Source organism: Emydura macquarii, unplaced genomic scaffold, assembly GCF_026122565.2.
Source record: "Emydura macquarii macquarii isolate MOO-44397 ecotype Brisbane River unplaced genomic scaffold, CSIRO-AGI_Emac_v2 contig_2207, whole genome shotgun sequence".
NCBI lineage: Eukaryota > Metazoa > Chordata > Testudines > Chelidae > Emydura > Emydura macquarii.
The window spans coordinates 1-288358 of record NW_027132344.1 but is presented as its reverse complement, the minus strand read 5'-3'; the positions used below and the strand labels follow the sequence as shown (position 1 = coordinate 288358).

The 288358-nt window shown below is 40.9% G+C and overlaps 6 protein-coding genes and 1 long non-coding RNA gene across 17 annotated transcripts in view; 5 read left to right on the top strand and 2 right to left on the bottom strand.

Annotated features, from left to right (window-relative positions):
- Positions 1–7133, top strand: part of CHST7 (carbohydrate sulfotransferase 7) — a 25615-nt gene extending 18482 nt beyond the window's left edge. Inside the window, exon 2 of one of the 2 annotated variants that reach the window (XM_067559961.1) lies at positions 6014–7133. The gene's annotated coding sequence lies outside the window, so the exon portion shown is untranslated. Of the gene's footprint in view, positions 1–2507; positions 2617–6013 lie in introns of those variants that run through there. The other variant, XM_067559962.1, reaches the window with a different exon arrangement.
- A 5790-nt stretch (positions 7134–12923) lies between these two features.
- On the bottom strand, positions 12924–110953 carry SLC9A7 (solute carrier family 9 member A7). Of its 2 annotated transcripts, XM_067559959.1 has the most exons (17): positions 110370–110953; positions 56677–56876; positions 55379–55456; positions 54270–54346; positions 53193–53305; positions 50399–50504; positions 49919–50074; positions 48031–48143; positions 46953–47041; positions 46736–46849; positions 43111–43222; positions 41612–41765; positions 33622–33681; positions 28670–28733; positions 25447–25529; positions 20385–20490; positions 12924–14813 (listed from the first exon to the last, which is right to left on the bottom strand). In XM_067559959.1, exons 1-17 carry the CDS (start codon positions 110626–110628, stop codon positions 14565–14567), a joined length of 2133 nt encoding a protein of 710 aa, XP_067416060.1. In that variant the 5' UTR covers positions 110629–110953; the 3' UTR covers positions 12924–14564. The 2 variants fall into 2 exon arrangements, with proteins under 2 accessions (XP_067416060.1, XP_067416061.1); XM_067559960.1 differs by lacking the exon at positions 33622–33681.
- A 21783-nt stretch (positions 110954–132736) lies between these two features.
- On the top strand, positions 132737–155738 carry RP2 (RP2 activator of ARL3 GTPase). The gene is made up of 5 exons (XM_067559957.1): positions 132737–133019; positions 145759–146424; positions 147440–147554; positions 148949–149034; positions 152209–155738. Exons 1-5 carry the CDS (start codon positions 132879–132881, stop codon positions 152290–152292), a joined length of 1092 nt encoding a protein of 363 aa, XP_067416058.1. The 5' UTR covers positions 132737–132878; the 3' UTR covers positions 152293–155738.
- A 7246-nt stretch (positions 155739–162984) lies between these two features.
- JADE3 (jade family PHD finger 3) lies at positions 162985–244269 on the top strand. 6 transcript variants are annotated; one of them, XR_010922016.1, is made up of 12 exons: positions 162985–163174; positions 163498–163689; positions 203826–203885; positions 205188–205270; positions 225329–225486; positions 230755–230945; positions 232004–232215; positions 235624–235791; positions 236859–236975; positions 237829–238302; positions 239051–239159; positions 239714–239729. XR_010922016.1 is itself a non-coding variant. In XM_067559952.1 (12 exons), the coding sequence occupies exons 2-12, from the start codon at positions 163659–163661 to the stop codon at positions 241779–241781; spliced, it is 2511 nt and encodes an 836-aa protein (XP_067416053.1). In that variant the 5' UTR covers positions 162985–163174; positions 163498–163658; the 3' UTR covers positions 241782–244269. The 6 variants fall into 6 exon arrangements, 5 of the variants coding, with proteins under 5 accessions (XP_067416053.1, XP_067416054.1, XP_067416056.1 ...); XM_067559952.1 differs by lacking the exon at positions 239051–239159 and adding an exon at positions 240883–244269 and having other exon boundaries at positions 239714–239831; XM_067559953.1 differs by lacking the exons at positions 163498–163689; positions 239051–239159 and adding an exon at positions 240883–244269 and having other exon boundaries at positions 239714–239831.
- Positions 244270–254607: 10338 nt separating this feature from the next.
- RGN (regucalcin) lies at positions 254608–285665 on the top strand. Of its 4 annotated transcripts, none has more exons than XM_067559948.1 (7): positions 254608–254640; positions 270358–270523; positions 278286–278468; positions 279459–279674; positions 280784–280915; positions 283836–283990; positions 285332–285665. In XM_067559948.1, exons 1-7 carry the CDS (start codon positions 254623–254625, stop codon positions 285380–285382), a joined length of 921 nt encoding a protein of 306 aa, XP_067416049.1. In that variant the 5' UTR covers positions 254608–254622; the 3' UTR covers positions 285383–285665. The 4 variants fall into 4 exon arrangements, with proteins under 4 accessions (XP_067416049.1, XP_067416050.1, XP_067416051.1 ...); XM_067559949.1 differs by lacking the exon at positions 254608–254640 and adding an exon at positions 267427–267570; XM_067559950.1 differs by lacking the exon at positions 254608–254640 and adding an exon at positions 268201–268320.
- LOC137160964 (uncharacterized) lies at positions 257862–265198 on the bottom strand. Its single transcript, XR_010922015.1, has 3 exons — positions 265093–265198; positions 258281–258335; positions 257862–257978 (listed from the first exon to the last, which is right to left on the bottom strand). It is a non-coding gene; the product is annotated as an uncharacterized lncRNA (long non-coding RNA).
- LOC137160946 (uncharacterized) lies at positions 265471–267460 on the top strand. Its single transcript, XM_067559929.1, has 3 exons — positions 265471–265476; positions 266014–266782; positions 267288–267460. Exons 1-3 carry the CDS (start codon positions 265471–265473, stop codon positions 267458–267460), a joined length of 948 nt encoding a protein of 315 aa, XP_067416030.1.
- Positions 285666–288358: the final 2693 nt, after the last annotated feature.

Genomic DNA, 288358 nt, shown 5'->3' with positions numbered 1-288358 from the left:
ATAGACCAGCTTTCATTGTATGGTACCTGCATTATAGATGGAATGCTACCATGAATAGCTGAAGTTGCTTAAACATCTGTATTATAACCCCCCTTATATAACTTCCTGAAACATTCACCTTTCGTGTATGTGCAATGATCAAGCATGATTTTTATTTTCTTTTTCATTTTGGAAAGCTGGAGCAAAAAAAATGGTTTAGCTGTAGTCTTGCTCTTCTCATGGAAAACTTGCAATGCTATTCTAGAAAAAGTCTAGTGCTGAAGTAGGGGGTGGTATAAAGTGAGTGCCATTAAAGGGAAGAGAGGGTGCCTGTTAGAGCATGTCTATACTTCAAGTCAGGGGTATAATTCCCACCTTGTGCAGATGTACAAATGCCCTGATCAACCTCGCATGCTAAAAACAGCTGTGTAGCTGTGGTGGAGTGAGTGGCGGGAGGGGCTAGCCTCCCTCTTCCTAAGTATGTGCCCAGTGTATTGGGGGTACATCATTGGGGTGTCTCGCCCGCCCTGCTACTCACTCCTGTGAGGCTACAATCTATTTTTAGCACACTAACTCAATCGGAGCTAGTGTGTGTACATTTCCCAAGCTGGGAATCACCATCTTGAAGCATAGGTGTTACCGTAAGTGTTCTGGTTTAAAAAAAAAAAAAAATTAGCAGAAGTAGGGTTTGACAATCATAGCTGGCATGTGTGTGCTGCCTTTAACTACCTCCAAATATTCTGAGTGAAGTGTGCTGCACTGCGTGTGTGTGTGTGTGTGGCTAAATACATGAATGGGGAAAATGTAGTGAACTTGTGTATTTTCTGTGCAGTAACTCAGGTGCAGCAAGTAACCTCCTGTACTGCACCCCTGGCAGCACTATGAAGTTAATGTGCAACAAATGCCAGACAACTGCTTATTGGTTACTTCTTATGAACGATTGTGCAGTGAAATATGTAAGGGCTGGTTACTGCCTGCCCCAGAGTTTCTGCACACCCTTTACAGACGCGCTTCCTTCCACTGCTGATTTCTCTGCATGAAGCTATGGAAGCCCGGGAGCCATTGCCAATTCATGCATAGAACATAATGGTTTCAAGAAGATGGTGTTGGCATTCTTGTGGTGTGTAAGCAGATAGTGAAAGTGTTCCTCAAACCCGATGGAAAGATAACGTTAGGTTACTTTGCAAAGCGAAGCACTCGAAAGCCAGGAATAGAAAAGCTGATATTATATGCACAACTTCAACTGTACTCCCTTGTATGTATCACAGTGCGGTCTTTAATTACATGATCTTAGATTACAGTTATGATGCAGCACGCCTGCCTCATTCCTTGTCCAGGTTGGACAGGATCCCTGCCTCATGCGTGATCCAATTTTGTTTGCAATTTCAAATATAAACCAAGAGCAACTATTAAAGGCAGTGGAGTTACCATTGTAACTCAGGAAACCGTTGTGCATTGTGGATGGTGCACAGTGAATTAGAACATGAGAATGGCCATATTAGGTCAGACCAATGGTCCCTCTAAACCAGTATTTTGTCTTCAGACAGTGACTAGTACCAGATGCTTCAGAGGGAATGAACAGAACAGAGCAATTACAGAGTGATCAGTCCCAGCTTCTAGCAGTCAGTTTTAGAGACATCCAGAGCATGGGGTTGCATCCCTGACCATTTGGCTAAGAGCCACTGTAGGAACTACAAGGCCTCCTCCCTCATTTAGTATGAAGTTTGGACAGGGCTGGCAATAAAGCTGATAAAGTTGTGAGAGGAGGGGTTCTGATGACCTGGGCAGTGTTTATTTAAAGTTGCAGTGGTCTCTGCTTAGTGCTTTAGATGGCTTGTTTAAGTTTTGTTTGTTTTTTAAATATTCGGCTGAAAGAATAGCAAGCTGTGCGCATGTGTGTGCGTGCGCATGTATGTAGACAAAAACAGTAACTTTTTCCCAACTTGTGCACTAGTTTTACATATCTACACATTGAATTCAGAGCATATGCTCCCCTTCAACCTACCTACTACAGTATGAGATTTCTGTGAAACAAAGAGCAATTTTAAACGTTCTATTCCTCATTCCACAGGAGACTCATTCTGTTTCAATAAGGTTGTTAAAATTAAAAACAGTAGAATCAATGTTTGTATTCAATTTTATTTATATCTTCAAGTTAATAGTGAACCAGAACACAAACCTTGTTCGTTTATTTGGTTTTTGGTTTTAAATCATGTTCGCAAACCATCACAACACACACAAATCATAATGAGATCTGAAGTTTTATAATAAAGACTTAAGTCTTGGAGAAAATTTCTCTTCAAGCCTGATCCTGAACACACACTGGTTATTTTGTTACTTCAAGTGTATTGCTGTAACCCCCTTTTCAGAGTAAAGACGATAAACCAGTTCAGCAAGGGTTAAAATAGTAGTTATCCAGAATGTTCTAGACTCTTGGGGGAAAAGGTTAGGGAAATAGATGAACAAACTACAACTTCCTTGAGACTATTGTATTCTAAGTCCAAAACAAATGTTGCCCTCCCCTGCAGCAAAAATGACTCTACTTGATACAAACTTAAGGCTTCCACTGAAGACTGCTTACGTTCTTTGCCACTGTCCACAGAATGACTGGCATTCATCTTCTATTGGAACTAGTTAACCAGTGGATATTAGTGTACTGAAAATGTAGTGTCTGAAGAGGGAGAAAGCCCTCTGAAGCTGGTCCTCAATCCCCCACGAAGAACTTGTGAGAAGAAAGTTCTCAAGTCTTTGTTGTAAAAGGCATCCTGTGTTCCTTTATTATTAAAGGCATTGGAGAATAAGAGAGCCACAAGGTCAATTTATCTGGATTATATATGGCTTCTGGAAGTAGCCATGTTAAATGATGTGATGCGGTCAATTTTTGCACCTCCTTAGCATAGATTCTCTACTTATACAAGTAACACAAAGTCATAGTTTTTCAACACGATGGATTCAGTCATACGTTCATTGGAGTAGGACCCCTTCTGCAGTTTCTAATAATCTTCATTAAGCTACATCTTTGCACTGATTAAAACGAAGTATTGCCGCCTGAATAAGAACTGCCAGACCATTTACTTCTATGCCCTCCCTGCCCCTACCTATCCTGCAAAAGCTAGAACCTGCTAGCCCTGGCATTATCTAAATACCTGCTCTCTCATGGTAGGTTCTCATCTCGAAGGTGGGGATTTTGATAGCGGGATATCATTTTCAGACTTCTACAGTTCTTCCTCTCTGACTATAAGATCAACCTCAGTGAAAAGGATGGATAGGTTGCTGTGGGAGAGCTACGATAAGTGCTGTTACTGTCCAAAAGGGTACATGCTTTACTACATGTGGCTAAAAACCACCATTTCTTTAAGCCAGTTTAAACATAGCTATTTTAATGTTAAATGAACAACTTTGATGCCACGTCCTTTGGACATCTTTATAGGTATGAAGATACAAAAGTCCATTCCTTTCAGAATCCAGCAATTTAAAAAAACCCTCATCCATAGGCCAGGGTGGCCCAAGTGCAACGAGCAGGCCTAATGCAGTTCATGGAGTGATTAGCATATGACCTATAGCTACCCTTCTCTTTAATGCAGAAGTGCAGCTCTGAGACTACAAGTCACAGGAGGAAGTATTTTTTTCTCTGAGTGAAGCTGCAGCATTGCATGTTCAAACCTGTAGTCTCAATGGATCACAGCTCTGTTTAAACAATTAGACAAGGCTGACTGCAGTTTTGCTCCATTTTATAGAAAACCCATGAGAGCTGTTGGCTCATTCCAAGTTGTCCTTTTGGGCAAAATTTGGAGGCATCATGCCCAGCGTGGAAGGTACTGAGCTATGAGATGCTGATTCTGCACCATTTAAGTCAGTAGGAGTGTTGCCATTTATTTCACCGAGCATAAAGATTTCAAGCCCCAAGTGAAAAACTAAACCGTTTATTCCTGAGCCGTGCATTCTTACAGTGCAAAATTGGACAAGACGTATGACAAAATTAAAGGAAGTTTAGATTTGAAAAGACCAATTTTCATTGTAAGGCTATAGTAAAGAATGACATAATGTTACAGCAAGTCAAAACCTATCAAACCACAAGTTTCATTTAGTAGCTTCACATGCACTGGACTAAAATGAGAGTTATTACAAATGAGTATTTATAGCAACTCAATACTTAGCAGTGGCTCTCAAGAACGTTAATGCAGCAGCAGCAGCTTTGTGCACGAGTCTAGTTTTTCTTCAGTGCTCAAGGACAGAAAGAGTGGAAAAGGGAAGTCAGCTTCCAAAGTAAAGCTACTTTATTACAGAGCTTTACATCAGAGACTAGCCAAGACTAGCCACTAGCAGTGGCTCTGCAATGCTATATGGGCATCCTGTTTGATGGCAAAAAAGGGATGGCTCGTACAGTATCTCTGCTAACTAATTTTGAGAATTACTTTCCAGTGGATGTAAAGTGTCCCATACAGAGAACATCTATAACAAAAGCCAAATTGAAAGGTTAATATCCATATTTAGTGAGACTCAGAACAACCTTTTTGTTTGATAAAACTTCTCTTAATGAATAATAGGAGTACACATACAGGAGTTCATGAATGGTGCAAGACCTCACTGCCTTACACGTGCAGCAATGTTTGCCCACTGGAAGAATGCATCTTGTGCTAACGGTTCCTGCTGTCATATACTTTATTCAAGCTAAGTTTTAAAGTACCCTTTGTCTTTGGAGGTGGGTGGGGAAGGGAATAGAAAGTTCTAACTTTAAGTATGCAGTCATTTGAATTTTAGTTGTCTAATGATTATGCTAATCTGACCTAAAATGGGTTTGACTGTGCCTTTATGAAATAGTCCATGAAAAGTTATCCATTGAAGTATGTCTGGCTGTCTGCCTGCCTGCCATTTGCGGTGTAAATCCTGCTAAACAATACTAAGTACACAGAGTAGACTTTTTCCAATTAATCAATGACAAAGCAGCCAGTTCAGTAAATACCCTTCTCAATTTTTAACATAATCCAGCAGCATATGTTTATGTTGTAAATTTGATTGCTTTTTAGTAACATTTATTGGATATAGTAAGTCAGGCCTTTCTCAAGTCAGTCCACTCCACTAAAAATAACTAATATTAATAGAGATTCTGCACTAATTTAGTTAAATGTGCATATTCCAGACCCACCGAGTTTTGCATTCATGAGAACTTTACCAACACATTATCAAACCATAAATATTAGTAAAATTAGTAGCACTACTTCAGCATGGATATACTTAAGTTTTGGGACCAAATCAGGGTTATAATATTTACACATTGTATACAATGTTTACATACAATTGGTTTTTCCATCACTGATGCTTAACACTGCCAGGTAATAACTTCAGTTTCACAGGACAACATTTAATTCTCTATTTACTTAGCCTATAAAGTACTTGCTATTTGGCAATGAGTGCAAGGCCTGTTGGCAAATTAATAAATGTAAATGATTAAAGTACAGGTAAATATATCAGTGTTTTGTCCATTTACGATAGGTGTATTTTGTTAGGTGTTCATACTCCTCCTGGTCTACATTTTGTTAAAATAATATCTTAGTGCTCCCCTGAAGGGCATTGTGTTGCTGTTAGATCTTTGAAAGGGGATGAGCGACTGCAGTCTTGTATGTTTAAACAAACTAGTTTGAGCACCTGGGTTATTACTGAAACCGATTGTATAGCTAAATACATCTACTGTATGTAATTGGAAAAAGTTTGTCAATATGGAAGTATGCACGCACCAACTAAAGTTTTTCTGCTTTTATTTCCAGAGCATACAGTTAGCTTTCCCAGTATTTTTAATGACTTGATTTCTTCTTTTCTGCCATCCTCATTTAAAATTTTTTTATATGTCTGTTTTACTGACAATTTATTTTTATTTAATGTGATTACAATAGTGAGTTTATGAACTACAAGGTTACAAGTTCACACTGTTCTCTTAACATGCCTTCTATTGTGAGAATACTGAAGCTAATAATTGCAGAAAAATATTCTAATGCAGTATTACTCTTTCCTCCACCCCCCATACCTTAAATTGCAGATGTTGGAAGGATGCGTTAATGTACAGCCAAGGACTGAGAAGAAAATTCATCCCTGAAGAGAACTCATTCGACATCCTTCCAGAACTTAGTTTATGCTAACTACTGTACAGTTCTACATAGCAGAACAAATTTCAATCAGCTAAAACAGGTGGACACAATGACTTTATTTCCCACAAGGATGTAACAGTGCAATATGGACAACTATGGCCCTCCAGTATGGAGTGGTTTATTTTCCAGTTTGAAGGTGCCACTGTGTTGTCAGTTGTAGGTGCTTTTTCTGGCACCAAGGAGATGTTAAAAAGTTACGGACAATACTTGGACAAATAATCTACCATTGCAAAAACTCAGTGTTTGCAAGGGTAGCATTGTACACTTCAGATTTCTAGCACAACTTTCTAGGTGATGTTTTTTAAAGTGCTCTGCTTCCCCACCCTGTAACTGGGAATTATTTTACCTTAATACCAGGACTGTGTTTTTAGAGTTCTGAAGACAGTAAATTATATAGTAAGTTGTGAATTTGATAATACAAACTCTCCCTTGAGGGAAAAAATGGTTCAAGTGCTGCTTCCATTTCTACTGCATTGTGACCTAGTTCACAGAAAGCACAGTAACACTGCACCAGGCTCTTACAAGAAAATGTACAGAAACCTCTGTTTGGGAGGGGAGAAAGTTCAGAGTGGATTAACCGCTATAAATTGCCATAGTTGAGGATCTGCCCCCTTGTGTTAAGCTCTTACCAGAAATGCCAAACTAAAATACACTTCAAGTTTGCCTATAACTCATACCTTAAATGACCCTTTGGTTCTGGGCGCTGGGATTTTGCAGTGTTCATTACTAATGTACTGTATAAACCTTTTAAAAGAATGTTAAGGCTATGGGGAATTTATTCAGCTTTTTTCAGTCTGGGGTTTAATTTGGTTCCAGATTTAAATCTTGGCAAAAGAGTTATTTTACAAAAGCTAGGACTAATAAAATAGAATTCCCATGGAAAGCTGATTAGTTAGACATTCCCCTACACTGCTGAAAATCCTTTTATTGCTGCTTTGTTATGGTATGCAAATCTGAAATGGACATTTGCATTTCTCAGTATGGACGAGCATGCCAGGTCTATATTAGAAACTTTTACCAGCATAGCAGTGCCTGTTAGGGTGGTGGATTTTTTTGTGACATGTCTAAGCCTTATTGTAGACACTTATACCAGCATAAGTGCTTTTTGCTTTTAATGCTTATTTCAGTCTTTGAACCTGTCTAGGTATCTCAGCAAATCTTTTTTTAGTGCAGACTAGGTTTCAGTCACTCTTGAACTTCAAACAGTGAAGAATAACTTACAAATAGACTTTTAAAAACTTAAGTGCTGTTAATAATAGAGAAGAAATTTAAAATTTTTTAGCCTGACCACATACTATGGTTTTGAGGTATACAATAGGATACAGCCTCTTGTGCCTAGATACTTGTAGACAGGAGTCTCTCTCAATCATGATTTTGGTTGTCACAAACTTCACAGTTCCCAATGACATTATAATAGATGATTTAGTCAGTAGATCAAATATCAGAGTAACTTGTAAAGGAAACAGCTGGGTGGCATTAAATGCAATATAAAATGTGACCTGCCTTGACGTGCACTGTTTGTGTGCAACAGTGTTTTGAAATATTCAGTAAATTGATGCACACTAACCAGACTCAGATTTGCAATTCTGAAGAAGTCATTTCTTTTAGAGTTTGGTTTGTGTAGCTCTGGTCAGCTGTTTCTTTGAACCCTTCAGCACCAATCTGCAGTGTAATTAAAGCCACCTTCGTTGCTCTGAAGCATACAACTGAGCCACTGTTGAAGTTGGAATTTTTTCTATTTTATTTCTTACAAGTCACTAGTGGGAGGAGGAAGAGTCACTATTGAAAGCAGATTTCTCATGTTCTCCCCTTAATTTATTTTGGATCCTGCAGTCCCCTCCCTCTGGCCAAAAATGTACTGATGTTCAATGGGAATTCTGCTGAATTTGAGACTTCAGGATTAAGCACAGCATGACTGTTACCAGCAGTATTTCTGTATTAAAACTCCATGTCTAAGTAATTTCTCTGGTTTTGTAGTTTGCCTCTTCCTCCACATTTTCCCTCTTCTGCTATGTTAAGCTTATTTTTCTATATCTATTTTACAAAATGGCATAAAAAACCCCACCCTAGAGGCATTGGGGGTTTTTTTCAAATAGAATCGTAAACTCTTTCCTGCAGCAGCTTAAAACTGACAATGCAGTGGAAAGATATGAAGCTACATCATATTGCAAAGCTGCTTACTAAAAGTTTTTTTTTTTTTTTTTTTTAAACAAAACAAGAACAAATCTTCTTTCTAAATGTCCTCTAACCCTACAATGCACACTGGATATATGAGAATTGTGTTCTTGGTACTGAGCTGTTCTGGTCTGCTTTACTCCCCTGTAGTATGAACTCTGACTAGGATGGGACATTTGCTTCCTTGGATTCCCCCCCTTCTCCCCTGTGCCACTGTTCTCTAGCACTGTTTGATGCAAGTACATGAAAATAATATTTCTCCCACTACTCACATCCCACTGAGCCTCTCTGGCCTGCAAGCTGAATATTTTCAGAAAGTAAATGGTTGCTAGCTGATTCACAGAGTACTGATTTCACTCTCATGGGCCTTTTTCCTGTCTTACAAGCTTGACGTCTCATGCTGTAGCTTGTTGTTTTTTTTAAGCACTTAAATTCCATTCTCACTCATGAGCAGAAGCAGGGACTCTGCCAAAACGGAGTTGGAACACGCTATTAGTGGTGAGTTACAACTTCAAAACCAAATTAAAAAAGGCAACACTGAACCTTTCTCTGAAGGGCATTAGGATGATTGTAGAGTTCTTAGGTTTTCTGTTCAGAATCAGAATCCTGTAACCAAGATATTGAATTGTTCATTTAAAAAACACTTCTCTTATCATTAGTGTCTGAAGAAAGACTGCAGTTTGCAGTTTTTGTTAAACTGAAATTATGTTAAGGACCAAGTCCTTCAAACCCCCACTTACAAAGAGTCCCATTCATTTCAGGGGGCCTATGTGCATGTGTAAGCTTATAGCACTGGGCCCTGTGGTTATTATAGGTAATGCTGGTAGCACCATCTATTAAGGTTATCCAACACCTCCCATTATAAGACCCTGTTTCCAATTGCTATCTTTGCCCAACTGCAACCATTTAGGCTGAAATTTTCCATGTTGGGCATCTACCTCAGGTTGAAATCTTTTTGGAAAACTTCAGCCAAAATGGTTCCGCTATTTTACAGACTGAGGTTAGGGAAAAAATACATTTTTCACTGTTCAAAATTCTGGTGACCTTTTAGAAAAAAAAAAAAAAAGGTCAAGAGACCCCATCTGTGATGGAGGGACTTTAAATTGGGGCAGGGGTTTGGCCTTTGTATCAGGGCTGTACCTTTTACCATCCCCATGAAAGTTCCTTTTACCATCCCCATGAAAGTTTGTCCAAAGTTAGCCAAGTTATAAAACCTTTAAAAAAATGGCAGTTTGCACATTCTTGTATTTGGATTCCATCTGTTAAGATTCTATCTTGCTTAGCATGTTTGAGCGTCTGTCAGCCCCTAGCGCTGACCAGGCTTTGTCTGGGATATCCCCACAGAGCATGCTCCCTCCCACTCAAGGCTACAGTGGCAAAGGCAGATTTTTCCTTTTAACTGCTGCTTCTGCCTGCTCTGGGCTGGGCACAGGAACTGGGGTGGGGGGGGGAGGGGGGTCTGTCCAGTGCTCTCAATGACCCCTCTGCTGGTGCCCAGGCTGCGTGCAGGAGGAAGCATTCACAGCTGCAAGTAGTCGGTCAATGGGAACCATGCTTTGAACAACAAGGAAAGTGCTATATAATGCTAAGTATTCTGACATATCTGTTTATAGGTGTCAAGTTAGGCACCCAAAGTTAGTGGATACTTCGGATCTCAACCTCTGCTCCCCATCTGTGACACTGAGTTAATACCCACCCTTCTCACAGAAGCACTCACATTCTAGCAATAAGTGCCATAGAAAAGACCATGAGGGAATTACATTTTTTTGTTGAAGCGTGTGCAGTAAATCAGACCTGGGCCCACACACTGCAGAATGAGGATAAAATAAAATACTGACTATCTGCTCATTAGTGAGCATTGTATATCCAGTGCATTGAATGAGGCAGAGGGCTGTAGGGGGAAAAAAATGTAAAAACTATCATAATGCAGATACACAGGGGGGTCCAATTACAGTCACAGGAACTTACTTGTAGTATTTCTTATTGTGAGTAATTGTCTTTGTAATCTTAGTGATCTTAACAGTTTTTTTTTTTTGCACGTAATCCATATGTAAGTTCCGTCAGAATAAGTGATGTACAAAAGATTAACATGTGGTTTTGCAAGAGATGTAGAAAATTAGATAATACAGTAAACCACTGTACAAAAATTCAAGCTAGTTTCACATCCACTATCATTGGGGCAAAGAAAGAAGCGTAGTCCATGCTAAAAGCAGAAGATTTAGATTTATTTTCTTATATCCTTCCACATGACCCCACTGGAAAGTACTTCCATAATTTTTTTAGTAGACACACAGGGACACCAAGCAAGGTTTAGATATGTTCTGAGACTGTTCAGATACTGTGTAATGGTTCTACAGTGACTTTTTCAAGTTTGAGTGAATGTTAGAGATTTTAACACGGGATGTTAAGTGACTGCAAAACAGTTTTCCAAACATAATTGGTACATTAAGCTTCTATGGAGTGCTAGAGACAATTATAGTCTTAACTTTGCCAATCTCATTTGGGGGCAAAGCTCATGCTGACTCAAAGTACTAAAACTAATTTTGTTTTAATGGCCAGAGAGGTGAAGCACTTTTCATAAGTAAACTCAGTTCTTAACCAAATTTAATAGCCCATTCCTTTAATCACAGGTACACACACTTATGGTAAGCTGTAGTTAAGATATTAATGGCAATTCAATATATACATTTTAGGCTACTGATATGAAGGCATAATGTGCAGGCAGGTGCCCATCACATACTTGATACAGGTGCCCGTCAATGACGTATCTTACATATTGTAGGCTTTCTGACACAGCAACTCACACTTGTCTGCAGGAAGACCCTTCTCTTACACTTCGCTCTGATCTGACTAGGATACTAATGTATAGTGGTTACCTAATTGCTCATCACAATCCCACACTAGGATTTCTATTCAGAAACTCATTAGAGCAAGCTTGAGGGAAAAATAACCACAGGAATTTCAGTAACTTTCCATAATTGTGTTGCTACATCTATTTATATGTCTAAGTCTAGCTCTATCCTAACAACCCAGCTTCCAGACTGGCATGATGTTAAAATTCATCAAATTGTTCCATGAAAAGGATTTTCACATTTAGAGCAAAGTTTCAGTACAAGGGTAATTGGAAAGAGCACATGAACAACACAGACAAAGAAAAATATCTCTGAGCATTAGTTGAAAAAGTAAAACATGCCATGCTAAAGATTAAATGTTTATTTTGAGTTTTTAGAAAAGTCTATTAAAGGGTAATTTTCTATAATGGTTAATGAGTTCCATAGTAAGAAGTGGTTGGTGCTGTTAGCTAATTTAGCTTTGATTCATTCTAAAGTCTAATTTGGGAAAAGAAGTTATAGTCAAAACTGAAAGTGGAAGAACCATGTTCATGTAATTGTTTTAAAGCATAATTTAAAATTAAGACACTTTCCTTTTAAGGGTGCATACTTAAGTCATCCCTCAGTCTGCTGTTTAGACAGCTGTACTAGACAACTTTGCAACAAGAGGACTTTTTACATAAGTTTTTAAAGGAATGAAACATTGAGTAAAGGTAAACACTAGCCCCTCTGTCAGGGTTAGCATTTCAGATTTAACTCCATCTTAAGTATGCTCAATCTTACCTCTGCTATTGGAAGCATTCAGCTACATGATGGTGCTAAAACTTGGAGCAAGTCTTACAGTAGAAAATGGTAATTTTGAAACCAAGTCTCTTCTCGGTCTCTGGCACTTCCTTATAGCATTTTCTGGGAGATGAAATAGATATTTATTCCTGAATGCTTTGAGTCAATACAGTTTTTCTTGTATGCAGTGCTGTAGCCGTGTTGGTCCCAGAATATTAGAGACATTGTGGGTGAGGTAATATCTTTTATTGGACCAACTTCTGTTGGTGAGAGACACAGATAAGCTTTCCAGCTTACACAGAGCTTGAAAGCTTGTCTCTCTCACTAACAGAAGTTGGTCCAGTAAAAGATATTACCTCCTCCACCTTGTCTCTCTAATAGTCTTTCTTGACAACTTTTTTAGCCTGTCTTGAATTGCATATAAAAGGTTTGCCTAACTCCACAGACAGGCAAGTCTATCTGATTTGGATGGATCCTGCTTTCTAGAACATGAAAAGCAGTTTGTACCACTTGACTGGCTAATAAATTAAATTTTTAGCCAAGGAAATGCCTGACATTATTAGGATTTATCACTCCAGAAGTGGAATGCAGCAGGCCCTGAAGAGTTAAAGTTATCAATAGTAAACATTTTCATAACTTCAGAAGAAGCTATTTCCTCCAAGCAAGCCATGGAATAGCACAGATAGTGAGTGCTCAGACCCAATGCTATCCACTCTACCATTGGTGGAAGCAGAGCATCAGACTGTTTACACGTTCTGATGCTTGACGTGTTCTCAGCAGGATGCTTGCACTGTTCATCTCTTAACTACTCAAGAAGAGAGCAGCTGGACTGTATGACCTTTCCAACTTCCTCACAGAAGTGGCAGGTTTAGCTGTAGAAACGTTTTACTGTCTTGTCCTATGATGCATAGTCATTAATTTGATTCTTTCAGACATATCAATTTATCTTTAAGAGGGAGGGAGTAGGAGGTAGATCACTGTATTTAAAATAAAGCAAACTAGACAATCTAAGTGCTGCTGTGCAGTTGGAACTTTTAATTCTAAAATTAGCTCATTGTTTAGTTGAAGAGTCACTTAAGGAAAAACCACAATAGATTTTTATTCATACATAATGTTATGGGAAAGGAACAAACTGAAGGGGCAAGATAAAAAATGCACTTTTTTTAAGCAAATTGATATTACATTTTAACAGTGGGCCACAAAATGCTGCTTTAACTTTTTTTTCTAGAGACTTTTGAGACATGAATGTATAACTTTACACCATTTTAAAGCATGCTTTCAGTAGCTGAGCATCGGTTTAGGAGGTAATAGATTTCAACTATTTGCTGTAGTATGCCAGATGTCACTAATATCTACTAATCTGGGAATTAAAAAGCCTTGAGCAATAAGTTAAAGCAAGTCTACGTGAAAATGGGTCAAATACTAGGCAAAGACATTTCTCCCTTTTCATATTTCAGATGGGACTATAGTGTGTATGCCCCTTGCACGGTTTATACATTGTAAAATGCCTTGCTTAAAGTTCACAGGTGAATTAATATAAATACCTTTCTTTAGATATAATAACCACAAATGGTTAAATTTATAGTATTAGCTTCCCCTTTTTAAGTAAAAACATTTGCAGTTTAAACTAACCTAACAGGCAGTCAAAGCAGATTGCAGAGATACTTCCCATCTCAATATGGAACCTTGTGGGTTCATACATGTCAATACTGTTCTGTCTTCACTGCTGCACACAATATCACTGTCTGCTCTATCCTCATCACAAAAAATAGGCTTCCAGTTTTCTTCATCTGATTTTTAACATCCTAGTGAGAGAATAAGTCGTACTTTTAATCACAGAGCCTAGCTAAGGGCTTGAGTCACATTCATTTCAGTCTGGGACAATGAGATTGGATTTTTCTCTTGTGATGTTCTAGAAGATATGCTAACAGCAATACGTTGTCTGAAGCTAAGAGGCCATACACCACTCACTGCTTCCTTTTAAAATACTGAATTATTCTAAACTGTACCTACTATATGTTGCCAATGGAGGAAGTTGTGCTGTTTTCCCTTTTTCCTGAAGTAATTCAGTGCAGCTTGTCATATAGTAGCAAATCCCAGAAAAGTGTTGCATTCATGCATCTGTGTTCCTAGTAGGTAGAGTGCCCCTTTAGACATAGTTTCAAGTTTTCTAGAGAGCAATTGAACTCTGGATCTCCCAAAACTCAGAGATGCGCACATACCTTTATGTCTCAGAATAACTAGACTTTTATTTGGGTTTCCCCTCCCTCCTTCCCAAACCGAGCTACAACTCCCCCCCAGTCTGAATTAGCTTGGTTCTGCTGAGAAATATTGTCCCATACCTCATCTCAGAAAGGTGCTGCAATCGAATGGGAGAGAATGGCAGCACGCTAATTTTACTTCGTTTCAGTATGCAGTTTTGAGAGAAGAGACTGACCAATTTTCCCATTTCTCTAGTTTAGACTTTAAAAACCCAGTCATCATCTTGAATAAAAAAAGGTCAAGGTGGGTGTCTTCAGACCTCAGTAAAACCACTTATAAACAGACATGTTAGTTCAATTCAGTAAGCATTCCCACCTCAAGTGACACTGGGGCCAGCAGTCTTCCTTGATCCATCCACGGGGCTACAGCTGTATTTTCACTGAGCCAGCAGTCATGCATTGTCTTCCAAAGGAAATACTAGTCGGGTGCCCCTACTTGTAAGTTCGTTAGCTCCCATTCCCAGATCAGGTTCCAGTGCCTCCTCAGAACTACTTTTTGTTTTCCTGCCATCGAGGCTGGTGGTAGCAGTACGGGAGCCAGAAGAGCCATTAGCAGTTATTGTCGTATCACCGTATGTCAGAGTGAGGTCACCATCATTCAGAATAAAATCTGAATCCTCTTCTCTAAGCTCCTCCTGATTCTGGGGGGGGGAGGGGAAAGCATCCAACAACATTTGGTTAATATTCTCTTTTCATTGTCTTAAAAGAGCTGAACAAAGGGACCTACTTTATCAACCAATTCACAAGAATTAACAGTCAAGATACTATAAAATCCTGAACTACTAAATTCTTAAACTCAAGCCTAAGTAAGTAAAAGCTAAAATTTTAAACCAAGTGTTTAAACATCACCTTACTGTTCCTGGTAAAGCTACTGTTCTATAATTTTTATTTTTTTTTTTAAGTTTAAAAACCTGAGTCATGGAGCAAATATCGTTGGTTTTTAGCACTGAAGAGTCACTGCAAAAACAGTATTATGAAAGAAATATAATAGTACAAGAACCTAAAATCTACACTAATTCTTTTGGAGGTCAATATGCTAAATTATGAAGTGAGGTATAAAACACAATCAAAAGAAAAACACCAATCCAAGGTTACCAAGGAGAATAAACAACAAAGCACTTACAAATATTAAGCTTTACAACGTGTATGATAGGCAAGTACTATTATCCCCATTTTATAGCTACAGATGTGAACATACAAAGTGACTTGTTCAATGTTACACAGGAATCAGTCATTACCACAAAAGATGGAGATACTTACTCCAGGCACTGCTGAGGGATCAAAAAACGGATGTGCAAACTGATAAAGATCAACAAGTTACTAGCACCGGATGCTGTACATCCAAGAGTTCTTAAAGAAATTTAAGAATGAGATGGCGGCTAACAAAAATATGAACATATTAAAACCAGCTACCAGACTGGAAAACAAGCAACCTTTTTGTGTGGGGTGTGTGGGTGTGTTGTGTTTTTGGTTTTGTTTTTGTTCTTTTTTTAAAAGCACTGAGGGCAATCCTGGGAATCAGGCCAGTATACCCTACTTGAGTATAAAAGTAAATTAATTGAACTGACACGAATATAATAACAAAATCATTGTAGCAGCTCAAATAAACTCTCAACAGTTCTTTTGACTTTCATAAATCCTTTAAGAAATTGATTCACAAGAGGGGATGAATATATTAAATCATTCTGGAGTGAGATACAATGAACTGCTAGGGAGTACATATTGGCTAAAACAGAAAGTTGGGAATTAGCCATTATTCCTGTACAGCAAAATGGGGCAAGGGACCACCTAGTTCTGTGTTAAAACCAGTGTTCAGTATGATCTTGGAGAAGAGTGAACAGTAGAGCTGGTCAAAAACCAGCAGCCCCCACCTTGAAAAAATGGAAAATTTTAACAAAAATCAAATTTACCCCCCTTGAAATTTCTGTACAAAAACTAACATTTTGGTGAAATATTTCAGCTGAAAAACAAATATTTTGATTCAAACAGTGCTGTGGTGCCTCCTGGCAGTTGTAATTCAGGTGTTTCATACTCCCATTCTCCTCTACGGACTGGGCTCTCTGACCAGACTACCTTTCCCATGAATCACCAGGGCCAAGGACTCCTATGATGCACCTCCTTACCTCACCAATAGTGCATTCAAACTGGAACCACAATGCCTCATGGAAATTGTAGTTCAAGTGTCTTATGCTCCCATTCTCTGCTATAGGCTAGGCTGACTGGTCAGATTACATCTCCCATCAGGCACCACTTTATCCCCTTCTGATGATGGGAGGTGGTGCATTAATTGAGATGTAGTCCAGCAAGAGTGCCCCAAATACAGAGGCGAATGAGAGCATAAGACAGCTGGAACTACACCCAGGAGGCATTGTGGCTCCATTTTTAATTGAAATACCCTGGTTTTTGGTGTTTTGATGAAATACCAAAAATTTCAACAGAAAGCAGACATTTTGCAGAAAACTCATTCTAGCTTAAAATCCAATTTTCCATTGAAAAAGAGTTTAGATGAAGAATTGTCTACTAGCTCAAGTGAATGGTGAGGTAGCAAAATCCACAGATGATACAAAATATAGGTTTAGTCAGGACTGGAGAAGGATGTGATTAATTCATTGTTTAGTGAAGGTAAGCCAGATACTCCAATCTGCCATCTTGCACAATACATGAGAGGGTAAAATCAATGACAGCTGAAAAGCTGAAAATTTAAGACGGAAAAAGAGATACTTTTTCCATAATGCATAACCAACCCATGAAATTTTACCACAAAGTACCAAAGTCTAATATAGAAGAACTTGATGTTTGAATGAATGAGAACATCCAATTAGACTCGACAGAGCAAAATAGATTTTTAGAAGGTACATAAATGCCATGTTTTCAGGCTTGCACTGACCAATAAATGATAACGATTGTGAAGAAAATAGGAAATCATTCCACAAATGGCCTACTATAAAGCTTCTTGCATCTTCCCTTGAAGCAGCCAGTGTTGACTCTCTTGTATTTATCCCCTCTTTGACTAGCATTTGCAACCAACAGGCTATTTAATGTTTTTTCGAACAAATCCAGGCATCTATGGAAGTCGCTTCACAAATGATGAAACTCGTCTTCACGGAACATGTACTCTAACAATTAGGTTTATTATGTAAATCCGTGATTGCATATTCTCAAGCAGAAAGGATTCAGAAGGGTCCCAGGCAACATGAAGAATTCTTTTGAGAAAGACAGGAATTTTATTAATCCAAGTGGATCCCTGGGGATTTGAAATTCTTCCAAGAATAACCCTAAATTGGCCTCTACAATCCTCTACAATTCTGTGGAAGGAGCAGTTTGAATTCACTCAAGAAATACTTATTTTTTTCACTGCTCAGTTTGTCAATTTCACACACACACAAACACATAGAGCCCAATTCTGCCCTAATCTATATACTGCAGTGCATTCACTTCAATGAGTTTCATAGGAGGTAAGTCAGGGTAAAACTTGGCTCTTAAGAATATCACACTCCTGGGAGAGTGTGCTGAGGTTACTAATGGCTAAAAGATTAGAACCTATTTAAGATCACTAATTACACAGGCAATTATTTTCACTATCTACTAGAATAGAAGTGGGAATGCAAAAGACATGTACATGAGAAGGTTTATATGTTTTTTGTACAAACAGCTACAGTTTATGACTGTTGCCACTTTTTACCAGCCCAGACCAGTATGTGTAACTTAAATGACTGCTTCTGATGCAAAGTTTTCAACTGTAACAAACAATAGCATCAAGCAGAATGAGCAAAAATAATCTGCTATGTTAAATTTGGTGGGGAAAGCACTCTGTTTTAAAGATTTCTATTAAATAATCAAGCAAAATTCTGTGTGCCATCACTGAACAAACACACTTGGTATAAAAAAAAAGCCAATAAAAAACATGGAGTGGACGCAAGAGAAACAGAGAATTTCTGCACGTCAAAATTTCAAGGAAAAAAGGCTTTCAAAATTTTGAAATGTGAAAAATTTTGACCAGCTATAGTAAAAAACCTATTGCCAGGGTTTACATTACCCTGGAAAGTAATGTAGCTCCCTCTGCTGATTTCATAAGAGCAATGTTCTGTCCTTGAACACATCCTGACATCAAAAGTACTAGTGTTCAATCAAGCAAGCCATTAACAGAAAACCTTGGATAATACGTCGCTTCCTGAGGAAGAGTGGGCAATAGCACACAACTGTGTTTTCAAATAGAAGAAGAAAGATACATTTGTACTATATACCATTGTACAACAGTAAAAAGCACACTGCATCCACACTGTAACTTGTAACAATACGTGTCAGTGAAAGGCTTGGGCAGAGGAGAAGCAGTGGGGAAAAGGCTGAACCTTTCACTTCTCAGAGAGGCTTTCCCTATTGCCAGTCTTTTGCTGCTGTGGAAAAAGGCTCTGGCATCGCAGAGCCTTTCCCCACTGGCATCGGAGGAAGGGCTCTAGTACTAGGGAGGCAACAGGGAAAGGTTCCAGCAACAGGTGCTAAAAATAGCAGTGTAGATGAGGCAGCGCAGCTTGGGTGTGTAGAAAGCCGTGTAGAGTATGTACTCAAATATAAACCCACACTCTTCAGGCATGTCTTTACTTGCCTAAGTGGTGCTTCATGGTCTATGCTACTATTTATACCTGTGCGAGGGGGGCTACTACATACAGTGGGTATGTACACTACATGCTGCCAAAGAAGCAAGCAGTGTAGACAGACCCAAAGAGAAAAAGGACAGAAAAAGTGATGTTTCACAGTATTGCTTTTTTATAATACAATTGTTACATGTCTGAGCAATTTGGCCTATAGATTAAAAGCTGCAGCCTCATGAGTTTTTGATATACACACGGTAAATCATCAAACAATTGGGATAATGCCCCAAGAGGAACACCAAAAAACCATGATCCAATTAAAATGATAAGTAGCTAGTAGCATATTTGAAAGTTTAAATTATGTAAAAGAACAGGAGTAGAAAATAAAATCAGACAACAGATCTAAATGAAATCTAAGACCTGCATGCTGTCAGATGCTCAGTTAATGGATAAAAGGTGAGGCTGAACTATAATAATCTTTGAAATCAAAAGAGGACAGCTACTTGTGCTGCTGACAGTATACTAATTGGTTTGATGGAAGCCTTCCAGCCTAAAACCTATTTTAAGAATCCCAGTGGCATACCTAAGATGGGAACAATGCCACTTTTAATGCCTACTGACAGAGCACAATTAGTGTCATAGGAATTCACAAACCTTTTTAGGTCTGAAGTTTCACTTTAAAATTAAAACAAAACAAAACAAAACAAAAAAACCCAAGAAAGACAGTGGAGGAAAGTTTTTCAAAGCTTCTGGTGGAGGTTTATAACTCTTTGCTAGAAACAGGAGAGTTCTTAAGAGTCTGGGTCAAGACTACACAATATGACACCCACTTTTAAACATCGGAGAACCTGCAAGTTTGAATTCAGTCACATTTAATATCAAGGTTCCATTTATAAATGGTTTCTAAGGCGTTAACAGGTGGGATAAGCCAATTTGGTATCCACAGCATGTGTTCGGATTGCTGCGAATTTTGCTGACTATTTTAATGAAAGCATTGTTATAAAAGCATCATACTGACCTGTTGGTCTATCAGTCTATAATAAATAATTAACTATTAATACATTATTTATAAACAGAACCTTAATAAAGTGTGGTCCTGAATTGCACTCTGCGAATGAGGAGAGAGAGGTGTTTTACCAAGTTTTGCAGATTTCCAGCTTAAGGTGGATCATGTGTCTCTCCCAGGGGACACTAAAATACAACCCCAAAGATAACAAAGGGAAATATTGGTCTTGTCTTAATCATTTTGTAGTTAAAACAGAAGGTATGCTTTTAAAGGATTAAATAGTAGCTAGATTGTTGAATGGGCTTTATAAACTCCCAATATCATGAAATGTAAATACTATTTGTGTACGACTTGAAAACACCAGAGAGAGTCTCAGCTGGTGTACATCAGTGTAGTTCCTTCTCAGCTGGTGTACGACAGTGAAGTGATTGGAGCTACTCTGATTTATAGCAGCAGAAGATATTGCCCTATGGACTGAGTTTCTTAAACCTGTTGCTACAATTAGTTAGCACAAACCAGCACTTGCAACATCTTTTAAAATTATGTCATTTGTCCAGTAAAGGAAACTTTTAATGGAAGATAGAAAAATAAAGTTAATAGTTTGCCATTATACTTACATCATAAACCTGTGGAGTAGTCAAACAACGGGCCAACAAACCACACCAACTTGGAAGGGTTGTAGTTAGTGGAGGACCACTATGGGTGAGAATGGGCTTTAAATAACTTTTAAAAAACAATTAAGGAAAACAGATATGTGCTTGAAAACCACTGTAAAAACAAGATGTTTTAGTGTAAACAATCCAGTCACTGATGCATAGCCAATTCAAGTACTCTGTGTAAACTTATTACACTAACAGAAAAATCTGGGTTTTTTTTAAGAGCATAAAAAAAAAGGGGAGGAGGGGGGAGACTCTCCTCTATAGTGAGGTTTCCCATGATCCTATTGGAATCTTTTCCCCTCCCAACATACTTCCAGCACAGGACTAGACAACTTCCTTCCCAATCATTCATGCAGCAATCGTTGGATCCATGCACCTTGGTGCCATCTGGAATGGACAGAAATGTGGAGCTTGCAGATCTGGAAGTGCTTTAGTTTACTGTGCTGGCGGGCTAACAACACCTCTGCGTGGAGCCTCAGGAAGGACAGACAAATTCTCCCACAATATACCATGAAACAATTCCTGCAGTGGCTCAGTTTAGTGTGGCGCTAAGAACCATGGGATATGTCCCCAGAAATCTGACAGTGGCTACCTGGGTATAATCAATTGCACCTGATGTGGCTACCTGGGTATAATCAACTGAACCTCTGCAGTCTGGATGCTTTCAGGCGAGCTTGGCTTACCAGTGTGCCTGGTACCCTGTTAAATGCTCAACATCCACTGTGGCACTGCTACATAAGCAGCATGCTAACATCTACTGGCCTGACACCAAGGCTAGAAGTTGAAGGTAGGACTTCTGTGTAGCCATTCAGAACATTACCGCTAAGTTAGGCCACAAGACTCCATTTTTTAATCACTCAGGTTGCCGAAAAAGAAATATACCTTAGAATGTACCAATGAATTTTCCAAGCCCACACCAGAAAATCCCATTCGCTTGCAAAATATAAACTCATTGTACTCATTTTCATTCAAGAAATGGTAACCACCCATTCTGTCTGTCAAGTCCTATGTATATTGTCCTATGGTTACACACACATTAAAATGATCAATAAGTCATAATAAAACAAGGCAACTAACACATCTTGCACTTAGATGTAAGTGCCATTTATTTAAATCTTAATATTTCTGGGCAAATTTAGAGAATAGTGACAAATTTCATTGGCTTAAGCCATACAGGTATATTGCTCAGGTGATGTGCATGATTCTCCACATGGCTTTCCTCAGGAAATCTACAGGACCCTGGTGAAGACTATTCATGTCCAATTTTATTAAATCCCATAGACAGTGAAGGTTGGGATGAGGAAGTTACTTACCAGTAACTGGAGGTTCTTCTAGATGTGTGGTCCCTATCTGTATTCCATTGAGGGGTTATATGCATGTGCCATGCATCTGGAGCTGGAGATTTAGAAAGTAGTAGCGTCTGTTGGTCTGTTTGTACACCTTTGCTCTACCTAACGGTTTCCTCTGAGACAATAAAAGGCAGGGCGGACCAACTGCACTCTCAGTTCCTTCTCCTCCATAAATCCAAGAAATCCACAGCAGAGGGAAAACATGAATATGGATAGGAACCACTCATCTCGAAGAACCTCCAATTGCAAGTAAGTAAACTCTTTTTCTTCGAGTGATGGTCCCCTAGTGTATTCCATTGAGGGTGATTAACAATCAGTACCTAGTTAGGAGGAAGGTACAAGGAGGAGGATGGAAATGTGAAATGGAGAACAGCTGTGCCAAATGAGGCACCCATCACAGAATCTTGCATCAAGACATAATGTGAAGAAAAGGTATGTACCAAACTCCATGTGACCACCCTACACGTCTGTAAGCAATACATTGTGAAGTGCAGCCATAGTCTATGCTTGCACTCTCATGAAATGGGCTAATATCCCAAGATGAGACAGTCCTGATAATCAATAGCAGAGTGTAATGCACCCCCAAACCCACTTAGAAATCCACTGAGTAGAAATGGCTTGTCCTTTTAACCTTTCCATTATAGCAACAAATAGTCCATGAGACTTCCTAAACGGCCTCGTCCTCTGCAGGTAAAAGATCAAGGTCCTATGGATGTCAAGAGAATGAAGGCACTGTTCCTCCGTTGAGGTGTCTAGCTTCGGAAAGAAAACAGGTAAGTGTATGGACTGGTTGAGATGAAAGAGGTAAACAACCTTCGGCAGAAACTTGAGTTGCAAGCATAGGAAAACTCTGTCCTTATGTAATGTGGTAAAAGGGGGTCTATCATCATGGCCCCCAGTTCGCCTACCCTTTCTTAGAAGTAATAGCTATCAGGAAGGTGACCTTCATAGAAGAGGAGAGACAGGGAGCAGGAGGCCCGAGGTTCAAAGGGCGATGTCATCAATGCCATGAGGACAAGGCTGAGGTCCCACTGGGGAGCAATGGGTTAAATGGGGCGATAAGTTCGTAGGAGGCCCTTCCAAAACCTTGCAGTCAAGGGCTGTATAAAGACAGAGTGCCCCTCCAAAGGGGCATGGAAGGCACTAATAATCACTACATGTGCCTTGATGGCGTTGAGATGCCTTCAGGGACAGGAGATAGTCCAAGAGAGAAGGAATGCCCACAGCCCCAAAGGCAAGACACTTTTACCGGGCCTAGGAAGCAAAACATTTCCACTTCACTCGAGAGGACTGCCTCGTGGATTCCTTACTGTTACTCAAGAGAATGCCTTCTACTGCTGAAGAACACTCTCGTTCTAGAAAACATACCTATCCAAAATCCAAGCTCTCAGGTAACGCGTCCGCAGATCGTGGTGTCTGATCCTGCCATTGTGTTGAGTGAGCCATTCCAGAGAAGTTGGCAGTGAAAACAGGGAACGTGCTGACATGCGGAGAATGAGGGAAAAATCAGAACTGACGGGACCAGAACGGGGTGATCAGGATGACCATCACTCTCTCCCGTCTGATTTTGTGGAGAACACTGGGCAGGAGCAGTACAGGAGGAAAGGCGTAATTGATCTTGTCTGACCAGTGGACAACTAGGGCATCAACCTTGGGAACCTTGCCCCTCCCCTGGGGCAATATTGGATGGATTTGCTGTTGGTGTGGGAGGCAAAGAGATCTTTGCTTCAACTGTGGGGCATCCCTTTTACATGAAAAAAGAGCAAAACCACATAAACAGTATAGAGAAGGATGCTTTAAAAAGGTATGTAATATACACATGGGTCAAATTCTGTTTCTGATACACACAAGGAATTTTGGGTTGCACATGTTAGAGGGCAGGAGTTGACACTCATGTTTTCCATCCTTCAGTATAAACGCTCCACATGGGATTGTGACCCAAGGATAGGGACAGCTGTCAAAAAGCCTCAGCCAAGACTTTCCAACCTGTGTGCCTAAAGTTAGTCTCCTAAGTTCATATTTAGGCTCCTAAATAAATAGCCTGATTTTTCAAAAGTGCTGGGTACTCAGAGGCTCCCACTGGCTTCTGTGGACACTGCTGGGTCCTCTAGCTGAGTGTGTGCCTCCCTCGCTCCCCCAAATTCTTCTGCTTGGACAGAGAATTAAAGTAGCTAGGTACTTTTTGGGGAAGGGATGGATGGGTGAGCCAGAAATTCTGAGTTCTAGACATCTCATATCATCAACAGGGTATTCCATAAGGGCTCCATCATAATGAAGCAGTACAGCTAGTCAAAGTCAAGTAATTGAGCTGGAGAACAGAAGTTCACTAAGAACTAGACAGCTAGTTTGGCCTCTGAGCACTAGCAAAAACGAGAACTGTTTTGCAAAACAGATCATCAACTTTCTGGACCTAAAACACTTGATCTGTTTCCCAGTCAATGCTCAATGCAGAATAAGTTTTTCTGAGTAAAGCCCTTTTCTCCCCCCCACATGTATGAAATACTACATGCCGTAATGAAGAAAACGAATGTTTTCCAAGACTTCAAGTTTATGCCCTGTGCCTCAAATCTATAATGCCTTCTGCTGAATGACCTTTATAAAACCCATCTTCAAATCCTTAAATCCAGAGAGTAATCAATGGCAAAGAAACTGAACTTTACATACAGGGGTCGGTCCTGGGGCCGGTTTTGTTCAACTTCTTCATTAATGATCTGGAAGATGGGGTAGATTGCACCCTCAGCAAGTTTGCAGATGGCACTAAGCTAGGGGGAGTGGTAGATACCCTGGAAGGTAGGGATAGGATACAGAGTGAACTAGACAAATTGGAGGATTGGGCCAAAAAAAAATCTGATGAGGTTCAACAAGGACAAGTGCAAAGTCCTCCACTTAGGACGGAAGAATCCCATGCACAGTGACAGACTGGGAACCAACGGGCTAGGCAGCAGTTCTGCAGAAAAGGACCTGGGGGTTACAGTAGATAAGAAGCTGGATATGAGTCAGCAGCATGCCCTGGTTGCCAAGAAGGCTAATAGCATATTGGGCTGCATTAGTAGGAGCATTGCCAGCAGATCAAGGGAAGTGATTATTCCCCTCTATTCAGCATTGGTGAGGCCGCATGTGGAGTATTGTGTCCAGTTTTGGGACCCCCCTACAAAAAGGATGTGGACAAGTTAGAGAGAGTCCAGCAGAGGGCAATGAAAATGATTAGGGGGCTGAAGCCACAAAACTTATGAGGAGAAACTGAGGGAACTAGGCTTGATTAGTCTGCAAAAGAGAAGAATGAGGAGGGATTTGATAGCAGCCTTTAACTACCTAAAAGGGGGTTCCAGGGAGGATGGAGCTAGGCTGTTCTCAGTGCTGGCAGACAACAGAACAAGGAGCAATGGTCTCAAGTTGCAGAGGGGGAGGTCTAGGTTGGATATGAGGAAAAAGTTTTTCACTAGGATGGTGGTGAAGCACTAGAATGGGTTACCTAGGGAAGTGGTGGAATCTCCATCTTTAGAGGTTTTTAAGATGCGGTTTGACAAAACCCTGGCTGGGATGATTTAGCTGAGGTTAGTCCTGCTTTGAGCAGGGGGTTGGACTAGATGACCTCGAGATCCCTTCCAATGCTAATATTCTATGGTTATCTTCCATATCTTGAAGCTAAATAATGCTTGTTAAAAGGATACTTGTGATCAAAGCTATACCATAACCTGAAGAGCCAAGCACTTTCCTGCTTTGTCCGGTTTCTTCTTTCAGAATCTGGACCATCCTGAGAATGAAAGGACAAAATGCACTCTGTTATTTCTAGAAACATAAACAAAAATTCCACTGAATGATAGACAGACATAGAATGACAGACATAAATGTAATCCCCATGAAAATAAGTAACATCACACCTACATGGGACTTCAGGAGGGAAGGAATAATATAAAAAAGAGTTAAGAACACTGGTGCACTGAGAAAGTGTCACACACCAGTCAGATCAATGAGGGGCCATTCCACCTGGTTCAGTGCAGAAGATATATATGCTGCATGTCCTGGGCCCTGTGCACTGGAGTGAAATTCATCCTTAATTACTTCAGTGACAAAAAAAATATTCCTCATTCTAAAATTAGTCAAATCACTGATGACTCACTGTGTATCTCTGGGGAAAAGTCCTTCACCCCTTGTGACTCATCTGATGCAGTAGTAGCACTGGGTAAAAATCTAAAGCTGAAAACCAGATGCTGCATCAGAGAACTAAGCCTTTCTGGATAAATACACTTAAACATTAGGCCCTATGGTTTGAAAGTTTTTACTGAATAAAATGGACTGGAACATTTCCAGATTTGTTCTTATTCATCTCAACTTGGGCTTCCTTTATTCTGGATTTATTTGATATCTTTGCTTTAAGACTTTTGTTTCATGGGAAGAACAAGCGGCTTTACTACACCTGATGAATTTCAGAGGTAAAATTATGTTTTGTCAATCAGCACTTAGAAGAAATAGGCTCATTAGTGAATCCATGTAAGCTTGATCAATCATATTTGGGCAAAGTTATGATGGATTTGATAAATGCCAGATGACATTAAATCTCAAAAGTGTTAAAAAGTGTTAAATATAATCCTTTTAATGTAATAGCAGCAGCACAAGTGATCAACCAGCTGTTCTCCAGCTGCATTTGTTTTTACTTTTGTAACTGCTTTTTCTTTTGGCTAGAAGCCACCCAAGCTAGGTCAGAGAAACTAATGAAGTGAGACCATCTATGAACCAATTCTTCATTTCACTGGAGAAATAATGCTGAAGCTATTCTACCACCTCCATGTGTTTCCAATCTAGAAAAGATGGTGACATCACCACAGAATAGTCAGACTTCTCAACAAACAGCTCACTGGTCCCTCCCAAATGATAAATCTACTCTGCTGTAATTGCAACCTGCTCCTAATCTTGGGCTTGTAAAATAGGGGGAGAAATCCGCCAGGCCCTATAACTAATGGATTTTGTTAAAGATACAATACACACAATTAAGCAGGAAAACCAGTCAGATAAATGCTTTACATGTGTGGAACAGAATGTAAAGCAAAACGACTAACTTCTAATCTCCTTGTAAATATTGTCAATGAGAATATTACACCTTGTTTTTTCTAATTATTCCTGCTGCAAGCAGTTCCTCAAATACGCATCGGTCTAGTCTGAACTGGCTAACATCATTACATCATTGTTCTGCCATCTAACCTGGGGTCTTACCCTGCTTCCACTGGCTCCCTTGAGACTGGGAAGGCATACAGAGACTAGGAAAGGCACAGAGAGAGACTTCTGTTGCAGGACAGAACGTGTTCTGAGGGCTCCCAGACACAAAAGGCCAAATTAATCCTTTGCATTACCTAATCGCCATAGTTTTAAAAGTTACACATAACATGCTATTAACTTCAGTGGAGTTATACCAGAGATAGATATGACCCAATATCTACAAGGAGCTCAAGACAGATGTATAACTCAGTTCCTGCAATAAAGAAAGATGATCCCTGAACAAGTTCTTTTTAATCATCATTTGCTTGCAACAGGAAATGGCAAGACAGAAGATACAGCAAGCAGAAGCCTCACTCCAATTGCAGTGAGTCTGATTTGTGTGTAGAGACACTTAGAACATCGGTGTTCTGTACCCTGAATTGCATAGGACAGAAACATTAGCGCCCTGGGTAGGAATCTATTAGTGTTTTCTGTTGTGCACTTTGTTTCCCCTTTTAACAGGTTAATTTCCTAACACATTTCTGTACAGGTGATTAACTGCTTTACCGAATCTGTTTAGCATGAACCAGTACGGAGGGCCTGGCAACTTCAGTTCTGAGTTAAGGGCTGGAGTGGGGCTCAAAATGATGCAGATGGCTTTGTGCAGAGGCAACTGGCAGTCAAGAAGCAAGAGGTGTCAGTTCATCACAAACATTTTAGTCCCGTTCCAAACACTCACTGCAAGGGAACTTGGATGGATGTCATTTAGGTGTGATGTATTTTCTATATTTATGGACAAAGGAACGTAGAAAAGGTTTTTAATTTTATTGAAAAGGTGATTATTGCAATACTGGTAGATCCCTGCAAATCCACGGACCATTTTTGCTGATTGGCTGCGGATACAAAATTTGTATCTGCACAAGGCTCTAAATATTGGTGCCTCGCTACCACAGTGAATGTTAAACTAGAAATTCACAGATATATGGTCTCCCTAATAAAGGTTTATCTATGACATTCACTTGGTCTTGCAGTGGTAGTTGGTAATACAGCAGTAAGATCAAACTGCAGTGGCGCACTGTGTAAAATAGTGAGGGTGCACATTAATGTAGTGGTGAGCACAAGGTAATTTTTAATTTGTGCCGGCAGAAACTACACAGGCCTGTTAGTGCACAACACGCTGGTGCACTGTAGATATCACAAACCTGTGGCACGCACTGATGTGCCATGTAGATGAGACCAAAGATTAAATTTGATCATCTGACTCCGGCTGCTTTACACAGTTAAAAGGACAATATTTGGTAGCAGTCACTGAACAGAAGCCAAGACGACTTCTCTCTATCCCTTTGCTCCTAAAAAGGACTGGTTATAGTTTAGAACATTTAAAGAAGAAGGTAGGAATCCCCAGTGGACAAATAAAAAACAAGACATTAGACGGCATGCAATAAACTCACAGATCTGGGGAGTTTTCTGGTGCTCTTACAAAAGATCCAAGTTTGAATTACAAAATTTGGAAGCACATATCAACCCGGTATATTCTGTGATCTGAAATATTTATGTCAGGCACCACAGGTATCAGCAAATAAAATGCATCTATCACTAGAGAAAATATTCACCAATGTCACATATCCTTCACATTTTTTTTTTATTATCTCATTTTCTATTATATCGCCAGCCTAGTAAGAAAGTTATCTAATTACTTACTCCTTGTAAGACTTGAAAGCTGTCATTGCTGGCTGGAGGATCCTGATCTGGGTCAACTCCAACTCTATAGAAACATTAGGAAAACAGCCAACACAAAAGCAAACTGTTATCAGTTGGATGAGCGTGCATTTTTAAAAGCAGTTTAAGTAGCTAGTTCAACTGCATTCTGCATGTTTATTATAAAAGTCATTTTAGGAAGAGACTTGCTTTATTCCATCACAGTTACATAGATACATTACAAATAAATTCCTCTTTCAATCAACTAGACTCCTCCTCCAGGCAGCAGATCTTCATTCACACCTCACCACCCTCTTCCTTGGCTGGCTGCCATCACTGCTGAGTCCTTTAGAACCATATCACTTTGTGCCCTGACTAGCAGAGTTATGGTTAGCCTCTTGCTCTGCAGGGAACATGCCTCACATGTGGCAGACTGTGTACACAATAGTACTGTGATGGAAGACAGGTCTGAAAATAGCTTAAGCATAGATGATAATTTACACTTTTAAAATGTATTTCCTAAGAGTGGATCAGCAAAAGAGATTGCAAAGCTCAGTCTTCACTGCCCCACAATTTGGATCACAGCAATGTGAACAGCAGAGTGCACCAAAGTGCTGCAGTGTAACTCCTCCATGTGGATGCTGCAGGCATGAACTGAAGGGTTCTTAGTTCACATTAAAGTAATCCTGATTGAAGAGGACTATGTTAACTCGAACTGGGAACCATTACAGTGCACCTCTGTAGTCTGAACTGTGGGGCAGCGCAGACAAGCGCTAAGAAAACAATTCATTGTCTTAGTTTGCTTGTTCTTTTGGGAAGTTTCATTATGCTAAATAACATGGGAATTGCCACACTAGATCAGACCAACAATCCCTCTAGTCCAGTCTCCTGTCTCTTAAAGCGATTAGTACCAGATGCTTCAGAGGAAGGGACAAGAAACCAGAGAGCAGCCAATTACAGACTAGCGTGCCCATAACCAAACTTCCTTGTCATAGTTATGCAGTTAGTGATTGTCTTATGCCTGCAGCATCCTTTCCACACATCTATTGAATCTTATCTATGGTAACTGGATGTTTCTGTTATCCTTATAGTTGTCTAGTCCTTGCTGAAATCCTACTAAGCCCTTGATCTCCTGGATCTCTTGTGGCACCAAATTCCACAGATTCATTGTCCATTCCACAAGAGAATGTTTTATCAGTGTTAAATTTATTGTCTTTCAATTTTATTGAAGGTCTTCTTGTATTAGTGGTAAGGGAAAATAGGATTGCCCAATACAACTGCTCTACACACTCATTTTGTGAAACTTAACCATGTTACCTCCTCTGATTTGCCTCCTTTTAGAGAAGACATTGTTTAGTTTAATCTCCTCATATAGAAGATTTTCCAGGCCACTCGTTACACATCTCTAACTCTCCTCTATTTCTGCTACTTCCTTTTTGAGATGGGATTACTAGAATTGAACAGAATAACCCAGGTAACTGCCTATCAATGGTGGGCAGAAAGGACATAAGTTACAACAAATGGGACAGAGGGTAGATTGCACATTATTATTTCCCTCATCATAAAAAAGAGAGGATATACATGAAACAAAAAGAACAAGCTTAAAACTGTTAACCAAATACTTTTTCCACACACAGAGTGAGGTTGTGTGTCATGCCTCTTAATTCAGTATTCAAATTTCCACCCCAAACTGAAATTTTCTATGGAAAATTTAGAGGAAACCTTTTAAAGTTTTCATTGCAATTTTCAGAGGGGGGAGAGAGGGGGAAAATAACCATTTTTGTGACCAACTCTAATGATTTTTTCTTTGTATATGTCATCCTGGTTATTTCCTATTATATGTTTACCTTAGTGTTCTTCAGTCCCATTTTTTAACTGTTCCAGCCAATGTACAGGTACCAAAATAGGATTTACTGGTTTAAATTATTAGGCTCACCTTTCAGCATTTTTTTTAAACAGATACAATATTTGTTGTCCTCCAGTATAGTAGCTGATTTTAATGCGTTTCTTCCCCCCTCCCCACTTTTTTTTTTTTTTAAGCAGCTCAGCCACTTCAACCTTAAATTCTTGGGCTTATACTAACTGGGCCTAGTGACTTTTTGTTTTTCATCAATTTGTTCTAGTAGCTCTTCTTTTTGAGACCATAATCTCTTACAGTGCCTCATTTATTATCTGAAAAAAGGATAAGTATCTCCCTAATATCCTCTGTGGTGAAGACAGAGGCAAAGAAAATATTTAGCTTCTCTGAAGTGTCCTTCTCCTTAATTGGCTCCTTTGCTCTCTGTTATCCATGCTCACCAGTCCCTCAAAGTCTCTGGTGTTTTACCCTCCTTACTTCCCAATGTACAACCTCACTTCATATCTTCATATAAAGCGGGTCTCTCCTAAAAAAAAAAAATCTTTGTTTAAGGTCTGATTATTTGCTCTTCAAATTCTTTTATCCCTCATAATTCCCATTTTATCTGCCATAATTTGAATGCTTTTCTACTGGGGGGGGGGGGAGGAGAGGGAGAGGGGGCGATGTGTGCCTGATGTGTCTATTACGGAATGCTTATTAATAGCCTCCATGCAGTCTATGGATTTTTATTTCTTCACTTGACTCCAGGGTCTTTTTGACTAGCTCGCTCCTTTAAATCAGTACCTTTTGTAACGTTTAATTGTTCAAGAGCTAGCTTTTGTTAATGTTATTCCCACAAGGATGTTGACCATTAGTTGTTAAGCAACCACCACATAATAAATAACCCTTTACTGAAATTGATGATAAAACCTACCTTTCCCACCTTCAGAATTTAGTACACCTAATGTAATCAAATGTTATAAGATGATTCAGGGGTCAAGACAGAGTTCCAATTCAGTGCAAGATAAGCTCTTGATGCTGGAGAAAAGTCTCTCAAAGCAAAGTGGTTTCCCTTTACTTGAATGCTTCATAAGCAATTACAAAGATCAATTGCTATAAAAGTCAATATTTGTTCCTGTTCATTTGAAAACTGTTCAGGGCTGGATTGATTTACTTTGATTAGCTCTTATACACCAGCTGCATGGTGACTGTAGCAAGCCTAGTTATGTTGGAATTTCACTCAAAATAGCCTACTGGAAAGCCAGATGAATAAGCATGTGTTGGTCTAAGCAGTGACGAGATTATGTGAACTGAAGGGCATGTCAGCCACAATGCAACCAGGAATATGGTAGTGCAGTTCTGTCCGCAACCACCTCTAGTTTCTGTGCTATCCACTCTGACAATCCGTAGCAGCAACATATGGTTGCTAGGATTGCATAGATAAAGTATATGATTTGTCAACAAAGTTATGTACATAAGACTTGGTTGAGGGATAACGGTATATCAGAAAAATCACGTGTGAAAAATTTTCTGTTGTGACAATGGATAATAAAGTCTGAAACTGTCCAATAAAAGATGCATTTCTCCTTTCAGCATCAATTCACTATTCTGTTATGTAAAACCCAACGACTACAAACTGTCTTAGCAAATACAGTTTAGTGACCATTTTCATTCTGGTCTCAGGATATTCAGTGGAATTTATACAGACATAACAGAATAACTAGAGCAGAAAACAAGCTCATTTAAGGGAAGGTGTGATCCCTTATGAAAATAATTCTCTGTTTTCAGAATATGAGCAGCTTATTTTTTTTACTTTCTGACATGTTTGAATGGTAAATGGATTATCACTGAGCTCGTAACTTCATCTGTCAACAAACAAAGTTCAATGACTGACTACCAACCTTTCCCTTTTAACACCATTTCCTTAACCAATGTGGTTTTGAAGGGATCTAGAATGACAGGATAATTCGAGCACCGCTCTTGGTGCCATTGTAACTACTCAGATGTGCTATCTGTGACCCTAAAGCTGGACACTGGTATTGCAGGGCAGACTTCTCCCCATCCTTCATGCACATGTTCATGAGCCCAATCACTGTGACAATGGTGCTCCTGTCATCGTTACTTCTGCCCAACCTATGCAAAAACCTCAAAACAAACTCAAAGTGAAAGATAACCTCTATTAAAAAAAAAAGAAAAAAAAAAGGGGGGGGGTTGTCAAAAACACTTTTAAAAGCCAAACTGAGCCTCTCTCAACTCCATACTGAGCCATACAAAGCAGTGCAGCTTTCATTCTTGGTTATATTGCTCAAGTCCAGCACTCCCACTGCCTAAAATGGAGGGCAGGAATTTACCATGAGTGGCATGTCTAAGCATGTACATTTACTGTGGTAACAGCCCTGAGTGCTGGTAGTACTTTAAATATTCTGGTTCTCAAACGAAGCTTGTTTTGGTGCTGGCCTATTTGTGGCTCGAAAATTGGTTGTGACTCCTGTAGTACAACAGGGTGTATTCAAGATGCATCAAAAGAATGTAGTTATTATATTATGTACACATTCAGCGACCAACAGTAGGCCTTGTCTATCAGTACTCTGACTTCAGAAACTTTGATCTTGACTCTCCCACTGAACTCACCGGATCAGCTCTGATCAGCACCTTTCTATGGGTTCCAGTAGGGGACAGTTCTGCAATCCTTGTGTGAGTCAATCTTACTCTTGTGAGTAACCCATTGGATGTCATATAGACTACTTACACGAATAAGAATTATAGGATCATGTCCATGATTTCCAAACTCACCAAAGTCAGTTAAGGCGCGAACATTTTGACTTTCTCTCCTAAGTATGTGGTGAGGTGGAAAAGGCTCTGTTATCCAGATTTTAAGGGGAATAAAAAAAATTGGAAAAACTGAAAATGAGTGAAAAACCTACTTGTGGGAACCACCATGCTTTCAAACTCACATGAACTAAACTGATTCAGAATCACGGATATTGTACAGTCTTTCTCAAAAAAAAAAGAAAAAAAGCAGCATGCCATAGTGCAGAAAGAGAACACATACTTTGGGTTAGAAAGGTGAAGAAAGCCAAGCACCAGGTTAATTTTATACTGAGGAAACCAGTGTCACCTGAAGTACAGCCAGCGGCTTTCATTTATCTCTTCCGTCGATGGAGTATGATCACCAACTCTGGTACAGCACAAGAATGGAATGTAAGTAACAGAAAATGTTTGTGAGACTGGCTCAAAATAAAAACAAAACAGAATACCCAACCAAAAACAAACATACAAAATAAAAATGGAATACAAAATAACAAAAATAAAAAAAAAAAAATCACAGAAAGTAAAAATGACAACACTGTATGATAAACATTTACTAATCACATCCCTTAGTTTGTTTACTTGTAACCATGTGATATCACATTCAGAAGTTGTCACCTTCACAAAAAGGAGATCCAAAGAATCTTTTCAAAGATTATTTACATGACAACAAAGTACATGTAACAATCCTTTCTACCAGTTATCATTTTCTGACTAATGAGTTCTTTTTTTCCATTTAAAGAAGGTTGGGGCAGGAAACAATGCAAGTGTGACTGATGGTTTTAATATGTTCTACTTAAGAGCAGACGAGTACAACTGGTAATTTGTAAAAAGGTCATTCCATTCTGTAATCAACCATTAATTACATTATATTGTACAAAAATTACTTCCACTCATGGTGATGTCTTTTTACTGTCCTGTCCACTTCCCTGAGTGGATTACAACTCCCTTTACTTTTAAAGGGGGAAAAGGGTTTTTGGAGATTTTCTGTACGAAGACACATTCCCTACTCTCTCCAGACCCTGCACTCTGGGCTTTCATCATTTTCTCCAGGATTCTATGTGTATGTGCTAGTTGTCAAAATACTATCATATAAGCACATCTGAGTTCTAATCCTTTCAAGAAATAAATGCTCCTTATATAAAAGAGAACTTGTGAGTCTTGCTCTTCCCTGTGGTCGTGAATGTCAGTCACTATGCTATGTAAAGTATGGACAGTGTGCAATGTGGAAATAGGTCTGGACTAGTTAGTCTTTCTGGGCATCCAATTTGAGACATCTTGAAGGGGCCTGATTTTCAGACAGTGGGAGTTCAGTGCTTTCTGAAAATCAGGCTCCTTCACGATATTTAGGTCATACCTTTCACCAGACCCTAATTCTGGATGTAGAGGAATGTTCTTTGGCAGGGCCTAAATAATATATTAATCCTTAAAGACTGACACAAAACATCTGACTCTGGCAATGTTTGGCTTAGCTTTTATATATATAACTGCAGATGTGCACACACACACACACGCACGCACGCACGCACGCACGCACACACAAGAGAGAGAGAGAGAGATAGTGTGTGTATATATATATTCCTTTGACAGGGTTGCTAATATAATGGATGGGGGGAAGCAGTAGACATGATATATCTTCATTTTAATAAGGCTTTTGACCCAGGCTCACATGACAATCTCATAAGCAAACTAGGGAAATGTGGTCTAGATGAAATTACTATAAGGTGGGTGCACAATAGGTTGAAAGACCATAATCAAAGAGAAGTTATCCATGGATCACTGTCAAACTGGGAGGATTTATTTAGTGGGATCTTGCAAGGTTCAGTCGTAGATATGGCACTATTAAATATTTTCATTAATGACCTGGATAATAGAGTGGAGAGCATGGTTCTAAAATCTGCAGATGACACCATGCTGAGAGGAGTTACAAGCACTTTGGAGGCCAGGATTAGAATTCAAAATCACTTTGACAAAATTGGAGAATTGTTCTGAATTCAACAAGATGAAATTCAATAAAGGTAAGTGTAAAGTACTACACTTACGAAGTAAAAAATATACAGTTACAAAATGGGGAACAGTACTGCTAAAAAGGATCTGGGAGTTATAGTGGATCACAAATTGAATACGAGTCAACAATGTGATGCAGTTCTTTAAAAAGTTAGTATCTTTCTGGGGTGTATTAAAACAAGTGTCGTATCTAAGTCACAGAAGGTAATTGTCCCACTCCACTCTGCACTAGTGAGGCCGCAGCTGGGTGCCACACTTTAGGGAGAGCACAGAAGAGAGCAATAAAAATGATAAAAGCTTTAGTAAACCTTACCTATGAGGAAAGATTTAAAAAACAGGCCATGTTCAATCTTGAGAAAAGCAGACTGGGGGGGGGGGGCAGGGGGGGTGAGGACATGAAAACAGTTTTCCAATATGTGAAGGACTGTTATAAAGAGGCCTGTGATCACTTGTTCTCCATGTCCACTGAAGCTAGGACAAGAAGTAAAGGCTTAATCTGCAACAAGGGAGATTTGGGTTAGATACTAGGAAAAACTTTCCAACTATAAGGGTAGTTAAGCACTGCAATAGGCATCCAAGGGAGGTTGTGGAAACCCCATCATTGGAGGTTTTTAAGAACAGGTTGGACAAACACCTGTCAGGGATGGTCTAGATTTATTTTCGCCTTTGTTAGCACAGGGGCTGTACTTGACCTCTCAAGGTCCCTTCCAGTCCTAGGTTTCTATGATTGGCTACATATAAACATAAAAGATATATTTATATCTATAATATATATATAGATATAGGTTATATGTAGAGAGAGAGAGAGAGAGATTGTTTGTGTATGTATATATAATATATGATCAATTCATATACACACAAAACAAACACATAATGCACATTGGAAAACATAATCCCAACTATACATATAAAAAGATGGGGTCTAACTTAGCTGTTACCACTCAAGAAAGATCTTGGAGTCATTGTGGATAGTTCTCTGAAAATATCCGCTCAATACACAGCAGCAGTCAAAAAAGCTAACAGAACGTGGGGAATCAAGTATAAAATGAACAAAAAAAGTATTTCTTCACACAGTGAACAGTCAACCTATGGGATTCCTTGCCAGAGGATGTTGTGAAGACCAAGGCTATAACAGTGTTCAAAAAAGAGCTAGACAAGTTAATTGAGGATAGGTCCATCAATGGCTATTAGCCAAGCTAGGCAGGGATTGCTGTTTGCCAGAAGCTGGGAATAGGTGACGGAATGGATCACTTGATGGTTACCTGTTCTGTTTATTCCCTCTGAAGCACCTGGCATTGGCCACTGTTAGAAGACAGGATACTGGGCTAGATGAACCACTGGTCTGATCCAGTATGGCCGTTCTTATGTTATGTAAAAAAAACTATACAAAAAACCATTAAAGGTTATGGATTTGAGCAGTCCAAAATTAAGAAGTGCCAGAATTAAGGTTACTTTGCGCTGGTAGCAACACCTATAGTTACTATGCATCATTTAAATACAAAAAATTAAAAAAAAAAAAAAAAAAAAAAGACCAAAAGAACTTTGGAAATCAAAGCCTCTCTCCCCGCAGCAAAAACAGTGCTTAAATTATATATCTTTATCACAAGCTATTTTACAGTTCTTAAAATTCAGAAAAAAGTTGATATACTAATTAAAATTTATGTTTTGAAATGAATTAATTTCAGCTACTTATAGTGAATATTCCCACCAATCCACCTTGTTTGAAACAATAAATTCTGAAGGGGAAGAAATTAGCCTGCATTTTTCTTCAATAGCAACATTCAGTATTTAACTGGAAAAAGGAAAAAGTGCCCCAATGGGTCACCCATTTCTAATGAACAATGACAGACCCTTATTTTGAGCTACAAATGCAAGAGTTCCCTTTCTCTGGGAGAAATACAAGTGAAATCTTAAGTTAGCCACTTTTTAGAAAAAAATTCTGACAGTGCTTTTGATTTATTGGCCTGTCAGCTCTCTGAAGTTTATTAGCAGCTTCAGGCAGGAAAAATGTTTCTTGGCTTTAATCACCACATGGGAGCAGACTGAATTTTTAAACTTTTCTTTTTCCAAGCTAATTGTTGTTTTCCAGACAAAAAACAAACAAACTCACTCCGACAAGCACATAACGGTTTGACATTCTTGCACTTTCAAAGACATCTATGAGATCCAAGAAACTCAAGCAACTGACATGATGGGAATGAAAAATTATTATTTCTGGTGTTTAAATTTTTAACTTGTTTAGTTTCCAGTGATTGAATCTAAAATGGACATACCTTCCCAAACAATGCAAGCAAGGAAGAATTTTATTCGTTATTGCTAGACTTTTGGGGTTTTTTTTTTCTTTTATAAACTTACTATACTAATGGCTCAAGAATTAAATTATGGTTAAAGCTTAAACATTATGTAGTTTCATCTCGTCAATCTAATATAAGGTTGACAAAATGAAAATACAGATTGTTTAGCTGCACTTTGGCTTCACTCATTGCACATCAGTAGTGCATCTGGTTCTGAAAGTACATCTTCTTTTCTAGCATCCTGGCCATATTCAAGCACAATGCAATGAGTTAGAGATGAAGTAGCAGCTTTAGCCCTCGATACTTCTGCTTTTATTGCTTCCTACTTAAGCATTAACCTTATTTCAGTGTGTAAACTGAAAGTCAAAGGCTTAAACTTCACTCTATAGAGGCAGCATTGTTGGAAGTGGACTTTGGAAGCCAGAAAGTGCTAAATGCCAATCCCAACTGCAATCAATCTATTGTGTAACACTAGGCAAGTAACCCTGCCTCCTCTAGCCCCCTCCATGACTACACTGCAGAGTTAACTTGGTTCTTACTCAGGCATTACTTCTACCCCTCCCCCCTTTCCCATCCACACACAAAACCCTCTCATTTGAGGTTCAGGGGTGCTTTAAACCCAGGCTAGCTAGCCCAGTTGAAGGTATGGGCTAGCCGCTAGCCTCAGATGCTACTTTCACTCAGGTTGCTAACTCACCCACTTCGCTGTGTGGATACAGGCTAAGTCACATGAGTGCTGAGAATCCTTTAGCACCTTCCCACAATTCCCCCCACGTGCCTAGGACAGACACTTTTCCCCACAATTCACTGGGAAAGAATCATAGAGCAGCTCAGCTTACTGCAATGCAAACAACATAGGACGTGCCCCCAGAAGTCCTGGTGACTTACACAAGTGGGTGTAGCACTAATGAGAACACACTAACTTGTAGGGCCCAAGCATAATTTTTTCGGGCCCGGTACAAACTTGTAACACAGGCCCCCTTCCACACACATACCACAATCCCTCATCCCATACATACAATTTCATGAGCCATGTAACATTTTTTCCTCATGGTAATGGGGGTTGCCCATTTTTGCCATTGTACCCTTTTACACCCCCCGTCTCCCCCCGTGGGGGCCCTGCTAACTCAACTGTGGCTTTGCTGTGTAGGCTAGGCCAATCTGGGTGCTCAGACCCTAGTGTCGATCACCAGAGCTAACTCTGCAATGAGGATACACCCTCCCTGTGGTTTCCCCTTTTCTAGCTGGAATACCACCACCTACCTCACAGGTTTTTGTGAGGATTCATTAATCTTTATTAACAAAGGTGTAAAAGTTAATAGTCAAATGCAGTGGGATTAAAGGAAAACCACTCCGAATTTCACAGGATACAAGTGGTGGTCTTTTTTAGTTGTCTGCAACTGCTGAAGTATACGTCCACTTCAAGAACTGCATCATTTCCCCCCTCCCACTTAATCTACCAAAGTGAACAAAAAGCAATGTTAACCTCTAATCTTTTTTCTGTTGAAGTATCCTGTATATCATTAAACACTTCGTAACTCTCAGCATCTTGAGATTTATTTCCTGCAAATTAATTTCAAGGGCATCAGTGCCAGGGACCCGGGCATCATCCATGTCAGAAAACACAGTGAAAGCACCCTGAATTCCGTACTGTATCTGAGCTGAGCCCTATAATCCATGCTGGTGCATCTGTTTGAGATACAGACTTCCTTTAGTTCTATCTTTATGCTGCATCTTCTGATGTCTCACACCATACCCAAAAGGGCATGGAACTAGCATGTTAAACACTTCTGAACTCCACTGGGAAGCTCTAATCTTTATCCATCTGCTACCCTCCTATAATAGAGGGAGCATTTTATTTCTCAGTGGCTGGCACTGTATCATGACAAATGACCATTGACCAGTGTTTGAGTCTTATTCAACTGCCCATGACTGCCACCTCCTGGCTTAAGTAAGTTTAATTTTATGTGCCCTTTGGGAAGACAAACTGCAGCAGTTCCAGGGAACACAGTACAGGGGTTAGTCAAATACTGCATTTCCGAACCAAAATGCTATGAACAGATCTATATTGTATATAGAAATAAAAAGAGAGGTTAACCATTTGTTCTGTTCAACCAATCCAAAAGGTAGTGATTTCTTTTCACTTCTAATCAGCGGGCGCTGTTATCCCTCCAACTAACAACTGAACACCTATAGGTATGTCAATCTGCCCTGCTGTGACATTACAATTGTCTTTTGGCAGCTATTCCAGAAATGGTTTCACAGCACTGTCCAACTAGTGTTTTCACCTGTGCTGCGTCATTGCCTGAATGATTGATTTGGGGGAGTGGTGCTTGCATGAAGAGTGTAAGAAAAGAACATGGTGTCACCTACCAATAGGGCCACTTCAGTAGTTTTGCTCAGTCATCAACAGCGCGCTCTGTCGGAATAGCAATGTTCTCCCTCAATGCTCATGTCACCTCAGGTTCCTAGGCTGGACCACCCAAAAAAGATTCCTCATTGCAAGAGGAAAGGTATACCTCATCCTCAAATTGCAGAAAGTAATGACAGGCCTGTGACATGAGTAATATTTCCAGATGTCCCAACTAAACCCAACCCAAACATTCAATCAAGAGTGTGCCCAGCAGTTTGAGTTTAACCTTCAACCACCTGTAATGACTCTGAGGTCATCATGTTGAGGAGAGAGAATCTAAGGAGTTGGGGGTGGGTGATGTCTGAACGTAGTTACTAAAGCTACTCTGTCTGCTGAGACTTTATCTAGAAAATTCAAGAGGAAAACAAGCCAGTGTGTGGGATTTTCAAAAGCGCTCTGCGCTGGCCTATTTCCACTCCCATTGGTTTCAATGGGTAAACTTCCACTGATTTCAATAGAAGCACTTAGGCCAATTTCCAAGTGCTTTTGGAAATCCACCCACTCTGAATGATCTCTTAACTAAACCTAGGAAATACAGATCGCTATTGGCACCGGTAGTGCCCTATATTTGTCCAACTACAGTGATGGTCCCTAAATTGCTAATTTTACCTAAGATAAATTGAGAATGTTACCTTTTCAGCTGGTTTTCCCTTGTGCATCCCTATACCCTACTACAGGACCTTGGATGTTGCAAATACTGATGAACACACTTAGTATCGAAGGCAATCAGTACATTGTAAAAGCCACCCAGAACGTATGCATCTTTTTAATAGAATACCAAAGTAAATTTGCTAATTTTTCTCTTCAGTTGCCAAAACCCTAATATAGCAGGAGCATACCTGCTAAATAACTGTTATTTATAATTCTCTAGGGCTTTTGCTTCCCATGATAAGTAGCTAAAGAAAAAAAAAAAAATGCACATCACCTCAGAGCGTCTGAATATTGGCAGTTCGGCTAAGTTGTTTTGATTACATACCACAGCTATAATCTTTATGCTTGCTGTGTCCTCAAGCCTTTTCAGTCCCTTGAATGTCCTTAGTTATAATACAGTAACCAGAATATGCACAGTACAGTAAGATCCGGATTGTTCTAACAGCTCAAGAAGCACCAAGTTTGTTCGGATCATGGCCTGTTTAGAAAGGGGCTGATCCAACCCCCACTAAAATCAATGGTAAGACTCCCACCGAATTCAATAGGAGCGGGTTCATGGCCATTGCCAGGGGCCAATAGGTGGGGACTGGTGGTAGTTCACTGGATATGGAAGTCGGGGCTCAGGGGCCTTATTGTCTCCTTGTAGGATACGAGCAATTTCCATTCAAGTCAATGGATGTTACTTGTATCCTGCTAAGGCACTTAGGGCTTCAGGTGTTTTGGCTCATAGGGATCCTACTGTTTTATACACTCATAGTGTCAACAAAAGGAACCTCTTATTTATTGCCCTTACCTATACATTTGTACTCCTTAAAATCTAGAGATGCCTATCAAGCATCACACAGGTGGCTTTAGTGTATCAGTGACTAGCACAGTATTTTTTTTTCTTTTTTAAAAGACTATACGGTTGCCCGGTGTTGGGATGTTGTACTTACCTAATGTTCAGCCACGACAACATGGGGGTTGTGCCTCCGCCAATAATCCAGACAGTGAAAAAGACAATGAGAAGGGTTGTTGAGAACATCATTTGATGGGAGTAAGTAGCAGTGTCTCGTATGGCCAGAGCAAATGCCATGGCTCCCCTAAGACCTGCACAGAAACAAAGGAATGAACCAGGTGAACTTCTTATGTCCCAGTGATAAGTTTTCACAGCACTTCCTTTGGATTTTCATCCAGTCTAAAATCAAAACCCCAAGATATTGCATTGGAGCCAAAAGAAGGGATTGAACATTTCTCCCCACTATCAGCTTTTTAAAATAACCGAACACCATGAAAACACCACCTGATCTGGCCCATTAAGATGTCAGCGCTACAATGCCTTGCACGAACCCCCCCACTCACCTCAGGCATAGGGGATATGTTATGATAGGGCAGGGGCATGGTCAGAATGCGCTGTAGCTCCTCACAAACCAGAGTCAGCAGGCATATGTTACAGCAGCCCCTAGACTGCTCTAACCTATGTCATGACTCAGGGCAGAGCATATCTGTCCTGAAAATGAGGAAGCAACAACAAGCTACCTGACAGCCTCACTCTCTGCCACAACATTTTAATGAATATGGTTAGGAGTCCAAAAATAATTGTATAAAGAATAGGGAGAAATAGTTCCAGAAAAGCTTGTGGAAAGAAGTTGTCTGCTGACGAAACCAAAAAATACATTTTAGAAATTAAGAAGTTTCCTGCCTCTAGAAAGAGCACACCAATCTTTCAATTTGTTTCTGCAGCTCCAGCATTGCCATAAAAGATCTTGGAGAATTCTGGGTAATAACATGCTTCTAAGTACAACACACATCTCACTGGGTTTCAGAATTCCAGCAGCAAGGCTTAAGCCCGTGGCTGCCTGTCTGGGTATTTGTAATAAGAGTAAAATCACTTAGCAGTTTGTTTTTAGTAACAAGGAAACATGAACATTAGCAGTTCACTTGTGTGACAGAGAAAGCAGAAGAAAAAAAAATTCCATTAGTAAAATACCCCCTTCCCCATTTTTTTCTTTAACTCTAGTCCTAGGTAGTTTTTGCACACTTATACTTCTGACAGCATTTGTCCTATCATTCTTAAAGCTAATTTTTTAGGGGGAGAAATATTGCAAAAATTTTCAGCCCCCTCCCCCCCATTTTTATTTGCAAAATTTCAAAACATTAACATTTTGACCAGTCTTAGTCATGACCATGCAGAGGTCATCCAGCTGCCAGAGGCCAAAGACTTTGACTCCTGTCAGAATCATGACAGATTCTGATCTGTTTGTAAAGAACTGAAATTGAAGAATAGGAGACAGACACTGTATAAAGATGCTATGCTAACTCAATTGCTACAGCACTATTTTAATACAAAAAACCCTTTTCCTATTCAGAAATTGCATATCAATCATAAAAAGTAGGATGTTCACATGAGAGAATTATATAAAAACAGAACTATTGCTTCACCAAACACTTTTACCTGAAAACATCATCATATGCTGAAAGTTCCAACCGATCTTGTGCCTTCTGCCCAGATTCAAGAAGAAAGAGAGAGGGTATATGTGTGCAGCTCTGCCCAAAAAAATTGCAATCTGATCATAGCTGAGGGTTAAGGATCCATTGGTCTTAAGCTAAATAGACAAACGCTGACACCAGTTCCATCATGATGCTACTGGAAATTTAAACACAACCTACTTACTTGAGCGAAAGGTAAGTTACTTTACCTTCTATAAGTGGCTTAAAAATGTATGCTGACAGTAAAAAGGTCTTCTTACTCCTTGAGCGGATTACTTTGTACCTTATTGCAGTATAAAAGTTTGATAATAATATATAAATCAAGGCTATTTGACAAAGATTAAAATATAAAAAAAATTAAAGTTATCAAATATACAATAAAAAAGTGTGGTTCAGAGAGAATAAAAAAACCCACCCACATTGGACTTTGTACGTTTACTGACACTGCTGAAAATAAAGCATAGATCTTAGGTACAGAGGAAGAACTGAAATAAGTTTAATTATGGGGACAAATCGAGAGAAAACAGCAAGGAATAATTTCATATGGTGAAATTAGAGCAGCGTTTCCCAACCGCTGTGCCGTGGCACACTGGTGTGCTGTCAGGCCTGAGCAGGTGTGCCAGGGAATTTTTTGAAAAACTACTTTAAGAGTTCTGAATTGGCTCATGAATATTCATGAGTTCATTTGAAGGCTATATGGTGGTGTGCCTCAAAATAATTAAAGGTATCAAGGTGTGTCACAGCAGAGAAAAGTTTGGGAACCGCTGCATTAGAGAGGTCAAAAACCTCCAACGGTGGGGGAATGCTTAAAAAAGTCTATGAGGGAGCTAATTAGCATTCTCCTGATGGTGCAAGGGCCACTGCTAGCTCCCTGCAAGACGCTTACAGAGCTTATTCCTCTTCCTTCTGAACTGCCAGTGTTGGATCTAGCCTACAAAAGAGGGGTGGCTCAATGGAGAAGATGGCCCTGTTCCAGAATATGGGCACACAGGGAATGAAAAATGAGATCCACCCCACTTATCTCTAGTAGCAGCTTCTGCCATACGCAGAGGGGAGGAAGCTGAAGGGGAGAGAGAAGAATTGTAGGGAGAAGATAAGCCAGGAAAGACAATGAGGATGGGAAGGGGGGGAGAGAGAATGAGGACAGAACAGAAAAGGAAGGTAGAGATAGCACAATATGAGAGGGGAGCAAGGTCAGTTATACAGGGTTTAATGCAAGGAATACAAAAGGCTCACACCCACATAAGGACACTTGCATATTCCATTCATGACCATTGTGTCATGCCTGGCACAGGAAAGGTGTGGGGAGATAGAGAGGAGAAAGGAAATGCTGATTTTCAAGTAATGAAACGGAGAGATACAAGGGGGGGGGGAAATGTAAGCAGAAGTGAGAAAAAAAATATTGAAAAGGGTAAAGAGAAGTAGAGAAAAATAAAGGGGATAAAGAAGTAGGAGGGGGTTGGATGCAACCTACAATAGCTGCTAAGTTAGATCATGTTAATGTATCTAAACTGCTTTGCTGAGCTTTATTTTCATAGAAGACATCCCAGCTCTCTCTGTGAGTTCGGGGGAAAGTGGAGTGGGATGCTATTTTGAGCTGTTCTGTTCATGTTAGTCTGGATGTCATAGTTAAGTGGCAGCATAAAATTCACCAGCGTGCAGACAAACCATTCAAATATTAACAACTGTAATATACCTCAGCACAAGAACCTAAACTCTACTTTTTAAAACAGCTGAGAAAACTAGCAGGAACCCAAAGTTGATTCCTAACCACCTTTTATTTGTTTTGAATCAGTTTGTTGAGGGGAAAGGGATGGATGAGAAGAAGGAAAATACAGCCTTTTGCAAAGCACTTTTAAAATACAATATGGCACACAAAACCTCATTGTTACCCATATAATTAGCTCACACAACAGGGAACCACTTTGGTTTGAATACACTATGAAACAATTATCAGAAAATTATCAGAAAAGACAAGGAGAAGCAGAGATCTCCAGAGCCAGAGGGTGACTACTGTAATCTCTGCCTCATTATTTGTCTTCCTGATGACTTCTAAATCCTCTTTCTGCCTCAGAAAATCCACTGAGGCCTTTTTCCTCTTATTTATTTTTAGTTTTCATTATAACTTTACAATCTAGACCATGTCATGTGCCCATTTGTGCCTCTAACCTCTCCAGCACTAAGCATAAAATAAAAGCTAACAGTCAATAGCTTAAGTCAAAGGTTGGTTTTGGGGGACTTTTTTATAAATATACACACATTTAGCATGGAGGCAAATTTATATGCAATACTTTGCAATAATATGTGGAATTTGAAAAGCTGCATAGTAGGCACAGTGATAGAACAGCAGAGGAAGGATAATATGAGACAATAGTGGAAGGCACCTTTTAAAAAAAAAAAAAAAAAAAAAATCACACTTATCCATCCAAAACTCAGAAGGCTAGGCACATTGGGAAGGGGACACATTCCATTAGTCTTGCCAGCAAGTTTAACTATGTAATTCCCTCAGGAAGGTTTCTATTTTATTATCTACGAAGTAGATTATAATTATCTACAGAGTCTACGAAATCCTTGTACATTGTTCAATAGAGGAAGAGTGAGATAAAACTACCTCCTTATAAGCAATATTCTCACCTTATAACTAAAGAGCTCAAAATAGAAATCACCCACCTTTCAACTCAATTCCAGCGGGGACTGAGAGCGTGTGTGTGTAAGTAAATAAGTAATAATGTCAGGCAATACAACATACTTTCTTGTGTTTTTAAATCTGGAGATCAACTTTACTGAGCCATTTTCTATCTTACCAGGGTTAGATTAAGGCTAGATGTGTCGTGGGCTGGCTAAAAACCCAACACCACAAAAACCCAAGTCTGACCTGCTTCTGTTCTTCCAGGTGAGAAAGGTGAAGGAGAATCACAAAATGTTGGAGCCTCTTGGTAAATAGTGTCTCACATTCCAGCAATAAGTGGGTAGAAGAAGGGGGTCAAAAAAAGCTGGTCAATTTCATCCTGTCTTCTTGAGCCATTGCTGTTCACAGAAACTTAAACACTCTTATTTGGGCTTTGGCATGCTAGGGTTTTCCAGTTATTTACCCTCAACTAATTCCTTTCCAGGTTAATGTAAAGGAGTTTTTTAAATGTCTAACTAATGCAAGAGAGTGCCATGATTTGTCTGCTCAAATCTGCACATGCAATATAGGGTATTCTTCCCCCATCTTTTAATTCTGAAACACCTTTTCCACCCTGAATATTTGAAGCAATTTAAATGCTGTTATTATAAATGCAGGGAGTGAAATTTCTCCAGCATATGTGTTGTTGAGCCCAAATACCAATGCTACACATCGCTTTGAAGCTGCTCAGATACAGGAGAGCCCTGGGGCTTGCATGCCATAAGGTCCTTAGCTCTGCAAGAGCAAATTAAGGTTGTTTTCAATAGATTCTTGCATCAGCAGCATATTGCAGGAAAGCACAAGTAAAAAAAAATCCTTCCTGAGATGCAGGAGTGGCTGAGGGAAGGCAAAAAGGCATGGCAAGCTCTCAGGTACCTAAAGTAAATAAATAACTTCTTAGATGAAAATCAAGAAAGGATACAAAAGCTCCAATGATGAAAATTGGGCTGAATATGTGTTTCTGGAAAGTAAAAAGGGCTAAACCCATGTAGGAAAATATAAAGTTTTCAGCCAGGAAGTGCAGTACCTCAAAGAGCTGGGGAGAAAAACACTCGCATTGAAGAATTACATAGTAAAACTGACATTCTTATTTAAAAATCAACACTACACCATGTGGGAGGCAAAGAATAGGGTCTCACCTGCTTAGTTCGGCTCCTTGACTCGACTGACAAATTGTTGTGTGTGTAATGAGCCTGTGTAATTCCACAAAAGAGAACCGCCACCACACCTGCCAATAGAGTCACAGACACACAAAGAGTCGGGTGATGAAGTTCTTTGCTTACCAACTCAAATCAAGTGTAAACATACTTTATTCTCCTTACTGCCTTTATTATTATTATTTGTATTATCATCGCACCCAGGAGCTCTAGTCATGGACCAGGATCCCATTGTGCTAGGTAGTGTACCAACACAGCACAAAAAGACAGTCCTTGTCCTGCCACCTTTGCTTATACTCATAGTCTAACACATTGTTTTCTAATTCTTGAAGATTTATTACTCAGAATAAAGTGAAGTTTATATGAGGTTTTTGTTCACCAACCATTTCTTTTAAGACTACTAAATGCAAATTTTAGAGCTCTCCAAATGTTCTTCAACGAAATAAAATGCGCGGTTGACTAGAAGCAGACAGCAGAAATCACTTTAACACCCAGGTTTAGGTAATTCAATGCAGTAAATTGGATTTCTTCTCAGAGAATATTCATTAGGAGAGTAGAGCTGCCCTTGATGCAAGTCCAAGACAGGAGATACACAGAATACTAGATCAAATGATGTTTAGTTGGAGATTTTGGGAACCATTACTAAGTTGAAGTCAAGGAGTCTCAAAGTTGCATAATACATAGGTGACAAAGGAGGTGCAAGTAGAATTATTTAGCTCCAGACCAGCTAGGGTCTGAAGTAGTAACTGAAAACAAAGCCAACTCCCTTGGTAATCAGTGTGGGTATTGTGGTCAACACAAAATGAACAATAAAGATTAACATTTCTTGCTTTGGAACCAAGTTTTAACACTCACACACCTTGACAAGTAATAAGAAAAGCCCACATTTTCCAGAGGCTGTTTTCCACTGTAATTTTACCAGTATGGAGAGGGAAAACATTTTAGCACCAAAATCATGCATCTTAAATCTGTTTTAACAGCACTTCATGTAATATGATAAGTGAAAAAAGGACATGGATAGAAGTTTGATCTCTCTGTGCTTGATTACAAAACATCTTACCTGTAAACCCACAAGCTTCAGCTAGCAAGAAAGTGCTCCAGGACATCAGGAAGAAGAGAGCTGTCTCCAGCAGGGGGAAGCAGTGCAGTTTGGTAAACTTGGTCACATAAATACTTTGTTAAGGAATCAACAAATACTTGGTTATTTTGGTTGAATGTTAGTACAATTACAGCTAATGTTTATAAAAAGCCTCGTCTGCACTAATGTAAAGTGTCAATCCAAAACTCAGACAGACAATTTCAACATTAAATCCATCAACTCACCTATGTCAAGGCTGAAATATCAGACACCCAAGAATGAGGAAGTTTAAGGTTTCTTCTACAACAATAACCTGGCTACCCTGAACATCTGCTGGTATACATTAGTAAAACAAATACATCCAGGTCTTACATTTAACCAGACAGACATGACTAGAAATGGCTACTACTAATAATGCCTAAGTCTTACATAGTGCTATTCATCAGTAGATCTCAGAATGCTTTATAACAGAGAGGTCAATAATTGTATCCCCATTTTACATATGGGGATGAGTCTTGTGCACTAGCCCGTATTGCCTCCCTATGTGCAACATATTTGTTAAACATTGTGAGAAGCTGTAATCATTTTAAATCTCTTGATTTTGAATACTCCACTTCTCAGCTTCGATACTGCATTAGTGCTTGTTTCTGAATTAAAGATTTTCCTAATGTTATTTTTTTCTTTTAAATACATTTAAAAAAAAATAAGTCCAGAAACTTTTTCATTTATAGTGCACAGCACCAGGCCGCCTGCTGTCTTTTACCAAGGCATCTTTGAAACCTGAATGGAAGAGTTCTGATATATAAAGCTCCAGTATGCCAGCTTCATAACTTGGAAACTACTGAATCATTTTTCTCTCTTTCAATTCTACTACCAGATCCACACAGACTGATCATCATACCTGTGCAGCACTCCACTGCAGATCCACTAATAGAATTGGGGCACAGGCCTGAAAATTATGGAAAAAATTCATGTGAAGCGGGTCATATTAGGTCAATACTGTTAAAGATAGAATTGAGTTTTATTTGAACAACATCCGAGATGAGACTCCTGCAGAAAGATTAAACTTAAGGCCCATAGCAAGAGCCCAATAGTGTCTGAAAGGGCTATTAACGGCTCAACGGTTAAGGCATTGGAATAGTGAATATGAACCACGAGCACCATTTGGTCTCAAAAGTGAGTTTCCTTTCAAGTGTAATAGGTTAAAACTGCTTCTTTTTAAGGGAAAGTCTACATTATAATTATTTTTCCATGGAAAACAAATTATGAAGATGCATGTATGTAGGTAAGGACGCGTCTATACTGAAGTCTCATTAATGTAACTATGTCACTTAGGGGTGTGTGATTTTTACTGATGATGTTATACCAGTAAAAACCCTAATGTGAACAAAGTTATACCAGTATAAAGGTGGGTTATACAGGTATTCCCCTTGCTATATGGATGACAAAGGCCTGATCCACACTTTAAAATTTTGTTATAGCTATATAGCTTATGAAAAAAAAATTAGCCCCCAGACCAACACAAGACCCATGTAGATGCAGTTATATCAGCAATAATGTCCTTTTGTCAATATGGATTATTTTGTCCGGGGAGCTGGTATAAGCTGCACCAGCAAGAGTTCTTTTGACGGTATAAGCTGCCTCTGCACCTGGTTTTGCTGGCACACCTACACCAGCAAACTCCTCTTAGCTGAGACAAGGCCTAAGATGATATAATACTGATCACGATTTTATACTCAATGTAGACTAGGGTAAGTTGTGTTCAGCAGGGAGTTGACTAATAATGACTGAACCTTGCTGGAGCCAGCTTGCAGGATCAGGACTTAATGTTTAATGCTAACACACCTGCACTTTGGAAGAAGCCAAAAACACAAGAAAGGATATCAGAGCTGTCACAACCCCTGTCACTGCTCCCATCATGAAAGAACCACTGAATATGCCAAGGAAAACTCCAACTGATTTGAAAAATGCTGCTGCATCAAAAGCATGGGTGTTTTCACCTGTTGGCTGGTAGGCAACTATCGATCTAGGGAGAAGAGAGTCAGGTGACAATGGAGGAGTTAGTGACGGCAACAAAATCTCTTATACCAGATCATTAAGCAAAGGGACATTCTATTCTGCTAGATTCAGATTCTAAATGCCAATTCTCTTCTGCCTGGTTCATTACACACCTCTGGAGCACAGACAAAAATGCTAGTCATGTTTACTAATTCAGTTCACCAGGCAGAATCCGGTTAGAAAATGAAATGTGGAGATTTTAAGTTTTTATAGAAAAAAATCATGTTTCGTAGCTGCACGTACAAGAAGAAACAGAAGATCTCACATAGCGGAAGGCAGAACAGTTACTTACGAAGACAATACAATGGCAACAGCATCATTCAGGACACTCTCTCCAAACAGAAGGGCATAGAGATCGACATCAGCATGCAGCTCATTAAATATTGCCAGCACGGTAACTATAAAAATAAGAAGAAAAGAAAATTTACTTTAGTTTATTGTGAGTGCTTGTGAGCTGGGAAGAACAGACATTTTCCAGTTTGCCTAAAGAAGCAGAAACCATGGACTGTGGAACAATTTCAAACCAAAATGGGAAATATTTATGTTTAATTTAGGGTCGGATTGTCCAGGTAAATTGACTGTTGGAGGTGGAATCAGACAGTTTTAGGACAGTTTTGTTCCAAAGTGACTCTGACACACATTCACACCCTCAACCACATGGAATTTCTCTAGGAAGTCCCCCAAACCACTGGACACAAATAGACAACTTCCACTTTGCCAGAGCCCTACTATTCTTTAAATAATACATCCAGCTTCCACAATCAAATACTACGATGACTACCTGTTCTGTTCATTCCTCTGAAGCACCTGGCATTGGCCACTGTCAAAAGACAGGGTACTGGGCTAGATGGACCACTGGTCTGACCCAGTATGGCTGTTCTTATGTTCTTACCAGTCCACAACTTTTTTCTGGCTAGCTACAGGTTTTTACAGTCTTTTCACAGAAATCTTTAGTATTTCAGTCCTTTAAAAAAAGGATATTCTTAAGTGCCTTGCCCAAAAAGTATACTGTATGTTATTAACATATTTGCAAACAGAAGTTGAGAAGGACAAGACTACTAAGTATTCAAAACAATCCATTCAAACAATAACTTCTGTCTGACATTGAGGAAGAAGATCCTGGAGACTCACCCCTATGTGTATCTAATTTTCACTCATCATACACCAATTTCCATGTAAAAGAAAGCAGAAGCTGAATCCAACCACCAGCAGGTTACAGTCTATATCAACGGCTGACTGCCACTTCCCATTTTCACAGAAACAGATATTAAATATGTAAAAATAAGTGTTTTAAAATATAGTTCCCGCTTTGTACCTCAGAAACGCACATTGTGGCAAACAGCTGGCTTCATCCTACTGGGTCTCACACTTCTACCCCTTGTAGTGGGCCAGGGAGTCACCGGTTACCCCGTTTCCCCAGGCTGAACAAGTCTTTTGTCCTTTCCCCTCAGCATGCCCCCAGGACCAAGGGAGGGACCTTATTGTGGATCCCTCCTGCCGGCTGGGGCCAAGGGTTGTCTCCTTCTCTGCCCCTCGGGCTGCAGAGAAGCACCATCTCCTAGCCTGGGGGAAGTTTCTCCTCCAGCTGCCACAAGCCTTCTGGCAGCTTCCTTCTCCTGTGCTTCCCCCTCTCCATTTAGGGAAGGCAGGGTTTAAGTACACCTGGACTAGCCCTTCATTGGGTCCAGATGTCTCTAATTGCCCTGCAATCATCTCTCTTCTGCTTGCAGGAAAAAGGGCTTTTGGCATTCTTGGGCTTACATACTGGCCCTGGTATGCCCTTTTGAGGACCTCTGGCCTGACTTTATCACAACATATACACCAGTTTTCCAGAGACGTTGGAAAACTTAGACAACTTTATGGATCTGTAGCACTTTGAAATTTGAAGACACCATTTAAAAAAAAAGTTTAACAGTTGGCTGTAAAAAAAGGGTCTTTATACTTGAAATACTAAAAATATATTAAAATTTAAACTTAAATTCAAAAGAGATTGAGCCTATTTTATAAAAATTAATACTACATTTCAAATAGTGAATTTGTTAAGGGATAGCCATGCTCTCCAGAAAATGAAATGATTACAGTTATTCAATAGAATGAATGTTTATATTCATGAAAGGAAAAATCTATTAAGAAAAACATTTATCAGCAAAGCCAACCCGTCGGTACATTTTGTTTCTAAATATGTTGCCATACCAGATACCAGCACAGTCTTTGCTGGATACCAACTTTCATGATGCCCAGTGTGGAGTCAAAGAATTAATCATAGAATTGATTAATAGCATGCCTGGCCTGAAACTGATCACAGAAGGCCTGGCCTGAAGTTGTAGCCTGAAACTGAAATAGAAGCCCCAGGTTGAACCATTAACAGGATGTCCCAACTGAAACTAAGATAAAGATGCTAAAATCCCACAGGATGTCTCTGAACCACACTCTAAATGCAAATTGTCTGTTGTGAGCCTTAGGCCTTTTGAAGTCTGTGAGCAGACATCTCCTGTTCTGATAAGTATCGGTACGTGCCCCCCCACCCCTTCCCCATAGGAACTTACTCCATATAATTAGCATTTGAACATGTATTGTGTAGCCACCCATCTTTGGGTGATAGCCAGGGTACCTGATAACCACATTGTATAAACAAGTGACTCTTTGGTCTTTCCTGTGAAAAGATCTGGCGTACCCCATTGTACATATAATCGTCTTTCCTGTTAAGTATAAACTGTTAATCAAATTCCACTATACGATCAACATGTAAATGAACCTAAGCAATCCCTATATAAGCCTTTTGTTTCTGGTAGCCAGGTGAAGTACTATTGCCCAGCATCCAGACATGCTGCTTGACTTCCCTATAGCCACCTGGGTTTTCCCCATAGCTATAGTCATTTGATTGTGTGTGTGTCACAATTAAAGCTGCACCCTATCCAACTCTAAAATGTAGCTGTGTGATTCTTTTCCACGGCACCAGTATGTACATATGTCCATTATACACAGTTACCACTGCAATGTAACTGAAAAGAAAAAAAAACAGTTAGGACTGTCAGCTATACATCTTGAAGAGGTTATCAATGGACTCATTTAAGTAACCATAGTACCTGGATCAGTAGCAGATATGATAGCTCCAAACAAGAGACAGTCTGTGTAGTAAAATTTATCGGAGAGTTGTCCCACCAACTTCATTAGTTTTACAACACCATACATGAGATTCCTGGAGTGAAAGAGGATAAAGCAATGTTTATGAAAACAGGGAGGGTGATGTCTCCTTGGCAAGGCAGTGAACAGCATAGGAAAGATAAAATCCTCATCTCTGCTCAGGTAGGCCTTGCCACAGTAGGGGGTTAGCTACATTTGAAATGCTACAGCAGCATTTCTCCCATCAGTGTAGGTAATCAACCTCTCAGAGGCAGTAGCTAGGTCAATGGAAGAATTCTTCCATCAAGGGGGTGGATTTTTCATACCCCTGTTTGAAGGACTTAAACAGACCTAATTTTCTAGTGCAGCCCAGACATAGAGTTCAGCATCAAACAAACAGTGAGAGTGGAACTCTAATCTCTCAACAGATGTTTCCTCATCAACTGAGCCAAAATGTGTGATATGACCCAACATAGGTCACTTTAGGCATGTAATCTGTCAACATGATTAAAACATACAATCGAACAGTTTCCCCTAATGAATTGTGCAGTACTTAGGGAAAGATCTTTGTACTAGAACAGCTATTACATTATTTTTTCCTCTGCAGTGAAGTTCCCTCAAGGTTGGAAAACAAGGTCACCTATGCAAGAAAAGAGCTATTGAGTGTATATACCATAAAGCTCTTACAAAAGTCCATATGCAGCCCTGTTAACAGAATAAATATTTAAAATCAAAAACTATTTTGCTCGAGGACTGTGGGGTTGGAAAATAGCCATGACCACCATGGAACTGACTAGCCTTGTTGTCTCTTCTTGGCAGCTCGATTCAAGAAGGCAAAACATTATTTGAAGTCAACCAAATTCTAGTATCATTTTAGGGGCTGAATTTTGCCAAAAGGATGCATGAATAAAACTCTAATTAAACATTTATGGTTACCCCTCTAATCACTAGAAATCAGATTGTTTAGGGAGATATGGCATTTATTTCATCAACTTAAACTTGTACAGAAAAAGTTGCACACTCTCTCAAAACTCACTCACCCAATAATAAAACAAGAGACTGCAGTTCCTAAAAAGGCATAAGCCAGAATAGACCCCAGATTCCTGAAAAAGTGTCTCTGTATGAGAAAAACAAACAAACAAACAAACAAACAAACAAAAAGCTATATTAAAGCTCAGCTATGTGAAAATTCAGACATCAACAAAATGTATAGTATAGCTCTCCGGCAATATAAGGAAACAGTCTTCCACTCCAGGAGGAAATCATATTTTGAATCTTGCAATGTAAATCTTCTCTAATATTTAAACAAATTTAATATAAGTCCCACCTGAATCGTGTTTATAACCTTATGTGGGGCTTGTTGAGACAGCTTTATAACCGGATGCTTATGTGACTAATATAACAGATGGCCAAGAGTTTAAAAGGAAAATAACTGGAGGAGATAACCCCAAGACGCAAAGTGCAGTCCTGAATTTCCATCCTCCATTATTCAGAGGTGTTCAGACCAAAGTTTAGGTTTGGGCCCATCTCTCTAAAAGTAACTTACTGAATTCATGAAATGCAGAAGAAAACCAGAACAATTCACTGGAGATATTGTTTAAGGTCTAGTCTACACTTAAAATTACAGCAATAGCTGTGCCACTTTAAAAGCGCTTGTGTAGCTGCAATATGCCAACAGGAGAGAGCTCTCCTGCCGACGTACTAAAACCACCTAAACAAATGGTGGCAGCTATCAGTGGGAAAGCATCTCCCATTGACATAGCACTGTCCACACAAATGCTTATGCCGGCAAAACGTATGTAGCTCAGGGGTTGTTTTTTCACACTCCTGAGCGACAACCATTTTGCCAGCCTAAGCACTAGCATAAATAAGGCCGTAGTTTATCTTGCTTATTCAGTAGCAATATTCAGGGGTAAATAACATTGCAGGACAACAGTAATACAGTATTCTATGTATTTGTACTTTCACTTAAAACTATCCAAGTGTTTAGAAACAATGGATGAGACTTTCTTGCTCTGCAAGAGGCACCACAAAAGAGACACTTGTGTTCAGGACTGCGGCACTAATGGAGATTGTACTCTAGATGTTAGTGACGCAACATTAGGCAAAAAGAGTCATGGTTATATTCTCAGAAAGTGCTTACACTTACCTTCTTCAAGCTGTATCCAGCATGGAAAATAATAGGAGGCAACAGAATGTTGAAGAAAACTTCTGGATCAAATGTTACCTTTAAAAAAATATAAAAGCCCATTACAAAAAAAAAAAAAAAAAAAAAAAAAAGGAGTATACTCTCAGACAGCAATTGCTAATAAAATCCTTACAATTTTAGTTGTGGAAGTAATTAATGTTAACAAACAAACAAAGTGACAGGTATTCTTTTTATTACCCATGAGGTAACATTATATATATGCTAAGGCAAAGGTGTGAGGATTTTAATAGTGATCACTGTATTTGGAGAACTTTGGCATAACAACGAATTGAAGATCCTTCAACAGTTGAACAGTCCCAACTGGCAGTCCCCTCCTTAAATGCACCTGAAACACAGAAACTTAGATTCAAAAGATGCTGCATAAGGCCCCTTTATCGTGGTATTAACCATTTTGTTTGTACAGATTTCTGATTCTTATTTGTAGTTCTAACACTATTTGCACTTTTTAAAAATACAGCTTTTGCATATAGTTTCCATATGTGTAAATCACCCAAATCATAGGCGCACACATACCCCTCCCCCCACACCCTGAGTGTCACAGATTCTGATCTTCCACAATTGCCAATAACTTCAGTGGAAGTTGTAAATGTCCGGTCCCAGTGGAAGTCAGGCTAGACTGTTAAAGGCAGCACAAGCATTTAAAATTAAGGATACACTAGTGGGTGTCAAAAGTCAGTGATCAGTGCTACCAGCAAACTGCTGTGCATAACCTAGTGTTCATATGGAAACTCCCAGTTTCAGATGTTTTACATTTGATGGGAGGGGAGAGAAGTTAAACTAGTTTTTCTTTGAACGGAACTGGATTAAAAAATATAGAAGAAAAATCAAAGATGCTCAGTGTAGAAAACTCCCTCTACTACAGAACTGAATTGGACCTTCAGTAGCAATTAATGTCTTGACGTGGATCCATTAAGGTAGGCTAATTATACAGAAATGGTTTTGGTTATACTGAACATACATTAATTCTTGAACTGTTATGAAAGGACGTGTGAATACTATGATACAAAGAAGGCAACAATTATAATTTTGCCAATGACAATACTATGCAGAAGGACACTTTTGAATGAGCTTAAATAATTTAGTTCTACCACATCTGGAAATACAATACTGAATATCATGCCATGCACTCAGTTTGGATGGGAAGGAGGGAAGTGTGTGTGTGAAACAGGAAGAGTCACCTATGCAATAGTCATTCACAAGACAGGTCAATACTTATTCACAAAAAAAATTACTCTTACCTTTCGCAACATGTCATTCTGTTCCACATTGTGTATTTTTCCCGGGCTTATTTCTCCTTTAAGGGTATACTCAAAAAACTTCCCACTGACATTGACCAAAAGCGTTGTAAATGCTCTGTTCTCCTGCGAGCAGCTGAATGGCTTATCGTGGCCACCAGTGGAGGGAGTACCATATCTCAGGATCACTCCAACAATGAGTCCTGAAAGAAAAATCCTTTTGTAAGAGTCTGTAATTACATGAATCAGGCATAAGCTCCTAGTTTCCAGATTCAGTCATCACTCAGTGCACAACACCACATGGAAAGGAACCTTGTGGATCTACATATACCTTACACACATTTTGTAGGGACCAACCGTTGTTATTGTGGTTTCTAAACTAGGGATGCTCAAAGCAGGCCATGATTAAAGATGCCGGTTTCAATTTATCTGAATAGCAAAATTTTAAAAATGAAATTGTTCCTATTTCTTTATATGTACTCCTCTATCATAGGGAATTCTTCAGAATTGTGCTGAAAGCCATATAATGATAAAATACAGAAAAAACACTTTACATTGGTAGCTTCCTGGAGATATCAATGCTAACAAATACCAGCTTTAAAATAGTTTGCAAGTTATTTAATAGAAGCAACTGTATCTATTTTGCCATTGTATTTCACTTCTGGAGTGAAGACGAAAGCATAACTGCTATAATTTGGCAACCAGTATCAGAGAGAGAAAGAGGGAGAGTTTCTGTGCATTGCAAATTTAGCAACCAATGTGCACCTAGGAGCCAGCTGCACTTCAGCCAGAGCCATTTGCTGCAAAGGGATTTCCATTTCAGTTAAGAATTGGTCTTCATCTTTCACAAAGGTGAAAATGAACAGAGTAAGCTGGTGCATTGCTCATATGACACATGAAAACTGCTCTACAGCGTTAGAGGAAGACCAATTACTCAGCCAGCCCAAAGAAAACAAAAAATACTACTAGGGAAAGATATATAATAGTACAAAGTAGGAATGATTTGCACCCTCTCAAATATAATTTAAGGGTAGGCTCATACAAGGAGGTTGGATAAGCTTAAAATGGGATTATGATAGTGCTCCCTCCCTATCCACTATGCGTTGTACTGTAAAGAATGAGATATTAGTCCCGCATTAAGAATCCATAGACATGATCTCAGCATGGACCATAGATAGAAAAACCAAGTTAAAAAAATAAAGTCTCCACTACTCCTGTCACAGGAAAATGAACAAATTGCCTAGTCCTTGGTCCAGGTGGTTATTTTTAAATATCACTTGTATCTAACCACTGTTCCAGACACCAAATGCAAGGTGAAAATGAGGACAGAATTTATTGACGAAAATGGAGTCCTATTGGCAGAAGCAGTAAGTGGCACCCTTGGATCATCTTTGCTCTCTGTGGGCCTGACCGCTCACACAGACGTTTGTTTCCCCTAGAGTGCACCCAATTGAAGTATATAGAAAATAATAGCCAAGGGAAGGATTAGATAACAGAGAAGCTTTTATTTTTAGGGCATCAATCTTTCAAAGGGTCAAAAAGGAAAGAACCTTGTCCTCTTAAATTCATAGTAGAAATACCAGATTTCATTAAGTAACAAAGCATACCAGATCACTGGAATACAGCACGCGCACGCACACACACACACGCGCGCACAGCATTAGAGGACAGTCAGCCTCATGTCCCACTGTTTCTATGATCAAGATGATCGGGGCAACCGAGAAATATAAAGACACTGATACATGACGTTAATTGTATTTTCCAGACTTCTTTGCCCGGGATCCAGAAGAAGAGTATAATTTATATTGAAAAATTGCTATTGTACAAGCAAAGCACATAGGTCTTATAATCTAACAGCAATTACCTGTTATTGAAAAAGCCCAATGAATCAAAAATTCATAAGACTAATTTCTTACTGACACCAAAAATTCAGACAATTATATTTCATATTTATATTGAACTTTTAATCCCCAATGATCCCAAAGCATTTTACAAACTACACAGAGGACATAACAGAAATGCAACTAACTGTGGGGTGGAGGGCTACAGTCAGTCAACATACAGCACCCTGCACAATAGTTCATGCCAGGGAAATTTGGCCAAGCTCAATGGTTCAAATTCTCATAGCTTTACGCAGTTCTCTCTCCTCACACTTGAAATAAAACTTGACACATTCCATCAACACAGTTTTCTACATTTTCTGAGAGGATGATTTTCAACAAGGATAAATAATTATTCCAGATCAGGATAGCTAAAATGAACTTATTGTTTACTAAAATGTAATAGATGTAATTTTATACAGGTAGTGGCAGGCGAGAAACTCAAGCACAGAAAAGGATTGTGGCTACAGCAAGACAGATTTCAACTTGGAAAATTGTTTGTATTTGATTTTTGTCTGAGATGTGGAAGGAAAGTTCCCGTCTTTCAGACAGGCATGAAAACTACCATTGTCTGCTTAACGCTCTACAAATAGAAGTGGAAATCCCCCTTGCTATTGCATTAGTCAGTCATATTGCAGTGTTGTACATAATCTTATTATAGAATTGGATCCAATCTACTCTTTTCCTGTAATCAAACTAAGGCAATTCAGTTAAAAGTTTTAAGTGAGATATGCCTAGTAAATTTATTTTTTAAAAGATGCATATTATAAACATACTTTGTTTAATCATAAAATAGATATAAATAACAAAAAATGCAATGCAATAATCAAAGCGGTAATCTGGAAAGCACCCCTACAGTCCTACACTTCTGCACTGATATAACACCACAGCTCAGTTGCAGTTGAATGGGGAGTCACACAACATAGCCATGACCCACCTTCCTCACAGCACTGTCTGAGTCTAGCAACAGTAGGCAACGTCTGAAACCAAGTTCTCCAAATATCCATCCCTGCTTAAAAAGTTGTTCTTAATTTCTCTGGGTTTCCATTACCTGAAGGGGTGGGTGGTCACGAGAAGCAACACAGCATGACAGAGGAAAGTGCAGACAGACAGGGCCCAGACAGAGGGAAGCGTCATAAATAAGTGGAAACAGGCATAAATGAGGAAGGGACTTGGATAGGGCCTCTCATATCATTTCACAAGATCTATGGCTAGCCTCATCAGAATTATTATGTGGTTAATCAATTGAGGGGTTTAAGAGGCCAAACAAAAGAGAAAACAAAAATTTAATCTTAGTTTACAAAAAAGAGATATTTACAACTAGTTTGGGACAAGATACAGGTTTTGTAAATAAAACTACATTATATATCTATAAACCACATTACTGCAAAAAATAGACAATCATCCCACACCATGTGGGTTTATAATGTATCTTTGAAATGGCAGCCTTCAAAGCCCTGAAGGGCAACAAAGGAAGATAGTAAGGAACATTTTATTTCAAATAGTGGGAAGCCAGGGAAATTCCATCCCTTTAATAAAATCATACAAGAGGGGAAATCACTAGAGCTAGGCAGAAACCAGATCCTTTCATAAGAAATTCTGTGATTTCAAACTCCGTTCAGTTTCAAAATGGGACAAAAAGCAACATTTTTTCCCAAGTTTCCTGTGAAATAAATTTTTAAAAACCCCACAAAACCCATTTTGGATCAAATTGTTTTGTTTTAGTTTTGCCATATACATTTTTTTTATTTGGGGGGGGAGGGGTAATATAAAATTTCAAAATGAAAGATTGTTTTGAAAACAAAAACAAAATCCCAGATGTTTCACTTTGAAAATGTTAAAATGAAATGTTTCAACTGTATCAAAATGTTTTTCGCCCCACCCTTCAAAAGCCAAACTTTTGTCAAAAATCAACGCATTTATTTGAAACATTTTGCTTACAATGAATGGGCATTTTTGATAGAAAATTTCTGTCCTGCTCTAAAAGGCCCATGTACTTTGCCATATCAGTTCAGGAGACGGATAGGCTTGTTACCAAAGCACAGAGCGTGGCTCTATCCTAGGCTCTGCAACACAGGTTTAATATGACCTTGGGAAAATTATTTAACTCTTAGTACATCAGTAAAGTAGGTATACTTGACAGATCAGGAAAGTGAGGTGCAGAAAGGATGAATTCATCCTAACGCTCATTAAGCACTTCAAGATCCCCTGATGTAAAACATAGAAGTATTTTATTTTTGTTACATATTCAACCTGATGAAAGCCCTGGTCTAGCTTGGAGACCTTTATGTTGCTGTCATATCTCCTTTCAGACACATGACAAATAAATCAACCCTGAAAAGGTGCCATTTACCATTAAGTTTACTTGCTTGTCTAAGGGTTGCATACATACAAAACTCTAGAGACACTTAGTTTCAGCTAGGCTTAGGTTTAGGTAGTTCTAGGTCTTTGATTCACAATATCAGAAAGGCTGGATTTGCAAGTCCTGCACTGAAATTTGTACATCACAAGGAATACAAATCCATCCTTTAGAAATTCTCTCTCAATATATGGTTTAACCCAATCCCAGAATAAGTGTGACAGAATAACAGCTTCAAGACAAATGGAAAAAAGCCAGATTTAGAATTGCTTGATGGACAAATTGAGTAATCCTGGTTTACTTCAGCATTAATTGCTGGCATGTTATCACTAAGTATAAATCCACTAGAGCTTTGACTCCATTATCTAACAGACTAAAGACTTAAGGCTTCTAAAAATAAAAAGAGTCTACATACTAAATTGCAGACTATGTACTGATTCTATTTCCTCATTATGAGGACTCTTTGGTGAAGAATTATTTAAGTGCCAGAATCAATACAGAAAATACTTGTATGGAGGTCTTTAGAAGGAGATTTTACTTCATAAAAAGAGCCAGGAACCTCTAGGCTAGGGTGACCAGATATCTTTATTGTATAGGGACAGTCCTGATATTTGGGGCTTTTTCTTATTTAGGCACCTATTATCCCCCAACCCCTGTCCTGATTTTTCACACTTGTTATCTGGTCATCCTACTAGGGTCTCAAGTACATTACTGTATTTTTGGCTATGTTTACACTGCACAGTTCACTGAGGTGGTTGGCAGCCAGGTCACCCTAGCTCAGGATGTGAGCAAAGCTCTACCCACATTATCCTCACTATTTCTGCATTCACCCGAATGTGTTTGGGGGCCTATCCTTTGTGCTAAGATGCTTAGGAGAACTTCTCTGTCCTTCATGTGTTGGGGGAATTGTGGAAAGGTACTGGAGGACTATCAGCACTCAAGTAATTAAGCTGCATCCTCACTGCAAAGTGGGTGGATTCCAGCCTGAGTTAAAGCAGAGCCTAGCACAGTGAACTAGCCCAGGCTTAAAGCACCTCCAAACTTGGGTCAGAGGGTAATCTGTGTTGATGGTAGGAGATTTGGGCTAAAACCCAGGGAACTGCCTGGGTTAACTGTGTAATGTAGACCTAACCTTACCAGAGCGCCTAACCTCAAGAATCAAATCAGGCACTGTTACAAGAGGAAAATCTTCTATAAAACTGCTGGGAGGAGGCTAAAAAAATTCTTATATGGAACTCAGAGGAAATGGTTTGACCCAAAACTCTGAAAAGACTAATTGGCCAGAGGGTATGTTCGCATTACCAGATGCAGCAAAGTTCATTTTGAAGAGTTTATCATAATCAGCAACCCCTAACTTGTGTTCAAACTGCACTGTCCATGTCTCACTTACATAGAGAACGCATCTGGGGCAAGATCTGTCTTTTCAGTAAGGGACATACAGTCCGCACTCAAATATAACAACTTAGCTTCATATATGCTCAGTCATGTATAATAAAGAAAAAAAACTAATAAAATAAAATAATAAAATAATAATAATAAATAGAGGTGACAGATTTTGGCGACATGTCCAACACATTATATTTATCCTTCACTGTTGTTTGAGCACAGGAGTCACTGAAGCAAGCAGAAGCAACTCTAAATGCCTACTAGGAGTGGATCAGATGAATCAAGTGTTATTTTTATAAAGTTGCTTTTCAGAACTGAATTCCACTTTATGTCTGTAAAGTATTTTCAAGGGATGTTAGCTTCGAAAATGTCATCAACATAAATAATCGGTAGCCTTCAGTTAGTGAAGGCATCCAGATTTCATAATAAAATTCTATTCTGCACTATTAACATGCCTTGTATGGATTTTGGTCATGCTTGCAAAGTCTTCTGTGCAAAGTAAGTGCCAAAATATTAGTGGTAAAGAAAAGCTTGTTGTAATTGCTGTAAGGTACTCCCCTCCCATTTCTTCACACACCTTGAAATGCATTCCCTACAGTCCACCATAAGCCCTTAAATTCCTCTTGTTCTCTTCAATAGACAGCAGGGAGGAGGGAAGAGAGAATTAAGACTTCAAAAATGAAGGGCATCTGAAAATAAGAAATAAAACTTAAAATGGTAACTGGGATGATTCTGAACAGTGTATCATATTAAAGATAGCAAAGGACTGGGCTGGCTATTAAAGAAACATCTGCAAGTCAGCAGGACTGGACAAGCTACAGCAAAAAGCATGACAAGAAATAGGGAAGAAAACTGCTGAAAAGTAGTAATCATTTCTAATAAGTCTTGGAGAACAGATGAGGTGTGACACAACTGAAGAAAGGCAAATGCAGTGTCAGTCTTTAAAACTGGAGACTCAGAGTCATACCCCATTGGACTGCAATAACCACATCATTGCATTTAAGAAACAATAAAATAATCCATGTAAACACTTGAAGGACTCTGATTTGCAGTAGTTAGATTTTATGGGTTCGTAAGCTATAGTATTTACCAGACAAGCCTGCTCAAAGCTTGAATTGGGGTCATACAGGAGATTATGCCACAATATCTCCTCCCCATCTCTTCTAACCAATGCTGAATGAAAGAAAATAAGATAGAACATACCAAAACTTTCTTTTTGGCAGGGTCTAGGAGTTACTCCTTCACCAACCAAATACTGACCGAGAGAATTTTTATTTTTTTAAATGTTACAGATTAGGGAGACAAAGGGAACACAGCGGACAAAAATTATCTTGATTTCAGTAGGACTTCTGAAACAATTTTATAAAAACTTGAGAAGTTAAAAAAAAAAGGATACCCCATGAATATAGACAACACAGTACAAAATATATTCTGACATAGAACCACAGAAGATTAGGGTTGGAAGGGACTTCAGGAGACCATCTAGTCCAACCCCCTGCTCAAAGCAGGGCCAACCCCGACTAAATCATCCCAGCCAGGGCTCTGTCAAGCCAGGCCTTAAAAACTTCTAAGGATGGAGATATAACATACCAGTTACCATTTTATAAGGGCAGTATAATATTTTCCATTGTATATGACCTATTGTTTACAGCTGATGAGTCATTTACTACAATGTAGTTTAAAAGATGCTTGACAGACTACAAACAGAAATTAGTCCTAAAGAGCGCATTGTCACTCGAATGGGTCAGTGATGGGAGTCCAAGAACTTAGATTAGATAGAAAAAAGGATGGACGACAGAGTGTGATCAAAGAAAGTCCCAGGAAAAAAATCAATCCTGAAATTTGTACTTTTTATTTTAATAGTCAACAATCTGAAGAACACTGTTCATTCCAGGGTGACTGACATCCACAGAGAATACCACAGTTATAAAGCATCAGAAAAAACAACCATTAAAAACCCGAGAACACTATTCACTAAAGAGAACACTATTCAAAGGGTGGCTGTACTAAGGTTGGGTAAAACAGCATTATTACCTCCTCTTAGATGGAGAGGATAACTGGGCCAAATCCTGCAATCCTTACTCCGACAAAACTCCCATGAATTTTAGTGGGAACACAAAGGCAAAAAGAGTTGATCCAATACCACTTTGCATCCCAGGATCGCATTGTGCTTTAAAAATAATAAATTGAGCTTCATAACACCACTGGGAAGTGAAGTATTATCTCCATTTTACCAATGGGGAAATTGAGGCAGACTATGGCAGAGTTGAAATTAGAACCCAGGTCCCTCAGTTCCTACTCATGTTCATTAACCATGAAAACCAGTCTTCTTTAAATGGAGGTTACAGTGATGTTGTCCACGTCAAAGCTAGTAAACTTCAAAAAAACATGTTAAAAGTAGTTTCAGGTACTACCCCCGAATCTTTCTGCCAAACATTGTGTTCAGAATCCTGTTTCTGTTTTTGTTTACCCTCTTCCTGTGTGGAAGACCCTCATGAACAGGGAGAATCTCCTATACCGGGACAATACTGAGTAAACACAAACTGCTTTACAAAGCATACCAACAGGAGGAACTAGGTACAGTATTTCTCTAATTTCCTTCACTCACAAAAATCTTAGGTGTTGCTCATAACGAAAGTAGGCAGTAATGTTTTCTGACCAAAATTTGACCTTTTTTCCCCCCACTTCCTTCGCCCCCGGTAAATTGACAGTGTCTCTGACATGAGGTGGTTTGTCCCAGTTCTTCTGGTGAGTCAATAGCAACCAAGAGCCTTGACTCTCAGTCCAGTGCTGGAACCAATGCACCACATGTACGCAGTACAGGGTGGCAGTTGTGTCTCTTGTGTTGTAAGTCTTCAACTCCCTATACCCTATAGCAGTGGTTTTCAAACTTTTTAGGCTGCATAAACCTTTCCAAATAATGTACCCAATCTGAGATAGACAGAGGCAATGGAAGGGGGACATTTATGGGGCATACACACAGTTTAGTTTAAGAGAACAGCCAAACACAGAAAACCAATCTTTTAGGAACAATTACCTTGTTTGTTTTAATAAAGTACCTAGTGGCTCCTTGTATATAGGAAAACATTACAGGCACCAGCACTGGAGATAATCAAAAATAGAAAGATTCCTGTGGGATTAGTGCAGAAAAGAAACCTGCTCAACCTACCTAGTTTTGGAAAGTCTCACAAGGGCCATCCACTCGATCATTTATTATTCTGAGATATTTTACATTTAGAAGAATTTCCTACCAGCAAGTTTTGACAGTTCATTGGCTCCAGCTGAGAATGTGTAAGCCACAGCTTGGAAAGTAATTAGAAAATTAATACGTCAGACTCAGGTAACATTTTATCTGACAACTGCGTTTTTTCCTCCAGCCATTCCCATACACAACAGTAGGTCCAAAAAATAAATATGCCACATTTATGATCAGATTGAAAAGTAATAATCAAACAAGATGAAGTAGTCAAGCTGCAACTGCTTACAAAAATATATGAAGACCTTTTACACAAGCCTAAAGCTTTACAACATAAAATTACTCTGCTAAAAATAAATGTGCTCCCAATTAAACACTGAATTTTCATCCCTTCAATATGCAAGTCTCTTCCTTTGTTCTGAATGTACTGAGAGGTCACACAAGAGAAATGATTCAGTAGATTTCTTAGGCTTGAATTTCCTCCCTTTTCTGCTAAATTTATCAGCTCTAATTGGCACATCATAGACATAAAATATCAGATTCAAAATTATCATTCAGCATTTGTTCCAAGAAAAGCTATTGCCATTCTTAAATTCTTTACTAATTGGCTGGATTATGTGGCAGTGAGGGTGGATACAGAAGTTGGGAGGCAGGTTTAGGTTTCTGTGCTCCCAGCTGGAAGGTATTATCAGAAGTAGTGTTGACTATTTCATTGCTTTAGGTATTTATGTCTGACAATTAGCGTATCAGAAACACATGTGTTACAATTCTTTAATTCAAGGAAACAGCAATACCTTTCCATTCCTTTGAATGGATCGCTATTATAACATTATGAAGTTCAGGTCTGCTTATGAATACTACTAAGCTTTGCTTCAGCAACAGTAATACACTGCAGTTCTCTATTGCTTCTTTGATCAGAGGAACTCAAAGCCCTTGACAAAGAACTCACTCCTTTTGTTCTTAATTTGAAAGCTCAGTTATCATCTGTTACTATTTTTAATTCACCAAACATGAAATGCATTAGTTCAATTAGGATTTCAGTGTAATGCCTCACAAAAGATTTAAAAACTAAAATTAATGTTTTGCTTGCTATGTGAGTCAAGGGAAATATAAAGGAAATCAAGGGGAATGGACAGGAATACAACATTAGACCAACCACAATAGACCAAATCACACCCACCTGAAAATATTTATCAAGTTTCAGACTTAAAACTACTGATGTATTATGGTTATTATTTGTATTAGAGAAGTGCTTTAAGGGCCCAGCTGAGATCAGCGCCATAATGTGCAAGCTTCTATTAAGAGTCTTGTTCAGAAATAATTCCTGCCTTAAAGATTTTACAGTCTTTGGCGCAATTCTACAATTTGATCCATGTGATCACAAGGTAGGATTCAAACAAACAGACAAGAAACATAGACAGGAAATATTATCTCCTTTTCACAGAAAGGAAATGGAGGCACAGCAAGATTAAGTGACTTGCCCAAGGTAACACAGGATGTCTGTGGCAGAGAGCTGTGAATTAAGCCCAGATCTCTTAAATCCTAGTCTTGTACCTTAACCACAAGACCATCCTTGGAAACTGGGTTATATATCAGAAAGCCCCATCCCTTCATTAGTCAGACTGTTCTAGAGATGATATACATTATATACCTAATCATATCTAATCAGCTAATGGTTATGCTATTAAGTGAATATCACTAGCTTTAATGTACCAGCATCAGAGAGGTTTGATTGCAAGTACTTTGGAAGCAGAGCTGATTGCTCTGGTAATGCTTTTCCAGGCTAAAATTAATCTCCTCTATGTCCCCAAAGTTCAAGCCCTCTCTGGTTTTAAATAAAAGTTTTGCAGGTTGCAATTGCTTCCGCTAAGTGATAGCTTTTCAAGTTTTAAAGTTTGTATTTATTTCATACTACACTGCTACTTTAGCTTTCAACCAATGCTAGCTACTGAGTTCTACAATTCTGAGGAGATATTTGCATGTTATTTGATCAATGAAACAGAATTAAGTCCCACCTTTGGAGATTTTTTTTTTTTTAAATAAGAGCTGTTTAACAAGTCTCTGCAGTTTGATTATTGTGTCAGAACAAATAGCTCAGTTAAAGCTCTAAGCATGGAAGGACTGTGATGTGATGGTAGGTCTACACTGCAGCAGGGAGTGCGCCTCCCAGTCTGGGGCCTGGTCTACACTGGTGATGGAGGTCTACATAACGTCACTTACGTCGATCTCTGTAAACCTGTATCTACACTGGCACTTCAGTTCCGTCGACTTAAATCGTGGCAAAAATCGACTTAATAAAACCACCTCTGCAAATGGCGTAGTGCCTAATTCGAATTTATTGGTTCGATTTAGCGTCAGTGTAGACAGAACTTTACTTAAATTGACGTTATTGGCCTCCGGGAGGTATCCCACAATGCCTTGTTGTGGCTGCTCTGGACATTCGCGCTGTGCTGTAACGTGGTCACACTACCTGGAAATGTCCCCTCCCCTCATGCCCCAGGAACATTTGAATTTTCATTTTCTGTGCAGCCAGCGTGGAGAGAGCTTTGTCACTGTTCTCCGCATGGCTCCTGCAAAGCCCAAACGTGCTCCAGCATGGAGTCGACCAGAGGTCTTAGATCTCATCGGTCAAGGAGTCCGTTCTGGCTCAGCTCAGAGCCAGCAAAAGGAATCTGGACATTTACGGGAAGATATCCCAGGGCATGCTGGAGAAGGGACACAAGAGGGACACGCAGCAGTGCCGCGTGAAGATCAAGGAGTTGCGTCAGTCGTATCAGAAAGCTGGGGAAGCTAACAGCCATTCTGGCCCCTCGCCCAAAACATGCCGCTTCTATGATGAGGTGCATGCAATTCTCAGTGGCAATCCCACCATGGTGCCTCCCCGCAGTATTGATACCTCTGCTAGGTCACAGTCCATGGACAATGATGAGGATTCTGTGGACGAGGAGGAGAAGGCTGAGGAGAGCAGGGTGCATGAGAGTGGGGTGTCCGTTCTCCCAGACAATCAGGACCTATTCCTGACCCCCGAGCAGTCCAACAGCACACAGGACAGCAATAATGATCCCGGAGAAGGCACATCTGGTGAGTTTTTTTTTTCTTCTTAGCAGTTCTGTCCTTTTACATTGGGGGAAGAGGGCAGAAAGGGGATTTCAAGCATTTAGCGGACTTTACTGGGGGGTTACCCCCAGAACAGATTATTTATGTGATGAGATATGCTCCAAGAATCATCAGTTGATATCTCATGGAAACTTTCCTGTAGGTAATCTGTTATCCTTTGCGCAAGGTTTCGGGGGAGGGCTGCCTTGTTCCTTCCTCCCTGGTAGGATACTTTGCCGCACCATGCTGCAATCAAGGGAGCCGGTATCATGGCGGAACACAGCATATGTGCCAGGCTGGTACCCCGCTGCATTCAGTTAATCTTCCCTTTCCTCATGCGTTACCCTCCGGAGACTGATATTGCTCATGGTCACCTAGGGAAGACAATACCCGAGCTATACAGCAGATGCCCTGTACCTCTGTATTCCCCATTGTAGAGTCCTACCAAGTCACTGATTATTTTTATTTGGTTTAAGCAGAGACTATAAACCCTCCCGTGCTGTCTGCAGATCCCCTTGCTTCCCATCTCTGTAAGGGTACAGCGAACCAACCTTTCTGGGATGTCAGGAATGGAATGAGGGTCTGTGTTTGCCCTGTGCACTGCATAGGGAGTATTGTCTACATCAGCGGTTCTCAACCTTTTTTTTACAGAGTACCACTCGGGTCAGGTACAGTCGGGTCAAGTACCGCTTCACCTGACTGTACCTGGCCAGAGTAGGACTCGGTAAAATTGCGGGGTTGCGTGAGGGATCGCTGCCCTCCGCCGAAACTGTGCCGCCGTTTCACACTTTTCGGCAGCAGAGAGGATGGTGCTTTCGGCGGCGGCGCGGTTTCTCTGCGGTGGTAAATGGGTTTTGCGGCAGGGGGAGGGCTTTGATTCGGCGGCAAAAAGTTTTTTTAACGGAGGAGGGGGGAGAGATTCTGCGGCGGAACAGATTCCCGGCGGCGGAAGGGGGGGATTCGGCGGAGGCAGGGTTTAGCGACGGCGGCAAGGGTGAGGGAAGCAGCAGCGGCAGCGGGGTTTTTCAGCGGTGGCAAAGGGGGGGGATTCGGCGGCGGCAGGGTTTATCGGCGGCGGTGAGAGGGGGATTCGGCGGCGGACTCGGCGGCGCGTTTCCCATCACGTACCACCGAGCCCTCTTCCGCGTACCACCGGTTGAGAACCCCTGGTCTACATTGTTGCAGTCGTATCATTATTTTCAGTCTGCTAACAATGGCTTGTTACTTTCTTTTCATTCTTTAAACACCTCCGCCTTGGCCCAACCCTCAGGAAATGCTGCAGAAAGACTACCAAGGATTAGAAAGAAGGGGGAGAAACAAAACAAAACAAAAGAAAAAAAACCGAGATGACATGTTTGGTGAGGTCATGAACACCTCCGCGGCCACAGAGACAGAGCTCTGAGCATGGCGGCTGACCTTGTCCCAGAATATGGACGTGGGGAGTCACAGAGAAATGCAGGAGCATGATCGCAGTACCACGCAGGAGATGCTGCGAATCATGCATGACCAGGCAGACATGCTCCGGCGGCTTGTGGAGCTTCAGGAGGAGCGGAGGCTGGACAGAGTCCCCCTGCAGCCCCTCCATAATGCTCCTCCACCTACAGCTTTGCTGCCCTGCCCCTCCCCTACCCCCAAAAGGTCTCGGAGGAGAATGGCCAGGCTACAGTACGTGCTTGCCTCCAGCGGAAAGTGGCCCCGCTGACAGCTGGCCAGCAAGCAACCACACTACTCCTTGAGACTGTGAATGAACACTTCCCCCATGACTTGAATGTTCATAAATAAAAGTTGGCATTATTTCAACATGTTTCTTTATTAAATCATATCTTGTTTGGGATTTGGTGGGCACAGATATCGATGGGGGGGGGGGGGTGGATGTTGAGCAAAGGCAAACAACATACAGGAACAGAAATCAGTCCTGCATCTCATTGCAGAACCTGGTTTTCAAAGCTTCCCTAATGCAAAGCGCTCCGCGGTTAGCTGTCAGCATACTGCTGGCATCTGGCTGCTCATAATTGGCGGCCAGTTTTTCTGCCTCCACAGCCCAACCCTGGGGGAACCTCTCCCCCTTCGCTTCACACACATTATGAAGAACACAGCACGCAGATATCACCGAAGGGAGGTTCTTTTCACTCATGTCCAGCCTAGTGAGGAGACTTCTCCATCTGCCCTTTAAACGCCCAAAGGCACATTCTACAACCATTCTGCAAGTGCTTAACCTGTTATTAAAACACTCCTTACCACGTGGCACCTCAGACACAAGCAAGAGGAAAGCTTACTTAAAAACAAAATGATTTAAAACATTTTTCTTTCACTTTTTCAAAACATAAGCCATAAAACTTCAATAAAGGCTTCATTGTAATGACAGTAGCTTAATAGCAAAATGTTAGCCCGAAATGAAACAAGCTAAAGAATGAGATTCGACAGGGAGAAGCAATCTTTTCTTTTAGCCAGCTAATATTAATGTCATTCATATTCCAAGGGTCCTACACATAGAAAATATTCATCTCTCCACGATTTTGGCTTCAGAGGACCTACAATATAGTTACAGGCAGAGCTATTTACTAGAGATAAGCAGAAACCTTAAATTATATTTATATCTCCAAGTCCAGACCTTCATTCACTTGATAAGTTTCTATCACTTATATGTTAAACAAAAAATTCCAAATCCATTCATTCTAAATCAAACCCTTCGGTGAGTTCCAGTGAGCCTAGTAAAAATGAGGGGGAAGGTCTAGGCTTTGCATATTGCTATTAAGTGTCTCGACTTCCAAGAGTATTGGAAATAGAGAGAAAAATGGAAAGAAGTTAGAACAACACACAAGTGAACTAGTCTGATTCAGACAAACATTGAAAATCCATTTTATCATCTTCAAGAGATAACCCTCAGTTCCGATCTCTTCCCCAGTCTTTTTGCTCCTTTATTGCTCTAAGCAAGTAACCCTTTGTCATCAACTAACCACAGGTGGCCTATAGTCAGAGATCTCAAGTTTAGCAGATTTTGCAAGATGTTCCACATTCTAGCTGAATCAAGCTCCTGTTCTGTATCAAAGAGGAAGGGGAAGAGGGAGACTCTCCATCAAAACACTTTTAGCCTAGGGGATGGTGCACTGATCTCACCTCTGTTGCTGCCATTTACATTCAGATGCTCCTTATAGCTCTTATGACTTAGCAAGGCCTCATGTCCCAATCCTAAAAAGTAGTTAAATATTAGTCCATCCCAAAGTTAACAGAGGCTATGCAGGTCTCTTCAGGCAGAGCTGGGAATAGAATTTAGATCTCTACTATGGCAGACCCAAGATCCAAGACAGAATGTGTTAGATGTGTGTATTCTGGCTGTCCTTTCTCCTCCCAGAGACAGGAACAGAACACAGAATTCTTGATCTCCAATATTCTGCTGCTGTTTAACAAGTAGCTATATAACACACTGACACAGTGTGTGCGTGTGCGTCAAGTTCCCTGCTCATCTCTTTCACTCACACACACTAATAGCAAAACAAAGAAGAAAACCGAGAAGGACACTTTTGTCTAGCAGTGCACAAAGGGATCTAGTAGGACAAAAGCCAGGTCATCAGCCTGGCTTAAAAGACTACTTTTTTTGTGCCTTATTTTATAGCAGATATTTTAAGTGACTGCTTTGGTTAAAATAGTGTATTAACTAGAGCTAGGTAAAATATTACTGTAAAATGGTGTTTGCTGAAGTTTGAAATACAAGCACAATTTCATGAATTGCAAAGTTTCTGATGAACTCCCAAGAACACCAGGGGGAGATGGTGCTTAGTCACAGCCAGTCACACTGCCAGATAACATGGCCTCTAGAGAGAGTAGCACATCATCCAGAGCTCCCAGTTATCTAGAATTCCCTCAAGTCTCTACAGCACCAGATGAGGCCAGGTAAGATCAACAGACTCAGTCACATCTATCTGACAGATATCTGCTCCTGCTCTGCAGAAAGATCTGGTAGCTGATGCCCAGTGCAGCTGCCAACATCTGTGACTCAGCTTGCCCCTTGGTGCTGACTGGACCATGGAGTGGGAATACTGCGTTGCAGGAACCCCTTACACATCCCTCTCCCATTTCTTGCAGTGGAAGCATCATCACTCCACTTCTGGCCATTTCTGTCCCTGCCTGACATTTTAAGTGCGCATAACTGTCTACACATTTACTTTATCTTGTGCTTTTCCGCTTGTAACAAGCAAGTGAGATTTAAAGGATGCAAAATTTGTGCAAAGCAAATTGGTACATTTCTATGTGAAATGCTCATCAGTTTTGCCAAACTAACTGGAACTAATTCCCAGAGGTAAGAGAAACAGCTAGGAAGAGAGTTCCTCCTCTCTTTCCTCTTGCTGTAAGGAACAGAGTGTGTTGCTAGGGTGAAACCAAAAGCACCTCCATTTTATTTTGCCTTGTTTTACCCTGCCACAGCCTCCAGCTTTTGCTTCAAAACAGACACTTCTCTTCCAGCACTAGCTCAAACATCAACCAAGACTGCCTCCCAAAATCTGCCACCATCATTTCTTGTGACTTGGCTTGCACCGGCGAAAGCACAACCGTGTGATGACTTATAATCAATTTAGTTACACTGGTTTAATTGTCTCAGTGTAAAACTGTACTGATGCAACTTGTGTATAGATAAGACCTTAGAAAAAATTGACAGGGGATGTGCAAGTCACCAAGAAGGAACATGAAGCACTCCCACTTCCCACTCACCGAAGGGACAATAAACTGGGACTCAAACCTACATCTTTTGTACAGCAGAACAGACCATTAGTAGGCGTGAAGCCTGTCCCTGACTCTCTTGTTGTATAATCAAGTTATTCTGCTTATTTGCATACCCCATTCAACTTCGTGGTTTGATGCAACGACTGCATTTCTGCCAAAGCACCACTTTCAACACAATCTTCTTGTTTTACCTGTTCATTTAGGTTTTCCAAACTAAATAAGATCCAAATGCACACATTTTTAGCCAGCTTAAAGAAGGGAAAATACAAAAAGCAGAAGCGTTCTTTACATCAAAGGTTCTAACACCACCAGACTAGAGTTATAACTTACTTTTCATACAGTTTGTTTTAGCCGTTTTCCCTAACGTACATCTGCCAATATCAGCCTTAGTCATAGAAAATCCCCAACTACTATAAGAACATTTCTTTATAAGTCTGTTCTAAGAAGTTATCTGATACAAGAACATAAATAAAATTATTAGTTTTTACAACTATCAGGTTGTACCACACTGCATCACATGCCGAGATTTAGGTTATCTGTCAACATAGTCACCAAGAGACAAGTTATCCTGAGGGAATGTGTAAGTCATTACAATGAGCTTTCATTTTTAAGTCATGTGCAGGCGCATAGTTCTAAATAACAAATCTTTAAAAATTGCTTTCCAAACATTCATATAGACTTTGAACTCTTCTAATTTCATTTTAAGTAGAATTTATTGCAAAATACATGCTACCATGTAGCTATTTGACAGAGGGATGGTCTTTTTGTGCTTGTATATAGCTGGAACCATCACAGAAATAGATTTGTTTTGGTGTTGGAGTCAAAATACCAAATATTTTGACAAAATTTGTTTGAAATTTAAGAAAAATTACAAATAAAGAAGAAGAAAAGGACTTACTTTACTGGAAGCACAATGGATCTGATCCACAAATACTTGGATCTGGATTCTCCCAAAAATCTGACCTGCAGTTTAGGTTGAGCCAGTCAGTATTATTTAACATTGGACAATTCCAGGTAACTGTAGCTATAAATAAAAGCTAGTAAAGCCAGCACAAAGACCAACAATGCACCTAAACAAGTGAAACATGTTTATTCAATGGCTTGCCTTTTAAAGCTATCAGTAGTTTATCTGAGATTTCACACTCAACTTTCAGTTATCATTCCCTGACAGTTAAGAAAAAAGTAGTAGTAAACTGAAGACAAAAAATGCTACATGCAAATCTAACAGCTGATGGAAATCCCTAAGACACAGAAATTCAGATATACAACTCGAACTCTGAGGACCCTTTGGCACAGAAATGAGGTGATCTTACAAGCCATGTACAAGCCTAGGCATAATGGAGTAAACAAAAGATGAACTTTTACAGCTCTGGGTCAGACCTCGGACTGGGTGAAATTTGTAAAAGTTGTTTAAAAAAGTAAGTTAAATTGGGCTGAAAGTTATTTGCAGAGGAGCCTGTGAAAACTTGAAAACCCACTCTATAATGAAAATTCACACTTCAGAATTTTGAAAAAGCTCCAGGAAACTGAAAGCATGCCTTCCACACCATGTAGTTTAGAGCAGTGTTGTTCCATCTTTTCAGGATGCCAATTCCTTATTGGAAGTTAAAAGATTTCATTACTCCCTTATTTTTACAAAGGGAGAGTTAAAAAAAATTATCAGTGATATCATTTTAAAATCTATATAACTTATCATACAAACGTTTAATTAAAAGCATTAAAAATGCAGTGAATCACTCAAAAATTTGAAAATTACCAAGTTGCACAAGCAACCTTAACTGTGTCCTCTTTTGTATGTGCATTACAAGTCAGTGTTTTTACATGATCACACAGTTTCTCTAATACTAAAATATCAGAATCATACCATTTTTATACTGTTAGGTACATATGTAGAATTTAATATATCATGTAAAAAAATTTTGTATTCCCAAAGTTTAAAGAGAAATTACTTCACATGTTTAATATCTAAGGTTTTATTTTTATATTCCATTTAACTACAGCGTGTGTGTCCTCATTATAGAACCCTGTTTTCAGTTGTTTATTAAGTTGGCGTTTGGGGATGAGTTTTTCCATGCCTCCATGTCTGCTTCGGGATGAAAATCTTGTGAAAAAATTCAGCCAAAAGATTCAGCCATTTCCAAAAACAAGGCTAGGGGAAAATATTTTGTTTTGTCCATGTTAAAATATTCTGGTAACCCTTTACACGAAAAGCTGAACAGGAACTTGAAATGTGTATCAGGGATGTGTGCATTTCCCTATCCCTGTGAAAATCTGCCCAAAACTGGCCAAATTACAAGCCTTTGAAAATCTCCAGTTCACATATGCCCTGTAAATTCATAGATTTTAAAAGAAGGGACCATTGTGATCATCTAGTTTGACCACCTATGAAATACAGGCCATAGGATTCCTCAGAATGAATTCCTGTTTGAACTCAAGCATATCTTTTAGAAATAAATCCACTTTTGATTAAAAAATTTCCAGGGATGCAGAATCTATCACAAACCTTTTTAAGTTGTTCAAATGGTTAATTACCCTTATTGTTAAAAATGTGTGCCTTGTTTCTAGTCTGAATTTTCAGAGCTTCAACTTCCAGCCATTGGATCATGTTATAATTTTTTTTTGCTAAATTGAAAAGCTATCATCAAATTTTTGTTTCCCATATAAGTATGATCAAGCCATCCCTTACTTTCTCTTTGTTAACATAAATAGAGTGCGCTCCTTCCGTCTATCACTAGAAGGCATGTGTTTAGTCCTTTAATCATTCCCAGGGCTCTTCTCGGAACCATCAACAACCTTCTTGAATTGTAGACACCAGAACCAAACACAGTATTCAAGCGGCAGTTGCACCAGTGCCAAATATAGAGGTAAAATGACCTCTTCTCTGGCTCGAGATTCCCCTGTTTATACTGAGGGTACGTCAACACTACAATTAAACACCTGCAGCTGGCCCATGCCAGCTGACTTGACCTTTAGGGGCTCGGGCTAAGGGGCTGTTTAACTGTGGTGCAGACATTCAGGCTCAGGTTCCAGTCTGAGCTCTGGGACCCTCCCATTTTGCAGAGTCCTAAAACCCAAGCTCCAGCTCAAGCCCGAACACCTACACAACAATTAAACAGCCCCTTCGCCCGAGCTTTGTGAGCCTGAGTCAGCTGGCATGGGCTAGCCACGGGTTTTTAATTGCAGTGTAGACATACCCTTAGAAAAGTCTTAGATTTTAGCAGCTGAATTCCATGGAGATTCCGTCCTCACTGAGCATACTCACTGAAGGCAGGGCAGGATTTTCCCTGCAACCGCAACTCCGGACTATGGTGTGCCATGCTGGGTCTGGGCACTTGAACTGAGAGCACAAAGCCTATTTCTTCTGCACTCTCGGTGACCACTTGCAGGGTCCAGACAAGGTGAAGAAGGAGGATACCTGAGCTGAATATGGAGAATGATGGGACTGGGATTAGACAGTCCTGGGACAGGTTGGAACCAATGGGCAAAAATGGATTAATTTGGGGGGGAAAGAAGTATCCATGCCCACTAGATAACACTCCCCTCCAGAGCCTGGAATGGAACCCAAGATTCCCATGTTTCACCATTCCTCTACTGTTGTCAAATACCAGTGAAGCCCACTGGCAAAGTGTCCCATTCCCCTCTAATCCTGGTCTCAGACAGGGAGGAATACTTACTAATGTTCTAAGGTTCTAAAGGTTCCAACCCTGCTGAAGAACCATGTGGGAGTCACTATGACAGAATTTGGGGGGGTTGAGTTTGATTTTTTAAAAAGCTAGGAAATTACCCACACAAAAACTTCATTAAAAGAACATTAAGGATGCTAAATCAAGCACTCAACATTTATGAAATGCCAGAATTCTTGCCTCATACAGTGTACAGGATGAACCTACTCTGAGCATGTCTCACAGCTGTAGATGAAGGAGACAGTTGTCTGCAGGCCCCCTTCTTCATTCACTGTATGAACTCGAAGTTGTGTAATGAATGATGCAGGGGATTGAAGGAAAAACAAAGTCTCATGTAGAAGGCAGCTGAATGTTAGAATCCAGGTCTCCAGTGTATCTCTCTGCCTCAGCCACAATATTCCTCTGTGATGCGGGGCAAGTCACTTAAACCAAACTTTTCACAGGTGGCCACTAACTGTGTCATCCTCATTTTTTCTATGCCTGATTTGCAGAAGTACTGAGTATTCACAGCTACAGCAAAAGTCAATGGGGGCAGTATAACGTATAATGCCAAATACTCTAAATCATTACGTTCTAGATGTCTCAAATTGGGCACCCAAAATATGTGGATACTTTGGACCTTAATATCTCTGTTTAGTTCCTCATCTGTGAAAGGGTGTAACACCACCCCTTCACTTCACAGGAGTGCTGTTAAGATTAATGAATGTTTGTGAAAGACTCAGATATTGTAGCGATGAGCTTCATAGATGAGCCCATGGGGAAATTAATCATTCTGTCCTCAGAGCACAGTTTGAATAGTGGCAGTAAATAGGCATGAAGCCACACATTAAAGTAGGATAAAATCAAATATGGCACAACTGATCATTGAGCACGGTTCATTCTGTGACTGAATAAGGCAGGTTTCCCGTGGAAAAAAAAAGTTTGATCATGTAACTAAAGACCATCAATATGAATACACAGAAAGGGGCAAAATTAAGGTTGCATAAAAAATGTCAGAATCAAGGTTAACTAACAACCTTAATATTCTTTTAACATAGGGATTTTGTATGTAATATACTACTTCATTGTTCCTGAAGGAGTGTGACATAGCACAATTTCTCTTTTAACAAAGTCAATGGAGTTTCCCACTTTACTTGCCAAGAATATATTATTCTTTACTTGTATTACCATAGTGCCTAGAGCCCTAGTCATGGACCAAGACCCCATTGTGCTAGCTGCTGTACTGAGAACGAACAAAAAGTTTGTCCCCTAAATCTAGCATGTTTTTACATTTTACCTGTTCAAAGTATTGGTAGTAGTTTAACATTTCTCCATCAAGACTGAGTAAAACCTCAGTAGTTTATGAGAGATGTATCTACTTGCTCTACTACAAAAATATCTGGAATAGTGACATATTATGTTGTGGTGCAGCAGCTGTTTAGAGACTCCATGTTTCTTCCTGGCCATCACTATCATGAGAAGAGACTAACAACACAGAGGATAGAAACACTAAACTGTTTTATCAGCATACTGTATAAGGTTTTTATCTTGTTACTGCCCACCACTACAGGCTATGCATATTTGACAAAGGTGCAACACAAAGTGGAATTTAAGTGCACACAACTCTTGTAGAGTTGTGGTATTATTGAATATAAGGTTCAGGGATCATTTCAGGCTGCAGCACTGTTTGTAATACTGATTCAAAATTGCAAGGTTTTTCCTTTTTTAATTATCCTGGGACAGCATGGGGAAATGCTTGTAGCATGGGGAAATGCTTGTAGCATGATTTGCATTTGGACCCTAGAACTACTCAGACCTAATTTAGAAGCTCTTTTGGGGAGGAAGAAAGAAGCAATCACACAAAAGAAGTGAGTAAAAATACTACAGAAGATCATTTATTCCATGACCCCTAGCATCCCTGGACAAGAAAACAAAATGTGGGCATCAGTTAGTTTACTTTAACGTGCAATAGGAGAATGGGAGGGCCATATAAATTAGTCTATACTGAGGAAGAGACACAGTGGTATAATCAACGAGAGTCCTGTAGCGCTTTAAAGACTAACACATTTAATTTCTGCAGGTATAAGCTTTCGTGGGCAGCAACCCACTTCATCAGATGCAAGAAATAGAAATCAGATAGGGGGTATATATATACATCCAAGGGTAAGAAACAACAATGGGGAGGGTAGGTGTTAGCAAAGTCCATTCAGTTAGAGTAGATGAGGCTTATTCACAACCATTGATTAGAAGGTGAGAATGTGTGAACAGTGACAATTACTTCTTGTAATGAGATAGCCATTCCAAGTCCCTATTCAGACCCAATCTGATTGTGTCAAGTTTGCATATGAGTTCCAGCTCTGCAGTTTCTCGCTGAGGCTTGTTTTTGAAGTTTTGTCATTAGTGGGACACTGTCCAATTACAATGTATTTCTAAGTGAAGTATGACAAACAATTAAGTCTTAATATTGTTTAGATTCTAAGAAAGTTAGTTAAAGAAAACAGATACAAGTTGTAAACACAGTGGGGAATCACATAGGTAAAGATCCGTAGAAGGCCACTTTGAATCTTCAAGAAAGTGTAGAGTATGAGCAAAGGTAAAAGGAAGAAATCAGTTTTACATTCAGCCACATTTTCTCTACCATACATAAAGGACTAGAGCAAAATCACTCTAATGTACAAAGGACTAGGGATTTTTTTTATATATAGACTTGAGCTATACCACCCTACAGTTAGGATTGCTATGTTCAATTAAAAATGTTAAAGGAACCATTTGTGTAATTAGCATTAGAAAGGCAGCACGACTTGAGCCTGGAAACCAAGAACTCCTCAGCTCAAATGCTTGTTCTGTCACTGGCACTGTTATCTTGGACAAATCATTCTCTCGCTCTATCCCCATTTTATAGAAGTGTGGGGTGGGAGGCAGGGAGGGAGAACACCTACTTTTCTGAAAAGGAAGGAAGACAGGAAAGGGGAACAAATGAGAGAAAGTGACAGGGGCAACATTCTGAACACTGACATCTCCACTGCGTATATAGTTGTGTGTATTACCAGCACCCTTCTCCCCTGCCAACAGAGAGATGGAATGGGGAGAGGAGAGCACAATGTTAAAATAATTACATAGGAAATTCAGGCTCTGGTAATGCTGGCCTAGATTTCTCTCTTATAAATCCACACTATCGTTTCAATGTTAAAATGCCCACTGCAGTTTAAAAAAAACAACACAAAACAAAACAAAACAAAACAAAAAAACCCCACCGTATAACAGAAGATAAGATACAGCTCCTTCAGAGTCTACATATGCCCCTCTACGCATTTGTTAAGACCGTGCTTTACATGGTTCTTCTGATACCAACTGAAATCATTCATGGCTAGATTTATTCATTTGACAAAAAGCTGACACCGAAACACTCCCCTTTCCTACTTCTTTCCCAGTACTCTTTATGTTCTAAATAAAAACTGATACACACTATCCCTAAGCCAGCACTTTTTGCCAGCACAAGATACTGCCAATTAAACAAATGTACTGAACAATCCATTCACTCATCACTGGAGTTCATCATTCCTATTTGTTCTTCGTACTTCACAGATGTCGTTCTTCTTATGAATGCAAGCTTTCTTCTTTTGGATCTCAGAAGAGCAATGGTAGCATCATAATCAAGGAAAATCCAAGCTTTCAAAAAGCATTTTAGAAATTTGCTGCCCAATACAGTGCTTGTCCAAAAAATATGCTCATTTTAAATAAACAGTAATCAAAATTATGATTTGGACTTCAGAAGTTTAAAAATATATTGAGTCCTGAATTTTTACTATGAAATTATTTGATCATTTGGACAGCCATTATTTTTAAAAAAACCTACTGTATTATATTAAAGTGTAAGAACCTTCTGCTTTGAATTACGTATTTTTTTTCCTTTGTTGAGTTCTTGCTTTTTTCTGCTATCTCAGTCAAGGAATAAAGTCACTCACAAGGCAGAATAAATACAAATTTTTTAGGCTCAGCAAAGGAAACACTATAACTTAAAAGGTGACCTGCAAAGAAAAACAAAATTTTGTTGATGCTTCTTCATGATTTGTAAAATTATCTGGGGGTCAAAAGTGAAATTTGGTTGCCACATTCTGGAGAGCAATCCAGAGCAGTGAGAGGTTGTGTCATCACTTGTCCTGTAACCCACAGTGCTTTAAATGCTCCATTGCTGCAGCTCCTTGCTGGGGATGCTCACAGTCAGCAACAAGCACGAACTCTATATCTGTACTCTGTGCAACCCTGATCCAGTACTCTGGCATCAGCAGTTTGCCTCCTGTAGCAACACAGTCCATCCCTGGTTTCCACCAGCTTTGATAACAAGACGACCCAAACAACCCTCAGTCCCAAATTTTTGCAAAACCATGTGCTCTGCAATGTCCAGCCCTTTCCTGGATCATTAAGAGGAATAATAAGGTTCTTTTGCTCCTCTAAATAGACAAAATGCACAGTTTATCATTGTAACTGGAGTTAACGATCACTTCAATTCAAACACAGCACTAGGTTGCTTTAGATTAAAAGTAAAACAATTGATTATACTTTTAAGTGATGCCAAGTAGAAGGAATAAAGTTAGAAAGGATTACTAACAAACAAAGCTAAAAATAAGTCTTAGTCACTAGACAGTGTAACAAAACTACAATCTTGGTCCAAGGTAAGATTCTTACCACATTTTCTTCCAGCAAGACGGCTGATCAGCTCTTGGTACGGATCTCCCACAAAGCAGAGTGCACTCAGTTTCTTTGTTTTCTTAGGAGAAAGGTAACTTGGGGTTCTTTGTCCCATTATTTTATAGTCCAATGGAACCTCTGAAATAGATTCTTCTGAAGTTTGCCCCCCAAAATAAAGTTTGTTCAAGCTGTGAGAAAGGAGACTTGAAGTTTGCTGGGTTTTTTCCAGGGGATAAGGTGACTTCCTTTCCTCACCAATATAAGAGGTTTTGCTTTAAATTTCACAGCCATCAAGATATAAAATTAGGATATAAGAAACTTTTTAAAAGTACAGTATGTGGGGGAGGGGGTAGAGTTTGACAGACTGACAATATCCTGGACAAAATGTATGGAATTAAGATTGGCTTCATAGAATTAAATTTAAATTCTATTGGAGTAAGTTTAATATCGTTGGGATCTGTTGTATTAAATATGCCATTGTGTATGTGAGATTGTGGAATTGTAAGTAACTCCTCTAAGAGGAGGAAAATGCTAGTGTAATTTCTCCAGTTATCTGAAGCCATCCTCTGGAGAGGTACGCATATGCTAGTTCAAATTGGATTCAGACAAAGAAAGGATTTTTGGTTAAATAACCTGGTTTTAAACAGCCTCAGGTTCTTCTTCCTGATCAAGCAAATGGACAGGACCGCAGGTCCCCAGAGGACCCCAATCCTTAGGGAAGGGTTGGAAGGACTTGCCTACTGAAACCCCGTAAGACTGCGTGCTAGGTCTGAGCTGAAGCTGGGATGAACTTGAAACCACAAGGAAATGCCTTGGGTGGGGTAATGAAGGACTGCTCTGGCTGGAGCCCATGTTAGGAGTGGATTCTTTTATTGTTTTAATATGTTTTCTCTGTAATGGTTTTCACCTTAAGAATAAAGCAGGTTTGCATAAAAAAATTTGTGTGGTACCCATAACTGTGGGCAGTCACACAGCTGTCCATCACTGAAGAGAAAGCAAGCAGGTGTGACCTGTCCCCACTGGGAACAACACAGTGAAGGCAGGGAGCTGTTCAGCCTGGAAATATCGGAGTCAGAAAGGAGAGAGAGAGAGAGAGAATGTGGGTCTCCAGTTGAGAGAAGTGATGGACAGAGAGCTGGAAGCCTGAAAATGGGTGCCCTTGCGGGATCACTGAAGGGAACGTGGAGGACTTAACTCCAATAAAGAAGTTTGCAAGCCTCAGCACTGTGGGTGCGATATCACCAGCAAAGTGCATGCTGCGCTGGAGATCCCAAAAGGGTGATGAAGGTATGTGGATAGTAAGGACCTGCAGAAAGAAGGAATGATAGAAGTAAACTGAAATTACTGTTATGCTGAAATGCCTCAAACAGCACACTGTGAAACATCAGCTGCTTCTACTTTGAAACGGTGTGTATTGTTGTTTCTAGCAATGACATATACTCTGTATGTGGAATGGAAAACAGCCCTAGAGAATGGAAAATTGTTACTGTGCTGCCTGTTTTAAAAGGAAGTGCCAAGGGAACTAGAGACCCAGTGAGCCTCTCCTCAGCAGTAGGCAAATCAACAGCAACTAGTGTAAGACTTTAGTTATATAACTTGGTAGGAAAAATGTGTTATGCCTTTAACCCTTTTAAAATGTATACAGTACATAAAGGTGACCAGCATACACACTTGCCTTGGATTTTACAAGGTTTTTAATGAAGTCTGATCAGGTTAAGTAAAATAAAACCTTGTTATGAAATATAAACTGGTGAGGTGAAAAGAAACTGAAAGATCCTTAGAGTAATGAGAGGTCAACAGTTAGAATCATGGAATCACAAGGTTAGAAGGGACCGCAATGGTCATCTATTCTAACCTGCTGCCAAGATGTAGGATTTGTTGCGTCTAAACCATCTAAGACAGATAGCCATTTAGCCTCCTTTTGAAAACCTCCAGTGAAGAAGTTTCCTCAACCTCCCAAGGTTCCTAAAGACTGTGTTGCGGGGCCACCGCTACATATTTATTAATAATTAAAAGAGCAAGTGCACACTATTTACACTATGGTTTTCTTCTTGTGCCCTCCATCATAGTATCTGGGCACCATTGGTAAAGTTTGATGAGGACCAAGTTATTTTGGTTAGTAACTGCAGAGATTATTCCAAGAAACTACAAATGGATGTATAGATTAAATTTAACTTGGGAATTTATAACAGAGTATTGACAAATAGTACTCTTGATTTCCCATCTCACATGCTAGTAAACTGAACTTGCAGGATCTTCTGGGAAAAAATGACTTAGGGAGTCATCAAGTTGCAGTCAGGGACAATTTATACAAAAAGAGTGCAGCGGCAGCGGCAGCAAAAAGCTAGTAGGATGCCTGAGTGTGCTAAAATACAGAACAAATTATGACGGCATATGAACAAGGACTCATTTAGAGCACTGTGTTCAGTTTTGTCCATCTTCTTCTCAGATTGTTAGGACTTAGATTGAAGGGGAAACTTAAGTGAAGCATTTGCTTTGAAAGAGAGATTGAAAAATAACAAAAATCTTCCTTTTTACACTGTTTGGTATTCACAGAACACATTATCATTCACTGAAGCTAACAAATGTACAAATAAAGCAGAACCTCTGCTGGACACATCTCTCATTTAATATGCGCACAGTGCGATCTGCCCTCGCTGCTCCTCAGCAGCGGTTTAATAGCGGCGGTCTCCCAAAGTTTGCTATAGCACATTTTCTAGCACTCAAATTCTATAATTGTTTGCTTCAATTACTCATTTAAAAAAAAATAAATAAAGTTGCTATACTTCAAAATTCAGTAACTTGCAGTGTGCATCAGCGAGGTTTTACTGCAAAATACTTTTTCAAGCAACACGTAGTCAGTCTATAGCATGCAGACTGCCAGTCAATCAGTTAATTTTATTACCAAAGGCAGGTTATAGTTATGATTAGATATGACTGATAAGGTAAGAGTAGTCAAATTGCACATGTACAGGGCATTATATCATGACTAAAAGAGAAAGGAATTCATGCACACCACACAACTTTGGCTGCATTAAGGCAGAGGAGATGCACATCTGCAAGTAGCCACTTCTGTAATCTCTTGTGGTGAAGGCACAGAACTGACGCAAGAGATTCAGGTTTTACTTCCAATTTCTGCCACAGACTTCTTGTCTGATCTTGGACACCTCTGGGCCTCCGTTCCGTCTCTGGAACATGGAGATAATATTTCCCTACTTCAAAGACATGTTCTGAGGGTAACTTCAATAATGCTGTAAAGTGCTCAGATATCAAGACAATAAGGATCAGAAGTAAGCCCTTATAGGGAGGATGAGACACAGATTCTGGTTTAGTTTATCAAGTCTCCTGATTAGTTTTTATGCACTCACTCTGAGATGCTAACATACAAGTAATTCAGAAATATTCCTGGATTTTTTTTCCTTTAAGTAAGGTAAGGTTTTAAAAGTGTTAGGCCAGGTCTACACTAAAAAGTTAGGTCAACCCACCTATATCACTCACAGGACTGAAAAATCCACACCCCTGAGTGAAACAATGAAGCTGACCCAACTCCCTGAGAAGCTTGCATTAAATTGAAGGAAGAAATCTTCCATTGACCTAACTACCGCCTGTCAGGGAGGTGGATTAACTATAGTGACTGGACAACTGTTCCCGTCACTGTAGTAAGTGTCTATACAGAAGTGCTGAAGTGTTTCTAGTGAAGACATAGCCACATACTGTGCTTCCGTTTTGATTAGTTATCTGCTTTTAGGTTGCAGACAGTGACTCAGAAAAGCCATCTGTACAACTTTTCAAAAATAAATCAAAGCAAAATGAAGGATGAACAACATAAAAATACCAGTTTATGCTGAACTATTAAGAAAGTGCGGATAATATAGACCTTCATGGTATTCTATATTCTTCTCTTCTACTGTCCTGTGTCCTTTGGTAAAATAGAAGATTCCCAACCTTAGTTGACAGGACCTGTACATATATAGAAAAATACCATCAAAACATTCAAAAGTGAAGTTTTGCTTCCCTATACAAATCCAGAATACATTAGAAACTGTATTTTTCTCCTGGATTCCAGTAAGGCTCCTGAAATACTCTTGCTTCTCTGTATTCAGTTTATTCACTTGTACATTATTACAAGAGTAGACCTCTCCAGAGCAAGTTAAGAATTCAAAGTTGTTGTTGTTTAAAAAAACAAACTAACAACAACATGCATTTAAGCCGGAAGTGTAATCAACCTTAGAATTTCTACATTCTCATGGTGTCTGGAGAATAGCAACTGGATTCCAAGTATCTTAATTCAGCCACCGTATAACCAGGGTAAGAAAAAACAGCCAACTTTTTGGTATGCTTTCCTCATCCTCCTCCCCCACCAATCAGCCCCCTCCACTTCATAGGGCCCAAAAAGAATAAGCTCCCTTTTAAGCCTTCCCAGAGCTGTGCATGATCTTACCTTTACTATGCAAACAAGTGAATGAAAGAATTATGTGGTCTTTAGCACAGGAAATGCATTCAGTCCAATGCTGATCAGAGAGAGAAAGCTTAAATTCCTCACTACTAGTTCAAGAAGGTAACATAAAAAAGGCCTAAGAAGTTGGGTAATAAGATAAAGTTTCTCACATACAGAGCAGCAGCAACAAGGCTAACAATTCAGCTGGTCCAAGTCTTCTTCTGAGTATTAAGTCATTTGCTCTCACGTGCCTTTCATCCAAGGGTCTTAAAGTGCCTTACAAACTTTAAGCCTCACAATACAGAGCTTTCAGTTAACACACAGTTCTTTAAAATCAAAAGATCAAGGAGCAGGCAACAGCAGCAAACAGTGGCACATACGCAATTCAAATATCAACAATGGTTTAAACCATTTAAAAAGAAATAAAATCTTTCTGCCAAAGAACTGTGTCCTTCCTTTTTATTATGTTTGTGTATAGAGAAGTACTGTACCCCATGCAGTGAATTTAAGAATGTGACAAGCCTTCTGTGTGGGGTTTTTGTTTTTTGAGGGGTTTTTTCCTACATGCTTATAATTTCAGTTGCAGGCATTTTGGAAGAAAAATGGGAGTAAAGGAAGAGGCATACAATGCCCTGCCTTTCAACATTTTAAGCACATCTAATATTATTTGTAAACGGACTCAACTTTGTAGCAGCCTCTTTACCTACCTTAAATGGAAAAAAGCAAGGCAGCAATTGTGTGATTTTTAATTCAATAAACAAGTCCTTTTAAAACAAAGAACCAAAAACAACAACAAATGCAATTTTCTGATGAGCCAATTTTTAAATATTTTTTTTTAAATTCAGGCCTCCCTGTGTAATCAACTTCTGCCTTCACTCTGCCAATGCTGGCAAGCCCACTTCTTCAACAAGTACCTGCACACTTTCACCCTTTCCACCTCCTGCTTCATTGGAAAATCTTCCAGTCGAAATCCACAAAGTCACCACCTTATCCTCCAAGTTTCTCCTCAAAACATACCTCTTACATAATGCCTGCAGTAAACTGCAATTGAGAACAGTGAGGCAAGCAAGTGGTGAGTTGTGATGACTGCCCCCAACTGGACAAAAGTTGCATACATTTTATTTTTGTTATCTCCCACCACCCCAACCTGCCTATTCTTCTCATCCTCTTTTTCTGTTTTGTCCTTTAGACTGCAAGCTCTTTGGAACAAGGACTGTCATTTACTATATGTCTGTACAGCACCTTGTATAACGGGGCCCTGACCTGGTCTGACATTCCCCTCTGCAAATCGGGACTGGTGTCTAGCTGTGTCTCCCCAATCCCTCACTCCTGGGGCCCGTCTTGCACTCACCCCCGGCTGTCTGAACCCCCACACCTGGGTCAGCCCACACACACAGCATCCTGCAAACAACTGGTCCTTAACCTAGTGAGTGAGTGCTTCTGGCCAGCCACTCATGGGATTATGCAATGGAATGACCCAGTATACACCCCCAGTCCCAGAGTAACCCTAGGAACTGCCATTTTACAGTGTTCAGTGCTGCCCACTGGACTCTGCAAGCTTATATGTTCGTCAATTTATCAAAGAAATTGATATGCACCAGCTCTGTCACTTTAAATGAAGTCTCTACACACACCCAAATCACATACTTGGCTTTAGATAAAACAAATACGTTTATTAAACACAGAAAGATTTTAAGTGATTATAAGACAGAGGAAGGCAGGTCAGATTTAATCAAAAGTAAACAAAGACAAATCCCATTCTAAACTAAGCTTAACTCTTTCAGTAGCCTTACAGTCTTAGATGTTTCTCACCACAAGCTGGTTGGTCGGCCTCCAACCAGGCTGTCGCCTGAGGTCAATGCTTCAGTTACTTTATGTTATTCGTAGCTGGGTTGCAAGAAAGAGAGCCCAAAATGTCCCCCTTTTTCAAATGTCCCTGTGCCCCCCCTTCTGGGGCCTCACCTCCCCCCCCTTCAGGGTCAGGTGATCAGCAGTGTTCCTGCATGGTCTTCTCCATGTCTTGAGTCAATGAGCATCACCTTATCAAATGCTTAAGCTAATCCAGTGTTTCCCAACCAGTGTGTGCAGTCAGGCCTGAGCAAGTGTGCCACAGAATTTTTTGAAAAACTACTTGAAGAGTTCTGAATTGGCTCATGAATATTCACGAGTTCATTTGGAGACTATATGGTGGTGTGCCTCAAAATAATTAAAGATATCAAGGTGTGCTATGGCAGAGAAAAGTTTGGGAACCACTGAGCTAGTCCATTGTTCCTGGAAGAGCTGGGTTGTTTTATGCATGCCTTAGTAAAGTATGACCTACCTCTCTGCTTTTAGTGTTTGCCTGGATCTGCTTCAAGCCATGTGAGACACATATCTGGGAATATTACATAGCAGAGCTTCATAACCATACATATGACACTGCAAGAAACATACTACCATAAAAATAATGTTCAGTATGATATGAGCATTCAAAAAATACTTTGCATTAAACAATACACAGTTACACTATAAGGGTGAACATGAATGATACACAATCACACCATAAGGGTGTACATGGGGTGCAGTGTGTCACACCTGGTGAGCCTCTAGGCTACTGCAATAGAAGTGTTAGATAATAAACAACAGCTGGATTGTGTTTACAGATCCTATTTTCTACAGAGCTGCACATGTCCAACTGTAAGGTCTTTGGAGCAGGGACTGTATACAGTGCCTAGCACAGTTGGGCAGATGCACTACCATAGTACATGATACATAGTACATGATTGTGTGCACAAATAATTGATGCAGTCAGAAGTTTACAGTGTGTGTACATTTCATCTGTAAAGATATAGGAATCAGTTCTGCATTTTAAATGTTGGAGAAGAGCCTAAAACCACCACGGGTCAAGAGCTTAAAAAAGTGAGTGAAAGTAAATACATTCAAATATCTCTCAAAAAGGTCAACAAATTAGCCTTTACTGTCTATTGAGGCCAATAGCCTTTTAACAATCATAAAATACTAAAAGTATAAGATATCAATATAGGACCCACATTAACAGTTCCCATTTTTGCATTGTTACATACAAAAATTGAAGATACTCTGTGTTCTACTGAAGTAGACCAAATTTAATTAAACAGAGGAACATCTGATCATTAGCACAGTATGAGAACTGTCTGCAAAACCCTCCAATCATAAATTTTGCTGGAGAAAGTTAACATTTTGTTGTTTTCCGCAAAATTCCATAGCTATAATTAAACAAAGGGCATTATTCCCTTGACTCTTGGCCACCTGAAAAGTCTCATGTGCATTTTCTGCAGAGATTACTTCTAAGGCCTGGTCTACACTTACAGTGAAATTCGGCAACAGTCAATGGGAGATACAGAAGCTACTCTATGTAGCTTGTGTATCTCCTTTTGACTTCCTAAGTTCTAAATAGCATGGCATCCCAACTATGCTGCACTGACGGAAAATGCCTTTCCGTCGACGCAGCATTACTCTTTTTCCAGGGGTGGATTTATTCGGTCAATTTCTGGATCGATTGAGAGAGTCTCCACGTCTGCTCAATCGATCCCAAAGAATCGATCTGACGGCAGCGAATTTGCTGCTGCCAGTGAAGACATACCTTAAGAAATTTACACCTGGAAAAGCCAAAAGCTTAAATGCTGAAGCCAAAAGTCAAAGTCAAGCTAAACCAAAAGAATTATAGTTCCCCATTTAGGTTTCTCAAACCTAAAGATGAAAGTTTCTAAGCAAAAGACCAACTTACTATATTAAAATAAGTTCCACAGAATTAACATCTCACTCAGTGACTTCCAGCAGATTCATTTTAATTTCTAGCATAAAGCTGATGTGCAACAACTCTGGCAATCTACTGCAGCTGTGAAAGCAACAGTCACAAGGCTAAATTTTCAAAAGCTTGCAGAGATGCACAAATGCCCACGTGAGAGCATATTCCAATGTTAATTAATTAATGTTTCATTAAGAACAGCATGACTCTAATGCCCTCATATCTTCAAGACAACTGGACATAAAGTAGAAGCCAGGGGAAATGGTGGTGCATAGCCATAATGTGTTCTCTGCAAGGCACTATTTAATACAAGCAACAGATGCATTTTGCACTACCTGAAGTTTCAGAGTCATTTACAGGTATAGTCTGTGATGGAGTCCCCAGGGTGCTACCTGGTCTATGGGACTGCTGAATCCTACAGAACATACCAACCTGGGCTGCCTCTGACACTGATGGCAAGCTACAGACTCTGTGTAAGTGCCAGACATCCACAAGCAGGAACACACACAACTGAATTACATGAATGATCTCCCAGCCACTCATGAACCATCAAGAGAGAGGCGCCAGACAATTCCACCCAGATCCTCAACCTTACATCCCAGATCAGTATTGTCTTACACTGGTCAGAAGTCTGGCCAATGTAAACTCATTATCTAGTTCACCACTCGGACAAAGGGGAGTGGATGTGCAACAGCCCTTGTTATTTCCCAAGCACTTCAACCAAAACACACTGTTTTAGGTAAAAAAAATAATACAGGATTTATCAACTACAGAAAGATAGATTTTAAGTGATTACAAGTGATAGGCATAAAGATCAGAGATGGTTAACTTAAGATAAACACACATTCTAAACCCTAAACTTTATTCTAAGCAAGAGTTTAATCAAACAATGTCTCAGCCTAACAGGTGGTGCAAGCAAGTTACAGTTCCTCAATACACAGGCTGAGATTACCTTCCAGCCTGGGACCACCTTGCCCCAAGTTCAGAGTCTTTGTGGTCCAGACATTCTTCCAGGTGTTGAAATAAGGGGAGAGAGGGGCCAAGTGACAATGTCAGTGTCTCTCTTTTTATACCTTCTCCTAACTGCTAGAAAGCTTCTTGCTGTGACATGGGGGCCAGGCAGTCCCCATTAGTCAGGCAATCTCCATTGCCTACACGCTCTCTCTGAGAAGAGCTGTTGGGAGAGTGGATTCCCTTTTAATGGGCCTTCAGCACGTCTGGCTAGTCCTTTGTTGCCACTAAAAGACTGGCTGTGGGTGTCTCCCAACCTCACAATTACTTTCAGTAACACATGCTGCAATGCTTTGTAACTTCATATATAATGGTAGCACATACAATCCAACAGGATATTAATGTCCAGCAGCTCAAGACTTAAAATGATAAGGCACACTTTGTACAAAACATACCATAATCATATCAGTGGTGAATATGGGGGCTACTTTGAGGTACAGAGTGTCACATAGTCCCATGTAGAGTATAATCCTGTAATACGAGTTGGAGCTAAGAGAGGCCCATAGGACTGTGGCAAGGTTGGCACCCAGAAGAAGTTATTACATTCTCCTCACCGAACGCAGATTGGGAGTGGGAAAAACATCCTTGGTCACCACCTACTGCTTTCTAGATATACAAAAGTGATCTAAAATGCAACCAGAACCCCAAGTTGCAGACTCCTGGGATGAAAAATGGTCAGATTTATTTCTACCATTTCCTCCAACTAGTTATATCAACATAAAGATCCTTCATAAACTTTGCTCCTTCCAATTTACTCATTCCTATCTCCTCACCCCCACCACACACAGAGCCAAGAAGGCCATGCTCAGCCACCCACTCATTTATTTCTTCCACAAATGCTTTCACAATTTCCTGCAGACTCTGTATGGAACATCCTTCCTTGGTGAGACCATTACATTCTCCATTCAAAACCCACCTCCAAGACCTAGTTCTGCCACAACACCTACAAGAAATAAGACCATGTTTAAATGGCAAGGCCAAGGGTAGCTGGGTAAACTGGGTATTTATTGAGAGGATTACAAAACTCAAATATATTTACATATGTGCAAGTATATATGGTCCCTCCCCTCCTCACCCCTTTGCATGTTACTCACTTTCTTAGCCTGTTAGCTTTTTGGACAGGGACCATATCCACCAGACAGCACCCACTTGGATCGGGATATAATGAGGATCACAGTGTCTAGCCACTGCCATTACATAAAATAAAGCCACCACTATCATCTTCTACCAATCTTGTCTGGATTGAATCTCTACGAGCTCTCTCTCATTTAAACCCTTCTCTCACCAGCCTCTCTTTCACCTAGTCACCAGGCAAGGTGAATTGCACAGCCCAGCTCCATATGACCACACCCTGAGATTGCAAGCAAAACCTCTGTTTTAAAACTGATTTTGGCTCTCCCATGAGCATGTATTTGGCTCTCCTATGACACAAATGATTTGGCCCATAATTTGTACATACCTTAGGAGGTGGAAAGAATTGTTACAAGATCTCTGTAGAATAAACATACACAATGATTCATAGGACATACATAAGACAAGTTCCCTGACAAAGATATTACATTTTAACCACAAGACAATATACAGGGCAGCTCAGGAGTGGGAGAGTCTAGGGGTAATTAATTGTCAGTAGTAAGGAGGGTATTTTTGAAAAGGGTATTTCAAGGAAAAGTGATCAAGTGCTTGGTGGGTAAAGGGCAGGGAGACTGTTCCAAGAACAAGGAGCAGCAAGAGAGCAGGCACAAAGCAAAGAATGGGAGAAAGCTTAAGTGAGGAGTAAGGCAACAGGAGTGCAAAGAGCAGAGGCAATAAATGGAAGCCGAGATGCAGGTCATGTTAAGATTATGTAGGGCCTTACAGACAAGGATGAAGAGCTTGAATTTAATGTGATAAGAATGGGATATCAATGCAGACATTTAAAGTGGATGTGGAGGTAATATGGTAGAATTTTACTTAACAGTTGGGAGGAGGGCTTTTAGTAAAAAGAATTGAAATAGAATTTAATTCTTGTAGCTATGTGTGATATCACACACACACACACACACACACACACACACACACACACCTTAAATCAGATACCATCAGTTCTGACTGTTTCACGTGCAAGTCAAAAGCTGTTTCTAAAAGGAAGCTGACAATTTTAACTACTATGACACCATCAACTGTCAGCCATCTTTCAGTTAACACCTCTTCCTTCTGTTTTAACATCCCATGGGCCAACCGCACACAGGAAGAAAGAAGTTTAATGAATCAGAGGTATTTAGTTCTCAGAGGAAACTTGTGCAACTTATTTTTCTGGTAGAAATGCACAGAAGTTCAATATAATGGCACAAAGTGAAATTAACTGAAGTTTTCACACTACAAATCTAATTCTTGGAAATTCTATCCTCAGTCACAGAAATACTGTTCCATTGTGTTGCTATTAAGCCTGAACAAACAACAATCCATACTGTTAAAGCCAATGGAGGGGCGATACCCACATAAATTTCTCATGATTATGACTAGAAGGTTTCATGACAGCCCAAGGTCTTCACTAATGCTCAAACATACTATGGCAGCCAACTTGAATAGGTGCATGGTTTTAGAAAACTAACAACATAAGAAGCCAATGTTCAGTTGTGTGCATGGGTTTACTTACTGATGTATGTATTAAATTGTTTTTAAAATGAAACAATTTACATCTATATTTTGCCCTTCAGTGTTTGGGGACCATTTAAAAAAAAATTATGAATTGGAAATATATAGGTAATGCTGCCCCTTTTTGACCCAAGTGGCTAGTTAAGTTTCAGAGCCTTGGAGATGTTCCAATTGGAAGTAGAAATTGATGGAGTTTGATATTTTCTTTGTTGCAAACTTGTTTGTACATTTCCTTGTGAATAAAGTCCTGCTTCTCCGAACTCAAGAGGAACCAAGAACAAAAGGAGCAGTTTCTTAGCTTATAGCCTTAAGCCTCTCTACTCACAGGCTACTGCTTGGCTTTCTTGCTTTTTTTGCCTCTCCCCATTATCTGTTCTCAGTTTCTATGTGGAGTGTTCTCACTCACCCCCACATATTCACAAAACCCATTGGAGCCTCATCTCCAGATGGTGCTAGTTTCTGGGCAGATTCTAATAGGCCTTGTTTTAGGTGTGGCCCCATAACCATCTGTTAGAACTATCCTAAATGAAGGGCACATTCACACATCCATCTGAACGAGGTTTTAACTCAACCCACAACAAGGTTTCACCAGCTCATAACAATACTCCCACAAATACAATTGGTTTTTTCTTTTTAGTTATTTTCACATGTTAGAGGACAACACAGCAAAACTCTCTATGATTATTAATGTAAAATGTCAGTCTGACCAAGTACACAGCTTATACAGAGGCAGACATTTTCAGTCATCCAGAAAAGCTGCCTCTGGATGATTATGTAACATTTTTATTACAGTCTGGGATTATAATGTCGTAAAATACCATTCCGAGGGCAAGTCAGTGATAGAAAGGTAAGGGTGCCATTTGATTTGTAAAAAAAAAAAAATCTACAGAATCTTAATTTCAAAGGAATCACTCTCTGCAGAGTGGCACAGGGGACTCGCAGCATCTTCCCCATCCCCAAGCTCCTGGCTTCAGGTCCTTTGCTTGTTGGAAATTTTGATAACACAGTATTGTGAGAAATGGGTCTAGTTGGGTATCATTCAAAAGTCCTTTCTCCCACAGACACAATGGTACCAAACATGGCAAACGTTGAACAATTATATAGATATATATTTGAAGAAATATTTTTTAAAAGTCAGCTTTTTAAAATTAACAAAGGGATACATTGTTTACATTAAAGAAAAAGAAAGAAAAAAAGAAAGCCACTGCTCTTTGGTAATCTAGGGAAGTTAGCCCTGACATGTAGGACTGAAAACATTTATTCATCAAAGTCATCATCTGGGACGCCTGCATCCAGGTCATCATTCTAGACATTTTGTCACACTGATCCTCATCTGCACAGCACTCACACATCTCCATACAGGATAGGCTGCTGGCCAAATATGTGCACCATGGTGAGCATCTTGTCTTTGCACGTGCAGATTTGATTAGCTGACGCACCGATTTGCAAGTGCACACTATTTCACACATAACTGGTGTGTTCAGTCCATCCCCCAAGACCCATCCAGGACTGACGGGGAGAGTAGTTTTAGATGCATTCTATCATCCTGGAGCCATTCCACTGCTTGATAATTTGCCCTCTTCTTAGCAGGTACAAATGCACCCTTTGTTGGTGGCAATTTTTCTCCATCTGTCTGCTTCTTGGAAAACATCCACCAATGTAGCTCTGCAAGTGTCATAATATTGGTCTTCCAATGATCAGTTCAGCATATGCATGCCTTCAGTGTATTTCTGACCTCAGAGTTTCAGCCATTCTGGGCACCTTCAGAGCAAAGAGAGAGTTTGTGAAGGCTGAATCAAATGCCTTCCAGTCAGATAATTTGGTCTGTCCAGCCAACCTTGCAGCAGTGTCAGATCCCAAAAGGCTGTGTAAACCTGGTAGTGTGGCAGTTTTGAATGATCCTAGTGATAGAAACACATCTCTGAGGGACATACGGTGATTCTGTTCTTCAGCAGCAGACACAAAAACAGAATATTGCATAAATCTTAGGGAATGCCTCACAAAGAGCACTAGAACATCTGGGTCTCATGCAAAAATCTAGAGTTAAGTAGCACCTCTCTTTGGCATTGATAATTTTGTCGTCAGCCTCCTCACGGGAGCTACGAAGAAACTCCACTGAACAGTGAGATGGCAGCTTCATTACACCATGAAACAACAAAATTATTCAAGCAATTCTTCATGTGCTGCAGCATTTTCCCTGCAATGTATGGTGTTAACTCTCCTTCATGTAAATATGAGACAGTAGTTTCTTCATTGTGATGCTAGAGATGTTCATGGAGTCAGTAGTTTTATATTGGACCAATATCACAGAGTCTCTTCTTTCTGCTAATATTTTTAATTGATTCCTAAACATACACACCAAATACAAGGTGGACTTTTGTCATTGGTGCAGTATTTTTTAATAATCTCATAATGAAGTGTTCAGCCAAATCTGAGCAGGTATTAACAGTTCCTGGGTTGTCAGGAGCTTTGATCTGAACCATACCATCTATGGCTGCTACACCAAAAGTCTTCTGCAAACAGTCTTTTCATATTACTGTTGACATCAGCACTTTCTTCTGCTCTGGATAGCTTTTAAGAGTATGTGCCGATATTCATTTCTGTGGATTGCTAACAACTACATCCATACCCCATCTTTAATAAATGTTCTAAAAGCCTTTCTGCTAAGCATTTGCTCCTCTTCAATCCCATTTAAAGCACATATTTCTCTATATTTAGCCTCCGCATTGGCCATCACCATCACTTTCTCACCATTAGAGCCTCTGTGAGGCAATGTATAAACTCCAGCTGAATTGCAGTTTGCAGTAGTAAAATCCGTATTTGTTTCCCTTCCTTTTACTTTTTAGCACAACACCACACATCACATGCATTTAGTGTAGCACTCAATGCGATACGCAAAGTCATACATGTGGGCATCTTTTGGGTCTATGTACCCACTTAACTTTACTTTCCATGCCACATTCTTACTAGGAATGACTACTTCATACAGTTTGGCACATGTTGAAACTGTGCTTAATGGAGGAGTTTGGGCTTCCAGCTTACTGCAGAAAATGCAGGTGTTCTTCTCAAAATGCATTCCAGGAGCCCAAGTACAAGGCAATTCTCACCCACAACTGGCACTTGTCCTGACATCTTCAACTTTTTCTTCATGCTCACTGTACTTCCTCTTCAACCTTGCCAAATTCAGTTTATGAATGCACTTCTTATAGCACAGGGCTGGCCAAACTTACTGAACATCCTTCCCTACTGGGCAGAATCCTCTACCCCTACCACCATGCCTCAGGGCAGAAGCTCCGACCTCCCCACCCCAGTCTGGTAGGTGGACAAAGCGGGTGGGAGGGGGCATAGAGGGCTCCGTGAGCCGCACTTTAACTGTAAAAGAGCCACATGCAGCTCACGAGCCACGGTTTGGCCACCCTTGTTATAGCATTTGAGGTGCCATTGAGCACCATGTTTAACCAGCTCCTTCGCGGTCGTATTCTCCAAAGATTCAGCTACTAGTCAGTACTCTTCTTCTCCCAATTGATACAAAAAAAGGATCAAGACCAAATTAAAAACATAGATTTTGTTATAAATAACATCAGGATTGTAATTAATTACGTTGTAGTGTGTATGTTATGTAACTATGTGCAAACCGTCTACAGATGGATTCCAGTAACTCCTGGCTAGATGCTGATGTCTTAACCAGTGCCTCATTACAATTCTTTCGGCATAATAAACAAAGCTGATAATCAATACCACTGAACCACTTCTTTCCCCCCCTCCAATAATAGGAAATCAACTTGAAGTGCTCCTCCCATTAATATAATCTGTAATATTAAAAATGAAGTTAGACAGGTATCCTGTTCTGACCATTAACTGATAACACAGTACTGTCAATAGAGGGCCACAATTTAATTTTCTGAGGGCTGCATGTTTGACAAGTCCCTGTTAAAATACAGTTTTAAAAGTGTTGATTTTTAAACATTTTCTTGACTTTATATCTACACAATTGTTTTAGGTTTGCCACGTTTGGTACCTTTGTGCTTGTTTGAGAAATGGCTTTCTAATGAAACCCAACTTGACCCACTTTCGACCTCATTATATTAAGAACATTTCCACCAACCGGAGGACCTGGAGCTGGGAGCAGTGAGCCCTCTTCCCCCGCCACATTGAAGAGGGTGACACCATTGAAATCATGATTTTGATTAATCAAATACACCTTTTTGTCATTCACTTGCCCATGGAATTACACATACTCCCAGGCTAGGGTGACCAGATAGCAAGTGTGAAAAATCAGGACAGGGAGTGGGGGGTAATAGCCGCCTATGTAAGAATATTGGAACTGTCCCTATAAAATCAGGACATTTGGTCATCCTAACCCAGACTGTTATGGTAGCACCTAAAAGCCCTAGTGGGGCTCATGGCTCCCTTATGAAAGGCATGGTACAGGCATGATTACAAGCTCCTTCCCAAGTAGTTTATCCTCTAAAACAACAAGAGATGCAATCAAATAACTACACAGTTTTTATGCACATTGTTGTTCTCATAATTATAAGGGTAAGAAGTTCCAAATATCCCCATCAACCCTTCAAACCTTTATTAGCTAACCGATTTCTTACAGACATTGCAGCAGAGAGGCTCGAGTGATCCGAAGGTTGACGAGTAGTGACCTTATCCAGAACAGTTTCAGACATTTAACGGGAAAAAAGCCCACACATTTGAGAATCAGGGTTTTGGATTTCGAGGGGGAACCACACAACTCTCCTGGCTAAAGAGCACAGTTACTCTTATTACATTCTCCACCCTCACCCTCAATTATTCTTTCCTGATGAAGTCAATTTATTTCACTGAAGCTTTCAAGGAACGTTAGGCTTTTCTAAGGTAAAGTGAATTGTCAGATTTTAGTGCATGATGAAGCAATTTTATATCATTTTCATTATATTCTTGCACATCCAGTTAATTGCATTCTGCAGCCACCTTCTACATTAAAAAAAAAAAAAAAAAAAAAAGTATGAGCTAAATTACCCATCTCTTGGTAGAAAAATCTGAATAAGTCCAATATGCTGAAAGCTGCTAAATATTTCATACATCACTAATAAAAATACCCTCAAGATGAATGTTCTTCTTAAACTAAATAATTACAGATACCATACAATCTCAAGGAGGAAAAATGTATCTCCACATATCTATTCTGAGTTAAATATGGCTAGACTCACAAACCCAGAATCCAGATTAAGAGTAGGAGTGTGCCTAGATGACTTGGAAAGTCAATAAGACTTGCGCTTCTAAGTCACTTAGGCACTTTTGAAACCCCCACCCTAAATGCTTACATGGAGAAAGAAATTGATTGGGAAGGGCAAGGATTCCCCAACCTGCCAATCACCTGACCATCAAAATTGAAAAAAAATAAAAAAAATAAAAAAAGGAAATAATATAGAAGAAACACGCAGACATTTCATAACATAGTGAACATCAGTGTAAATGGGGTAGGATCCGAGGCTGAACTCGGGAAGGAACAATTGAATAATTACTTAGACAAGTTAGAGGTCTTCAAGTCAACAGGGTCTGGCAAAAAACATCCTAGAATACTTAAGGAACTGGCTGAAGAGATCTCTGAGCCATTAGCAAATATTTTTGAGAACTCAGGGATGACAGGAGAGATTCCAGAGCACTGGAAAAGGGCAAATATAATACTTGTCTATAAAAAGGGCCCAGGGGAATAAAGACAAGGAATCATAGACCAGTCAGCTTAACTTCAGTACCCAGGAAGATAAAGGAGCAAATAATCAAACCATCAATTTGTAAGCACCAAGAAGACAATAAGTAACAGTCAGCACGTATTTGTCAAGAACAAATCATGTCAAACCAACCTTCTTTGATGGAGTAACCAGCCTTTGTGCAGGGGGGGGGGGGGGGGGGGGGGGGAAAGCAGCAGATGTAATATATCTCAACTTTAGCAAGGCTTTTGATGCCGTTTCACATGACCTTCTCATAAGCAACTTAGAGAAATATAGCCTAGACAAACCTACTAGAAAATGGGTGCACAACTGGTTGGAAAATCAAACTCAGAGATTAGTTATCAATGGTTCACAGTCAAGCTGAAAGGGGACATTGAGTGGGGTCCTGCAAGAATTTGTTCTGGGTCTGGTTCTAGTCAATATCTTCATAAATAATTTGGATAATGGCAGAGAGAGTATACTTAAAATGTCTGTGGATGATACCAAGCTAGGAGGGGTTTCCAGCACTTTGGAGGAGAGAATTAGAATTTAAAATGATCTTGACCAACTGGAGCAATAGTTTGAAATAAACAGGATGATATTCAATAACGACAAATGCAAAGTACTACACTTAGGAAGGAATAATTCAATGCACAAATACAAAATGGGAAATGACTGCCTAAGAAGGAGTACAGCAGACAAGGATACAGTAGTTATAGTGGATCACAAACTAAATGAGAGTCAACAATGTAATACTGTTGCAAAAAAAAAAAAAAAAAAAAAAAAAAAAAAGCTAACATCATTTTGGGATACATCAGCTGAACTGTGATAAGCAAGACATGAGAAGTAATTCTTCCATTCTATTCAGCACTGATAAGGCCTCAGCTGGAGTACAATGTCCAGTTCTGGGCACCACACTTCAGGAAAAATATGGAGAAATTGGAGAAAATCCAGAGGAGAGCAACATGATTAAAGTAAATTGATTAAAGCAAACATGATTAAAAGTCTAAAAAACCTACAAGGAAAAACTGAAAACAAAACGGGTTTGTTTTGTCTAGCAGAGAAGATTGAGAGGGGACATAACAGTTTTCAAGTACAGTATGGAAAAGGTTGTTATAAAAAGGAGAGTGATAAATTGTTCTCCTTATCTACTTAAATTACAGCAAGGAAGATTTAGGTTAGACATTAGGAAAAACTTCTTAACTGTAAGAGTAGTTAAGCACTGGAACAAATTACCTAGGGCAGTTGTGGAGTCTCTGCCATTAGAGGTTTTTAAAAACAAGTTAGATGAACACAAGACAGGGATAGTCTAGATAATACCTAGTTCTGCCTCAGTGCAGGCGACTGGTGTGTATGACCTCTCAAAGTCCCTTCTAGTCCTACATTTCTACGATTCTGTGTATCCAGTTGGCTCTTAAAGGCAGAATTTCTTTACCTTCTCCTAGTTCTCCAAAGAATGTCAGTGTATTTTATTCCCGAGTTTGCGTGAAGGTAACAAAAGCCCTAATTAACAAGAAAGAGAATGACATAATGGCTAGTAGTGTTGGTTCCCAGGACATTAGAGAGACAAGACGGGGAAGTAATATATTTTATAAGACTAACTTCTGTTAATGAAAGACACACTTTCAAGTGACACAGAGCTCTTCTTCAGTCACTTTGTCTTTATAATGGCTAATGCATACCATTACTATATTTTCCAATTTGCAAAAATACTATATGAAGTTATGTATCTCAGGCTGCAGCAGCTTTGATTTCCTTTTGCATACTGAGCTGAGTCCAAGGCACAGATTTTCAAATGCAACTAGTGATTTTGGGTGTCCAACATGAGACACGTTAAAGTGGCCTGATTTTCAGAAATTACAGAGCACCCACCCACTGAGATTAAGATCCCTTCATGCAGGGCACCCAGAATGTGAGGCACCAAAAACTTAATATTTGCTTTTTTTTTTTTTTTTTTTTTTTGGGGGGGGGGGGGGAAGAGGAGGGCGGGAGGTGGGGGAGGGAAAGTGCCTAAAGCCTTTCCTAAACTTCAAAAGGTCACTTTTTCCAGGTGAGGGATAAGCCAAATGAAAAGGATTCCCTCCTCCTTCATCTCTTTCAACAAGTAAGAGTCTGTCTTTAAAAACTGAATATTAGATCTTTTTGAACATTTGTAACTCTTCCCTCAAACAAGCCTTCATAAAGACATGTAGAACATAAGTAAGGACAGGCTTTTCCCCCCCCACAGATCAGAACAGTTATAATATTTGGCACAGTCTGATCAAGCACCCAGTGGGAAACAGAAACTGCCAGAAACAAAAGCCAAGTAATACCCTATGCTCATTGCTCATAAAACAGAAAGAAACCATAGTGCTTAGTGTGACCAAGTTGGTCTTTACAGACATTGTATGATAGCAGTCAAAGAAGGCAATGTAAGTGGGTTTTGATAGCTAAAAATCAATACAAGAAATCCAAATTAATGTGTTATGATGACAATATGGACAGAGATCAACTAAGCTATAAGGCTGATCATTATCAGGAAAAATATTGGTCACTATGCATTAAATGCAGGATTCAGATCAATGTCGAGAAAAATTAACTACCACCCCTCACAATTGTTATCACAAGTTTGTATACTTGTGTCAGGGAGGACCTGCTTCTGTAACTGCTGCATACATATAGCTTTCATTGACTTCAAGAGCAGTACCAAAGGCAGAGCAGTTGAAGAAGTGAGTCTCACATGCTTATATTGTAGTAGCACCTAGAGGCCTCAAAAAGGTCAGTGTTAGCTGTGCTCTGCATTTTACAAACCATGAGTAAAGGCCATCTCCTGCCCCAAAGGGCTTATTACTTAAAAGATGTGTAAGTAGCATCTGCATGAGTTCTCTCCTGACATCTAGTGATGAGCTGGAGGGAAAAGACTTCAGGAACAAACCATGTTTGCATAGACATGCCTACTCAGCCTACATATGACGCATGATGGAGCTGCTTTGCTAAAATGATCACTTTTGGCTGGTGTTGGGTTACAAATCACTTTAGCATTAAGTGCAGGGGTTATGAAATGTTATCTTTTATTGTATGAGTAAAGGGCAGCAGAACTGTACTTGGCCTGCCCTGACTGAGAGGGGTCACCCTAATCTGAACCTTACCAGCTAAGCAGGGCATAGGGATGCCAAATGACATTGATAATGAATGGAGATGTGGATAAGTATTCCTACCTGGTGAAGTGGCCTATACCCAAAGAGTCCTAGATACCATTTGACTCTCCTCTCTGAACATTATTGTATCTGTTCAGTGATTACCAGAGCTGAATGACTAATAAGCAGGTCAAAGGAAAATGCCTTAGACCTGGTGTGGGAACAGTGGTGAAAGGAAAGACAATACAGAGATTGTATGGGCAGTGAAGTTCCCTGCAACCCAGTGAAATCAAAGAGCTAAAAATCACTAAACACCTGGGTTGAGCAGTGAAACCTCAGAACACAGCATCACAAATGTGGCAGCGAGCCTCCAATAGTGGCAGCACACGACCAGGGGCAGCAGAGAAAAGCAATGGCAAGCAAGCAACCAGCAGTGACAGAAAAAAAAGCAATTGCAGCAGCAGCAAACAGCCATTACAAAGGCACACAATGACCACAGGGACATTCCTCCCCCTTTTCTGAGATGGGATGTGAACCCTGGCAAACACACTTCAAAACTCAGGGTCTTTGCTAACCAAGGACAGCTAACTAACTGAGTGGGGTACAGCAGAGGGAGCGGGGAATGATATGTGGGAAACTGAGGTAAAGGACACTGCCCAACACACTGTAGATTTGGGTTTTGCTTATGGTCACATGCTTTGAATGTGGTTGTGGTGTTTTCCCAAACTAATGCTTAGTTCCCTTTCCCTTTTATTAAAAGTTCTCTTTTATTATACACAGACTGAGTGCTTGAAAGAGAGGAAGTATTGCCTCTTAGAGGTGCCCAGACATGGTTTCCTCACATTACTGGGTGTGGGTTCAAGCCAGTTCTGTTTTGTATGGTTAAGAGGAACCTCTAGATTGGGGATACTCATACTGAGGATCGCAAGCCACAAGCGGCTCTTTAATGCGTCTCCTGCATCTCTTTGCAGCACATGATATTAAAACAAAGTGGTTAATAGCGTACATTGGTTATGAAATCACAATCAGGATGCTTTTACTATGTTATTAACCAATTGTAGTTGATAAAATAATAATATTTAGTCAGTCATTTTGCTGTGAGAATAATTTTATACACACTCAATATGGAGTGCGTGTGTGTGTGTATAAAATGATTATAAAAAATCATGGAGCAGGACCTCAAGGAATCCATTTTGAGGCACTTGGAAGAGAGGTAGGTGATCAGAGTCAGCATGGATTCGCCAAGGGCAAGTCATGTCTGACCAACCTGATTGCCTTCTATGATGAGATGACTGACTCTGTGGATGTGGGGAAAGCAGTGGAAATGATATACCTTGACTTTAGCAAAGCTTTTGAAACGGTCTCCCCCAGTATTATCAACAAGTTAAAGAAGTATGGGTTGGATGAATGGACTTTAAGATGGATAGAAAGATGGCTAGATCATCGGGCTCAATGGGTAGCGATCAATGGCTCGATGTCTAGTTGGCAGCCGGTAATAAGCGGAGTGCCTCAGGGGTCGGTGCTGGGGCCGGTTTTGTTCAACATCTTCATTAATGATCTGGAGGATGGGGTGGACTGTGCCCTCAATAAGTTTGCAGATGACACTAAGCTGGGGGGAGTGGTAGATATGCTGGAGGGTACAGATAAGATACAGAGTGACTTAGACAAATTAGAGGATTCAACCGAAAGAAATCTGATGAGGTTCAACAAAGACAAGTGCAGAGTCCTGCATTAAGGACGGAAGAATCCCATACACAGCTACAGCCTGGGGACCAATGAGCTAGGCAGCAGTTCTTCAGAAAAGGACCTGGGGGTTACAGTGGATAAGAAGCTGGATATGAGTCAGCAATGTGCCCTGGTTGCCAAGAAGGCTAATAGCATATTGGGCTGCATTAGTAGGAGCATTGCCAGCAGATCGAGAGAAGTGATTTTTCCCCTCTATTCGGCATTGGTGAGGCCGCATTTGGAGTATTGTGCCCAGTTTTGGGCCCCCCCACTACAACAAGGATGTGGAGAAGTTAGAGAGTCCAGTGGAGGGCAACAAAAATTATTAGGGGGCTGGTGCACAAGACTTATGAGGAGAGACTGAGGGAACTAGGTTTGTTTAGTCTGCAAAAAAGAAGAATGAGGGGGATTTGATAGCAGCCTTTAACTACCTGAAAGGGGGTTCCAGGGATGATGGAGCTAGGCTGTTCTCAATGGAAGTAGATGATAGAACTAGGAGCAATGGTCTCAAGTTGCAATGGGAGAGGTCTAAGTTGGATATTAGGAAAAGGGAGGTGGTGGAATCGCCATCCTTAGAGGTTTTTAAGGTGAAGCTTGACAAAGCTCTGGCTGGGATGGTTTAGTTGGGTTGGTCCTGCTTTGAGCAGGGGGTTGGACTATGACCTCCTGAGATCCCTTCCAACCCTAATCTTCTATGATTGTATGTCCCTGTCACACTGTTTAAATATGAACAGATATCGTAAAAGAAACAATGAACTCACTACTATGGCTCCTTGGGGAATGCTGACTACTAATTTGGCTTCTGAACCACTGAGGTCTGAGATATTGAACCCAATCCTTGTTGCTGCCAACTCCACCTGGCAGAAGGGTTACAGGTATAATTGTAAACTGTAATTGATTAACATCTACTAGCCATCTCAAATTAAATGTAATGCACGTTGTTAGGGTATTTTTTAAAGCCGGTCAAAGAAGATCTCCAGTACAGTCGAACCTCAAAGATATGAACACCAGATTTACACACTGACTGGTCACCAAATGCCCTGTGAAAACGGAAGCAAGCAATCAGGCAGCAGCAGAGAGGGGAAAAGAAAAAGAAAAAGAAAAAAAGAAGAGAAAAAGAAAAGCAAATACCATGCCTGTATTGCAAGGTCAGCAATGCAGAAACAGAGCTGAAACAGTTTGAGGTCTGCGCTGTTCCTGTAAGCTAAGCACGCTGTTTCACCCTCTCCTTTCCCACCAGGCAGGGGAAGCTGTTTTCACTACCACACCTTCCTCCAGAGCCCAGGAAAGAAAGTTCCTTGCTGATGCTGCTGCAAGGAACTGAAGGTTGCAACCAAAGCCTGGCCTGGCCTCACCTGGCCTCAAGCTGGAGTGGGAGTCAACTGCCCTTTGGAGGAGTTTTAAAGGGCCACAGACTGTGCACCCAGGCAGCCCAAGCTTTGCCCATGGCTGCACTCCTGGATCCTGCCAGCATCTCTGGGAGTGCAAGGGGCAGGGGAAGGAGGGGCACGGGCAGCTGGCTGGCATCAACCCTCTGCCACGTGCTACCTCTGGAGCGTGGCACTGAGCAGCATAAGCCCTGGGGAGGAGCAGCTGAGGGCTGAGGCTTGTAGTGCCAAGGGTGCAGGGCAGATCCCAGTTCAGCCCAAAGGCAAGAAACAGGAATAAGGCAGAGAGATGCTTGCAAACAGGTGCCACCTTTGCAGAGATCTCTCCCAGCCTCAGCCAGAAGACACTGACTGCAGGGCACTGTACCATAATGTTTTGTTCAGAGTTACGAACAACTTCTATTCCTGAGGTGTTCGTATCTTTGAGGTTCTACTGTACTTGTGGGAGATGTCCATGACTCAACACATATTGCTTAATCTTAAATAAGATTATAAATTATAAATTGTGAAAACAGGGAAATATTTCTATTTTCTTATTATTAAGGTACATGTCTCTGTCTGTCTGTTTATGATGGGTTACTCACTGTGGAGTTAGATCACAAGGGTTGTTAAAGGAATCAAGCAGAAAAGACAATATAACACAACAGCCAGGTTCATAGCCATGAAGAAGGAACTCCTCAGCCCCTGATGACATAGCTGTTTTGCCAAGGCTGAGGAGAGATGTTAAAGGGAATGTTAAACTACTGCAGGACGAGGCCTAGACGAGGGAAGGGACTGAGTGAATGGCCGGAGGCTTCTAAGAGAACCAGAAAGAGCTGACTGGCTGGCAAGAAACACACCGAGATACAGAAAGAGCAGGTGGCAAGCAAGACGTCTGCTTCTCCCAACCAGACATAAGGGAGTCACAGCTGGGCTGAGGAGAACTTTCAAAATCTGGCAAGGAAAGATTATGGTGCAAGTTTTATGCATAAAGGCCTTTATTTACTTTGTTCTATATGCTTTGAACCTTTGGAAGAACAAATAACTAATGCTTTGTTTTGAAGACACCGTTTTTGAGTTGCTTTAATCAACTTGTTGGGCACAGGTCCGCACATGGTTTACAGTATGAAGAGTCATGCATGAAACTCAAACTTCACTCCATACCACAATAATATAAAGTTTTTAGAGAGCATATTTAATCAGAACCTATTACAGATGGTCAAGGAATGATAGTTTCTGTTGAGGAGGTTGTGACAGAGCGGGGAATTTATAAGCGTGGTAGGATTGCACAGTGGCTCTGGTATTCTGGAATCAAGTCAGCCAGTAATGTCAAGTTGTGGGGAAAAAGACAAATCTGGGCAAAGCAGTGGCCTTATCAGGCATGAATCCTATACAGACCTCCAATAACTCATCTTTTGTGGACAAACTTGTTCTTTGCAGCATAATCAACAATTATGACCAACAGTCTGGAGGTTAGTGTCCCTATGATGGAAAAAGTAACTCAGGGTTAGAGAATACATATCTACTTCTTTTATAAATGTATTTAGATAGCCTATTTTTGTACAGCCACCTGGGACTTCGGGGTGCTTCCTTCCCATACTGAAATTAAATTTGATGGTGAACCTATCTTGTCTTGAACCCAAAGTTAGCACACATTTGCTAGTATGCATTGTTTAGAACCTATACTGATAAAATCACATGCATCTTTATAATTTGTTTGGTATTATATGTTTATAACGCAGTGACATCCAAAAATTCAAGTCAGAATCATAACTCTTTGATCGATATTTGTTTTCTTAGACTGTAAGCTCTGTCGATCAAGGACTACTACTGTATGCAAAGCAACAAAGACAGGGGAGGAGAGGATATGAAATTTGTATATACATATGTAGTTTTGCTTGTGTTTTGTTTATCAGCTTTCACCAAATGCCTCTTGGCTTAGTCATCAGTCTTTATGTGAATGTATGTACAAAAAGAAGAAAAAAACCTGCTATATGAAGGATATAATTTTGTTATAGTACATGGATTTGTTACATTTCTGATATTATGTAGAACACAGGTTGCTTTGTTCTAAAAGAAGCCTGCAATATTTTTAAATAATGTGAGACAGACCTTGGCATAGCTTTACAGGCATGAAGACTAACATCTGCAAAAGAAACTACAAACTCATTTAAATATTTCTTCCCAGAGGCCTGTTATGTCATGGCAAGAGGGTGTTCTAATAAAGCAAGCAAAATCATCATATATTATAATCTTGGAACAAAAAGAGGCTCATCTATATAGTCCATAGATACATATGTATTCTACGTAGGTCTTTTAAGAGATGCTGTTTGAAAACATGTAATAATTTTAACAATAGCCATGTTCTCAAGCACCAGGATCATACAATAATTAAATGTTTTGACATTTCCCGTGACATTTTTGCATTCAGTACATGAAAGCCTACAATATATTTGTATATACATTGAGATTTATTAATATAGAAATTTCACTTTTCTGTCAAAGATCAGAAGCCAGGGAACCATCTTAATATCAAGGCCTGAAAGTTACAGTAAATGTATTGCACCTAATGAAAATCCAAGATTTTTCCACTTGAAATATTTCACATTTTCTGTCAAAGCACACCTCAAGAGGTAAGCATGATACATTCAAAAGCCCTTGGTGTCCTGTAAAATAAATGATGTGTGAATTTTAGAAATGTAATAAATGCACACCACTATCAATAGATATTTTCAAATCCTTCATGTATGTAAAACTTACATATAGATACAATGTTAAGAAAAACACCTAGGTACAGAATACTGTGCTGTTCTTAAAACACTCCCCACCTGAAGCAATTCTAAAGATGACTACATTAAGACAGTAGCTAAGTAACATGCATGATATGATCTTAATCTTTCCTTTCTAATTAATGTTTGTACTGTGCTTTACACCTCCAAAGTGACAAGTAGTACTCGTGTGTGTGAGTGTGAGTGAGAGAGAGATGAAATGCACAGCAATGCAGCAAGAGACTGGGCACTAAGAGGAGACTGGGATGAGTTAAGAGAAAACATCAGCAGAGGAAAATTCCACTGCTCTAATAAACAACCAGTTAGATCTTAGGATAAGTTAGTACCCATCAGTGAAGAAAAAGTTCATTTTTCCTATGTGTAGAATTTCTCATGTGTGCTTATGTCATACAAATTTTAAGTAGGTGTTTTACATTATGATGCAAGAGTTAGTCTACCTAATGAAAGGAAAAGATCCACTGGCAGTAATACAGTAACCAATCACAGACACACAAGTCATTTTTTTAAATGGATGACAGTTTATGGTCAGAATTCTCTCTGTCGTAAATGTGTACACTAAGTATTTAAGAATTCAGTGTGTGTAAATAAATAAATATACCACCAGTACAGGTTTACCTGCAGGCCTCTGCACCAATCGTTAATTATAGCAGACTGGGGGACTAAGCACATCTGAACTAACAGCTACACAGAGTGCAAGTGTGAACTTCTGTTCTGTTCTTTCATATATTTTTGTCCTACACCTGGATTTTATTTTTATTTTTTTAAATAAAAGAACATGCTCTGTTCGTTTCCTTGCCGATTCAACCAAGAGGGCTTAAAATGCTCTGTATACATGTTTCCTGGTATCTTATTTCGCCGGAATCAATTGATAGCCTATAAGTAGTGGGTGCCAGAGACAACAAAACAGCAGCTCCTTGGCAGTCAGTGACAAGGACAGAGAGCAGGAATGTTTAATGAATCTACTTTTCATATCTTGTGCAAGACTCATCCTGGCAGCATGGTTTACATTATATCTATTTCAAAGCAATGATTGGAGGTGACCCGTGTGCACCTTGTACAAGAAATACAAGTTCTCTTAGCAAGCTAGTCTCCTAAAAACCAAAGAAATTGATTAAAAAGCTAAAGCCCTTTTCGTATTGTGCACACTAATGACATAACACAACCATTCAAGTGGTACAGAGCACAGCAACCCCAAATACACATAATGGGGAAACAACAGTCCATTTCGGATGTTATACCTTGTGTGTGCCCTGGCAGGCATTAATTATTTTCTTCTTCTTCCCTGTTGTTCAGAGCCAGTTCCCAAGCTAAGCTGCCTGAAAAACTGCCTCAGAAGACAAGTTACGCAATAGGGGGTTTACTGGCCTGAGATGGATTTTACAGGACTGGTCACATCATAAAAAAGCAGCTGGCTCTCTCTTTTTTACATCCACGGGTCTCCTAGCAGTTTGAAAACAAGGCAGCGCGTTGTAAAAGCACAGCCCAAACGCATGCATTTTGGATGAGGTCTGCTTTCTTCACCAGAATAAAACAGCAGGCGTGAGAAGAGAGAGCAGACAAGAGCAAACCACACACACACACACACACACACACTGACATGCTCTTGTAGATGGCTCCCTCCGCCACCCCCCGCCTTCCCTCCTGTCACTGCAGGACTGAACCTTAGCAGAGTGGCACCAAAACACCGAGCTACTCGGCTTCCCTCCCATCGACCAATCACGGCCCTTAGCCTGGCTCATGGGACGGGGCCCCTGACACCGACCACCACCCCCGGCAATCGGAACTGGACAGGCCGGGGAGGCGAGGGCGCACAGCAGGAGCGCTCCCCCACGGCTAGCCATTGCTGCGGCCGAGCCTTGCCATAGAGAGCCAGGTCAAGGGAGGCGTGTCAGAGCCAGCACCGGCCCCGGCATCTCATGAGGAGCGGCGCGGTGGGTCGGGGACGCGCGTCTCACGAGAGAAAGCAGGAAAGTGACACGGAGCAGAGCCGAGAGAGGCGGAGGAAGCGCCCTGGCCAGCCTCGCTCCCCAGCCCGCCCGGTTCGCAGGTTGCGGGGACTCAGCACAGGAACCGCAGTCGCCTCCTCCTCCTCCTCCTCCTCCTCTCCTCGGGGCACGGGGGCAGCTCCCGCTGGGCGCCCCGGCCGCGCGTCTCCCCAACTCACCGTAGATCATGGCCAGGCCGGTCTCGTGCAGGAAGCGCACCCGGCGGTGCTTGAAGAGCCAGATGGTGAGGATGGTGAGGGTGAGCAGCAGGATGAAGGTCAGGAGGCTCACGCTGTCCTGCCGGTGACTCTCCTCCGCCTCCTTCTCCGTGGCGATCTCCTCCATAGCGCTGCTGCTCCGCTCCCCTGCCCGCAGCCCGCTGGCCCGCAGCAGCAGCAGGAGCAGCAGCAGCCGCCGGGAGCGCACGGGGAGCTGCATGGCTGGGAGCAGCCGCGAGCCGCCTCCGCCCGCCGCGGCGTTGCCCGCCTGTCTGCAGCTGCTGCAGCGGTGGATGGGTCCAGCCGGGCTGCCCGAGCGCCCCGGGCTGCGTGCGGCTGTCTGCGCGCAGCCTGCCAGGCAGGGCGCAGCTCCAGTGCGCAGGTTCCTCCTGCTCTTGCTCTCCCACCGCTGCGCACACGGGACAAGCCACCAGCCAGCCGCCCCCTCTCTTCCCCAGCCTCTTAAAGGCGTAGGCCCCGTCTGCCGCCCAAGGCCCAAATGAGGACGGGCAAAGCCCTCGCGTTGGATTGGAGCCTGCCTGCCTGACACTTGGGGACTTCCCCGGCAGTGGCGCGCTCTCTCTGCAGGGACCAACCCGGCAGTCACACTGCAGCCGGCCCAGTGAGAGCTGCCCTTTGCCTTTGTTCTAGATTGTGCAGTGTGTCTGATGACTGACCAGTCACGGTGGGGTGGCGGTGTCGGGGTAGCTATTAGATTGTCCGAATAACCTACCATTTCCCCCAGCTCCCTCTACAAATTCACACCCTGCGAGGGCCTGATTCTCTACTCTCTTGCCCTTTGTGTAGTCATTGGCAGCTTTGCAAAGTGGTGGTAAAACACTCTCCCTGCACACTGCTGGGGAACATCTCACACATGCTTGGCAAAGGCCTGAGGCAACATAACATGCAAAGCACCAAATGCTTTATTTCTGTAAGGTCTCTTTTTCCACATTATTTTAAATGAACACTATATATCAATGATTAGAATAAGGAAATATTTTTAAGACAAGCTACCTTGCCTGTGATATTGACATCACTGAATGGTCTCAAAACTAAGAATTTTTGAGGCAGGGGAAATCTAACTTTTGACCACCTTGTTTTACTTTTCAGTTGACTCAGTTTGCATGATAAAAATATACTACTCAGCATCACTTAACTGGCTCAGTTTCAGTTATGTCTTAGCATTCTACTATACCCTTTGCTTTGTAGACACAGCAGAGGAATCCAAATACGTTTCTGTTTTAATGTTTAAAACTAACATTTCATTAATACAGTTTTATTAACATTCAGTTTTATAAACTGAATTGGGGGCCTAAACTACATGACAGTGACCCTCCTCATGTATTTTTTTAAGAGTCACAGTCCACAACAATCAGTAACAGAAGCACTAGGAATTATGATAACACTTTCCTCTTTGGATACTCTAACTGGGTCAGCTGCCTCCTATCACCACCTAGGATGAACTATAGGCAGCCTGCCTCAGTTTCCCCTACTGGATTGCTCAAATAAATTTAACTTCAAACTTTCTTGATTAAAAAAATCCCTCCTTGGGGACTAAGTTTATCAATATAAAATAAACCATAAATAAAACTCAGGACCTCAAGATAAAATTCATTCTTAAGTTCACAGAACACACTTTCTCTTCTTCCTCCCAGCCCTTTCTGCTTAGGGCATGTACAGTTCTTCCCCTGCTTGGATAGAGTCTATCCCAGGCATCCCTGCTTGGGAACCTTTGCAGTCCCTCCCGTGCCGACTCAGGCTTTTTCCTAGCCCAGAGAACTTTCCTTACTCCCTACAAACTTTGCCCACAGCACTGCAATTTCCTACTCCTTTTATACTGGAATCACCTGATTACTCTCAGGTGAGACTGGCTTACCCTTTAATCAGGGTTGGCTCAGCACCAAAGTCTCCAAGCCATGGGCCAAGCCACCCTGTTACAGATGCCATTTCAAAGGCACTAGCAGCATTAGGGAACAGGTTTTAGACCAGAGGCCCCAAACTGTGGGGTGCGCCCCCCCAGGGGAAGGAACATTCAGGGGGGGCATGGAGGGGCCTGGTTCAGCCCCCATGGGGAGCTGGGAGGGAGCACCACCCAGGCCCACTCTACCCCCAGCTCTGCTCCAGCCCCGCCCCCAGCCACGGATCTGCTCCCAGGCCCTCCTCTAGCTGTGGCCATGGCCTCAGCCACTGGCTCCCGGCCTAGCTGGAGCTTCCCCACCAGCCCAGCTCCGCCCCCAGCCTCGGCTCCTGGCCCCAGCAATAGTTCCGCTTCTGGCCCCGTTCCCTATCCACCTCCACCCCCACCCACGGCCCTGACCTTGGCCCCTGGCTCCCAGCCTGGCCACAGCTCCGATCCCAGCCTCAGCCTCAATCATGGCCCCACTCCCAGTCATGGCCTCAGCTGCAGCCACAGCTCCAGCACCAGCCCCAACCGTGGCCCCGGCTCTGCGGGGGGAGGAGACATTAAAAGTTTGGGGACCACTGTTTTAGACTCTCTAGCTTACAAACTAATAATCTATTTAGTAATAATCATAGAAACGTAGAGCTAGACGGGACCTCAAAAGGTCATTGAGTCCAGCCCCCTGTACTGAGGCAGGACGGAGTAAGTCAATGCCATCCCTGGCAGGTATTTCTCTAACCTGTTCTTAAAAATCTCCCATGATGGGGATTCCACAACCTCCCTTGGAAGCCTATTCCAGTATGTAATTAGTGTTATAGTTAGAAAGATTTTCCTAATATCTAACCTAAATCTCCTTTGCTGAAGATTAAGATGATTACTTCTTGTTCTACCTTCAGTAGACATAGAGAACAATTGACTGCCAGCCACTCTTTTTATAAAACCTATTAACATATTTGAAGACTGTTATCAGGTCCCCTGCTCAGTCTTCTTTTCTCAAGACTCAACATGCCCAGTTTTTTTAACCTTTCCTCATAGGTCAGGTTTTCTAAATCTTTTATCATTTTTGTTGCTCTCCTCTGCACTCTCCCCAATTTGTCCACATCTTTCTTATAGTGTGGAGTCCAGAACTGGACACAGTACTCTAGTGGAGGCCTCACCAGTGCTAAGTAGAGTGGGATAATTACTTTCCATGTCTTACATAGGACACTCCAGTTAATATACCCCAGAATCACAGTAGTCTTTTTTCAGATGCATCACACTGATGATTCATATTCAATTTGTGATCCACTATAATCACCAGATCCTTTTTAGCAGTACTACTGCCTTGCCAGTTATTCCCCATCTTGTAGCTGTGCTTCCTTTACTTCCATACTTTGCACTTGTCTTTATTTAATTTCATCTTGTTGATTTCAGACCAATTCTACAATTTGTCAAGGTCATTTTAAATTCTAAATCTGTCCTGCAAAGTGTGCAGCTCCTCACAGATTGGTATCATCCACAAAATTTATAAGCATACTCTCCACTCCATTATTCAAGTAATTTTAACGAAAATATTCAATAGTATCAAACGCAGGACAGACCCTCATGGGACCCCACTGATATGTCCTTTCAGTTTGACAATGAACCATTGATAACTACTCTTTGAGTACGCTCTTTCAACCAGTTATGTACCCACTTTATAGTAATTTAATCTAGATCATATTTTCCTAGTTTGCTAATGAGAATAACATGTGGGACTGTGTCCACAGCCTTACTAAAATCAAGATATATCACATCTACTGCTTCCTCCCATTCACAAGGCCAGTGACCCTGTCAAAGAAGGAAATTAGGCTTGTTTTGGCAAGATTTGTTCTTGATAAATCCATGCTGGCTAACCCTCGCAATTCTATTATCCTTCAGGCTCTGACAAATTGATTGTTTAATAATTTGTTCCAGTATCTTTCCAAGTATCAAAGCTAGGATGACTGGTCTATAATTTCCCGGGTCCCCTTTGTTCCTCTTTGAAAGATACGAATGATGTTTTGCACTTCTCCAATCCTCTGGGACCTCACCTGTCTTCTATGAGTTCTCAGTGAGTTCTCAGAGATAATTGCTAACAGTTCTGATATTGCTTCAGCTAGTTTGTTAAGTACTGTCAGGTGAATTTTGTCAGGCCGTTGAAACATCTAATTTATCTAAATATTCTTTAAACTGTTCTTTCTGTATTCTGGCTTGTGTTCCTTCTGTCAAGCTGTCTGGAGTGGCTCATGACTGTGAGTGCCAATCTCAGGACGGACTGTCAAAAGGCAGGGCAGAAACTCCAAACTGGGGTATGTTCTATAATTAGATTTAACCGAAACAGCAACAAGTGTGAACTCCTAAAGCACCATAATGGTCTTAGCATGGAGTCACAGACAGTCCCCTTGGGTATTCCAGATGTGATAGATGGTCACTTTACACCAAAAATCAACATCAATATACAGGTTACTCCCAGTCCCAAAGGATCAGTTACTTACTTCAGGTCAGTTGTACTCAGATCTCAAACCAAGGACCTGTAAGCCAATCCTGAAATAGACTAACTAAAGAGTTATTAACTAAAAAAAGAAACAAGAAGGTTATTTAGATATTAAAGCAGATAAACATACACACATAAATAAGGTACAATCTTAAATTCGAAAAGTAATAGAAGCTTCTATAATAAGCAAGTTTTTATGTCCTTTGGGGCTAACCCAAGCCAGGCAGCTTGGGGATCTCTTGTTTATGTCCAGGAATCTTTGCTCCTCAGAGTTCAGACAGAATAAAGAAACCCAGTTTCTCCTTTTCAGGAATTTTTGTTCCCTCTAACCCCAGAATCCAAGATGATGGGTTGAGTGCTCCTGCACGTAATCTCTCCATGGGTGACAACAGCATTTGACAATAGCCCATTTAGATTCAATAGCCCTTCCTGATGGACAGGAGATAACACTTCTTGGGGTAAACTAGTACTTCACACTTGGTAATGCTTTTCCTCTGACTGTGGGGAATTTACAGTCTTAACAAACATTTTTATAGTTACAAAGCAAACGTTTAAACATTACCTTATAATATGGGATACGGATATTGTAGGTAGGATTAATACATGCAAAATCCTACAAGTGTTGCATAAAACCCTAAACACATTGTTATAACTCTAATATGTATTTTGATAATACTAACACGCAGAGAAACAAGACTGGTTTCCAGCTGTGCATTTGTAAGTGTTCACTAAGGCCTAGAGACCTTGACATGAGCTGGCACCTGGTCTGCCAGTGTGATACTTTCTCCTTTGTTGTTAAGTATCTGGGCACAGCCTTTTTAGCGAGGACTGAAACAAAATAGGCATTCAAAATCTCAGCCTTCTTGATGTCACAAATTATTAGCTCTCCTTTCTTGCTAAGTAGTGGACTTACACTTGGCTTCATCCTTCTCTTGTTCCTAATGTATTTAAATAACCTTTTCGTTATTGCCTTTTATGTCCCTTGCCAAGTGTAACTCATTTTGTGCCTTAACCTTTCTGGTTTTGTCCCCACATGCTTGCGCTATTCTTTTGTATTCATCCCTAGCAATTTGTCCAGGTTTTCACTTTTTGTAGGATTCCTTTTTGATTTTCAGGTCATTAAAGAGCTGCTGATGGAGTCATATTGGCCTCTTACTATTCTTTCTATCATTCCTTCACATCAAGATAGTTTGCTGTGGTGCCTTTAAAACTGTCGCTTGAGAAACTGCCTGCTCTCCTGAACTCTTTGATTTTCTTCCCATGGGACTTTACCTACCAGTTCTGTGAGTTTGTTGAAGTCCATTGTCTTTATTCAGCTGCTCTGACTCCTCCCTTTCCTTAGAATCATTAAATCTATCATTTCAAGATTACTTTCACCCAAGTTCCTTCAACCTTCAGATTCTCAATCAAATCTTCCCTGTTAGTCAGAATAAAGTCTAAAATGGCTGTCTCCCTGGCTACTTCTTCCACCTTCTGAAACAAGAATTTGTCCTTACTACATTCCAAGAACTTATTGGAGTTTTGTCATATTACTGGGTAGTTTAAATCCTCCATTACGACAAGATCTTGTGTTTTGGATATTTCTGTTAATTGTTCTAGAAATGCCTCATTGACCTCCTCTTCCTGATTTGGTGGTCTGTAGTAGAACCCTGGCTTGATGTTACCCTTGGGGTTTTTTTTTCCCTTTTATTGTCACCCAGAGACTTTCAACTGGTCTACCTCTTACCTCCTTCTGGACTTCAGGATAAGTGTATATTTTTGTGATGTATAATGCAACACCTCCTTGCTTTTTTCCCTTCCTGTCCTTCCTGAACAAACTATATTCCTCTATACCAATATTCCAGTCATGAGATTTGTCCCACCAAGTCTCAGTGATTCCACTTAAGTAATTTATCTTATGTACTAAGATTTCCTGTTTTTAGGGTTTATTCCCTATATTCCTTGCATTTGTGTGTAGACAGAGGTATATATTGTAAGAATAACTGTTGCAAATTGTTCTAAGGCCCAATCATGTAGTCCTTATTCAGGCAGCACTCCCACAGCTGTTTTGGCTGAGAAAGGATTGGGCCTTAAAGGTTATCCACAGTATCACCTGGACAGTTTTTGCAGTCCAAAGGGAGAGTGCGTTCCTATATGTTTGTACAGCAGCTTGGACATTGTTAGTACAGCACACTTCTGAGAACAAATAACAATAAGGATACTACAAGGACTTTTTTTAAATACCACGTGGGTATTATGTTTTCATACCTATTCCCTCTGTCCTTTTGGGAACAGATTTTGCTAGGCAGCTGCAATGAGGGAGGTTGCAAGAATCTTTCTCTCCAGTTTTGCAAACTCTCTGCAGTAGCCAAGCATAATTGCTGTCTCTATGCCTGACTGAGTGTAGGAATTACTCCTTTCTGGTGTGCCCAAGGTTGCAAGCCACCTCAAAAGGGACAGGAAGGAAGCAGAGAAATAGCCCCACCCCTATTCACACTGGACTGCTGAGCTGCCACCCTGCACGTTTATATGCATAGGAGAACTCAAGCTCTCTGGAGCATTCCCAGTAGAGGTGTAGCCTGACACTACCCACAATCACTACCTATCAGACACCAATGGTCCACAATCTTTTCTTGAGCCTGCCAATCTGATTCCACAGACCTTCTGTGACAGACACTGCCTAGGGCTCCCCTGAAGGTGTGGGAGGAGTGTTGGTACAACTCCCATCTTGTGCAGGCCCCAAAGTGTCGTGATTGGCCTCTGGCTGCTTATAATGCCACTGTTCAAGAATTTCTTGGGTGCAGTGGGGTCCATCAATCCACCCAAGCTGAGCAGGAGGCGGTCCTGCATCCCCCCTGGGCGTGGCAGGGCTCAGCAATTAACAGTGCTGCTCAGTGAAGCAGTCCCGTGGCCCGCCTGGGCATGGCAGGGCTCCACAAACAGCAATGCTGGGCAGTAAGGCAGTCCTGAAGCCCCTCTGGGCGTGGCAGGGCTGCGTCCCTTCTGGTGGGCTCTAGGAGTGTCTCCTCTACTGTCCCCCCCGCCCTGTGGCCTCTGCTACATTTTTAAGCCCCACCTCTTGCCAGGGTGTCGGGAGGGGCCTGTCTGGTCCCTGAGGAAGCTAAGGGAGGGGCTGGTACACCCCATCACACCTTCCTAGACATACAAGAATTAGGGAGGTAAAAGCCTAAACGTTTAAACATTAATCAGCTGTATAAACATTTTAAACAGCTGATTACCCTTTAAACTGGGGGGAGGGGAGCAGCAGCTGGGCTTGGCTCCCAGCAAACGAGAGCAGCTGGAGGCATGGAGCCCAGCGCAGCTCCCCCGCACGTGCAGCGTGTGGTGGGGGGGAAAGCCACAGCTGGGCTTGGCTCAGCTCAGCTCCCCGCGAGTGAGAACTGCCCAGCTACGGCTCTGCACGCACGGCCAGGGGGAGCCCTCGCTTGGCAATTAGGAGCCAAGCCCAGCATTTAACCATTTAAACGTTCTAACGTTTAAATGGATTCTTAATTAAACAAATTTTTACATCCCTAAGAAGAATCTTTTTTTAGCCACTGCGATTCCCATAAAGGGTAATAGACAGCACACTTCTTCACCTTGGATAAGTGAACTATGTCATATGGTAGTTTTATTTCTGGAAATAGAAGAAAGGTAGTCAGTATAAATATGTTCACCAGTTACTCTTTGATAAATGATGGGGGAGATTTTCAAAAGTCCCTAAGAGATTTAGAAGCATCTGGATCCCTTAGGTGCTTTTGAACACCTCCCCCATATGTTATTTAAAATATGTATTGAGTGCATATTTATAGGCGCACTTCCCTTGAACCAAAGAAGTATAGGCATGGCAGAAAAATATACAACATAAAAGAGGATTTAACATTTAACGGCTCCAAGACTTTTCATTCAGATGCCTTTCATGCTATCTTGGTGATTTGGTTCCAGGAAGCAAAACAATTACATTACGATCTATTTCTGAAGTTTAGTTTATCTGCTGTTTCCAGCAGGTGTGAAACAGGATGAGGACTTGGTGCTATTTCCTGTGAAATGTAAAGTAGAGCAGGTAAATATTTTTTGTTTGGTTTTTTTTTAATGAAAAGATGGCTTTTTCTGAAAATGAACATTTTTCCATAAAATGTTTGTTATTTTTATACTTTCCAGTTTTTCAATGATCTTTTTTTTTCTGGGTTTTGGGTTTTTTTTTTTAATTATTTGTTTTTCCCCTCCCCTTTTCTTTTTTCAGTGGGAAAATGGAACTAGAAAAAGGAAAGGAAAAGAAGAAAGGAAAAGAAAGGGGGAAACCCAGAAATGAAAAATGCAGGGCTGGGGGGGGGGGGGGAAAGAAGGGATAGAATTTGTCAAAAAATCAGAAAATTTTCAAGAAAATAAAATTTAAAAAATTGTTAAATATAGCATTTTTTGATAAGCTCTGGTAAGCAGCTCTGGGGCAGGCTTTGACCCTGACTATCGATAGAACTGTTCCACATTTCCCATTGTGGTGGACACAACCGCTGGAATTAGTGGTGCAGGGGGTGATGCTGCTACTGCACCCCCTGGCTTGAAGTGGTGTCAATCACATGCAGGGTTTACAGTTGGGTTCAGTGGCTCTCAGCCTCCCCCCTATAAAATTGCTCCAGCACCTCCTGGTGGTTGGAGTTATATACCTAGATATCTACTTCAGATACACTTCTCCCATCATAAACATGGGCATGTTATTTTGGATCTCAATTCCCAGTAAATTTATTCTAACTAATATTGTGGTAAAAATCCCCTCAAAACATTTGGTCACATGTTTAATTAGCCATGTTGGAGGATCCTAGCTCCGTCAGTGCTGCTGTTTAATCTTTTGTGTAGGTGTTAACTCAGCTATTCTATTTGAAAATCTTGTCCTGTTGTAAAAGTGTTCCTCCTCTAACTCTTCTTTTCTCTTCTTCATGATATTAGCTTATCACATAGAATCATAGGACTGGAAGGGACCTCAAGAGATCACCTAGTCCAGTCCCCTGCACCCATGGCAGGACTAAGTAATATCTAGACCATCCCTGACAGGTGTCTGTCTAACCTGCTCTTAAAAATCTCCAATGATGGAGATTCCACAACCTCCTTAGGCAATTTATTTCAGTGATTAACCACCCTGACAGTTAGGAAGTTTTTCCTAATGTCCAACCTAAACCTCTCTTGTTGCTGTTTAAGCCCATTGTTTCTTGTCCTCTCCTCAGAGGTTAAGAAGAACAATTTTTCTCCTTCCTCCTTGTAACAACCTTTTATGTACTTGAAAGCTGTTATCACGTCCCCTCTCAGTCGTCTCTTCTCCAGACTAAACAAACCCAATTCTTTCAATCTTGCCTCATAGGTCATGTTTTCTAGACCTTCAATCATTTTATTGCTCTTTTCTGGACTTTCTCCAATTTGTCCACATATTTCCTGAAATGTGGCGCCCAGAACTGGACACAGTACTCCAGTTGAGGCTTAATCAGCGCAGAGTACAGCGGAAGAATTACTATTTGTCTCTTACTTACGACACTCCTGCTAATACATCCCAGAATCATGTTTGGTTTTTTTGCAACAGCATTACACTGTTGACTCATATTTAGCTTGTGGTCCACTATGACATATGCCCTGATGAGTTGGGTTGGAAAAATGTACCGTATATAATTGGAATATTCTAAGTTGGGAAGCTTTTAGGAATGGAGAAAATGTAAAATATCTTTTTTGTACCCTATTTGTACAGTATCATTCCCCAAACCGGTACAAAATTTCTTGTAAATTAGTAAAAAGGAACTGCTACTTTGCTTGATGTTTTTCCTCTCCCAGTTCACTGATACTTTGACTGTCACCATTGCAAGGTCTTGAACTGCAAGGTCTTGAAATCAATTTAGCTTTAGTCCACACGGTATCCTATTTCAAAACATAACCTCGCCCAGAATTCAGTTAACCATTAACAGACATTTAAAGATATTAACAGTTTTAAGTAATCACTTCTACACACCTAAGGTATTTATCTGGAGTCTTTTTAAATGTGTCGGCTCCTTGAGTTTGAACAGCCTTGAGATTGCAGTCTGCTCACTGTGCAATTACCTATAAATATTTGAACATATACCAGTGAGACTGTTCAGACTGATATCACCTTCATTTGCAAACCATTTAACGACCAAAGAGATTAATTCAGTACTTAAGATCTGCTCCATAAAAGTTACCTTAACAAATTAAAGGTTACCTTCTTCAAACTTGTCTGATGTCACACATTCTCATTAATTATTTTAGTGTACTGTGAGCATGATGTGTTTAAACATTTAAGTTATAACATCCTTCAAGCCTCACACCAAAGTATGGGCTTACAGTCATGATGACATTGCAATCCAGTGCTCTATCACATTGGTAGAGATCTAAATCACAAGTGGAAGGTTAAAGAGAGGTCCTTGCTGCCTCTTTCCACACAGGTGAAAGTTAATGACACCGGGGCACTTTTCAAAATAATTAGGGAATAGAATAAAACATGGAAAGGGCCCCGTCCTGAAAGTTCTTATCCAAGCTGTACTTATTCACAGAGGACAACATTCACCAATAGTGAAGAGGGCCAGCATTTAAGTCTCACTTAAACTCTCAAATTCAGACTTATATGGGGCTTAGGTGGCCTTGTGCTAATCCTCTGCTCAGGAATCAAATTTCACTCAGAATTGGCCCTCTTGAAGTCAATGCCTGAGCAGTGATTTGCCCAAAGTACTTTATTATATATCAACTTTATATATCCCAGTATTTACACATAAGTCTGACACAAAACACTCTTATGCACTACGGGATGTGCATGTGATAAAATGTCTGCTTTGAATTGCTAGTCAGAATACAATTGTTTCTGTCCATTTAGAAGTTTCATGTGCAATGTAATTAAGTCATCTCATGTGAGTTAGTTGTCTAATGTGAGTAAACATCCAGGATACACTGCCAAGGAATTGACTGTGCACTGCCAACACAATGTGTTTGATCACGAAGGGACTGCGCTTGCCATCCTTACTCTCACTGAGTAGAACCATATTCCACGAATAGTCCCACTGATTTCAGTGGGATTACTTGCAGAGTAAGGTACTACTCAACATGAGAAAAGGTATCAGAATTTGGCATTATGTGAGCCTTTACCTGGAAACATTTGGGAATATGCTATTTTGATTGTTCCTTTATACTCTTCTACCAACAAAGAATTTTCCTTTTGCCTACAAGTTTGAACAGCATTATTTTTATGTACTGGTTTATAAAAACGCATCCGTCATAATACCTCTGCAGTGTGGTTAGTGATTTTGCAGGTGATATTCTTCTGTCTGAGATAATGCTATTTTATGGGGACAGGGAGTACTGTACTGCAGAAGCTGCTGCTGTCCTTCAGGTGAGGTGCAAAAATAAGGCATGACCACCTGTGATCCTTAACATTCTCACACCACTGTCTCTAAGAACAGAAGTTTTAATCTTAGTGTCCCAGCCAAATTCCAATTAAAATACTTATATTCTCTCCAGGAAAAGTCCCTCTTCAGTTCCACTTTGTGATGGGGTATCCAACCCACACAATGCAGCGCAGTTTAAATTAAATCAATTAATCTTGTGTTCTGCATCTGGAGGAGAGCCAGGGAGTGATAAATCTGAATGGAAGATGAAGGTGCAAGCTGGGCTTGTATAAAGGGATGAAGCTGAGAACAGAAGAGGGCTGCAGAGGAAGTTGCCTGCAGTTACTTTCTATGAGAAGGGAGGTTTGTTTGGGGTTACAGTGTCTGCCAAGAAGTAAGAGAGGAGAAGCAGTCTACAGTTACTCCCTGGGAGGAAGAAGTTCAGGCTGGTAAACACTGAGGGGGGCAAAAGATAGAGAAGGGAAGTAGGAAGGAGTCCAGGGAAATAGCAACAGGGTCTGGGAGCAAGCAGACCATAGTTGCTGTACATAGGGTCCCTGGACTAAAACCTGGAATGGTGCATGGGCCCAGGTTCCCCTACCAGCTGCTGGGAAAGTGTCACAGGACTTGGCCTTGCATTGAAAGACTGTCTGGAATGGCATGTAGACACCTGAACCAGTGGGACTTTGATGCTCCAGAAGGGGAGGACTATACAGTGACCTAACCAGAGGACTGAGTCATGAAGAGGGAGATCTGGGAGTCTCATAGGCTTTAAGACTATAAGTGACCATCATGATTATCCAGTCTGACCTCCTGCACATTGCAGGCCATAGAATCTCATCCACCACATCCTGTAATAGATTCCTAACTTCTGGCTGAGTTACTGAAGTCCTCAAATCATGATTTAAAGACTTGAGGTCCTGGGGAGAGAGGACAGACGAGGTGAGAACAACCGTTGGTTTCTGACCGGAAAGGAGCTAATCCCCAGATGCAACCACCAGGAGGCACTCCAATGGGGAATAGTAAACCCTGTGATACACTTGTATGTGCTATTCTTTATTTACTGGTTGATGGGGCCTTCGAGTGTTCGTTCTGCAGGATTATAGAGAAGTCGGCATTTCAATCCTGGCTGAAGTGATCACTATAGATCCCTGAGTTATAAGGGGGTTAAACATTCACTTATGTTTATGAAGCATTCTGAGGTAATTAAATGGAAGATGCCATAAAGTGCAAAATAGTGGTATTACCAAAGCCCAGACGCCATCAGAATAAAAATTAACTTGCAGTCTCATGCTAGAGAAATACAGGCACAGCACACTGTCTTATCAGCCACTGAAGCACCAGCCTCTAAGGGACTCAGCCAGCCACCAAGCTCGGGTTTGGAACCTGGTAGGAAAGCCAAGTGTAGACAAAGGGCGTTGGGACCCCTATGGACTCCCCCACCTGAAGGTGTGGCGGAGGATGGGAGACATGTGATGCAGGGGGTTCAGCTATGCTGTGAGCCAGAATCTCCAGTTCGAGACTCCACCACAGTCTAGGTAGTCCAGGCAAAAGGAAAGCGATAGCAAAGAGAAGAAATAAAGTGGGAAGGAAAAGAACACACTTGTGGTGAGACAAAGTCTCACATCCCAGGTCCAGAGCTGGTGGAGGTGTCAGTGTCATCTGGGTTCCTCTCTCTGATTCGGTCTGGTCAGTGAAGGCAATGGTGTCACAGTGAATCCCAAGGTGTCAGGAGCCAAGATGGTGAAGCTTGCTCCTTCCCATTCTGCCATCTTTCAGTCAACCAACATTTGTGTCCTCCTGTATTGCCCCCCAACCGCCAATCCCCCCAGTCTCTGTTTTTTAAGGAATCCAAAAGGGAGTGATGCGTGGAATAGCCCATCCCCTCATTGTTTTGTTTATCAATTAGGCCTAATTTTTGACACATCAATTTTGATCTGTTGATTTCCAGTTCCACATGTCTCTGGTTTATTAAGCATGATTTTAACATAGTCCTTGAATTATATCAGTAGACTTTTTTGTTCAAACTAATTCAGTCTTTTTGTCTTCCTTTTGCACCTTTTCCCATCAACGTTTATTGTTATAGGTTATTGTGACACTTCATAAACTTTTATCCACTTTCCCACAGTTAGGCTCGTAAGTGGGATAGGCCTACTAGGCCACAGTTATCACTACGGTGCTCCATTATCTCATTCCCCACTTCTCGCATTTCTTCTCCAGGCCAAAGATGTGAGAACCCTCATTTCCCTTGCTGTCTTGTTAGCAGAGGCATGCTTTCTGTTGTCCAGTACAGAGCCTGTAAATCAGCACGGACCTGGACCCATTCCTGGCCAAAGTATTCCCCCTTATTCTCACATATTTTGTGCACTGCACAACATGCCCCAGTAATGTGAATGGCATTAGACACACTGCAGTCCAAAGGGATTTGTAGGCAGCACATCCATGAGCCACAGCAATATAGCATAGACTGGGTCTCCCAAAATAACAGTGAGCATAGACAGACACCTCATTGATACCCATATCATTGGGTGGGAATAAAATCTCAGCTTGTCCAAATTAAAAAATGCCTGATCTCCAGAATACCCTGGCGTTGTGCATCCTGCCAGTGCATTCCACACTGGTGTCTATGAATCTCCATGTACGGTTGATCAAGGCCTGCATAATGAGTGAGTAGTATCCTTTCTGGTTGGGGTAGCCAGGTGCATGTTGAGGAGAGGAGGGGGTGACAATGGTACACATGTGCCATTTATGGCCCCAGCACAGTTTGGGGTGCCTGTTCATGGAAAGCCTGCTATTATTCATGCTATTTCCCACACATGGGTAAGTCACACCAATAACTGCTTTGCTTTGCTTTGCAAGCATCCACCACCAGAATATCAACAGCTGACTTGCCAATACCAAACTGATTAATTGCCAACATGTATCACTTTGGGGTAACCAGCTTCCAGATGACAATAGCAACCTGCTTCTGTACTGGTAGGGCCTCTCATCTCCATGTCCTGATGTTGAAGGTCTGAGGCAAGCTCCTCACACAGCTCCTTGAAGGACTCCTTCCTCATGAGAAAGTTCTGGGCCCACTGCTGGTTGTCCCAGTTTTGCATGACAATGTGGTCCCAATGCTATGTTCTCATGGTCCTGCTCCAGAGCCACCAGTCAGCAAAGGGGGAATCCCCAGCTATCAAAACCTACATCACATCTCCACTGCTCTATGTCTGCATGCAGCCTGGATGATCTCCTTAGGGAGGCACACCACCACCCTCTCAGGCTGACAAGCTGTGACCAAATGCCCCCCATGCCCTGTATCTGTATCTTGTTGCCAAAGTGAGAGTTGCATTAATGCCAACATCTGGAATAGGTCATCACTCAGAGTAGAATCTATGCCTTCCACTGACTGGAATGAAGATTGGAGATAGAAATCTAGAGCGTACTCCGTCGGAAATGGTTTACTTTACTGGGTTGCTGGGCTAAGAGCACTTCTGCACAGGTGCCCAGGAAGGACAGAAAAGTTCTCCCACAATACTGTGCAAAAAATGCATAGAGTGGTGCAGCTTAGTGCAGTGCTAAGACCCATGGGATATGTCCCCAGAAGTCCTAGCAACACACAAGTGACTACCATACCACTGTAGACACAGTTGGATGGACACCTTTGATTATAGCTTTGCAGTGTTACTGCTGACATCTGAATTAGGCTAACCCAGGTGTTAACCCAGTCACCTGAGTTAATTCTGCAGTGAAGACGTACTCTATGGGTATGTGTGCACTGTAAGATAAAGTGTAATTGTAGCACAAATAGGCACACCTACACTAGCTTTAATCTAACTAGTGCGAGTCACAATAGTAGTAAAGATACAGCTGCACAGAACAGCTACCTCTGCATCTTGTCCTGAGGTGATGTGTACCCAGTCAATATGGGGATGGTTGAAATCCCCCATTATTATTAAGATTTTTATTTTTATAGCCTCTCTTATCTCCCTGAATATTTCACAGTCACTATCACCATCCTGGTCAGGTGGTCAGTAGTATATCCCTACCGTTATATTCTTATTATTCAAGCATGGAATTGCTATCCATAGAGATTTTATGGTACAGTTTGGTTCATTTAAGATTTTTACTTCATTTGGCTCTATGCTTTCTTTCACATATAGTGCCACTCCCCACCAGTACAACCTATTCTGTCCTTCTGATATATTTTGTAGCCTGGTATTACTGTGTCCCATTGATTATCCTCATTTCACCAAGTTTCTGTGATGCCTATTATATCAATATCCTCATTTAATAGAAGGCACTCAAGTTCACCCATTTTAGTAATTAGACTTCTAGCATTTGTATATAAGCACTTAAAAATTGTCAGCTTTTAGCTGTCTGCCTTTATGGGATGTAATTGAGTGGGACCTTTTTTCATTTGATTGTTTCTCATCAAGTCCTACCCATATTCTATCATCTTCCATCCTTTCCTCCTTACTAGGATATAGAGAATCTCCATTAACGGGTTATATTATTATAATACATTGAGTTGAAAGCAAGCTTTAGGGTTCAGATGCTTCAAATTATTAATTGCTTAAGTATTTGTCATGTCATCTTCTGTATTTACAAAGTCCCCTGCTGTTCTGTTATCAACAAGTGGGATAATTTATTCCAGAGAGACCCATAGTGATATAGCTGTATTTCCAAAAACAGAATGTTTGTTTATCACACAGTCTGCTGACGGAGAAAATCTAAGAGGAATCTCACATTTCTTTAAATTAATAGTGGGATTTTATTATCATTTACCATTTAAAATATCTAGTTTTGGTGCGATCCACTGTCTTGATAGTGCTGCTATATCTGATGCGCTAGCTTACTTTTCATCTCAAGCTGTTGCCTCACTAGTCAATATAGACTGGGTGTGCTGTAAAAGTGTGTAGCCAAATTGTGCGTGGATGTAGGCCCTTCATAACTGCCTGAAGTTAATATAATGTGATATATTTGATCGCATGTGCAGGTAACAAAGTAAAGAATAACCTGTTAAGTGGTGCAGTGAATGGACATTTTATTCGACTGATGACATAAATAAATAAATAAAAAGTGTCCTGGCACAGCCAAAAGGTGGCCTGGGCACTAAAAAAGGGGTAAAGTCTAAAAAGACACTAGCAGATACCCCTTTTCTGATACATTCCTAGATTTCCTAATCTATGTTAAGAAATTGTAAGGACGTGGCATTTTCTAGAACCCTGCATCACAATGCAGTGCTCTTCCAAACCACCCTATATTTGAAACCCTTCTTAAGGATAATTACTGCAAACTTGTGTTGGCATATGGATCTTGTTTCTGTCAATCAGGCTCTAAGAGGGGTGTGAAGAAGAGTGTCTCTCCGGGACAGAGGAGGTCCTGTAAGGGCAGCCAAGCTCAGGGAAGAGTGTATAGGGTTATGATTCAGTAAAGCACTTAAGGTCATGCTTAACTTTAAGTAGATGCTTAACTTTTAGCATGTGCATAAGTCCCATTGAAATCAATGGGGCTTAACATGTGCTTAAGTTTTTTTTTCTGAGTAAGCTCTATGATTTCTTATAAATTGTTGTAACCAATAAAGTCAAACAACATGTTTTGGTCCATATATTGTATTGTTATTATGTTGTACTTGGCTATAACATTAAGCAGAAGACTCTTCTACCTGTCTCAGGTAGTCATTCGGGGGAAGTGTGTAGGATAACATGGGAATTGTGGCCAACTCTCTTGTTCGGAACAAAACAGAATGTAGTCTGCTTTAGAATTTCTGTGAATGACATTATTACATGGAGTGCATTGTCTTATTTACTTCTCAAAGCTACCCATAGCTTCATGTAATGCCCCTTAAGAGTTATTTTAATTGATGATTTTTCTCCTCTTCAATCTGCCCCTATAAAATGGGCTCCTGTTTAGACCCAGATGTAATTTCAATCTATCTTCCCCCAGCTGAAATTCAAAGAACTAGCAGGGCAGTAGCAATACCAACTAACTTCTCTTGGAACAAATACCCCCTGGGACACAAGAGATCAAGCAAACAATGTAGGTGTAATTTACATCTCCCTGCACCAACTTGGATGAATCTAAACTCATGTGAGATTAATTTTCAGAGTAACTGAATGAATTACAGCTAAATCCCTAAGATTTAAAATATAGTATTACTGATTCAAAACATCCAAAATCATGAGACAGGTCCAGAAATTAATGAAAATTTTAAACTAATAAATTTGAGGTTATTTTTCCTTGCCTTCTGGGTTTTGAGAAAAGGCCTGTGGGACACAGCTCTGCTTGGTCTGGTTCGAAGCCTAGTACCAACAGCTTCATTAAATCCCTTCAACTGCTGTCTTTTGCTTTCTGCCTTAGGAATATGCAACTGCATTGCTTACTCTGCTACAAAAACTAGCAGCCAAATGGAATTCTCAGCAGGGAGAAATAGGATGATGAGAACCAAAGTGTCCAATTGGGCCTAATTTATCTCTCACTCCTTCTCTCCAAGGCTTGTCTACACTGGAGTGAATTAATCTCGACTAGCTAAATGTTCTATGCCTTTGTCTGCCCTGGAAAGTTCAATTATGTTAATTAACATATTAAAACACAATTATTAACTCAAGTGTAGATTAGCCCTACAGCAGGCTGGTAGCTAAGCTTGACCACCATTAATCAACACACCTACTGATGTCTGGAGAACAAATAAAATAGCAAGTTCTAAGCAACGTGTGGTAAGTGTCTATCATGCAGCTCCACATACACATTCAAAAGAACACATACAAAACTCAGGAAATGGTACTTTGGGTGTGAAAATGCACAATTACTATGACTACCCTGACAAACAGTCATATTTTAGTATTTTATATGCAAAACTAAAGCTGTTTTCAAAGGAACCTTTAATGTTAATGTTTTTGTTGATTATCACTCTTAGAATCAGGTTTTCCAGTGTGAAGATGCTCACATTTATGAATTCAAAATGCACTTTCTTCAAACATTCTCTGTTATTTACTTACAATTTGTTGTGTCAAACAACATTAGGCTCTCCCATAGTGAGCTCGTGTGAAAAGTACAAACGGTCGTGTCTGCACAAGATTTTATCTTGAGTTAGCTAAGTCAAGTAGACTAGTCACCTTTTTCCTGCTGAAGACCAGGGCAGTGAAGCTGGCTTGGAAACACAGCACAACTAACCCCAAAGAGTTTTCACTGATCCTTTGCTGGGCTGAGAGGAGATTGTGAGAAAAACATTCCTCACAGGGAAAAAGTGTGGGAAGAGAGACTGAAGGAAAGAGGAGAGAACTTAGAGATGGAAGGAGAGACAAGGAGGTGGGGGGAAGAAGTACAGAAATAGAGACAGAAGGGAGTGGAGAGAAAAGAAGATGGGAAAAGGAAAGTGACAAAGGGAAAAACAAAGAAGAGCCCTCCCTCAGAGACAGAGAAGACAGTAGGAGGAAGGAGGAGAAGGAGAGAAGAGAGACAGAGAGGGGTAATAATAGAGGGGGTGAAGGGTTTGGAGGGATGTCACAGAGAGAAGAGGCTGAGAGGAAAGGGGAGAGGGAAATTGACCAAGAGGAGGGGAATGTACTCCTATTAGTTTTCATATCCTTTAGCTCATAAAGTGAGTTGTCTTAGCACCATGAGTCTAACAACACAGGATTGAGATGGAAAATAAATTAGATACATTTTAGAGGCTTCTTTTAAAAAAAAAAAAAAAAGTTAAAATAGCTTAAAATAGGAAGATGTCTTTATTTTAAGGCCCAATATCTTATAATTCACCAGGGTTGCACATAAGTGCTGTCTCCTACTGGAAAGGGGATATGTGTTATTAAAAGATATCAAACACCTATATTTAGGCCTGTAACTAAGATCCCAGTCCTGTGACTTCTTGTACATGTTTTAGCACAAGCACTGAGGTCCAACCACCTGTAAGAAGTTGTAGGGCTGGGACTTAAGTCTGTTTGACTGTTACAGCCATAACTTCCATGACAAACAACATGACTTTCAGGGGGTTCCCATGAAAAGTCATGGTCTTTTTGACTGGAGCCATCCTATCAGTAAGACAGACTTCTCCAAATATTTTTCCAGATTTAATTGCATTTATAAGTAGTGTGAGGTGGAGTGTGAGTTTTTGAATAGTCTTACATTATTTTAAAATGATTTAAAACATTTTCATTGTAAAATAAAGGATATAGTTCCTGGCTGCATTAGGCCCAGAATGTGGTTTTTAAGTCCTGCCCACATATCAGGAGGGACGGCAGGAGAAGGAGTGAGGAAGGGCCACATTGCTGCAGGGGACACACTGCAGCAAGAAACCCTAGGAGTAATTCTAGTTTGATTCAGCCAAATTTCCTCCTAGAGTTTCTGGGTAGTGCATGCTGCAAATGAAATTCTGCCACTCTTTCAGTAACTGTAGTCTGTGTATCCCGCTTTCCAAAGTCTGCAGAACTAGCCCCATTGACCATTGCAGAGGAACAGATTATAATTCCATAATTCCACCTTCCCTCTTAGCAGCTCCCCAATGAAATTGTGGACTTAATGTAGAGGTGAAGACATCTGTAGCTCTTTAGCAATCCCTGAGCCAGCCAGCCAGCCTCTCTTCTGTTCTTATTTTAAAACACCGATAGTTTTTTATTTATAACATTTTTATATATAATTTAATTTGGGAAATATTTCTTAGAAAGGAAGATAAAATGTTATTTAATAATAATGTTGTGCAATAACTATAGCTGTCTTACTACTACATTGTTACCTTGCATTTACAATATAGGCTATAGAGCATCTTACATCACAAAGAACTTTATAGATTGTATGTACAGAAGTTTTTTCCTCCAGTACTGAAATACAGCTCTGGAGTGGAAATGCATCAACCAGTTAGTATGGAAAACACCACACAATGGTGATTTAATGGGGAAGTGAAGAATAACTTATCCATTTGAAACAAAGAACAAATTAAGGGACATTTTAATTAGCTGAGCTAGAATTTTTCCACGGTGTTCTGGCTAACATTTCTGCTCTTGCAAAAAGTGCTATGTGATCAGGATCTTGGTGTTACCTTTCATACAAAATACATTTGCGCAGTGCCCCTTGCCACCACACTGGAGCATTAGTTCCTGCTGACTAAGAAGGCAGCATGCCAGTTACAGAGAAATCATATAAGTAATTGTTGCAGCACCTAGTTGCCTATCTAATAACAAGGCCCAGCCTTGTTTATGAGTTGAGACTTGATAAAATTGTAGCCTGAAGTGAAGTAGTAGTATGATTGCAGTAATAACTCAGTGACTACCAGCCATTATTATACTTACTTTTAATTTAAACAAACTACCATAATTAGGTACTTCCCTCCCAAGGGTGTTGTTGAAGAATAATTAATTAATGTTTATCCTGAACTTAGATCTTCAAATGGCAGGTGTTGGCTAAGTGCAATGTGAAAAATCCAGTATTTTCTACATTGTAAAGTTCTACTAAAAAACTGGGCAAGAAGTGATGCAGAATCACAGAGGCAGGGCATGGATGTGTGCTATTTCTCTTTTGAGGGTGCAGCTTACTCCCTATGCAGCTGGTTTGGCCAGGGCTTGGGACTGCGTGTCTAGATCCTGGCTTTATCTCCTTCCTTTCCCATTTGGCTCTCTGTGTGCCTTCAAGGGCATAGGGAGGCCCTGTGTGCCCCTAAGTACAAAGACAGGAATTGTGCCTGGCCCTTCAACAGATTGCACAAGAAACTGAAAGCTTTCACTTCCTTGTACACCCATGCACATACACACACACATTGCAAACACACAGGGTTATATTTACTTAGTGCTGATAATCCTCACAATTTTATTGTGAGTCTATGATAGTTGGTGTTTTTCTTAGAGTCCCAGCTGCTGGAATCATGTGATTATGACAAAATCTGAGTTTTGATTTTTGTTACAGGAAGTTTCTAGGGCTGATGAATGTAGAGAAAAGCTTGAAAATGTGAACCCTAAACCAGAAGCTTGGTTCCAAAGGGGGTGGCGGCCACAGGATAAATTCCTCTCCTCATGGATCTTGCTGCCCACTGTCCTGTTTGTAGGAATATTGCAGAGGTATCAATCCCTGGTGCCCCCTTTTCAACCTGGTTATGTCACATGTTTCGCTGCGGCAGATGCCTGATGGGCTGGGGCTTTTCACACTGGCTTGCTCTGAGAGCTGAGGGACATGTTTTTAATGTTGAAATGTATGAAATTTCAGAATTAAAAATTCCCCAAAACAAAAAACCCCAAACCCCAGGATCTGTTTGGACCCACAGGGCTGTGGCCAATCCCCCCTGGCTGCTGCTATGTGTCCTTAGTTTACCCCAGCTGGTAATACCTGGTTTTTAGATCAGTCAGAATTGCAGATGTGAGCTAAAGAGGCGCGGGCGCGGGCGGGCGCCGAATAGAAGGAAGCGAGAATTTGTTTCTTTTTCACTCCCCGCTCCCTCCCCCATCTGCGCCTGGTCGGTCAGGGCCGGGCAAACAGCGCCTCTGTCTCTTTAAAGAGCCTCTCGAGCTCGGCGCTCGCGGAGCAAGCGAGGCGGGGGCGGGGCGACGCTGATTGGCGGGGAGCGCTCGAGAACGCTGACCCGCCGTTGGGCGGGGAGGGGGGCGGGGCCGCGGTATCCAAGGGAGACGGGTGCGGCAGAAGCCGGAAGCGGCAGCGTAGCAGGCGGGCGCGTCGGTGCGGGCGCGCGGCGGCGGCGGGTTCCCTCTGTCCTGGGTGTCGCGTGAGGTGCCTCCGGGCGGGCGCGCGGCGGGGCCATGGGCTGCTGCTTCTCCAAGAGGCGGAAAGAGGCGAAGGGGCAGCAGCAGCAGCAGCAGCAGCCGGAGGGCGGCGGCGGCGGCCCGGCCACTGGCGAGGAGGAGAAGTCGCCGCAGTACAGCTGGGACCAGCGGGACAAGGTACCAACCCCGTCCCCCATCCCCGCCGGACAGCGCCCGGTCCCTTCCCGCCCCACCACCCCGGGCCACCCTCCAGTGCGCGGTGCCCGCTGCTCCCGTTGGCAGAGCCCTCTCCCCGCCGCAGACCCCGGCCTGGCGCGTTGCTCCGCTCCCACCCCACCCCTAGGTCCCGCGCCCGGCCGGCTGCAGATCGGTCGGGCGGCTCAGGCGCCGCCCTGGGGCTGGGCTCATCGCCGACTCCGCTCTGCCGTAGTTATTTCTTTCCCCTTCCTCTCCGGGTGCGTGGGTTTTGTTGTTTAGGTCTGGTGAGGTGGCAACACTGACCTGGGGGGAGTCTGGAAAGTTACATCATAACCCCCATCCCCAAAACTCGCCCCTCGGAATATATCTAACACACACACTCTGTGCAGTAGTGTTGATATTTGCTTAGTTTTATATATATATCTAAAAACTCTTTTGTTTCCCCTCTGTGCAGTCTCCCATGCGGGGGAGGGAAATTAACTTCCAGGGCAGATGGAATCGACTACCATCTTCTAATTGTGTTTCTTGTTTTAATACTTGTCACGTACTCAGAAAGCTAGCAGATCTGATCTATAGCATGCCAAAGGGTGAGAAATGAATTTTGGGGTTGAGCACTTCCCATGGAAAATGTCCTGCCAGCAGCCCAGATAAACCAGACTATGTATGTTGAGTAGCTTTACTGATAGTGGTCTGACCTATGGAAAGATGCAGTCTTATGTGGCAATGTCCCAAGCCATTACGGGCTTATAAATTAAAACCAACTGCTTCATTTTAGGGTAGAATGTAACAGTCAGCTGGGGCAAACTACCCCTCTTGATACTGCTAACTAGTTGGGCAGCCATGTTCCGCTAATCTTCAATGTGAAGTGTAATCCCTATAAAACATATGATAGTATAGTGAGGCTGTTGTTTATTTCTCTCCTGTTTGCTGGTAGTGTACTTTTTTTTTTGGCAATACGTTAGATCAGTGATTCCCAACCTTTTTGGTTCGAGGGCCAGAAATATCATTTTTACAACCCTGAAGAACCACCAGTCTATCAATTCATTAAAAAATGTATTGACGTATACACCGTTAAGGACTACAAATCACTACATACTTAAAGTAAACATTTTGATGCTACTGTGCTCATTTTTACATTCACTGTTTTACACCTACAAATTACTCACAGTATGTCACACACTCACAGAAGAAGCACTAGTGTAGGTGAGTGACTGTCACTACACACTGAAGCACATGGCCTGATAGCTAAGTCCTGGTGGGTCATCTGTTAAGTGCAGGCCAAACCATAAGGCACTGATTTTTAGAGTCCTGCCCCTCCTCAAGCCTGGTAAGTCCTGGCTACTCCACCAGAGCCTTCTCCTCCCCCCCCACTCTACTGCAGCCAGACAGAAGGAGTTCAGTGAAGAGGCTGTTTTCTTACTTATTTCCTATCCCCCTAGTTGCAGCAGGGAAACCGCATGTGTCTTGTAGCCCTGTGCGCTCTGCTTGGGTCCCTAGGAAGTGGCTCCCTTCTGCAGCTAGGGGGATGGGAGATCAGTGCTCTGCTCCCTCTGACTCCAGCAGGGCTCCCAGCACCTTGCCATGCTCCCTGCCTCAGCCAGAGGGAGGGAAGCACTGATCTTCTGTCTCCTTGGCTGTAGCAAGGAGCCTGCACTGGTCTTGCAGAGCGTGTTGCCATGGGGCTACTTGAGTCATTAGGCGGCAGCTCCCTTCTGCAGCCAACAAGAGGGGAGCCACAGGCCACTTTGAAAGACTCCACAGACCACTTTTGGCCCCCAGGCCACAGGTTGGGAACCACTGAGTTAGGTGATGACTGAGTTATATGAAAAGTAGTGGCAGAGAGGGCAGAACTGAGTTTGTACCTTTATTTCTATTAATCTTTGTCTTTCTAACAGTAATTAAAAGGGGTGCATGTCATGGGGCACTCCTGACACAAGTTAGAAAAATAAATAAAATTCAACAGCTGCTAATAGGCAGCAGAATCCAACAGCTGCCTTGACATAAAGGCCTCTTTCCCCATGCATATCTAAAATTCATTAGGCTCCAGCTATTATGATGTGTCAAGGATGTGTGGAAGGCTTTTTTAAAATTTGCCTGTTGTATTCTCTTAGACAGTATTTTATATTCCTGACACTTCTTCCTTTTATTTGCTGGAGGTGATCTTGCAGGATCAGAAAAGGAGAGCTTCAGCTGATAAAGTGGCAGGATCTTTGCTAAGGATTCTCTTCCAGACGGTTAAGAGGCCATTGAGGTATAGGTCTCTAAACAAAAAAGGACGTGAATAAAAGTCCATTTCATTCGTCACTTCATGTTTCACTTCCTTGCTGCTTGTGAAATCTTAATCCTACTAGTTCTCGAATCGTCCATAGCCTTCCTGCAAAAAATAGAGCAGACTAGAAATGCAGTTTGTGTGTGTTAAAACAAAAAGACCTTGAAGTCAGATGTACAAGCTGTAAAGGGAGAAACTAACTTTTCTTTGCAGGCTTGTATTCTTTTTTTAAACTTGGCCAAATGCCATGGTGTGACACCTAAAGCTTTCTAGTGGATTAAGCTAAGAGATGGGGTTAAGTATGTGCAAAGATGGGAGGGTAAGGACAAAAGAGGCTGCTTCATGTCAGACTTGATAGTTTATGATTTTCAAGGGAATGCTTATGGCACAGCTTGGCTAATATAGTGCATACAATGGAGGAGGCAGCAGACTGCTCTACTTACATGGCTGTTACTCCCTTGCCACAGTGATACTGTTACAATTACCATTATTTAAATGTAGCCAAAATGGTTCTTACCTCAGTGGAAAAGGGTCTACAGAAACTACCCAAACACTAATTTCATTTAAAGCACTTAAATTAGGCAACTAAACTTTGGTGAACCTGTAAAATCCAGCAACAGGGATGACAAGTTGAATATGAAATGTTAGCTACAGTTACCTGTACTTCCTAACCCAGGGGAAAGAGGAAAGTCAAAACAAGTCATTAGAAGAAAATTCTACACTCTCCTCCTGCCTCCCTGGGGTGTTTTGGTGAGCTTGTTTCTCAGGAGGTGAATGTATTAACACATAAGGAGCAGTGTCTCAGACTTGAGAGTAGAATACATTTGGGATTAACTTTCCTAAAGCCACTAATAGAATTGTTTAAACCTTTGTAGGTGTAATCTATGTATGAAAGAGAATCTCATACATAAATATGAAGTTGTTGCACATAATGTCTCTAGCCAGTTGTGCAAGGGCTTCCTCTTTCCGCACATCATGTATAATGACTCCTGGCTTTTGAATTCATAGGACCATACTGAAAATGGCAGGGTTAAAAATTTAATTTTCAAATGTCTCCAGACAAGCTATATAGAAACTGCTTCAAATATTCATTACCCTTTCCTCATTGTCTTTTTGTGTTGGTTGCCAACAGTACTCAAGGCTGCTGTTTTTTTTTTTTATTATATTGAAGTTGAGAAATAGTAGTAAATGACTATGGAAAATATAGTTAACTTTGAAATAGAGAAAATCTGGCATTTAATGTACAGATGGGCATGACGTGGAATTGACTGACTTTTAAAGGGGCACCAACTCAAAAAAAAAAAAAAAAAAAAAAAAAAAAAAGAGAGAGAGCTTACATTTTGAGTGGTTTTAGATACTGCCCCTTGGTTTCCTGCCATATTATGCTGTCTTTAATATTGTCATCTCCTTCACTGCTGTGTGAAAGGACCAAACAAACGAGAAACTGACTGTATGAAAAATCGCTGTCAAATGCACAGGGTAAAGCAGAAAATTAGCAGGATACCTAGGTCTTTCTATTTTGTACAGAAACATACATGAGAATACATAGTAACATAAACCCCAAAACCTCAGCTTCATAAATAGTTTCACTAGTTGTCTTCTGGCATTCATTTTTGGTCACTTTTTTAATACTGTGGGTTAACACACTGCTTTTGGGTGCTGAAGTTCACGTATTTTGGATGCTTTTTCTAACTAGTCTGTCAGAGTCAACAAGACAGCTTTTACTGTATGGAGTATAGGAGTTGACAGTTATTTAAAAAAAAAAAGAAAAAAAAAAGGAAACTATACTGAGGTCTAACAATGTGTAGAAAATACCCACCTACACACGTGTAACTGAACTTCCTGTCTACAGATGTTTGTTGTCTTCCTGTGAACTAAGTTGAATACAGGTTTCTATTTTCAAAACTCTTTGACATCACAAGTCTCAAATACTGTAAAACAAGCCATCTTTATTGCATTTTAGAGCACTGTAGATACAGAAACTAGCCACAATGACGGAAATGTGAAAATCAAAAGTTGTTTTTTTGCCTATCACTGTATGTCACCTGGTTTTCTGTAATGTAGTGTAATAGTTTCAAATCTTAAAAATGCAATAATCTTCTAACATTTTTCTTAGTGTAGGGCTGGGCTGAGGTCAGTTGCTACAATGACAGGGTTATTGTTTTTTTTTCTTTTTTTCCCATAGTCAGCATTCTTGAAATGTCAACACAGTATCTGAAATTGCACTTCAGTTCTAAATCCCCAGTTTGTCATCTTAATGTTTCCAAATACTATTTCTGTATAGAAATTTCTTGTGCGTTGGCTCTGTACAGAAACTCAGAAGACCTTCTGAAGCTGAAATCTAATCAGTTTGAAAAAACAAAACTGAAAGTACTACTCATTAGGTCAAGGGTGGGCCAAATCCAGCCCATCTAACTTTTTGGTCTGGCCCAGCATGCAGGAGTCCTCCACTGGAGCACCAGGCAACTTTTGGCTGGTCGCTTCCTGAACGTCCTGCTTCCGGTCATGTGACCAGAAGCTGGAAGTGGTCCAGGCCTGTGACAACTTACCAGAATTCATTGAGTGGCCCCTCTGCAAAAATTATTGCCCACCCCTGCACTAGGTCAATGAATATTTCAGATCTTACCCATCTACATGCTCACAGCCAATTCTTATTAACTAAATTAAGTTTTATTAAAAAAGAAAGAGAGAGAGATTGTTGTACATACAGATAAGAATAAAGTCCATGGGTCAGTTTCATAGTAGAGATGGTAAATTGAGTTGCAAAAGTTCTTTCCAGAAATCAGTTCATAGGTTATAATCCATATAAGCAGCTCATGTATAGAGTCTGTATAATTTCTTCCATAAGAAATAGCAGAGTAATCCAGACTGGAGCTGGGAATCTTAGTCTTGTGACTCAAACTTCCCCTGTTAAAGTTTAAGTGGTTCTAAGATACAGAATCAGGGCCATAGAGTCCTTTTTATAGACCTTTAGCAGGTTTATGGATATCTCGATAGCAGGTGTCACTTGACAGAAGACTAGTAATGCATAAAGTTCTTGAAGTAAAACCTCCTGCGTGGATTAGCATAGGATAACTACCAATCTCTAGCCATTCACAGGTAGTTACTACAGACTTCAAAGAGAAATCAGACAGTTTCTGTTTCCAGGCCAGAACTATGAAGAGTACCCAGAACTGCTGCCTTAGGCTCCAGAATCCTTCAACAGGATTCCCTAACCAGTGTCATTGAGCTCCAAGATACCCTCAGCGTTGAAATCTTGAAAACCATTCCCAGACCTAAATTGAGGTGGCTCCAGTACCTACTGAGTCTCATTTAGAGTCATATCACTTATTGGTTCTGAAAATAACTCAGATTTGTAATCCAGTGCCGATGTCCTGATTTGGAAACAGTCAAGGTTATTACTGCCTAGATACAGCTAGGTTCCAAATACAGATGTCCAGTGTTCCTGAAGATAGGCCATAAAGACCTTTTTTGGATCTGCTCCATTATCATCTACTGATGCTGGATTTTCATGCTTCTATTTATGTGCAATCAACTAAAATTGACATCCCCCAAGTTTCCAGGGAGCAACTCTTTCGAAATAACATTGGCAGCCACTTTTGGGACCACACTTCCTTGTCGTTAAAAGCCTGGGCCTTCTTGTGTTGCATCTCTGATATTTAGTCCTGGAATCTGTTCTGCTGCGGTGCAAGGAAGATCTAGGACTTTCATCCTTCATCTGTCTGTTGCAGGTAATCTGTTTCTAGTGCAGAGGCCTCAGAAGTATTTTCATATTGTTTTACATTTACCTGAACACTCAAGTACTGACAATGCCCACTTAATTTATAGATCTGGTATTTTCAGATGAGATTAAGAAAACTTATTCCTTGGTTCCACAGTACATTAAAATTGCTGCATTGGCATTATAATTGGCAAATTGCCTCTTCTCATGGGACAAATTCAAGTCCTTTTACTGGCCAACTGGCCACAAGTATCCATGAGATGCTATCCTTTAAGCAGGAAAGTTGGTACCTGACCTCCTCCTGCTATCAGATATCAGTGTGTTTTCTTGTCTCTGTCTCGACTCTTGTCCACAGACAGGTTCCATGACAGTGTAATTAGGTGATACCTTTTTCTAGGCATCATTTGTGGCCTCCATAACACTGATTACAAAGAGAGAACACTTTCTTGATGCTATTTACACCTGAACCACTTACATTTCAGGTCACTGAAAATGCTCATCAGGGAGTTCAGCTGTCATCTGTTGCCATGTATACTGTAATATTTCCAGATGGAGAGACTGGGATGTTCACTTTGTTTTCTAGTCTTTTTAAGGCTTGTGGACTCTGTAGGAGATGAATGCTAGACATCAGGATTCTTATTTTGAGAGCTGTTTGTCTAGCCAACGGGTGTCAAACTTGAGGCCCACGGGTGGCCGGATAAGGCCCAAGATCTTTTTTGGTCCAGCCCCGCCGGCCGGATACGGCCCGACAACCTCTTTGTTTTGGCCCCTAGCGGCTACCGCCTGGAATTCCACAAGAGCTGCCACCGAAAGTCAGGACGACACGATTTTTTTTGGCAGTGAGGGAGACGGCGCGAGCTGCTGCCTAAAGGGAGTACGCAGCGAGATTTTATCGGTGGATGGTAAGACGCCGCCAGGGTATGGCCCCATTTAAGTCCATCTTATTGCAATGTGGCCCATCATTGCAAGTTAGTTTGACACCCCTGGTCTAGCCTGTCAGACTTGAACAGAATTCTTGTATACAACAGCACAAATGTCTGTCTTCTGTTTACCTGTTCTGCAAGGTCAGAAAATCCTGACTAGATGCCTTTATTACTAAGGAGAAACTCTAGTTCTGCTCTAGAGTCATACAAGATCCAGTGTTGTTGCAGAGTTCCCTTTCTTGGACTGGAATCAAGAACTCTTCTGTTAATTCTGATTCCATTCGTTCAGAAGCAAGATATCTCCAGTAGTCCTAATCAGGTCTTGGCAGTCTAGTTTTCAAATGAGGTACTAACATCAGATCTAGCACCCCTTTGCGGTTTATTTAGGCCTTGTCTACACTAGCACTTAATGCTGGCAAAACTTACATCGCTCAGGGGTGTGAAAAAAACACCCATGAGCGACATAAATTTTGCCAGCATAAGTGCTTGTGTGGACAGCGCTATGTTGGCGGGAGATGCTCTCCCACTGACACAGCTACTGCTGCTCGTTTAGATGGTTTTATTATGTTGACGGGAGAGCTCTCTTCCGTTGATCTAATGTGGCTACACAAATGCTCTTACAGTGGCACAGCTGTACTGTTACTGTTACAGCTGTGCTGCTTTAAGTTTTAAGTGTAGACTAGCCCTGAATCTCTGTGTTCAGGTTGTGGTAGGAGTATTCACTGGAGCCTGAATCTTCTCAGTTGACATCCTGACTTCTGGATTGCCGAGATGCTTGAGTGTTCTGTAGATATCTAGTAGATCTTATTGAAAAGTAAGCTTTTCACAAAACAAACCTCCCTTACTTCTAATGTTGCTTTCTGTTACACTTTGAGCATTAAGAACTGTGGAGTTCTACCCAGCTGCCTGAGTTGTGGCTTTAGCTTTCACACACACATTTTGGGCAACTGTTCTAACCTTATAATAGCCTAGTTCAAAGATCCCATTTATTATCAGTGGTTTGGGATAGGAAGCCCATTAAATTCTGGCATCATGCGATATCTGGCCTTCCTGGGTAAACAGGAGCCAGCCATGATCCACTGAGAATTGCAGTGGTTACTAGTCCATAGTGATGCATCATGATGGGCTGAGTAGTAAGACTCACTGTTTGATGGGACAGGCCAAGAATAGCATGCTGGTACAAGCTTTTGCTTTAGGAAATTCAGGTAGCTGTTCAAATCCTTGGTCATTCTAGGAACACTTACCATTTTGAAAGGTTGAGGCCCTGGATTTTTTGCTTTCATACTTACTAGTTTTTTCACTCTATTTTCTGTATACACCCTGTCACCATTAGGATTTTTACCAAACTAGAAAAACTGCTTCAAATACTGTTTAAAGCCAAAGGGGTTCTCAATAATTGTTAAAATGGTGAACTTACTGAAGGAGAGTGAGGGGGGAAAACTAAAGCATGGCTTTTAAAACAGTCTAGACACTCATGGGTGATGTAGATGAAAATTGTTCAGCCACAACCCTGCTTGATAACTGAGTTCTGACACACGTCTCTCTCTTGCTATGGAATTTCTAACATACAAGGCTAGGTAAAGAATCTTTTTGTGTAAAGATAATTGCATATAGGTGCAGTCATCTCTTTGAGGAATCCATTGGTTGTAGATTTGTCTTTTTACCTTTGTTTCCTAACATAGCAAAAAGCAGGCTATTGAACTGAGTTTATCCCTAGTTGCCTAATAAATTATCATGAAGATGAAGGTGGATTTCACTTCTTAATGCCAGTTTGTTATGGGAGCTGTGTGCTTAAATCCCTGAGGCTCACTAAGTTAATTCCTGTTTGCCCTGGTGTCTGAGTAGAGAGCTGCAATAAAACTGAATTATATATGAACTTCTGTTCTGAATATCTCAACAGTAGCTGCATTCAGCACAGAAGTTCTTAAAGGGACACTGACCTAAACTTTATTCTGAAAATGACTGACTTCATGCAATTATAAATGACTACAACAGAAAAGTTATCTTACGTTTTAACAGGAGAAAAGGTTTTCCTTCCATTTGCCTCCTGCATTCAACAGTACTTCATTTACAGTAACTCAGGGTTTCCCCTGCATTTGCTGGCTGTCAGATTCTCTTACTAAAAAGTCCTTATGAACTACAGGGGTGCTGTTAACTCTTTTAAAGATAACTTTTTTTAAATTAGGAAAATACTACAAAAGTATGTTAGCAGAAATTGAATTTTGGAAGTCAATTCAAATAAAACCTCAAGTGGACAGTGTCTCTCTGCCAAAATTTTAACATTGCCTCCTTCCCTCCCACAAAACACAAGTTTATTTAGTTCTTACCATGCATACATTTGATATCACTAATTCTGTTGCACTCCAGACTGACTTCAGTGAGTCAGAAATCACCAAGGGAATTTTGCTGAGGTGACAATTAGCCTATTTGGCAGAGTTAAAAAGCACTTCTTACAAAATGCCTCTTCCACCCTAGTTTCAGTTAACTCGGTCTTCATTTTTTGCTTTGCTCTTTCAAAGGAAATGAACAAACTTCAGGGTTGTGACAAATTAACTTCCTTGATTTTATTTTGTGTTGCAACAATGCTCTATCTCTGGCATATGAATTTGCTTCCTTTGCACTTAATAATTCAATGTTAAGCACAGATGAGCACTCAATTCCGGAAGTCACAAGCTGACTGTTTATTCAGTCTTAACACATACAGAAGTATGCCTGATTATGAGTAAGTGATTCAGGAACACTTGTTTCTCCTAGGCCAGTGTTTCTCAACCTTTTAAGTAGCAAGTACTCTCTAACTTCTGAAAATTTTAATAAGTACCCCAACACTCAATTTTCCACTCTGAGAAATACAATCTTTTTCCCCTTTACTGCTGGACGACTGTATTTCTCGTAAAGCAGAAGAGTTCTGAGTTCTGCGTTCTGCAATGTTGTGTGGCTATGGCAGATCACAAAACCCCCTGCTGTTTCTCCCCTGCTTCCTCTTCCTATTCCTCCACATAGGAGCAAAGGTCAATGCCAACCAATCACTATGGCCTGATGGCGGGGTCACGTGGTGTTCTTCTCACACAGGCGGGAACTTGTAAGGTCTGAGGAGGCACAAGTGGCCCACCAGAGTGGATGGCAGCGCTCCCCATGGCTGTCCCTAGGGTGGTGCGGGCGTGGGGCAAATCATGCTGTGTGGGCTGCCTGCCTCCCAGCTGGGTCCGAGCAGCAAGCAGGCAGCGGCCACTTGGCTTTCCCAGAAGTTGGCGGCTGCTGCTCACCTCCCTTCAATGGGTTTTTTGCCATGTACCCTCTGCCTGTGTCTCGGGGTACGCGTACCACAGGTAAAGAAACTATGTCCTAGGCCACTGTCACTTGAGATTGACCTAAAGTTACATTAAGCTATATCAAATGACAAACTTTTTTCTTTTAAAAACCTATTTAAAACTAGAAAACTAATTGTTCTGAAATATAATATGTTTACATGACTTCCTAAAGACTTGAAAATAATGTAGCTTCAGAAGTCTTTGTTTAAGACAAGCATATAGCATGTTAAACAGAGGAAGTCATAACTTCCTTAAACTTCCATCTTCCTCTTTCTTGGAGAAATCTCCTTTTGTTTCCACACTCTTATTTTAAACAGTAACAGTTTATCCCAAGACTGTCCAAATTATTCCCTTGAAGTCTTCTATTAAATGCTTGCAATAAACATGAGCAAATGTGGGTTTTACCTCAAATCTCTGAACACATTCTGTGACCTGCCACTGTTCTCTAGTCCACTTAAGTTCAAATCATAATAACATTTGTACCATTCCTGCCCAAAACAACTGTAAGAAAGGCCTTGAAACAGCACCACAGAGTGTAGCTCATTTGGTCCTCTAGTTCTGTACTGCACCTTTCTTGATCGTCACTGGTTTATGGTCTCAGGTATTCCCCTGGCTTTCTCTCCTTGTCTTGCAGTTCTGGTGTAGTCTGGATTGGTGTGCGTTTGGGGAAAGAGTCTTGAAATATGGCCTCTGTAGTCAGGATTGTTTTTTCTTTGCTGATGAAAAGGTCTTCCTAATACTTATAAACATATATGATTCAGTAATATCTAGATGTCAGCTGGGTTTGGGTCCCATTATTCTGGGCACTGTACATAGAAAACAGTATGTGTCAAAGAGCTGCAGTAGTTGCAAAGCTAAGCTTGTCTTCTTGTTACTGTGCTGTCTGTCTTAATGCCTGCCAGCATAGTTTAAGGAGTCTGGCCAATTTAAGTTTTTTGCTCCCTTTTCCTCCTAAACACTAGGAAGAACACTCCTCAGTGGCTGCCTATAGCACTCAATCAGACTAACTTTCTCTCTTAAATCATCTACCATGTAAAGAATACATTTTTACTTGAAAAGATTATTCAGTTTCCTTACTGAAGTCTTCAATTTCAACATCTCTCTTGGATAAATCACTCAATTGCCAGAGTGAGGAAGCATATTCCAGCAAGAGGCATTTCTGGATCTAGTCTCACTCGTGTGTATAGCATTTTTGCCTGCATTGTCTATGTAACCTTCTAAAAGCTCAGAGAGGGAGGTTATACTTTTTGAAAAATGGGACACATTACTCATAAATCTGACTGTATAGAAGTATATAGTCTGAATATATAGAAATTGTTCTCCTACTAGCTTTTAGAATTAACGGCTTGGCAAATGCACCAAGGCTATTAGACTGACACTGGATTTACTACGAAGTAGAATGCCAGGCTTTTGAAGTGACCGTATGTGTAAGACTGACACCATGCACTTCCCAGTGTTAGGTGATCAAGTATTGCAAGATGCTATTTTAATGCACACACAAGCAGAGTGGAAGCTGCTGTAAAAATTAAACGTTCTTTACTCTTATGTAGCAAAAACTGTACCATTAATTTTTTTTTGTAGTATAGCATTTGTTTCTCTGTCAAATTCTCTTCCAAACAATAAATTGTAATTGGCTGATTATTAGTCATTCTCTTAATTGGATGAAGAGTCCTGTTATAATGAGCAACTTCCTTTTTTTAAATGTGTGGCCTTCCTGAACAGGGACACTGTGGGGAGACCGAGGCTATAAAGCTGACTTTATATGCCAGCCCAGCCAATGTTTGTCCACAGTATCCATTTTTTTAAAATGCAGCTTTTCCATTAGCTATTGTTTGGAATAGACTAAAGTAACGGTTTCCTGGCTTGTGACATTGCAGGCTAGGGAAGGATACGTTTTTAACAAAAGCAAATATGCTGATCTAAATATTGCCCAAAGCTTCCTTGCCAGGGATCAGGAGAGAGTTGGTGGAAGAAAAGACAAAAGCTAAAAAGCAAAAAGACCCATGAGATGCGGGACACAAAGTATGCTGACCGGTATCTGATTGGTTTGTATTTCAGTAGCAGCTAGAGCACATTGTACAATGTACCAATCACTGTATGAAAACATTGGCAAAGGAATCGTCTTACAAAGAGCATACAATCCACAGACCAGGCAGAGAGAGGGAAGGAAAATGGAAAGATTGCAATCTGCATTTTTATAGCTGAGGCACTGAAGCATGTTGCCCCCAAGATCACACAGGATGTCTGTGGCAGAGTCAGGAATTGAATCCAGGTTTTTTAGTGAAGGCACTGGCACTCAGACTGTCCTTCTGTCTCCCATCACCTTGACAAAATCCCAGACAAAAGTCTCTCTTCTGAATTTGGGTGTCCTGTCCTGTTCCATGACCCTCAGTCTCTCATTGAATTTAGTTTGTTCAGGTTTCTCCACTTGTTCTTAATGCCAGCCAGCTATTGTTTTTGTCATTTGCAAAACTGTTACGTTATATATTTTCCCTAGGTTGATCCCAAAGACTACATGTTTTCTGGACTTAAGGATGAAACTGTGGGTCGTTTACCTGGAAAAGTTGCAGGGCAACAATTTGTTATTCAGGACTGCGAGAACTGTGATATCTACATCTTTGACCATTCTGCTACAATCACCATTGATGATTGTACAAGCTGTCGAATCTTTCTAGGACCCATAAAAGGCAGTGTGTTTTTCCGTGACTGCAAAGACTGTAAATGTGTAGTGGCCTGCCAACAATTTCGCACCCGGGACTGCAGAAAGTTGGAAGTATTTTTGTGCTGTGCCACCCAACCCATTATTGAGTCATCCACAGGTATGAAATTTGGCTGTTTCCAGTACTACTATCCAGAGCTGGCTTTACAATTCAAAGATGCTGGACTGAGTATCTTCAACAACACATGGAGCAACATCCATGACTTTACACCTGTGTCAGGAGAAAACAATTGGAATCTCCTACCTGAAGATGCTATCGTTCAGGATTATGTCCCCTTGCCTACATCTGAGGAACTAAAAGTAATCAGAATTTCTACAGCTGCCACAAAGAGCATAATTCCAGTAACCTGGGGTGGAAGGCAGAAGAGCAGTGAAGAATCATGTCTGGCAGTTTTCTTTGCTGGAGACTACACAACTGCAAATGCTAGGAAGTTAATTGATGAGGTAAGACACACGTTTTTATTTCCAGCTTCTTGACTTTCCAGTTTCATGTGTTCGGGAATAAATTCTCATAGTCTATTGAAGTGAAGATACTGAAGTTCAAACCGGCTTGCTTCTAGATGTCTACTAAAATATCTTTCAGTATCTAGTTTTGGTGTGTTTGAAAAAAATTTTAAACTCTTATCCCCAAACTTGTTTTTCATGATGCATTTTCTTGTACTGATTTAGGTATTTATAATATACCCATAACTGCCATCAGAACGTGAGCGCAGACTGTTCAATCTTCTTCTGTTACCTATTGAACTTGAGGGATATATGGGAGCACCAAAGATTACTTTTAGAGTGACATTTTACATGCACAAATTATTACTTTTACTTGGTTAAGACTCCAGTTGGAAGCTTTCTTGAAATGGTAGATACAATATCTTTACATAGCTTCTCCATAAAAAGATTTTTTTTTTCCTTTTTAGAACTAAAACTATAAACTTGTGGATTTTTTTTAAAAAATCCTGATTCGTTGGTGAAAGCCAAATGTTTGCAGTCATGGGTTAGAAGGGAGCCTGATCCAGGTTTGGTGTCCATTGCTGCTAAAGAAAAGCTATTGGTGTTCAACACCTTTGCAAGTCTGGCAATTGGTTTCCATAGCATTTGTAGGTACTCAAGACATATAAAATACAGGCCATACATTTTTTATGTGAAATTAGTAGAAAAAACTTAGTTTCGGGTAGGAGAATAGAACAGAAGCAAAGATTGGATTAATGGAATGAGAAGATAAGTAAAACTGAATCTTAAAGCCTGGTGAAGAAAGTGCTTTCCCTTGTAAACAGGGAAGAAGAGAATAAATTGAGAAGATTGATCACATTGTCTTGTGGTTTAACATTTAGAGGGGAAAATTGTATATTATACTCCCGTATAATTTATTTGGACTTCTGCTTTCAGAAAAGCCAGACATCTGTCCTCACTATATATTAATGGTATTACCCACGTTAAAAACAGCTGTTATCTTGTTTATTAACAGATGACTGGCAAAGGCTTTTTGTTGGTTCAGACTAAGGAAGTTTCAATGAAAGCAGAGGATGCCCAAAGAGTGTTCCAGCAGAGTGCATCTGACTTTATCCCTTTGCTTGAAAAAGGTAAGGCTTCTTAAAATATCACTTAAACATCTTTTTTCTTTCCTTCCCCTCTGACATGTAAAACTCAGTTTCTAGTCCAGTTGAGTCAGTGTATTGCCTCTGGCTGTGGATGATCCTTCAAAAGAAGGGGCTAAATAGCTTGGGCTGCAGGAGCAGTACTATCTATAGCTCACTGAAATCAATGGGAGGTCTTTCCATTAACTTTAGGAGGCTTTGGATCAGGCCACGAATGAAGTGGTGGATTTTTTCCTGGTCCCTCCAAGCAATGCTCCAAAGCTGATCTAACCCATGCTTAGTGTGGCTCTGTTGCCTTCTAATGACAGGACCACATGGCTCCAAGCCTATGATAATACAAACATCTGACAGACCTGGTTCTCTTAGCTTAGGAAATAGAGGTTCATGCTTTTAGATCCAGATCTTTCATGTTCAATCCCTGCTGCCGGTAAACTACAAAGCTGTTGTATTAAATCTGTAATTCAAAAAGGGAAAAAACTAGACCTTGGTATGGCAGAGCAAAATAGAATCCCAGTTTGTCATTTAGCCATGATGACTAGCTACTGTTAACGCATTTAAAACTGAGAATGTTGTTGAAGACGGCAGGCCTAAAAGTTATTGTTCATACTTGTAAGTGCTGAAGTAGTTCCATTGTATAGAATCTTTGGAGAAATTAAATATAGCCCTCGTAAGCAGTTAAGCCTAGATTTTTTTATCCTCATAACACTAACATACAAATAGCTTTGTTTTCTGCAAGCATATAATAGCAAAAGCTGTCATGCTCACATGGCAGCTCAGGTCTGCTCCAGAATTCAGAAGCCCTATCTTGCATAGAATTGAGAGAGAACCTTGCTTCAGGATGAAACCTGAGAGAGGGAGCCCCTAATGGTGCACAAAGGCCAGTTGATACTAGGCATTTGTCCAATCTTGTGATCCAGGCAAAAATTTCTGAATTAGGATTTGGACCCAGTCTTTAACTTGGAGCCATCTCACAGCTGTCCATTAGTCAGTACTGTGACTCTTATTCATGCTATAAGACTCCCCTCTGTTTTCTGGTCCTTCTACGACCAACTGTTTTTCAAGAAATTCAGCTGGAAATCTCCCATGTTCAGTTGTTTCTAAAGCAGCTGTTTTTCAAATATAGAATTGCAGATATGTTTTCCTTTGTACACTTCTTTTTCAGACAGCTTTTGCATTTTCACAGCTCCATTAACCATAACTTTAATCGTTATCCTGAAGGATGGTGGTTGCAGTAGGAACTCTAAGGCTTCATGTGAACAAAACTTAGGGTTCTATAAGGAATAAAGAAAACATCAAATCTCTAATGTTCCATTTAAAATTTAATTAAACTTTAAAATGGAATTCTAAAAAAAACATTAAACACTAAACTCTCTTTGTAGGTCCTGTTGTTGCTTTGGAATTCAATGGAGATGGTGCCGTAGAAGGATGTCGAAGCATTATAAATGACATCTTCAGTGGAACCAAGGTGAGCTACTGTTATGTTTTTCTCTTAAGAGGAAATAATATTATTTTTCTGGCAGATTCTGGCACATATTTTGATATAGTAATCTTATTTTTCATTTGCTAAGGTGGTGAGCCAGCAAGACCTGAAAATGTCAATCTTAAATTTTAAAAACTCATTTAGAGTTTCATTTACTTCAAAAGTAAAATACACTCACCAGTGGGAAGTAGGGAACTTCTACTGAAGAATGGATACTAAATCCTCAATTTCTGAAGAACTTCAGCTTTCCATTTAAAACTTGTGGTTGCAAAAATAACTTTCCTAATGTGCAGTAAGACAGGGCTCTGTTCTGGGTCTTACAAAGTAGACCATACTGCAGCAATCTGTTCTTAATTCTTGGCTGAGAAGTAGGATGAGACTGCTGGGTTGGGTTTTTTTGGTTTTTTTTTTTTCAGAAGAGTGATCAGTACAAGTCTTTCAGGGTTCTACTGTATTTGTAAAAAACAGTCATGGTGATAATCTAAAACTACCAGGTTTTTCCCTTTAACCTAAACGTCCTCATAGCTTAGCTTTCTCACACCATATTACCATTTCTCAGATGGCTTCCTCTTAATTTGCTCTAATAACACTTTCCCTGCGATAGCAGTTGTAGGTTGTCTTTAAGTTCTTTAATACATGAAAAAATGAGAGTTCTGTGGCACTTTAAAGACTAACAAATTTAATTTTTGTAGGCATAAGCTTTCGTGAGACTCAGCTCACTTTGTCAGATGCAGAGGTAGAATGATACAGTAAATAGGAAACATAGATATACAAGTGCCTAGAGAGCAATGGGGGAGGTGGATGAAAGCCGGGTACTTGAGGGCTAATGACAGTCATTGAGTAGGAGGTGAGAATGGGTGAGCAAAGCAGTTCTGTCTTCGAGTGATTGCTCATATGCATTCCACTGTAGGTGAGTGCGCGCCCCGTGCACGAGTCTGCGGAAGCTTTTTTGCCCTAGCAACCCTGGTGGTCGGCTCCGGCGCCCTCTGGAGTGGTGCGCGCATAGCGCGGCATATAGGGCGCTGCCGACCGCGCGGGCCCTCAGTTCCTTCTTTCCGCCAGTGACGGTCAGTGGAACGCTTGCCCCTTGCTTCTTCGCAAGTTGCAACCCCTAATCTCTTGTATTTAGTTGTTAACAGTTCATAGTTTTAAATAGTTTTAAATAGTTAAGAATTTAGCAATAGTATAGTGTAGTGTAAATAGTTAGCCCTGAGGGCGGTGCCGAAGACATGCCGGGCTCCACAGGGTTCAAGAACTGTGCGGCTTGCTCCAAGGTTTTTTCGGTGAGCGACCCACATGACCGGTGCCTCAGATGCTTAGGGGAGCAGCATCGCAAGGATAAATGCCGCATCTGTAAGTCGTTCAAGCCCAGAACGCAAAAAGACAGAGACGCCCGCCTTCGGGCGATTCTGATGGAATCAGCACTACGCCCCGATTCCGAGCCCTCCAGGTCACCGATGGCACCGAGTATCTTGTCGGTGCGCAGCGCTCCCTCGGCTGCAACATTGGCACCGACACCGGTACCGCAGAAGACAGCCCCGAAAAAGAAAAAACCGCCGGTGGCCACAACCATGGACTCCCCCCTGCGACCGGTACAGCAGAGGGTGACGCAGGAGATGCCCCAGCTGCGTGCCGTGGAGATCACTCCGGCACCGGCGTCTCCTCGCAGGGAGCCTCCCCCGACCCCGAGGGGTGGGGGAGAGCCCCTGCAGGAGCCGTCGACGCCGGAGGCGTTTGCAGCGGCAAGAGCACTCATGGCCTTGCCTACGCCTCCGTCCCTCCCTCGGCCGAGGGATCCAGGGACCGCGTCTCGGGGTAAGCCCGTGCTGGGCTACCCGGGTGGGCAGAGGAGACGGGATTCGATGTCTCCCCCCAGACGGTCAGGGAGGGGGAAATCGAGAACCCCCCCTCCCAGCTCCGACCGCGAGTCGTCGAGCCCCTCCACACCGCGGCACCGAGGGCGGTCTGGAGATTCCAGGGGCAGCCACACCAGCTCCGCCCGGCACCGTTCTCCTTCCTCCTTGACCCGGCACAGATCACGCGCTGCGGTGCCGAGAGACACGGTGCCGACAAGAGATCACCATTCCCGATCTCCACAACGCAGTCCGGTGCGGATCCCGGTGGCCCAACCGCAACCTCGGCACCGGTCTAGATCCCCGGCTGAGAGCCCGGTACCGGAGCGGGGAGAACGTCGCCACTCCCGCCCACTCAGCCCTGCTAGTCTCCCAGGATGGCGTGACCAACCTAGCCGCCAGACTAGACTTCGATCCCGGACCCCGAGCCCAACGAGACGCCCCTTGGGGTCGAGGGAGAGGGACCGGTACCGCTACTCAAGGTCCCGGACACGTAGTCCGGCACTGAGGGCACCGCCCGCACCGCATCGGCGGCCCCAGTCTCCAGCACCTAGAGACGATTCCCGGTACCGGCACAAGACGAAGTCGCTGTCGCGCTCCCCAACGCGCCCTTCGGTACCGAGAGAGGCCACGGCACCGCATCGGCGTTCTCAATCCCCGCATGGGCATCATCGCCGACGCTCCTCGAGGTCTCGGACATGTAGCCCGATACGGCACCGTCGGCACCGTGCCTCGAGAACCCGCTCGTGTAGCCAGTCTTGCTGAGAAAATACTTCCAAAATTTTGGAAATGTACCAGAGAAGGCATGTGGAAGAAGAGGGGAAAAATGCCTTTCTGAGTTTTGTGTGGCTTTAATTTAAAAAAAAAAAAAAAAAAAAAAAGCTATGGGGCTGGGGTGGGTGGGGAAGGTGGTGGAGTACTAACTCTCCTTATTTGAGTGAGTTTGATGGTACCTAATAGCTTTTCTTCCTCCTACAGGATGTTGGTTGAAGTGACTTTTAAATACCTATAGTCTAGTCAGTTAAAATTTTAGACTAATTTTAGGGTGGACTGCTTAAATAGGAGCTATTTCTTATAAAGGAAAGACCATTTTACTCTACAGATGAAGAAAGAAATTTGAAACTTCAATATTCTGAGTCCTGAAACTATTTTGCTTTCTTTTTAAAAATGAATTCTGCCTTTGTTATATGAATAAATCTCTAGAAATACAAATGTTTCTGTAATGTAAGGCTCTTGAATGGGCAGAGATGACTTGCATTTGTGTATATCTGTGACAAGTAACTGTTTCCTTGTTTAAAAAATATAGGTTTTTGTATCGGAGAGCAAAGCATCGGCTTCTAGAGATGTAGACAGCTTCTACAACTTTGCTGACATGCAGATGGGATTGTGAAGTGTAACTTGAAGATGTTCTTATGTATGGCCTGTTTCACCACTTGGATGTAGCTTTGGTTTGACTGTGCAATGCTGTGTTAGTAGCAAGGTTTTTTTCTGATTGACCTTTGTATTGCATATGGTTTTATAAAAGGAATTGGTAAATTTAATATTGCATCACATGAATTACAGCAAACAATGTAACTTCACATGTACATCTAATACTTGTGTATGACTTTAAGAAACACACTTTCTAGTAATTTATGATTATAGTGAAATTTTAATTCTATTTTGACATGTGAACATTCCTCAAATCTTTTAATTTGTAGGATTTTTAGAAAGTAGGTACAATGATACATAACATTTGGTCTATTTTTTTTTTTTAAAAGTAATTTATTAACAGAAACACACTACTGCCAATGTGTGTCAATGGCATGCTACAGATGCTAACTTGTAGAATTCACAAAACTTTCCCATATGCAACATTTTCTTAATAAGGGAAAAGGTCATTGCTAACCGATTTGATCTAAAGTTTATTAAATTTTCTCTTTGAAGTAGCGTGCTTTCACCAACATTGCAAGCACTGCAGTTGACTTTACTCTGCTTCAGTCTTTAACAGAAAAAATTAATTGCACCAAGGTTCTATACCAAATAGTTTTAAATGTTAATCTACTATACTAACATTAATTTTAATTACATTAAAAATAGTGTAGAGTGCCTGGGAGCTATGCTGCAGATGCTTTGTGCCCCTCCCCTCCAATCTAGGAGTGTCTCCAGGAGTATGGTGGCTCCTGTGTCATCCCTCTTCTGGGGCAGTGTAGAAGATAAGCCTGAAGCTTCCCCTATGGCAGCTGGGCTGTAAGGGTCCTTGGCAACCAACAGTTTAGTTACACTGGGACCACACAGCAGGCTAGGATCAGGGGGTTGGTTTTAAAGCAACATTTGGATGAATGCACCTCTGAGTGTTCTCCTCCATCATGATGAAAGATATGGACACAGGTCTTTTAAGTGGTGGCTGCAGATAATGTGACTGTTTAACTAACATTAGTCAGTTACTTCTAGAAACAGACCAAGAAAACATTAATTTTAGACTAGGGGAATGTAGCACTTTTTATTATAGCTGTCTGATTTGTAGTTTTTTCATTAGATGAGCTCTGTAGTATTCCTGGAGGCATTTACTAGATACCTACCATTCCAGCATAAGAAGATTCACTACAGTGTGTGCATTAAGATTCACTACACGACAGTACTCTGTTGGTATCTAAAATATTGGCATCCTCAATATGCAGATTGAGCTTCTAGAGGGTCTTACAAGAATTCAAGTCAGGGTTCCATAGGCCCTATGTTCAGACATCAGAAACTTAAGCTACATTGTGCCACAAATTTACTGGACTTACCAAATGACTGCACTGATACCATACGAGGTGCAAACCTACAACTCTTTATATTAAACGTAGCTTGCTGATGTAAACACCAACTTCTCAATACCATTGAACATAAAATGTTATTTCCTAAAGAAAATTTTCTTGAATGTATATAGTTTGGTAGTCTATCCTCCACCCATTCAAAGAAAAGGTCTTGCAAATGGAGCTGGAAATGACTGCCTTGACAGTCAGTCGGTGCTGTCACTAGACAAATGCATGCCTTTAGCTCCACTTTTTTTAATAGGAGGAAGGTACACAAATCAAAAGGAAACTTTTAATTCTGTCTCTAGAGAAGGAGCTGATTAATTTGCAAACTGTATGCTGACTATCAGAAAAATCTATCATGGACATTTAGGGTTCTGTTTTTATTTGACAAGTCAAAACAAGATTTTTTTGCCATTGCAAACTAAGTTTGTAGTAGAAAGTGGTATGTTTTTCTATTTGGAAATGGTCATTCAAATTCTCATTCCAGTATAATGCATCTACCATGCTGACATTTGGGTGGAGGGTAAAAATTTGTTTCAGTAAACTGAGTGGAAATGATACTGAACACACACCACAGATATGTTTCCGTCTTCACACTCCCTATGCTTTAGAATCCTGCATATTATATACCGTACTTAAAATCTGTCTTAATGTAATACAGTCTAAATATAATTGATCATCCTATTCTTAAACCCTTTTATGATCTGTAAATTAAGCCATGTGCTATGTGTAAATGAGGATTTCTCTATTTTTTTTCTTACGCTTAGCATTTTCTACTTGTTAATCAGGCTAAAGTTCTCTTTTTAATTGTCTGTAAACTGAGTAACTATTTCTGCATAACTTTCATATGACAAACAGATTGACTTGTAATGTTGGGGAAATTTTTACATCTTAAGGAAAATGCTATGTTTTTACATGTGGTGAATAACTAAACCATCAAATGCAATTTTAAAGGGTTTTTCTTTATAACTTTTATTTCTTTTTGTAATTAAGTACCTAATGGAATTATAACGGCTTGATAACAGCATAAAAATTCGGAATCTTTCAACTTTATTGAATAAACCTTATTGCTAACAAATATTAGGTACACCTCTATTCCTAATGAAGTAAGCTCACGTTAGTTATATGTATAGTGTAACAGTGTATGCTTCATGTAGCTTTTGTATATTTTTGGTAGTTTTTGTATGTAATTTGTCTAGTAGTTGTGAAATGTGACTCATAATAAACATTGTTCAAAATGGAAACAGTTCATATTTCCATTTCATAAGAACTTAAAATAGTTTTAGCAATACTACTACATAGTGTATTTTTAAAAGAAGAGAGGAAAACTAACCTGCACCCTGTGATTTTATGTACGGTATTTTAACTTTAAAGACATAAAGTGGTACACAGTTGTTCAACTTTCCCATACATTCATGCTCACAATTTGGAGTCTTTAAAGAATAAGAGCTTTAGGTTAAGTCAAATTTGCTTTTTGTCAGTAAGATTGATAAAATAAAACCAAAACCAAACCCCCAGAAACTTGAGTAACAAATTGTGGATTTATTTCCAAATGGATTTTATTCTTAAAATTGTTTGAATTGATACTACAGTTCTGAGTAGTGTCTGGTTTTCAAGCTCTTTATCACGCTTAATATGGAGGTAATCGATATTTTACAGTAACCTCTAATTCTTTGTCAAGTTGCATTTGCAGAATCCCACTTTTGGATGTGTATCCCTGATTGGCATATCTTAAGTGTTAATATGCAGAGGTAAAGTGTTCTGCTCCAGTTACTGATAAGTAACCTCTCTAGTCAAAACTAAATAGTTATACACAAAATACGTACATTTAAAATTAATCCAAATACCAGCCTGCTTTTAAATAACTGGTGCAGAATTTTTCTCCATTGTGTAAGGCAGCCTCATACTTTCACTACTTTTAATGCAAATAATGGTTTAATAGTCCTTGCTAAAAACAGGCACAATTATTCCTTGAGGTATTTAAGATTATTAGCTCTGATTATTTGGATATGTACTTGACTTGTCTTAAATGTTTCCATGTTTGTAAATGCTTAGGTTTTATTAATGTAGCTTTCCTTTTCATGCATGTATCTTAACTGCAATGGTGGTCGCAATCCTCAGTCTTAAAACTGGTGAAGGTGGCCACCTTTTAGTATGTGTTTTGGTTTTGGTTCCCCCCTCCCCCCCCACCCCCCCAAAAGGGTTTTATAAAGCCTGAAGGTGATATTGGTGTGAATCTTTTAAGAAACACAAGAATGCCCCAGATGCATACTTCATAAAGGGTGCATGGCTCAGATTTAAAAGTTGTTAAGCTCTGCGGGTCCTTTGCTACCAGGCACTTTTACACATTAACTTTTCCCTTTATCCCTAGACTTCTGTGCCATTCTTGCTCCTCCTAATTACTGAGCAGGCCTTCCAAATCTACAAGAATTACTGTGAAACTTTAGAAGGTCTGCAGCAACAACAACAAGCCCAATGCATACTTTAAATTGCACATTTCGTTTGTCCCATATGACTAAATGTTCATCTGTGGGGATTAACATTTCAAAAAGCTAAACAAAGGAAGTGCTAACCAAAATAAGCAGACTTTCCATTGTACCCTGCATGTCTGTGAGCATGAGGTCTCACCAAAGGTAGTAAATTCCAGAATGGGGACTTGCTGTGGGCTGGCCTGAGAGTTACTTTTTACACTTTCTTAGGAGAGATCAGACAAGATTCATCCCTACCTTGATGGAGAAGTCCAAACAATTTGATAGAATATTGAGGGATATTTAACTTCCGGAAGGCTTGTCAAACTTGATGCAAAGCACAATACATAAGTTCCATTGAAATAAAGGGGAATTCTATGCAAATGTTGTGGGACTTCAGGAGATCATCTAGTCCATTCTCCTGCACTGAGGAGGAATAAGTATACTTGGACATCCCTGTCAATTGTTTACCTAACCTGTTCTACAGTGATGGGGATTCCACAGCCTACTTAGGAAACCTGTGTCCGTGCTTAATGATCTTTAAATTTTTTTTTCCTGATATCTAACCTAAGGCCTGGTTCATACTAGAGCTTTGTTTGACAAAGGTCAGCTTTTGTTGTCAAAACAGTGCTGTTGTACAAACTAGTTACCGCCCCCCCCCTCCCTTTTCGCTGATAAAACTGCCCTGTTTTTCAACAAAATAAAACCATCTCAACAAGAGGTGTAGGGCTCTTGTTGGCAGAGCTAGGGCAATACACTGTCAGTATAGACAGCATGTCCTCTTATAGCAGTGGAGGGGCTGTCATTCTTGTCAATTACATTAACAAGAAAGCAAAAGTGCACTCCCAGCTGGGAGCAAGGCAAGAAACCTGGGGCGGCTGGAGCCCAGGTCCCAGCTGGGAGCTGGAGCTGAGCAGGACGTGGTGGGGGGCTGCCATCCGCTGCGAGATGGGATGTGGGCGGCTGCAGCCTAGGTCCTAGCTGTGAGCTGGAACTGGGCAGGATGGGACGGCTGCAGTGCTCCTGGCTGGAACTGGGAAATGGGAGGTCAGCCTCCAGGGAGCCTGTGGGCACCTAGCAGAGAACTGAGAGATGGGTAGCTGTGCCCCTCACGCTGCTTCTTAGGTTGGTGCAAGTGTTGCTGGTGTGGACTCACTCTACTGACCCAAGGAGAGCAGTGTGGACATGAGCCACCGGTAAAGGTAGCTGGAAGTCAACATAATGTATGTCGACAAATTTTTCTAGTGTAGACAAGGCCAGAATCTCCCTTGCCACAAACTAAGCCCTTGGTGGAGGTGGAGAACAATTGATCACCATCTTTCTAAAATATTTTATGTATCTGAAGACTGTTATCGTGTCTTTCCTCAGTTGTCTTTTTGCAAGGTTTTTTTTAACCTTTCCTCATAGGTTGGGTTTTCTAAATTTTTCTGTTGCTTACCTCTGGACTCCCTAATTTGTCCACCTCTTTCTTAAAGTGTGGTGCCCAAAACTAGACACAGTACTCCTAGCTGAGGCTTCACCAGTGCCATGTAGAGCAGAACAATTACCTCCCGTGTCTTACATTTGACATTTCTGTTAATATACCTCAGAATGATACTTGCCTTTTTTTGCAACACCATCATACTAACTCATATTTCATTTGTGATCCACTATAGCCCCCAGATAACTTTCTGTAGTACTACTACTCAGACAGTTATTTCCCATTTTTAGTTGTGCATTTGATTTCTTTTCCCTAAGTATAGTACTTTGCACTTGTCTTCATTGAATTGTATCTTGTTGATTTCAGAACAATTCTCCAATTTATTAAGATCACTTTGAATTCTAATCTTGTCCTCCAAAGTGCTTGCAACCCCTTCAGGCTTGGTGTCATCAGGAAATTTTATAAGTTAGAGCTCTGTATGGATACAAAAATGTGGATCTGCATCTGATTTACATCCATGAAAATCAATTTATATCCGACCTGCCATCCACAGTCTATCTTTTCTATGGTATCCGCACCCGCACGGCAGCCCTGGGTCCCCCAATCAACTGTTTGGCAGCTGCTGATCAGCTGATTTGTGGCCACTAGGGTGAGAGGGGTGTCTAAAAGCTGATGGGCAGCCCAGCCCCAGATCTCAAAGATGGGGAAGCAGCATCAAAGGCTATGAGCTGCAGACAGATGCTTCCCCATCTTTGAGATCCACATCTGATCCATCATCTGCAAAAAAAATGGTGCACAGATATCCGTGGATTCTATTTATAAGCACTCTCTCCACTTCATTATCCAAGTCATTAATGAAAATACTGAATAGTGCCTGACCCTGGAGGAATTCCTGCAGGACCCTACTTGATGTGTCCTACCAGTTTGACAGCAAGCCATGCACTGAGTTTGTATTTTGAACTAGTTATGCATCTACCTTATAATAACTGCATCTAGACCATATTTCTCTGGTTTTCTTATAATACATTTCATGAACTGTGTCAAAAGCCTTACTAAAGGCTCCACACATTACTCCTACGTCAAGGCTAATTCAAATATTTTATCTGGCAGGGGGAGAGAAGAAAGTCCCTCAGTTTTACCCAGTCAGAACTTGCAATTACCACAAGAGCATTATTGGTGTGTTCTGGGGCCTGATTATAAATATCAGGAGGGGTGTAAGAGAACATTTTAAAGAAACTTAACAAAAACGGGGAAACTTGTTGCAGTCGTTTGTCTCTGAGAAAAGAGAGAAGCTGTTTCATTAACACGAGAGTACTCTTTTTAACATGTCTGGACACACTGATCCTCTTCAGAACTGATCCTCTTCTCCTCCCCATCCCTCCGACTTCACTTTTGAGAGACTTCATTCACTGGGAGTTTTTTGAAGCACACTTCTGATTAAACTGAGGGGCTGCCTTAATAACTTGCAGGCACCTTTTGGAGAGTTGCACCAAAGGCACTAAAAGTAGTGGATTCAGGCTTGGAGATAGAGGATAATCCTCTTGAAGTCTGAGCTTTCTTTGCTTCATTGCTAATACTGCATATCACAAAAAATTAAAAATTCAGCCATAAAAAAATTGTGAAGTAGTTACAAGACTTTTCACTGAGATTTTACTTTGCATCAACCTCTTCTTAGAAGAAACAATCATTAGACCTTAATTGTTAAGTATTTTTTCTCTACTATAACATTCCAATTATATTAAAAAAGTAAATAATGAAGTGAAAACAAGGGAAAGTGAGGTGCCTTTCCTACTTTTGGATAATAGCTGTCAATGCTCATCAATTTGAAGAGCAATGCATTAAGGTTTTACCAACTGCATGCCAGTGAATCAAGAGTTTTGGCAGTCTTCAAAATTAATATTAATGCTCTTGAAGTAAAGGGAGTATACCGAGCTTTGACATATTTATTTCTGTTCTCACTTCAGATAACGGATCCTGTGACATTTGTATCTCACTGGTGCCTGATCACCAGTGACACTTCTGTCCACAGACTGTAGAGTTGGTAGAAAACATCCCCCGCTTCCCAAAATTGTTCAATGAAATACTTTTAGGCCTCCAGATTACACATCTTTCCCCCAGTTCCATCCATCCTAAACTCTGAATGACCTTATTTCTCAGATGTTAAACATTATTTCAGTGTAGCCTTTTTATTTGTTGAATATACTGTGTGGAGCGTAGTATATACAGCTGACTGCTCATTTCAGCCCTAGTATAGTATACTTATATACATTTTATCCAACCCATCTATTTTCTATTTCCAGTTTCCAGAACATTCTTCCCTAGGGATGATTTTCAGTGTTTGCGCTATATTTTATTGGCATCTTAACATCTGGCTCTGCAAATTCCTCATATTCCCTAGATGTCTGGAGCATCCATAGTTCATCCTTTCAGCCTAGAACTTGGAAAATGCATTGCACATATTTGAAAAGAACAACACAAGATCTGCTTTGTATTTGTTCATCTTGCTGCATTTCCTATGGTGAGACCAAGAATGTTGTAATTCTTTCTTCCATAATATATATAGGATTGTGAAACCCTTGCTCACACTGGAAAGCAGTTGCTGAAATGTGTAGTCCCATTGACTTTGTGTCCTCATATTTCCCATAACAGTTGTCTCCTGTGGCCTCAGACTACTATGCCGTTTATGCAGCAAAGTTCATTGAAAAGTTATTATAGAAATGTTTGTTTTGAAAATGTGAATTAGTATTATTTGTCAAATTCATCCTCTCTAAAAACTGGCTCTCTAAACACTGTAAATCTAACCATATGGGCCTTAAAATGTACCTAAAATTATCAAAATTAGCCTGTCCATATTTAACTGACATGTGATTTTAAGGTCTAATAACTCAGGAACTAGGGCTAAAACCCCTCATGTATTCCCCTAAACCTAATTCTATCCATTAAGTCTCTAAATCTTGAACTTTAAACTTGTCACTAGTCTAGCAATAAATATCATCCATCCTGACCTCCAGGCCATAATATTTGGTGTAGATAATTCAAAGTTGGGGTTGTTTGAAGAGGTATGACATGCTAGCATTTGTCCTCGCAAACATACAATAATGGACAGAATACAGAATGAGGTGATCATTTGTATATGAAAAAAATTACCACAGGGCTATCGTCACCATTTAAATGTGGTTTCTGCCTAATCAAATCTTTTATTTAAAATATATCCTGGGGTGCTATACAAAAGTTAACTAAAGGCTCTGTTTTGCCATCCCTCCTGTGCATTGTGTACATAAAATCCTTGTGGAAGATTGAGAGATGTTCAGAGGTGCTCTTCATCGCCTTCTCATTCTACACATATTATATAGCTGTACTACATCCGCGCAGGGGGTAGTTCAGAGGAAGGATGGCCTGGTGTTTAGGGCTCTAGCTTAACCCATGGGAGACCCAGGTTAATTTCCTTGCTTTGCTACTGACTTCCTGCATGACTTTAGGTGAACTTAACCTTTCTGTGTCTTGGTTCCCCTTTGTGAAATAGGAATTTCTCTACCTCACAGAGTAGTGTGAGGATATAGTTATTTAAGATGCTGTGAAGTACTCACAAACTATGGGTGACTGAGACCACATAAATAGGTTTGGATGCAAATAAAACACATCTATGACATAACTGATACTTGACATAAGGAATTATCTGGGATGTAGTCTGTGCCTATTATTGCAGGTATTTTGCCAATCTTTTGCCAAAAAACATTTGCAATCTGATGGCCTATTGTAACGATTACTGTTCTTTGATTCTCAGGTACAAGTGATGGCCCATAGCACTTTTTACCATCCTTTGTTTCAATTGCATATTTTTCTATAATGTTTCTCAAAGCAATGGATGGGGGCTTTTTATTTGCAATAGGTCAAAATAGGTAAAACCCGAAGCTGGCCACTGGCCAGATCTGGCCATCCATGGCTTTTTTGTCACTTAAAAGACCAAGCTTCTTTACTGCATTTTACTTAGATGCAGGTGCAGCAGGCAACTATCTACTTTATAAGCATGGTGGGCTGCAAATTGTAAACTTAGACCCTGATCCCTCACTTATATCAGTAACTATGCACAAGTAGTCCCATTTACATATGTGCATTACAGTTATTTCCATATTGATTTGCAGGATCAGCACCTTAGAGTGTACATTTTTGAAGCTATTGTGTCTTATTCTAAGTTGGAATTTATCACATGAAAATGTAACAGTGTACTCAAAATCAGACCAACTCTCTGAACTTGTTTCCTGTTAATTTCAGTTCAGTGTTGACTCATTTTTAAAGTCCTGAGGTTTCAGGGGCCTATTTATGACAAGCATCTTACCTTATATCCATTTATTTAGGTGAAATCAGATTGAAGTGCTTTTTTAAAAAAAGATAAAATGTGCCATAGTGGCTGTGCCTTCTCTTTGATGGTCTGCCAGAGCTGAGGGCATGATGTAATTCTCATTTGTTTTGGTTAGTTTTGTTCGAATTGGGTTTGTTTTATGTTTTGTTCAGGTTTTGGTTGTCAATTAGGTCATTTTGTATTTCTCACGAAGGTCTATTGAGACATTTCTTTCAGACAGGGCAATGGCACAGAGAATGGCAGGCCACCACTTGTGAAAGATGGCAGATATCATTCATAGGTATCATAAGTATTGAGATATAAAGTGCCTTGTGTCATAAGTATTGAGATTTAAATTGCTTTGAGATAGCCATAAGTGCTATTTTAAAAACAAACCACTTCCTTACACAGTAAAGCTATGATGATCCTGCAAACGCTTCCACATATGAGTAAGCTCATGAAGTTCAGTGGGATTATTCGCATCCGCGAAATCACTCGTGCTTAAGTGGGTGCCAGAGCAGGGCCTAGGTGCCCACGACTGGTTAAAAACAGCCCAGCAGCTGTTTTCTGCAGGCCTGAGGCTGGGAGGCCCGACTCTAATCGTGTCTCTCGGTGGGCTGGACACTGTGGTCTGAGCCAGCTCCCGTCACTGCTTCTGCTTCCTCTTCTACCCGCTTCTCTTGCCCAAGGGCAGCCCTTGGGGAGGATCCGAGCAGCCTCCGCCCTTGTGGCACAGCCAAGGAGCTGAGGGCGGGTAGCAGCGAGGCGCAGCCCCCGTGCCTCCGCTCCCTGACACACGGCTGGCTTTCCAGACCCGCACTCCCCCACCCAGCTGCATCGCAGCGCGCGGCCCGAGCTGCGGCGGGACAGGGGGAGCCTGGCGCGCCCGGACAGGCCAGGCCTCGGGCGGCTGCGTGTGTCTGTGTCTCTGTGTGTGTGAGGCGGGGCCGCCGGGCAGCTCCTCTGCGCAGCGGCGGCGGCGGCGGGACGCGCCGGCCCGGCCGGGAAGGGGAAGAGGCGGGGCCTGGCGGCGCGGCGGCCCAGCCTGGTACAATAGGGCTCCTGTGCGGCCTCCGCGCCCGCCCGCCGCCTGCTAGAGACGGCGCAGCAGCAGCAGCAGCCGCAGCGACTCATGAGCGGGGCGGCCGGGGCCTAGGCTCGGAGGCGACGTGCGACGCCCCGGCCGGGTGCGGGCATGAGCGGCGGGGAGCGGCCCTGAGCCCGCTGCGGCCGCAGACGCCGGGAGACGCGGGCGCGACCAGAAGGTGAGCGGGGCCCGGGCGGCGGCGGCGGCGGCGGGAGCCTCGTGGAGGCGGCGTTTGGCGCCAAGGCCGCCCGCGGGCTGGGGTCTGTGCGGCTCCCTCTGCCGGCGGGGCCCCGAGCGCGGCTGCGGATTGCGGCTGGCCCCGGCCCGGGACCTGAGGCGGCGGCGGCGGCAGGGCGCCCGCCCGCCAGCGACGCTGAAGGCAGCGGCGGGTCGGTGGGTGGGTAGGTGGGATCCGTCCGTGCATTGTGGGGTGAGCCCGGGCGGGGCTGGAGGGGACTCGCTCGGCAGCTCCTCGGAGACCTTCTTTTCTCTCCCTTTCAGCCCCCACGTGTGTGTGTGTGCGTGTCGACAAAGGGGCAATAACAAGTGCATGAGCTGCGAGCGGCCTTTTGGTTTGTCCCTGCTTCTCTCTCTGCCTCTCGGATCCATCCTTGTGTGCTGAATTAAGGCTCTCACAGGCATGGGTGCTGCTACTTTAGGCCATGTCAGTTCAAGAAAGTTGCACCGGTTCAGGTAGAACTGTGATTTTTTTTTTTTAAACCGATTTTATTTAAACCCTTGCAGAACCCCATGTTAGAGTGGCTTATTTTGATATAGCTTAAATTGTTGACAGTGGGTGTAAGCCAGACAGAAATAAATGCCCCCTCCCCGAGAAAATGTAATTTGTGTAAATCAGGCCCTTGGGCTGATCAAACTCAAAGCAAAGGTGACTTGTGGATGGGCTCACCAGGTCAGCCTGTGCTCTTATTTATTCTTTACTTTGATCTCTTGGCACTTAAACTGTAAATTCTGTGGTAATGCCGAAAGAGCCCGATCAGGGCCTTGTTACACTGGGCTCTGGGCATATGCCTAATAAGAGAGAGTCTGTGCTGAAATGTTCTTTGTTCATTGCAGATAGATGTGAAGACTTGTTAATTTCTGCATAAATCTGCTTAATCTTGAGAGTGCCTTTTGGTGTGGTGGGAGGCTGGCCTAGTAGGGGAAATGAGTATTGCCTTTGGAGTAAATGAGGACATATTCTGCCACAAAGAATAAAGTTAGACAGAAAAATATGTAGCTTATGTGGGAGAGTTGTTTTAATGTGTTCATAGTATGTGTTGGCAATATTTCTTACTTGATGACTGCAGGTAATCAGATTTTTCCTGAATCTGAAATACTTGCTCTTAAAGCTTTAAAAACTTACTAGATAGTTTTATAGATAAAATAATACACATTTGCATAAACTTTATATGTACACCATGTTGTAAGTACACTAATCATAGATAGTGTGTTGGAGGTGAGTAGTATCATTACTTTTACAATGGGGAATCTGACAAATAGCATGTTAATGCTGGAATTAGAAATTACCCTAATGCTCCAGACAAAACCTTTCAATACCCTTCACGTTGTATTTGGTTAATGTTTTCATGCTGTTTGAGACAGGCCTGTTTTACTTTACACTTGTATAGCTCCCAAAACAATGAGTAGGTGTTACTGTAATACAAATAATAATGCTTATAAATCAACCATGTTGTATGACACGCCATGGAAGAGTGTTAAAATATTGTGATGCAGGTAGGGATATTTAAGTAACATCAAAATGGAAGATTTCTTTTAAAACATGGAGCATTTTTGGTGTTGTACAAAGTTTAACTATACATGAATCTGAATTCAGGGTGGAAGCATCTTTCTAGGTTATTATAATCTTTAAATTTAGTCCAAAATATCATTGGACTAAACAATTTAAGATGTGGGTTTTTAAAAAAAAATAAAAAATAAAAATTCTGCATTTGTTCTGCTTTCCATTTGTTGTTATATGTGGGTGAGAGGGAGACAACTGTTTTGGTTGGGAGTCCTGTAATTGAAAATACACCATCCAGTTGAAAATGTCATTCCCATCTGAAAATTTTGTATCTACTATTGGTATGAGTAAGGCTAAGATTTTGTCACAGGTATTTTTAGTAAAAGTCATGGACAGAACGCAGGCAATAAACAATAAATCATGGAAGCCTGAGCCCCACTGTTTGGGGCTGAAGTCACAGAGGTCACGTAAAATCGTGGAATCCGTGACCAACTCGTAGCCTTAGGTATATGTAACCCTAACGTTACTACAACTGGCAGAGATTAGAGAGTTGTTATTTTATTTTTTCTTGGTGCATTTGACAGTAGTTTGCGTATAATGTATAATGAGATTCATTGTTTTGTAGATCGGTTGTGCTTCTTGCATCCTCTGGGTGACACATCGCTGATGCGCTGTTTTGGGAGGAGCTCAATTTCATCTACTATTCCTGAACCATAGAAGAGGATATTTTCAATTTCATCTCTGATGAAGCTAAAATGCAGGGGGCATGGGCATGTGAATACACATGGAGAAGAATGGGAAGATATGAGCACGTTTGGTAGTGTAACTCTTAGGACTGCCTAGAAGATCCTTACAAATTATAAACTGGAAATGAGAAAAACCTTATTTACAAGGGTTTTTAAAATGGTATTTAAAGCATGTTCTAGTAGAAAAATGAGTTTTCAAATGAGTCAATTTAAAAAAATCATTTCACAGTATAGTGCATTGTAAAACGATATAGGGCTTTTTTTGCATGAACTGCTGACTTCCAGCCAGACCAGACATGATATGGCTTATATTTTTAAGGTTTAAGGGAAACAGGGAAAAAACCTCCTCTGCAGAGGTGAGAAAACCCTTTCAGCTTTTGTGTGGACTAGAAATCGCCAAAAGAGCTACAACTATCCTTTCTCCCCTCCTTTTATTTTTTTAGGTCACCTTTACAAAAACTGCTTCCTTAAAATACTGAGAAATCTGAGCAGCTGTTTTCCTTGTTTTCTTTCTAGAATAAGTGCGTAATATAGCTAGTACCTGAAGCAAAGATTTGCAAAGGAGATGACATGTGAACACCTGCAGTGGTGTTGAACCTTATTGAAAGTCTGTTGAAATTAACATAGTCCTTTGTGAGCATAGGGATCTGCATTACGGGACCTCTGTGCAGGATTTGGGTTAAAGCCCCCTTTCCCTGTCTACCAGTTTGTGAACTCACTGTGGCAGAGAAACCGGGAAGTTTGCGTCTGATTTCTTGGGATCTCAGAGGCTATTATCCTTGTTATTAAAATAAGGTTAAATTCAATTATAAACTTTTCACTAGGCCCATGTAAATTTTTTTTTTTAATTTTACAAAAGTCTCGGCTTTTTTAAAAATGGCAGTTAATCTGTAACTTACTCTACGTTATGTTTTCAAAAAGCTGTAGTTTTTTTATTGCTGAACTTCTCTTGTGGGGAAGGTTGAGTGTGGATTTTGCTCTTAGCAATTCTTTAAAATATTCTTGGTTGTGGGTATCTCTGACTTTCTGGATGATATGATTATCTAATTTATTACAATTTGTGACGGTACTGTCCAGTGAATTTGGAAGTTAAGATTAGTTCACAAAAAATCTCATCTCATCTTTTTTGATGATTTAGCACCTACAAAGTGCTGAGCACTGTATGATACACAAAATAAACTCTATCCCAAGAGCCTGCAACATGGGCAGACTGGTGGGCTTATGTGCTCCCTGTTGAAGTTAGTGGGGACTTCTCTTGGGCACACTAGTCCACTCATGCACTACACATTGCTGGATTGGGTATAAAACGCGAACACATGGAAAACAGGATGCAGTGGGATAACTAAGAATGGGAGTCACCAAGAGGCCTCAGGTGCTGCATTTCTCAGCATTGCATCACTTAACTTATAGTTGCCAAGGTTCCCTGTACTGTGCATTGGACGGGGGGGGGGGGGAAGTAAGGTGATTAGAAATGGGATTCACAAAAGCCAGCACCTTGAATGGGGAGTGCTGAAGCTAGCCAATAGGAAATGCTAAGGAGAGGTGTGGCATAAGTCCTACCCCTCTCAGGAAGTTAGATGCTGAACTCTGAGTCAGAGGCTGACACATCTCTCTTCTCTGGATTCTTAGTAATGAACCGTCTCTTGGAGTTAGGCACTTATGACAGACCAGTGATTTTTCACAAAAAAACTGGAGATGGTGTTCCCTGTATATCTTTATCCCAGTGGTTAGAGCACTTGTCTAGAGTGTTGGAGATCTGGTTTTAGTACCCACTCTGATGTGGAGCAGGGACTTTCTCAGTCTCTACTATTGGAGATCTTCCACAATGTATAAATAATTAAGTATGCATTGAGCCAGAGGAGAGAGTGACTATACCTCAGTGGTTAGGGTACTCACCTGGGAGGTGGGAGAACCAGCTTTCAGTTCCCATGCTCCAGTGTGTATTTATACAAAGTGGAATAGCTTCAACTGGAGTGTGAGACGTGCCCCCAAATACCCCATAGTCCAGTGGTTAGGGCAATCTTATGGCAATCTTCAACTCCCTGCTCTGCATCAGGCAGAGTGGGGATTGAACCCTGGTCTCCCAAGTCTTTGAGTACTCTAGCCACTGTGCTAAAGGTTAGTGGGAGGGAGAAGGTGATACCACTGCCACTTGTGGCATCAGTTGTGTGGGTTTAGGCGTAATCGGAATATGTCTCCTGAATTGGGCCCCAAAAGCAGGATAGGTGTGGAATACCTCATTTGAGAATTCCACTGGGGCATAGGTGGGTGTGATGAGATACTGGGCAGTGTCAGGATGGGGGGCTATGCGCATGCCCAGCTGTCAAAATGTAGGCACCTTAGGGTTTTACTGGTGTGGACTTTAGGCTTCTAGAGGGTTAGGAAGCAATCATTTCTGTGAATATCATTAGTGCCTGAGTGCCTCAGTGCCCATATTATTAAGGGGAGATACAGTCAACTTGAAATCAAGCCAGTTTAAAAAATGAGTTAAAAGTTGTTTCAGGTACTACACCTGCCCCTGAGGCTCTTGCCAATAGCTTTGATTTTACATTTGCATTTTCATGCAAGTTAAATGGTGTTTCTAATTCCTTGTTGGCATGATAGCAGATGTCCCAGGGTGGTTGACAACTAATTACATTTTAACGTGTTCTGTTGATTTAAAAAGAAATAGTAAATATGAGCGCTAAAATAAGATGTATTTTTGAAACTCACAGCTTAGCTGCAGAAGTATTATCTAAACAATCTTTGAAAACTTTTAAACTTTAGGCAGCATGATCCAGTGGGCATGGAGTCCAGAGGTTTGGGTTCTAGTCCCATCTATAGAGTTAACTCGTGTATGACATGCTAAAGGATACAACTTTTCTTTATAACTTTAGGATAGGGATAATAGTGCTTACCCATTTTTGTAGAACACATTTTGTGATCTGTGGATGGAACTGTTATATAAACTTTTTTTTTTTTTTTTTTTTTAAACCTGTACCAAACAATTTCTCTTCTGCACTCTTTCTGGAAGGTAAATTATTTGCCTGGGGCCTACACAAGTGAATTTGTGGGGCTCTGAATTAAGCTGGTTTGCAACTGGAGTGGAGTAAAAATCAGATGCTACAGCTTGCTACTTAAATAAAGGTTTCTTTGTTTTAAAACATAATAAATTATATATATTTGTTTATAAAGAATACTTTAAAGAACCAGTTAGGGCAGGTTATTATGTTCATACTATGCATCTGCCTTAAATTACGGAGAAATCATTACCACTTCCATAGCTACATGTGCATTGCATCTTAAGGCAGGATTTTAATCACTTTGTTGCTGACAAAAGCAAATGGTGATCATGGCCAAATTTACCACTTAATCGTGTGGTAAAGATGTAATTTTCTGGACAGTTATAGCTAAATTAATTGAATACTTTTGGATTTTTAAAAGAGAGAAATGACTTTTCCTAAAATTTTTTGTTTGTCTTTCTCTTTGCAGTCTCAAGTTTAAAGTAGTTTTGTTTTAGTGTTTGAAACATAATGTAGTTTGTTATAAACAACATTTTGTTTTATTGTTTAAAACTTGGAAACTACTAAGTTAATAGTAGCCCTCATCAGGAATGTTTCTATTTATGTAATGGAAGCCAACAGATGACATTTACATCTTTAAAAGCTGATGTATATAACATTTTACACTCAGAACTGACAGAATGTAGGTCTGTGGAGGACGCATCCGATGATAATATGGGGCTTCTTGAGGTTCACGGGAAGTGTGGGGTACTTGGTATTCTTGAAAATTGGGCAAGTTATCTGGCAGCTTCATAAAAATAAACTTAACAGCCTAACTTTAGTCTCCTGTTCTAAAAATCCTGGTCCTAGACTAAATAGCCACTTTAATGTAACTGATCACTTAAATTTAATGTTACTCTAAAATAACTTCGCTCTTTGTGCTGTCTCCTGGGTACAGTTGCAAATGTGACTCTTTCCCCATTGATATGTTATAAGTATTGTTCTCTAAGTTGTCTTTTGAAATTGCCAACTATAAGATAACATCTTGCAGGAAGGCTTAAGTGTGTAATGTCACAGCCAGGTGTTGATTTCTATGGAGAGAACTCAAACCTCAACAAACCTCCCCCCCAAGTCAGTGTAATTCAGAAATCCCCAAACTGTAGGGCGCACCCACACTAGGGTGGTACAGAGGAACTTTTGGGGGGCCACAACAGTGCCTGGGCTAGCCTCCATGGGAGTGAAGAGGAAGTGCCACCCAATCCTGCTCTGCCCCCATCTGCACTCCAGCCCCACCCCCTGACTGCAGCCCCAACCTCTGCTCCCAGCTGTGACTGTGATCCCTGCTCCTGGCCAGCCCTGGGCCCTGGTTCCCAGACCTATTCGTGGCCCTGGCACCAGACCCATAACTGCAGCTCCAGCCTCCACCCTGGTCCCAGCTGCAGCTCGGGCCCCGGGTCCCAGCCACTGACCGTGGCTTTGGCTCCTGATTGCGGCTCCTGGGAGCGGACACAGACCAGGTAAGGGGGGAACATAACTCCAAAAGTTTGAGGACCACTGTTGTAATTACTCACCAGTCCCCTATTTTCCTGAGATGTTTAGTCTTTCATATTTCACTACTTTTCAAGTCTCCCTTTTCTTGAGAGCTGTTGAGCTTACAGTATTTCAGAGATCTCCATTTCAGTTTGTAGGAGACTGAAAGTTTTGGTATTGGAATGGCATTGGAATACATAATCTTAGACGTGCTGAACACTTGTGCCTTTGTAGAGTTACACTACAGGTTATAGTTTAATATAGATAATGGACGAGAACTTGGACTGTTCACATGGCTGTGAAGCTTGAACTGACAGCAATTTGGCTTGTTGGTAATATTTGCAGAAGGGTAGGATGATAAATTCATGATAGCTAGTGCAATTTTTTACATACTGCTCCCAGGTGAAATATTGCTATGCTTGTTAAATTTTGTTTGAAAACTTTAGAGTGTTTTCGTTCTTTAAGTACACTGTTTGTCATCTTAGCACTTATTACTCAATTCTGCTCGTTTGTCAAACGGGAGACTGAACAGTGCAAATGCCTCTTTGGCTATGGCTGCATTAGGGTGCTTACAGCTGTAATGTCTCCGGTGTAGCTACTCTTAAGCGGATGGAGGAGAGTTTTCTCACTGATTAAATTAATCCACCTCCAACTGGTGGCGGCAGCTGTATCAGCGGGAGAAGCTTTCCTGCTGACATAGCGCTGTCCACACGGGTGCTTAATTCGGCATAGATTATGTCACACGGGGTGGCTAATTCGCACCCCTGAGTGACATAACTGAGTCGATTTAAGATGTGGTGTAGCATGGCCTTTATGTTTTAATCCTAGCTGCAAGGAGAGACCCAAAAAATGACTTACACTTGCAGAACTGACTGCAAAATTGTTAATGCCTGTTACAACATTTATTTTATTCTTCTTAGAGAGGGAGTGATGTATGAGTATACAAATATAATTAAAGACTATAACAGAAGCATTAGTTACAAATAATATTTAATTATTATGAATTTAACTCTGTTTATTTAGCAAGTTCACAAACTAATTTTGATGTTTTGGAATATATTAGCTATTTTGTAAGTATTTGACAGAGTTTCGAGGAAGAATTCTCAGTGTATGAGTTGTTCTTGAATTGTTCAGATCTTTGCTATTTGTAGTAAGTGGTTGGTCATGTGGTATTTATTTGTCATCCAGACAGAGAGATGAAACTTTTAAAACATGAAAATTACTACGGTACCTCTGCTATAAACTTCCAGACTAATAATGGTTTGTGTAAAAATTAGTGGGATTGATTGAATAGATCCCTCTCCAATTATCTCTCTCTCAGAATCATAATGCCCTGAATTTAGGGCTTTAATTTATGAAAATATTCACAAGTGAACTTTTAAATTATTTGACAGACTTCAAATGTAAATGGGGTTTAAATAGGGTTTTGAAAGCAATTTATTGTTCCAGTGCACCAAATATTTAATGTACACGCCATCTAGCATATACGATAAATGGCAACATTTTATCTCCCCTCTCCCCCCACCCCCCAATTGCTTCACACCAGTTCTTTCCGCATTTTGAATGACCATGTGCAAAACTGATAATGAACCAGAAAGGTGTATACTCTGACAAGGAAAAACATTACGAGTTCTTGGTGGGATCACTTGTGACTTCTTTTTATTGTTCTGCTTTAGCAGCCTGTTTTTCTTTTTAATATTCTAACATTGAGATGCATACCTTAATATCCTATTGATTCCAACTGGACTTACCACCCATTATGGTGCCATAGTATGGAGAAATCCCATCCAGTTTTGGGCCTGATCATGAAGGAAGTTTTCCTGGGCATGTGCCTTCTGCTACAGCAGAATGTGTTTCACTCTGCATCTGGTTAGGAAAGCTCTAAGTGTAAGGAACAGCAGAAGCAGGCACAGGAGCTATTCATTGAGGGAGTGGCTCCAAGATGAAAGAGCAGAAAGAGCATGGAATAGATCTTTCACATCAGCAGCACCTAAGAGGGAAGGAACCTTTCCCTCAAATGACTGAATGGAATGAAGTAATGAAAACAAATAATTCTAAAATGAAATGCAAACTTTTGGTAAATAGCCAAATGAGATGAGCACAGATTCTTCCTAAGAATAGAGCTGGCCATAATGCAGGTTTACTGGTCTGTGGGAAATTTGTGGTTTTGAAAATTGGTTTTGTTCTGATCAGAATGAATCCCAATATTTTTAAGATCTCCTGCAAACTGGAAATGTGGTGGGTGTTTCCCCCAGAACGTGGTGTTTCTGAAAGAAAATCCGCTTCCTGGACCTAGACAGCTGCTGAGTGAAACTGTCAGTTTTGCTCTGAAGCTGCCAGGGCTTCCAGACTCTGGGAAATCATTCAGACAAAAAAATTTCGACCATCTCAACTTCAGGAAGTGCAGAAAAATCAGTTTTTATGGCTTCTTTAAAAGCAACTGAATCAACATTTCACTGTTGAAGAAGAAAGCCATAACAATGAGTTTGAACTTGCAAGTGAGAATTTGATTGTTTGGTCAGCATTGCTGTTATGTTGTGATAATTGAAGCCACTGTTTCAGGCATTTCAGCAGCTCTTCAACATCCAGCTTTGTTCAACAGTCTGTCTGTCTGTCTGTCTGTCTGTCTGTCTGTCTGTCTGTCTGTCTGTCTGTCTGTCTGTCTGTCTGTCTGTCTGTCTGTCTGTCTGTCTCAAAAAAAAGGCAAAGATCAAAATGGTGATTGTCATTTAAAAACACTAAAAGCCAGAAACTTGAATTGGATAATGAAGTTGCTATCTTATCTTATTCTAACATCATAATCACCTGCAGTGTAGCCTGAAATGAGCATTATAAGGAGGCAAGTGAAGCACCTCGACCGATTTGAACTCCATTTCACATCAAAATGTGATAAAAGTAAATCAAATTGAAGGAAGAACTGAAAGAATCATCATTGAAAGGTTTCCCAACTATTTGGTATTCATGAGCAATGATCTAATGGCTGCAAGCATCCATACATGGAGCAAATGCATTCTTGCGTAATGCTGTTGATTCTTCTATGGGGAAAAATGGCAGAATATTGTCCAATTTGCTGAAGATACTCTTCTCTACAATTTTTGGTTGGCCTTTTTCCATCTACCCAGACAACAAAAATAAAATGAAAAAGATGAGAATTTCTTGAGTGAAGTCATCCTAAAATTCCAACATAGAGGTGTTCAGCATGTTTACTTATTCCTTATAAAGAAGTAAGACCTAATAACCCTAAAACACAATGCAGAATTTAAAAAAAAATTCTATCCTTTCTGTTAATGAAACTCCTGTTTGTCTTAAAAAGCCTTTAAAGTAACTTCCCAATAATACTTTGTGAAAGTCTCTGGAAGACACTATTTTCATCCAGCTACCATTAGTGTATTGAAATATGCACTGAGCATGAGGAAGACTTGAATCAATAGACAGCATTTTACACAACAAGGCTATCTATGGAATTTACAATGGCAGGCGAAAGAGGTTTCCAAGGGACTAGGTGGATGTATGTTGATGATGCTTCTCTTGCATTCTCAGTGGAAGTCTGGCTTGATCTAATTAAACAGAAATGGGCCACACACAAATGACACAAAACTATTCACAAACAATGGAATATTTCCCTTATTTAGCCAATATGACTTAGGAAATATAAAGGTCATGGGTTAAGCCAGCACAGGTGGAAGAGGTTAAACCATAATTTGTGGGTCTAATCCTTAGTTTGTTTTCTCCTATAGAGTTTATCACTGAACATCCATATTCTACACTAAATTTGGTTTGTGAATAAGGCGGTGTCTGATTGTGGAAGGAAACTGTGGAAGTAAAATCATGAAAACAGGATGGCTGAGTTCTGAATTTTTTTTAAAAGGCCTTCATTCCTGATCAATCCATTCAGCATCAATCAGGATGCCTGGATATCTGTTTTTGAAAGTCCTATTTCAGTCTTAGAAAACGTGATTAAATTATTATGCCTATTTTCTCAGCTCCTTCCAGAACTTGCTGCATACTTGAATCAAAATGAGCCACTTTAGGTGCTGAGATAGGAGTGGGGGAAATAGGATAAATCAAACGTTGAAAGTATTTAAAAATAGCTTGAATATATTGCCTTTTATGTTCTGTTTACCTTTCCAGGTGTGCACATGACACTTGCAGTTCTTCCTTTTGATGTTTTTACCCTATAACATCTTGGCACTGATTATCCAAATTCATTTATAATGATCCTAGAAAGTCGTCCCCCGTCCCGTCCCCCCCCGTACCTCCCTCAATCCTTTTTTTTTATTGAGCTGCCAAACAGTTTGCTCAAGTACCATGTAAATCGCAGATTTATCTTTACCTCAGTGCTGTGCTCCAGCAAGTGAATTCTTCCAGGTTTTGTTTATAATAAGCCTGCAAACATTCCCAGCACCTCTGCAAGCTCCTTTTTTTTTTTTTGGATGGATTTCATGTAAGTGCTTTAGGTCAGGTAGAAGATTCTGTTAGTGGTATCATTTCCTGGCAGGCACAGATGTGGGGTACACAGAGCCATTTATTGAAAGTTGTTTGTGTTAGCATGCATGGAAATCGTATGAGAGACACAGTGGGTGAGGTAATCTTTTATTGGACCAACTTCTGTTGGTGAGAATTTATTGAATTTAAATGGGGATGAGAAGAAATGTTCTTACTCTGACTGTGCTGTATTTTTTGGAGAACACACTTCAGATAATCAATATAAAAGATGAAGATCCTAATTCTGCTTCCATATAACTGGGTGGTCTTGTCCTATTTTATTTTTCAGTTGTGTGAGTGTGTGCGTAAGTGTAATACACACTTTTATATATTCATCTATATAGTTGTAACTGATTTTCCTACTATATCCTTGTGTCCTACTCTACTACTAATTTTGATAGGCTTTTACAGCTACGTGTGGCTTTGAGTAATTACTAATTCTGATTTTGCTCTGTTACAGGAAAAATAAAAGCTCAAAGAAACCCTATCAACTTGAAGTCTAGTTCATTTTAAACAGTTTGGAAATTATCTTCAGATATTACATTTTCCCCCAAATGTTTTTCTGCTAGGTTTTATGGTTTTATAATTTTTCTTGTAAAATGTTTTGTTGCTTTTTGAAAGAATTATGCAAAAGGAGAAAATGTTATGAGCTAACTCTGTTTTGAGAACAATTTATACAGCCTGAAGTCTATTAAGGGCTTTCACTGATGTAGGTAAATCAGCTTAGTTACACAAGTGTACATTTTCTAATATGGAAATGGCTTTACTCTCAGCCCTTCATGCTGGGACTGGGATGTGAAAGTCAAGCTGGCTTCTTTATCAGGCATTGTCACTAGTAATAAGTTTCTGCAGGTCTAATTATGCTCTTAGGGGGTGTCTGTGCCACCTTATTATACTTAGATAATGATGCCAGTGTAACCTCTTTTCCTTTTAATTGGTTAGCATAATTATAACCGATTTAGAATTTAGAATTTTAACTGTGGTGATAGTTCACTAGAGAACAGAATTCAGATCTTTTTCTTACAGTGCTGTTAGCTTTGCAGGGCTATCGAGAGTAGAGGAGTGAAAGCTAATTTTTATCATTTAAATAAGCAGATACCTAGTGAGCAGATACCTTAAAGAGCTTTTTAATGTAATCACTTTTGAGAATAAATCTTCACTTTTAATGTCATCTGTTGGTCTTGTATGCAAAATTTTCAGACATCAGTAAGCTCTGGTTTATAATAGCATGGAAGATTTGGTATAATGCTTATCTATAATTTCACTGGGTGTACAATTTCTCTTAAGTGTGACACCTATAATAAGTATAAATGGTCTCTTAATCATTGTATTAGTGCCATTTCTTTTTGAGGGGAGACATTATGTACTTTAGCAACAATTTGGAGTACTGTCTGTATGTTGAGGTTCTCATGTAGGCTTGACATAAATGTTTATTTACATTTCTACTTTAATCCTTGCTGAACTCCAGTGGATGCCTTGCCTGCTTTAAGATGTTTGCTTTTTACTTCAGTCTCTCAGAACTGTTTTCGTAACTTTTTTTAAGCTAATGGAAGGACCCCATGAAGATCATGTAGTTTAGACTATTTTATTAAAGGTCATAATTTTGCTTTTCATATTCCTGATAGACTAGACCTTTAAACAAAAGTTTTTGATATCCTAACTTGATCTTAACAGTCTTTGTTTGCTGGGACACAGCAAAGTTAAGCAAGTCTTAAAAAGCAAATCTCAGTGGTGTCTTTCAGGTTTCTGCTAGGAGCTAGCGAAGTCAGCAGATTGTCTTTGCTAAAATCCTTACCCCATTGAAGTTAGTGGAAAAACTCCTGCTAACTTCAGTGGTACCAGGATTTCACTTCTTGTTTCTTAAAACTCCCTGTAAGTTCTGTCAGACTGAAATGGGGGGAGGGAAGTGTTGCATTAGATGAAACTTCCCTTTCATAGTAGTAAGTGAAACTGACAACTTAAAATCATGCTTAAGGAACAGTTATTTTCTGGGTACTGCCATGAAATGTATAGCCACAGAGGTGAGGCTGTTTGTCTCACTTACTGTGTGTGTGAATGCTCTATCTTCTACTTCCAGAATTATTACTTTCTTGATTTTGTTCCACACCTTATTTTGAGGCCAAAATGAAGACGTCTTTTCTGACTTCTGAGTACATTCAGGAGTTCTTTCTGTGATTGAAGGCAATGCGCAGTTCATAATAGCTAGTCCTGAAAATCATAAGTGGACCAGTGGATCTTTGAATGCAGAAAAGGGGCTGTTACTTCTGTAGTCTTAGAAATAATGATGAACTGAGGGTATGTCTACACTAGAAAAGTAAGTTTCCTGCAGTGGCCGTAAGTCAACCTAATATAGGTCAACTTACAGCCACTGCAGTAATTACTGTGGTGGTTCATGTCCATGTTACCCTCGCTGGGTTAGTGGTGTATGTCCTCCCCAGTAGTGTTTCCACGGACCTAAGAGAGACAGTGTGAGGAGTGGAGAGCCTAGTCTCTCTGCTCCTCTGGCAGCTGCCTGCTGGGAGCCTGGCTGCTCCACAGACTACCTGGCTCCCAACAGTCAGCCTTCCCTTTCCCTCCCTCCCCCCTGTTTCCCACAGGGAGGGGAGGAAGCTGCTGGGGCTTTTGCCCTTCTTGCTTCCCATGGGGAGCTGGGGGAAGTCCACCGGGGCTTCTTGCCCCTAGGGAGCATCATCTAGCTGCCCTGGCTTTTCAGCCCCCTGCCCATGGGGAGCTGGGCACCAGTGTCAATTTCACAGCTCACCCATCTGTGAAATTGACAAGGCTGCCTTGCTCCTGGTGGGGAATGGGTGGGGCCGGGGCTTCTTGCTCCAGCTCCCATCCTGGAGCGGGGCCCAGCCACCAGCTCTCCAGGAGCGGGGCTCGGCTGGTCTCTAGCTACCTGGCTCTCCTGTCAATTTCACAGCAGGAGCTCCTGCTGTGAATTTAGCAAGACAGCCAACAGCCCATGTAAAGGACAAGGTGTCTACACACAGACACTAGATCGCCTTAACTACACCAGCATAAACCTTATGCCTCTCGTGGAGGTGGCATTATTTTGTCGGTGTAGTAGGGCATTTTCATCAGTGGGAGGAAGGCTGTGTGTAGACACTGACATAATTAGGTCAACCTAACTGTGGTAGTATAAACCAGGTCTGAGTAGTTTCAGCACCCCTCATAAGTAATTTTGTATTCTCTTCATGATAAATCACGGTGTTTAACACTGACCTTTTTTCTCTCTTCCCTACTCCCTCTTCTCCTGTAGAGTTGCCTAACATGATCATGTTGAATGTTGGCTAAATTGTCCATATGGAGCATAGCCTCCTTAAGGTGCATGCTTGTGGTGGTGATGTCATTTTTTGAGGCACGCTAGAAAGGAGAGACCAGGAAGAAAAAAGACTTTCGAAGCAGGAGTTCTCAACCTTTTTCTTTCTGCAGTCCCCTCTCCCCCAACATGCTACAAAAACATGCTACAGCAGTAGGGGGTGGGCCTCAGGGCTTTGGAGGGGTGTGTGGCTCTGGGCTTCAGCTGAGGGAAAGGGGAAGTGGGCCTGGGACTTCTGCATCATGGGGTGGTGGGGTTTAGGGGCTTTTGCCCCATGGGATTTGGGGATGGGGGTCAAGCCTCCATTCATGGTGCGGCATCAGCCAGTCTAATGCTGGTCTTAATTCACGGCCCTCCTGAAACTGGTTGCAGGGCCATGGACTCCCTTGTTGAGAACCTCTGTTTTATAGTATTCTAATCAACTGAATTAATATTTTTATCAGAACGATAAATAAGTAGGACTAATAGAAAGCTCTTTTTGCTTTTGTTTTGATTTTAAAGTAATCATTAAATCTCTCAAACTAACAAATTTGTTGAAGTTTCATCTTGGTATAAAGTTTCGTTCCTATGAGTTTCTTAGATAAAAAGGTGATCTGTATCTAGCCAAGATATTTTAAATGCTCTTGCTTATAGGTTTGTATGGAGAGTACTTCTGAAGAAACTTGAAAAGTGTGGGGTTTTTATATTCAGCTGTCTGGAATTACAATTGTGGGTGGTCACGAGAACATCTCCAGCATGCTCAGTGCTTTTCCTACTGAAATGAGGGCAGGTCTCTTGCTTGAGGAGCTCACAGTATAAAGAAAGGGCAGGGCATGACATATTAGTGGTCAAGGTGGTAGTTGGCCATGTTTTGGTAATATAAGGTTGCATTTACATAGTCTTTTCACCACCATATTCCAAACAGGCTATATAAATTATTCCTAACTAGAACTTAAACTTGTCATTTCTTTTTCTGCAGGCATTGCAGCAGAAGTGGGTCTTGATCAGGGACTTGATTGCAGAGAAGGCAGAGGCCTTGCAGGTGAGCTTAGGAAGGGCATTCCAGTATTCTGTGCATTGGGGCAATGTGAAGGAGGCAATATCCTGCATGAAGAGGGAGAGGGATGAGGGTTTTAATGGTGGGACAGGGAGATGGTCAGTGGTTGTGGTTAATAAGGGACTGCACTGATTGATCAGGAAGGTGACAGAACTGAAAGAGGAGTGGACAGACTTTTAGTGAAGGAAGCTCTTATGGTTGAGACTTCTTTTTCAGGTGTTGGCTGGCAGCATTGGAACCAGGAGCAGGGTAAATTTAATTTTGTAAATGACAGGGTTGTGGTTCAGTGGGTGGAAATTGGTGGGAGAGAGAGACTATGGGGAGTCAAAGTTGGAAGAGTGGACGACTGAATCTGAGGTGAGGGATGTGAGGGCTAGGAGGAAGGGACTGAGAGTGGCAGACATCTAAGGCCCAGGTGTTGGGAGAGAACACACGCAGGAAGCAAGTGGGCCATTGGAAGGATGGAACTCTGATACAGAGAAATAAAAGAAATCGTGTTTAGTGAGGAAAAGGTTGAATGAGTAGCCATTCCAGTAGGTGTAAATGTTGATCCGTTATTGAAGATCAGATGAAGTGGTGGTGGATGCCATAGGATTGGACAGGTTGTCAGCGTTGGAAAATGAAGTTGCCATGGATTAATTGGAGATTGTAATAGGGAGGGGGAGGAAGCATATATATGTGACTGTCATATGTGCTGAGTTAGTTGATTTTAAATGAGTGAAGACAGCTAGCTTATTAGTCAGTGTTGTACTTACCAGTATGAATGTAAAAGATTTTATTCTCAATGTAGAAATTTCTTTCTTGTTAGGGCTAGATTTGTGAAGTGACTTAGATGCTGCAGTGCTTAGCGTTTTTAGATGCCCTGCCAGCTGGTGGAGTTCACAACTGAGTGAGGCTCCTGGGCTCCCTATACAATGTGTGTGGACAGTTAAGTGCCTAAGAATGGGATTCATAGAAGCCAGTACATTGAGCTGGAGCTGTCTAAGCTAGCCTGTAGAAAATACCTTCTGAAGAGGGATATGACCTAAGGGAGTTAAGTGCCAAAGTCTGGGTCAGAGAGAGGTGCCCCTCTCTGCTTGGGATTTGCTCAGCTTTCTTCTAGAGTTAGGCACTTAAGACATTTCTTGCCAGAAGAAGGCAGTTCTGCCCCCCTTCATAACCTTTTGCCTTGTAGTTAGGGCACTTACCCAGGATATGGGAGATGAGCATTCAGTTCTCCCCTCTGCCTAATAGGAAATAGGATTTGAACTTGGGTCTCCCACATCTCAGGGCTTGTCTTCATCGCATTGTTAGCTTAAGTTATAACTCAAGTTTTGTCCCAAACCTCGAAGCCTGTCCATACATAATCTCTAGTTAAGTGCTGTCAATCTGGAGCTAGCTATCTCATCAGTGGGTGTGGGTTGAAGTTAGGTTAGCGCGAGTGGAGTAAGTCAAGCTAACTTGCAGTGAAAACAAACCCAGAGTGCCCTAACCACTAGACTGTGGGTATTATTTTGAACAGGTCCCCCTCAATCTCTTCTATTCAAGCTGTTGAACTGTGTATAAATAGAACTAGTGTCAAGAAACGGTGAGACTGACTCTGTAGCCGAGTGGTTAGGGCACCCTCTTAAGATGTAGGAGGTCTAAGTTCAAATCTCCTCTCTACTTCAGGTAAGAGGAGGTGGGGTAAGAAACTGAACCTCTGTCTCCCACATCCTAGGTGAGGGCTCAGACAACTTGGCTAAAAGTTATTGGGGGGATATCCCCACCTCTGGCCTTTTTTATGCAAGTTTAGGCATGCTTAGAGCGTATCTACCAGGCTGGGACTAAAAGGCAAGATAAGCAGGATAACATCTTGTGAATTCTGCTGGGGCTTAAGTGTGAATTAGGTGCTGATTTGCTGGGTGATGTAATGATTGAGATGACTGTGCTTGCCCACCTGCCAAAGTATGGGCACTTCAGGGACTTTACTGGTAGAAACTTAAGTGCTTAGCCTTGCAAGTGCCTGAAGCCCTTATGTGACATGGACTTGGGTGCTTAAAGGAGTATTTATGCACCTCAGTCCCCTTCTGGAGTCTAGCACTTAGTGTTTGGGGATCCATCAAAAAGCAGCAAAATTGTTTTTCTGCAGACTGTATGAGAATATCATGGCTGTGCCATTACCAACCGAACATCTGTTACCATATTTTAATGTTCTCACATTTTCAGAACCATTTAAGTTTTTATTTTAAGATGTCCACTTAACAATGTATATAAATGTACAAAAATACAGTCACTCCAAATAGTGGAGATGAGAGATGGGAAAGGTGGCTTGGGTCATCCAGTATATCCTTTTCTTTAGTAATTTTTTTTTTTTTTTTTTTTTTTTTTTTAATGCTTTTGTCTGGTCTTTGTTTGCCTGTCTGGAGCAGGAGCTTTTACCACTTCCCCCTCAGGGATAGCCTAATAACTCTTTCTCTCAAGAAGTTTATACTAATATTTAGCCTAAATTCTTGCTTTTTAATCTCATCACATTACTTTCAGTTATACCGTCTTTTGCATCCTACTTCCTCTACTTCACTGATATTAATAGCCTACAAATATAAAAAATATGCAATCACATTTCTGTACACTTTTCTTTGTTCAGTAAAGTGTTGTGTATATTTTGTTCTTTGACCCTTCCCTTGTAAGTCAGTCACTTCTGCCCCAATCAGTTTTTACTATTTTGATTTAAGAAAGAGTGAGACTGTTAACTTTTGGTATGCCTGTCAAAAGAGGAGAGTTAAAAGTAAATGAACTTTTGAATGCCCCTTATGCATGTTGCTGTTTGAGATGCTACAAGAAATAGAAAATGAATGATACCACTGCACATTTTTTATTGTCAACACCTAGTCAATGGTTTATAAATTTTTTCTTACAGCCTGCTAACTTTTGTTTCTCTTGAACATCTACTTTCTCAACCTTTCTGGTAATAAAGTGCTCAGTATAGAAACTTATTCTATTGAGTATTTACCATATACATAGGGCTTCTGATTTTTAATTTTAACTGATAAATACAAATAAAACACTCGATACAAAAAAGATTTAAAAAATTTGAAGGCAGCATTTATTCAATAAACACAGAAAGTAACTGTTTCCAATATTTTTGTATCTAAAGGTTTGTCTACATGGAGCAGTAATGTGGGTTATGAGGGATGATTTCTAAAGCGCACTAAGATGTTGTGTTAATTGGTCCGCGTAGACCCTGCTGGTGTGCACTAAAGATTCCCTAGTGTGCTTTAATGTAGTGATGTTTGAAACAGAACTGTTGAAGTGCACCAGGGAACATTACAAAGAGATTATTCATTGCAGTATATGTGAAGAGAGAGACCTGAAAAACCCTTACTTTTGTACATCTACATAAAACTGAAATTACTAATTTTAAACTCCAAAATAGTAAATTAACAAACCCTAAAAAACAGAAGCCATAAGTATGAGTTACCTTGGTGAATGCCTGTTCCTATGTGCTCTTGCCAAAGCTATGTACCGAAGGGCATCGTTACTTTACTGCTCCATAATACAATGCATGTACAACCTTGGAATGTATTGAGTTTGATGCTAGTGGTTTCCAAACTGATCTCTCTGCCATTAGCCAAATAATTTATCAAGATACTGAATAGAACTAAACCCTGGACAGATCCCTGCAGGTTCCACTCGACATGCCCTTCCAGCTGAATTGAGAGTCCTTGATAACTACTCTGATGTAGGGTTTTCCAATCAGTTGTGCACCTACTTATAGTAGGCTCATCTAGGCTATTTTTGCCTAGTGTGCTTGAGATGGTCATGAGAGACTATCAAAAGCCTTATGAAAGTTAAGATCTATCACATCGGCTGCTTCTTCCTGTGGCCGGTACCTAGAATGGATCATACTGAGAATGCCACACTCAGAGCAGACTGCAAGAAACAGAGCAGATCACCCCAAAACTGTTTGGTTTATTCTGTAACTAGATTCGCCAAACGAGTAACAGAAGAGCTTCTGTAGCACCACACTGTTTAACAAGAAGCCAGACAGTCGCCTTTAGTCATTCCGGCTTTTGGTTCCCATCCTGACAAACTGGTTTTATATGATAAGAGGTTACTGAAAACCCAGTTTACCATACATGAGGTTCTATCAATCCTAAAGACACTTACCCCCAGGTCAATATGTATCTATGGTCTTACCCAAATATCACACTGTCCGCCAGTCCTTAGTAAACTAAATAAAGATTTTATTAATGAAAGAAAAGTTATTAAATGGTTAAGGAATCATATACAAGTGATTTTTCAGTGTTCATAGATCAGAATCACAGTGATGTTATATTTGCTGGCTTGCAAAAGTCTCTTTGGAATCATCCCAAAAGGTTAGAATCCAAATGCATCTTAGATGTAGTCTGTTAGTCTTTCCTTGCATTTTCCAGGGTATTTATTCCAAGTAACTACTTGGAAGATGAGTCCCATGGCTTAAACTTTCTCTGTTCAGAGTGCAGCAGACTAGAGATGCAGAGTCAAGCCCGAAGTTCCTTTTTTATAGCTGAAGCAGGCTGGCAAGGCAACTTCACCACGTGGGTTTGGCTGAAAAACATGCCAATAGTCTGTGATCTTCATTCAATGGGCTATTCAAAGATAATGCCCTTTGCAACAGCCAATTAACTACCAATATAGTCTACAGGTGTTTCTCAATGTTGAATCTCACAAGTTTCAAAGAGAGATGAGGACAATAACATTATTACTTCTCAAGCTTCATTTAAATGTTACTATCCCTCTTGATTTAGAGACAATTGAGTACAGTAATATAGCATTACAAGACATGAAAAGGATTTAGCATCTACAAGCTAATTTGATTCCTTCTAACAGGGCATAGGTAACCACAGACACATACACTTAGCATCTACTGTTTGATTCTTATCAATACAAGTAAATGGGTTAGAGGTTGCTAGCCTAATTAACATTTCTTTGCTATCGACACACAAGTGAATTGTCCTGATTACAAGTGCAATGCCTCTTAAGTTGCTATGGGTTGTTGGGTTGCCAGTGTCTCACTCCCTTTCCACAACGTTTGTTTCTCTGTCAAAGGTTTGAAATGATTTGTTTTTGACAAATCCCATGTTGACCCTTACTTATCACCTTATCTTCAAGATACATACAGACTGATTGTTTATTTGCTCCGTTATCTTGAGTATTGAAGTTAACATGACTGGGTTTCCTGGGTGGTTCTTACTCTTTTTATAGATAGATACTGTATTTGTCCTTTTCTAGTGCTCTGGGATCTCTCCTGTCTTCCCTGAATTCTCAAAGATAATCAATAATGGCTTAGAGAGCTCTTCAGCAATTCCTTAAGTATTCTAGGATGTATTTTGTCAGGCCCTGTTGATTTGAAGGCATCTAACTTGTCTAAGTAATTCTTAATATGTTCTTTCCCTCTTTTAGCTTTCAATCCTACTCCATTTAAACAGATATTCATTATGATGGTTATCAGTGATTGGACAACTTTTTTTTTGGTGAAAAGTGAGACAAAGGACACTTCAGCTTTTGCTGTGCTTTCTGTTGTATTTGCTTCTTCGCTGAGTAATGGGCCTACCCTGTCTTCCTCTTACTTCTAATATAATGTATTATATTATAATGTATTATATTATAAGGAAGACAGTTGTTTTAATTTAGTGATGGAACTGGAACACTTTTGCAACTTAACTTCTTTCTGTAAGTATTTGTGCATAATTGTAAAAACAAAACTTAAGACTCCTTATGCTTAAGTGTCCAGTTTTCAGGGTAATAGCTGTAAACCTATTGCTCAAGGTATTGACAGTTACCAAGAATGCCTTTAACTGAAGGCTCAGAATGATGCTTCTGTTGAATTTGAGGGTTTTTTATTGATAACTCTGATATTTTTATACATGTATGTTAAAGTTCTTTGCTTTAAAAAAGCAAAATCAAATGCCAGTATTAACCATGTGTGGGGTTTAAAAATATATCTAAACCAAAGTAAGAAATCTCATATCCTCTTCCTTCATACATATGAATTCTGAGTCCTTTTACTCATCTACAGCCAGGTATCTCATACCCCTTCTTCCTACTCAGTCGTGCCTCTAATGTCTAAATCTTAATAGTGTCTATTCTGTTGCATTTTCATGTCGAGCCTTCTATAGAACAGTCTAAAAAGTGGCTATTCCTGAGTTCTGACATTTCTATGTCTGCCTGTTTCACTTCCTAAGTAGTTCATTTTTTAGCAGCCCTTCAGATTTCTGTAAAATTAACGTCCCCTTTCTCTCCCTAACCCACTCCATCCCTCTAATCTCTTGCTGCTTCCTCCTCTCCTCCCCACCCTCCCTGATGCTTTCGTCTGTCAGGTGGTAGAAATAATGGGTCTGCTGGTTTAGTGTACATAAAGGCATTAATGTTTCTCTCCCTCACAGAAAATTACTTCACTGTATTCACTGTTTTTGGCTTCATTAGACAGTGAGGAGTGGGGGCTGTGGGGATTGGCACTTCTCCAAGCCAGAGATATGCGAAATTCTCCCTCTGCTCTTAACATAGTGGGAAACAGCCACCTTTTCCTCTGGGCATGAATGTACATTTAAAGAATTTTGGTTTGATGCTGAACAAGTATATGAGAAGTGGTTCACCAAAACATTGTTTTTCTCATGTTTTGTAGTAGTATTAGTACCCTCAATGCTTTGCAGATGACATAATATATCTTGCTTTAGTGAAACAATAGAGTGGAAGATCTATTTATAGTTGAATAGTAGTGTATGATTACTGGGAAATAGAATGAGAGATTTTCATCTGAGTTCAGCCTAGTGTCTTCTTGAGAAAACAAATGTAAGCTTTTCATGAACAGTGCAAAGAATAGAACATCAGTTTGGCTGCTGGTTCAGCTACAAAGCAAGGGCTGTGGTTGTGTTTCCAATTAAGTTATAACCCATGTAGTATTTTAATGGTACTATTTGATTCTGTGGCTAAAGGTTTATTTGGGCTTCCATTATAAACCTATATTCAGGGGGTTTAACTTGGCTTTTAAAGTTTCTCCATGCAGAGACTTGATGTAAGAAGCTTCTTACGATCTGTTTGTACTTTGTTCCTTTTCAAAAGATATTGTGGAGGAGATTGCCTTTCATGACCCTCCTGTGGGTCATGACCCACCACTTGAAACACACAAACAATCAGGGCATGCAAGGCAGTGAAAACTTGACAATTCTAAAGCAAATTGATTTACCAGAATTTCAAGGTAGTCCAAACCTTCAAAATTTGTGAGGTCAAATGCAATAGGTTTTACAGTAGAACCTCAAAGATATGAATACCTTGCGAATGGAGGTTGTTCGTAACTCTGAACAAAACATTTATGGTACAGTATCCTGCAATCAGTGTCTTCTGGCTGAGGCTGGGAGAGATCTCTGCAAAGGTGGCACCTGTTTGCAAGCATCTCTCTGCCTTATTCCTGTTTCTTGTCTTTGGGCTGAACTGGAGAGGTCTGCCCTGTACCTTTTGGCACTACAAACCTCAGCCCTCAACCGCTTCTCCTCAGGGCTTGCCCTGCTCAGTGCACTGCTTGCCACACTCCAGAGACAGCTCGTGGCAGGGGGTTGATGCCAGCCAGCTGCCAGCGCCCCTCCCTCCCCTGCCCCTTGCACTCCCAGAAGTGCTGGCAGGATCCAGGAGTGCAGCCACAGGCAAAGCTTGGGCCGCATGGATGCACAGGTGGTGGCCTTTTAAAACTCCTTCAGAGCACAGCTGACTCCCACTCCAGCTCCAGGTCAGGCTTTGGCTGAAACCTTCAGTTCCTTGCAGCATGATCTCCACTGCACCAGCTTACTTTTCAGGGCTGGGAGTGGGGGGTCGGGGTGTGTGATAACAGCTTTCCCCTCCAAGTGGGATGGGGTGGGAGGGAGTGAAACAGCGCCCTTGGCTTACAGAAACAGCACAGACCCCAGACTGTTTCTGCTCTGCACATAATTGCTTTCTTTCTCTCTCTCTCTCTCTTTCTTTCTTTCTTTCTTTCCCCTCTGCTGCTGCCTGATTGCTTAAAGTACTTCTGGTTCCACAGGGTGTTTAGTTGACTAGTCCGTTCTGAACTCTGATGTTCATATCTTTGAGGTTCTACTCTAGTATACATTTTATCTCTTTATTTTATAACTTCTCCAGTAAATGTAAGGGGACTGTGAAAATTCTCAATTCTGAAATAAGGGGTCCCCAACTTGAAAATGTTGAAAAACAGTAGGCTAAGTAATAGTGTCTCTGCCACCTCTGGATCTGGCATGGTGCACTTCCTTACTAGAGAAAAGTGCTGCAATACAAATTTGTTCAGTATGGTGCTGATCTTGCCAGAAGTTCTCTCATTCCAGTGAGAAACGGACAGTGCCGTAACATTTATTAGACACTTTAGCAACATTCAGGGGCATTTATTCCTTAGTTTCTACTTGCATTTCTTCTGTCCTGTATTGTGTTTCTTGGAAGTACCGTATTTCCCCATGTATAAGATGCTCCCATGTATAAGACACCTTAATTTTGGGGCCAGAAATTTGAAAATAAATGTATTACGGTACATCACCGGTAAGTACCACTGTATAAGATGCACCCAGTTTTTAGACCCCAAATTTTTCGAAAAAAGGTGCGTCTTATACATGGGGAAATACGGTAGGTAGCACTTTCATATTTATTGGATTTTTCTGGCTGGAAGACATGGAATGGATTGACTGCTGGGTTGGGCCCCAACATAATGGTTGACCATCTTGAAGAAATGTTTGAAGTCTATCTGGTATGACAGTTATAACTGTTTTTAATGCCCTCTATGTAGGGCACAAAATACCTTCTTGTCCCCTTCCTTGCAGAATTATATGCATAGAGAAGGCGTTCAGATTCTGAGTATGAACAGTAGGTTGAGGAATAATTTCTTCTATCCCCATACTTATATTGTTCAAGGCCATTCACTAGTTTCAAAAGAGCAACTAAGCAGAATTCCTGCCAAGGAAGCTGAGGTATCTGGGACTGACAATTACAAAAATGCACTGGGAAATGAGTATGATCATAGCTTTTCTTTCTATATTTTTGATTAGACTAACTATAGTGCACATGCACAATACAGTTCACAGCAGAAATTAGTCCCAATAAAGCAGGTTTCAGCATTTCTCTTAGGGTATATCTACACTGCGGGTCTCTGCAGCGATGGATGAAGCAGGACTGATTTGAGCAGGCTGTGAAGACCTGCCCAAGCGATGGGAGATGAGCTCTCCAGTCGATGCCAGGAGTCCACCTCCCCAAATGGAGCAAGGCTGCATCGACAGGAGAGCATCTTCACGGTGCTGTGTCGACAGGAGATGCCACGCTATGTGAATGTGAATGCGTCGACAGGACGATATGCAAGCTACCTTATGTAGTTTGCGTGCCAAGCGCTGCTGCCAGTGTATAGCAGCCCTTAGAAAAGTCAAAAACCTCAATGGGCTGAATAAGACTTCAGCTATCTAAAACAGACGTCCTTCATCTCATAGTTCCAAAAGTGTACTAATATAATTACATTCATTTTTGTTATAAAAATTGTCTATTCATATGGATATACAAAAAACTATAACAATAGTTTAATGTTAATAAATTCATAATAAATTAATTTGAAATTTAATATTTCTACTGATTTCCTTCCGACAGATGTGGTAGCTAGTTCTTCATATAGGGGTTTTGTGCTTAAGAGAATATTAATACTCAGATGTTCAATTGGCACTTCATTTGGGTGATTATTCTTCCATATAATTTTTCTTAAGTGAATTACAAAGCTTAAAATTAAATGTAGACTTTATAAAATCATTTTATCCTTCGCTCACCTGCCAAGACCTGAATTGGGATTGTAGTTCAATCCTGAAACACCAAGGAAAAACACCCTATCTCATGATCTGCCATGTAAGTGAAGGAGGAAGAGTGAATGTGTGAGTGTGGTGTTTTTTTCTTTTTTTTTTTTTAAAATCTACACAGGTTCAATATTGGTAGATTACTGATAATCTACCAACATTGAACTAACATAAAGTAAAGGAACATGCAAAAGAGGGTTGTTAATAATTGGATTCTAACCTGCAACAGTTTCTTTGGTAAATTCAGAATTACAATCTGTTTTGATCTCTACCCTTAGGTTTGGAGGGATTAGCTTCTTATTGGTAAATGTCAGTGATTGTCTATTTCACCATATGCATATGGTGGTGAAAAAATACTTTCATCACTATTAATAAAAATTTACAAATAGGCAAAATAAGAAAAATGCTGTTTAATGAATTCTCAAAGTTTGATTTAAGGATACTTACTTCGTATATTTTGTCATGATGTTGATGATTTGTAACAATTATAAAGCTTTAACATTTTGAATCTCAACATCTATTGTAACTAAATGTTTGAACTTCCCAAAAATTGTGCAGCTGTAAACATTTAAATTGATTAAAGAAACTTAAAAATAAACATTGATATTTATTGAAATTATTTACAAAAATAAATTCTGCCAAGCTTATTTATCCTTTAGTGCTGGGATACTGCAGGCAAATGAATTGACTTTACATATCATGTTAGCTATATGTATAATGAGGTTGATAAAATACTGAGTCTGTCTTGACTGAATTTCTCCCCATTCCCCAAAAGCCAAGGCCACCACAAACTCGAGGCTCTTAATATTTCAAGTATCTTTAAAAAAACCAAAAAAATAAAACCCTCCTTAAATCACTGGTATACTACCAGATAAGCCTACTATGTTGAACCAAATCTGACTTTAGGGATGCTCCTTTGAAGCAATACTGTTTCAGCAGGAATTACAAAAAGATCTGTACTTTCTCAAGTGAAGTGGTAGAAGCCATATCACTTTGGATACTTATAAACTACACCGGACAAAGCACTAGAAAATATACCATAGAGAAAACATCCTCCACCTGGATACAGTAGATGAGGTGACTTCCTTCTCACATTATTCTGTGTTTTTTGATCACCAAATATGGACTGCTCGTATTGTTTTGATGTGCATACAGTCTATGTAGTATCTTGTCTGAAACCAAGCACTTCAGTTGCGTGTTTGCATAAAAGTTTTGTGTGATCAAATACTGTACAGCCAGTTTCTCTGCAGTTTTGTGACTGAGTTTAGTTTTTTTCTTAAACAGGCAAAACTATAATCTGTTGTTTGTACTGATATTTATTGAAGTGAATTTTCTCCACTCCTTCCTCTTCTGGAAATGTAGGCTTAAAGGGTGAAAATACAGTCACTGCTCCCAGGACCTAGTGCCAACAATGATCTGCCTTTGCCCAATTAGTGGCAGCATCTATAACTAATTATGGTCTCTCTAAGCAGTCCTGTATAATGGATGGGGGTGTTTGACTGTAAAACTGTACCCTGACAAAGTACTGCTTTAGCTCTACTTTTTGTTTGATGAGGAAAATAAAGTTTGAGGTTTAGCCACTGCAGCCTGGAGGTATGGGGAGCGGCAAAGAGAAGAGCCTCAGTATTCTGTATTTCAGTGCTTTAGTTCAAAGTGCTGCAGTTCAAAGTGTGCTTCTGTTTTGACTGAGATTATGAAATGATCTTGATCCAATTATTTCTATATAAATTATGTTCATTGTAGTCTTTAATTATTATCTCTCCAAACATAAGATGCATAAGAGGAAGATGATCCATTCTCAGAATCCATCACCAAAGTTCCTCAAACAAAATTATATCCTTGGATACTTTTTGTGCAATTCCATGGCTTTCAGAAGGTTGCACAGATATAATGGACCGGAACGTAACCAATTCTGTTGCTGGACAAGAATAATTTAATCTGTCTTTTTTTCTTAGCTGTATTGACTACAGTGTTAACAGGAGTAAAATGAAGTAAGTATTTTTCGTTACTGAAGTCAAAGATAGGATCCTGAAAACATATGACACCACTTAAAAATATTTCAGTGTCTCAGATTAGGATCACAATTGTAATTGCTCTCCAAGCAAATGTTTAAATTTGGTGGTTTTTTTGGAAATAGGAATTCATTTGATTAACTATTGCATTCAGAAATATAGCCATGTACATTGACTGTATATTCTGAATTGTTTCCTTAGGTGGGGAAAAAACAAGAAACTCAAATCTGTCCTGAAAATGTTTGAGATAATAGACACATAATATCTCACTGGGGAAAAGCTTGCCAATTATCCAAACATGGTGAATGGAAATATAATCCCTAGAGGAAACAAGGTGTCATGGACTCTTAAACTACAGGCCTGTTACTGCGTAGTTAGTTATTTATAACAGTCCCCCAAAATTAAAGAAATTAAATATTCCCAGAGTGAGAGCCTTGGAGAAAAACAAGGAGAAATAACTAAGGGTATAAAATTAAAAAACAAAGTTTTGCTTAGCCATATGTCACTAAGCAAAATCTTGCATTGATAATTTTTTTTTAAAAGTTACTATATAAGCAGTTTTGCTTCCTAAAAACGTAACTATTTAGTATTTATTTAGTTTTGAAATCTGAAAGGTTTTTGAGGCAAGGAAATCCTCATTAAGTACTTTCTCTCAGTTTGCGTGCGTGCGTGCACACTATAGTATTATCTCTTCCACTTCGTGGAAGTCTCTCTGAAGCAAGTGGAGAGTAGAATTAAAATCTTGGAGTGCAAATATGTATTTTGGCATAAAGTGTGTGGGGCATTCACATTACACACTGTGATGGTGGGGAGTGGGAAATGAATTGCTGCATAGATGATTGTGGTCCCACTGCTTTGTGGCAGACTGTTAGAATCGACAAGAAATGCTTGAAGAGCAGGGACTATACACCTGTCTCTTTTTCTAGAAGCAGTTTTCAAACACTTTGGTGGAACACCGCTACTGTTTCAATAGCAAATTTAACAGTCCAAAAGATAATTTAAAAGCATATTTATTTTAGTATAGAGGAAACCTGGGGATCTCTATGTACTTTAGAGATATACAGTGACTAATGATTGAACTGTTAATTCTTTCCTTTGCCTTCACTTATCTCTTTTGAACCATTTGCACTGCAAATAAAGTACACTTTCATATAGCAGTTTTGCTTCTCCTGTCTTTCAGTGATCTAGTCCTTTGATTTCTGAACAGAAAAGGGTACATGCATAGTGTCTTAAGAAAAATGTGCTGTACCCCTATGCTTGACATTAATTTAGTTTCTTAAACAAGTTGAAAATCGTAATATCTTTTGGTTAAACCTGGTTAATCTATGGGATAATGGTACTCAGGGTGACCATTTGGATTTGCACTAAAAACAGGCATTTGACACAGTTGAATGGTGATGAGACAGAAGTCTAGTTGGAAAACAGTGGCCATTATTTATATGTAATCATGTTTAATGGATAGTACTCTAGTTTCGTCTTGCCGGTAGGGCAGACCACTATCTGTCTACCACAAACCTTACAGATGGGGGAATTCAGATGTTGGCTGGACTGGGGGGAGAGGGTAGGGTCAGTTTCCTTTAACTGCCAGCCTTGCCTAATCTGCTGTTAATTGGAGTGGTATCGAAAAGAAATTCAGATAATGACTATCTTTGAGCTAAGCAATTTATTTCTCTTCCCTGTTGTTCCCTTCCCCACCCCTTCTAAGAATTGTTCTCTCCACCACTCCACAGTTTAGTTTGGTTTCTTTGCACAGTATTTCCATTCAGCGCTTGCACAGAGCTTTTCCCTTATGGCTCAGGTGGGAGTGGAGACTGAAATGGAGGTTTGCATCAATGCATGCCATGTTTACTGTTCCTCATGCACTGCTGGGAAAAGGCGGTGTGCAGACGTAGCACTTACTATCTTCAGTGTTCTTCTCTTCACCCAAATTAGTCTTTACTACATCAGATTGGGAGTGTCCACTGGTCAGATTTTCAAAGGCATTTAGGTGCCTAAAGATGCAGACTGAAGCTTAGTGGGGTTTTCAAAAGCATCTGCTTCCCATTGTGGGAGTTATGTGCCTAGGAGTTTTTCAAAACTCCACCTGGGCACCTAAATACGTTTTGAAAATCGGTCCCCAAGACTCCATAGCATAGGAGAGTACATAATTAATAGGCCTTCATAGTTGGATGCCAGCAGGGGAGAAGAGAGGGGAATGGGGAATGGCAGGTAACAAGCCTTCTTCGAGTGCTTGCTCACGTCCATTCCACTATAGGTGAGTGCATGCCTCTGTGCACGGTTACCTGGAACTTTTTTCCCCTTAGCAAATCGCGTAGGGCTGGCTCTGTCACCCCTTGGAGCCCCACGCACATGCGGCGGTATATGAGGCGCTGCCAGCCCTACACCCCCTCAGTTCTTTCTTTCCGCCCGTGACAGTTGCTGGAACTAGCTTTATTCTTGGCAAGTACTATTGTTTGATATTCCAAATTAATTTTAAGTTAGTTAAGTGGTATTAAGAGTAGTTAGAGATAAGGTAAGTCCCTGTGGGGACTTAGAGCGGCTGGGCCATGCCCCGGTTGACAGGATTCAAGCCGTGTGCCTCCTGCGGGAAGGCCTTCCTGCTCAGTGACCCCCATGACCTCTGCCTTAAGTGCTTGGGGGAAGCTCACAGGAAAGAGAAGTGTAAGATCTGCAGGGCTTTTAAACTGAGGACTCAAAAGGACCAAGAGATCTGGTTGAAAGCCCTGTTGATTGAGGCAGCGCTCCGCCCGGCGTCCGAGCCGGCCTGCTACACCTTGGCACCAAGCCTGACCTTGGTACAGATCACACCGCTGGCACTGGCTTCGACTTGGCACCGTGCAACATCGCCGGCACTGAAGAGGAAGAAGCAGCGTGTGGATCGTGGACACTCCCCTGTGCCATTGGTACAGGTAGGGTTGATTACGGAGGTGCACCAGACCTGACCCGGCGAGTCTTCTCCAGTGTCTGCATCTCCAGTCAGGGAGCCTCCCCCAACTCCTGGACATGGGAGAGTGCTCCTGCCGATGCCATTGACACCAGAGGCTTTTCAGGCGGCAAGAGCCTTGTTGGCCTTGCCTTCGCCACCTCCGCCCCTCCTCCCCCCCCCCCGCCGAGGGAGAAGGCCGGTGTCATGGGGGAAACCCGCATTGGGTCCCCCTGAATGGCAGTGGAGATCCCTGGTATAGGGAGGAAGATCTCCCACCAGATGGTCCCCGAGGGTAGAGCAGAACCGCTCCCCCAGTAGTTGCTCCAGGTCAGTGTTGTCGAGCCGACCTGCTCCGACACAGGACGTGGAGTCCCCCTCTCGGTGCCGACGTCAATCCCCGGCACTGGAGGCAGCGCATGCCAGGAGACTGCACCGGTCAAGGTCTGCCAGGCGGTGCTTGGACAGCTCCCGTTCCAGATCCCCAGCACTGAGGAGTTTGTCCGTACCTGGACAGTGCAGAACCTGGTCACCATTGGAGGACCCGGCACCGCACAGTCCACAGCACGGAACCAGGTCGCTGGAGTCAGGCTCGGCACCGAGGAGCTCGGAGCAGCGCCGACCCCGGTCACTGAAGGTGTTGACAGGGCCGCAGGGCAAGCGGCAGTGGAAATCATTGGTACCAAGATGATGCTCCGGTACCTCTAGCTCTTCAGAGCGTGCCTCCGTTCATCGGCACCGCTTGCGGTGACAGAGATAGTCCTCATTGTCCTCCAGGTCAGAGGCATCGAGAGGGCAGTCCCTGGCACGGAAGAGTGCCCGGGACTGAGAACATACATGGCACCGCCGGTCCAGAGCCTCTGACTATGAGGATGGCTTGAGGTCTCCCGGGGGGACAGTCGTCAGGAGAGCTGACACCCCCAGAAAGCGTCACTGCCTGTGGCGCAGTCAGCCCTGGGTTGGCCCCAGGGACAAGGGCCGCAACAATGCCCTTATTGGGCCCCATGGGGTATCGAGGTCCAGCCAGGGACCCAATCCATTATGTCACCAGGGATGCAGTCCGTGCCTCTGGCACAGGAGAAGGCCCATAGACACCACTCCTAGGACGAGGAGTTGGGCCCCATGGAGGGACCCTCAACGGGTGCAACCCGTCGCCAGGAGGGGGCACACCCGCAGGACGCACCTCATCAGTCTTCTTTCTCCTCACCTGACGAGGCAGTCTCCTGGGACCACTCGGCGCCACTGGAGAATTTCAGGGTGCACAGGGAGCTGTGTAAGAGGGTGGCCTCCAACTTGGGGCTGGAGGTAGCCTCTTTAATGTGCTGGCTGTGGCCACCGCAGTGAAAGTGGCCTTCCCAGTCCACGAAAGGGTCCTTAAGATTGTAAAGGCCCTGTGGCAAACCCCTTCCTCGGTTACCCCAACGTCAAAGGTGGCCGAGAAAAAGTATTATGTCCCGGCCGAAGGGTTTGAGTATTTATTCACTCACCCTGCCCCGGGAACCCTGGTAATAGATATGGCTAACCAGCAAGACAGGCAAGGTCAGCCAGGGTCCACTCCCAAAAGCAAGGACAATAAGAAGCTGGACTTGTTTGGGAGACAGGTCTATTCCACAGCAAGCCTGCAGTTCAGGATTGCCAACCATCAGGCCCTCCTGGGCAGATATAATTTCAAGTCCCTCAGATGGTTTGCTGAGGCCCTGTCCCAGGACCAGACTGCAGACTTTAGCACCGTCGTGGAGGAAGGAACCACGGTTGCTAAGGCAGCACTCCAGATGTCGTGTGATGCTGCGGAGTTGGCGGGCAGGGTCATAGCCTCTGCCATCTGTATGAGAAGGTGCTTGTGGCTGCAATCCTCGGGCCTGTCCCAGGAGGTGCAGCAGTCTGTTCAGGACCTCCCCTTCAATGGGTCGGCCCTATTCTCTGACCAGACGGATGCAAAGTTGCACGATCTGAAGGACTCAAGGGCCATGCTTAGCTTCCTGGCCTTGGTGTATATATGCCGAGCAGATACCCATTTGATCGGGTGCTCACAGTTTCCCCGCCCGTCTTAGCCTCCCTAAACTGGTGGTGGACTCCCAGGGCAGTGATGAAGGGTGTTCCGTTCAGGGAACTGGTCCCGTCAGTCACCCTAATTTCTGATGCGTGGGGATGTAGGATGGGGAGCCCATATCAGTGCCGATCTAGGCACTCGGGCTCTGGTCAGGGGAGGAGAGGCACCTGCACATCGACATGAAGGAGCTGAGGGCCATTCGCCTAGCGTGCAAGGTGTTCCTCCAATTCCTGACTGGCAGAATGGTGTAGGTGCTGACTGACAACACTGCAGCCATGTTTTACATAAACAGGCAGGGGGGAACGCGCACCTCAGCCCTCTGCGAGGAAGCTATCCGTCTGTGCTGAGGCATGATTTCCATTGACTGCCCCTCACCTTCCGGAAGTGAGGAACGACTAGGCGGATCGCCTCAGCAGGTCGTTTCTACCCTTCCACGACTGGTCGTTGCACCCAGAGGTGGTGGCTATGATCTTCCAGAAGTGGGGTGTTCCCCAACTGGACCTATTCACATCGGCCTGGACCGAGGTTCTGCTCGCTCTGGGATCGCAAGACTTGGTTGATTTCCGACGCGTTCCTCATGGACTGGAGGGGGACCCTCATGTATGCATTTCCACCCATTCCACTCTTGCCCAAGGTACTGCTGAAAACAGAGGGACAGGGCGAACGTTCTACTCATTGCTCCAGCCTGGCCGAGACAGCACTGGTTCAGCATGCTGCTGTACCTTTCGATCGCCCCACCCATGGAGCTCCTGAGGCGGCACAACCTATCCCAGGACCATGGTCGCCTGTTGCACCCGGACCTGGACTCCCTGCATCTCACAGCCTGGAGGCTCTGTGGCTGACGGAGGGAGAGAGAGCCTGCTCGGTGCAGGTCCAGCAAGTCCTGCTTGGCAGCAGGAAACCTTCCACACAGGTCGTGCATTGGGCTAAGTGGAGGCGGTTTACCTGTTGGGTGGAGTCCCAGGGTATTCCGCCCAGCCTTTCGCCTCTGCAGGCGATCCTGGAGTACCTGCTCCAGCTAAAGCTCCAGGATATGGCGCTGGCCTCACTGACGGTTTGCTTGGCGGCCATTTCGGCCTTCTATCAGCCACTAGAGGGGAGATCGCTGTTCTCCCATCCCATGTCGGTCAGGTACCTCAAGAGGGGGGAGTGGTTTTATCCACTGGTCCGTGACCCGGTTCCTCCCTGGGATCTCAACCTGGTCCTCTTGAGACTCACTGGGCCCCCCTTCGAACCCATGGCTTCATGCCCTCTGCTCCTGCTTTCATGGAAGGTAGCGTTCCTGGTGGCCATTACCTCAGCTAGGAGGGTCTCCAAGATTAGGGCCTTGACCTCGGAGCCCCCTTACACAGTATTCTATAAGGACAAGGTTCAGCTGTGGCCGCATCTGGCCTTCCTACCCAAGGTGGCTTCCCAATTTCATTGTAACCAAAATATTTTTCTCCACGTGTTTTTTCTCAAACCTCACAGTTCGGAGGAGGAGAAGAAATGGCACTCGCTGGACGTGAGATGAGCCCTAGCCTTCTATATGGAGCGTACAAACCCGTTCCGGAAATCATTGCAGTGACTGATCAGGTGAAAGGTTCACGTGCCTCCACCCAGTGCATCTCCTTGTGGATTACATCATGCATCAAGTTCTGCTACGAGCAGGCGAAAGTGCTGCTCCTGGGAACCATCAGAGCGCACTCACCCAGAGCTCAAGGGGTGAGCCTTCCTCATCTACAGCCTTCCTGGAGAGAATGCCCATGCAGGACATCTGCAAAGCTGCCACCTGGTCGTCGGTGCATACCTTCACGTCCCACTACCCCATCGTCCAGTAGGCAAGAGAGGATGCGGGATTCAGCAGAGCGGTGCTGAGGGGCAGCTCATCGGTAACTCCGACCCACCTCCAAAGGTATTGCTTGTTAGTCACTTATAGTGGAATGGACACGAGCATGCACTTGAAGAAGAAAACAAGGTTACTTCCTAGTAACTGCTGTTCTTCGAGATGTGTTGCTCATGTCCATTCCACAACCCACCCCCCATCCCCGCTGCCGGAGTTGGCAGAAAGAAGGGACTGAGGGGGCGTAGGGCCGGCAGCGCCTCATATACTGCGGTATGTGTGCGGGGCTCCAGGGGGTGCCGGAGCCGCTCCTACGGGATCAGCTAAGGGGAAAAAAGTTCCAGAAACTCTGCACTCACCTATAGTGGAATGGACATGAGCAACACATCTCGAAGAACATCAGTTACTGGTAAGTAACCTTGTTTTTCAGATTACAATTTAAAGCTAAAAATATATGTATAAAAACACATTCATTCCATATATCAGTGAGCTGGAATCTGAGTGAGACTTGACTGTAAATGTGAACCAGCTGGGGAGCTTAGGGTGCAAGACCAGCTTCTCTGTGTTTAGTTTATTTTTAAAAAAATGCATGGTTGTATTTGTGACCTCGTTTTAAAAAAAAAAAAAAAAAAGAGGATAAAAAGATCTCATTACCCTTCTGCTGTCATCACTATTTAGGTGCAGCAGCCTCAACATATTGGCTGCTAGTGTACCCATGAATAGAGATTTGGTGAAAAACTCACCTCTTTCATGTCGTGTATACAAGTCCATTCACCCCGGTATATAAGTGGATGAAGGGACCTTCACTGGGATCAGATTTGATACCACCTGCTTCCTCCAGCTTAAAGGTCAACTTGAATACTTGCATGCCTCTGGATGTTACTTTCTGTTCTGTCTGATCCTACCCGTCAAAGTAACTGGTGCTATCAGTGATCCCACTGAGGGCTTGTTTACCTTACAGTGCTGCAGTGGCGCAGCTGCAGTGCTTTATGAAGATGCTACCTATGCCGATGAGAGATCTTTTCTTGTCAGCGTAGGTACTTGACCTCCCCAAGGGGTAATAGCTATGTCAATGGAAGAAGCCCTCAGATAGACATAGTGATGTCCACGCTGGGGGTTAGGTCAGTATAACTAGGTCACCCAGTGGTGGAAATCCACACCCATGAGTGATACAATTACAGCAACATAAGCTTGAAGTGTAGACCAAGCTTGAGCGTGTGAAGGCACCTCATTGATTGCCTCTCCCACTAGAGAAAATAAGCATCTGCTACCTCCATGCATCCTTCTCTAAGATGAAACTGAAAAGTACACTGTTGCTTTCTGGCAAGGAAAATAATTGTGAATCATCTTCAAGTATAGAAGAGTAGCAGTGTTTTCCTACTTCTTAATCTATTTGTTTTTGATGATCACTGAAGGTTACAGTAGTGGAATGCATGGTCAGGCCTAAGAAGTGCTCTCACTTGAAGTACGTAGAAGTGTTCTACCTGTTTTGTCTAGATATATGTATGTAGTGACCAATCAGACTCTTGTGTGGTCCTTTGTGACCCATCTCCTTACCACCATCTCACGCAAAAGAGATGATGTATTTGAAAAGAGTGAGGCTTTTGACTTACAGGTTGACAGTGTCTTCCTCTTAATATTTTTCCTGTACAATGGACTGTACCAAATTTTTCTCTAGATTGAGAAAATCTTTGCTGTGTATTTGTTTTTTTGCTAATATAAAGTGGAAAACATTCTTGTGAAAGGAGCAAGAAAATTATCTAGCTATCCTTAATTGGAAAAATGTTTAATTTTGCTGTCTTTTATTTACCCCAAATTGAGTTATACATTTGAATCCTGTCTTGGCTTTTGAACTCTTCAACAGTGCTTTAAAGAAGAGGATCCATTGTGTTTAGGCACTTCTAGTTCTGTAACTTGTAAAAAGTCTTGCAGCAAATCATGTCTTTTGAAGCGTTAACTGTAGGAAGCCTTTTGTTTGCAGTAACCTGCATCAAAGTAAAGCTGAAACATCTGTAAGAGGAGTTGCTGGTGTACTTTTTTTTTTTTTTTTTTTAAATAATTTGAAGTTTAGACAAGTGTCATGAAATCTAGTTGGCTTTGTTCAGTTTTTTAACTTTATTTCTGACCATACAAAAAACATAGGCATTTGTTTTAGGTGAGTGAGTTCCATAGAGTAGAATCTATATTAGCTTATATCAATGCAAAAAGTGCATCACTTGTATTAGTCCCAAATATTGCATGTTTTTCTGGTTTGTTCTTTTTTGGATATTTATCTCCTATTCTGGATCATAATCATTGCTTTCCTGCTATAAAATGTACATGTTGCTGAAGAGTGCAAAAACATAAGCACCTGTAACCAGATAGAGGGAGGAGGGAGACCTACATACAACTCATTTGGCCACCGGTTATCCACTTTATCTCCAGCTTGGTAGCAAGATGTATAATTTCCAAGTATTTAATGTCATGTTTGTTCTTGATCTCCAGTGAAAACAGAGAAGAGTTTGAATTAGGGCCCTGACAGCACTACTCTCTGAGTTGCAGAGCAAGCATGTGACACCCCATCGCTACCTGATTGGGAGGGGCAGGGCGTAGCAGAAACATTAGACTGCCAGTGGGGGTTAGACAAGCAGCCACCCAGGGACTGGCTGCACCCTGCAGCCCGCCCAGTCGTCTGCCCCCTTCTGGGTGGGCCCTGCGCTGCGGAGCGGGCACAACTCTGACTTGCAAAAGGTCAAACAGGCTGAAGCTGGTCCATTGAAAGCATCTGGTGGTCTGGATTTGGCCTGTGGTCTGCTTATTGACTCTCTTCTATAAGTTAAACACTATTTTGCTACTAGAACCCAGTGGGGATGTAGTGTCTTTGTCTATAAAGTTTAATTTTTTGGTCAATCTTCATATAATCGTGGGATCTGAATTCCATCTGTAGTCTGATTCAGTCTTCTGTACTTCATTATGGGATGAGCTGTCCAATTTTTCTTAGAAATTTCTTAGGGAAATTTCTTAAGGAAATGTTAGTAATTTTTTTTCTGCCTAGGTTGTTTAAAAATAAGGAATTACTGTACTTCATTCTGCCTTTTGAATTGGCTAATTTTTAAAATTTGTAATGCAGGGTGGTATTACAGGAGACACCTATTTTCACTGGATGTTTTTCCAGTGTGAGTAGCACTAAAAAGGAAAGTTAGGCAGGGGAGGTTAGACTATTAAAATAAACTAGAATGGTTTCTAGTTCCTTGAAAGGTAGGTGATATTAACTTAATACTCAAATTTCATAATTTTCATAAAATCTCAGTACAGGAATGTGTACGATGCTGCATATTGTGGTTATTGATCTTTTCAGTTGCTTTTTAGTTTCTTTCAAGAACTAATAGACACTGAATACACCATTTATATGTTTAATCTTTCTCTCAACAAATAAAACCAGTAAGGAAGGATTGTGGTATTCCAGGAGATATGGTCTTTCTCAAATATCTTGGCTTTGTATACTCACCACTGACACTGCCTAATATGCTTGTACATGTACAAATGGTGATACCTGATCATTTTGTCCTTCAGCATTTCATTGAAACTATTTAAGGGCTGGTCTACACTAGAGACGTTTTTTCATAAAAGTAAGCTTTTGCCAACAAAACAGTGGGAGGTGTACACATTCAAATGGTCCTCCCATTGATATAACTCCCTTGATATGCCAACATCATAAAATCACTTCAATGACAGATGTAGTGCTTATGTTGGCATAGATAGGGCAACGCAAAGTCAATGTAGACACTGTGTTCCCTTACCTCAGTAGTTAGCTGTCATTCTTGTCAATTTCAGGGCTCTGCTGGAGCTCTGGAAATTTGACAAGAAAACTAGCTGGCAGCGGGGCGAAAAGCCCTGGGGCAACTGGATCCCCCCTGGGAACCAGGCAGCCTTGTCAATTTTTTTGGTGACCACTTCTCTTATTTAGCAGAAATGGGCAGTGGCTGGAATAATGGAAGGCTGTAAATTCAGGGCCACATCCTCATGTTTTGATGACTAATTCACATTCCCATGTTAGCAATAGCAAGGATCTGGGAGTGCTTTGAAGGCGGTGAGTATAATCACCCACAAAATGATCATTTTGATTCCTTCCTTGGTGGATTTATTGATGTATTCAAATGGACAAGGTGTTTCTATCTGGCACCAGAGTGGTGAAAATCTGGGATCATATTTCAGCCTCGTGTACAGAGTAGATTTTTGCATGACAGTCTTCCCATATTCTGGGTGTTATAATTGTTGCTTGGACTATTTTCATGTGTATAGTCTCACAGTACTGTTCAATCGTTTTGTTTCTAATCTGGAAGTCTTTACAAGGCTACTCTATCTGTCTCTTCTGAGGAGGGATAGTGAAAACTTGGGAGTGGTGAAGAGCAACAGCTTGAACAAAAGGGTTCCCTCACAAGCCTCTCCCCCCTTACCATAAACACACCCTGGACAGTAATAACATGCTATCCTGCAAAGCTGAGAAACTTGTTGGAACACCAGTGTGCTCCAAGGATGCGTGGTTCGTAAAGGGGAGATTTTAGTCAACAGAATCTCACTCTCCTGTCCTTGCGCAGAGTCATAATTCAGTTTTGTTTAGGATTATATTGACCCAGTGAACATATTAGATTAACCTTGTTAACAGCTGTGTTTTACTCTAGCTTGTATTAAAATAAACTTGGCAACACAGAGACTTCTGCACAAAGTTACACAAATGCCTCCACAGCCAAAAAAAGACTTCAGTAAAGCAGTTGTCCTTCCCCAAAGTTCTTTGGTCTTAATTTAAATAATGCAGGGTTTTTCCTCAATTTCTGTGTGTATAAATCCTTCTCTAAAGAGGAAGGACATCACAGGTATGCTTTAAACATAAATTTGCTATTAAATTTAAATTCTGTAAGTTCAAGTCCTTTAACTGAAAACCAGTGGAATTCTGAGTAATTTAACAATTCCACTGGAAATAATTGTTTCAGTTCCAAAATAGTTTCTTCAAAGCCTTCAGAAAAGCTCTCTGTATCTGGAAATCCTGCTTATCTCAAGGGCTTTGGGTAATCTCAAGAACCATGGATAAGTGTTTACCTAATAAATACAAATTTTACTGTTCCTTTTCAGCAGTTTTTATAGGAAGGAAGTTTTCATTAATAAAGTAAGCTTACGGTATGGACAAGTACTTCTGGTATGGCAAATAATTTGATATGGTGCTGCTGTCTTTCAGTCAAGCTTGATGAGGAATTGGGATAAAAAAGTGCAAATATCCTGTTGAGATGTCTAGAATCCCTTAATTTTAAGAGCAGGCTATCACTTCACTCTAGTTCACTATTACAGTTCCTTATTACACTGTCACTGTGCATATGTACTTGTAAAAATGTATTTGGATTTATGCTGGCACTTTTTGATTGAAATATCAGTTACTTTAAATTATTCTCTTCTTTTTTCCTTTTGGATCCAGTTTTCTTTCCTCTTCCCTCTTCTTTGTTTTTGGCTTCTAATTTTTTTTAAAATAACCTAAAAAATGTTGGATTATGAAACCAATAATGCAGTCATAGAATTGTTATTGACACCTTGTCACTTTTCAGACTTTTGAAATCGAAAGTATCTTGTATCGAAGCTTATCTTTTTAAAATCAAGTTCTGGTCTAACCATTTAAATTAGCTGTTCTTCAGTGTTGTCTGATTATCCCAATTAAAATCTACCCTTCTATATTCTCACAACCGTCTTCTTTCTTCTAAAGGTGGTTTATACTTATCTCCCTGTCTTATTCTGTTGCCATCTTATTTCTGTGCTTTGCCACTTTAGCTAGCAACTGCCACCATGGCAACTCTTCCTTTGGCTGAGCAGATGGGACATAGAAAGCAATCAGTGTTGTTCTGAGAATCAGCTAGTGGGTTGAACTTGTTTCTAAAAAAAAGTTGAGACATTTGTTAAGAAGAAGGCACTCTAATATGAGGGTATTAAATCTCATAACTAGAGCTGTGTGTTTAGCCACTACATTCAGTTTGTGAACGAACTAATGTTAAATCACAAGATATTTACATCCATAAAAGGCAGGATTTCTCTGAAGAGTTTTGGCATGTCTACACTGCCCTGCAATTTGGGCTATGGGGGTGTGAATAGCAGTGCGTATCAAAGTGCTGCATTGTAACTCGCTTGTGTGAACACTGCAGCTGCGAACTAAAAGATTCCTATTTTTCATTAAGCTAATCATCTTGAAATGGAACTAATTGAAGCAAATTAAGAACTTTGCGCCTACAGCATCCACACGGGCAAGTTATGGTGCAGCACTTCAGTGCGCACACCTCGTAGTCCAAACTGCAGGGTAGTGTGTAAACTTTGATTGTCTGGTAGAATGGATGGTATCAACTTTCTTTTTGTCTTTAGGATGCGTCAGGATGAAACGCCACAGGCATCTAAGCACCAGTGACAGTTCAGACAATGAGAGTAAGTAGTATTCACTAATCTTCCTTTCGGCTATCACCACCTTGTGGTTTCCTCATGTGGTTGAGGGCAAACTGTTTTACCTCCTTATTTAAAAAAAAAAAAAAAAAATTATTTCCTTTCCTTTTTTGCTTTCTCTAGATTTCAGTATTTTGAATTCTGTTCTCAGAGAGATGAAATTACAAATCCTGATTAATTTTCAGGAAGAAAATTTGAGTCTTGTGCAGAATATGAACATAAATGTGTACCTCTTTCCTTTTCAGAGATGGAGAGTACAAAATTCCATAATGCAGGAGAGCACATTCTCTCAAGAGGAAAAGTGGATGTAGTCAGAAATATTTTTTTGAACCATGTGTTATCTGAGGCCCTAATTATGTAAGCTGATCCATGTGAATGGTCATCTATACCTGTGCAGAGCCTCAGTGGAAAAATTGTAGTTGTATGGGTGGAGAACTGGTGGGGTGGGGGGGGAGTAGCATATGGAGTTGGGGGATCTTAAAATGCTTCACGTAGGTTGTTTTTACAATCAGGTTAAGTGTGCCTAGAGATGAATGGGACATTCTTTTGACCATTTATATAAATGTCAGCTGGGCTCCACACGGGTGCAGGATTATACCCATGCAGATCAGCTTGCAGGATTGACATCTAAATGGAGAAGATATCTACCAAATGTTATGCCTTAACTTCCTTGACACACTTTTGGTTGGCTTGTATTTTTGTCTTTCCCTTCAAGATACCGAGATGTGGGGCTAGAATTCCTAAACCAAATTGTGTAAATTCTTCAGGGCAGTGACTGATCTGTTTTTATTAAGCACTGCATTCATCTATGACACTATATAAGTATTTACGAGTCACAAAAACATGATATTGCATCACATATTGACCCAATATCCCCTTGAAAACTACAGTGCAGTGACAGGATATTATGTGATGATTTTTGTGCTTCTCTGCACTTCAGTTTAACACCATCTTGATTCTCCAGTGTGTCTCAGTCCTCCTGTACTCTTGCTCCATCCAGTATTGGCTCCATTGGGTAGAAAGGGATGGGATCTGCATAATCGTGTCCTCTTACTCATACCTGGAGTGTTTCAGACAGGTCAGGGAGTACTCCTGTGATCACTGTTTCACTTATTTTTTCTGAAACTACACATACTGAGAAGAGGCTGTGATCAGACCTACAGATTTCATGAGAGTTTCTGTTCTGTACAGCTGGCCCAGATTCAAGTCGATAGTGCCTTGAAATTTATTGAGGAAATCCGTGAAGTTCAGTGGGTTACAACTAAACTCTAATTTTTCTTTAAATAGGTCCTTCCACTTCCTTTTCCTCTTGTTCCAAATACAGGAGCAAATCAAAAACTCCAGCAAATGAACAAAAGAAACCTGCTGAGGTGAGAACAATGGTTAAAGTTTAGATTGTGGTAATTGGATTATTTGGTGTGTATATTTTCTCTCTAAGCCTTGAACTATGGATGTGGGGGATGGGTGGGAGAGGGATCCTCCTGTTAACTATAAAATCTCTCACATTAAACTGTTTCCAGTCCACAAACTGAGGTTGTTTGAATTGTTGTATGGAAGTGGTGGTTGGGGTCCAAAATGATTGGTGGGGCTGAAAAGAACAAGGTGACCCATATCTCCTCTTCTTCCCTGAAGATTGATCCTACTTTGAAAGTGAAGTGCAGACACTTTGGTCAAAGGATGAGGGAATATTGAAGAGGGAAGTGGTTTATTTGTGGTATAAGGCTAGTTGGGAAAGGGCAGGGGTGCCCTCTTCAGAATGAAATACTGGGACATTTCAAAGGGCAGGATAGGAAAGAACTGTATTTATCCTTGGCCATTTCCTTACTGTTCTCTTAATTCCAGCCTCATTCTTTCAGATCTAGCTCTTAACTCTGCCATGTCCCCTTACTGTCTCATCCTTCCTACACACCTGCCACCAATTGATTCCACTCCCCTTTGCTTGACCATGTAACCTACTCCTTCCCCCCACTGGCTGAGAACCTCCCTAAGACCCGAGGTCCCTCCAGCTCATCTCTTACCTCAGGAACATCGAATGTCTGTGCCTTTGGGCTGAGTTCTCTTCCACTTTCTTAACCACTTCCCCAGGGTCAGCACATACCCCACCCCACTGTGCATAATCTACCTAACTTCTACAGGTCAGAAAATCCATCTCTAGACACAGAACTCTTCCCTCTCCTATCTGACACCCTCCATCTGGCTCAGAACTCTATTCCGTCACTCAAAACTCCAATTTCTACCAATGATTGGTGTGACCCGTCCGAGCCTAGGGTAGCCACCTGAAAATGCCAAGGTCAGGCTGTAAAAGGAGAGCAGATTCTCCCAACATTGGTGGGTGACACAGAAGTCAGACTTCCGACCCAGCCACAAACAATGCTTCTGATTCCCCACACTGGTTATCAAGAAGCCAAAATACAAATACACACAGCCCCCTTTACTGCATTTCAGTCTCCAGCTCCCAATCAGCCACTAGGTCCAGTAAAGAGACCAGTTATTCACAACTCTATATGCTCTTTACCAAAAAGGTTTCTTCTGACCCCAAAGGGTCAGCCACAGTACCAGATCAATATAAGTTTTAGATCTTACCCAAAATACCACGTTGCCAGCCAATCCTTTAGTAACTAAAACTAAAGGTTTATTATAAAAATAAATAAACTATAAGAGAAATGTTAAAGGATTAAATTAATCAGATACATACAAATGATTTGAAAGTTCATATAGGTTTCTAGAAGAATTGTGGAGTTTGCAGGCTTGTATAATCCCTCTGGTATACATCCTGTACCTGGATGGGTCTCAGTCCTTTGTTTCACAGCTTCAGTTCAGTTTTGTTGTAGATGAGTTGATCCAGAGGTAGGCTGGAGACGAAAGACAAAATGGATGTCATGCAGCTGCCTTTTATGTTCTTTGGCCTAGGCCATACTGCTTGTGGAATTTTACAGGAATAAAATGGAGTCCTCCAGAGTCACATTAGTAAGTCCTGGTGACTCATCAGGTATATCCCTGGCTTCTCCCCCTGGGCCCCTTGTACCTGTGGATTTCTTAATGGGCCATTAAGCAGGCTATTGCTGCAGCCATCCTGTCTGGGGTGTCGCCCAGACACAGCACAATTTGAAATACAGATATATCAAACATATCCATAACTTCCATTACACATATAACACATGAACATAAACATTATCATCTTACTTAGCACATTATAGCCTTTCTAACAGTACCTGACATGGCATGTCTCACATGAAGTATGATTCTGACGTATTGATATTAAATAACATAATAAATGCTGCCTCCCCGCCTTCCAAAAAAAAAAATTAAAAAAATCTAGCCAGCATGACAATTGGACCTAGAGAAATAAGAGCACATACGGGGAGCTCTGTTCTGCCTCTGTAGGAGTATTGACACCAGAGAAGCCTGTATTCCCTGGTCTGTGCCGTCTCCCTCTGTCACCACAGGTCTACATGCTGGGGGACCAGAGTCCATTGATTGCCAGAGACTATAGCAGCTTCAGGCACAGTAGCCAGCAAATGGTACTGCAGTATATCAATCATCCTACAAGTATTTACCATGACAGCTGTGGCAATATAGGTGAGGGTTTGCCTCTAATGGCCAGCTTGCCCCTGTTTGGAAGCATTGCTAAGTTTAACATTCTTTCTTAGTGGCTGAACTAAATGAATTATTGCTATGAGGAAAATATTTCTCTGTTCACTTGTTGCCAATCTTGTTTTCCCCTACCCCCCAAAAAAATCCCAAACAAACAAACCCCAAAATACCACACATGCTCATGTATGGCGGTGTGACTATTGATAGCTGAGGGAAGTGTGAACTGACAGTATAGGGAAAATGTTTTGATTCATTTGAATTTTTAAACCAGAGGTTCATTACTCAAGGTAATGGTCTAGGTTGTACAGAATGATAGGCTTTTTACGCACCCGTGATGGGAGTTGTATAAGTACCTAGTGTGTGTCCATCCAGGAAAACGTGCGGCAAACTTCCTCTGCACTTGCTGGTATGAATGAATGAATGACTACATGAATGAAATGCTGACTACATTTTGTGAATCTCCCAGTGTTTGCCTGTCCTTGAGAGAATTCAAGAACAGGTAGAAGTCCCTTAATTAAATGCTGCTTGCTTATTTAATGTATTTGGTTTGATGGGAAAGGGTGGGGGAGGTCTAGGTTGGATATTAGGAGAAAGTTTTTCACTAGAAGGGTGGTGAAGCACTGGAATGGGTTACCGAGGAGATGGTGAAATCTCCATCTTTAGAGTTTTTAAGATGTGGCTTGACAAGGCCCTGGCTGGGATGATTTAACTGAAGTTAGTTCTGCTTTGAGCAGGGGATTGGACTGGATGATCTCCTGAGGTCTCTTCTAACTCTAATATTCTGTGAAAGGGCAGTGTTTAAAATATGTATCCTGTTCTCCCCAAGCTAGTTTTTAGCAAGTGTTAATTGAAGTTTCCCACTATTAGTATATGTTTTAAAAGAGAAACCGAACAAGTGTCCTGAAGCATTGGTGAAGAAAAGGTATAGGTAGTGGCCTGTCATTTGCAGCTGCCAAGAAAGTTGAAAGTCTCCTTTTTGGTAAAATATTCCTTCATGAAATCACACTCGAACCTAAGCATATTATTATTATAGTTTTAACTACTGAAATCTTACTGAGGACCTGCTCTGTACTGTAATTCAGCATTCTTGCCAGAAGGCAAATATGAACTACAATGAATAAGTATATTAATGTCTGCCACTATTTTAAATATTCTGTAGCATCATTCCTTTATCCAGGCATGTTCTTCCCACCCAAACCCCCGTTTCCTTGTGCTGTGGCTGTCACGTATTTCCCTGCAGGGGGACTCTCGCTCACTTCCACCCGTCTTTATACTCATGCACATATGAACAACAATAAATATGAAGACTCATCAAATGTATAACTGTATGTAGTAGCTATTGGAAACTAAAATTAGGTTCATGTTGTCTCTCTTGCTTCACTTTCTTTTACACATTACATTTTCAGCCTCTTAACTGTGAATATGTATTTTTAGCGCCAAAACGTGCACTCATTCGTACTGGCTAACCAAGCCATGTTCCAAGTATGAACCTCCTCCTTTTTTAAATGAAGCTAGAGTGTAGTCTGATAAAAGAAACTGAGTGTTCCTGAACTTCATTAGCTCAACCATTCTAATAGTGCATGAAATCCTGTTTTACTGTTAATTATAATGTTTAAAGGGACACTTGCAGCTTGATGGATTTTTTTTTAAAAAAATCTCCACTTCAAAAATATAATTTTCTTGTAGTAATGTCCCAATTTTTAATTTTTTTAAACTTCTCTTACAGGAACGTTACCAAAGTGCTTGGGACCATCCTCCACCCTTTTCCCCTTTCTCTCTAGCGTGTGACTTTCAGTTGTCTCAGAGACTTTAAGTCCGGAAGGGACCATCATGATCACCCTACTCTGACCTGCACAACGCAGGCCACAGAACCTTGCCCACCCACTACTGTAATAGACCCATAACCTCTGGCTGAGTAACTAAAGTCCTCAAATCATGATTTAAAGGCTTTGGGTTACAGAGAGTCCACTATTTACCATAGTTTAAAGCTGCAAGTGACCCCATGCTGCAGAGGAAGGCAAAAAACAACCCAGGGTCTCTGCCGGTCTGAGCCCAAATGAACAGTTAGACCCTGAGTATGTGGGCAAGACCCAGCAACTAGACACCTGGAAAAGAAGTTTCTAACAGACCTAACACTCTCTGGAATACTTTTGTTTCTGGTCCCCTCTAAGTAATCTTTCTTTTACATCAATAATCCTGACTTCTGATCCCGCAGTGAGTAGCGGATCTATATGTTTGTTTTTTCAGTTCTTTGGGCATCTTCTCGGCAAGTATTTCCAAGTACTCGAGATCTCTCTCTCTGTGTATATAGAAACTTTTTTCTTACACAGTCCTGGTTTGCCAGGTCTCCAAATTTATAAACTTTCTCTCCTTCTTCTCCTCCTCCTCCCTCCCCACCTTTAGAGTTTATAAATAAAAACTTTAGCTGCCTGTTTTCAAGGTATTCAAGTAATACAGTAGTCATTGGGCAAAGACATTCTACTCACCAGTTAGCTTTGAATAACTTAGTGTTTAAGGTTGCAGTAGTATGAATGAATGCTACTTTTCTAAGGGGGAGACTTTCACAAGTGTCTATGGGATGTAGAAGCATGAGTTCTGTTGAGTCACTGGGACTTGTGCTCCTAAATTCCTTGAAAAATCTCCCCCTTGGAATTTTAAGAAATGCAGAGTTAAGGTTGCATTCTTCAAACAAGGCTCCCATACTACTATAACTCTCCCCACATAGAAATGCTGGCGTAATATCATCCCTGCTTTGCATATGTAACCCCCTTGAGTACTGGGTCTCGGCTACAAGGGCACTAAAGTTACACACACAGTATGGAAAATGTGCACAAAACCATACTAACTTTAATACTCACTTCATATATCCGTATCTGACACTGATACTTTGAGATGCTTTGTTGCCACATCAACCTTTGCTCTTTTTCTGTTGGTTGTTCAGTTTCATAAACTGGACATATGAAGCTCTTATGTAAAACAGAGGTCTTCAATCTGTGGGGCATGCCTCCCTAGCATGACTGGGCTTGGGCCTGCTCCTGTGTGGGGCAGGAAGGAAGCACCACCCAGCCATGCTCTGCTCTGGGCACAGCCTTGGAGCCTGGCTTCTGGCCACTGGGACCTACTGTGGTCCCTGACCCCAACCACAGGCCCCCAGCTGCGGCCTGGCCCCCAGCTGCAGCCTGGCTCTGGCCCCTCTCCCAGCCCTAGCTGGGGGGTGGGGGTAGGGGGGATGGTTGTGGACAGGTGTAAGGGGGGCATGGAGGTCAAAAGTTTGAGGACTGCTGATATAGTGTGATACTAGGAAAATTACCTGCCATGTGAAATCATAAGGCCTGATCTTGCAAGCTGCTGATCGCTGTCTGCAAGCTTTTGAGCACCTTGCAAGATCCTGCTCTGAATAGAGAGCTGGGCTGATTTCCTGGAGAATTTATAAACATCTTGTGTGTTCCATGTATGAATGGGCAGCATGATGGCAAATTAAATTAAATGTTGATTAAAGCAAAGTCATGCACACTGCAGGAAAAAACTTAAATTACTTGTACAGTTTACAGGGTTCCAGTTCAATTCAGGAAAGCACCTGGGCTTACATAGCTCAATGAAGACTTCTGGTCTGTGTGCAGTTGTGGTTAAAAATAACTGTGCTGGGGTACATAAGTAATGAGATGGTTAATAATACGGAGACTATTATAATTCCTTTTTGTGTAAATCAGGGTGACCAGTACTGCAGTTTTCCAAATGAAGCTGCACTACTATCTCCAATCTTTTTTTAAACTTTCCCTTTATTTTTTTAGTTCACATTTAACACTCCCAGGCCCATGTCCACTATATATCGTTTGTTAATGAAGAGGAATTTTGTTGGTCTGGAGTTTTGTGAAAGTGTGGGAAGGGGATTTATCAGTCCTTAAAAGAATTGCAGTGGCAAAGCATATTATGTAATGTTAAAAATGCTTCTGTATCTCAGGCTACGCTTGATACGATAAATGATTTTATTCACAATGTATTGGATGCCAAAGAGGTTGTGCACGATATAAGGCCTTATCCTCTTTGTTGGCACTGTAACAAAGAAAAAGGAACCTTTGATGCTATGGGACTGCCTGACAATCAGGCAGCTGTGGAAAGAGAGGGACATGAATTAAAATAGATCTTGGTTTCAGCAACCAAATCTTGGCTGAAAATGATATCCTAAGTTATGTACCTGCTCTGCTGAGTTTAACTCCACCACAAAGACTTTGGTACTTGGGTACTGCAATGATCACTAAGCACATGAGTTTACAGCAATGGAAGAGGGGGTTTATTCCCAGAATAGTGCAATGGCATTCGGACCTGTCTGAATTAATAGCCAAAGACAGAATAGCTTGTTGCCATAGAGAGCAATTTACATGAATTCCAACTACTCCCTCCTTTTTTCCCCTCCCCTTTGTCCCTTTTCTTCCCTCCTTCTCCCTATTCATGTAAATCTTCTTACTTTATTACTGTTACCCCACTCTAACATGTTATGTCTAAGTAGTTTTGTCTCGTTTTGCAACTTTGACAAGCTGTAATACTGCACGATTGCATAATTCCATTGGAGATCTCATGAAGTATGCAGCCATCAGTCATTTATCTTTTTGTACTTTTCATTGTCCGTTTCTTTATGCAAATAAATAGAAAATGAATCACAAAAATATAAACAATAGTTGCATTATATGAGCCTCCTCAAAACCTGTGGAAGGCTTTTTGGTCTTTTTTGCTTGAGCTATGTCAGAAATAAGTGTTCATGTTGACAGGTGACTTGATTTTTGGAGGCATAATCCATTTTGAAGGTCTCATTAGCCGGGGGGGGGGAGGAAAACCCCCTGAAAATTGAGTGACATGGAAAAAACACTTGTGTAACTTGTCCCAAAAATTTCCCTGCTCTTAATACTGAATTATTAATTTTCATATTGGTTTTTCTGTGGTACTTATCACTGTAGCATCTGAGTGCTTCACGAATATTAAAGAATGTCTTACCTCTGAGTAAGGCAACATTATGCTCATTGCTCGTTTTACAGATGGAAAACTGATATTAATATTAAGGATATGTACACACTAATGGTGGCAAATTTGCCGTAGTCAGATCAATTTATCCAGATCGATAGAGCAGAAGTGAAGACCTGCTCAGTCAATTCGGAAGTCGATTTAATAAAACCACCTCCTCAAAAAGCGTAGCACTGCGTCAATGGGTGCACATTTCCTGTCGGCGCAGCATAGTGGAGACGGCGCGCAGAAGAGGATTTGGGAAGTCGACGTAAGTTACGCTAGCAACGCTACGTAGGTTGTGTAACTCCCGTTGACTGCCACTGAATTTCCCCATAAGTATAGACCAGGCCTAAGAGTACGCTAATTTTGAGCGTCTGGAATGCTTGATTTTTTTTTTTTTTTTTTTCCCCATTAACTTAACATTTTGTAGCACTTCATTTGATCATAACACAGCACTCATTGACTTCAATTGTAACTGTGAACACTCAGCACTTCTGCGACTCAGACCCCACAAATCTCAAACTGGACACACAAAATGTGTAGGTAGTTACTAATCACCTGTGAACTGTGGGGTTAAGTGACTTGCCTAGTGTCACATAAGAACTCTGGCAGATACAGTGATAGAATCTAATACCCCAGAGCAGTATTTAGGTGGCTTAACTATGACACCATCTATTTTTCTTTCCTGAAACCTCCTGCCTCATTCATTATACAACATCCAACTTACTCAGCAAATGACTCAGGGATCCAGTAGACAAGTTTTTCATTTTACGACCCAGATACAGTCCTAGAGCATAGTCCATCCTGTACACGAATATGGCAGGGTCTTGTATGTGTGAGAGAGAGAGAGAGAATAGTATGTGATTAAAGACTTCGTAATACATCTGTACAAAGTGACTGAATTGAGGGTGCACAAGCAACCTTAATTCTGGCATTTAACTTTTGAGTGTTTGACTTTGCACCTTAATGTAGTTTTTGATATTTCCTAATTTAAAAAAACTCTGAAAAACAGATTCCATCATGTGGAACCTATTGACATGCAACTCCTGGGTTGTTCTCATGGTTTGGATCTTTAGATCCACAGCACAGACATCTACCCCTTGAACTAACGGAGTAACTGGCAACAGTAGCATGCTGCTGTCCTCTGTGTGGACCCATGACTAGAAGATGAGACCTGTACTTTGCCAATGGATTTCGTAGCCGTTTGGTGACAGCAGAGGAATACAGATGTCTGAGAACTCCTGGGTTCAATTCCAGGTTCTGTAAAGGAATGTGCTTTTAGTAGTTGGACTTCAGCCCCTCTTCCTCACCAGCCTTTTTTGTTCTTTTCCCCATTTCTTATCCTTCTGCATTCCAGCATGGCTGCTGTTTCCTCTTTCTCCTCAATGCCTAGGTCCAGTCTTTCTCAGCCTTTCAGGTGTGCTTAGTGCTTTTTCAGTCTTTCAGGTGTGTTGAGTAATCCTATCTTCTAAGCTTGCCCTCACAGTGAACTCCGAACTACTGGGAGGAGCAGGTGCAGAGAAAGTCTTATTTCTCCGGTAGCCCTAAGATTGAGCATACTCATTTGCTTTGTGGGTTGGTGCATGTGCAGTCCATTCATCGCATAGGTCCTGCGAGGAGATAGAGCATGTTTAGTACAGGTGAAATTTTTGGAAATGTAGCTAACAAGTCTCTACTGAGCATGTGCAAACTGATTTTCAGAGTTTTATAACTTGGCCAAATATGGGCAAATTTTCATTGGGATGGTAAAAGGCACATCCCTGATACCAGAGCAGTTCCCTCTTGCTGAATTTCAAGTCCCTATTCCAAAATATGGACGTGCTAAGAGCTTCAGATAGTTGTACTAAATTTTTTACACAAGCAAATGTATTTTCCCTAGTCCCGTTCTGAGAAACCACTGAAACTTAAATTAGTCTCAGGCACATGGCATGGAAATCTTCAGTCCCAATTTTTTTTTATAAGTGACTGAGAACCAAGTCTTATAATGAAACGTGTCCAGCAACCATAACTATGGGTGTCATTACCAGCTCTACCTATAATGTTTTGGAGGCATTGGCTAAAGTTTCATAGAAGTTTGCATGTTAAGCAGGACTAAAATCCCCCTCCTCTATGCTTTGAATCCCTACACACTTCAGTTCTTTTTACTAATTTCACTTCTGTCACACACTACTCTGGCTATGAACATGGATGTTTTGTCCAGTAACACACTGATCTGCTTCAAATTTTAAACTTGCGTGGTGCAGGAGCAAATTACAGGCATGCTTGTTATAAATATAAATTAAAATCCTCTCTGCTTTCAGGGGACTTGTAAGAGGAAGACAATTGTGTTTATTACCTTAAGTAGTTTTGGCAAGATAAGCACTTGTCTGTTTAAGAATAAGAGGCATAGATTTGCCTTTGGCATTAAGCAACCTTTCAGGATGTGATGCAATACTGTAATCTTTGTTTCATGCAGAGAATATCAAATGAATGACTGAACTGGTGGCTGTGGAAGCACTTGCATAGCTGCTTTGTGGCTCTGCTGTACAGTGAATGAGATTATCATTTCAGAGAACTTGTTCCTATAAAGCCACTGAGGCTGACTGGCAAAATACTACTTCTACAAGGACCACAGAAAGTGGTCGTGGAGCAGTTTTGCAGAATGGACAGACTAATGGAAAGGCAAGGTTAGCAGAAAGGATGGAAGGAATTCTATAATTATCTATATGGAGAACAGAAAACAATATGGGTACAGGAATTTGAGCATGTAAAGTGTTATGAAAGAGCTTGTTGGTGGAGCATAACCTCAGCCTTGTTTTCCCTACTCTGACACTTTCTAACGTGGTTTTTTGTTTTTGTTTTTTTATTTATTTGCCTAGTAAAATGACTCCTTGAAACAAGCATATCCGTATAGCAACTGCTTCTGTTTCCAGTTGACTGTTGTGTGTGTCTGGTTACAATAGGCTATATATTTTGCTTGCTAAAATAAATAAAAACACTACTTGATTTTGAGCTTGCACTTTGAGTGAGGGACATGCTTTACAAAAGATGAGACATTATCACAGGAAGCTCTTTATTGTTACTGTTAAATTATTTTTCTTGGTGGGAAGGTAGTTCTCTGTTTACCAAGTAAAACAGCATTCTGGGTTAATTTGTCTTAGTTTCTTGCTTAATAAATGCAGGATCCAGTTTTTACAGAGAGCACATTCTAGAAGTTGTTCTGAAATGTTTTCTTCCTCTTCTCACCTGTGTCTTAACCTCTTCTGCTTAGGAAAGGTTAGGTCCAAGAGACATTTAATTGCTTCAAAAGATTTTTATTTTAAAACATTTTCCCTCTCTTTCCTTCCCACTCTCATCCCCCTTTCACCTCAGGTTTTTTTTCGATGTTAAGTTATTTAAAAGGAGAATGGGAGTGTGGTGAGGTACTGGACTCATCTCATTTCCCATTTGTGAGATAAATGGGTGAGGAGGGGACTATATACCAAGGGCTTGTCTGCATCATGTGATAATGTGCACTATGGGGATGTGACTTCTAAAGTACACTAACATCTGTTGCACATTAACTGATCTGTGTATGCTGGTATGCACTAAAAGTTCAGTAGCATGTTTTAACCTAGTTCTGTTTCAAACTGCTAACAGTACTACATTAAAAGTGCACTGGGGAACTTTAGTGCATGCCAGCAGGGTCTACAAAGACCAGTTAGTGCATGATGCACGTTAGTGCTTTTTAGAAATCACCAACTAGTGCCATTGCAGCTTTGTAGAGACAAGCTCTGACAGCTGTTTGTAGGCATATGGATATTGAGTTCTGAAAGCAATAGCCAACTAGAATTCAGTGTGTTCTTAACCTAAGAAATAAGGTGACCTATAGAATCATAGAATTGTAGGACTGGAAGGCACCTTGAGAGGTCATTTAGTCTAGTCTCCTGCACTTATGGCAGGACTAAGTATTATCTAGACATCCCTGACAGGTGTTTGTCTAACCTACTCTTAAATCTCCAGTGATGGAGATTCCACAATCTCCCTAGGTGATTTATTCCAATGCTTAACTACCGTGACAGGAAATTTTTCCTGATGTCCAACATAAACTGCCCTTGCTGCAGTTTAAGACCATTGCTTCTTGCCCTGTTTTCAGAGGTTAAAGAGAACAATTTTTTCCCTCCTTATAACAATCTTTTCTATACTTGAAAACTGTTACAATGGTCTTCTGAGTCTTCTCTTCTTTAGACTAAAGAAACCCAGGTTTTTTCAATCTTCCCTCAGGAGTCATGTTTTTCTAGATATTTTAAACATTTTTGTTGCTCTTTGGATTTTCTCCAATTTGTCCACCTCTTTCCTGAAATGTGGTGCCCAGAACTTGGCACAGTACTCCAGTTGAGACTTAATCAACGCAGAGTAGAGCACACTGCTGTAAAATAGGCACAAAAATCCAGCACAAAAATCATGACAGACAGTGAGGCCTGCATATATTCCATAAACCATCAGGGAGGCGCCAGATCACACTCGCTGTGCACGGAAGCACTAAAGCTATGGAACTGGTGCATTTTCCACAATGTCATAATATCAGTGGCATACCTGTTGGGAGTACACAACATGACTGAGGACAACCTCAGCTGCAAATTCCCACTTGACCATGAATGGGAAATAAATTTGGTGGTCCTTCACGATACATTCAGACAATGGGGGACACCGACGATAGACCTGTTCATTATGTACCAGAACAGGAAAGGTCCTCAGTACTCCTCTAGATCAGGGATCAGATGACACTCCATGCAGGATGTTCTTCTCCTACCATGGGGCAAAGGCCTTCTTTATGCCTTTCCCCCATTCCCTCTAATTCTGAAAGTCATGTTGAAAGTGAAAAAAGAGAGAGCAAACATCATACTGATTGCTCCCACCTGGCCCAGGCAGATGTAGTACCCTTATGTCACAACTGACACACTCCATCATCGACACTTCCAATCACGCCATATCTGCTATTGCAGAACAGGGTAGGCACTCTTCATCCCATCTGTGGATTCTGAGACTCAAAGCTTCTTTGAGGGTCCAGCACATAGACATTATGCTCTGAGGTGGTACAGGCAGTGTTCTTACACAGTAGGAAAGGAGCTACTTATTGTACCTACCTACAAAAATGGAAAAGATTTCAAATCTGGTGTCAGCCCAGGGGCATCTCCCCTATTTACAGCCACCCTCCTGGTAGTCCTGGACTACCTATTGACTCTCAAGAAATCAGGTTGCTAAAGGTTCACCTAGCAGCAATTGCAACCTTCCACCAGGTAAGGTAGGAAGATGTTTAATCATCTCCCATCCGACCATGAAGAGATTTCTCAAAGGCATAGCAAACCTCCTTTTCCCAACCCAGACTTCTTGCTCCTCAATGAGATCTCAAACTAGTGTTAAAAGGACTGACTAGATCAGTGGTTCTTGCAACAGATTTTTTGGTGGCCTCAGGGTGCGGCCACCAACTCTTGCTGGTGGCTGCATTGACAATTTTTCCTAATATACTCAATTAACGTTAGAAAAATCAAATAAACATGCACATATACATGTCCAAATAATAAGTTCTGAGTTTGATGCATCAATTGTGTGGATCAGACTATTAGGAAAAATTAAGGAGCTCTTTGAATGGAAAGGCTTCCTCACTTGCCCCACTCACCTTTCAGGTAAGTCTCTTTGGCACTGCAGTGCAGTCTGGTGGTGGAAGGTGCTTCTGGTGTTACCCAAATAACAAATATTACAGGATCTTATTAGGGGATAAGGCAACAAGCCACATTTATTGTGAACACAGAAACTTCTGTAGATAGTATCCAAGAAAAGAAAAGTATCAACACTGTAATAACATTAATATTGTGCTCTACTTAGTGAAATAGCATTAATAATAATGTAAACACTAGGAAAACAGTATTAACATTATATCAATACTACAAATTAGAGAGACATGTTTCAATTGATGCTTTCATTCACATTCACACACACTGACAGGCACACACAGATAGAGACAGACAAACATACATAGGGATCTTCCAGATGTCATAGTTACCAGCTTCTTGGTGCTCATGATAGTCATTGGCCAGGTGACTAGAGCATGAGGAGCAAGGTTCTGCCGATGCGCATCGGTACTCCTGGCTGATGTGATGTTGTAGACCTGAACCTCCAGCTTTCATCTTTCTGTCCCATTTTATAGGGAAAGGACCCCATGTAACTCTATGGGTTTTGCTCTGTCATGCTGCAACTGCCCTTGATGTGATCCTTAATCACCCACATTGTTGCAAGCCTGATCAGATTTTGTCCTTTGAAATGTGCTGGCTCCAAAGTTATCAGGGGGGGTTCCTCTTCGGCCATTTGATCATCTTTGCTTCTTTCTTCTTCCCTCAAGCGTTTTAGGTGAGGCTGGTGTTTTCTTCATGTGTGTTTCGATGTCCCTTACTCAGACCAATTGTTCAATCACTCTTTTTGTCTACACCCAACTCAATTGCTCAGCCATTCACACTTCAATCACTCAGGGCCAACTCCTAGCTGAAGAACTTGTATATTATTTTTAGAGCAAACCTTATTTCATTTTTGACAGTGTCTTTCACAATTAGATAGATACATTACATTGCACAGTGTGGCTTTTGTACTTAGAATAGGATTTTTACAAATATATTGGAAGCAGGTAAAATTAACAGATAAACTGGCCAGTGGACATAGTACAGACATTTACAAACCATCTTAAAATTATACAAAGTGCAGACAGACTTGAATTAACATTTAAAAGGGTAGAACAGTAAGAGTCAGTTTGAGGTTTTAGCTTTTGATTCAGACTGATGTGCCTTTTGGTAGGAAGTGGGGGGGCAGTGTTTGTGGCTCTGTTCTTACATATATTTCAAAAACAAGATTTTGGCCAACACTGGGAGCCAAGGGCCGAGAGTTATTCACCCTGCAGAGGCTGCTCCCAACAAGTCCCGGCTTGTGGTCAGGTGAAACCTGGCTGGACCGGGTGGATCCTTCCTTGCTCCTCCCTCCTCAGCTGCTCATGGCCACACAGAAACCCCCTGGTGGCCGCATGCAGCCACGGTGGCTGCTTTTGAGAACCATTGGACTAGATTGCCATTTGAACCCATGGCCACTTTTTCCACTAATTCACCTTTCAGTGAAGACCGCATTCCTGATCGCCATTACCTCTGCAAGAAGGGTAGGGGAGATAACGGCTCTTGTGCTGCATCCCCCCCCTTCACTGTGTTCTTCCCCATCAAGGTCAGTCCCAGACCCACATCCAAAGTTCACTTCCAAGGTAACTTCTGCTTTTCATATAAATCAGCTTATTCAGCTTCCAACTTTTTATCCTAAACCTCATCAGGATAATAGGGAAGCCACCCTCCATACACTTGCCATGAGGAGAGCCTTGGCCTTCTATTTGGACACAACAGGAGCTTTCAGAAAATCCCTGAGACTCTTCCTCTCCATTGCAGATAGGTCAAAAGGTACAGTGATATTTCAGCTCAAAGACTCTCCAAATGGATCTTGAACTGTATCAAGCTCTGTTACCAGATGCATAATGTATGACCACCATCTTCAATACACATGTGCTCTATGAGATCAGTCTCCTCTTCTGTCGCCTTCTCCAAGAGCATCTCTACATCAGAAATCTGCATAACAGCTACCTGGGTATCTTTGCGGAACATTATGCCATCCTCTGGGATGTGGCTGCAGATGCCATTTTTGGTACCTCGGTGCTATCCTCTATAACAGACCTGACTCTGAAGCCCCAGTCTCCAGTGGTGGGCCCTGTTCGGGAGTCACCTACAGTGGAGCACCCAAAGGGATACTATTTGAAGAAGACGAAGTTACTCCCCATTGTGCAGTAACAATGGTTCTTTGAGATGTGTCCTCCTGTGGGTGCTCCAGGGCCCACTCTCCTCCCCTCTACTTCTGAGTTCTTGTCAATGACTCTGCAGTGGAGAAGAAACTGAGGGTTCACCTGCGCATGCTGGCAAGCCTGGCTGGTGAGGAGCAGGGCATGTGTGAGCTGAACCAACACTGCTACCAAAGTTCTCCCATCAGCAGTGCAGGGATGCAGAAACTCCTACAGTGCAGCACCTATAAGGACACACCTCTTGATGAACTATCGTTACTGCACAAGCTGAGTAATTTTGTCTTTTCATGCACTGTCCCTTTTCAAAGAGATCCGTTCTTTGCCAGATTGGTTTGGTTTAGTGACAGCATTGAAGACAAATGCTGAAAATTAATTTAACTAAAATAATAAGTAAGTTCTACTTGCACCAGTCTTGTGTAGTGGCTAAGAAATATATGGTGACTAATATTTAATACATGTTTGTGTTCTTTGAATAGGAGTTTTTAACTTTTGGAAGAAGCTACTAGGTCAAAGGTGAAAAAGTAGGTTTGTGGCTGATAGAGAGAACTATAGATGGCTTTGTAACAATGGCAAGACTTCTGAAAGAAAAGCTAGGCCATTGCATTTCTGTAACTATGAAAAAGAAAATAAGTGTGTTCCAAGGAAACTTTGGTCAGGTATTGGGTTCCTTATGGTTTAGAGCATCTACGTGCCTAACAATTACATCTGATTGGACACTAGAGATATCTCTACTGTAAATCTATTTTAGTATCTAAAGCAGAGTACTTAATATTGCTGAGCAGACTGTGTAGTTGGTACTGTTCAACAAAGAAAGAAAAAATAGTCCATGCTCCAAGGGACTTGCGTTCTAAAAATGCAGATGACAAACTCTAATATATATATAGGATAAGATGAACTCACCTTAAAGCAGTGCTGTGAGAATACTGACTTCACTAATAGCGCTTTCCCTTCTAGTACTAGTAACCACTCTGTTTGATATGAAGTCCTCTGTATTTTTAATTTCAGCCAGTACAAGGTGGCAGTGAGTAAAGCATTGCCTCAGATAACACTAAATAGTGTCTTCTCAAATAATTAAGCCAGTAACTGCTATTGTTGGGTTTTTCCCCGTGGCTCTTCAGAAGCGTCATGTTAGTGTTTCTTACAAATTCTCTCTTCCCAGGCCTGTTCCTCAGTAAAGATGGAAAGCACATAGGTTTGAATTGGTATAAAACATTATTAATTTATTGCATGGCTTGGAAAAATTGGGTGTCAACAGATTTCAGCTTCCTTGCAGTCTTTTCGCTCCAGTATAGGCAAGCTTCAGTGCTAGTTACACTTAATGCTAGTTATAGTTAATATGCTTCTAATCAACATTGATATATCTAGGGCAAGTGATTTTAATTGACCGTAAATTACTTCTCTAAAGTTCGATTTTAAAGTTCTTAATTCTCTATTAAGAGGTTTGGTTACTTGTGGAATCTTGCAACAAAAGATTTCTGTAAACTGAGTGCTCTAATAGAAGGACATTAGGTGGTGGAGCCTCGGGGGCCTATCATAGGTTATCCGTTTTTGTTAAGCTTCTGCTTAGTGTGCTCTCCTTTATATATAAAATATGTTGATAGGATACTATGAGGTGCCATCTCTGTATCAGATTACCAGCAGCCTCTCTTAATCAGACCAACATGATTGTGTTCATTTTAAAATAATTAACAAACACATACTTGTATAATAATGACACTGGCTGCCGGACTGATTAAAATGGAGTTTTAATAGATAGACCCAATTTAAGCATATTTAAAGATTTTTGCTAGATCACTCGCTTTAGAAAAAAATTGGTTGTAACCAGAGTGGATTGATTTAAATCAAGGCAATTTAAATAATTGATTTTTAAATCATGATTTAAATCACCAAGAAAATCATTTATTTAAATCAGGTTCCCCACTGATACTTCTTCACATATTTCTTAAACAATGGTGCAAATCTGATCACTAAAACATGTTAATTTACCACTCAATACAGCATTTTACATCATCTAGGAGGTTATATTTTGTGTAATTTTTTAGTTAACTTGATTTTTATTAATTTAGGAAATAGTCATAACACTCATGACCTGTGTCAAGCTGCAGCTGCAGCAGCAGGTACATTAGGAATGGTCAGAACTAAATCTCTCTCGCACACACAATAGCACTTATATTTTATTAAATTAAATCTTAAATGTTACATAAATGTTTCACATTTACAATTGCAGCAGTCTCCTGAGTTTCCAGCTGACAGCTGTCCTTAAACTCTTTTTAAATGTTCCCATTTTATTAACTCTAACAGATAAGTCATCACAACACTACATGTATGCTGTTCTTAAAACTTCTACAACTAGCTCTCATCTTCCCCACTCCCACTGTCATTTTTATTCATAAACTGAAACAGAAATATGAGTTTTCCTGCTTTTTCAACTCCCAGTCGATTTCTTAGCTTTGAGTGAATAATACCAAATGATGAAAATATTCTCTGTGCTTGCAGAGGAAGCTACTACTGTGAAAAAGTTGGCTTAGCAACTGAAGGAACTCTGTTTCAAGGTGCCTGGCTAATGATTTCCACCAATTCAGGGGAATGTCTTTGTTCAAAACATCATCAGTAAACAGGTACTCTTTAAATGGTTCTACTCCAGCCCTGAAATTTATTATCACTGGCATAACTGAGGACTGATTTTGAGATGCCCATGCCATGGCAGCAGCATCTTCAGAAGTTAGGCATCTACCTTTATATCTGAGGTTGAGAATGTTCGCAAGAAAATGAGATGGAATTAGTGCTTGATCCATTTGCTTCTTTATTGCCTGCAGTTGAACTTTCTGGTGAGGTATTTTTCTTCAATGTCTCTTGAAGTGCCTTCCAAATTTCGATAGCATTAGCAATGCAGCAACAATTTCTGAGGTTTCGTTTAAGGCTGTGGATATAGACTTCAGTGTACTGAGCAGATCTTCTATATTCCTCTTTAATCCAATGTTAGATACTTTGGATGAGACACTTCCATCTATTTTATCACAGTTTTCTTCACAAAGTTTTATGAGAATAGGTCAGTTCTTAATAAATTGTTCAAAACAATCAACCACCGAATTCCATCAAATATCTTGAGGGAGAATTAGTTTGGATCCTCCTGCTCTCTTCTGTGAAGCTGAAGCAAAATGGTTGTTACGGAAGTATTTTGCGACTTCAACGACATTTTCTTTTATTCCTGGAGAAGATGTACTTAATAAGTCTTTGGCTAAAAGATGCATTAAATGGACACTGCAGCTATATGTTAAGGAGCATCCTTCCATTTCTTCTAAGTATCTTCTCATCTTTGCTGCATTTGCAGCGTTGAGTGAATAATACCAAACATGAAAATATTCTCTCTGCCTTTGACAGTGTCTTAACTAACTCCTCTGCCTTGCTTGGCCCAGCTCCACCACCACATAAGCACAGAACAACAACAATCCTGTCCAGCCTGTCTTTTTTTGCACGTGACTTTAGTCTGCTGAGAAACAAACTGAAAGCCCAGAACTTTTAAGAAGCAGGAGCTGGTAGTTAGGGTGGACAGATTAAAGCCATTAATGCATTTTTATGAGACTGTAAGTGTAGGTTTAGCATGTTTGTGATGAGATTTAATTGTAACTTATTTTTTTAAACTTAGAGAAATCCAAAAAATCCGATTTAAAAAAAAAAAAAAAAAAAGTTTTTATCATTGATTTTTATCCACTGTGGTTATAACTCTCTTTTCCTGTTGGGCCCATAGTTGGAAATGTTCAGATTCTTTTTACGAGTTTGCAAAAAAAGCACATTTAGCTGAATCTTCATGCATAGCTTTGAAAATCTGTTTCATGCTGAGGGTGGAGGCCAATAAAATTCTGAAGACGTTTCTAAGACTGTTGTCTTGACTGAGATGGCTAATACCACCAGATTGAAGAGCGTGTAGGAGCTGTGAATCTGAAACCTCTAATTATTGTTTTTATATGACATTATTTCAGTGGTACCAAGAGTTCCACTGATCCTATCAGAGGGATATTTTTCCCTTCTGTTGAGTTTTGCCCATTAGATCACTTTTGGTTTACAGGGTTTTTTCTTTTTGTTTAAACATCATTAGCCATGACATTCACCTCAGGCCAGTTTCTTTGAAACAGTCCATGGTAAGTGCTTTTGCTCATTGTATAAATATGTTCATAGTTTGTTACCGGTGCATTTGTTAACTTCTATCTAATGCAAACTGTAAATGTGCCCTTCACTTAAATCAGTTTATTAAATTGTAAGTACCTATGTGTTTTGAAGAGACAAACTATAGGAGGCAGTCTCTGCAGGTTATTCCACTGAAACAGCTTTGTGTTTGGGTTTAAGAAACTAAATTCCTTCTTTAAAATCATCTTAGTGCAAAAAGAACTTAGTGTGATTGCTCAGTGTTTGTGATTTTTAGCGAGCATGTATTGCATTATACGGCTTATAATGAATTATGCTGAAACAAGATTGTATGGTTGCTGTCATCTTGGGACTCTTCTATAAGAAACATAGAATCCTGAATGTAGTGTTGGGAGTTGTTAAGTCTTATCTTTAATCCTTAAGATACTGGCCAGTGTTTAAATGTCTTATACATTAAAGACAGGCCAGTGTCGGAAGGGATTGGGCAGGTCAAAGTAGGAGAAGAGTGTCTGTGGCCATTGTGAGGCAAACTCTTGTGAGTCTGTGAGTAGGGACTCTTGCCTTGGAGGGTGGAATCTCCTGGTGCTCAGTGCTGTTGGGGAGGTCTCAGGGCTCTTATGTGAGGGGGAAGAAGGGAACAGGAGTAGCTTCTGCTGGAAGACCGTGAACAACGGGGATGTAATTTTTCAAGCCATTTCATCAATTTGGAAAACCTGGTTAAGAATATTTGACTAATGCTTGACCACATTAAACGTATTAACAGATTGGGTATTGTGTTAGGGGAAGGGAGAATGATTAAGACTCCATTTCATACATCTGCCTTCTCTCAAATAGGCTATCTGGATTTTCTTTGCAGGTGTTCCGGAAAGACCTCATTAGTGCCATGAAACTCCCAGACTCTCACCATGTTAACTCTGATGAATATTACCTCTTTGCGGACACATGGAAACAAGAATGGGAAAAGGGTGTTCAGGTCCCAGCCTGTCCAGACACTATTCCACAGCCTTCTCTCAGGTAATTAGTATTAAACATTTAATGTGCTTGGTACTGGACAAAACATAAAATGAGTCCCTGTCTCAAAGGATTTACAATCTAATTGCAGCTAACACTTGCTTACTTAAACCTGTGGTACACCTGCTTCTCCAGTCCAAAAAAACGTTTAAAATTAAAATATTACCAATTTGGAGATAATGTCAATGGTAGTTGGGGCTGTGTGAGACTAGGCAGGTCTAGACTGAAGGCAGAAAGCAACACGCACTACTCAGAAGAAGGATAAAACTAAAACCCAAATGAAGAAAAATGCTTTCTCTGAGCAGTTGGAACACTGCATAAAACTGTCATCTAACTTAATTGTGACCAATCAAACTCCAAGTAGAAAACAGGATTCTGTAGTATGGGTTAAACTATGTAAATCTACCCATAAAAATAGGACAACATAAATAGTAATAATGCAGCAGATACTTAATCCACCTTATTCAGGATTTAGTCTCCAGCAATGACTGATACCTATCAAAGCTTCAGAGGAAAGTAAAAATGTCCCAGAATCGTAAGCGGTACTGTGGGGGCATGAGCATCCTTTCTGGCCACCTCCAGTAACTTGTTTCTGCCCTGACATAGGACGCTGGGAACTTTCACTTGAATAATTATATTGATGGAAATGCTATTCATGCTCCTAAAACTGTCTCTGCTATGTCAGTTTACATTTTCCTTCTATGTTCCAGTTGAAGGCCCTTGCTCCTGCAATTTATAGAGCCTCTTTGACTTTTGGGGCTTAAATAATTCCAAACTTCATAGTTGTTAATCATTTGTGAGCCCCTCACAGAAATCCTCTAGCCACTTTTGCTTTTTGAGATGTGGTGACTGACATTTTGGGGATCACCCAGACCAGTAAGGGGTTCTGTCACTATCCACCCTATAATTTGGGGGCCTTGTATGTTGTATCTCTATGGTTCAGATACTTCACACCAGTCCCCATAAGCATAAAGTCTCACCCTGGCACTCTCAGCAAGTTATCCTTGCAAAGTGACACCAACAGCCCTTGCAGTCTCAAGTCTTCTCAGATTCATCCTCTAAGTTCTTAAGTACCAGGCAATTGGATTGGTCCCCTCTGGTTTGTTACCCCTGAAGGCAAGAAACTAGACCCCCTAGATAGCAGCTTACTTTGGCATACACATACACTTTGGCATGCACATTTTGCACACCAGAGACCTTCTTGGAGTATAAATAAACCAACAGTTTATTTAATAGAAAAAAATACCAGTTAAAAGATAAAATTAGTAAGGGAAAATGAACATCTAGAAGATAGACAGAAAATAAACATAAAGATGCAACCTCAGACTTTACTCTTCCCTTTTAGATAAAAACCCCTTTTCTAATATGTTGCCTGTTGCCTTTTAACAGCTTCCCAGTGTATCCCACAACTATAGGGGAGATCCAGCGTTCACAGGCAGCCTCCTGTTTAGAGACCGTCTCTCAGTTTCAAGATAAAAACCCTCAGTCCAAAGCCTGCTTTTAAAAGGCATTTTCTTTTTTCTCTGACTATGGTGACTCATGATTAAGGTTAAGATTTTGTCACGGTTATTTTTAAGAAAAGTCACCGACAGGTCGCAGACAAAATAAATAAGAATCCATGGAAGCCCGAGCCCCCTGGTGTGCGGGTGGAGCCGCAGGGGCTGAAGCTCAATACCCACTGACAGTGGGGCGGACAGGCGAAGCCCTGCCTCCTGCACAGGGAGTGAGTAGTGAGAGGGATCGACAGCCAGAGACCTGAAGTCACAAAAATCATGGAATCTGTGACCTCTGTGACAGACTCATAACCTTACTCATGGTTGTTTGGGGGTGGGGAAATCCCCTCTTGATTTGGTATCCTGGGGGTGGGATGTTTGTGTCTTTCTATGAAGTCTAATGATCCATCATTTTGTCTTTTCCTGGGCTGGACAGTGGATAGTTACTTGAAACCTGTTTCATGTGAACACATGACTTGGGAGGGGCTCCTACCCGCTTGACTGCTCACTGCCCTGCTGTGTAGTGTAGTTGAAGTTGCAGTACAGATTGAATGGTTTACTGTATACATACATAGATTCATAACCGTAATTTGTATGCACATCTCATAATGACCATCACGTTGAGAACATTATAAGCTTTGATAAGACCTCACTCAGTATACTTCTTCGAGTGCTTGCTCATGTCCAGTCCAATATAGGTGTATGCTCACCCTGAGCATCACAGCAGGAAAGTTTTTTTTCCTTCCATGGTATATGTTGGGTCAGCTTTGGTGTCCCCTGGAGTCATGTACTCAATGTCGATATAAAAGGCCCCGCCACTGACTCAGTTTCTTCTTACTGCCCGTGACAGTCACTGGAACTACTTTGTCCTTGCTTTTGCCAATACTCCTCAGTGGCCTTTACAAATCTATTATATGTAGTTATCTCATTTTTAGTAACTAAGTTTCAGTTGTTAGATAAATAGTAATGGTGAACCTCGCTAAGCGGCGTTAACTCTGGCCTGACACCAGGGCATGACTCAGTTTCCGTGTAAGCCTTGTGCTTCTTGTCACAAGCCTATGCCTGCGAATGACCCCCATTCCAGCTGCCTTGTGTGTCTGGGGAAAGCTCACATGTGGGAGATCTGCAGGGACATCAGGCCCCACACTAAAAGGATAGAGACGCTAGCTCAGATTTACCTCATGGAGGCAGCACTCGGGCCTCCCTTGGAGTCAGGTCACCCTGACTCAGCACCGAGTACTTTGGCCTCAGTAAGAAGCACTCCAGCTGCTTTGCATCATTCACCATCTCCAGCACTGAGAAAAGACGCTCCGTCCATGTGTAGAGAGCCTCGGCACCGTCCACCACTGTAAGGTGCTCGTAAGTGATTTCCGAGCACAAATTCCACTGAAGTCAATTTGTTCTCAAGTCAGTTGAGCACTTTCAAAAACCCTACTTTTACATACTAAATGTGGGCCTAGGGGCCTAAATTGAGGTTTATATTTTTTACCATAATTTCATTTTAATGCAGCATGGTTGAGCATCCTAGTTCTGTTTTTAATACCTGTAACATGCTGAATATAGATATTTACTAAAGTACTGTAAAAATCAATTTAATTCAGAATCCATCACTAAGAAACCATTTCTTGTTCTGTATTGTGTGTGGTCTTACTACTGAGTTAGATTTCATCCATCTTTCCGCTCAGTTGCTCAGGCTAAGTGGAGTTGTCACACTTCTATGAAGTTTAGTTTCTTGTTGCCAGACCTCTTGCCATTACCACCTACCCTCTTCTCAGAGAGCTGCTTATTATACAGAAGTGCAATGGTTTCAGAGCTGAAACCCCAGAAGATTAGGAAAGGATAAACTGTGTGTTTAGTGGGGATGGATGAAAAATCCATGTCAGGTCTACACTAGTAAATATTTGCCGGTATAGTTGTGCTAGCAAACACCTACACTAGGAGGATGGTTATACCAGTGGTTCTCAGCCAGGGTGTGCATACCCCTGGGAGTACACAGAGGTCTTCCGGGGGTACATCAGTTCACCTAGATATTTGCCTAGTTTTATAACCAGCTACATAAAAAGCACTAGCAAAGCCATGTACAAACTAAAATTTCATACAGAAAATTACTTGTACTTACATTTCAGTGTATACCTAGAGCAGTATAAACAATATTTATATTCCAATTGATTTATTTTATAAGCAATTTTTCAGTAATAGTGTGCTGTGACACTACTGTATTTTTGTCTGATTTTGTAAGCAAGTAGTTTTTAAGTGAGGTGAAACTTGGAGGTACACAAGACAAATCAGACTCCTGAAAGGGGTACAGTGACTGGAAGGGCTGAGAACCACTGATTTATACTACCAGAAAAATGCTTTTGCTGGTATAGTTTATACTAGTTCCTGAGCTAAGCAGTTAATCGCATAGTTTATCTAAGTATAACTGTAGCTAACTAGGGCTTTTGCCAGTACATAAATGTAAAAAAAACAACAAACCCAAAGCCAACAACAGCAAAAAACCACTCCTAAGTGGCACTACTACACCAATAGAAGTTTGTTTTCTTCCTTCTCTTTTTCTACAAACAGTGAAGGGAGTAGACGAGGAAATAAAAAGGGGGAGGAAGACGGCAGAAAAATGTACTTGTGCGAACATTGGTAATTCACATTGCCCAATAAGAATTCTGGGACATCAAAGTTCAGAGAAATAACCAAGATATTTTGGTGGCTTGCTAGACTACCCCATAAGTGTTCTCTCCTCTTCACACACAATTTTTCTTCTCTTTTGCTTGCTTAATTCTACGAAGCACATGCATTTCACATATGGAATTATCCTGTTCAGTTTCCCTCTGCAGCCCTTTTATGTTTAGAGCCTCTTGAAACTGACTGTGTCTAAGATTAGTTTTTCCTTTCACATAAGGCACATACAGTGGAACAATGGCCTTAATACTAAAGCATCTGATGGGCCGAAAGGAGACATTCATAGGTCAGCATTCTCCCTTCCTACCTGGATATTTTAATTACGTTCTTTCTCTTTTAGTGTCCACTTCTTACATAGCCAAATTAGTACTATAAGCTTTTTGAAGGTGTCGTTTGTAAAATGAATATAAATATGGACTATTTATCTGTTTTCTCCCCTTTCCATTGCCAAGCAAAATTGCATTGAAAAGGACCAGTTATCTGCCAGTTGATCAATCATTGTCATGAAAACGCCTGTTAGTGCTTAGAAGAAGGCTTGAACAAAGATGTGTGGAATTTTGTGCACAATGTTTTCTACAACTTCAAAAATAATTCCAAAATGGTCCAGTTGAAGGCATTTGTCCATTTTAAAAATGTAATTAAAAATTAAAACTAATTTTGGACTTTAAATTAAGACCATGTTATGTAATTGAAAAAACTATTCCATATACAGAGTGAATCTTGTGCTTTTTTTCTTCAAGGACTTTTCATGTATGAAAGCGACATTTACACAATAGTTTTGAAACATGAGTTGTCTGGTCAATATGGTGTGATCTGAAGACTTTCTGATAACCAGTCCTCCAGTTCACTGATTCAGGGCTCAATCAGTAGGAACCAAAAACCCACTTGACAGCTTTTGGCCTAAACAGAGTTCTTGAATGGACTTGTTCATTGCAAAGACTTGTTTATTGCAAAAACACCACCTTAGCATTCCTTTTTGTCTGTCATTGGGCCAGGAAACAGGGCATTTGCACCTGGTAGCAGATTCTTGATGTCTTGCAGGAATGGGCCCTAATCAAAGAACTGTAGCTAACCATGCCATTTCTCTTAATTTTACATTTAGGGTAGTAGCAGAAAAGGTGAAGGAAGTACTGTATACACGACCTAGGAAGTACATCCATTGTTCCAGCCAAGAGCCCACAGAACCTGGTTACATCAATATTCTAGAACTGGCAGAATCTGTGTGTCGCTATGACTTGGATGACATGGATATCTTTTGGCTTCAAGAACTAAATGAGGAGCTTACAGAAATGGGTAATTTTTAAAATACAATTTTTTACTAATAATTGAGTTGGTTTAGTACGTGATCTTGGGTGTTTGTAGAGATGAATTTGGAAGAAAATTATTAGGAAAAGAACATTAGAATGTTGATGCTCCATTATGAAACTGTTCAGCAGTCATTTGCTACATTAGCTTAAGTTGAAAGCTTTACAGATTGTGGCTAAGAATTTTTTTTCTTCATATCCTTCATGATTATGTACAGCTTTTGCAGACTCAAAACAAATGTCAAGTGGGGTAGAACCAGTTTTTTGAAGGCTCTAAAACTTGAAATCACCTTAGTGTGTAAGAAAAAAGCCTGTATTTTCATTCCTTGTAAACATGTGCAGTATTGCTACAAATTGTAGACTTATAGTTTGACTTTGAGCATGACAGTTTCTGCCTCCTGGAACTTGCATTCTAAATACACAATGCTCAGAGTAATGTGATGGTTTGATCTCAGTGTGGCAGATCTGTTTTAAACTGGCTTCTTTTCCGGTGGACGGACGGACACACACACACACACACACACACACGCACACACCGACCATGTTCATTTGCCATTTTATTAAAAATGAATTTTTCACTGCCATCATATAATAATAAACTAGATCTGTTGGTTTTGGAATATTTGTGGGATTTTATAGCAAGATACAAACTTTCTTTGATGGTCCTTTTTCTCCCAAGAGTAATTTTCTTTTTGAAAAGCACATTGTACCCAATGGCATTATTGCTGTTTCTTTTCTGCCTGGTGCTCTATTTCCTGAAGTTTTGGTCTTAAAGAAAAGTTACTGTAGTTTAGCTTTTTACTCCAAGTTTCGATAGTTTGTTCTATTATAGTTTGGAAGTTAGCCAGTGAAATTTATTAAACCAAATGTAATTAGTGGAGAATAAACGTTTTGTAATGGAACATTTTTATATCAGGATTTACATAAAGATGAAAAAGTGGGCTCTGTTTCCTTCATTAGTTGCTAGAAGTGTTTCTCTTTTGTGTATTTCTGTGTCCTGTCTTCACTCCTAGATTGTATGCCTTCTAATCCCTTTCCCTCTTGCAGGATGTGGGCCCCTTGATGAGAACACAATGGAGAAGACAGTAGAAGTCCTGGAACGGCAATGTCATGAGAATATGAACCATGCTATTGAGACTGAAGAAGGACTGGGCATAGAATATGATGAAAATGTGATCTGTGATGTTTGCCGATCTCCTGACAGTGAAGATGGGAATGATATGGTGTTTTGTGACAAGTGTAATGTTTGTGTTCATCAGGTTTGTGTTAGAAGAGATGTTGAAATTTTTTGTTTATTTTAGTGGGTATGTAATTTGAACTAGCTTTAAGAGCAATTTGAAGGGCTTTTAAGATCTTCTAAACATGGAAACAGCTACTGCTCAAAGGTGGACTTCTGTACTCCTACAAATAGACTTGATTATGCTGTCTAGCACAGTGAATATTGGAGTGCTGTGGTCTGAGGACAGCAGGAACACAGGTCTAATCCCAGCTCTGGAAAGCACTTCTGTGGTCCAGCACAAATTCTTTCTCCATCTTTAAAACATGATACTTACCAGCTTCGTAGGGATGTTGTAAGGCTTAATTAGTGTTTTACAGTGCTTTGAATGTAGAAAGATGCTAAGAACTATAGACACTTCATTAGGGAAACTGACTGGGGTTTTCCATTCTTGTTTGGACTAGTTATTTTTCAGCAGTGTTAGCAAGTTTGTTGCAGGTGCCTATCAGCCAGTGATATTCCTCGTTATTTATGGCGTTGCGTACATTACATTGATTTTGAAGCTGGATGAATTCAGTGGGGCACCACATGAGTATAGAAATCCTTACTCATGGAACAGACTGCAGTGTTCTGATTTTCTATGGAGACCATCTTTGGAAAAGATGATGCTGTAAACTTTGAAATTAGACTAAGACTTTTTTCTTATTTTGTGACAATTATAACTGAACACTCAGTGAACATAACTCACATAGGCCTCTTAAAATCATTCTTTGTTGTGCTGCACCCTAGTGTTAGCGGGATCAGCATAGTAACAATTATTAATTTAATGTGTTCTGATAAGAGAATGCATTGACTTTTAGTCACCACATTTACAGAATCAAATGGTTTAACATTGCATCTTTTGTAGCCTTTCTCTATTTAACCCCAGAAAATGTGACACAGATAGTTTCTCTAATTTTGTTTTTAACAAAAAAAAACCCTTAAGCCTCTTTTTAAAATGTCATTTGTTTTTACTGCAGGTCTACACTGCAAATGTACATTGATATAACTGCATCACTCAGGGTGTGAAAAATCCACACCCCTGCGCAACCTAGTTATACCAACCTAACCCCCAGTGTAGACAACACTATGTCGACAGGAGAGTTTCTCCCGCCAACATAGCTACTGCCTCTTGGGGCGGTGGCTTCACTACACTCATGGGAGATGCTCTCCCATCGTCGTAGTAGCGTCTTCACTAAAGCACTGCAGCTGCACCCCTGCAGCTTTTTAAGAATTGACCTACACTTAGTCTAGGCTTCATAGACTAGGATATTAAGCCATTAACTAGAAAACACTGAATCAAAGGAATTTGAAATTGGATTTACGCTACTAAAACTGCTATAAACTGAATAGTAGTAGAAGTAAAAATCTGTGTGATCTTAAAATATCACATAAATGAAAAGGTGACTTGCTAAATCATTACTTAGGCAAGAGCTCCCTCTATTGGGGTATTTTAAAAGTAATATTACATTTTTATTCTTGATCCTCTCTTTAAAAAAAAATGGTTTACAGTATTTAGAGATTAATTTGACTTTATTTGGTGTGTCTTATAAGTATTCTGACAGACTCAGGAAAACAATTTATTCTTCCTCATTTTGCTCCTCTTTGTATTCTTATGCTTCGATACTGAGGTCTTGTAGGCAAAAAGCCAGCATAAGAATATGCATTTTTTGCAGTGCAATAAGGCTAGGCTTTCTTGTAAGGGAATGTTTTAAAAATCTGGATTTTATTTAAAGGAAAAACACCTACTAGAACTTTTTTTAATACACCAGATTGGGAAATTCACTTTCCATAGCCCTGTATCTCTGTACCCTTGGAGGTTCTATTTTGTTACTGTATGTTATCTCTAATGCCTAAGTATTTGTGTACTTTGCTGAGATGAGATGAGTTGCTGTGGGAATTTTGAATTCCCAGATGTTTCTGTGATTATAATGTGAGATTTCAACATGGGTGGGTCATATAGACTGCACATTCAAATGTGAAACACCAGCTCTGTGAAGTATGTTGAGTGCTTTGAGGTACTAGAATTCTTAGGTTTGGTTGGCATTAGGGAAACTTAGATTAAAAAGAAAAAAAAAAACCACATCAGTAGTGTTGTGGGCCCTTGTATACACAGGTTGTTGGCTCTGAGTCCTGCTCAGAGTATCTCTAATAAATTTGAGTTGAAAACCATGGCTGCAGCTAGTAGGCCATTTACAAGTAGGGCTTTCAGTATTGCTAACACTGAAGCAGGAATGGTAGGAAGCTTCTGACAAACATAAACAGGACCTTAGTTGGAGAAGTCGCATGGAATCAACCTTTGTAGAAACTAGTAGTTTGAGACTTACAGCACATGTGTATTAAAAATGAGTATCAGAATATCTATGTATATCTGGATAACTGCACTTGCTCATTCCTTAAATAATAATTTGAACAAGAAAAATAGCATCCTGTTTTACAATTTTGCTTTATTTCTTAACCAATTTCTCAAACTTTGAAAAGTACACATTCTTCAGAGTTGAACATGGGAAATGGTGGGCATGGAGAAGAGTGTACCTCACAATTCTAGGATGTCTCCACAATTTTTGCTGCACTCTGCAATACGTTTTTTTTAAATAAAAGCTTAGAATTTTTATAAGGTATTTCAGCTAGCAGGATACAGTCAACACCGTTGTAAAAAGATATGCACTGCTGTGATAATCCAACCTGACAGAAAACAGTATCCAGCCAAACAGCTGTAGTAGAAAAGGTGTGGAGTATGGGGGGCCTTCAATGACCTTCAAAACAGATACCTGGAACCATTTTAAATATTGTTAATCACAGGAAATTGCTATATTTTACATGTAATTTCTTTTTTAAAAATTAATGTTGATTAAATTTCTAGAGCTACCATTGTAGAAAGTCCAATGCAAAAATTAAGAATCCTTCAGTGCCATGTTTACATGTTGTGTGTGTTTTATTTAACATAAATACTAAAGTGCACATTTTACAAAGGAACAGAAAAGTTTGTTGTAGGAACCATAACTTTTGTGTCCCCGGACTTTGTTTTAACTGTAATTGTATCTTTTAATGGAGAGATTATCAAAGATACAAAAGACACTTAGTGCCCACCTTTCATTGGCTTTCAATGGTAGTTGGGTGCCCAACTGCTCTCTTTGCCTTTGAAAGCCACCCACCCCATTAAAATTAACATTTAATTTGTGTAAAATGTTTCCATCCTTGAAACACTGCATTCTGGTCCCTGTGTGTTTGATAAGGAGGGACTGATTACATCCAAGTGAAAGTGTTATGTTTGGGTAAGATTTGTAGAGTGTGGTGTTTTTTTTTGTTTTTGTTTTTTGTTTTTTTTTTAAACATGATTGTCATTGATATAGGCCTCTGATATTGTCTCACCTATACACTGATGCAGAGCGAATTTTCCTTTTGTCCCAAGGCATGTTATGGAATCTTAAAGGTTCCTGAAGGCAGCTGGTTGTGTCGCACTTGTGTTCTGGGAATACATCCTCAGTGTCTCTTGTGTCCAAAGAGAGGAGGTGCCATGAAAGCTACTAGGACAGGGACAAAGTGGGCACATGTGAGCTGTGCCCTCTGGATTCCAGAGGTAAAACTGATTTGTTCTTTTTTTTTTTTTTTTACACATTTTCTTCTTCCTCATTATCTTTACCGTTCCTTTGCCCCATCTTAACATTCAATTAAGATGATGATAACTTAATACCAGATGTTGTTCTGATGAAGTTTGTATGATTTATAAAAATTGGACAGTCCAACTCTATGTACAGCTAAGAATAGCATCATGTCAGTGATTGATTGTCCATTCCTTTTATTGTAGTAAGCACTTTTTAGCCATGTTGCAAGCATCTGACTGACTTACATGGAAGCATTACTGATGCAAGCCATTAGTTTATCAGGTGCCACTACAATTTATGGACAGTTACTTACTTAGTTTTCCTTCCCTTTTACTTACATACTTGACTTATTTTCTGATAAGATAGCTTATGCATCTTCAGTGTAATGTGTAGCTGCAGAGCAACTGTTTTCATTTTGAATTCCTCTGCTGTCTATGTAATATCTTTAACAGTTGCTGTGTACTTTAACTAGTTTCACAAAATTGTATAACAACATGGTGATGGTTCTGAAGTGAGAATCATTGAAATGAATGCAATATGTGCAAAGTGTGTTTTCGGAGTGCTGGACAGTAGTTTTAAATTTCCTTTTAATACCAAAATTCTCAGAAAATTACATTATCTTGGTTAAAAAGAATTTAATCACTGCTAAAGTAGCCTTATAAATTCAGAATTAGAGTGTAAGAATGTTTTATCTTTCAAAGTATCCTAAATCTCCTAATGAAAGAGAAAATTAGAACATTTATAAAATGGGCTGTGCAGTCAGAAATCTATGTAAGGAGATGGATTATAAATAAAGAATTTCAGTAGTGTGCAGGAATATAGATCTACATAATTCTAATGAGAATGGAGCAACCAATTTTGCCAGTTTTCCAGATGCAATAGCAGTGTAGTTTGATTTTACTTGCAAATATGAACTGAGGTTCCCTCAGTGCGACATTTTTTTTCTTATTGTACCAGAAAGGTTTTTTGTGTTTGTTTTTTATTTATTTATTTTTTTTAATTTATCCTGATAAATGCTTCACACACTTTTTTTTGTTTTCAGGTTAGCATTGCTTGCCCAGAAAGGATGGAGCCAATCACAAAAGTGTCTCACATTCCACCAAGTCGATGGGCTTTAGTCTGTAGCTTATGCAAACTTAAAACTGGTGCTTGTATTCAGGTATGTACCAGCTCTGCAATGACTTCTGTCTTGAGCATGAAGAACAGAACTTGGATTTAAATTTTCATATTCATATTCAGAATGCTCCTAGCTATAGCTCATTAAACAGTCTTGGACATTAGGAAACTTTTGAGCTAGAGAAGAGATTTTCCAAGTGTGGGTTGGGGGGAGGGTCAGTGCTCACTGTATGCAGCCTTCCACTCTCTGGCTGACCCCAGCTCTTCAACGCGGCCCTGTGCAATTCCTTTGCGTGGCGAGGAGTGAAAAGGGACCCCGATCCTTGGTACCAGGCACACCCTCCTGCCCGGTCTCTTAAGAGGAGGTATGTGCATGGACATGAATCACTGAAGTGGGCTGGGTCAAGACAAAGAATTGCCTTAAACTAAAGCTGTGGGATGTTTAACTACCAAGTGGACAATTGCCAGAGATGGACAGAAATGTGTTCAATTTAACGTCTTACTCACAGAAGAAAACAAGTTCTAAACTTACACATTCCTTTGAAACATGATGTAAATATAGGTGTGAAATCAGAGGTAGAAAATATTGGAACTATTAGCCAGATAATCCAATTTCTCTCAGATTTGGTTTTGTCATCTACTCAGATGTAAAATATATTAAATATTGGTAAGTTTGGATTGCCCTATTTAAGATTAAATTGCTATTTCTATTATAACACTTTTTTATGGGGTTTTAACAGGGACTTAACATTCAGTTTCTCAGTTCAGGAGTACTTAAGGCTCATTCAGTTTTTAAGTATAACATTGAAAAGTGGGTTTTATATAAATTAAGCATTCCTTGATCCTTTTTCTCCTTTCGTTGCTACTCTTGGCTGACTCTAGTGTTTCACTCATAGTGCTCTGTGAAAAGCTGCATCACTGCCTTTCATGTTACCTGTGCCTTTGAGCATAGCCTAGAGATGAAGGCCATTTTGGATGATGGGGATGAGGTCAAGTTCAAGTCGTACTGCCTAAAGCATAGCAAAAACAAGCAGAATTTGGTGCCTGACGTTGATGAGAACCCCAGGAGTATGGCAGACCAGAAGCAAACGGAGAGTGAGAAAACTAGTTTGCGTGCCCAGAAACTGAGAGAGCTGGAGGAGGAGTTCTACTCGTTAGTTAAAGTGGAAGATGTTGCAGCAGAACTGAGCCTTCCTAAAGTTGCTGTGGACTTCATTTATAATTACTGGAAACTAAAGCGGAAAAGTAACCTTAACAAACCATTGTTTCCTCCCAAGGAGGATGAAGAAAATGGCTTGGTGCAGCCGAAAGAAGATAGCATTCATACCCGCATGAGGATGTTCATGCACTTGAGGCAGGATCTAGAGAGGGTAAGAGTTTGGATGGTAAAGGTTTTTTGGCTACATGTCTATAGGTGAGCTAGGTTTTTGCCTTAAATGCTGTGCTTAAAATTTAATTTTTTTTCAGCTTTACACTTCTGATTTCATAATGTTATGTTCCACTCTTCCAGAAAATTCCCTTAACATCAAAGTCAGAGACCTAATGTGTAAAACTTCCATGGAAACAAATTGTGGTGTTCAATTTCAGCAAAACTTTGCAATTCTTTTCTACAGGAAAACTACTCAAACTTATTTTTTTTTTTATTATGTTGACATTTTGAAATGTCTGAAATGAGAACATGAAATTTTCTGAGTTTATTGACAATTTTTGTAGAATACTTCAACTTTTTGTCTCATTTTGGGACTAAAACAAATGTTGGAATTTCTGATAGGACAAATTCTGATTTTTGAACAGGTCTAATTGTGTGCCATGGGGAACACTCAGCAAATATTATTCAACAGAACATATGCTGTCTATTCCACAGACTTTTTGACTTTTTATCAAGAAATTTAGCACCTGATACTGCTACTGGTATATTGGTAGGAAATATTGCTATTAACTTAAATGAGTTATGAAAGCAGAGGCCTATACCCCTGTAATAGTTTTTTTTAAAAAAAGCTATTAAAGTGATCATCCAAAAGGACTGATTCTGAAAAGCTTTCAAAAGTAGCAAAATTGTGTGGGAATTGAGAGCATCATTTTCAAGCTGACCTTATATGTCACTTTGTCAAATTTCAGCAATATGACCTAAGTGACCTAATAGCTAGACTGACTGGGGGACCATCCTTAACTTGAATCTCATTTTAAGACTCGTGAAGTCCCCAGATCGGTATGGTTACCTAGAACGGTAAGTGTGCTGTTTTTAAAAAAAAAAACAAAAAAAAAATCAACTTTTTTTTGGGCCAAATGTGGCACTTTGACATTTCAGCAGCTTTGGAAAAACACAATATGGCTGTATAAAAAAGTACTTATCAGCCTTTCTGCAGGGTAGTCCCACACAAGTACAGTACCAGAATAGCAATTGGTGATCTGAATGGGCTGTGCACTGTGGAATTTCAGAACAAAAAATGAGTTCTAAAATCTGCTTGATGATTCTTCTTTTAATCTGGTTATTTATTCACTTCCTGTTTATATAGACGGGAGTTTGACCAACCGATTTACAGACCACTTTTAGCAACTTTAATGATTTTTAAAAATAAACAAAAAACATACAATTGAAAGTACATGGTTTATAGTTGCATATGATCCTATTAAATTCACCATGGAGCTGTTTTATTATAGGGCTATGAGTGTGACGATGCTTTGTTCGAGAATTCTAATGTTAATGTAATATTCTTGACCACTTAACACACTTTTTTTTTTTTAAAGAGACCATTTAAAATCTCTTGTCCTTATCTGTAGGTAAGGAATCTCTGCTACATGGTGAGCAGAAGAGAGAAGCTAAAACTGTCCCACAGTAAAGTACATGAACAAGTCTTCAATTTGCAAGTCCAGCTCATTAATCAGGAAATTGCTGCAGGTAATCTAGCAGATATAATTACTGTTATTTTATATGTATAAAGATCCTGGACTCTGGGTATGTCTGGCCCATGTCACTGTTAGCATTTTAAACAGTGTAAACCTGTTTTAATGAGTTCTTGTGAATAGGCTTTTACCTTGCCCACTTTCCTAATTAGCAGCACATGCACAGCATTTTCATCTTCTCCAGAGTCATACTTTGGTATTCCATCCTATCCTAGATATTTATGGGGTGCAATATACAGATGAGATATCCATCACTGTAGCATCTAGGCACCAAAGCTGTATTACTGGTATCAGCATCAGGTAGGTTGTGGGATTTTCTCTTTGGATCACTGCTCTATATTCCCATTTTCCCCACAGTGGCTACATATTGCACACTTCTATTTGTCTCTCCCCAGTAAAAATAAAGTTGCTAACTTACTGTTGGTAATCATTTCCTTCAGACAGAGAAGGGGAGAATGATTGACAGAAAGTCACACTATTCTCATGTCTCCTTTCATATGCTATGAATGTTGCAAACAAGTTTCTCCATTTGAGCTGTCTGTTATTTCTATCCACCCCATAAAATGTTTTACTAAGTTAAAAATGGATAATAGCTGCCTTGGAACGCTAATGTTCTAAAAACAACTTTGTGTCTTATTTTTCTTGTAAATGTCATGAAACAATAAATGAAACCTCTGGAATGAGGAAGAGTATGTACTCTGGTGTGATTAGTTTTAACTAAATATGGGGACTGTGTATCTATATAATACAGTCTGTAATATGTTTGTTGGGTGAAACGTGTTTTTAAAGAATGCATAGCTTTAAACTATAAATTTGAAGAAAAAATAGTTCTTATAGTAAATTCTGTTTAATGGGGGCTTTGAAACAATTTAATTTTTAGTTCATGCCTTCTCCTTAATATCCTAAAAGAATCTCATAGTAATTGTTAGACTAACTGAAAATTCCCCTTAATGCGTGCATGCTTTTTATAGGCAGAAAAATAGTTAACTATGCTTAATGAAAATATTACCACCTTTTAAATACATCCTTTCTGTTTTCTCTCTCAGGTCATTCTCTGACAAGTGCACTAGAGAACACACTGTTCAACCCTCCTCCCAGAATCACCTTGAAATTAAAAATGCCCAAGTCAGCGCTGGGTGACTGCAAAAATAACTCGCTGAAACCTGGCAACAGACCCCTTTCTCCTGACAACACCATGATTTACAACAAAAGGAGTATGCAGATGTCAAAAGAGTCATTTGAAATAAAAACAAAATCATACTCGAGGTATCAGTATGATAACCGAAGTAATGGGTTATTGTTAGGGATTGGCAAGACTAGGAATGAAACAAAAGATTCTGGACCTGCACAGTCACCAGAGTTTCATCGTGGGCAGACATCTGGTAAACCATTAGCACTTCAAGCTGCATTACATGGACAGTCTTCCATTGGGAATGGAAAAATGCAGCAAGAGAACTCAAGACTAGCCAAATCCAATGGTTTAATGGGCAAGGCTGGAGATGTAACTCAGAGAGACCGGTCGAGCCAGACACCATATGAACAAGAATCTGTGCTCACTGCTCATTTGGCTAGTCAAAGCAGTTTTAGAAAATCTACAATAGAACATTTTAGCAGGTCCTTTAAAGAGGCTACCAACAGTTTGGTGAGGACCACAGAAGATCTGAGGTGCTGTGAAAAGCCAGCAAGGAGGTTTTCAGCAAAAGAACGTTTGTGGAGCAAGCAGACTCTTGAATACCAGACAGGAGGAGCTCCATACCAGGACAATGATGGGTATTGCCCTGATTTGGAGCTAAGTGACTCTGAAGCTGAAAGTGATGAGAATAAAGAACAAGTCCGATTAAGGAGAAGCAGCTCAGAGAGGGAAAGCCAGAGTAAGGACTTTGGTAGAGATTGTCACAATAGAAACAAAAAAAATATAATTTCTCACAGTTCAGTACAAAGGTGATTATAAACCCCTGAGGGGTAACTCAACCTTTGTATAATCCAGTGTATTGGTGCAAACCTAGGCATCAGAGGGTTTCAGAATACAATATAGGACCTACGTTAGGAGGAAATGCAGTGAAAAAGAAGAAATCAGTAGTGAATTGGCTTGCGATTTTAAAGGGATAGTCGAGGTTGTTTAGAAATCAATGTGCTTTATTAAAGGTTAACATCTGGGAGAATATGAAGCAGTTAACCTTTTGCGTAACTCCAGGAGCTGCTTCCTTTTTACCTGCTTTTGTCTAAGGCATTGTTAAAAATGTCAGCTTTGTGCTGCTGGACAGGTATTAAAGGAGTCCTTGCAATGCTCAGTAACATGCTGTAAAAGACTAATGCAGATACTGAAATTGCATTCCTATTGCACCTGCAATATGACCCTGATCAGCAAAAACTTAAGCGTGCGCTTAAAACTTTAAGCACATGAATAATTTCATTGACTCCAGCGGGAGTACTTGCATATTTTAGATTTAAAGCACATGCTTAAGTGCTCTGTTGAATTGTGGTCTAAGTGACTACTAAATGGAGATCCTGTTCTGCAGAAAGGTTAGAACTCCAGTGATACTTGTAAACCCTCTCTCCAGGGTAGAAACAAGCATCACAAATGCTGCCAAACTCACTGACCTTACCTCTAGATGTGCCCCCATGCTATTGCTCTGGCTAAAGGTTGTGTTTCTCTTGACAGTAATTCACTTTATTTTGTAAATATTCAACTTCTGGTACTTCAGTTTTTTAATCTTTGTACATAGTTGCTTGTTGTGGGATGCACTTGTAAATATTTTACCCAGCTAACAAGTACAGATGGCTAATTTTGTGGATAGTGTTTACAAAAGTAGATATACTACTTCAAAGAAAAATGCTATTTGACACTTAAATTTTAGGCAATCACCGATGATGCCAGGTTCCTCTTGAAACTGGAGAGTTTGTATCTGGAGGCATTTACACCTGGTATGTTAAAAATAAGCTTGACCTAGAAATCATTTTCTGACCTTTTTTATATAGGCCAAAATTTCCAAACCTAGGTGACTAAATAGGAATTCACAAGCTTAACTTTAGGAACATAGGTTTGAAAATAATTAGCCAGTCGTCATTTGAAGCACGTTTCTATTGCTAGGTAAAGTTGGAAGCATATGTAAGACATATGACTACAGTAAATTGCATAGCCACCTCTAATTAGTTGCTATTTCCCAAACTAAAAATGCTTTGCACAAGTTTTAAAAGTTGCAAATGCTAATGTGCTAACATTCAACCAACCTCAGAAAAAGGTCCCATTTTATTCTTTCCTGCATGTAATTTGTTTTGTTTGAATAAAAACAAACTTCTCATTTTCATAAGTTTTTCTGTTAATTAAGAGAGTAATTGTATTGTGTGCCTGATGAAATGACATTTCAGTCATAAATGGGCAAAGCCTGCTGTCCCATAGCAAGGGCTGAAATGGAGCATAAATATTGGAGAGGGCCTTGCATTGTAACCTCCTTTGCTTCGGGTGAATTTCATGCAAAAGAAAAATGTTTTAACTCCCAGTATAAAGATGTTTAGCAGAACACAAATGACAGCTTGATTTTCTTCAAAGCCTTAACTTATGTTGTTGTTCTTAGTTTGGGAAAGTACAACAAAATACTTTAGATGATTAAACTTTGAAATGTTCCTCACAACAGTTACTGATCAGGGGCTAGAGAACATTTCAGTAGTGAAATAAAAAACAAACTTTGCAGTTCTTTGCTTCATGAATCCTTAATTGTTTTCTTTCACTTCTTGATTTTCTGTATATTTGTGTAATTGTCTTTCTAGAGATGTATTTTCAAAATTTTCTTTTGGTGTAAATATGCAGTAGCGTTTTTAGGTTTCTATACATTTTATTTTAATGGAAAATACTTTTTGTTCCTAAGCCAGGGGTCATTCAGAATGAGTAAACAAATATCCACTCGTTACTTGAGCTCTGATTCTTAGTTCTCCTTCACTATTTATTATTAATAGTTTTTCTGGCCGCAAAACTGTGGCGCTTATCTTGGGAACATTTATCTTGGAAGCTAGCAGAGCAGTCATGTTGCATGCCCAGCAGCATATGAAAAAGATGAGGGGAGGGAAATGGTGCTTCAGCAAAAATTCAAGTTTTTGCTGTTTTGGGGATGTAACTCTATTTCCAGTCTGGGCAGTTAGTTTTACTAATTTTTTACATGATTTTAATAGATAAATGAAGGAGCCCTTGGTTATGTAGTTCTTAAATATAGTTCCCAAAGTGTACTTGCTAGTTTTTATTGTGTGTTCGGTGGCTAACTGTTTGAAGTATTACCTCTTAACCTTATTTGTTAATTTTTTTTGTCTTTTGCATTTTGTTTTATATATATACATACGTACACACACACGTACACACACACAATTTTCCAAGATGAACTCAGTCTTTTTCAGATATCCCCTTTTTACAAGTACTTTTTCATTAAATTATGAAACTGCTAACAGTATTTTCATTTGTTGTGATTTATTCAGTGCTTTATCCTTTGTGTGGCAGATTGCTAAACCAGTCAATTTAACAAAAGTGATTCCATTCCTGTCATGTGTGAATTAGTATTTTTGCAGGCTTGCAAGTATTTTAGTAAGTTGGAGCTTCAGCAACACTGTTTCCTTCACAACCTCCTGAAAGAGAAACACCAAAGATGGTGATTGGACAGGATACTTTGGATACTGACCTCATCCAGGTCTATGTGGTGAACAGTTAATTTTTATTTGTTACCAGCCATCAAAGTAAACGTACCGGCAATTTACCACACAAGCCTTACTTAACACCTGTGTTCCTCCCTCACTGTGGAAAGTGACATGCATTTTTACATGGTTAGGTACAACTAAATATGGGGAAAAAAATAAATGGACCATGTACACCTGTTCTCACACACAGGTGGTGCTGTGGTATGGTATAAAGGGGGTGGATGGTTGTCAAGGATTAATGGTGCGAAGCCACATCTGTGTGGTGGTTTTTTTTTTTTCCCCCTGGTGTGCAGTACCACCTGTTGCCATTGCCTGGAGCTACAATACACCTAGCTACTGTTTTGAGCCACTTCTGGCTCTGCAGAAAATGTATTTCATGCAGCAAAGGCTTAGAACAGGAAGAGTTTCTGTGGAGCTAGCCCCTCAAAGGAAAAGAATAGGGCTGTCTGCTTGTCTGTCTCAGAACTACCCAGAGTAGTGGGTTTAGCTTCCACTTTAAATAAATAAATATCCAGTTGTCCATTCCTTCTTTCTCAAGGGTGGAATAGATTTTTCATTTGTTCTCTGAGCTGGAAGAACAAATGTACCCAAATATTCCAACATCTCCTTTCCACACCCCACAGTCACAATTCAAGTTCCCCAGCTGAGATTTTTCCAATCGCAGTTTTCCAATGTTTTAGCACCAGCATACATAGCTTCACTGTCCTTGCATTTGGAAGCAGATGGCAGTAGCTTTCAACATTTGAATTGAATTGCTCCCCTCCCACAGACGAGCTGTTTTTTATCTGGCCCCTCGGTGGTCCTGACTGGTGCCAGATACTGCTTTCTTCAGAGGCCACATGAGGCTTGTTGAAGATTAAACCAGTACACTTTAGCCCCTGTCTTTTCTAGACATTTGGTGGTTAAGGCAACTTAGCTGATTTCTAGGTATCTCTGGTTGTTTGATTCCCAAAAGAGAGCCAGAAAGATATTCAAACACAAAAATGCTGCAGCATGGACAAAGAGGAAGGAAAGGGAAAATCCCCAAACAAGTCAAGACTCTTTCCTACTCCATTTGTATCACATTCACTGATTTAATCATAGCACATATGACATAAGTTTTTTGATAGAAACCTTCCCTGAAATACGTACTACACAAAGCAACAGCACATGGTGTCACTGCTTTCCACTAGCTTTGCTTCTGCTTTTCCAGACTCAGAAAGGAGTAGGGGGACATCTGTGCCTGGTAATGGTAAAGGAAGGGGAAAAGTTTTGAGAGTAACAGTGTATTCTTAGTATGAGAGTATTGGGTAGAAGCATTCAGAGCTGAGGGGTGGTTCTGAGCTACGGAGAAGTAATATAGGAAGTATTCCAGTTCGGGGGGTAAAGAATATTTCTGAGCAGGTGGGAGTTGGTGTGGAGGGAGTTGAGGGAGCCTGAAGAGTTTCTGAGCTGGTGGGATGGGTGAGAACAACAAGGTAAGTCAATCAGTGAAAGAAATAAGGTGAGACATGAGCTGAGGTGGAAGGTGCACCCCTTTTGCTTCCCAATTCCCCACCTGATCTCCAGCAAAAGGCTTCCTTTTGACCTGTCTTAGTATTCACTTTGGAAAATATAGTCTATTTTCAGGATAAGATATAGGGGAAAGGGTTGCAGGTTATTACCTGCAGCCCCAGTACTCATTGTGGGCACCACCAATGTTAAGAACAGGGGTTTTATCAATATGAGTTATCAATATGAGGAGTGGCTACATCGGTTTCACCACTTATGCTTACAAGTGAGTTAACCCAGATCATTCCAAACACGTGCCAATAAAACCTGTATACTACCCCACAGCATCATGTATCTTGGATATGCCCCTATTTACAGAGGGAACAATTTAGTGTCTCTCAACTATTATTGGTTCTGTTTTTTATCCTGGCACTTGTAATGTCAGGCTCCCTTTGCGCCATGCCCCCAAAACTGAGGAAGAGAAATTATAAGTAAATGTTAGTAAACATTTAAAAATTACCCAAAATAGCTTTTTTCATACTTAAAAGTTTTGATTGATTTTCTGATACCTCTATTTGAAGAAAGGCAAACATAGTATATCTTGTAAAGTGGGGGGGAAGAGACAAGGACCCTGGGAATTACAAACCAGTTGATCTAACTTTGAAACCTGGAACAATACTGGAACACATTATTAATCAGTTTTAATCATCTAGAAGATAATAGGACAGTAAGTAGTAACTAACAGGTTACAAATCATGCCAATCTGATCTAATTTCCTTCTTTGACAGTTACTGGCCTATTGGATGAGGGAAGTTGTCGGTGATGTATCTTGATTTTAGTAAGGCTTCTGACAGTACTATGTGACTTCCCCATAAACAAACTAGTGAAATTTGGTTTAGATGAAATTACCGTAAGGTGGGTGCAAGCCTAGTTGAAAGACCATACTCAAAGTTTGCTGTCAAACTGGAGGGATGTATCTAGTGCGGTCCCACAGTGGTCTGTTCTGGGTCCAGTAATAGTGAATATTTTCATGAATTACTTGGAGTGGAAAGTATGCTTATAAAATTTAGATGGCACCAAGCTGGGAAGGGTCCTTAGCACTTTGGAAGACAAGACTAGAATTTAAAACTACCTTGATGAATTGGAGAACTGGTCTGAAATCAACAAGATGAAATTCAATAAAGATGTGCAAAGTACTACACTTAGGAAGGAAAAATCAAATATACAAATACCAAATGGGGAATAACTGGCTAGACAGCAATACTGCCGAAAAGGATCTGGAGATTCTAATGGATCACAAACTGAATATGAGCCAACAATATGGTGCAGCTGCAAAAAAGGCTAATATCATTCTGGGTGTATTAACAGGAGTGTAGTATGTAAGATTGGGGAGGTAATTTTCTGCTCTACTGGACACTTAGTTGGAGTATTGTGTCCATTTCTGGGCACTGCCCTTTAAGAAAGATATGGACAAATTGGATGGAGTCCAGTGGTCAGCCAAAGGAAAAACATTTAGAAAACCTGTCCTGTGAAGAAAGGTTTAAGAAAAATTGCGCATGTTTAGTTTGAGAAAAGACCGAAGGGGGGCATCGTAAGTCTTCAGATGCATTAAGGGCTGTTAAAAGAGAATAGTGATCAATTGTCCTCCACATTCACTGTAGGTAGGACAAGAAATAATCAGGTTAATTTGCAGGAAGGGAGATTTTAGGTTAGATATTTGGAAAAATCTTATACTAGGAGGATAGATAAGCACTAGAATCAGCTTCCGAAGGAGGTTGTGGAATCCCCATGGTTGGAGGTTTTTAAGAACATGTTAGACAAACGCCTGTCAGGGATGGTCTAGGTTTTCGTGGTCCAGACTCAGCTTGGAGAGGTAAGAGGGAGGTGGACTAGACCTCTCGAGGGTCACAAGGTATTGGCTCTTAAATTTAATTCAGGGTGACTGGTTTTGCTCATCTTAAGCCTTGTTAGGGTGTCACATTACAGAAAAATATCAGCTGGTGGGAGGAAACTGTTCTTCGGTAGGTCAATGTAAATTGGTTTTTAAAAAGTAAGTCACCTCCCTGGGCTGCTTTGGAATGTTAAAATAAATGAGAGGATAGATTAGTTGGCAAAACAGGTGATGTGATCCAAGTGCATGATGAACTGAATATATCACATGGATCCCACTTCCACACAAATACCGAGTTTATTGGAGTCCTAATAGACTCTGAGTTTGAGAGCATTTCTGCCGACCAACCATTTTCAGGCATTTGCCACTTCTGCCTCAGTCTGCAATCTCCACCTTCCACAACAGTTTGGATGTGCCTGGAGCTCTTGGGCTGCATGTTTGCTTGCATGCAGGTGGTCCAGTTCGCAAGGTTGTGTCTTCGCCCCCTCCAAATGTGGCTCAGGGCAGTTTACTGTCACTCTTCACTCCTTGGACAAATTGGTCTATCTTCCTCCACTGGTCCTGGATTTCTTACAGCAGTGGACACTTCTTGAGACCGTTTGTCAGAACTTTCCTTTCGTCTGGCCCTTACCAACCAGGACTGTTATCACCGATGCCTCCCTGATGAAGTACAAGTAGGATCTGATGAGAAACAGCCAAATGAAAGAGTCCCATTCAATTATATCACATAATGGCAGACAGCTAAAAAGTGACAAAATTTTATAAGTGCTTATATACAAATGCTAGAAGTCTAAATACTAAAATTAATGAACTTGAGTGCCTGGTATTAGAGGATATTGATATAAGAAGAATCACAGAAACATGGTGGAATGATGATGATCAATGGGACACGGTAATACCAGGATACCATATATGTAGGAATGACAGAATAGGTCGTCGAGTGGATGGTGCTATATGTAAAAGAAAGCATAGGGTCAAATGTAGTAAAAATCTTACCTGAACCAAACTTTACCACAGAATCTCTATGGATAAAAATGTCATGCTTGAATAAGATTATAGCAGTCAGGATATACTGCCGACCAGGATGGTGATGCAACACCATGCTCTGAGTGTCGTGGAGTCCATGCTCTAAGCCTCTGTTTGCCAGAAGCTGGAAGTGGATGACGGGATGGATCATTCAATTTTACTCCTGTCCAGATAGAAAGTTGGACATCAATGACTACCTGTTCTGTTCATTCCCTCTGATGCAACTGGCATTGGCTACTGTCAGAAGACAGAATCCTGGGCTAGATGGACCATTGGTCTGACCCAATGTGACTGTTCTTACATATGTTCTTATGAGGTGGGCCTCGGAGTTGACCTAACCAAGTATTGTAGAACCGCTCATCCAAAAGTTGCATCCACCCTGGAACGTGCAGTGATTCATAAATGTACATATGGATGGCCATGTAGTAGTCCTGCAAATATCCAATATGAAATCACCACTGAGGAATGCTACTCATGTTGCTTGCGCGTTCACTGAATGAGCTCGCACCTGTTGCAAGGGGGTAGCTGAAGCTATTTCATATGCAGTCTTGTTACAGGATGTTATCCACCTAGAGGTTGTCGGTGAAGAGACTGCTTTGACCCTTCATATGATCTGCATGCAACACAAACAAGTCAAGTGAAACACAAAATGGTTTAATCCTGTCCAGAGAGAAAGCCAGACATCACTTGACATCTAATGTATGGAGATGCTGCTTCTCCAGAGATGAATGTGGCTCAGGAAAGAATACAGGCAAATATACCACCTGGTTCAAATGAAACTGAGAAACCACTTTAGACAAGAAATTTGGATGTGGTCACAAAGTCACTTTTTGTCTTTGGAGAACTGTGTATAAGGAGGCCCTGCCATCAGAGCTTACCTCTCACACAGTCACCTTGCAGATGTTATCACTACCAGGAACATAGCTTTCCGACACAAGCGAGGAAAGGAACAAGATGCTAGGGGCTTGAACAGAGTTCCCATCAGTGCCATTAAAGTTCCACAGATGAACCGGTTCTTGGACCAGAGAAAGTAGACAAAGCAAGATTCTTAAAAGGGCTTCTATCATGGGATTGGAGAAGACTAATCTTCTCAGAATAGTGGAATGAAATTCTTGTATCACTGCCAGATGTGCTTTCAGTGAACTTAAATGCAACTTCAGATGACTGAAGGTGCAGCAGGAACTCTAAGATGTCCTTGATGCCAGCCACATTGGTTGACTTCTGCATGCAAGTGACCACATAGAAAACCATTTCATTTTGCCAAATAGGCCATTCTGGTAGAGGGCTTCCTACTGTTGAGTAGAACCTGCTGAACAGCTGCCAAACTCTGGTCTTCCTTCTCATTCTGCCATGCAGCAGCCACACGGTGAGATGGAAGGAGCTGAGTGCAGGATGCAAGATGCAGCTGTGCTACTGAGTGAGGAAGCTGGGATGGAGAGGAAGGGGTATAAAAGGCTGAACTGACAGCACAAGAAGGTCGGAGAATCAGCACTGCCTTAGCCACACCAGGGCAATAAGGATGAACTAGGCCCAATCTGCCTTCAATTTAAGGATGATGGGATGAAAGGTGTAGAAGAGAGCGGCTTGCCAGTTGAGATGGAAGACATTGGACAGGGAGCCCAGTCTGAGGTCCCCTCAAGAGCAGAACAGATGGCATTTCCTGTTGTCCCTTGTAGCAAATTGGTCTATCATTGGAATGCCTCAGGTTGTGAAGATAGTCTGGAGGATGCTTGTCTTCAGAGACCACTTGTGACTCAGCAAAAAATTCCTGCAGAGATGGTGTGGAAGATGATTCTGGACCCTGATCAAGTGGTCAGCTATCAGAGTGATACTCTCCTTGATGCAAACTGCCTCAACCTGATTGCCTCTTGGCACACCACTCTGGAGTGTGCTCCTCCTTGCTTGTTCACATAATACATTGCAGTGGTATTGCTGGTAAATACGTGAATCACTGAGCCCCTAACATGGATGTGAAAAGCGTGATACGCATTGTAAATGGCCCAGAGTTCCAGCATGCTGATATGCATAGAGGATTCCTGCTCTGACTACAGACTTTGAATTTCTGGTGATCCCAGATGTGCTCCCCAGCCCTTAAGAATGGCCATACTGGGTCAGACCAATGGTCCATCTAGCCCAGGATCCTGTCTTCTGACAGAAGTCAAGGCTAGGTGCTTCAGAGGGAATGAACAGAACAGGCAATCAAGTGATCCATCCCCTATTGCTCACTCCCAGCTTCTGGCAAACGGGCTAGGGATACTGAGATCATGGTGTTGCATCCCTGCCCATCCTGGCTACTAGCTATTGATGGACCTATCCTCCATGAACTTATCTAGTTCTTTGTTGAATCCTGTTTATAGTTTTGGCCTTCACAACATCCCCTGGCAAAGTGTTCCAAAGATTGACTGTGTGCTGTGTGAAGAAGTACTTCCTTTTTTTTTTTTTTTGGACTGCTGCTGCACATTGAGTGAATATTCTGAGAGAACTATCCACAATGGCTCCAAGATCTTTCTTGCATGGAAACAGCTACTTTAGACCATCATTTTGTATGTATAGTTGGGATTATATTTTCCAATGTGTATTACTTTGCATTTATCAACATTGAATTTCATCTGCCATTTTGTTGTCCAGTCACCCTCTTTTGTGAGATCCTCTTCACAGTCTGCTTTGGACTTAACTATATTGAGTAGTTTTGTATCATCTGCAAATTTTGCCACCTCACTGTATACCCCTTTTTCCAGACCACCTATAAATATGTTGAATAGCACTGGTCCCAGTACAGACTCCTTGGGGACACCACTATTTATGTCCTGTCCTACCCTTTGTTTTCTGTCTTTTAACAGATTACTGATCCATACTGAGAGGACCTTCCCATTTATCCCATGATTGCTTACTTTGCTTAACAGCCTTTGGTGAGGGACCTTGTCAAAGGCCTTCTGAAAGTCTAAGAACCCTATATCCCCTATACCCCTTGTCCACATGTTTGTTGACCTCCCTCAAAGAATTCTAGTAGATTTGTGAACCATGATTTCCCTTTACAATAGCCATATTGACTTTCTCAATAAATTATGTTCATCTATGTGTCTGATAATTCTGTTCTTTACTATAGTTTTAACCAATTTAGCCTGGTACTGAAGTTAGGCTTACCGGCCTGTAATTCCCAGAATCACCTTTGGAGCCTTTTTTAAAAAATTGACGTCATATTAGCTATTCTCCAGTCATCTGGTAAAGAAGCTGATTTAAATGATAGGTTACATACCACAGTTAGTAGTTCTGCAATTTCACATTGAGTTCCTTCAGAAGTCTTGAATGAATAGCAGCTGGTCCTGGTGACTTATTACTGTTTAATTTATCAATTTGTTACAAAACCTCCTCTGATACCTCAATTTGGGACAATTCCTCAGGTTTGTCACCTAAAAAGAATGGCTCAGGTGTGGGAATCTTTCTCACATTCACTGCAGTGAAGACTGATGCAAAGAATTCATTTAGTTTCTCCGGAATGGCCTTATCTTCCTTGAGTGCTCACTTTAGCCCCTCAATCGTCCACTGGCCCTATTGATTGTTCCTACTTCTGATGTTATTTTAAAAAAAAATGTTACTTTTTGAGTCTTTGGCTAGTTGCTCTTCAAATTCTTTCTTGGCCTGCTTAATTATACTTTTATACTTGACTAGTCAGAGTTTATGTGCTCTATTTTCCTCAATAGGATTAAACTTCCAATTTTCAAAGGATGACTTTTTTGCCTCTGCTTTTTACTTTGTTGTTTAGCCATTGTGGCACTGTTTTTGTCCTTTTACTGTTTTTTTCATTTGGGATAGCTATATTTAATTTGAGCTTCTATGATGTTTTTTCTTTTAGTCTCTATGCAGCTTGCAGTCATTTCACTTTTGGGACTGTACCTTTTAATTTCTGTTTAACTAGCTTCCTCATTTTTGTGTAGTTCTGAAATTAAATGTTACTGACGGTGGGCTTCTTTGGTGTTTTTCCCCCTCCCACAATGGGATGTTAAATTTAATTATATTATGGTTGCTACTACCAAGGGGTTCAGCTATATTCACCTTTTGGACAAAATCCTGTGCTTCATTTAGGACTAAATCAAGAATAGTCTCTCTCTCCTCTTGTGGGTTCCAGGACTAGCTGCTCCAAGAAACAATTATTTATATTGTCTAGAAACTTTATCTCTGCATTCTGTCTTGAGATGACATGTACCCACTTGTTATGGGGATAGCTGAAATCCTCATTATTGAGTTTTTTATTTTTATAGCCTCTCTAATCTCAGTGAGCATTTCATAGTGATCATCATTATTCTGGTCAGGTGGGTTGGTAATATATCCCTCCTGCTATATTCTTACTCAAGCATGGAATTTCTATCCATAGAGATTCTATGGTACAGTTGGGTTCATTTAAGGTTTTTACTGCATTTGACTCTATGCTTTCTTTTACATATAGCTCCACTCCCCCACCAGCATCACCTATTCTGTCTTTCCGAAATATATTGTATGCTGGTGTTGTGTCCCACTGATTATCATTCCACCAAGTTTGTGATTCCTATTATATCAATATCCTCATTTAATGCCATATACTCAAGTTCACCCATTTTAGTATTTAGACTTCTAGCATTTATATATAAGCGCTTATCAAACTTATCACTTTTTAGCTGTCTGCCATTATGTGATGTAATTGAATGGGACTCTCTTTGATTTGATTGTTTCTCATCAGATCCTACCTGTACTTTATCATTTTCCATCCTCTCCTTCTTACTAGGATATAGAGATGTTGGCCCAGTCCTGTTTTTATGAAATGCATGAAAGAACAGAGCCACAAACAACACCCCCCCACCTCCTACCAAGAGGCACTTCAGCCTGATACACTGTACCTTTAATCAAAAGCTAAAACTTCAACTGACTTATTGTTCTACCCTTTGAAATGTTCACTTCAGTCTTTTTAAAATATTCATTTAATGCATATCATTGGAACAAGAGATCCCAGATTTTTGTCTAAGCTATTCTCTGTAAGTCCTACATTCCAGTTTGACATGGTTCCAAATCATATTATTTAGTAATAATTCAAGTCTGTCTTTACTTTGAATAATTTTATCTGTTTTAAGATTATTTGTAAAACCACTTCACTGACAATTTTATCTGTTGATTTTACCCACCCTCAGAATATTTGTAAAAATCCTATTTTATATGTGCTTAAGTCAAAAATGAAATAATGTTTGCTTTAAAAGACATGTAAGTTCTTCAGCAAGGAGTTTGCACTGAGTGATTGGAGTGTGAATGGCTGAGCAATTGAGGTGGGTGTAGACAGGGAGAGTTATTGAACAACTGGTCTAAGTAAGGGATGTCGAAACATGATGAAGAAAACACCAGCCTCACCTCAAACATTTGAGGGAGGAAGAAAGGAGTGAAGATAATAACTTTTACCACTCAACTGGCCGAAGAGGAGTCCACCCTGATAACTTTGGAGTCAGCCCACTTCAAAGAACAAAATCTGATCAGGCTTGCAACTATGTGGGTGACTAAGGATCACACCAAATGCAGATGCAGGATGACAGAGCAAAAACCCATAGACTTACATGGGATCTTTTTCCTATAAAATGGGACTGAAAGATGAAGGCTGGAGGTTCGGGTCTACATCACCACACCATCCAGGAGTACCGATGCACATCGGCAGAACCTTGCTCCTCACCCTCCTGCTACAGTCACCTGGCCAGTGACTACCATGAGCACCAAGAGGCTGGTAACTATAACATCTCTGAGACCCCTATGTATGTTTGTCTCCTTGTCTCTGTAGGCCTGTCTGTGTATATGAAAGTACCAATTGAAACATGTGTCAATGAAGTATACTTTATTAACAAGAGTCTCTGTATTTGTAATCACTAGGCAAAGCTCAATATTGACATTGTTACAATGTTGATACTGTTTTCCTGGTATTTACATTATTGATACTATTTCACTAAGTAAAGCACAATATTGACATTGCTACAATGTTGATACTGTTTCCCTGGTATTTGCATTATTAATACTATTTACCAAATTTTGTATTCACAATAAATATGGCTTGTTGCCGTATCCCCTGAAAAAGATCCTATGATATTTGTTGTTTGAATAACAGAGACTCCCCATTAATAGATCATCCCCTATGGTATGTCTGTTTGAACTGTGTGCTCCTCCATACCAGTTAGCTTTCCCCTAGCCCATAGTTTAAAAATGCCTCTACAACCTTTTTAATTTTACATTCAAGCAATCTGGTTCCATTTTGGTTTAGGTGGAGCCCATCCTTTCTGTATAGGCTCCTCCTTCCCCAAAGGTTCCCCAGTTCCCAATACATTTAAACCCCTCCTCCCTACACCATTGTCTCATCCAAGCACATTGTACTTTGAGAAGTGTTCAGAACAGACTGTCTGCATGAAAAGTTACGTTCAAACACAGGATTATGATACAGACTAGTAAATGGAAAATCAAAGATGTGTAGAAATTTGATCTCTCCTTGGTCTACTTGCCACCTACTAATCTAAATTTGATCAAAAGGCACCTGCTTCAATGCTCATGCTAGGAACCATGGTCAACTAAAGTCAAGTTCTTTGTGAGGCTGATTCTTGCTCTGTAGCCAGTTGATCTTACTTGCTGATATTATAGTATCTAAATTACATCCAACAGAGAGACTGGTTAATTTTTTTTCTAAAGTAGGATATTAACAACAATGGCAAATTCCTAAGAGTAGACTGCTATTAATGGATGCAACAGTATTAAACAAACAGGACTCTTGCTCTTTAAAATGGGTATTGCCAAGAGAGGAAGAATTAAAGGTGAAACAGATCCAGATTTTCAAACGTGATATATTGGTTCTGAAGTGAATGATGCCCTAGAAAGATCAGGAAGCATTTTTTCTTTGCGAGGGTTGTTTTAAGCAAATCCGGGTTTTCAGCTGTGAGCACTAAAACCCAGTCTGCCACCTCCAACAACTACTGGCTCCAAATTATTATGCCATAGCTCAAGGCAGGGAGTGTTCATCAGCCTTATAACAGCAAGTGCTGTACTCACAGATTTAAGGTCAGAGGGACCATTAGGATCATCTAGACTGACCTCCTGCACAAAGCAGGCAACAGAATCTCACCCACCCACTCCTGTAATAGATCCCCCTAACCTATGACTAAGTTACTGAAGTCCTCAAATAATGATTTAAAAACTTCAAGTACAGAGAATCTATCAGAGAATCCACCAGCAAGTGACCCATGCCCCATACTGCAGAGGAAGGCAAAAAATGTGTTCAGAACTGGTAAAGGGGGGAATTAGTAGGTTTTCCATTAAACAAAAGAAGAGGAAAACTTGCGATGTGTCTTGCTTGAGAGGAAGGTTGAGATATTCTGACATCTCCGTAGTCCTATTAACTTGACAGAGCTCTGAGCTAGTATGCATCAGTGTATGCTCCATATCTCATGGAACTGGAGTGTTTGCAGTAAACATACTAGCACTGCAATTTCTCTCTGCAGCGGGATCCTGTCTGGGGAAGCCCCCTTGCAGCTCATTGTTTTTCATCTAGTCTTGCCCATCTCTGCTCCTCTGTAAGCTTCTATAAGCAAAAGTCTTCAGTGGTGAATATTTGTTAGTTTAAAGCACCCTAATTTTTCATTTATCCATTTAATATTTATATTTAACTTTAAAGAACCAATAAATTCCATCCTGTCTTAACTCATATAATTAAAAGTCTTGTATTAGCATTTTTAACCACAACTACTGATGCAGGTAAAATGTTTACTATCACGCTGGCTAACCAGAGTTCAGAGTTCAAAATATTTGTTGTGGGAGCTAGAAAAAGACAGCACTAGTGTTGTAGTTCAGTAGAGCATAGAAGAGCAGTTAATTTTCTCTTACCCTATGTCCTAACAATAGCTTGTTTTGATGTTTACAAGCCAGGCTAAAGTATGAAAAGCAGCAAGAGCTGAATAAAAATTCCATTTACAAGGAATAAAGAAACTGACCAGATTGATTCAAGGTGCACCTACCTCTTACTAAAGAACTTCTGCAAGTCATAATTTCACCCCCCCTTCATCACTGGTAAAGTTGTGGGATTCATGTTCTGCAAGAAAAAGGGAACAGCAGCTAAAGCCCAGCTGGGGATTCTGTGAAATCACAATTGGATAATGAGCAGTCATCTGCTGCAAGGCACTGCCCTATCCTTGTTAACACATCCAGCTGAACTCTCTTCTTGCCTATGTTTCTCTCTCCTTTGCATAAGCTATACAAAGCAAGCCTATACTATCGAGGCACTCCTCACTTAGCTAAGGGCTGCTTTTCTGTTTATGCAGTCACACAGATCCTCTGTATCCCTGCCTTGGTACAGAATCTAGAACAGGTGAGCTCTAAGATGAAATCCTGCAGCTTTTTAGAGGGGATAGACTTGTGGGGAAGAAAAGTGGGAGAGAGTCTTTCATTCTTGAACACTGTAAACCTAAAGTTACATTATAAAATAGTCTATAGTGATATTTGAATCCAAGTTGATTCAGAGATTTAGCACCTGTGTGTTAGATACCAGTACAGAAAAGGAACATGAAGAATTACAGGCAGAAATTTCTTGTTAATCGGTGTCTAATGCAGGAAGATAAGGCTCAAAACTGAGGAGTAGGCTGCACTGAACTGAAATCCACAGAACCAGGAAAAAACAAAACATCACAGTACTTAAAAAAAGAATCCCGTGACTGCTGCAGGAGGAAACCACAAAAGCTCAATACTGATATGAATCATAGGATATATTGTTCTGCATTTGCTGAACCCAAAGAACAAAAGAATCAAAATGTCAGCCAGCATAAAAAGAAATCTCAAAGCATACAGGAGTAAATGCAAAATCTCAGCAGGTGGATGTCTCCTAGGTTCTTATATGGATGTCCCCATAGTATTTGAGTCCTTCAAACATAAATGCATCTTCCCAACCCCCCATGAGATAATGAAGCATTATTATACCTGTTTTATACATGGGGAGAGACAGTGGCTTGCCCAAAGTCACACAGGAAGTCTGTGGCAGGAGCAAGATCTGGTCCTGGTTCAGTGCCTTAACCATATTCTTCTCTCTTGATTCCCCTTTTGGAGTTTTAGAGAGGAATAAAGTTACCAGAACTCAAAAACCCTCAATTGTTGTTGTTAATCACTTGCAATTACCTTCAAATAGTAAATCAAGGAGGTCTATAGCCATACATTTCTTTGAGCGATGGTTCCCACGTGGGCATTCCACACATGGGATACACATACACACCATGCGCCTGGGTCCAGAATTTTTTACAAGCACTGTCCATTGGCCCACTCATGCGACATAGCTTTCCACATGCTCCAAAGCACAGGCATAAAAGGGGGTGTGAGTGAACACCTCTCCAGTTCTTTCTTACCACTGCATAGTCAGTCGGAATCTTTGATTTCCTCAGCTCTTTGATTGCATCTTTGCTGAAAGATATTTTGTATATAGTTAGTTTTTCATAATTTGTATAGTGGGGTCTCCATTTGATAGTCAGTGTTTTCCCCATTCTCTTCCCCACCTGGAGATGTCCCGTCCCCTCCTCCAAGAAGTCTGGGATTATGCCCAGAGTTCAAAAAACTTTATTTCCTGCCTTTGCTCCTTTTTGGTGAGTGACAATCATCAACACTACCTCTACCACCTGGATGAGGCTCATTTCTGCCAAGTGCAGCATCTGCTGCTCTTCTCCCCTCCCCCCAACCAGGGTCGAGTCAGAAAACATCTTATGGAGAAGGCAGTGAAGCCCCTATCATTGGGGCCCACTCCTGAACATCAGTCTTAGCAAGGAGGCAGCACCACTCCGAGCACAAGCTTGGGAATGGAGGCTAAAACAGTTAAGCCTAAGGAGAAGGCTTCACATGAGAGAAAATGTCACTCTCGTAGACAGAAGGACAAGCCATCTTGATCTAAAGCTGCCCTGAAGAGAGAGGATCCCTCCTTGACTCCATCAAAGTTGGGAGAGCCAGTGTGCATAGGTCATAAGGACTTAGGCCCAAGTAAATCTTCTCTACAGGAGAAGGAGGCATGCAAAGGTAAGGCTGAAGGCTCAGGCTGATGGTGAAGGCTCAGGATAAAGAGCTCTTGGCAAACCTATCCACTTCTAGAGCTGACGTGATGACAGCTATGGTGATCAGGGAAACTCTGGTTCAGATGGCTCTGTTAATTGACTTCCCTGATACCCCAGGGCAATCAGTGACCTACATCTCCCCAGAGAACAACTTTGCTCTTCCCTATCTGTATATTCACCTCTCCTATTGGGATCATTTCTATTCCATTATGTTTATATACCGGAAGAAGAGACTATCCCAATGAAGCAGAGCTGTTCTCCCATCTCACCTGCCAGCCTCAAGGTGCAACTCTCGGTTTCACTGGACATAAGGGATCTGGCTTTCTCTTCAGATGAGTCTGTGGCATCAGGCGTAGGATGTGGAGGACAGAAGCCCCAGAAGATCAGGGTTCTAACCTCTGACCAGATGTGATTGGCCAAGAAACAGGTGCTCCACCCTATGCCATTAGACCCACCTCTGCCATTTGATCCGTCCTACTGGCAATATTGGGGACAATGGGAGCCCTACCCTAGACACCCAGGATTGGTGCAGGAGTTCTCCTGCTATCATCTCGATACCCACAATTGGCCATATTGGAATATTCAGAAAGGGAACATGAGCCTGATCTGCTAGTTCTGGGAGCAATCTCATTCTCTTCACCAGATGAGGTGGTTACTCCATCTTCTTTGTTTCTGCCAAACCACTTTAAATAATATCAAGAGCTCATGCACAGGGTCGCTTCAGAGCTACAGATTGATCTTGAGTAAACCCAGGAGCCTCAGCACAATTTACTAGATGTGCTGCAGCTTTCTAGTCCCAGTCAGGTGGCCCTCCCCATCAACAAGACTAGCATGGACACAGCAAAGACAGTTTGGTGCACACTTGCTTTTTTGTTCTCCCACCCTAAGAAGGATTGTTCTGTTCCATCTAAGGGCAGAATTTTTTGTTCCCTAAATCATCACCTAACTCTTTGGTGGTGTGGGTAGTTACAGAGTGGGACAAGCAACAGCATCCAAAGGCTACTCCCTCTGATAAGGGACACAAGTGACTTGACCTTCACAGGCGAAAGGTCTTCTCTCTTCCACCCCCCTCCAGTTCAGAATCGCAAATTATCAGGCCCTCTTGGCCAAATATGATTTTACTAATTTATAAATAAGTTTTTGGAATTTCAGGACAAACTCCCTGAGGAGGATAGGGCCTGCTTCCAGGCCTTAGTGGATGAGGGCAGATTGATGGCAAATACTTCCCTCAACACTGCAGTGGACATGGCAGATACTGCTTCTAGGGAAATAGATACAGCCACTGTTATGAGGAGACACTCATGTTTACAATCCTTAGGTTTCCCTAGAGAGGTGCAGAGTACCATCCAAGATCTGCCCTTTGATACTATCAACCTATTTCACAAAAAGATTCTTTCTCTCTCTACTCTTTCCCAGACTTACAAGAACAACATTTTGTTTGCTGGGCATTTATACCCCTACCCCTAAGAGAAAACACCATAGAAAGGGGTATAGAGCAAGACTGCCTCCTCAGCCATTTTACCACCAGCATCCTCAAGAGCCACCACAGAACAGACAGAGGATTTATAGACCCAGGAGCTCTGCCTTTGTACCATCCACTACCACATCATACTCTAACCCCCAAACAGGTTTTTTGGAGAGGACTGTAAAATCCCACATCCTTATATTGATGCCGCTTCATTTCCCTCTTCTGGGGTGGGTGGGTGGGTGGGTGTGTGTGTGTGTGTGTGAGAGAAAATTGGGATGACCTTGACAACTGGAGTAATTGAAATGGGATGAAATTTAATAGTGTGAAGTCATGCACTTAGGGACCAACAACAAGAATTTTTGCTAGAAGCTGGAGACTTATCAGGTGGAAGTCACAGAAGAGGGGAAAACACAGTGTGATGCAGCCATAAAAAGGTTAATGCAGTCCAGGATGCATCAGGTGAGGTATTTCCAGTAAAGACAGGGAAGTGTTAGTACCATTGTATAAGGCACTGGTGAGACCTAATCTGGAATGCTGTGTGCAGTTCTGGTCTCCTACATTTAAGAAAGATGAATTCAAACTGAAACAGGTGCAGAGAAGGGCTACCAAGGTGATCCGAGGGATGGAAAACCTGCCTTTATGAGAGGAAACTCAAAGAGTCTTGTATAGCCTAATTAAAAGAAGGCTGAGGGGAGATATGATTGCTCTCTATAAGTACATCAGAAGGACAAATAGCAGGGAGTGGGTGGAGTTATTTACAGTAAGTACCACTATTGACACAAGAACAAATGGTTATAAACTGGCCACCTATAAATTTAGGCTTGAAATTAGATGAAGGTTTCTAACCAACAGAGGAGTGAAGTTCTGGAACAGCCTTCCAAAGAGAGCAGTGGGGGCAAAAAACCTAGCTGGCTTCCAGACTGACCTTGATAAGATTATGGAGAGTAGAGTATAATGGGACTGCCCACAATGGCATGTAGCCAGTCTGTGACGGCTGGTAGCAAATATCTCCTATGGTTGCTGATGGGCCACTAGATGGGGAGGACTGAGTTATTACAGAGAATTCTTTCCCAGGTGTCTGGCTGGTGAGACTTGCCCACGTGCTCAGGGTCTAACTGATTGCCATATTTGGGGTTGGGAAGAAATTTTCCTGCGGGTCAGACTGGCAGAGAAACTGTTTTTCCTCCCTCCCCCCACATTTTTATGCAGCCTGGGGCTCAGATCACTTGTAGGTTTAAATTAGTGTAAATGTGGATTCTCTCTAACTTGAAGTAATTAACTTTTCTTGTAAATCAATTTAAGGTTAAATTGGTGCAACTGATATGTGTAGACAAGTCCTTGGTGATCATGGCAGTTTCCCTCTAGAAGTGCTTTAGTCTGTAGCCACGGTTCAGCATTTCCTGTGCTGTATAAGCATGAAACGGCTGTTGAAAAAACCAGTTATAGGGCTACTCAATTTCCCTTTGCAAGTAAAGCACTTTTCTTCTTCAAATGTATTTCCCTATAGGTGCTTCACTGTAGGATGCACATACACCTCTACGGTCTTAACTGGAAAATGCAAAACAGTGTCTGTGGGCCCATGCCTGTGCAAAGTAGCACCTTGTGCTGCCAAATGAGGTCATATAAGGAGGTGGGGACTGACCACCACCCAGTTCCTTCTCAATTGCCTCTTATGCTGCAGATTTTCAAGCCTTCCAAGACCTCATGAAATGCCTGGGGGAATCTTTCCAGATACCATTACAGGAGGTCTAGGACTTTCAACAATCTTAGCGGATATTCTAAAATTACCTATAAAGGAAAATTGCCCTACCAGTCAACAAGGCTCTATCACCTTTTTGCACAGTCTGGCAAACACCTGCCACTAGCCAGCCCACCTGTAAGCAAGCAGATAAATAGTATTATATTCCAGCTCAGGGAATGGTGCACTTCTTTTCCCACTCCCTCCCAATTCCCTGGTGGTAGATGAAACTAATGAAAGAAATTGACAAACCCACTTCAGACTCTCTCCTTATAAGGAATTCAAATGTTTAGCTCTCTTAGGTAGAGAGAACTTATTCCTTGTTGGCTCTCCAATTTTGAGTGGCAAAGTATAATTTTAACATATATTCCAAGTTTATGCATTTTATTGAACATCTGCCACAGGACCAGAAGGAACAATTTCAGACCCTCATTTCGGAAGGTCAGTTGATAGCTAAAACCTCCCTCCATGTTGCTAATGTAGTTTCTAGATCCTTTGCTACAGCTGTGGTTAGGTGGAGAGCATTGTGGTTTCAGTCTCCTGGGAAATATGCAGAATATTGTTGAAAAGTTTCCTTTTGAAGGGCCTAAGTTCTTCAGTGCTGACACAGACTCGTTGTCATCCACACCCTGAAGAAGGTGAGGGCAACTTTACAGTCTTTGGGAATTTGTTCTTGCAATAAAGAGACTGTTGAGGTCCCCAACATCAGTGTTCTACACCCTTTCAGTACCATACATAGCAGATTTTTCCCAGACCTTTGGTTCTTTCAGAGGAATAGATCTCGATCTCAAAAAAGACCACCTCATTCTACAACATCATCTGCACCTCCTTCAAAGAAAGAGTTCTGACATCTCGATTGAGGGCCTCAAACAACCTATTTTCCCAGATCCTGCGCTGCAGATTCAACCCTTACTGGAAACAGTTATCTCAGACAAATAGATGTAGGCAATGATCAGCATGGGATATTCCCATCCACTTCCATACTATTCTCCCTCTTCAGGGACCCCTTTCACAAAGATCTCTTAAAACAAGAGATCCAGTCTCTCCTCATCTTAGTGGTGATTGGACTGGTTTCCCCAGAGTTTGTCGGAAAAGGATTTTATTCCAACTGTTTCCTAGTGGATGGGTGAAGGATGGAGACCGAGCTGTGACCTCAGAAACCCAAACTCTTACATCCTTTCCCAGTGCTTCAAGATGATGATGCTAGCCACTATTATCCCATCCTTAGAGCTGGGAGACTCATTCATCGCCCTTGACCTCCAGCATGCCTATTTTCATGCAGCTATCCACACATCTCATAAAGCTCAGAACACTACAGTACTAAGTCCTTTTTGTCGGGTTCTCCACAGCCCCAACGGTCTTTACAAAGCTCTTCTCAGCAATGGTGGCCCATTTATGTCAATGGGACGAAGCAGAATTCCCATACCTGGACAATTGTTTTTTTGGGCTCCATCTCTAGAAGTTGTCAGCAACCTCCAGGGCTCTTCACCTTATTTCAGTCTCTGGTCCTTCACATCAATCTGAAGAAGTTTACATTGACCCCAGTCCAAAGAATAGACTTCACTGTAGCCACTACAGACTCCCTAACTGCTTATCTCTCACAAAGAGAGATTCTCCAGTGTAATTTTGACTGTACCCACAGTTCTACAAGGACTCACCTACAATTCTTGGGCCACATGTCAGCCTCTATGTTCATCACTGCCCACACAAAGACTGAACCTCAAGTGCCTTCAGACACGGCTAAGGTCTGTGTATACCCCCAAATGATCTTTCCAAATGCATCACCGTATCTCAGAAAGTTCTGGACTCTCTTAGGTGATGAAAAGGCCACTGAAGGTCTGCATGGGACCCCCTTCCTCACAACTGTCACATCTCTTTTGAGATGAAGGGGGCATATCTCCAAGGGGCCACAGTCCTAAGTGGTCCATACAAGAGGTCATGTTCCACATTAATATTCTGGAGCTGAGAACAGTATGATGATACTTGTTAACACTTCCTTCACACCATACAGGGCCAGCTGCATCAGGTTAATGCTGGACAATAGGGCACCAATGTACTACATCAACCATGAAGTAGGAGCAAGATTCCAGTCCTTATACATAGTCACTAAAGCTGTGGCACTGATGCATTTCTCATCAGATAGGAATCTCAGCTGTGTCTCTCTCAGGCCTCCAGGATACAACTGCAGTCTAGAGTAGCTGTTGGACTTGAAGACACAAGCTCTATCAATGAGCTTTGTCTGAGTACATTAGGCTGCTATCACAGCCTTCCACTCATCCATCAAGGGCTTACACAACTTATTTTCCCCTGTATGGCTCATGGTCCCCCCCGGGACTTTACTTTGGTTCTCAATTCCCTCAGGAACGCCCCCCCCCCTCCTTTGAACTCGTGGCTACCTGTTCTCTCCCTCAGGACTTTGTTCCTTATAGGCATCACTCCAGCTAGACAAATGGGAGAGCTAGTTGCTCTTGTGGCAGACCTGCCTTTTAATACTTTTAATAGTGATAGGGACACAGAGTAACATTATCTTCACTTCTTCCATAAATTCTCTTCAGAATACATATTCTACCTGTTTACCCAAAGCCTCATTCTCCACTGAGAAGACCTAATATCTTGTGTATGTAGGCTGGAAGAACTCTTGTCTTTTATCTTGAGAGGACTAACATCTACTGGGCCTCTCTTACATTATTTGTACTAGGTGCAGAGAGTATGAAGGGACAATCTATTTCTACTCAAAGACTGTCCAAGTGGGTTTCAGGCCTGTTATGAAGGTGCTGGGCTGCAGTCCCCTCACAAGATGACAGTACCTTCCACTGGCGTTCAGTCCACTTGTATAGCTCTACTGAACAATGTTACTGTAACAGAAATCTGTAGGACTGAAACTTGGTAGTCTTATATTTTTGCCAAGCTTACCTGCTTGCCAGGATGATGTTAACTGTGGTGACATAATCTTTCAAAATCATCTTGAACTTATATCATCCACATCCACCTCCTCTTTGAGTTAGTGCTTGGGAGTTGCTTATGGTAGAGCTTGAAAAAGGAGGAGTAACCTGAGTTCTTTTCGAGATGTTTTGTCCCTGGGGGGCCCTCCATCCAGGGCTGTCATGTGGGATCTCAAGGGTGAAGTCTAAAAAACTTAGCAAATGTTTCCCAAATTTTATCAGCTGTGTGAATGAACTGGCATTGGCAACTGAGGTGGAGGGGGTCAGGAGGTGGTGTTTAGGGGTGGGGGAGCAAGGGCTGGGGAGTGGGATTGGGCTTGGGGGGAGGAGATGCTACGCTGGAGACAAGATGGCAGTGGGGCAATTGTTAGGAGTGGGAGTGGGCTGGGTCAAAGGGACATGCCTACACATGGCTCCCTCCTTGGCATTTCCCCTTCCCTACAGGCACCATGGGGGAGTCTCTGAGGCAGTGCTGCTCTGCCAATTGGTACTACACCATGAGCTGCTCTGCTCCTGCACTTTCATTATGGGCAGGGACAAGAGCCCTGCCCGCTGGGCATCACTCTACCTCTGAGGCTGGAGTAGCACTGCAAGCCAGGGGACAAAATTTAACTGAATGCATCTCTGTCTCTCCACTCTATCCCAGTGGGTGGTGCCCCTGGCTCCACCTCCCTTCCTCTGGGTTGTAGAGGCTCTGCTTTGCAGTCAGGTCAGGAGGAAACTGAATATGTGTGTGTGTGTGTGTGTGTGGGGAGGGGGGGTCTTTGGAGGCAGATGATGCTGCTGCTCTGTGCAGGCTGGCCACCCTGGCCCTATAGGGCTTTGCCTTCTGCAGGCGTGAGCGGCGCCCATGGGCATGTGTGCACTTCAGCCTACGGTGGGGCACCCCTAGGGCCAGGCCCAAACCATCTGGAAGAACTCCAGGGAAGGTGAGGCAAGTAACCTTGCTCCTTGCTGCCGTGTGGTGAACAAGGAGGGCAAAGCCAGCAAAAAAGCGCGGGAGGGGGCAGACTCAGAGGCCAACCCGTGGAGCGTAAGAGCAGCGAGGTCAGACAATGCCCGTTGGGGCGGAGGGGAGGAAGCAGGCGCTGCCCTTACAGCGGGCTGGAGCCCCACGGTGGAAAATGCAAGGGGATTGGGAGGGGGGCCTGTCTGCATCCGCACGGCTCGGGGCGGTGTTAATCACGCCTCTTTGGCGCCTCTCACTCTCTTTCTGCCAAGGCCCGGTTGGTCCCACCTTCCACCAGCCCTGGCTGCTCTCAGCAGCAAAGCTCGGCCTCTCTTTCGGGTCTCTTCCCTGCCAGCCCGGCGGGTCTCCCTCCCTCTCTCCCTCCGGCCTCGCCTCGCCTCTCCTCTCAGCACAGCCGCGGCGCTGCAACCCCGGACCCGCCCCTGCCAGTGTCCGCGCCGCCTATGCGTGGCACGCGCTGGGGGAACCACCGCGGGAGAGCGCGCGCCTCAGTCTCGAGTCTCGACCCGGGCCGGGCACTGGCGTGGCAGGGAGGGAGGGTGGAACCGGCGCGCGCCCCAGGGAGACGCATGCAGCAGATCCTGCTGCTCCTGTTCTGCTGCTCCCGCTCCCAGGCCGGCCGGCCCCCGCCTCAGTCCCTCCTCCTGCTTCAGGGTGCGGGCGGAGTCTGAGTCACTCTCTGCGGACGCAGGTCAGCGGCCGGCCGGCTCTGGCCTGCACTGGCCTTGGACAAGTGCTGAGTGAGCAGATGTAGTGCCAGAACCAGATCAGACAGCTGGTGTGATTCCGGCTGTAGTGAGCAGGCTCACGGGAACGGAGCATGCTCAGTAACATCTGCAGCAGCCGCTGCCCTCGCCCTGCCCTTAGTCGGAGTCAGACTCCTTTGCCCTCCGTTTAGAGGGGTTTAAAGGGGCAGATTGGAGGCGGGGATGGGCAGGATCTGATCAGGGGACAGAATTTTATGGGGGGTGGGGAGGATGAATCCGATAGAGGCGGGAGTAGGAGAGGGGCTGAGGAGCAGAATGGGGGGAGGGGTATTGAGGTGGTGCTAGCCCAGAGGTGAGGAGCTGCCAGCCCGTGGCAGAGGCAAAACCCCAGCACAGGGAGGGGCAGAGGGGGTAACAGTGACCTGCCCTGTTTGCAAAAATAGTGGGGCGTGGTGGGGCTGAGAGGCTTTTTTGTTTCCCCTCTCCCAGGAGTCTGCAGAAACTGTGGCGGAACTTCGGGGGGTCACAGGTTTCGACACGGCATCTTATGTGCCAGCAACAGAGACGGGTCACAAACTCTGCCGGACAGAGTTCTTGGCACTCCCTCGGCGTGCTGCCCCCAGGGGGACAGAAAAATGCAGCGTGAGCAGCCCCCGCGTTAACCAGTAACAGCGTCGACCTCAGGGGTTATAAGTGCTTAGTCCTCGCTGAGGCTGCAGCCAGCGCCCGACCAAAGAAACGCACCCAGACCTCGTGGCTTTCTCCGCAGCAGGTACCGGGGGGGTCTGGAGAGGGGCTGATCCGATCCGATCCGGGCCAGCCTGGGGCTCCTTCAGACACTGGGGGGTTGGTGGAGTGCATTAGGGCAGCGTGCCTGGCTAAGGTAGAGCCACCGCATTTGTGTGCGTGATGATGGATTGTTTTCACCCCCTTTCCCCCCGGGGGGGGGGGGAGGGAGCGGGGGCATCTTGATTTGAACGGGCTGTGTCTGGCGGGACTGGGGTGAAAATGGGGTCTTTAGAGCCGTGGCGAAGTTAATTTTGCAAGTGCCTCCTCCTCACCTGTGCGTGTAGTGAATGGAGAGACGAGTTGGGCGGCCAGGCGCATGCTGCTGGAATGCTGTGGCTACTGTTGCAATGCTTTGCCCGGCAGTCTGAGTGGTAAGGGTGTTAAATGTTGCATGCGTTGGTAGGAAAGAAAAGGTCCTCTCGCTGAAACGTGCTTGAAATCTGGAATGTTTGTAATCTGAAATGGTGCAGATTATGTACTCTTTGTACTGTGTGACTTTCAAACCAAACCTTGTATCTTTTGGATAATCTATGCATTATCCCCAGATATACAGAAACTCTTTCCTTCAAAAACTCTGTATTTGATTATTTTATAACATTAGCTTTAATAAAATTTTCCTTTTTGCCAACTTCTCTTTTGTCTGATTTGTCTTGGCAACTTTTGAGATCTTGTGACATGAAGAAGACTTCTCTTACGCAAAGGTTGTGCCACAAGTTCTCCTGCTGGAGCTGAGGTATAATTTCAAAAGATAAACCTATGTCTAGACATTGACATAACTAGGTGGATAAAATGAGCCTGACGGTCTCAATCTCTGGGATTGGTTTATAGACCAGAAATACAGTCTACACTGAAATCTTGTTTTTTCTATATATATATATGAAGCAAAACAACTCCATATAGCTACTTTGAACAAGGCAGCTGCTGATGTTTGTTTATGTAGGCACCAGGTATAGTACCTAATATATTTACATAAGTGTGGTTTTTGCCATGAAGAGTTGTTGAGAATTGTGTAAAGTAAGATAAATGAAGGAGAAATTCACTCCCCAATAAATTGAGAAATATTCCACAGATGCTCTGAATGCATATAGAAGTCTGATCCTGCAAACACTTGCACGTATGCTTATTACTGGTTATATTAGTTGTACCAGTAATCTCGCAAACACATACATCAAGTGTGTAGGCGACCAATGGTATTTAGAGGACTCAAGTTGGCATTGAACACAGTGGCATACTGACGGGGTGGGTGGGTAGGTGGGGGGCCAGGCCTGTGCGAGGGCACCAGGTCAGTCCTTCACTGTGTGCAGGAAGCTCTGAGGGGCACAGAGCCTCCAGTGCCCCCCGCCCTCCATGAAGGGCTGGCCTGGAGCGCACTTACCTGCCACTCCAGCCCCGCAGCCCGATGCGGGCTTAGACGGGGCGGCCTCAATGCTGGGTCTTGGGAAAGGGCTGGGCAGGCCCTTCACGATGCATGGGGGAGCTGTAGGAAAGTGGAAGCCGGAGCAGCCGCCCCTCTGCCTCCTGCTCCCTCTGCCTGTCCTGGAGGGCGGACCCAGCGCTCCCCCCAGGCCCGGGGGGGGGGGGGGGGTGAGGTCATCCCATCCAAGCCGGCACCGGGCTGTAGGGCAGGAGCAGTGGGTAAGTGCGGGGCACCTCACCGGCCCTTCATGGAAAGCGGGGGGAGCAGGAGGCTGAGGGGTGGCTTCCGCTCCTTGCCCCCCCCACCCCCCCGCATGCTTTGTGAAGGGCCTGCCCGCTGCTGCCCCAGAATGGGGGTTGAGGCCACCCCATCCAAGCCGGCTGTGGGGTTGCCGCTGCAAGCAGGAGAGGTGGGTGCTGCATAGTAGGTAAGTGCGGGGAGGAGGGAGGCAGCGGAGCCAAACCTACATTTGCGCCCCCCCCCCCCCCTCGCGCTTCACGTCCCACCTGTAACAAATTCTGTTTTACATGCCTCATGACTTGTAATCACAATCTATCTTTCTGTACTTAATAAATGTGTTTTGTTGTTTTATCTAAATCAGCCTGTTTGGATTGAAATGTTTGGGAAACTCCATTTGGGATAACAACATTTGTGCATATCATTTTCTGTTAATAGATGACAGGCTTTGAGTTTGTCCAGGAGGGTGCTGGGCAATACAAGATGCACATTTCTTGGGGCAAGTCTGGGATTGGGAGTTTGCTGGTATTGACCTGCAGTGTGTAATTCATGAGTGGCTGGCTATAGTACTCCTACAATATAGCTGGGAGTGATTTACATGCTGGAGGCTGAGAGAGAGCAGACCAGGAGAGGTTGCTCTCACAGCGAAGAAGTGTAAAAAGCACCTCAGATTGGGAAATTAAAGGGACAACTGTCCATCAGTCCAGATTGTATCCTTGGTAGTGTCACACTCAGACACTTTTACCAGTTAATTTGCTTTTTCCTGAGTGTAACCCTCTTCCATGAGACATCAGTACTTGAAATCAGGGTTAAGTTGATCCTTTCTGCCTCCTGATTTTCAGATGATGATCAGGAGTCACTCTACACTTCATTGCTTACTATGAGGAAAGAAAGGTAGTAACTTGATGATCTCCAAAATTGCTGCATTTTTTAAAATGAGATAGATAAGGCACTCTTTAGAGAGCCGCCTGCATTGCCATGTTCAAAGCATGAAGGAAAAAAATATAAATATTGTTTTACATTAAATTCCATTTCAACTTTCAGTGGTATTTAACATTGATTTCCTTCTACATATTAATGTTTTGCCTTGCTAATTTTTAATTCTTTTCCTCTCAGGATATGTCGTCCATTAAGATTGAGTGTGTTGTTAATGAGAATTGCAAAATTGGAGAATCTCCAGTCTGGGAAGAAAAGGAAAGATCACTACTATTTGTGGATATAAGTGGTAAAAAGATTTGCAGATGGAATTCATTCACCAAGCAAGTGGAAAGTGTTTTTGTAGGTGAGAAGCTGCTTTTAAAAGATCCCATGGAATGCTGAGATGTGAATTATTGTTCAACAGTGTGATTAATCACAACTATTTTTTTAAACTAGTTAATTTGTTTTGTGTTAATCGCATTATTAATTGTGATTAATTGACAGCATAAAGTAATTAAAAGTGCATAAATACTGAATAATTCCATCTCATTCAGAGGTAGGGGAAGAAAGAATGTTTGCTACAATTCATGCCCACACTCCCTTAGAGAAAAGGAATGGGCTTTGCATTGTCTTGAAGACCAGTAAACTCATGATTGACTGACTGGAAGCAGTCCAAAGGATAATTTTTTGCTGATGTGTTTCTATTAACATTTAGGCTTTTGCTATTTGGTTACTTATAGTTGTTCCTGCCTTTTGAATTTTGTAGTGCTAGTTGTAATCCATTTTCCTGGGCCACCTATTTAGACTAGGAATAGGATCCACATAGGTTCTCATCCTGCACCTTTAAAATCAGTGGAGTTTTGTCATTGACTTTAGTGAGAATGGGTCCAGAACTCATTACTTAATAATTAACTCCAGATAATAGGATTTAAGGACCTATGGTGTTTTCCTCAGCCAAATTCAGTACTAAAATGGTATTGGAAAGCAGCGTAGATTTCTAGGGCACGTCCATTTTGCACATTACTTTTGGTGGTGTATAGAATATATACACTACACACCTCCTAGCAGGGGTATAAGCAACTGTGTACTTGGTGAGGCACTGCTTAGGTGACTAGAGTAAGGACATATCTGATCCCTGTGAGTATACTTCTGGGGGAATTCTGCACCACTGGGCAATGCAGAATTTGTGCAGAATTTCATTTCCCCCACCGCAGAATTGGCGCTGCAGAGCTACTGGCCACCACTAGGGGCTGCTGGACCTAGCAGATCTAGCTCACAAATATAGGACACTGCTGGGGAGTGGAAGGGGATGAGGGAGTTGGAGGGTTCCAAGCAGCTGTGGTTTCCAGCATGTCCTGAAGGAAGGAGGTGGCACACAGAAAACTCTGTACAAGCCTGAGACCCAGCATCAGGCTGTTTCTCTCCCTCTGGATCCCTGGGCTCTGGGGGATGGAGTGAATAGTGGGTGTCTGGGCTGGGGGGGCACCCTGCAGCTGGGCTCTTGGGAGGAAAGGGTGCAGGTATGTGGGCTGGGGGGGGGTGCCCTGTGGCTGGATCTGGGGGGGAGAAAGGGGTGTCTGGGCAGGCCCTGTGGCTGATTTCTGAGGCAGAAGGTGGTGTGTGTGTCTGAGACCGGAAGGGCAGAGTTTTCCACCAAGATGTGCCCAGCTGGCACCTATAACTCATCCAGACTGAGGTGTCCAATAAAAGCATAGTAGAGAAATAGGAACTGGATTGTTGTACGGGTTTCTTTTAACTCTCTACTCCTGGGGGAATCTCTTTTGTTGTTTGTATTGTTACAGACATATTTGCTGACAGGTATTTTGAAATAAATTGTGAAAATAATTGAAACTGGTTTGATTATATTTGTGTTATTTTGACCAATAAAATGAATTTTTTTCAGAATTTTAAAGTATTATGCACAGAATTTTTAATTCTTTTGGTGCAGAATTCCCCATGAGTAGAGTGTATATAGTTGGATGTGTGTCCTTTTTGCCTAAGCAGTGCCTACCTTTTCTACGTCACTATTCTTAATGTAGTGTCCTGCTGTGTTCCCATTGCTGAAGTCTTTTCCCATCACAGTGCGCAAGGCTCTAGCAGCCCTCCACTGCTAGAGCCTTTCCCTGCTGCCTTCCCCCTGCTAGAGCTTTCACTGATACGTGTAGCCACACACCACAGCGTGGATACAGTCTGCTTTGCACTGTGGCATGTACCTACACGTGCTCTACATGGCACCAGCAGTGGTGTGCAGTGTACAATAGTCTACATGCATTGTAATATTTCTGCTGGGCCGGAGACGCAACTATCAGAGCTAAGTAGTTATTTATTGGGATGTTGGTGTTTCTCTCATTTTTGTTATTTTTAAATTGCATGATTTAATAAACTCTACTTTCATTCCAAGAATTCACTAGCATTCATTATTGTGAAAACAAGCTAATATACATGTGAACTTCCTGCATAATATGGACCAACTAACCTGTCTAGTACGAAAGAAAATGTACTTAAATGGATAATTTAAAATTGTAAGGTTACTTTTTTGTGCAATTTTCTATTAAATCTGAATCTATATTGTAAGCAATTGGTGCCAGTTCATAAAGGTCTAGTTAACTTAGTTTGTCTATCAGCAGTAAATTCAGATACCTGTAAATTTAGGAGTTAAGTTAAACTTGAAGGTAGAAGCGTCTCCCTTCAGACTTCTGGTTTGAGGACTTGACAAAAGGCAGTAAATGGTATCTTACAGGTTATAGAGTTGTCCTTTGCTGATACTTATAATTCTATTGTACTAGTATAGAGTTTCCTGGTACTGTATATGCTTGTTGGCCAAGTTGGATATTTTTTTCCATGTACTTTCCTAGCAGAGAATGTTTAGGATGTGTGCATTCATGCCTCTGTTTCCGCATCTCTGCAAGCCCAGTCGTACCCGGAGTCTTATGCACTACATTTTTTCTGTAAAATGACTAAATTTGTGCAAAATGTTATATTGCATTTCTCTTACATCCTATAAAAAGATCTTTTGATAATTAGTTATATGTTTTTTCCCAGTTCTTCTCTGCTATTTATCCTAAGTTTTACTGGATAAAACCTGTTAAGATTATTCTTCCTTACTTTGTTTCTAGATAGAAGGCACTTATAGAAACAAGATCTTTCTACTCAGATTTTCTTTTCTGTTTTTGTTGATTTCCTGTTAATAACTTGTAATTGAGGTGTTGCTACCTAATGAGTCAATTAAGCATAAACTAACCATGGACCATCTGCTAATTCTCTGCTATACTTAAATCCCTGGAAAGCTCTGCCACCTACCCATTTTTTTTTTTTTTTTAAGCTATATGAGTAAACTCCGTTAATATTTTCTCCAACTTCTAATGGTACAGTATCTAACTGAGAGAATGAAGCTTAGATTTCCATGTACAGGAGTTATGTTAGTTTTTTTTTATATTCGGTTTTTGCATCTTGTGCAACAACTTAAAGGGTGAACTGTTCAAGGAAGTTTAATAGATTTTTGTTTGTCTTCTGACATAAAGGTAATGTATCTGTGATGCCTCCGATCTCATTGAACTCAATGGGACTACTCACTGCTTAAGGTTAAGCACACACAAAAGTCTGTGCCCACAATATCTCTCCTAATTGCTTATTGGGGGTCAGAGACTGAAATGCAACAAAGGGGGACGTGTAACTTTTTCTTTTTATCTTCTTGATAACCAGTGGGGGGAATCAGAATCACTGTTTGGTGAATTTAGCTGCAGCATTAGCCATGAGTTTGGGAGAATCTGTTCTCCTTTTGCAGCCTGCCCTGACCTTGGCATTTTCATGTGGACTGCGCTAGGCATGGGTGGGTCACAGCATATTCAGTTTGCAGCATCTTAAATATCTGCACATCTTGTTTTTGTCTGGGAAATTTAATGGAAAAATCTTTCCACTGGAACGTCTGTTACCACTGATATCTTCCCCACCCCTTATTATTGTGGAGATTTGTAAGCACTTTAAGGCATGGAGCCTTTGTTTGAATTGCAGTGCATAGTAGAACCCTGATCCTTATTATGTGCTGTTGCAGTATGTATTACTCTGGGTTTTTCTATTCTATAGCAACTCTTTTTATACATCCAGACTTTTTTTTCGCCCCACTACAAGTATTTTTACAGCAACTCTATGGTTAGCCCCTTTGACACTTTATTGGAACCCAGCACACTTAACATCTTTATGCCTGACCTAAAACATCTTAGGGCATGTCTACACTGCTGCGGCGGCAGACGTTGATGCAGTGGCGTCCATTGAATGGCTCTGTGTAGACCCCCTCAGTCAATGAGAGAGCGCTCTCCCATCGATTGAATTAATCCACCTCCCCATAAGGCAGAAGGTAGCATCAACGGTAGACCCATCGACATGGTGTCATGAGGACATTGCGCTGCGTAGAGGTAAGTATGTCGATGTGAGATATGCGGCAGTGTAGACCAGGCTTCAGTTACAGCTCGTGGATTTTAGCCCCAAGTTCCATGTTGTCCTGGGAGATCATCTCAATTGAATAGTCTAATGAGGTAAGAATCCCCTCTGATTCTTTTTTGTTCCTTGCTGTCCTAATTTAGCTAAAGCTTTTTTTAGGCCTTTTTTGTGCTCTGAGCCTGTTTTGGTTTCTGTCCACATGTTCCACATTTCTCTTTTATGTAAGTAGCTTGTTCTTTTACTCAGCTTCCTACCGTAGGCTTGTGACACAGTTTCTCCAGTCATCTTTATTCTGTAGTGTAGCCATTTCAGTCCATGTGAGCATAACAAGTTGCTGTTTTATAATAATGAAGTGTTCTCTTTTGTATAAATAAACAGGGGCAGTGAGTTTAGGTTAGTTAAATTTTAAACTGTTGTCCTGTGTCATGATTCTGTAGCTTCTCTTTTCCTATCTCAGGTGCCCACCTCCCAAGCTATTAAGTTAAAGTTGTCTGTATTCAGAAAGTATTCTCACAGAAATGATGCCGCATCCTCCCTGAGCTGAAGTAGAGTCTAATTTATTTCTTTGAATATGGGCAAGAAGACATGTTACATTTAGTTAAATGCAGTAACGGTGTTGGATGTTCGCGCACACTGTTAGCTTCCACTTTATTACAGAGATAGTTATTAATATTAGCATCTGTCTTACCTTGTCTTGTCTTTTCATTTTGTGCACATACTTTTTATGTATTATGTTTGTCTAGCCAAACATTCCCATCAGTTTAGTAGCAACTGGCTGTAGCATGTAAAAGAGAACTCAGTACATATTTTACCTTAGACATGTATTCTTTTTATAATTCTAGTAAACTAGGGCTCGACAAATTTGTTTTGGAGCTAGGAGCCAGCCCAAAAATTAAGGAGCCAGACAACGTGGGCTCAGCGGTGGGGTGCCCTGGCCAGAGCGCAGCAGCCACTCTCCACTCCCGGCCCCGCCCCTCTCCCACAACGTGGGCACAGTGGTGCCCTGGCTGGAGTGCACGGCAGCTGCTCCCCCCAGAGAAATATTAGGTGCCAGACTTAAATTTCTAGGCGCCATGGCGACTTGGTGTCCAGGGTTTGTCGAGCCCTGTAGTAAACTCAGTTTCACACTACTGTAAAACAGGATTGATTGATTTAAATCAAAGCACCTAAAAACACTTATTTCAATCCTGATTTAAATCAGCAGATGGGAAACCTTAATTAATTAATCAATTTTAATCCTGTTTTGCATTTGTACTTTTTAGCTATGTTCCTAAAGAAAGGATGATTCTCAATGATTGATCTAGTTTGGTACTTTTTGCTAATCAGTAGGATACACTATATTTGCACACATTTTATTTAAGTATTTATATTGCTTAACATACATTTATTCACATTTTTAATTTTTACCTTTTTTATTGTTAGAAAATGATAAATCAGGCATTTCTTATTTACTAAGTGATTTTTTTAACTCATGATTTGTGTCAGTTAAGTGCACAAAAACAGCATTTTAAAATTTGTTTTCATAGTTAAAAAAAACATCTACATGTCCTGGATTTTTTTTAATGTAAGTTTATCAACACATATTTTGCATTTAAAACAAACTCATAATATTAAACAAAAGAAGTATCATCTGTAGTTACTGAATTGAAGTGACTGTTTTTGGTCTTCACATCTTTCCAAGATTTTAGAACTAACAGATCTCATCCTTTCACACCTGATTTTTATTTATAGATTGGAAGAGGAAAACAAGCTTTCCTACTTTTTCAAGAAAATTTCAACTCCCAGTTGGTTTTTCAACTTTGAATGAACTAGCCATTGAACTGAACTAGTTGAATAAATTTGAAATGAAGAAAATATTCTCTCTGCACCTGCAGAAGAAGCTGTCAAAAGCTGGGTTAGCACTCGAGCTAACTCTAGTTCCAGGTGCTCACTTGGCCACTTTCACTAGTTCAATGGTTTGATTTCCTTTAAAATGTTTGCAGAGAACATGTACTTCTTGAATATATTTTTTTTAAAAACTAATTTAAGTGGTTTTAATAGTTTTTTATAATTTCAAATGTAACTTTAAACAGCTTTCTTTTTAAAAGAAAAATGCTTATAATTGAAATAAAAAAAACCTTTGTTCTGCCCCTTGATTGTTAATTTATAGTCTATCCGATCAATCTTTGTCGTCTGTTTTGTTCTGTGTTTATACAGTGCATAGCACAATGGAGTCCTAGCCAGGACTGGGGCTTTTCGGGTCTACTGCAATATAAATAAACAATAATAATATTTATTAATAATAATAATATTAGCAGTAGCTCCTAGGGGCCCTATTAGTTTATTGTTACCGTAGTTTCTTAGTACCACACAATCTTTAAGGCATGTATCTTCACAACACCCTTGTGAGATAAGTAGAGCCCTGCAGATGTCCGCAGACCTTGTTTGTGGATCGCAGATCAGATGCGGATACAAATTTTGTATCTGTGCAGGGCTCTAGAGTTAAGTACTATTATCCCTATTGTATGGAATTGAGGCACAGAGAGACCAGATGAGTTGCTCAAAGTCACACAAGAAGTCTGTGGCAGAGCAGGGAGTTGAACCCAGGTTGCTCAAGACCCAGGCTAGTGCCCTAACCATTGGATCATTCTTCCTTGCTAGGTACTTGTGTATATCTATGTAGGACAATATAATGCCTTCCCCAAGGAGCTTGCAATCTATAAATTAATTCAATATATAATTTGATTACTTTTGTGTCGTCGTAGGAAAGCTCAGGGCCCACCTAAATAAAGACTTAGAGTGCATAGTTCTTTGAAGCAGTTTATTACGAGCGGCTTGGAGAAGTGTTGGTCACCCTAAGGCTCCCAAGGACTTCTGCCTTACAGACTCACATCACTAAGTTGTATACAGTATTCAGACAAAGAGAACAAAGAAAAAGATGACGTATTACGGTACATTTCCATTAGCTCAACCTTTTCTTCATTAAGATATACTAAGAAATTCTCCATACTGCCAATTAAGCAGGGCCTCTGGTTACTATAACAATTATCTATTAGAGCTAGCTAGCAATATCCCGTTATCTACTGACAGCTGCAAAAACCTGTAACATCTGCAAAATGTACCTGTTTCAAGGCTAAGAAAGCTACTAAAAATCTTTAGCATACAAGATGGAGTCTTAAAAGCTTAATACAAAATAGAATATATAACTTGATATGAAAGTAGAATGCAAAATGGAGTATATAAAAACTTTTCCTTTCACAGTGTGTGCAGTGTAAGCTCATTGTTCTCATCAATGGAAGTGCGCACAAGCATGTATAATACAAGCTTCTTCTGTGTCACAGGGTAAATGCCACCCGGCTCATGAATGATAGATGGAACATGTCACCCAGGAAGGCATAGATTGATTAATGTGCAATTAAATATCAAGTATTATTCAAACTTTTACTTGAGCACTACTTGGCCAAATACATTACAAATAGAAAAATAGCATCTGGGTATGAATGCAATATTGTCAATCTTGGTTATGAATGTGATGCGCAATCATAGGTTGGTTTCAGGTGGCTGGCTGCCTTGTCCCAGGAACATGCCCAGATAGATAATGGCTGCAATTAATGTCAAAATGAGAGTGGAAGGAGAAAATGAGAGCCATTATATCTATAGTTACAGTATTTTTCTTCTTCCCTCACCCCATTTTCTTATGTTGTCTCTAGATGCTCCTGTTAGCTGTGTGGCCCTTCGGAAATCTGGGGATTATGTCGTTACCCTGGGAACCAGGTTTGCTGCTTTAAAATGGAAAGACCAGTCACTAACCACCATTGTTCACGTTGACAAGGATAAACCAAACAACAGATTCAATGATGGGAAAGTGGACCCTGCAGGGAGGTTTTTTGCAGGTATGCTAGAGGTGGTTCCTCTCCCATGGCTCCTCAGTACATTTTTCCTAAGATTTTAGGGACAATTTGTGAAGATCCCTAGCAGATGCAGGAAGTGCCTTTCTTTCAAGTGGTGTTGCTCTGGTCTTACTTTCAAACCATGCCAAATTTAATTTTAACCTGGAATATTCATTTAATCCATTTTTAAAAATGTATCATCGCAGAGGACTCTTCTATAAAATGTTTTTGAAAGAGAAGCTCTTATTTAGAGCTTGCCTTGTATAAAAATTATTTTCTTGTCTCAGATGTTGGCGTGTATGACTTGTTTTGAATGTACTCGGAAAATACTAAGGCAAATATGTTTCAAGTGGAAAACTTGCCATACCATGTTGTTGTTTTATTTCCCATGCACTGAATCTATAGATGATATTTGTAAAAACAATTAAGTATACAGCAAAGAGTTTACAAAACAGGGAGTATGTCTGATACACATGTGAAATTTCAAGGTTTAACTTCAATTTTCTTTTACAGAACCCCCCAGAATTATCTCTATATTTGTGGCATAACTTATCATTTAAAATTTTAAGACGTTTGTAGCCCCAATTCTGAAGAGTTACTCCTATTTCTTTCCTATGTCTCAGATATATAAAATATTCTTTTCTTTGTTTGTGGGGTTTTTTTGTGGGGGAGAAGGGCATTAAATTGTGATCACCATCTTAATGTTTGAAAACACTGGATAATTAACAATGCTAACATCATTGCCTTCAACTCCTTTGCAGCCACAATTTTTAAATTAATCTTTTTACATAATTTTATTTCTCATCCTCTGTTAAATGCAAATACTCAAATTTGCCTTTTTCCTTTTGGTTTTAACTAATTCTCTTTTGTGAATGTTTTTAGTCAAAGCTTGAGGGAAGTTTATGTCAGAGGCAGTCATCGTCTCCGTAAAAGGAGCGTGTTTGGTTTCTGTGGAGCTGTGCTTTCAAATGAATGACCCTGTGATTCTTGTAGGTACCATGGCTGAGGAGATTCGACCCGCTGTGCTAGAGAGACACCAAGGTGCTCTGTATACACTCTTCCCTGATCATTCTGTAGTGAAGCACTTTGATCAGGTGGACATCTCTAATGGCTTGGATTGGTCACTGGATCATAAGACTTTCTTTTACATTGATAGCCTGTCCTACTCTGTGGATGCCTTTGACTATGACTTGCACACAGGAAAAATGTGTATGAATTCTTTTCTTATGCTAAAATATTTTAAAGTTACTTTTCTGTGCAGTTTTTTCTTTCAACTATTAAGCAAAAATCATGTGGGATCCAGGCCCAACGTACACCTGTGGTCCTGGAACACATTTTTGGAGTTAGTGTAATTGTGCTTTGGCGTCATCCGTGCTGGACATCAAAACCCTGTTTAAAACAAGTTAGCAGAAACCAAGTTTAAAAAAAAGCTCATCTAAGAAGGCCCAGAGTCGTTAGATGGGTTGGGTCGTATTATGACATTATTAAACTATATATAGTTAAGGTTAAGATTTTGTCACAGTTCTATGTAGTACAAGTCACGGGCAGTAAATAAAAATTCACAGAACCATGACCTGTCCCTGACTTTTACTAAAAATAACCATGACAAAATGGGGCTGACAGGGATGAGAGCCCAAGCCCTGCTGCAGGAGAGGAGTACAGGTCTGGAGTCCAGCACCCCTGACCTGGAGGCTCAGAGCTCTACTGTGCGGGTCACCTGCTTCCCGCAGCAGCTTGGTAAAATGTTCACATAGTGAGAGAGTTTTTTTTTTTTTTTTTTTTTAAATTGACAGTGTCCCTTTGAGTTCATAGTATTCCTAACTTTCTGTTGATTTATTTATTTTGAAGGTCAGCTTTGAGTTTGAACAATAATAAGTAATGTGTTCTAGGAACCTCTTTATTGAGATAGCTCCAGTTCTCAGGTGGATTGAAAAAATCCATTTTTGAAATGGCCCAGACAGCCTATAAAATACACAAATTATTAATTCTTATAATATATTCAGTAGTTCCCTAATTTATATTAAGGGGAAAATATGGTTGACACATCAGAATAGAGCACCAAAAATAATCATTGTGCTTTTGACAGTCAAACAGTTACAGACTGTCAAGCTGACTAATAACCATTTGGGAAAACAAACTGACAAGCAGCAAAGCTTTTATATACACTCTCCTCTGCAGGAGTGTGGGGAGCTGGATTCAGTGCAGCATTAGAAAATCACCCTTCTTAGCTAATTCTAAGACTGAGGAAAATGTTAACTCACAATCACAATACTTTTTATCTCACCTAGTGTATGACGCTAATTAATTTCCTTTTGTAGGCAATCGCAGGAGTATGTATAAGCTAGAAAAGGAAGAAAGCATCCCTGATGGAATGTGTATTGATACAGAAGGCAAACTCTGGGTGGCCTGTTATGATGGAGGAAGAGTGATCCGTCTAGACCCTGAGACAGGTAAGTCCTCACAGAGGGTGAACTGAAATCTTGCATTAAATAAGCTAAGGGGCAACTGGGTCATGTGCTTTTCTGGAAGTGTGGCTGTACTCATCTACTGTGGGTGAACAGCTCTTGTGTTAAATGCTCATTCCAATACTAATTTTGTAAACACATTTACAGCTTCCTTGCTAATTAGTACCAAAAATTAGGTGGGATTATTTCATTTAAAATTCTTCCTCTTAAAAGGTAGTCTAGTTGTGGATATGTCACCTTTGTGATCAGCGTGCTAACTGTATTGGAGAGGATATGATTGCTGAAGGAAATGAGGAACAGAAGATGCTTCTGTTTACGCATTTTTTATATGTTTATCTATTGAAGAGTTCTGATAGTGACCAAACGACAGGTTTGAGATGGGTTTTACACATTCATTATGTAATAGAATCTGCACCAGTACATTTCCAACTTGGCCTCTAGATGGTAGTATAGCTGAACTGTTTCTATGATTCCTCATATTTGTTGGCCTTTGGTTGATAGTACCTGTACAAGCCTGTTTGAATTCACAGTCTCTGACATTTTTTCAGTCTGGGCCTGGTGTTTACTATATTGGTAAATGGTCTGGAAGAAGGGGTAAACAGTAAAATGGAAAAATGGCTGAAGACACAAATTGATTTAGATAGTACCTCATTTTGGCACATGTACAAAAGTTACCAGTGTTCCACACACATGTGGTATCCACTCACTTTTAGTATGTAAATTATTTACACGCTAAATAATCAGGGAATTGAGGCTATAGAGTTCTTTAAGGAATCCCACACCATTTTAACTTTCTTGCATGAATAATTCGTGTGCGTGCACGTTTGCCTCCCTCGTTTTGTCTTTGTCACGTGTAACTTCCCACATTCGGGACTTGGCAGGTTGAGAGGTATGAGGAAGTTTTAGTCAAGCCTAGAAAAGTCTGTAAGGAACTACAGAGAGACCTAACAAAGCTAGTTGAATGGGCAGCATGATGGCTTATGAAATTCTATTTTGACAAAGAGAAGGTAATACATATTTTAAAGGAATATTTTAATTGCACAGTTTGACTCTACGTACTGCTTGGTTCTAAATTAACTAAGTACTCACTCATTCTTTTCTGAAATCTCATTTTTGGACTTGATTATCAAATATGAGCCAAGTAACCATTGTTGTGGTCTGATTGTGCTGGTACTTCATTTAGAAAAGGAAATAAGAGTAGCTTGTTGGGTGAGGCAAAAGGCTTGTTGGCAAGTAAAGTAGTGAACAAAATGATCTGTTTTAAATAAACACAAGGGTGAAATCTTGGCCTGATGAAGTCCATGGCAAAGCTCCTTTCGACTTCAAAGGAGCTAGGAGTTTTCACTCCTGAAGTATTTCAGCATCAAATACATTTTTGTACTTTCAATACATCATTACATTGTTTCTACTTGCAAGGATTACCAACATAAATGAAGGGGAGAGCGGGAGAGAGAAAATGTATTTAAAAGAAACACAGGAATACAGAGGAGCTCAGCAGAATTCCAGAGAAGTATGAAATATCTGTATGGTGGATAGGATAAAAATACGTAATGGATCTAAACCCCTCATGATTTAGGGCCTAAGACAAGCACTTCTGCCTGAGGTTAGAAAGAATTTCCACCTTTACAGACAGGTTTTTCCATAATTGTTCATTATGAGCTTCTCAAAACTTATTTTGAAGCATCTGGTACTGGCTGCTACCGGGAACAGGATACTTGGCTAAATGGACCACTGGCATGTTAGTTTCCATGTCTCTGTAATAATTATATAGACATCTGCGCGCTCTGCAAAGTTCAGTTACGCATTGTCATTCTTGTTATGTGGGTCTGATCCAGAGTCCATTGAAGTCTGTTTTTGAGTGTTTGAATTTAATCATAATAATAATGAGATGTCAAAATAACAAGTTCAACTGGAATTATTGAAAGATTATCAAAGATGAATACAGCACTATATAATTCACTTTACCAGTCTTTGTGAATGGTGAAAAGCTGAAAACCTGTTTCTTTCCTCTGAAACTGCTGAAATGCTGGCAGTTTTCATTCCCAATCTAATGCTCAGAATCTTTCCTTTTATAGGGTATGAAACAAAAAAATTCCTTTTGGAGTGAAAAATTATTTTCCCACAATGTGTACAGGTTTTGATATCTCAGTTTATCTCATTACTTATGGAATGTCTTTTCTGGTATCTCAGTTTACCTTATTAATAACCCAAAGGTATTTTTAATCCAGTCATTATTACTGACAAGTGTGGCAACAGGCAGTTGCTAATGAGTTAAAACCTCTATCAAGGAGTCGTCATTTCGTTCATTACGGACACATCTGCAATAACAAATACCTCTTACCAGGCACAGAACATAACTGGATCATAAGCACTGCTTATCGATTACCCAGTCTTGTTTATCATAACATATTTCTGTAGGGAACCTTCATTAATTTTGAGAGGGGCAGGGAATAATTAGGTACATCCCAATACTTAATTACATACATTCCTGAGTGTTACTCACACACTAAGTTCAGTTTAAGGATAGAATTGCGTATAGAGACACAACATTAAAAAGATTTTGGGTAACAGGTAAGAGAATTATGAGAGTTTAACATACAAAAATAATAAAAGGTTAATATTTATTAACAAAATGGAAAGATGCCTAGTGTCTTCATTGGTCTTTGGATCAGGCCCCATTTATGGAATTAGAGATTAAGTAACTTGCCAAAAGCTATATTGGGAGTAAGTGACAGAGTCACTCAGAATTCTTCCCAGCCGCACACTCAGCCTACTAAATCACACAAGTACCCTCCTCTCCCCTGATATTTCTGTGCAGCACATGGTTCCACACTGGTTACTGGCAATTTGTTACATTCTCTGTAGAAAATAAACCAACAAAAAAGCTGTTTTTTTTTCCCTCCAGGAAAAAGAATCCAGACTGTAAAGCTGCCTGTTGACAAAACAACTTCCTGCTGTTTCGGTGGACAGGATTATTCTGAATTGTATGTGAGTTCTGCCTGTCAAGGAATGGATGATGAGTGGTTTAAACGACAACCACAGGCTGGTGGTATTTTCAAGGTGATCAAATTATTTGCTTTCTTTTAAAAGGCCAGAAAGAATTTTCTTATGCATTTCGATTTCAAGGCAGTTGGGGTCAGTCTGAAGATACCATATCACTTAAAACGATGGTTCTTCATTTTTTGACTTTCAATTTTTTTGTCTATTGCTGTATTTAGAAAATTGTTAGTCTTTTCATGTTTACGTGGTAGTCTAGTTCTAAACTTGTAACAGTGCTGACATACCTAATGTTCTGTTTAATGATAATGTTCCATACAAAAAAAACTCTACTTTTAAGAAAATTCCCAACATTAGCAGGGTAAAAACTGGTAGAGAATTTTTGTTTTGTTGTAATCAATGACAAGTAGGAGGCAATGTGTTATCTACTCAACAGTTATTTATAACTTAGTTTGCTAGGGTTTCTTTTAGTGGTGAGTGTCATAGTGCCTGATGCCCTGTAGCATCCTCTGCTTACCAAATATGGCGCTGCAGGTTCCCTCTGCTTCAGTTTCCCCTCACTGGAGTTTTCTGTTTCCAGGGCTCGTGTGGCTCAGCACTCCAGCTGGGTCACTGTAAATTCAGTCCCCTTCTGGGGAAACAGACATCCAAACAAAGTTCTTTTGCCCCTCTTAGTTCCTCTTTGGCCCATCCTCTGGGCTCAGTTCCCAGCCCCTTCTGGGCCACTGTTAAGTCTTTCTCCTCTGGGATAGAGCACTGACTCCCAGATTGCTTTCCCTGGAGCCCCCTCATAGGCTCAGCTCTCTGGGTTACCTTTCAGTCTTCCCTGCTCTAGGAGACAGGGCTGAATCCCTTGTTTCTTCCAGACCCTACTTCAGGGCCTTTCACTGGAGCCCAACTTCTTCCCTGAGTTTCCTTCGTCCTTTTGAGTCCCAGGTGTTTCAGGCTGTCTCCTGACCCAATTAGTCCTTAGGCTGGCAGGCAGCTAATTGTTGGCAGGGCTGACTGAACAAGGTTGGCTAGCCTCAGGCCTCCTCGCCCTTTTAGGGGCAGGCCAGCCTGTTACACAGACCCTGTGGATATAAAGCCCTGATCATGCAATTGGCTGCATGCTGGCACATCTCTGTAGCCATAACCATTCAATTGTCAGATTGAGGCCCATGTGTGTTGGAAAGAGGGTTGTCAGGAGAATGGACCATGGCTTAGAAATTACAGTTCTTTGGAAAGAGTAGTGGGTTGTAATTAACAGCTAGCAATGGGCTGTAATGTAGAAAATAGCGGGATATCAAGTTGGACACAGTCTTTTAGAAAAAATTATTCTGAGGAGAGATACATGAATCATCACAGTTATCCTCTCTCTCTCTCTCTCCCTCCCTTCTCCCTCTCTGCATTATTTTTAAATAGATAACTGGACTAGGGGTGAAAGGAGTTCCACCGTATTCATTTGCAGGCTAAATATTCACTCTTCAGAACAAACAGAAGTACACATCAAAAGCAGGAGTAGCTTAATCAAGGAACATTAAAGAAGTACTTTTAGCTGGGATTCTACATCTTCTGCATTTGAAACCACAGCCCTTCGGTAGACTTCTGGCAGAAACGGATAAATGAGGCAACGTTTGAAGTGCATCAAATTTTTCAAAATTATTTGTTTTCTTGGACTTTTGTATAACTTTGAATATCTCCTGTAATTTTCTGTAGGACTAAAATTATTCTCATCTTAATAAATTTTGGAATATAACTTTAGCAGTGGTACTTTTTTGCTTTTAACATATTTTTTTTCATATTGTTTGCTCTACCATCACCTTTCTATTTGCAGTTATGGTATATTGATTCACTGATAAAACTTTTTACATTTTTACATTCATTTGCTTGCTACCTCTCTCAGACAAACTTTCAAAGCTTCACATAAATTATCCATTGTCTACATTCACAATAAAGAAAATATATTAGAGTGACACAAATAACTTAGCCAGAGATGTTTAATTTTAAATGGCTAGCTTGTTTTATATAATTGATTTTTGCAGGTAATTTACATTTATTAGTTAAATTAGTTCCTAACTTCATTAGCTATCATAGCCATCCTTGTATCTGCAGAATAGAAACAGAAAGTGCAGTAGGCTTGCGCTATACAGGTAATATATCCCTTCACTTTCAAGATCCTGGTTTCATACATCTCCCATGTCCATCAACATCTCACTAGAGTTCATCTGTGATAGCATTGGAGGATGATGGGCATGAGGGGGATTTTCTTATCAACAGAGCAATAAAGAGGAGAGAAGCTGATTTCCTCTCAAGTTCCTTGTTTATGTTCTGAGGCATTAATACAAGTCACTTGTATGAACACATCAGGATTTTATACAGTACTGATCACTATTATACCTAAGTGCTACACATACAGCTGACCAGAAGAAAAAGCTCTGGAAAATTTCATTTTTTTCAGTAAAAATTCAAATACTAGAAAACTTTGGCTGAAAACTGAAAAATTTCAATTTGGAAATACTGAACAGTGACTCATTGACGTAGTTTGGGTGCCTCATGCTCTTTTTCTCCTCTATAAGCTGGGCATCTTGTTCAGACTATACCTCCCATGAGGCACAATGCTCTCCCCTGTTGGAGAGTCCCTGTTGGAGAGCACGCATCCTGGGAGAAGTAGTCTGACAAGGGGGTCTGGGGCCCATAGAGGAGAATGGGGATAAAACTCCCGTAAGGTTCCATGGCAGCATTTCCAAACTAATATTTAGGTTTCTGGGCATTTGTTGTTTTTTCATGAAAAAGATTTATTTGAAATCCCAATTTTTAATCAAAAATAATTTTGACCAATGACTGCTGAAGGAGCATAAAAGTCCCCTAAAAGGCTCCATTCTCCAGGGCAACGGTCTTACACATCATGCTTGGTAGGAGCTTTTCATAAATATGTGAGACTAAGGCTATGTGTACATGACGGTGGCAAATTCGCCACTGTCAGATCGATTTTCTGGATTGATTGAGCATCAGTGAAGACCAGCTCAATTGATCCAGCAGTTGATCTATTAAAACCACCTCCAAAAAAAAAGCTAGCCTTTCCATCGCGGGAACACATTTCCCGTTGGCACAACACCGTGAAGATGGCATGCTAAAGGGAACTAACAAAGTCAACGAGAGTTATGCAAGGTGTTCTGTGTAGCTTGCGTAACTCCCGTTGACTGCCGCCGATTTTGCCAGCAGTGTAGACCTGCCCTAACAGAGATTTTATCCTTAGAAGGCTTGGAGGAGTTGGAGATACTGTGTTAAACAGGCATTAGTGTAAGGACCTGTATAGATAGGAGGATAATCTAGACTATTTGGAGTACTATTTTTAAAGGTGAACTGCTGGGACAGTCTCCCAGCAGATTGGGTATTGAAACTTTCCCATTTCGGGTGACGACCCCACCTGTTTTGGAAGAATCTCTTTTATTCCAGATATGCTACAGACTTTGACTGGCAATCAGGGAGGAAGGACAGTAATTATTACTTGCTTCAGATCAAGAAGCAAGAACAGTAATTATCATTTGCTTCACTTTTCGGGAGCACAACAATATTTTGAAAATGAACAAGACTGACCAAATAGCTCCTGAGTGGCAGAATGAAATGTGTCTCTGTTTCCAGATAATTGCACAGCAATTGTGTATTTACAGGGTGCCAATCAAATCACTATGGTATTTGGGCTACCAAATTACCAGAAACGATTACATGCTTGAGCTTCTCAATCTCCTGACCAAATACAAGAGTTGGGATTTTAACATCAAGATTGGATGTTATGAGAATATTGTAATGCTGATAAGATCCAGTTTCTTATGTAGTAAAATGCTAGCAGTCAAAGCAATGCAATTTGACTATTGCAAGTTGATGTTTTGCTATGACTAGTCACACTGGTGGTAAGCTGCTTAAGAGGGTCATAGATACCTTCTTGTATGTTGCTGAATCAGATTTAAAGAACCATCATAAATAGGATATTTCTAGTTGCTTTATTCCCTATCACACAAGGTATTTAAATCCAAATGGGTCACTGAACTCTCAAAGCAGTAGACAGAGTTTGTATAGAACAGGGTTTGTACCTGCATTCCCACATAGCAAGGCAGGCTGATCCCTGAAAAGGTAGATTTTTCATGGGATCTTGCAGATTTCTATATTAGGGTCCAGTGGGAATCTTGGTGAGCAGTATTTCTCTTTACAAAGTGATATCCCTACAAGCGGAAAAGGAAAAATCAGAAGCTGCTGTGTTTTGCTGAAAGCTTATTCTTCCTCATCTGCAGAATAGCTCTTTTTGTGGTGTTTGTAATTTAGTTATAAAAAGTTAATTTTAAGCAGGGTCTGAATGGGCGGCTCACTGCCGAGCTGTATTTGCATGAGGACATGCACTGTGCTTAGGTGCTCAGCATGGTGGCACTGCTTTACCCAAATGATCCCTATTGG

Excerpts from the sequence above, each read along its gene's own strand:
- RGN (XM_067559948.1), top strand. Across the intron at positions 270,524-278,285 it reads AGTGGAAAGTGTTTTTGTAG|ATGCTCCTGTTAGCTGTGTG; the intron begins GTGAGAAGCTGC and ends TGTTGTCTCTAG. Across the intron at positions 283,991-285,331 it reads AGGCTGGTGGTATTTTCAAG|ATAACTGGACTAGGGGTGAA; the intron begins GTGATCAAATTA and ends ATTTTTAAATAG.
- RP2 (XM_067559957.1), top strand. The coding sequence starts at position 132,879 with ATGGGCTGCTGCTTCTCCAAGAGGCGGAAAGAGGCGAAGGGGCAGCAG. Across the intron at positions 133,020-145,758 it reads GCTGGGACCAGCGGGACAAG|GTTGATCCCAAAGACTACAT; the intron begins GTACCAACCCCG and ends TATTTTCCCTAG. Across the intron at positions 147,555-148,948 it reads TATCCCTTTGCTTGAAAAAG|GTCCTGTTGTTGCTTTGGAA; the intron begins GTAAGGCTTCTT and ends CTCTCTTTGTAG.
- JADE3 (XM_067559952.1), top strand. The coding sequence starts at position 163,659 with ATGTCAGTTCAAGAAAGTTGCACCGGTTCAG. Across the intron at positions 163,690-203,825 it reads AGAAAGTTGCACCGGTTCAG|GATGCGTCAGGATGAAACGC; the intron begins GTAGAACTGTGA and ends TTTTGTCTTTAG. Across the intron at positions 238,303-239,713 it reads TGAGGCAGGATCTAGAGAGG|GTAAGGAATCTCTGCTACAT; the intron begins GTAAGAGTTTGG and ends CCTTATCTGTAG.
- SLC9A7 (XM_067559959.1), bottom strand. The coding sequence starts at position 110,628 with ATGCAGCTCCCCGTGCGCTCCCGGCGGCTGCTGCTGCTCCTGCTGCTG. Across the intron at positions 50,505-53,192 it reads CATATCTGCTACTGATCCAG|TTACCGTGCTGGCAATATTT; the intron begins GTACTATGGTTA and ends TTATTTTTATAG. Across the intron at positions 50,075-50,398 it reads GTTGCCATTGTATTGTCTTC|ATCGATAGTTGCCTACCAGC; the intron begins GTAAGTAACTGT and ends TCTTCTCCCTAG.
- LOC137160946 (XM_067559929.1), top strand. Across the intron at positions 266,783-267,287 it reads GTCACTCTCTGCGGACGCAG|GAGTCTGCAGAAACTGTGGC; the intron begins GTCAGCGGCCGG and ends CCCCTCTCCCAG.